Below are 288,358 nucleotides of genomic sequence, written 5' to 3'. Positions count from 1 at the left end.
CTACTTGTTTATAATATTTTCCTTCAACTTGCAGGATTTTTTTTTCCCTTTTTTCACCTTGTTTATACTAGTACATCTTCTTCCTCATCACAATAGTTTTAAACTTGTGTTCCTGGTAGTATTATGTCAGGTGTGTGAATGATGACACATTCGTGCATTTATATCCACACAATTTTTTCTTTGTAAAGATCTATAACTTCATCATAGTCGCCTCCTTTCGCTGGCATCAGCACAAATCAGGAGTATTTCCTGTGAAGCAGCTGGGATTGGCCACATACAATAGCAGCATGAGGAAGAAGTAGGCTCTCCTTGTCTGTACAGCAGGTCAGTCACCCAGATTTCAACACAACCTGCATTATGAGTGCACTCTGATCAATTCATTATTGTTCTGTTCAGGTTAACCTCGTTAAAGAGCCTTCTGGCACAACAGGTAGGACACATGGATATATAGCACTTCTCTTTCAAGAAATTTGACATAGCATCTCCACAATGAACACGGTCATCTTAAAGGCACGCCAGGAGGACTCTGCGCAGTGTTGATTCAACCCTATCACGCACATAATTGGCTACCTGAATCCTCTTAGTTTCCTCCTGCCTGGACCCATCCAACCACACAGGAAGGAACCAGCTTTCAGAGTGGATTTCATCCTTATACAGCATGGCAGATTAGCAAAGAAGGAAATTGTATTACATGTGATTAGCTACATATCCACAGAGGTCCAAATCACAACTTTTTGATGCAGAGCAAAGAGTTCCTCCATGGAGCAAGCTGTTTTCCTACTAGTGAGACAGAAAAGAGAGTAGCACCAGGCCTGCTATTGAAAAAGTCCTTGAGCCAACCACAGGCCAAGCTGCTGAGGAAAGCAGAGGACAGAGAAGCTACGGTCAAGCGAGACCTTTGCAGAAGCTGTGGCCAGACTGTTGTACCTATTATAATGCAGACGAAATGGATGCAAATAATCATAAAGGCAAACGAGCAGCAGCTTTATTACAATGTGTTTTCATTAATTTTTTTTAGAAAGCACACATTTTTATTGTGTCCTTAATCTTTACCTGGTTAACTACATTACTAGGAATAGGAACATTAAAGCCTAAGTTATTAAACACTTAAAAAGCATCTAAAATAATTGTTCTATAGGCCTGAATACTGCAGGTTAAGGTCTGGCACCACAGTGATGTGGTTATAAATGATTGCTGAGTGTCTTGGGCCACCTTACCAGACATGCCAAGCAGTTACCCCTGAACACAGAGGCTCACATCCTCCCCTCCTTAGAAGGGCAAAGCCCAGGATTTATTACTCTTTGTCAAAGTGCAACTCCAACTCTCGGTCTTTGGTTCTGTTCTTGAGGGGAGAGCTGCACATAGGGTGACCCCAACACCAGCGATGGAGCAGTAGCGTAGAGTTGGCATATGCAAGAATTTGGCTCTGTAACTTGGGAGGAAGGCAAAGAAAACAGTTTTGTTTTTATTCTGATTTCAATGGCAGCTGTCGGAAAGCTGCTCAGCAGTTTGGAATGTCAGAAGTAGTCCCTTTGGAGCTGGATTAGAGGGAGATGGAGACAGCCAAGAGCACTAAGCAGATAGGTGTGTAACCTTGGGGTAGAGCTTACTGCATATTCACAGAGGCAAAGAAATGTGTTCTCCATCACATATACCTCACTCAAGCCTCGCAAGCAAGCCTTACACTAAACTCTCTTCTGTAGGCTTGTCTGACCTGCTTTCACTAAATAACCGTGCAAGATATATATTGGTACATCCCTAAAAATAAATCTGCCAGTCTTACTGGAGGGGAAGCTACAATGCCTGGAAGCCAACAAAAATAATGATTTTTCATACTACTTAAAGTTCAGGAAAAATATTCATGTTTGCCAAATAAAAAACCGACAAAACCAATGGGAACGGAAAATATTTTCATGCTGAAAGAGGATATTACAAACAATGGAGACTCAAAGTCAAATCTCTCATTATCCTTTTTAAAGGAACTTTCCAAAATATAACACCTACTTTTTGCAAGAATGATTCAACATTTAAACAATACTACTGCAAATTCTTTGTCATCTAACTTTTACATAAGTATTTCTTCAACAAATAATGATAGGACCAACCCACTCCATGCACACACATTAGTTTGGGAATTTCTTCTGGCCTGCTGGCTTTAATTTTCAGCTTTTCTGGCAGTGTTTTTTCAGCTCAGGCCTATTTTTGTTTCCAGAGTTATTCCAGAAGTTCAGAAGAGAGAAGTTCAATGAAGAAGCAATGCAGATAAGCAAGCTAATGATTGTCAGCTTTTAAGCCCAGAGAAAGGTAAAAAAGAAAAATCAAGAAACAAACATCTGTACTAAAAATTACTTTTTAACATTTCTTATTACTGTTCTTCAGAAAAGAAGGTAGGTGGAACAGCTTTTCCATGAGATCAGCCTTAATATATACCCTACGGTTAATGCAGACAGCAACAATTAATATTATATAAGTCATTACTTCCCACCTGTAACAACAATCATTAAAAAAACCCCAACATGCTAACATAATTAACATTTTCCACACCAAGTGCTGCATGAGGAGGAGGAGAAGTCCTTCAAACCTGCCAGACCATGAGTTGCACAACCCAAGATGCTAGGTTACATTTTCAAACGCGTCTCAGCTAGAGCCACATGTGTGATTATCTTCTGCAGAGGAGAGGAACAGCTGGCTAATGCCTTATAGTGTTGGGATGAATCAAACCAGCTACAGCTTAGGATGAACCAGATACAGTCACAGAGAGCAAAAACCCCCTCGTTCTGCCCTCTGCATAGTGACCAACCAGCTAGTTCTGTGCCACTTGCAGAGTTAGTTACTCCAAAGCACGACAATATTTCTGAACACCCTGGATGGAACTGATGAGAACATTCACTCATTTTAAGAAACGTCCTCAGAAATCCAGTTGCAACCAAATGATAATTTCATTACTTATAGAAATTAATATTTCTTTCTGAAAGTCGGTTATACTACAGTTATGTGTAAACTTATTCAGATAAAGACATTACATCCCACTGTCCTACTTTACACATTGTTAAGCTCTACAGGAAAAACGACAACTAGAGAACTAAAGGAAGAGAAGTAAAATCCTGTTACACATTAGGTCCTTTCTAACCCAAAGTATTCTATGATTAGCAGCTAGAAAAGCGGAAGAACAGGACAAGTAGTAAATTCTCAATACATCCTAACAATACTTCAGGAATCTGGTTCTCTTAGTAAATCCTGATTCTTTCAGTATTGGAGAAATCATCCAGCAAAGTAAAAATACATTTTTAAGTCGTCAAGGTAGGCAGCCACCTCAGGAGTCAGTTACATGATCAGAAAGCACAGACAGTTCCTCTTGTTTCCCATCTTCACAGCACTGAAAGTGTTAGGATTAAGTATCTGCAAAATATCATAGGTCTACAAGTATTTTCTGTAGGAAAGACTGGCTCTTACTGCCATTGAAAGCAAAAGCAAGACTTTCATAGCAAAATGATTTGGGCTAAAGTTGCTTTAGCTTTATTAGGGACAAATCTAGATTAGCAAGTAATCGTGATATGGCACCACAATACTTAAATCATTCAGACCATAAGCATGTGCTGATGGAACAGTCTAAATATTTAGAGGCAAATTCAGTTGCTGCAGGTGGGAAAGCTTCTCTGTTGCCATATAACCTGAGACACAAGATTACAGAGGAGAGAGGCATTTGCTGCACTCTGGACCCTCAGTATCTTTGATTCCACTACTGACTAACACAAACAGGAGATACCTCTGTGTACAGTACCCTCGGCTCCAGGAACAGAACCACATCTTTCAAACATTTGAAAAACTGGTTGGGTTCAAAATCCTGTAATTTGAATGCATACTTTTCAAACACACTTTTAAAAATACTCATCCTGGTTGCTTTTTCAAGACTAATTGTAAAAGAAAAAAAAATTCGGAATAGGCGTGAAGAGATTGAACTGATTTGTTGTAGACTTTCCAGTAAATTCACTAAAAAATGAATTTTAAAATTTAGGTGAGGTTGTCTTGCATGCAACAAATTAGTACTTCAGTACCAGTACTTCAGCCAAAAGCAAAAATAAAAAGAACCATCTCTAATTCTGACAATCATAGAATGGTTTGGGTTGGAAGGAACCTTAAAAATCATCTACCTCCAGGGCCACCTCCCACCAGCCCAAGGTCCATTCAGCCTGGCCTTGAACACCTCCCAGGATGGGGCAGCCACAGCTTCCCTGGGAAACCTGGGCCAGCACCTCACCACCCCCATGGTGAAGAATTTCTTACTAATGTCTAATCTAAATCTTTCCCCTTCCAATTTAAAGCCACTGCCCCTCATCCTATCACCACAAGCCTTTGTGAACAGTCCCTCCGCAGCTTTCTTGCAGCCCCTTCAGGTACTGGAAGGTCACTATGAGGTCTCCCCGGAGCCTTGTCTTCTCCCGACTGAAGGAGCCCAACTCTCTCAGCCTGTCCTTTAGCCCTACAGTCCTTTTAGGCTCCTGCTATACTTGAGCGGTTTCCACAAATCCATTCTTCTCTCTTTTGGAGGTCAACCACACTTTGCACTTAAGGGAAAGCACAAGGCACTACAGTGTTAGGCAGCAGTACTGCACTCCTGGCACAAGGAGAGAATCTGATCTACACTTTGAACTTGTGCTAGAAAATGTGCCAGTGAGAAGAGGAAAAAGTAACAAAACACTCTTATATTTATATTTGATATTGGCTGTACCCCATCTCATGTTATGGAGCTCATGCTGAGGAAGGGAGAAAAGCTTTAAGTAGATTGCCTTCTGTAGCAGATTATGAAATATATTTTGTTAAGAAACATCAACAGTTTCTACTTCAGTAAGTCCTTAATTCTAGATGATCTGTAACATACTTCAAGTTCCACTCAACTAGTGAAGTTCTAGTTGCTTCATTTCTCCCACTTCATCGCATGTACCAATTAATTTAGGACAGCATTTCCGTCTTGTTGACAGACAAGAAAATGCTTCAGTTATTTAAATTGACCTCAAGATATTCTGTAGGCAAACAAATAATATTTCATTATTTTAAAAGGCCTTATTAGATTTAACAAGAACATTACTTGATCTTATCTTTATTGTAGCTGAAGCCCTATCAACATGGTTCAGCCTTCTTGCAGATCTGGATCTCCTTTTGAATCCAGACGCCACTGGATATTCAGCAGATGGACTGCTTAATACTGTTATGCAACAGGCAAATATTTACAGTATTTTGTTACAGTGGCTTAATTACAGACTAATTTCATTTTACCATTGTAAAGAACACTTAAAATCTTGATTCAAAGATACATCATCACCTGGGATGATGGCAGACATTCAGGTTCCAAGGAGAACAGCACTAAGGGTTCCTACTATGAGCTGTAAGACCAAACTCAGTCTCTAACACCTTGGGTGATATTTTGCAGGCATCTGAAAGCCTATTAAGGTGGCGTGGTTCAACGCAGAAAAGATTTGTTTTCTGCTGCAGCACAGAGGAAGGGGGGTGGAACTAGATCTCGCTAATTACTTTTTATCCCATGGTCTTCTGAAACTAAATCCCTGGAGTTACCAGGCAAATGCTAGTTCCAGGAAAATACTTCTGGGCATAAAATGAACCCTTTTTAATTGATTTGTCTTCAAGGAACACGCTTAGGACTCACACCTCTGAGACAGCAAAACTGAATTTGACTTCTCATTTTTAACTGCATTTTGAAGGCTTTAGTATTGTTCTGCTGCCTATGCACAATTTCACAGGACCTTATTTGGCAACAAAGCTGAGACTGAGCACAGGTCCCGCGCTTTCTACTATAGTTAGAGATACAGACGCAGTGTGCCAAAACACGAGGGTACCTGGCAATCTCATGGTTTAAAACTTGATATTGACAAAGAAAAAAAAAACAAACCCAACAAACCACCCAGATTAGGCCAGGATGTAGCCCTTTTATAAACTTGCCTTGTACACGAGAATATTGGTCAAGCTCTGTTTTAACTTGTAATTAATTTCTTGCAGCGCGAAGGATAGCATTAACCCTCTGTGTGTTCCAGGAAGGCTCAGGCCATGGAGAATTACATGGCAGGACACAGCCCAAACATTTCTTCTGGTGTATGCAAACTGTAGCTGCCCTTGCATTTCAGATCCTGTCACAGCTCAGCAATGGGTTTTAAAGGTCATTTTAACTGGGGTTGTGGCTCTCAAGAGATGTATGGCACAACTGAAGGTGCTGTGGAAGAAAAGAACACGCAGGTACATGATATTGCTTTAAATAAGCAATGCAACTGGAAACACATTTGTGCAACTATTGTCTGTGAGTAGCTGCATTTGATGCTGTGCAGAGGTTGCAGGTGAAGATCAGAATTGTCCCATATTGTGACTCTTGAACTGGCACTCTCCATATACCTGGTGTACTAGGGGGATGGATATCGGTGATTTGGGATGGCAGCTGTCACACCTGCAGGAGAATGCTTCTATCCATCCTTCTCTTGGGGCAAGGACATCCCCTTGCACTTTTATTTGAAGAAATTTGTTGGAACTTAGCAAACGGCTCTCAGGTCAGCAGCTGAAACTGAAGGCATGGCTTACAACTGGCATCAAAAATGATTATGAAAAAAAAACATTTTCTGTGTGGGGAAAGGGAATTGTTCCATACACACTGCAGGAACATGCTGTTAAGCAACCTCTCAACAAGGGATTAAATATCTACAAGCCCACAAAAAGTTGAAAATGGTTGAGGTTTGTTTTTTTCTTTAACAAACTTCTCTATTTAAATGGAAGATGGAAACAAAAACCTCATCTAAAGAGAAAAGGAACTCAATTACCCGACCGCTCAGCCTAATTTGTAGTTTCCCAGCTGATGTTAACTGTATCCACTGCAACCATTACAGGGAATTTTACCTACAACTTGTAAACCAAATTCTACTGTAGCTCTTCATCTACCTTAAACAACATCCAAGAATGTCTTGCAGCTGAGCAGAGCTTCTATGAATTCTGTATACAGAAGAATAAAAGTCTTCAATTTGTGAAAGCAACACGAGAACTAGGCTAAGCCAGGATGCAGCCTTTTGCTTGATTTGTCCAGTCCAAGATGCTGTAGGTCAAGTTCTTTCCTAACTTGTAATTTACTTCAGAGGTTTGGAAAGACGAAGCGCAAACAGAAGATATTCTAACTTCCTGACACACACAGACAGATGAATTCTGGCAGTGCTCACTACTCATAAACTAGGAAACAGCAGCTAGGAAACAGGGAAACCTCCCCAACAACCATTTCCATCAACAGTGAAATTAGTGTTTACAGTGTAACAGTGTTTAAGCTGGTCAGCTTAAACAAGATGTACTGTGTCACAAACTGTTTCTTAATCAACAGCTTAATCACAGCAGTCACGTACCCATGCTCATAAGCATAAGAGCCGATGAACAGTATTCTACTGTGCTCACAGTAACTCATCTGCTACTGAATTTGTTCTTTCCTACAAGCAGCATCACCACAATGTGAGTGTTCTACACTATGGACATGTTCTTACGTCCATACACACACCACTTACAGGAACATGGCTACAGGTATGTTAAATAGGGCATGTAAAAGGACAGTGCAGGAGGAGGCAAATAAAACTTGTTTAGCAGGAGTAAGACTTGGAAAAAAAGGATATGTGCAGTGGTGAAAAATTCAGCCTATTTCAAATGTGGAAGAGCTTCACCTGAATTATTTCGTCTACCCTATTCTAATTTTAAGTCTACCCTACACAGCACTTAACTAGTGCATGCCTGGCAGCTGAACAGTGCTTCTGTAAATGCTGCACACAGAAGGAATATTTTAAGGCAGCAGCATTTGGGAAGTTTCAATGTTTGGGTGGGATGACCATCTTGCACAACTTCCAAATGCTGAACAAAGAGCCAAGAGGCAAAAAGGGGTAGGATAAAACACAGGCAGTCTTAGCTTACAACTTCTATATCCAAATCGCTGGCCAGTTAGACATAACTCTGAGAAAAAACTGAGATAGCCGAGTAATTTTCCTAGCTAGTCTCCTGCCTGGTTCCTCCTCACACAATCTGAAGAAACAAAACAAGCAGCTGTTTAACTAAGGAATATAAATACTCACAAATCAGAACAGTAAATCAAGAACTGGAGGATTGTCATTGCTTACAAGTTTCAGCTGCCTTCACAGATTATCTTCATCTGCTTTTTAACATCTTGTACTTTACCTATATGCAATACAAGGTGTGAAAAGAATTCAAACACCAGGTGTATTTACAGCAAAATCCTCCTTACATGCATGAAACCATAAATACTAGATTTGTAATTAGTGGTGAAGAAAGAGTTTAATGGGGAATATGTTCACAGCCTATTTAATAAAGAACTGGTCCTGTTCATGTGGAGATGGGCAAACATCCACAGACAACTGAGTAGCTGAAAAAGAATGCAAGAAAGCATCAAATACGGAAAAGACTCTTGTATTCTGCTCCAGAGTTCAACAGCTGTGAACTCCCCCAGCATTTTAACCAAGTAGTTTCTGAGCTAGAGGCAAATTTACCTATTGATTCTGGTTGCGAAATGCACTGTGTTGGGAACCTGATGCTGCCTAATTATGTATTGGCCTAACCCTTTCCACTGAAGGAAAAGCACAAGCCAGCCCTCCTTTAAGGGGTACACGCTGGGAATCCTTCAATTCCTCAATATTCAGTGAAATCTTCTACCTTGCCCTTCATCCTGGAATGCAACATAGCTAGCTGACAATGATTTTCCAGAAGGGGAATTGCTCCAAACCTTTTAGACAAATCAGACTTAAAATTTAACACAAAATCTAGCAAGAAACCCCAAAATACATAATTTACTTAGCTCACATCTTTTTAGTGCAAATGAGCCCTGGCTCCAGATTCTGCTTATGAAGAAGCAAGCCTATGTTGAGCAAACAGAAACACGTGGAATATGAGACTATATCAACAAACAGACCAAGCACCTCCCTGGGTAGGCTTCAGCACTTGCATTCTACTAAATAGCAGCCGTGTGAGTCTACCAACAGGAATCCAGCTTGTTTTTTCCTCACTCCAGTCCCCGTACCTTCACTCCCAGAAAATACACTGAATCCTTCTGTTCCCAAAATCCAGAACTTGTGGGATTCTAAAACGTTCAGGAACTGACCAAACCTACTGCAGATGAAGATGGAGAAAGGCGGATTCTCAGGATGATTCTGAGGATTCACTGGGGGAATAAAAGTATGGATTAATCCGAGATTGCTACCTTGATTAATCTCTTCTAAAAGGGTTTAAAGTAAATGCCTACTGCCCTCAGGGTAAATTCTTAAGCAAGTCTTCAGGCTGTCAGAGCACACCAAACCCCTTGCTACTAAAAATAAATCCAAGATTAGCCCAGAGCTCAAAGTGATGACTTTTTTATTTTAGGCAAAAAAAAAAAAAATCCCAAAAACATTCCACTATTGTAGTTTGTAAAATTTTCACCCTTTTCAGTAGAAACAGTTCACAAGTCAGAACTCAAGATTCAAAATTACATTGTGCAAAACAGTACTGGTATAACTACACATAGCGAAGAGACTAGTTTTCATCAAGAATTCCATTGAAATTAGTTGAGCTGCTCTAGTTTTACACCAGTGTAGATCACCTCTGAACAGGCCCTTTTTGCAGAATATCCCTGGAATTCCTCTTGCTTATAAAAACTGCCTTACATGCAGCAAGTAACTGAGCAGTACAACATAGGTAAAAACATCTCCACAAGTTATCACAGTGTAACAGAGGAAAACATATCAGTCAATTTCATACAAAGGCAAATCTAATGGCAGTTTTGGACACCCCTTGACTGCTACCCTCAAAAAGTGCACGTCAATAAATGAAATAATTTATAATAAAATGAAGCAATATTCTTCTTTAACTACCAGTACATTGATAATTAGGGTGGATGAAGTGTCCAGAAAGGGTTTTCATTTTTTTAGCTTACTAGATTTTCCAAAGAACTGTTGTTGTTTCAAAAGGAATTTCTGTACGAAACTTCTGCAAGAAACGTTAACTTGCAGTGTTATCAGGCCAAGTCCTCTTCTGCAATTCAGATAAACCCATCAACACTACAGAAGTCTCTGTAGTCAAATACAAATCCCAATGAAGAACTACTAAACAAAGACCATACCTTAAGTATTTACTGATGACATGCAATGATATACAGCAAGCAGTAACAGGACTCCATTTACATTTGGAGTATTCAGAAAGAGACTGTTGCAGTTTAGTTGGGGTACAGGACTGGAATTTCACAACACACTTGTGAATAGTTAACATTCTCTCCTCATTTGACTTGATGCACAAAGCAACAGTTTCAAAACAATGCATCTAGGTCATTCTTCGTATAAACAGACTGCTAAGAGTAGAACCAATTTTCAGAGTTGCAGAACACTCACAAACTCACGGCAAGAAAATATACAGGTATGCCTTGCAATAAGTGGACATTTTGTTCTCCTGCATACCCAGGTTGAAAAAAGCAATTCCATAAGAACTCTTTCATCACAATTAAATCTTATCTTCCACAGTGCTTTTCACCTCCTTATCTTAGGAAAGGTGTAAGGTTCTATCACCTTTTCTAAGAGCAAGCTTTTTTGTTTTCATAGAATCATAGAATAACCAGGTTGGAAGAGACCCACTGGTTTTAATACATGCCAACCTGGTTTGGGTCTAAGCCATAACAACACCTGTAGGCTATGACTTTTGATGAAGGGCACACACATTAAATTGTGGAATCATACAGAGAAAGGACAGTCTTGACATTCTCAAGTGTTTTGATGCTTTTTTTTTTTTCATTTCATAAAAACAAGTAAGAATGACACACAAGCTTTACTTTGGAGACACGAGTAAGCGCACATCAGTTCTGTGTGACAAAAGGCCTGCATGATTGTAAGAAATTCTTCTTGCAAATATCAGTCTTGTTTCAAATGAGAAAGATAGAAGGGGCAGACTGTATGTGTCTGCGCTGATGAGGCAAATGCAAAACAAGATACCCAAGAAGGCACCCTGCAGCAGTGATCTTTGCAACTACAAGTCTTTCCATGCATTCTCCTTCGCCATTTCAGTTTCACAGAGAAGCTGTCAGGTACTCGGAAAGGAAACATCCAGCAAGGAAATATGAATATAATGGGCAGTGAGTTACTGTGAAGACACCAGTTAGCATTTCAGAAACAGCAGGGAGAGAACAGATTCCTTCAGCAAAGAATTATTGCTGTACCACTGAATTCTATTAAACTCAATAAGCAACAAGAAGTTAGGCCTGAGGCAGAAGAAAGGTTAATGGAAATGACTGGTTTTTTTCTTCCCAAAAGGCTCAGCTTCAGTGTTTTCCAACAATCTCAGATTCTGAATTCCAGTAAACTGTATTTTAGAACAAACAAATAGCCCTGAGATTAAACATACTTTTAAGGAGCTGCTATTGCTTTACGTCAATCAAACACAGCCATCACTTACTTCCACAGCATGCAATACTTAATTTTCACTCCATTTTTTTGTCACTTGGGACACATACGTGCAACCAAAAATTAATTTCTTTTGACTGAAGCATTATCTGTCACTTTTCCAAGTATTTAAATTTGTTGCTACAGGATTATGGCACCAACCAAGGAAAGAACAGCTGAAGCAGCTCAAACATTAGCAAGAGTCCTCTTTCCCTATGCCTCAAGCCTTTTTAAAAAGGATTCCAATAGTCATAGCTGCCATCACTGACCTTCATTACAACAACCTCCTTCCTTGTGACTTCTGTAGAAATTACAACTGGAGAAACACCATTCAGTACATCCCAAAATAAACTGTCAGTGCTAACTGAACACTGCCACCAGCCTTTAAGTGTGGCTAGAAGTGTAAAATACCAAGAAAACAACCAGTATTAGATGTGTCAAGTTGTGCATAAAAACAGACCTTTAATTTTTCTTAAGCTACAAAGTAGGCAATCAAGGAACTGACCAAGTCTATGCATAGTGTGAATTTAAAGTATGCCAAAAGAACCTGAACTCTTTCAGTAAAACTGCGCTTGAGTAAATGCATGGGTCAACCTTCAAAAAAAAAAAAATCCCACTCTATACATAAAAGAATTAAAAAGCTCCATGCACTCTCAAAACTATTTCAAAATTGATTTAAATACTTGATCTAACAGCTCTGCTATGGCACAAGACAGCACATAAAAAGTTTAAGGCTAATTTTTGTACACACATGTAAAAGCTGGTCTCAGATCGAGAGCTGTCATATTTTCTTAATTCTGAATCTTTAGTGTGGATTCAGAATAAAGTAGAGCTGCCATGGCAACAGTAGAGTTGTCCTGCATATAAAAGAGACTGAATGTTGTCCTGAATGCAGTTTTGTTTTTATAAAGAGCAAAAACCTCACACACATACATTTGGTTTTTATCAGAGCAGCTCACTAATTTGTACAGTATATCATCCAATAACGCACAACATAAACTACCAGAGATGCTCAAGGACTACAACAGGTGGAGAGGAAAGCCCTAGGGTAAGAAAGCCCACTGCTATTTGGGAGAGTCACACTGTGGTGAAAACAAACATCAGAATATGGTTTTGGTGAAGTCACTTAAGTCTCAAGGCCGTAATAAAGGCTATTTGTCAACTTTAGCCCTTTGGTTCTTAACCATTCAGTTAAGATCTCCTGATAAAGCACTAGGCAGTTTGGCATCGATGGAGAAGCTCTTTACATGCTAGTGTTAGAGAAACAGAAAGCAGATTTAGAAGCACTTCCCTCACCCGAATGATCTGATCTTCCATAAATTCATTCACATGATGTGTTTAAATAAACTTATCTAAAGCAGTAAATTTTAGACTTCAAGTTGTACTGTAACTGTTTCAGAGGAAACTAACATCAAGAAAACCTGGAAAAGAATTATCAATTGGCCAAATAAGAAATCTGATGCAAAAAGCCACATATTTTAAAACTCTGTCCCTCAACAATTTCTTCAATGTAAATCAGAGCTCTTACTTGAAAACAGAGTTCTTTAGCTCCCCCTGCACAGTCTCATCTAGTTTGATGGGATGAAAGACAGTAAACCAAACACCCCTTGCTGGCTGATTTAACAGATCTAATATTTTAATGCTTCCTGGTACCTTTTTAATCTGCTTTATTTTTGCATAAAATTTTAAAAGGGGATCATTTTACTGTGAACACAAAACTTGTGCATGCTAGTGTAACTTACACTTACCTGCTGAGTAAAGTACTTATGCCATCATAGTTGTTCATGTAGGACTTGAAGGAACAGTAAATGTGCATCAAAACTACGACCTACTTGCACAGGTATGCAGGTTTGGTTTTTTTCATTCTCCCAAGTGAAATGTTTGCAACCAAATTAAGCATATTAATCACTGAACAGAACTGTTATATTTGCAGTTAAAGATGCAGTTACGAGGGGACCTGAGCATGCAACTGAAGCATGGAAGCAATGTCTACGCAAACCAGAGAGAACTGGTTGTGCGTAAAAGACCAATACTCAGCCCCAGAGACTGTTCACGACAACACTTTGAAATTACTGAATCTAAATCTGTAAAAGAGGTACAAGGTCACCTTGATTTTTAAGTTGATATGACACTGGTATTCAGGTCATCGCATTTTTTTTGCAGGGTTTTTTTTTTTTCTATATTGTATTTACTCAAACTCAAGTAACACACTCTAGGAACACATGAGAAACCTCACTGAAGCTCCTAAACAGTTTCTGTTTTCAATTGCCTCCCCCGCCCTTTTCATCTTTTATTACAATTTCAAAGTAACCATAGACCAGGTATCAAAAAATCCTCTGCTTTACACGCCAGTCTAAGCTGCTGGCCAAGAAAGGAGAACAGATCTGCTGCTGTAAACTTCTCTGTAACAGACACCATGTCTGACAAACCATCACCTTCAACAGACACACAAAACACCACTATGACAAAAGGTCATGCACAGATATTCCAGTAGGATGTGGCCAGAGACTATAATACAGTGATGAGTCATGTCAGAGCAAATTTGTGCCAAGGGCAACTAATGATTCAGGCTGACTAACTCCATAAGTAACCAAGCAAGCCTTTAAGAGGCAAGTGGCATATTTTCTGGAAGAAAGAATACTAAGTAAGAGGATAACGGTTTTCCCCCCAACCCTGCACAAAAATCCTATGGACAAACAGAACAATACTGGGGCAAGTGCTTTAAAATGCAGTTTTCCATCCAATAAACAAGACACTGATGGGAATTCTGTGAAGAAAGGAGTTTTAAGAATGTGACTATTCTGAGCACAGACTTCCAAGATTGAAAAACATACACTATATACTAACACTGCTTTTCGGATACTCCCACATTTCAAATCTTTCAAACATATTAACTTGTCTTATTTTGTTAGGGCTGAGGCTGTTCAGCAAGGTCACATGATTCCAGACTGCTGAAATACTTCAGCAGCCTTTTGGTCCCAGCAGCTGTAAAATAGCCAAGTAAAATGAACCTTCCATACAAAAAAAAAAAAGGGGGGTGTGTGTACTGTCACCAGGAAATCATCTTCTCAACACCATCTGCTATGCACCAGAAAAGGCAAATTTTTTGTTACAAAATACAGTTTCATACAAAAAACATGTTGCAAAACCATCCAATTGCCCCTCCCTCTGCACATTACAATGGCTAATGGGATCAGCTGGTTGGTCTTTAGATTTTTGTTTTAATTGGAAAAAAGTCAAAGGACATCCAGCATCACAACAAGTGGTCCTTTTAGTGGCAAAGGATTATGACAGTCCTCATTTTCACCAGTGTTTAAAAAAGCAGGAGCAAACCAGAACCAGTCTTCATGAGCAAACAGTGCAACGGAGTATCAGTTGCTGCATTCTCCTGAACTTCTCACTGTGCTACCAAACTGTCAATTATACAAACAGTTCCATTATGACAGTGCCATAAATTGTTAAAACAATGTAAATAGCGTGGTCAGAAAGGTCCAGTCAAGTGGTTCCAATTTTTTCCCCAGTAGTTGCCCAGAAAAACATCAAGACAATGTAAATCTATCCTTCAGCTTCCTCAATACATCCTGATGGCTGGAGTAGAGAGGTCTGTGGTATTAATGTACTTGTTCCACGAGAGATCCTGTCTTGGTCTGTGTTTGCAGACAAGGCAGCCATAGCAATAGGCTGTAACAAACTGGGCGTCATGGTGGACGAGACAGTCAGGCTGTGTGCACTGCCCTTAAGTGCGAGATCCTGTGTTGGAAGAAGTGGCTTGAGGATGCTCACAAGACAGAAAGCAGAGCCACTTTTAGGAATGAAATTCACTTTATTCTTGTCAGGGCAGTAGAAGGCTGGAATTTCATGCAGCGGCTTTGGCCTAGAAATAGAAAACACACAACAGTTTTAAACTGACACTGAACAATCAAATTCTGTTAATAGCAGGTATGTATTGCTGAATGCATCACCAAAGACAAGCTGAGGTTTAAACTTAAATGTATTTCAGCTGATCGATCTAATGATTAATGACATTCACATCACTCTGCAAATGGCAAAATTATTTAAATTGCTTGTTTAAATATACTATGAGATCAACAGCACATTATCAGGACAGACTGTCTCCAAACCCAAGGAATACACCCACTGACTTCATATTGGAGATCATAAACCCTGCCCATGAACTGGCAAATCTGATATATGAGAACATATTCTTGATCAGGTTCTCCAGAAACTTTCACAACCCAGCAAGTCCTGCTCGCCCCAACACTTTATATAGCAAGCCTTCTGAAAGAAAGCTCCCATGGCAATATTCCTAGTATTGCCTATCTTTGAGCTGCTTGTGATCACAGGGGGATCCGCTTTTCTGGACTTCTGCTTCCTTTCCACGTTCACCTTAGCGTGGCCTGAATCTTTGTAAAAGATTCATCCACCTTACTTAAAAATTCAATGCAGAGAGTAAAACATAGTATTCCCAAAGTGGCAATCATGATCAAGTACCTGTAACCTGGGAAGGAAGCATATAATTCAAACAACTCAGATATGCTTTGTGAAAGACAGGGCTTGAAGGGAAATTGTGGATAGCACAGAAATGCCTTCCATGTCTGTCCCTAACTCTGCAATGTAAATATATTAAGCTAGTCTAACTCCACTTTAAGACAAAACTGTGGAATCTATTCCAAAGCCACATGCACTTTTATCTTCAACTTGTCCAAGCAAGCCAGTCTTTCAGTATACTTATACTCCTGTAGGAGATATTCTCCTCTGAAAAGCAGTTCTGTTCATTAAATAGTTTCCATATTAACTGATTCTCCAGAACATTTAGACCTATTTGTAACTCTTTTCCCAACTGAAAGTACTATAAATTTCAAATAGAAATAATGTTAAACAAAGGTTGAGCTTTAAGCAGCTACTGCTCACGTATTCCATGTACACATGGAATATAAGTACCAAGATATGAGGAAGATCTTTCTATATGAGATCGCACTAAGAACTGTCATAGCTAGGTAAAAAAAATCTGCAGAAGCCTGTTTCACTCTACAGCAGGGCAGTTCTACTGCTATGCAGGAAGGACATCTGAAAAGAGATGTAAATGCAAGTCAAATCACAACAGAATGTGTTCTCGGAGCAAGTGATGACTAGCTAGTCTGTTGGCAACATCGCTTACACACTCTAAAAGAGAAATGGGTAACTTGAGTTATTGTAACCCTTTCCACATTGCTATGAAGAGGCCATGCAGACCTCAAAATCAATTAGCAGAGATGAGAGACAGAAAATACGCAAATGCAGCTGTAATATTTTTAATTAACACTTACAGTAGATGCCATTGTTAGGATAATATAGGCATAAGAGAATTATAACCAAATTATACTGTGTAATGAAATGAAATTTTTAGCTGTAGGTTAAGATTCTTGCATCCAAGTGACACAAGGGTATAAAAACGCCACTGAAAACACAAACCTCCAAGAATATTCCCAAATTACAAAAGTAAGTGGGTGTTTCTTTTCAGAATAATCAAAGCATCACATGCTGAGGGTCAAATTCACTCCTCCACCACTAAAACTTTCATAACTACATAGATGTAGCTGAGAAGAATATGGTCTTCAAAGCCTACATTACTGCATGTGCCTGTCAAGCTGTGACATATTAGCTGATGAGCCTACATTACAGCTTCTTACTACACCTCTCTGTATCTGATAATTTGAGTTCCCCCTCCAACATATGCCAGGTAAGAAAAAGCCCTCTCAAGTTATGCTGGTTTTAAAAAAAAAGGGTCTCTTGAAATTTTGATTTTAACACAAGATTCCAGCAATAAAATACATACATATATAGCAGTATATAGTCACACAAAATAAAAGTGGTGAGGCTCTCAGCATAACTTTGATCTGACAAATAAACCAACAGGTAACTGTGAATGTTGAATGTTATTTCTTATGAAGTAAAGATCTACTTACAAGCTTTCCTCAAAGACTTTCACCTTTTCACAGCCCTCTGGAGGTTCACGCTTGAACATGTAGCTATTGTTGGGTTTTGGTGAGGTAGCATATTTCGGCAAGGGAGAATTATTCCCATTCTCTGCAGGAACAGAATATCTCATTGTTTAAATGTGTCATAACATAAAAATAACTACAACTATCTCTAAATGCCCCCAAAATTCAAAATCACTTCATGTTATGAAATTAAGAAGCATTTCAATTTACCTCCAGGTCTCCATTTGTGAATCTTAATCTCGATCTCCTTCCTCCTTTCTATTTCTCTTTATACCACTTCAACACTGCTCTGCAATCTCTGTTCACTCCTGGACACTTTGGAACTATAAACCTGAAACTATGGTCCTATGCCCTCACCATCTAGTCAAAAGAAACTAGCAGAAGCTACATTATTTTAAATCTAGAAAAGGTCTAAACTGGATTGTAAATCTTCCCTAGCATATATCAGAAGACTTCCAGTAAAAAAGCATAATTAAAATCCTTAAACAGTTGAACCTCTGTAGGCACGCATATGAAATGCTGCAAGACTGGCCGTTTTGTCAGAGATCATACTAAATATGATCTCTGACAAAATATGAATATACACAAGCAACAGGACTGGCCTGCTTCACTGTTCCACCTCTTGCTTCTTCAGCTTTCTTGAAGTAATTTAAGACCAAAAGACTTCTCTAGGAAGTATGTTCCTCTGTCACGTCTACCCAGTTTCAATAATGGGGCACTAGATGTGCTTGCACACACAGTGTTTGAAGTGATTTAAAAAAAAAAAAAATTCTACCATGGATGTGAGAAACTAATTCCCTGTTTTACTACATGTTCATGCACACAGCAGTGAGTTAACAGTTGGCATTAAGTTACACAGTACCTTTATCTCTGGAATCAGCAAGATGATCATCTGTAGAACATGGACTTTCTTCACTGCCTTCGGTAGAAATGGTAAGAAATGAGGCTGGAGACACTGACTGAGAGCGGCTGCTGTTGTTACTCCCCCTGTCTGCTCCTCCAGGTGTTTGGGTATCAATGCTGCGTGTACTACTACTACGTTGAACCAAGGGAGGTGGTGCACGGTGCCCATCTGGAATATCTTGAGGCTGTTAAAAGTAAAAGGTATGAGATGACTCGTCTTGTCTGGTTAGCAACTTATTTAAATTCAGTAACGATGAGGGAATTTTGAGTTTCATAGAAGTTTCAGGTGCTTGAAGGAGAAAGTTTTATTCATTACACAAAGACCAACAGAAAATAAAGTAAGTAGGATTTGAAAACAAAGGCAGACGACAATAGTTTTCAAATATTTCACAGAAACACAATCGCTGAGGTTAGAAGGGACCCCTTGAGATCACCCAAGTTCAGCACCTCTGCTCAAGCAGGGTCAGTCAGAGCAGTCTGCCCAGGACTGTGTCCACTCAGGTTTTGCATATCTCCGCAGTGATTCCATATCCTCTCTGTGCACCTTGCTCCAGTTTTGAACACCCTCAGACATTTAACAAAAAAAGTGTTTTTTGTGTTCGGATTGTACTTATTTTTTTTAATTTACGTCCACTGCCTCTTGCCCTGTCACTGGGCACTACTGCCCAAGATTCCCCTTCGCTTTCTCTTTTTAAGGCTAAGCAGTTCCAGCTCTCCCAGCCTCTTCTCCTATGAAAGGCATTCCAGGCCCTTAATCATCTCAGTGGCCTGCATTTCTGGTATTTTAATACTAAATTTACCTCTAAAACACCTAAAATCAAAATGAACATTAAAAATGGGCAAGTTAAAACTTCACCTGGTATGAGGACAGTTCTGCATGGGCAGACAGAAGAAAAAAAGTTACTACAAACACTCTCCAAACAGAGATTTCTTTTATTGGAAAAATAATTACACCACAGTGGAAAAGGTTCAGATTCAAGCTTTAATCCTTTTCTTCTTTCTGCTTTCCAAAAGGCTTTTCAACTTTATTTATTAAATAAAGCAAAACATGTTCCAGAGAAAAATAATTCAAAAACTATACAAAGTAAAGGTTATGACTTAAAAACAACGCAAACCCAAAATAAGTATAGAAAGCAATCATGGTGGCAGATACATACAACAAGTTGTTCCTCTTTGTCACCCGTCTCCTTAATTATTATCTCAATCTCCTGATTCAGTCCTTCTACACTGTTTCGGAATCGTGATCCTGTTGATTTGGTAATAGGTATCACAGGAACAAGAGCACTCTTTGGGATGGGAGCCTGAAGAACCAGAGACAGTAAGAAAGCAACATAGATTTATTTACTAAACACAGTTACTATTTCTACTCAAAAATGAACATTTAAAGAACACATCCACACCTCATTTTTAAGGATTTAGATGAAACTTTAGCAACTGTACTAAAATCGATGTCTTAAATGAAGAAACAGAAATTAGATTTGAAACAAAATTCAGGATGTCTAACTGTAAAAGTTTTCAACAATCTGGTCTCAGGACTTACCTTGATAAGGTCTCTCTCCAGCTCAATGTTGCTTTACAAGTGAAAAATCTAACAGCAAAGATTTAAATATAAGTAGTTTTGAAGCTTTTAAAATATATTCACATTCCTTTCCAATTAAGCTGTACTACAATTTCACTTCCTTCACTGCTGGGTTTACAGTTTTAATGAAATTACAAGTGGCATTTTAATGGAAATCTGCTGTCACCTACAGTAACATGACACACACAGAAGGAAAATTATTCCACAAATGCAACATTATACTATGCTAGAGTGAAGACTAACATAGTAACTATATCAAGCCAGAATAAAAAGTTGACAAAACAATTTAGGAATACTTCTACAGAAAGAATAAAATCCCAAACCCAAATGTTAATACATAGTTGCTTCAGGAATTAATGTTAACATTTTAAAAATGCAGTGTTTTAAAGTACGCGCAAAAACTGCATTCTCAGAAAACACGTTAGTGAAGTTTACCGTTTTGGTACATCACAACATTGAGATCTGCCATCCTCTCCTTTGTTAAGAAAAAAAATAATCATGCTGCCAGGACACTATAAGATACTGGTCAGACGTTCAAGACAGACTCAGGGGAGTATGCGGGCCACTACTACAGATAATGGAATGCTTCCTGCAGACATTTAGTTCAACTCAAAGAAAAGTGAGAGACTTACTGTCACAGTAGAATTCCTGGGTATGATTCCTAGACTCTAGTGTGGCCTAGTGTGCTGAGAGCACCTCCTCTACTGATTGAGGGACAGCAGTATTCTTACCTGGTCTTCAAAGTGGCTTGTATGTGGGTTTTTTGGTTTTGGGGTTTTTTTAATTTCATTTTTCCTCTCTAAGTACAAGACTGCACACAGGCAGGCAGCAAAGCACTGCAACTTCACAGGCAAAGTCTCAAAAACCACATAAAACTTGCCTGGTGGAAAAACTATCTTAGAAAAATTAATGTAAACATGAGAATTCCAAGTGCAGATGATAATGTAGAGTTATTCTCACAACTACAAATCTAAGGCATCAAAACTCACAAATTGTAATGTTTCAGTAGAGGAAACCAGCAAGATAGCTATAAGAAAAAAAGAGACTTGTACAAAGACTACAAAAGCTTCTGTTCAGGAAATGCTTGTGACTCTGTTTATGTCAGCAAAACTAAACATTCTCATCATGGCCAAACTTGGAAAGACTTGCAAAAGTCTTGCTTGAAGATGAAAAAGAGAAAACAAACCACTGGGAAAGAGCACAAAAAGCCTGAGAAAGCAACGCTGCTAATTCTGTTCCCAACAAATCCTTGGATCAGCAATCCAGTAAACTAATACAAGCCAATATCCAGTCATAATACAGGTATAGCAGCACAAGTTTAAGCAATAATAAAGAGTTTATGCACCCAATTATTACTTATACGCATTCTTAGGACAAACTGAACTTGTTAAAAAGCAGAAAGCAGAACACAAGTCAGATTTCAGCAGCCATTAGCAAAGCGTGGGAATTCTCCACGTTTTAGATATGATTGCCTACCCCAGAAATTCTTAAGAGTTTCTTAGTCCTATGAGAAGAGCTCAAAGTAGAAACCCACAAGTTGCTCCAATAGAATTCATTATGATTCAATACAGCATGTTTCACTTCCAAGAAAAATAATATTCTGTAGATGACCGAGGACAACATGTTAACCCAGAGTGCCAGAGGGTGGAAGGGAAGGAGGTTCCATTACATGAATAGAACAACCGGCCTCAAAACAAGAAACTTTGTACTAGAAATACTGCCTTCAGAGTTCTGCAAAGAGCTGGCCCCTGACATACAGAAACAGGCTACCAACCCTTGAATGCATATTTAAGAACGCACAAAATGAAGCAAGGTACTAGATATGGGATAACAACTGCAGTGCTCACATAATAATGCACTGTCAGGGAGTTTTGGTGCAGGTTAGAGTCCTGAAGTGTACAGGTATGGTATAAACTCTTGTTATCACCCATGTCTTGTACCTCATTGCTGAATTATTCACTGACTTTTTAGAAAACTGCTCTAAGAAGTCCCAATCTTTCAACAAGCAACAGAACTTTAAACAGAATTCAAGGTCTTTTGATGCTTTTGGTTATTAAACATCAAAGCACCTCAAGGTTGAATGCATCAAGGCAACTCCTCTCCAAAAATGAAATGTTCCACCTATGTAAGGTGGTAAGAATGAAACAAACTGCAAACACCATGCAGCTTGTCTCAGTATTAGTGGCTCATTAGGATCAATTGATTGGCAAGACATTAGCATGTTTCCCAGGAAAGTGAATGGAGAGGGCTTGACGGCTCAGTGTCAAGCAGCAACATAACACCGGCGAGTGCACTGAGGAAAAAATATTCTGGAAGAACTGTAATCCGTCTAGTCTTCTGCCAAGCTTCAGCTCTGGCCTTAACTCTAGTTTCTCCATTATATTTACACTGAGAATAAAGTAAGAGCTCATTGGTTTGACTCCTGTTTGCAGACTTAGTACCATGCAATTAACTCAAAATCCAGCTCTCAGAAGCACCCTGAGGTCACTTGAGGAGGTTACGACCTTTCTGCAAACCCCTTCGGGAGAGAGAATGGAACAATTCTGACATCATAAAAAAATAAAAAAAATAAATCAGTTACTCTGGAAAAAGATGTAATCAGCAGCAAGGACTCGACCAAGTTCCTCACGAACTGTTTCCAGATTCTGAGTAGGACAGGAATAGTTAACAAGCTTATTCCATAGAGACTGTGCAGACTTTGTTCTTCAAAGAAAAATTATAGAAAAGAAGCACAATTAAACAATGAGTTGGAGGCTTCAATGGTACAATCCACTGTAAAAATTTTGGTAAAACTCAAGAATTGTGGCAAAGCTGAAGTGTCTATTGGTAGGGAAGAAAAGAGGAAAGAAATCCACTGGAATTGCTTCTTTTAATTTTAACTAGAAGAATAAGCCATTTCCAAAATGTTAAACAGAGTTACTTGGTCTCTGTGAAGGGACTACCAAGGCAATCTCCCAACACATTTTCTCGGCCTTGTCAGAAATCCAAATCCTCAAGCTCAGAAATCTTTGTATGATCCTCTGGAGTCAACAACTGCAAGTTTTCTTCAAGTTGGGAACATAAAAAAAAATTTATAAATATTCTAAACACTAACTGCAAGTGCTTCCACACAGCCCTTCCCACAAATCCTGAAGGAGCTGAGCTGCTGCCAGAAATTCTACTTTAGCAGTTGCCTAGAAAGGAATGAGAAAGCCTTTGCCCTTGATGCCTGCAGTTACAGATTTTTCACTTCGACTTAGAAAGAAAGCATCCTCTAAATGCCATTAATCTAAACTTTTCATTTACTCTTTTACTCTTCTCTAACTTCCCCCCTTTGCAAATAGCTCAACACAGCTGGCACAAAATTTACTAAGAAAAACAACAGTTTGTCTTATAACACAATGCTGGAAAAGCTGCTTTGCCTCAGTTTATGTTTTATAGTTTGTTTCACAAGCCCCCAAACTAATTATCTGTTTTGCAATATTTTACTCACATACTCTAAAATTTGGCAGGATGCAAAAGGCCTCCATACAGGAAGCAAAATGTCAAGAACATAAATTAATAAAGTAATTACGATGAAAAAAATATTATATACATATTTGGGGAGGGTATTTTCCAGAATAGTAATAATGCCGTTCATTTACAAAATTAAAAACTAATATTATTAAAGTGACAATAGATCAGCATTCAGAAAGCTACAGGTTTTTAGAAGACCAAGCCAAATCTGTTACATCGCATGTAATTTCCCAGAGTACTGAAGGGCCTACACTGAAGGATCCAACTTTTTTTGCTGAAATGCCTCTATGGCCCACAACTATAGCAAACCTTCAAACAAATTCTACAAATCTGGATAAAATATCTGCATAAAGTATTCTGACCTGCCTTTTTTTTTTTGTCCTCTAAATGTGTCTCATCAATTTTCATAAGCTTCCTCAAAATCCCCTAGGGAGGGACGGGGTCATTTATTTGCCTTTCTCCTTTCATCATTTTGGACTGTTCTGACTTGAGCTACAGCAGTCAGGAAGATTAGCAGCATACCACACTGTATCTGTACTTCAATAAAGCAGATCAAAATGTAGGAAAGTTCTAATAGGCAGCCTGTTGCAATTTCAAACTGTTCTGCTATACAGAAAAGGAGAAGGAAACAGCTTGTTTTGAGATTTAAAGAGTTTGAAGAAGTCATTCCCAAGTTACGTCAAAAAATGTAATTCTAAAGGAAAATCCTAAAAATAGTACTTCTAGTAGTACAGAATTCAAACTAATAAGTGCCTCTTGAACCCAGTTTGTTAAGGCCTGAAAATTCACGACTCCTAATTAAATGACCTACAGCAGAGACAAGTTAGGATCCGAGACAAAAGATGCTGCCGATTTTTTATAAAAAGGTAGGAGTTGAGAACAATAAATCAGAAAAAAAATCAAAACACTGTTCTACTTTCCTATTTCCTTTCTTGAAGTATAAAGTATTCACTCAGACACCTGACTTCTATCTGCAAAAGAACATGCCTGCACAGGACTGTAGGTATGGTTCTTCCCTTCTGTTTTTTAATTCATCCTTCATCAGAATGGGTAAGGACCTGTAAAGCAGGACACATGCTGATGTCACAATGGCTTCTGCCCCTGGCCTAAATTATTTCCAGAAGTATAAAACAACAGAACAGAAACAGTTTTCACTAAAAGGTATCAAAGTGCAATATTTATTAGGACAATTCTAACTGCATTCCAGGAGTAATTGGGAATATGACTAGATTTGTAGAGCAGCTTCACTGTTAAGGTACTTTCTCAATTCACAACACCGACAGTTCCACAGTTTTTCAACTACACTGACTTGCAAGGCATTGTTCTTTTTTCTGCTGCCAAACGTTTGCTGTATATATGTATAAAGTAACAGGGAAAAAAGTTTCCTTATGAAAAAAAAAGTCTAATGTCACTATTGATTTTCTTAAAGTTACTCAAGGAAAACAGACTTGAAAAAGGATCCATGTGTCTAAAAGTCTATTTTTTTCCACCTGCTACCCATTGAGCTAAAAATATTACTTCTCTTATCTCATTAGCAGTCTTCATATAAAACTGAAACTGCACAGAGAGCATGTGGTGGCCTAACCATCACAATTTAGGAGATCGCTACTTAAAGGTTCAAGGCTTAAGTGACAGGAAAAAAAAAAATCTTACAAAACACTGAGTGAATCCACCAAAAGTATAAATACTTTTAATAGAGCACCTAAAAAAACCCATTGAATAGCTTTTTGTCAGGTAAGCTCTCTAAATCAGTCCATTACAGGAGCAGACCAGTCCTATTGCCAGGACACAAAAAGGTGAACAGCAGAAACAACAATTCCGAGTGTTATCATTTTACCACCAGTTTGCTCCATGCCACATTCTACATGCAAACTCATAACCATTAGTGATAGGCAATGGAAATGATAATCTATGATTTTAGATGAAGCTTATCTGTCATCCTTTTGCACAGTCTGCCAAATGCACTTTAAGAGTTTTGCTTTAAGGAAGGATCCAGCTATGAAATTCTTTGACAGTGGGAATTCAAAACCAACCCAGACAAGTAACAAAGATCCACGACTCCATATACTTGAGAAAGTCAAAGAAAACTGATCTATTTCATAGCATTCACCTACAGCTACAACATAGTTAGCAGTACATGGAATTTCTAAGTTCCCTTTAAGAAAAATCACAACCTTGAAAGGAGTTAAAAATAGTATCAGCTACTCAATATGTCTAAGATGTGCACAGCCTTACCTGACTGTGGTTAATGGCTGCATGGTTACCATGAAATGGAGAATGTCTTTCTTTGTCACGATGATGCCTGCTGCTGTGTTTGCTTCTCTGCAGTTGTTGACGCAATTTTGCAATCTAATAAAGGAAAAACCTACATGAGATTTCACAAGATATATTCAGGTGTACACGTAGTTTCATCGATTTATTCCATCACACCTGAAGTTCTTTATTACTATAACATTCATAATTATTGCGAGCATTAAATTAGACTCGAGTCCTTGCGAACCTGTTAGCTATCTGTTCAGCTGAAGTCTAGAATACACCTCTAGAGGTTTAACGAAAGAACTTTAAATACAAAGTTTGAAAGTTGTTTTGTTACTGCTTTATTTCCTCCTTTGACGAAGAAAGTCACCTGCATTTGACACTCTTTCCCATACATTCAGATAAAACCCCCCAAACTTATGCATTATTACATGAAATCAACACAAAATGAACTGCTGTTTCTTATTTTTTTACCAAGCCCATGATCTGTATAACAAAACAATGCAGTGTAATATTCATGCCTTCCTCAAAATTCACAGTAACGCTGCATACCAGTAAAAAATTTAATCCAAATGTATCTTAAATAACACCATATCTGACCTCCTTGAGTTGATCGTTGCTTCCCCACGATGCTGAACGTTTGTGTGAGTTTTTCTTCTTTTCCAAGTATTCTTCAGCCCAGGCACTTTCTGTCTGCAGCAAAAAGATTACAGGATTAATTTAAAAAAACGTAATTCCTACTTTCTGGCAGAATATTTTGAGACAAATTAGAAGAGAGAACAGTTTTAAGATTTGCTAGATTCAGAACTGAGAGTGAAAAACAGTCACTGACTAAAAGCCTTTGTATGTATGAAAAAGTGGAGTGAAACTATATAATTAAAAAAACCCCGCAACAACATTCAGACCCATTCTAATACAAGGATGTGCTAATTTCTCTTCCAAATTGAGCATAAGGCAGTATTAACAGCCAGATGTACCACAAGCTGCTGTATTGCTCTGAAGAGCCAGTGTGACAGCGCTGAATTTGGTGGAGATGGTATATTTTATTTCCTGCACAGATGCTGACCTTGTTATTTCTGACACATTAGCACAGATGTAAACACTGTGAAAGCCTGCACTACTACAGCTTCAAAACAGCGTTCTTGCTCAGAAGAAGGAGAAAAAGGCAAGGAATATAAGCACCACTAGAGCCATTTCAAAGCAGGGAATTAATTTATTCATGCCTCAAGGGGATTCAGCTTCATAGTTGTCTTGGGCCAAGCAGAAAGCAACACAGATAATACTAAGCTGGTTTCACTAAACCAACAAAGTCTTTAATAGGAAACTTGCAAACATACTGAAATAAGGGGTCTGAGAAATCTGAAGCATCACTAAGATGAACTCTTTAAGATAGCAAAATGCACAGGCAAGGCTGTGGTAATACTGCATGCTTCACAGACAGCTTTATATTCCCACCTAACCACATCCAGAATGGCCTTCAAAAGCAGTGAATTGTAAAGGCTCCAAGAAGGACAACAACACTTATCAGGAACCTCCTATCAGTCAGAGGAAAATACACCTAATGAAGCAGGGGGAAGGATTTCTGGAAGCAGCTTACACACTGAAAGAAAGGAAGAATTTCTTTTATTTCACTGCTGCAACAGTGCAATTCTTGGCAGACAGCAGAGATCTACCCAACTTATCCTTAGAAGTCATTGACAACTCACTTTCTCCTACATCAGGAACCTAGATTGACTCAAAGTCTTCACACCTACAGCATGCAACAGTTGTTTTTACATTTGAGTCTAACAGCTTGCAAGCCACAAGCTGACCTTACTTACTTCCATCTCACATCCATCTGATCTACCGCATCTGTACTCAGAACACAAACTCACACGGCCTTTGATGATATGGCATTAATCCCCATCTTCCAGGGAAAACGGAGGTGTAACTCCAAATATACACGTTGCAACTCCCACTAGCTTCAGTTACAGATAGAACTTTCATATAAATAAAGCCTCTGCTATTGGTACTTTTCATCTTCATCATTCCAACTCAAAAAACTAGCTAGGGCAAATATGGATAATAAAGTTACCAGGCTGCCTTGAATTTCCTATTTCATGGCAAAACTAGAATCCACTACAATCTACTCTTCCAGAAAAGCACTCATCATCATCGTAGATTAGAATAATTGATAACTCCCATTCACAAGTATCAGTCTTTGTCTATAGTTAATTCTCAAATGTAAATCTAGAGTCTTATCCTATCCTCTAGCTCCTAGAACAATAAATTTTAGCCGCTAATTCTAACTTTCAAACTCAGCACAATCACTGCACTTGCCTACAAGAATCTAACTAGCACTCTGATAAGTCTTTCAATGTAAATTATATTCAAGACTTTGACTTAAGATGCAGGACTTATTTCATAAATTAATATCCAATTAATGTTAAAGGATTAAAACTTGCTTTGATACTTATTCTCAAAACAAAGTTAGAAATCTTTGTAGAGTAGGTATACGGTGTTAAATTACAGAAAACCTTTACATCAAGACAGACATGTAACACTATTTTAGCAACTTGCCTCCTACTCATCCCCCACAGTTTATTTACAATACTTACTTTCAAGAAACACAAACCCAATAACAAATAGACAAAGAGGGATTTCTATTTCTCTAGGTTCTTAAAGTACTGCTAGTCACTTATTTATTGCAGATAGTAGAATACTTAGTATTAGAGCAAAAACTTTGCAGCTGAAATGAATTACTCCTTAAGAATTAGAAACATAGAAAACAATTGCCTCATTTTAACTTGTATTTTGACACCACTGTATTTCAAACAACTACAGTCAATGCCAAACAGGTTTGATTCAAAGTAAAAAAGACATAAGATCACAAACTGTTGTTTTAGCAGCAGTTAAATACCTGCATATACAAATTCTAGCCAGACCCTAGGGCACTCAATAATACACTTATTCACCATCCAACAAGCATTCTGCATGTACATAAATCAGTCTGATCGTACAGACAGGTTTCATCAAAATCATCAGTCGAAGCAGGAGTCCAATAGACAGTGTCTCCATGACCAGGAATTCAACACAGTTCTCAGCTATGGCCTATGGGCATCTCTATAAAGGCTTGCAAGCCAAAGTGTCACCAAGTGCTGTCTCTTCCCAGGTCTGCTTCCTGAATGACTCTACTCCCTATGTCATTAACACACAAAAATCAAGATAACCTGCTCGCTCAACTTGAAAATATTTTACATCTTAATGGATTCAGTTCCTGTTCCCTAAATGCTTGAAATCTGAACACATCCATTTCACATCAGACTTTGTGAAATCTGAAACTACATACTGGAGACAGAGTATCTTTGTTAGTGAAACTTCATTCAAACACCATGTCTTCAGAAACACTAAACAATACGAATGGAGAGACTACACTATCTTGGGAAATAACTATCGTAAATCACATCTCGAACTTGTCCCTAGTTGAAATGTTTTCTTTCAAGCACACCAGAAAGATTAAAAGCAACGACATCTCAATGTCCTATCAACACAAGCTTTGGACTTGAGATGTCTATCAATCCAGAAGTTTCCACCGGTTTGATAAACAACAGATGATGCTATTTCACTCATCAATCACCACTAAATATACTCATTCTGCAGAAATATCAAATGCCCTTTACAGTATACCCATTAATCTTTGCAAATATGTTTCCCCTTATACATGAAAGCCCCTCTACCACAGCATATAGAAGTGCCAGAATTGGAAGAATAAGACAAGAAAAACATAAGCCAAAAAGAATGATATCTAATCTAGCTGGAAAACACACTGATTATAAAAGCCCAACCATGACTCATAAAACCAAAACTAAGCTGAACAAGATCAACTGAATATAGCAAATGCTTTGGCACTAGTACGGAAAGAGAGTTATTCTGAAAAAAGTATTATCCTAAGAAATCAAATATGAAAATAAATACCTATGGCACCCACACTTTAACAATGCCTTTTAACAGCTAAGCATGAACAGCAACTTCTTGTATATCATATGCCTTCCCTCATCCTCCTCCTCAATACAATTTGCTTAACCTTTTCACCCATCTTCTAACCATTTTACTGATTCATTTTCCCGCACAGAAAACTTGTTCCTCAGCTCTCCTTTCTTCACCAGTTTCTATTTCCACCTTACGCAGACAGGCATATTCCCCTACAAAACATCTCAGTTTTCTACTGATCTGCTCTTCAAACTGTGGTCCTTTCTGCAAAAGGTTGTGGAACTTGAGAAGGACATACAGAAACAATCAACGCTGCAGACAAGACCTGCTCAACACCCTACACCCTTTTTGGCAGCACAGGGAAACTTATATGCCACATTTTTGTTACTGCCATCCAACCTAAGCAGGGCATCAAGCAGGTCGCACACACTGTCAGCTTCCCTTCCAACTGCATTTTTCTTACATTCTTTGGAATTGGCAGAGAGTTGTTCTTGAAACCATGTTCCAGGAATAGGGAGGTAAAACCTGATATACCTAGCTCTTTCTTCACTCCACAAGTTAGAAAAATCCACTGCCAGACTGCATCTACAGGAGAAACAGAACACTGGGATATTCTATAAAGAAATCTATCTTGAATCATTTCTGCATACAGTAGGATATCATGTAACAACAATTACTTTAGGGGAATGATAAAACAAGTGTCCCGATGACTATCTAACTCTTGTAACACCAGTTTCATTAAATAGCTTGTTGGTTCTGTCTTTACAGGTGGCATAGAACTGAATCACTAAAAGCTCAAGAAATCTTGCCAAGTTGTTTAAATTTGGCAAATCAGGCAGTTTTAAAGTACTATCCAGCTGAGCAAAATCTGAACATCATTGATAGTTCAATGAGGCAGATTTTCAACGTACATAATACTTGCATGTACTTGCTGCATAGAGCCCAGGTGAACACTAAAGACCTTTTACAATCAGAGGATGAACACCCTCTATCATAGAAGTTTCTATCACAAAAAAAGGCTACAATAGCTTCTACACAGGCACTACAGAAGCCTTCCAATTCAATTTTAAGGCAGATATACATATAAGGAGTCCCTAAGCTCTTGTATGAATTTGACCTGAATAGTACTTAATGCCAGTGCAACCAGTGTACTGCACGCTAAGAACAATGAGGAAACACAGATGCGTGATACGTTGGTATTTCTGAGGCAAGAAGAAAGTGGAACTCTTAAGAGATACTGCATTCACAGCCTCTTCCTCAAGAAGGCAAATAATCCACATCCACAATAGGAAAGGTAGGATTGGTGCAATTTGAAAGTGAATAGGAACTCACAAGCAAGAAAGCTGAAGAACTGAATGTTTTCACAGGAAAAGCTTCTTGAATTTAAATCCTGTCTTCACATCTAAATACTCAAAAGACAAAAATCTGTCCTACCTGTGTGGCTTTGTCTCTCATAGATGGAGCAGCTTGTCCATGATTATCACGAGGCCACTGTCCAGCAAGATATGGAGCAGCAAGCATATCCAATGAGGAAGTCCGTCGAGAAGTACTGGAAGGGCTTGAAGAAGGCGGTCTTGATTTGTCAGCTAGAATAAAAACATTTGGTTAGAAAGAAAGCAAGACAGAGAGCTTAATTATTTGGTCTACAAGAAATTATATCAAATCAGAACTACTATGTTATTAAGTATACAACAAGGTATTGCAATATAGGAATTCAGTTTGCTTTTCCAGGCTCTATTCAGTTTTAAGCAATGAAATGTTTTTATGGTTTCCTTAAAAACAACCTTATGTCACAAATGTTGATCTGGTACCCACACACCAGCATTTATTCCATCAAAGGTACAATAGTCATTGGATTCTTAAATGACGAAAGGCTTGGAAGAAATAAATAGCTAAGTTCCCTCATATATAAAGGCTAAAAAATGAAATCTGTGCTGAACTTTGTGTAATGCCAAGTTTAGAGTTGATACCACTAGCTCTTTAGCCTTCACCCACTTTCATTCAAGGGACACTACAAACTGACATGTTTCACCAGCCACCCAGGATACAGTGGCAGAGTTATGTCTAATGCTTAGATCCAGAAGACAACTTTGATAAGGTATTGATTTACATTTTACAAAATAATCAAGGCATCTCCTTCCTTTACATTCACATTTGCCCACAACTACTCCTTCTGCATACCTCATTTTTAGCATTTATATTGCTATCACTTTTCAGAACAATTCAGACACTAACAGGAACCCTTACTGAAAAAGGTAAACATAACAAGCACAGGAAGTAATGTGAGAAGGAAGAAGATGCCTAAACACAAAAATTTGCATCTATCCCATACATCAATGACATCTTCATGTGAAATTGCAGTAAAAGACTATGCTGCAAGCTAATAAGTCATACTTGGATACACGGTCTAGTGGCAGACTTAGCAGGGCTGAATTGATGCTTCAGCTTGATGATCTTAAAGGCCTTTCCCAACTCAAATCATTCTGTGATTGTGTAAGTGTAAACACTGAAGAAAGGTTCCTCAAAATAGTAATTGAGGTTTGTTAAATTAGAGACTGATACGCAGGAAAGACCCCGAGTTTAGATATACACATATGCCCCTACATTGATTGTTACCAGCTATTCTAGATGTAAAATGCATTTCCAGAGATCACAATGCCGTAAGCTCATTATCAATTCATTTACTGCCCACAGAATTATACCTAAAAGAATTGTATTTATTACAGACAATTAATACACAAAGGGCTAAACCAAACAGCTAGAACACAGCATACAAAGACACAGAGATCAACTGTAAGCCTTACAAGGACACTGGAAAAACTCAGTCATACGTCCTTCCTGATTGCGCCTTAGGATGAGCTCTGCACTAAAAGGATAAATAACATAGCAATTTGTGTTCTACACAAACTCATTTGTGGGCAAAAAGTTGTGCTCAACTACTGTCCGACTGCTAGTTGGAAAATAGAAACACCACCAATCAGAACTCCAGAACTCAATTTCTAAAACATTTCTACCTACTAAAGATACATAAATATTAATAAAATCCATTAGGTATAGATTTCAGTGGTGTGGACATCTCAGTCTTGCAGAACACTAGTCTTCCAAATGCAACCCTAGTGACATTCAATATTGAACATGCTCATGCATTAGAAATGTACACATTAAAAACATGTAAAATATTTCAATTAAACTATAAGGACATAATTACTAGCACTATCATCAGGCACATTCACATAAAGCAGTTCAGAAATCTCATATGGTTTAATGTTTCTACAGCATCAATAATGATAACCTTATCCCTGAGCTCACAGCAAATCTACTCGCAGGGAGCAGTGACAAAGCTCAATTTTGGAGTTACCATGCACTTAAGACCCTTGTATTCAGAAATTCTGACTACTATTATCACCACAGAAAACATTGAGGGGTTTGTTTGTATTAGACAATGTTGAAATGATACCTTCTGTCTGTACCATGGGAAAACATGGCATGCTAATGCCACTCCATAAAAATTACGCTTGCCTCCAAAGTTACATCAAATGTATTTCACAGAATCACTAGGTTGGAAAAGACCCACTGGATCACTGAGTCCAACCATTCCTATCAACCACTAAACCATGCCCCTCAGCACCTCGTCCACCCATGCCTTAAACACTTCCAGGGAAGGTGACTCAACCACCTCCCTGGGCAGCCTCTGCCAGTGCCCAATGACCTCTGCTGTGAAAAATGTTTTTTTGATGTCCAGCCTGAACCTCCCCTGGAGGAGCTTGAGGCCATTCCCTCTTGTCCTGTCCCCTGTCACTTGGAAGAAGAGGCCAGCTCCCTCCTCTCTACAACCTCCTTTCAGGTAGTTATAGAGAGCAATGAGGTCTCCCCTCAGCCTCCTCTTCTCAAGGCTAAACAACCCCAGTTCCCTCAGCCACTCCTCGTAAGACTTGTTCTCCAGCCCCCTCACCAGCTTCATCGCTCATCTCTGGACTCACTCCAGAGCCTCAACATCCTTCTTGTGGTGAAAGGGCCAGAACTGAACCCAGGATTCGAGGTGCGGTCTCACCAGTGCCAAGTACAGAGGTAGAATAACCTCCCTGGACCTGCTGGCCACGCCATTTCTGATACAAGCCAAGTTGCCATTGGCCTTCTTGGCCACTGCTGGCTCATGTTCAGTCAGCTGTCAATCAACATCCCCTGGTCCTTCTCCTCCTGGCAAAACTATTTGGTTCAGAAATAGCTGCCACACTCTCCCTATTTATTTTTCTTCCAAGTTCTTTTTCTTCCTGTTCAAGCAGCTTCTCTCATTTTACCAGGGCGAAACAGAAAGGATGTGGACAAAAAAATTAAAAATCAGGAAGTATATGTAGTCAGTCACATCAACTGTAAAGCCACTGCAGCAGACAGCTTCAAAACAAAAGTAGTAGAAATTACCCTCTCTCCTCCTCCACAAAATGAATATTTTGCTGGGCAAACAGAGAGAAGGAAAACTGAAGAGCCTGCTTATTATTTAAGTTCAAGGGAAGCTACTCATTTCAAGGAACAAAGCCTGTAAAGTACCCTCGTTTCCTCCGAGGTAAAAATTCCTTCAATGAATTCTATTTTCAAATTACTTTTATTTAGATGGGACAAGGGTGTTTGGATACATCTTTACTTAACATTCCATCTTCACAACATACCTTAATACAAATTGCCAAAGCATACTACACAACTCTTGCCATTTCAAAACATCTCAATGGGAACACACACAATGTTTTCATTGCGCTCTCCACTACAATACTTGAAGCCAGCGTTCAGCTGCTATTATTCCTTGATGTGACCTACATAACAAGAGATCTGCCTCCACAGAGATAACAGTTACAACAGCTGTGGCTGATGAAAAACAATGGAGCTGTTTCATCAAATAGACACTTCTTAAATATTAGATCTCTTTTAATTGGCCTGATTATCTCTTTAAACCAGTATTTGTGATAAATATCAACCCTCTTATTCATCCACCACTACTCCAAATCTATTTAGAAACAAACTTTCTGCAATCTGGCTTCAAACAAAATAAAATAATAGAACAAAACAAACAGACATGAACAATACAAATCAAAGTCCATAATGTGAGAAAATAATAAACAAGTTACCATGTTTTCACACATCAATGCAGTACAACTGGCTGAATGAAGTTGCTACAGGTAAAGCAGCATCACACACATCTATCGCAATCATGAAGTCGGGCTCCTCCAAAAGCCATTTACGCTAAGGCAGTCTAACAATGTGACTGAAGAGCAAAATGGAACAAATGCTTACCAATAACCGAAAGGTGAAAGAGCGCTGACTTGGGGAGAGTTGTTGAAAGTATTCAACAGGCTCAGACAGTAATAAGAACAGACACACAGCACAACTGTGGATATTCCCTTTGGAAGACAACCTTAGATATTTTCTTTACATAAATGTAAAAGAACAACTACTCCCACTTTTGTTTCCAGTAATTCAAAACCATGTCCTGGTAGGAGAATGACTGAACTAATATTGTTTTACAAAAGCAAACCTCAGAAAGCCCAAGATTTTCCAGTTACTTAGTTCTAGTGAATGGAAACATTTTTAATTCAAGTAACTCCCCTGTACTGTTGGCCATAAGAAACCCAAAACATGATGCTGCAAAAGTGAATTTACCTTTTTACGCCTATTATTTAACAGCTTAGGTAAGCAAAATGGTACACAAAGCCTTCGGGACCTTCCTATCCTACAGCAGCATCTTTTGTAACTACTGCAAAACCTTGGTAATTACTGTTGACAAGTCAGTAGCTAATATTGTATCACTCACTCGGTTTTTAAAATGAATAAATTCTCCTGTGTCATTTAAGAATGCAATGAAGCTCCATTCCTTCTCCCTACCCCAAAGAGGGTTTCGCATCTGAACTCAAGATCTTCCCATATGCTTTGATAACAACTTTCACAATCTCCTTTCACACAAATAGGCTTTAATTCTACTCTTTCACTTACCATTCTAAATAATGCAAGAACAATATAGTTACAAATAAAACTAACCGAATTTTACTCCTTAATTTTCAGAGCAAGTTTAAATATTCGGTCCAATACAGTCAATTGGAATAGACATAAAATCCAGTATATAGTAATGTCTCACAACCTCAAGGCACCTGAAAAGGTCAGTAAATAACTGCTATGGCTCTGTCTTGACCTTCCTGCTTACACAGCCTGATGCACTGTAATGGTTTTGAGCATAAAAATGGTGTTTTGCATAAAAATAACACTAAAAGTAAAGGTAAAGCATACACATTTCTCTGCCTCATTTTGCAACAGTCTACTAGTAGGTCAGAACAACTTCCACTGACAGGGGTGGTTTGCAGACAGGTATGTGAAAACTGAACTGCAGCTGGAGATCGCCAGACAGACCTCACAGTGCAAAAATGAGGTCACACCAGTAATGGGAAGGATGGAGAACTTCAACATGGAAGTAGAAGCTGAAGTTTGTGTAATCAGTGCTAAAAGGCTGCAGGGAGGACAAGTAAAATATCAAAAATGAGTAGTAAGAAGACCTAGGTTCTTGGCCACGTTTAGGAGGGAAGTGGCAAGCATAGAAATTTAGAAATTGTGCCACGGAATCTTCAGTTTGTAATTATCCCCTAACCAACAGAAAATTAAATTTAAGTATTTCAAACACTTAGTTGCAATTCAGTTCAGAAAACAGCAACAAAAAAAAACCCCACCTGAAAAAAAACTCAAACCCAAAAAACCCAGAAGAAGCTATTAATTCAGATGTGTAAATGCACAATTTCAGGTTCTCAAGTGTGAAGCAAGTTGATAAAAGCTATGTTCAAAACCATGCAACTGCTCTTCTGTTTTCACATGTCTTGGAAAAACCTAGTGGAGTTATTTTACAACAAAGGGATCAAATGACTTGTTTCTTTCTATAGACTAATTCCTAGACCCAGTAAAAAAGTTTGCATGGTTTCAGCAGATGACTACGCAATTATCTGAAGGCAGTGTGATTTCTCCACCCCAAGTGGTCTGATGCAAAGCGCCTTTACAAAAAGCTTTTGAATCTGGATCTTAAGGCAAGCTACCCTCTTCCTCATTCTCCACGCCAGGAGATGGCATCTAGAGCAGGAGTTTCTATAAAGTTCACAGGAAGAAGATGGGATTTTGTGATGTGTATAAAGTCTTCCAGATTACTTATTAACAAGAATATCAAACAAAGAATATGCACGTTCCTTAATCCAAAGCCTCAGAATATAACCTTAAACAAAATACATGACTGTTATCTGTAAAGCTGAAAATCTAATGCAGAACCTAAACATCTTTGTGGCACTGCTCTCTCACAGTGCAGACAAGCCGGCATATGGTAATCTTGAGGAGGTAAGTCTGAATAAAACACACACAAAAAAAAACCCAAACCAAAACCAAGTTATTCAGATCTTAGCTTAAGTACTGTATCAACTGATTATGACTGTTGCATTTGGCAGCGTCACTCCTCAAGAACAAAGAAAAAAAACCCGAGGACCCCAACATGGTTTTCCAGTTATAATCATTATTTTAGAAAAAGAAGAAAGCAACATTAGAGGCAGTAGAAGAATTAAAAGGAATCACGTAGGTCCTAGATTTCAGCATATAAGCTTCTGCATGCCAGTCAGCTTTATTGTGCAGATTACTACACACAGTTCACGATTTTGAGCAAACTTTTATCCCAAGAAGGACTTACATATGTAAGGCTCTATCCTCAGCCATGTCACATATTACTTAAATTTCAGCGTTATCACTACATTTTAATTATTCAAACACATTAAAAAGCAGTGTGGTGCATTATGAATGCTATTGTCACAGTATTCTCTATCTTTGTTGCAGCGTAAGCTTGTCACCACTCAAGTTCATGCAACCTTCTGCAGGGTTCACCTTGAAAGTATCTACTACAAGAAACCGAACGCATTTCCCCTCAGTCTACGTGCAATGCCTACAGCACTAGCTAATTTACCAAGCACAAGTGTACAGACACCACTTGGATTAAAACCACGTACGTGGTTTTAATCCAAGTGGTGTCTGCACACTTGTGACTAATGGGAAGGGAAGATGCTCACTTGTGATGCATGGGAAGGGAAGATGTGAAGGCTTCGCAGCAGCCCCTAAATGCTACAGTCACCCAAAGCTTGTACCAAGTGCTTTAAGTGCACCTCCTACGGCGATGACTCGCTCTCCCCAGGAAGCCTTGGGCAGCACTCGCACACGTACTACAGGAGTGGCTACAATTCCCCACGTGGCACGCCGGGCTTTCTCTGTCCCTCTCCTAAGAGCCAGGAAGCAACGGAGCACAACAAAAGCACCGAGCCCTCCAACACGCCCGCCGCCGGGTGCCAGGGGCGGCTGAACGCGGCACAAGCCCGGACACGGGCCCGGCCCGGCCTCCCCCCACCACATGGGGCCCTGGGGCCTGTCCCGGCTGCTCACTGCACCCCCACCCCGAACACCCCTGTCACCCCACTATGTGTCCTCCTGTCCCCCTGCCCCAAGCGTCCCTGGAGCCGCTGCGTGTCGTCGTTTCCCCCCAAGCACCCCTCTGTGTGTGTCCCAAACGCCCCTGGGGACACTACGCATGCCCCCCACGTGGCTGCTATGTGTGTTCCCCCACCCCAAGTCCGCGTGGCCCCTCTCTGTTGTGTCCCCCTCAGCACCCCTGTGGCCGCTGTGTCCTCATCCCCGTCGCTCCCCGCAAGCACCCCTGTGACCCCTATGTATGTCCCCCCGCCCCCCTGTGTCGTACCTCTCCGTTGTAGCGACAGTGTGGCCACTTTGTCCCCCGTCCCCTCCCAAGCACCCCTGTAACCAGTATGCGTCCTCACCCCCGTCGTCCCCCTTCCCGAGCACCCCTGTGACCCTCCCCCCGCCACCTCTGTGTGGCCTACCCACCCCATGCAACCCGGTGGCCACTAAGCATCTCCTCCCTACCAGCACTCACATGGCCACTGTCACCCCCCCACCCCGTCCCCTCAAGCACCCCTACAGCCACTATGCATCGCCCTGCCCCCGCGCTCCCAGCACTCATATGGCTGCTGCCCCTCAAGCCTCTCTGTATCTTCCCCCCCACGCCCCTCTATACTTGTCTCCCTTCCCCTAAGCTCCCGTGTCTCCCCCTCAAGCCTCCCTTTACTTGCCTCCCCATCCAACCCCCGCCACCTGCCCCCTCAAGCCCCTCTTTACTCGCCCCCCCTTCAAGCCCTCTTTGCCTGCCTGACCCCCTCAACCCCCCCTTTACCTGCCCCCTCCTCACTCCAAACCCCCCTTTGCGTGCCCCCCCCTCACTCCAAACCCCCCTTTGCGTGCTCCCCCTCACTCCAATCACCTCTTTGCCTGCACACCCCCCCCCCCCGCCCCCAGCCCCCTTTACCCACACCCCCGCGGCGCTCACCTCTGCAGCCGGGGGAGCCGGGGCTCTTTCTCTCGGGGGAGGCCCTGCCCTGCTCGGGCGCGGGCCGGGGGCCGCGGGCCCTGCCGTCGGGCTGCGGGGAGGCGCAGGGCGAGAGGTGGCGGTGCCGGGCCGGGGGGGGGCTGCTCCCGGCCGGCGTCTGCGTGGCCGCGGCGGGGCCGGCGCCGCCTCGCGGGGCGCGCGCGGGGCTGGCGCTGCGGGAGGCGCGGGGGACCCCTCCGGGGCCGCCCCGCGTGGGGCTGCCGTGCGGCGGCTGCGGCTTCAGCTGGAACGGCACCGTGGCCCGCATGGGCTGCGGCCGCCCGCTCGCACCCCCCGCCGCCGCCGCCGCCACCGCGGCCGCCGCGCCGCCGCCCGCCGCCGCAGCGCCGCCGCCCGCCGGCGACGCGCCCGGGATCGGGGACCCTCCGCCGCCGCCGCCGCCTCGCCTCACGCGCTGGTGCGACATCGTCCCCCGCGAGACAGACGGGAGGCGCCTCCGGCGGCCCCGCGCTGCCGTCCAGCCTGCGCGCGCCTCGCCCACAATAGCGCCCGGGCGCGCCGCCCCATTGGCCGCGCCGCGCCCCCTCGCGGCCGGCAGCCCATTGGCCCGGCCCAGGCCCCTGCGCGCTCCCATTGGCCGAGCCGCGACCCCTCCGCGTGTGCCCATTGGCCGAGCCGCGCCGCGCCGCGCCCCCTCCGGCCCGCGCGCCACGCCCTCCGCCCGCTCCCATTGGCCGAGCTGCGCTCCCTCCCCACCCCAGCCTCGCGCGTTCCCATTGGCGGAGACGCGCCCTGGCGCGTTCTGATTGGTGGAGCCGCGTCTCTCCCCCGTCTCCGAGCGCTCCCATTGGCCGGGCTGCGCCGAGCCGCGCCCCCTCCTCACTAGCAACAGCGAGTGTGGCCGCTGCGTGTGTTCCCCTCCCCACCCCCTAGGCACCCGTGTGGCCGTGTGTGTGTGTGTCCCAAGCACCTCTGTGCCTGCTGCCCTCCCACTGCCCCGCAAGCACCGGTGTAGCCGCTCTATGTCCCCTCCTCCACCCCGAGCAACCCTGCGGCCGCTCCGCGTCTCCCTCCCTCCCCGCCGCACGCCCATTGCCGCGCCGCGCCCCCGCGCGTCCCCATTGGTCGAGCGGCGCCTCGCCACGCCCCCTTGAGCGCTCCCATTGGTCGAGACGCCTCGCCACGCCTCCCGCGCTCTCCCATTGGCCGCGGCGCGGTGCCGGGGTCCGAACGCACGTGCGCGGCGCGGCGGGGGCTGCGGGGGGGCGGCAGCCGCCCGGCCAATGGCCTCGCCCCCCGCCCGGAGGGGCCGCCGCCCGGGGCGCCGCCGATATCCGGGCAGACTTGACCCGCTTTCTCCTTAATTGCGGTGTTTACTCTTTCTCCGTGGATTAGTTGCGTCTTCACCGCAGCCTTTTTATCGTCGCCGGTCGGCTCTTAACCCGGTTGATCCATCAGCGCGGTGGACGCGTGCGTGGAGCAGGCCTCGGCTCGTGCCTTTAGATGATTCAGGTGCCACGTAAACGCACTGCAGCAGCTTCAAGCTGTGAAGGAGTCCACAAATCCTTGCTTTCTTTCATGCCAACGCCTGCTCTGGGCTACCAGAGCTCACCTGTATTCCTTCCGATGTTCCTCTGTGTCGCTACAGAGCGCCATGGCCATTCCTCTCTCGTGAGACCTCACCTGGAGTGTTGTGTCCAGTTCTGGAATCTTCAACATAAGAAGGATAAGGAGCTGTTCGATGGGTCCAGGGGAGGCTACAAGGATGATCAAAGGGCTGGAGCACCTCGCATATGAGGACAGGCTGAGAGAGTTGGGGTTGTTCAGCCTGAAGAAGATTTCAAGGAGATCTTATAGAGACCTTCCAGTACCTGAAGGGGCTACAAGAAAGCTGGGGAGGGACTGTTCACAAAGGCTTGTGGTGATAGGATGAAGGGCAGTGGGTATAAACTGGAGAGGGGCAGATTTAGACTAGACTTAAGGAGGAATTTCTTCACTCTGAGAGCAGTGAGGTGATGGCCCAGGTTGCCCAGAGAAGCTGTGGCTGCCCCATCCCTGGAGGTATTCAAGGCCAGGCTGGATGGGGCTTTGAGTAGTCTGGATGGTGGGAGGTGTCCCTGCCCATAGCACGGAGGGGTGGAACTGGGTAGGCTTTGAGGTCCCTTCCAACCCAAGCTATTCTATTATACTATGATACTGTTCTTTCCTCTTCAGCTTGGTTGTGCTTGAGTTTGTTTTTTTCACCTCCTCCTTTCTCTTCGTTTCTGATTGAAGCCTCCTTCACTGAAAAAGCCCCAGGATTCCCCTCTGATGGTCTCCATCCTCTGTGGCAGACAATTCTAACGAACCTGTAAAGTGAGATGTTGTGCGCAAGCTCTTAAGGATGCTTGGGCACTGACCTACCCGAAGCCTTGAAGGTTAAAGCTTTTGTCAGAGCCAAGAGCTTCTTGTGAGAGTGACGGAAAAGAACAGGATGGATGCGTTTCTGGTGATGTGGTTGTTATGAAGTTAGCTTTTGCATTCTGGATTAATTAAGGTTCTTTTGAAGGACATGATGCTTGCTCACAGGTACTGTAACAACTTGTAAAATGGCCTGCAGGATAGCAGGATGGATCAACCAAAACTGGCTATGAGAGACTGTGCCCAGTCTTAAGAACTATATTGGGCTATCCTTCAAAGTGTCTGTGTTGAGGGAAGGCTCCAAAACCCTGGCAAGTCACCATCAATCCTTCTGTATCCCTTTCTTAAAGTGTGCAATTTACACAAGTCACCTTAAAAATCATACACAGCCACTTCCCAGTCCCTTTCTCATAGCCATTACAAGCCATGCTGGCATTTTATGGCAAAGCATCATAAACCCAGATACCCCACTTAATTAGGGAAATATCCAGGAGATAGTGCTCTTGTCGCTAGGAATGGCTGAGAGGCAGAGAATAGCATGGGTAGCATACTGCCAGCAGAGGAGCTTAAGGGGTCTTGTAATTCCCTCAGTGACTCCATGAACATATTGAAAAAGGGAACCTGAGCTTCATACTGCTCCTCAGGTAAATGAGGATGTCTTGTGAAATAAATTGAGCCTGTTTCCTGCTTTGCTGGCAGCCCAGGACAGCACACAGCTGTGGTAAAGCAGGGAAACCTAAGCAGCATTCGTTTCACTTCTTTGCTGAAATTTTCAGCCAAGAGCAGAAGATGCAATCTCCTTTGCAGTTCTTCCTGCTGTGACAGCACCCATTGCCTGTGCCAGTACTGTTGCTCAACAGGCTCTCATCCCTTGGTCAGTTTATTCTCCCTACAAATGCTGGGGTTGTTTTGAAGCAGTGTGCCGTAAAGACGTTCTAAAGGCATAAAATATTCTGAAGACATTCTAATTCCTATTACTGTATTGAAGTGGCCAAAAATGAAATGTATCAATTCAGATTTATTTGCATGGTGCATGTTACAAAGCCAAGTCACGACTCTGCAGAAGATACCTTTGATAATTATAGCACTTCCCACATTATTGTCATACTGCAAAAATGGCACTGCTCCACAGTGTTGTTAGGGGAATATAAAGTACAGCATTTATGTACCCTGCTCGTCAGCAGTTGTATTGCTTTGCATGCATTAGACGTGAAAGCTGAACATGTAAAGTCATGTACTCAGACCTAATCAAACACCACGTACTTCATACATTCATTTGTTTAAACTGTAACAAATGTGTTACAACAGGATCTTACTCCTACACCTTATGGAAATAATGGAAACAGCTAAAGCAAGATTTTGAATTACTTGAAAATAGTTGTGAAACCTTTTTTTTTAATTACATAAAAAAACCTACACCAAAGCTCCATCTCCCAGTAACCTGGATCCATTTCCCCCCAGACTCTCGTTGTAATTCACACCTCCCAGGTTCTAAATTTTGTTTGGGCTGTCACACTCCTTACTTGCCTTCCGACTTTTTCAAATACTGAACAGGCCAACTTTGAACAGCATCTGATTTCATGTGGAAACTTTAGGCTGTGGTTTCTTCACACCCATGACACCCTTACTCTGGCCTTAACACCCAATATAAAGGTGCAGTGATCCGCAAAATAGAAAAGAACCTTGTTGTTGGCATGGAGGCTGTGAGCCTTCTACCAGTGTCACTTGAAACAGCTTTTTACTGACTTCAATCACATTAGTGAATCCAGATGCACTGGAGTCACACATGATCCCCATACACTGGATACATCTCTGCACCTTCAGCTCCTCTCTGCCTTGTGTTTTAATCAACTCCTTGGCCTGCCTGAGCTTAGCAGACGCTGATATGCTCACCCATGCTCAAGTGCCAACCCCTAGGAGATGAGGAGCTCTCCTGCCGACTTGGAGACACGCCACAACTAACCAGAGGCTTTCTGAAACATACCGCTTCGCAGTCATTGTGAGAGACTAAACCTGGCCATTGCAGATGTGCAAGGTGTTGGTCCTCTCTTAAATAAAGGTGTGCAGTAAAAGCTGCAGATAAACAAGTCAATCCAAACGCTGGAAGCACGTCAAGAGTGCCCTCAAAGGCAGATTGGTAAAGCACACATTGCTGCATGAACAAATTTGCAACCTGCTGAAAACAGGGACATAAATAAGTGAGGAAAGAGCTCAAAACAGTAACCCTGAACGAACAGCAGAGAAACAAGGGTTGAAGAGGGTTTACTAAGTGCATAGGACCAAATCCCACTGTACAGCTATCAAAGCAGCCAATAGAATCATAGAATAGTTTGGGTTGGAAGAGACCTTAAAGATCATCTGCTCCCAACCCCCTGCCATGGGCAGGGACACCTCCCACTGGATCAGGCTGCCCAAGGCCCCATCCAACCTGGCCTTGAACACCTCCAGGGATGGGGCTGCCACAAGTTCCTTGGGCAGCCTAGACCAGTGCCTCATTGTGAAGAAATTCCTCCTTATGCCTAGTCTAAATCTGCCCCTCTCCAGTTTATAGCCATTGCCCCTTCATCCTATCACTACAAGCTTTTGTAAACAGTCCCTCTCCAGCTTTCCTGGAGCCCGTTCAGGTACTGGAAGGTTGCTATAAGGTCTCTTCAGAGTTGGGCTGAAGGAGCCCAACTTTCCCAGCCTGTCCTTGCATGGGAGGTGCTCCAGCCCTCATATCATCTTTGTGGCCCTCCTCTGGACCCATTCCAACAACTCCATATCTTTATTGAGGATATGATGTAGGATTTCAGAACTGGACACAATACACCAGATCAGGTCTCTCAAGAGAGGAATAGAGGGGTAGAATCCCCTCCCACACCCTGCTGGCCACACTTCTTTTGATGCAGCCCAGGACACTGTTGGCCTTCTGGGGTGCGAGTGCACATTGCCAGCTCACGTCAAGTTTCTTATCAACCAGCACTCCCAAGTCCTTCTCTGCAGGGCCCCCATCATGTACTGAAAATGACAATTGCCCCAACCCACATGTAGGACCTTGCACTCAGCCTTGTTGAACCGCATGAGGTTCACACTGGCCCACTTCTCCAGCCTGTCCAGGTCCCTCTGAATGACATCCAGTCCTTCCACTGTGGCAACTGCATTGCTGAGCTTGGTGTCATCACATCAGGAGTTTTGTTTTACTAAGGACTGGAAGTTTATGAGTAGAACCACTCACCACTCATAGAAATATCTATGAAAAATGTACAGCAATAATAGCAAACCTTACGGAAAATGACTCCGCTCCAAGTAGCTTCAAACATGTTCTTGTCTTATTCCAAATTAAATTAATGCAAAGCAGCACATGTAGAAGAGCAATGTACTGTCTGGAATTGTTTTGCCTACAGTTGCTGCAAGTAATATTGAAGATTGAAAGATTAAAGATTCCAGGAGTCTAATCTAAACATTAGATTATGCCCCAGGATATTTCACTGCGTTTCTCATCTCTCCCCTGCAGAGTGAGTTTGTTTTGCTTGTTTGTGTGGGTGTTCAACATCAACAGCAGAAAAAGACATTTAAAAAAATAGGACAAGTATAACAGAATTTGCTTCACACAAAACCTGTAAAATCCTAGTTAATATTCCAGAATATCTGGTGGGATTTGAGGAGGCAAGCAGATTGAAATAAGGTATTAAGATTAAAACAATAAAAAACAACAGATGGGACCTTGGACATAAATCAAATTACACACTCTAAGCAAAAGACATTTTAAAGCAAAATGTGCTTTTGCCACATTTTAGGAAGTATAAGCTTTAAGAAAAGTTACCATATAAATAACAACCTGAGGGTTTGCTGGCGTTAACACATTTTTGACAAATCAACCTTGTTTCCCAGTGCAGCGCTTAACTGCAGCCTGAGAGATGTTTTCCTGCATGCACGTGGCATCCGTAATTACCTGGGAGACGTGTGCACAGAATTTCTTTAGAAACCGGGGCTAAATTCACCTACGTGCTACATGTTTTTTCACACATACAGATAATTTTCTGAACACACGTTGAATGGCAGCAGCAGAACTAACAAGCAACTGAAGGGAAGGGGCAGCTGGAGTCACACTTGGTTCCCCAGCATGAGCTCTAGCCAGCTGAGAGTGACTGCAGCTGTTCTGGGGTCCTGGGGAGGGAAGTGACGGAGCAGCGGGAAGGACCGTGCTCTCCACCGCATTTCTGAGTCTTTGGTTTTGCTAACCTGGAGAAAAGAAGCCTAGTTCATTTAAACAAGACACAATTTACTCTCCCGCAGGTATCCTACAAGAAAGATGCTGGATTTGCTCGTAATTACTCTCTCCAACAATAAAACTTCTCTTCCTTTTAGGAAGCAAGTAATTTTTCTTTAAAATTACCTTCCATAAACTTAATATTTTTAGCACAGAGCTTGTAAATATAATATGGAGATTTGCTGGTATTGGTGTGATGCATAGAGATGTAACATGTCTTTCTGTAGTTTAGTCACAGGGCAGATGAATTTGTATGAACCACAGAAGGAAAGTTGATTTACGAACATTAAACACTGATTGCTGCCACAAGCCTTTGGCACAATTTTTATACTGTGAATATACTGGAACTATATACTGTAAAACATTTATTTCAATTGTTGATGCTATTTAAATTCATTTGATAAATGACAATATTTCAGCAATGAAGATTTTATGGCCGTGTTGTAGGGTGATAAACATCTTGTATATGTGATGAATAGCATGTAACTATAGACACTCTTGACTTAAAAGAGGAGAGAAGAGAGATCATTCCTTCTGATTCAGGCCTACAAGAAAAAACGGTTTCATCTGTTTCACAGCCTGCCAAAGACTTCATTCAAAAACTTCTCATAAAAAATCCAGAGTAAGTAATAAACTTCACTGTCTGGCTATTACTGCACTCAGGCTTGTGATTTGAGTTTTGTATTTGAGTTTCTAGCTTAACCTTTTATTGCACCATTTGGAGAGATAAAATGCACTTTTTGATGCAGTCTTTTCTTATTTCCTGACTTATCCTTAATGTATCTTTCTACTTTAATACATTTTATATAAAAAAAATCCTTTACAGTCTTGTGACTGAGCATATATTCTTCAATAATACTGTTTGGCTATGTTTAGTCTTCTAAAAAAATGTTTTAATCAAACGTATGAACTTTTTTTTTTTTTATAAGGCACACTTCCATAACTTTGCTTTCTTTGGGATTTTAGACTCTAATCAAGGCCTTTTGAAGTAGTTGATGATAGTCTTTGTGAGTTTTTTTAGACTTTATAGACTTTAACTGTGTTTGCACTGCTGAATAGCGTTAAATCTGGATTTATTTTATTTTTACTGTTGCACCAGCAAATGCAGTGAAAAAATCCCAAACACACACAAAAAGAGAACTGGCATATATGGAGCAACAATATTTAGTAAAGTCAGCTAGTCATGTTCTACTAGGCATGGTCACGTACTATCAATTTTAGTGCTACTTATTGTGATTTGTGGCAAGACAGTAGTCTGTCTTCTTCAGGGAGCCGGCAGCAAGTAGGAACCTGTTGTTTGGTTGAGAAAGAGGGTCTTTCATAGAAAGAGATGATGGGAGATGATATGCATGAAGTGCCTGCTTCGATGAATTAAAGACTCCATATGAACTGGCATTTGGAAAGCATCAGGATGAGCAGTCCTTTCTTTTTTGCCATCTCACATAAGAGTATTTGTCAATATCTAGAGTAACAAAAAAAATCCCTGTAGTGTAATGAGAAGTGATTATGAAGAGCTTGTTTTGATAAATGTTGGCATGGACCTGCAGATGTTTGACATTCTGTCACAATAACTACTCTACTTGCTTCCTCCTGAGTGTCTCAGAGTCTTCATTTTATCCTCAATAACCTCTCCCCCCGCCATTCCTATTCTTGATGAGTATATCTTCTTGAATCTTAAGAGGAAAAATCTGTTCTTGGAGTTGTCTCTAAAGTTACAGTTCTCTGACCAAACATTATTTATGTTTTTGGTAGAGTTAAAGTCAAGTAGTGAGCTGGTTTACATTTCCAGCATGTTCTGTGGAACTTAACAGTGCAGAACAAGATGAAAACTGTCGTAGCTCTGTAATAGGTTATCCAAAGGAACAATTGTGTAAGTCTGTATTTTGTTTTGGTAGTAAGTATATTTTGGAAGGGTTTACACCAGTTTATGATGAATTGCGAGAGTAAAACGTTGCAAAATGTCAGATAGGGTTGATGACATCATGTCATTTGGCCCTACTTGAAAATGTAATGACTGAACATTCATAAGCATCCCTATTTTCAGTGGTCTGTATAAATATAGAACTTCAAAATTATAAGTACATGCACTTATATATATATACACAACATTGAAAGCATTCTAAGGGACTGTGAGTACTGGCTGGAAAATACCTGTTCCTTGTACTGATGAAAAGTTTACCAGTTCAGCAGAAGAGGAAATTGCCAACTAAAGTCTAGATGCACGTTACCAGTACTTAACCTTAACTGGGATAGGGTCTAATGTGGTTTTTAGCTGTAGTTGGTGGTGTAAAAAACAGCAATATTTAATTATTTAGTGCCAGTTCCATTTAAGATTCTTTAGCATGTGTCAGAACTATTTTAGTTAGATTTTTAGTATCCCTGAAATTAACTTAAGCAACTTTACCCTTTTCTCCTTCAAAGGGAAAGACCCACAGCAGAGGCCTCTCTCTCTCATTCATGGTTGCAGCAAGGAGAGTTCATGCTCTTGTGTAGCCCTGAAGAAATTTGTTGCTCTTCTCTGATGCCAGGACACACAATAAAATGCTCAGAGGAGCGGAGTGTAAAATCCGGTTGTAATGGTACCTGTGGCAACAAGGAAGACAAAGAAAACATTCCTGAAGATAGTAGTACAGTCTCCAAACATTTCCGTTTTGATGATTCGTTGCAGTATCCCCAAGACTTCATGACAGACTTCATATGTTAATGTGTAATACAGACTTTTATAAAATTAATTTAGTATAATCTGTTCCAGTGGCAAATATAAGATTATGGCTTGCCAATTTGTGCAGTATTGGCATACTAGAAATGCACTTTGATTCTTTTATGCTGGTGCTTCCTTTTCTATCCACTGCTGGCAATGGATTTAACTCCCAAGAAATTGGAATTGTTGCACCAATAAACCAAATTGTTTTTTAAGAAAATATCAGAAAATATTTTTGCACTTTTCAAGTTTTAGTACAAAAATGATGCCGAAGTGGAAAAACTAAAACCTGAAAATGAGTTTGTTTAAACTCAGGCTTTGCCAAACAGTGGTTGAATACATGCATGTTTTTGACTAGCCTTAATAAGATATTAGTCTAAGCAGGAAAACTGAATCTGCTATCTTGCTGGGAGTTTTTTGTGACCATTTTTTCATCACTTCACATGGAAGCAAAAGTCAGTATGGTTTTGAACATGATAAATCATTTGGGGCTATTTGGAAAACTGCTTTCTCTCTGGGATCACTATTAGTTGGGGAAATGTTTCTGCCTTATAGATCTTGTCCCCTTAGGGATTATAATGAATAGTCAGTCTGTCTGTTTTTCCTGGGTTGGATCTCTGGAATGCTTGAATAAAAAATAGGTCAACTCTTGGTCCTTGTGCTAGTGGTCCTTTGCTTGTTATCAGTAAGTTATATTTGAAGAGGATGAATTCCCATGCTGATATGATATGTGATAAACTTGCTAAGTTGTCTTTCGTAAAGCCTCTAAAACAGTATCATCGACTTGTATTGACCTATTCCTCATCTTAGCCCCCTCCTCCCCCCAAAAAAACCAAACCAAAAAGCCTCTTTAGAGTTTAAAGGAACAGCTGGATAAATTGAAAAGAACCATATTTTGCCAGTGAAGCTGCAATTAAAAGCTTTTAATGATGTCTCTGTAGTGTAGGAGTGCAGTGAATCTTTCTGTCAATTACTGTTATCCATAATAACTTAGCTTCATGCCCACTCTCAGAAATGGACTGCAGTGTGTTAGTATTTAATGACAATAATTGTTTTAAGCCTTTGAATTTGGTTCGTGTAGTAGGTTTGTTGTTGTTTGGTTTTGGTTTTGTTAAGCGTTACCTCTTCCACTTCCCGTTTCTAGGCCCTGTGGAAATGGTGCCGATGTCAAGTTTTGACTTAGAGCAAATACCAATCATGCCTTAACAGCCTAAAACTAATACTGACAAGATAAAATCCTGATTGTAACACTGAGGCTGGAAGTGGTTTTGTGTAGGGAATGTATTAAAACTCTAATAAATATTTTGAAAGTAAATGGCACTTTAAAAAACTTCTGGTATTTTCCACTCCTCAGAGGTTAGACCTAATCAGCTCTGATTTGGATTTGGTTTGTTTTGTATATTAAAATACTGCAATCTGATAGTCTTTTTCAAGTGTGCCTGTGAACTTGTCAATAGTTATGCAGACTGAGGTTTTGGAACAACATATAGTTGAGAGCTGAACATAATGAGCGGTAAAAGGTTGTATTTTAGCTTTCTTCACACAAGGAAGTAGCAGGACTTTATACAAATAGATTTCAATGTAAGGTATCACCATAATGCATGGGAGAATTCAGGACTTGTCTTTATTTTGGCTGGCACTTATGATGAGAAGTGAAGTCGGCTGCGGTGTAAGGCATGTAAGACTTATCTTTTGGCTGACATTTATCAGAAGAAGTAGAAGTTTTGTAGGACTTAATTTCATGTGAAATTAAGTAATCGTTATATTCAGCACATAGGAAACTCAGATGCCTATGTATAAATGAACTATGCTGAGTGTCCTCTATGTTTTAATTCCCATGTAAGTTTTTTTCAGTGATACTGATAATATAATTATAAAACTACTTTGCTGGAGGCAGTTGTTTATTACAGAAATTGTTATGAATTATCAGTCATTATCAATTCCCCACAATTAGAAGCTTCTATGAGAAATCTTTCTTGCTTCAAGACTTTTGTATTTACAATGTGAGATCAATTGCGTGTTTTATGTACAACTATAGTGAGTTCACGAAGCATAAATGTGAGAGGACTTAAAAAAATATATATATTTAAGAAAAAATAGAGATGAAAGATTTTAGACAAAGTGACATAGAAGAAAAGGCATCATGTCGGAATAAGTTGCAGTCTTTACTCTTAGTGTTCAGTTGAAATTGCCATAACTACTGCAGTGATTTAAGAATACAGCTTTGAGAGAGGAGTTGTAGGCATTTAAGAAGCTGTGATTCCATTGCATTGAAACATCCTGTTCCATTTTCATGGTAGTTAATGTTTTTCAGTCTATGATCTGAAACCTCTGGGGAAGAAAAAAACAAACCCTTCTTGAAATTATTTTTAAAGCAATATCCAAATCTGAGCATTTCAATTTTTGTACTCACAGAAGTCACTACATTTGTTGTACTTTGAAACATTATTTATTTGCTCTAATCAAAATATACAAAGCATGCCAGTAAGTACTTTATTTAAAAATTAAAGGATTGTGTTTTCCACATGAAAAACAAAATATCTGGTCAGTAAAATACCTCCTTGTACATGGTATTTTGACTTGTTAATTCCATGGAGTAAACTACTTTGTTACCTACTGTTTAATACTTTGGCTTCTCTTTGAAGGGTGAAATAAATATTTTCCTGATTACTGGCACTCCAGAATGTAACTGAGGCATCGAGGTGGAATAAAAACCCCTACATCATTAAATCTTTCAGAAAATGAAAACTCAGTGCTAAAAATGTTACCTTTGTACCTTTCTGCATTTAATTTTACTACGTCACTGATCTTTTTCTATTGCACTGATGCTCCAAACTTTGCTAAACTTTTCATTACATAACAGCATAGGAACTGTACTCTATTGAATGACTGTGTTCTTTTGACATTGGCTGGTAATGATGGGGGTTATTTTAATAGTCTGCTCCATTTTTTTTAATTGCTTTTAGTACAGTTCTAAAACAAATGTGAAGGAGTACTCAACTTTATATTTGTGTGTAATCCCTTCTTCTCTTCATCCTTTTGCCATTTTTTTTCTTTTGATCTTTTTATTTCTGAGGTTAGATTTAGATTGTTTTCTTGGGTTTGACTGGGATTTCAGATGAAAGTGAGATGTTAACCAAACACAGGAAGGCAAAAAGCTGAGTTGTAAACCATTTTTTTTCTGCTGCGTCTTCCAATGGCCTTGGAAAAGCTGATTAAAATCAGGTGGTACTGCATCAATATAAATAAATTGATTTTAACCTGTCACTGCAGAAGAATAAAATATGGAGGAAGGGGGAAAAAGAATAGACAGCAACATGGTAGTTTTAGTTCTCTGTAAGAAGAAAGTTGTTCTGAAAATGAAAAATACTATATGCACAAGAACTGATTTTATTTTTCTGATGTTCCTGTTATTAGCAACCCGTGCCTTTCCTCTGAAGAGTACAAGCAGGTTTGCCATTGCCAGTTTCCTAATCAGATAATGAAATAAAATTCCTTGCAGAAGGACTTGCAATGCTCAACAATATGGTGATGTGGGAGGAATGTGCTGCTGTCTTCTGTCAGTAATAATTTCTAATAGTTGAATGACTCTATATTAAGGAGTAATTGCAAGGATTCCCCTTTGCATATTTTCCAGCTAGACTGTTATATATTATAGCCAGTACAGCTTGTTTGAATCTCCCTAAGATGTGTTAAGTATGAGAGCATTTCTCTTTTAAAATCAAAACCAGGCTTTGGTACTGTTCTAGAAAATGCACTGGGAATTCCAAGGGATGTTAAATTTTCTACAGCTGGATAACGCAAAAAATACCCTACTGGTTCTTTGCCCATGGTATTTTAACAAAAGAGCTTTTATGTTTAAAACTTGATTTATCAACTCCTGTAATATTCTATGTATAGATCACAAGGTTGGTTGCAGGCTTGAATTGGAGCTCTTTTATAGGGATTTTCCAGCAGGCTAACTCTAATGTAAGCTGCAGTGCTACTTTTCCTGTGTTCCTGCTGTGGAAACGTAAGACAACCTCTCGTTTAAAATTCAGAGTACCTAACATAGCAACAGCCATTTCAGAACCCAAACTGTGTCACAGCAAAGCGCTGGCTCATGGCGTCCACACCAGTGTCTTATTTAGATTGGTGAAAGCACTGGGTACAGAAGGCAGGGAACACCCACTGCCTGGCTGCCCATGCAACTGAGAGGGATTTTTATTGGTATTTTCTTGTCTTCTTTAATTTACTTGGGGAAGGTGGCAGGCGGTTTAAATACTGTGTCTGTTGTGCACAAGATGGGCTGATGTGCAATGTGGCGCCTAAAAACTCTTTGCAGTTTGACCACACCAACCTGGTCATTGGTGCTAATGAGAAATGGTTTTGTAGGCGCAGTGAGTTCGTTTGCATGGTTCGTGGGAGCACACACCTCTTGCCGCTTTGCCTAAAGACAAGCAGGTGCATTCCTGTTTGGATACCCATCAGTTAATTTAGAAGGGAAGAAGGAATGCCTGCCCCAACAGCAGTGCAGGTACGTGCTCCTCACAGCTCCTCCTTTGCCACTGGAAGGGAGGTAACAGCAGAGCTGACAGCTTGCAGGAGCCGTGAAGGCATTGCACGAGCTTAAAGCCGGCCATGGCAGGTATCCTCCATTCTCCTCAGTTGCATAGAATCGTAGAATGGTTTGGACTGGAAGGGACCTTTAGAGGTCATCTAGTCCAGCCCCCCTGCAGTGAGGAGCATCATCTTCAACTCAATCAGGTTGCTCAGAGCGGAGTCCAACCTGATCTTGAGTATTTCCAGGAATGGGGCACCTACCACCTCTCTGGGGAACCTGTGCCAGTTTCACTACTCTCAGCATGAAAAATTTCTTCCTAATATCTAGTATAAACTTCTCATCTTTTAGCTTAAAACCATTGCCCCTTGTCCCCTACAGGCCCTGCTAAAAGTTTTTTCCCAACTTATGAGACCCCTTTAAATACTGAAAGGCCACAATGAGGTCTTGGAGTCTTCTCTTCTCCAAGCTGAATAACACCAACTCTTTCAGCCTCCCTTCATACAGCAGGTGTTCCAGACTTTTGGTTGTTTTTGTGGCCCTATCAGTTTATCAGCTCCTGATTCCCACCAGTGGCCCCTGAGCCTACAGCCCCACTGAGTGCAGCTGGGGTGCCGTTGGCTGGTGTTCTGCTCTCCTGCAGCAGGAGTTGCCAGTCTCTGCTGCCCTGGTGGTGCATTATGCACCCGCGGACGAAGGAGGTGATACAGAAAATGCCAGCAAATAAAACTGTCTAAGACTCATTTTTGAGTTTTAGAAAATGAACATCCTTTACCAGGCCTGGGCTACACGAGGAAGTGATCTCCATTGATTGCGTGCCGTGAGACAAGAGATGGTTACACAATGTATTTCTGAGTTGCAGGCATACGGATAAACTTTCCCAGAAATCTTGTGCATGTTCTGTTCCTTTCCAAGGACTCATTTTAATGTTATTATGAACTTCACAACACTCAAATCTCTGCTAATTTGGAGCTCTGGAACTAACTAAGCTTGACCTTACACTGAGATGGGGAAAGACTGCAAGCAGAGGTGATCACAGCAGATACATCTGCTGAGCACAGATCAGACTGAACACAGGACGTTCTCATCTTCAAGGAATGAACAGTGTCTGGGAAAAAACACTGCTCAAAATGAAATGAAAACATTGCGCTCAGAGGGGCATTCTGCCTGATTTTCCAAGGACTTAATTGCTTAGATGGCACTTTACTTTCACTTAAATCTTGGCTTGTATCAGAAACGGCGTGGCCAGCAGGTCCAAGGAGGTTATTCTCCCTCTACACTCAGCACCGGTGAGACTGCACCTCAAATGCTCTCTTCAGTTCTGGGCCACTCGCTACAAGAAGGATGTTGATAGAACAGAATAGAATCATGGAATCATAGGCTCATTCAGGTTGGAAAAGACCTCTAAGATCATCCAGCCCAACTGTCAGCCCAACACCCCTATCCCTACTAAATCCTGTCCCAAATTGCCATGGCCACATATTTTCTGAACCCCTCTGCCCTGAGCAGCCTCTTCCAGGGCTTTACCACTCTTCCAGTAAAGAAGTTTTTCCCCATATCCAATCTAAACCTCCCCTGACATGACTTGAGGCCTTTTCCTCTCGTCTTGTCACTTGGTAGAAAGGACCAGCACCCACCTCACTACAACCTGCAGAGAGCGATGATGTCTCACGTCAGCCTCCTCTTCTCTGGGTTGAACAACCCCAGTTCCCTAAGTCGCTCCTTGTAAGATGGTTTTCCAGACCGTTCTCCAGACACACCCCGCCATTTCTTTCTTGGAGTGAAGAACATAATTATAAGGAAGAGTCTGCACTTAAATCATGTTGTTTTCCCATTACCAAGTTAGCCATATTCTTTTATCCTGTGTTCAGTTCTGGGCCCCTCACCACAAAAAGGATGTTGAGGCTCTGGAGTGAGTCCAGAGAAGAGCAATGAAACTTGTAGAGAGCAATAAGGTCTCCCCCTCAGCCTCCTCTTCTCCAGCCTAAACAACCCCAGCTCTCTCAGTCGTTCCTCATAAGGCCTGTTCTCCAGACCCTTCACCAGCTTCGTCACTGTTCTCTGGACTCACTCCAGAGCCTCAACATCCTTCTTGTGGTGAGGGGCCCAGAACTGAACACAGGATTCAAGGAGCGGTCTCACCAGTGCCGAGTACAGAGGGAGAATAACCTCCCTGGACCTGCTGGTCACGCCGTTTCTGATACAAGCCAAGATGCCATTGGCCTTCTTGGCCACCTGGGCCACTGCTGGCTCATGTTCAGTCGCTGTCAACCAACACCCCCAGGTCCTTCTCCTCCAGGCAGCTTTCTAGACAGACTTCTCCTAGTCTGTAGCTGCACAGGGTTGTTGTGCCCCAAGTGCAGGACCCAGCATTTGGTCTTGTTAAACCTCATGCCACTGGACTCAGCCCAGTGTTCCAGCCTGTTCAGATCCCTTTGCAGAGCCTCCCGACCCTCCAGCAGATCGACGCTTCCACCCAGCTTAGTGTCACCTGCAAACTTGCTAAGGGTGCCCTCAATGCCTTCATCCAGGTCATTGATAAAGACATTGAACAGGGCTGGACCCAGCACCGAGCCCTGGGGACACCACTTGTCACTGGCCTCCAGCTGGATTTCACACCATTTCCCACCACTCTCTGGGCCCGGCCATCCAACCAGTTTTCCACCCAGGCGAGTGTTTGCCTGTCCAGGCCAGAGGCTGACAGTTTCCGAAGCAGAATGCTGTGAGAAACTGTGTCAAAGGCTTTACTGAAGTCCAGGAAGATACATCCACAGCCTTTCCCTCATCCAGCAGCCGAGTCACTTTGTCATAGAAGGCGATCAGGTAAGTTTGGCAAGACCTGCCTTTTGTGAACCCAAATTACAAAGAAATTACAAAGTATCGGTTAGATAAAAGTGGTCCATTTGCTTTGATTTTATATTTCATATAGTGGCTTTGTATGTCTTCAAGAAACAGACAAGAAACTTTTTCATGCAACTGTTGAGAGAGAAAGAAATCCTTTGACTGGGGCTCTTGGCTGTAGAGTGTGCAACTCAAACATTTTTAAAATTCAGTTTGATTATTGTTTTATACTTAAGGTGTCCCTCCCTCTTCCAGCTTGTTCATGAGAACAGAAGAAACTCCACAATCTTTAATAATCTGAATTTATTTTACATGTGATGGACCTCACTATTATGATAATATTAGGATTGTTGAAAATACACGCTTGAAACTAGTTATCTACACAGAGATTGTTTAAAGGCAGTTTTTCAGTGTTCTATCACATCAGTTACTAAATTATACTTCAGTGGCTTTATTTGATCTTCAGATCACAGAGCACTGCTGCTCCTGATTACCTGCTTGCCTGTTCATCACATGAACAAAATATGAGAGGGGGAAACTACTCTCCCAATTAGTCTATAAAATTTTTTTCTAGCTAAGATTGCAAATGGCAGTTTCCAAATTATCCATTACTATCCATATTTTATTTAAATACATGTAAGCTGCAGTACCTGGCAAGGTAGTACTTAAGGTGTACTTTAACGTGTAGTGTTCAGTTTAGTGGCAAACTGGGTATGAAGGTTATTTTTCCCTTAGAAGTTAGTCAAGATCTGGTCAATCCAAGTCTAGTGTAACTTTTATCAAATCTATTGCTACTAATCATTTAAGTCAGAGCCTAATATTTTGGTACCATATTTGAAACTCCGTTCAAGTTAGCTTTTTATCAATAAGAAAACCTGTGTTCTTTAAACCCAGCTCTTTGGCTTTAAATATTCCTTTTTTATATCTCAAAAAACCCCTGTATGCCTGTCTGCCTAATTTAAACTATGGAATAAATAAAATAATCTCTTTTTAATTCAGAACCTGTCTGTCAGCAGAAGTATAAAGATACAGCATCTGAATCCCAGCTGACAGCATGCATTCCTAGGGAATGATTGGTGTAACCATGTTACATCTGTAATTTGAAAACAATTTACATTCTGTCTCATGGTTTCTGTTGGTATTCTGTTTATAAACTGGACATGCCTATTTAACTGATGAGGAATCAGTAGTTTTTAAAGGATAAAATGCTAATAAAAACCCAGAAGCATTTATATATTACAGTAATATTATTTAAAGTGAATAGAAGGAAACAAAAATAGATTGAAATACATTACTGAAAAGGAAATGCAGATCAAACAACGTAGCTTGCTCTCAATCTTGATGTTCTATCGCATCTTTCCACTTTTCAATTTTAATAGATCGCATCTACATTTCTGAATGATCATGATGTCTGAACTGAAGGAATACCCTCCAAGCAGACCCTTCCCAAAGGATTGGTTACCTAGGTAGTTGGAAGAAAGCCATAGAACCTCTCCGCACCTTTGTTACTACCTTGAAAGAAGTATTTGAAGTAGTATGTTACTCACAAATGCATTTAATGATTGCTTTGGGGTAACTGACCAGAAGAATTATTAGAACAAACAAACTGTTGGTGCTAGGAAAAGAGAGGATAAGAATAAAAAAAAAAGTTTGTATATAATTATACTACTTAAACCTCAATTTTATGGTATTTTATGTTTATCTTAGCGAGCAACTATAAGCATGGAAAATTATTTTCTAGAACAGGATAAATATAAAACAAGCATGGCAAAATTGAGATAGATAACACTTTTTCTAAACATTGCTTAAACCTATGTTATTTTTACACTGATCATTGCAAAATTTTACTGTAATGTATTCTGAGTTCTAAGAGCATATAAAAATGAATTGTAAGCACTGATTTAAGAAACTACTTGTTTTTTTCACTTAAGGTGATAAATATGTTTATTTTTCTATAGAATTCCTCAAAATCAAATAATTGTATCAACTGAATTCTATTAATTTCTAGTAACTATTTTCAACATACTTACAGGAATCTAAAAATTCTTATTAAAATACATGCATTTTAACAATTTAATTTGCAAAATGGTACTTGCGGTTGCTTGAGGTTGTTTCTTTTAGTTTAATATAAAAATGTTTAAAATCTTAGAAACTTTTGAAATTTTTATATTGTGGAATACGTGGAAGTGAATCCTTTCAAGAGCTGATAGGACACATTTCTTCCATTCACTGGGACTTCCATTTACAAATTAAAGTCATCAAAGTAATTTTGAGATAAAGGAGTGCAGAGAAAGGGATGAGACATGTACTAGGCTAACAGTCTTTTTCATATTTAGACTTGCATTATAGGAAAAGTTTGCAAAATGCATGGTTCCCTGAAACATTTTCAGTGTTTTTTTCCTTCAGCATTTTGGGATCTGAAGGATGGGTCTGTAAATAGAATCTGTTAACATTGTTCATTCCCCAAGTTAGGAATGCAGATAAATCTTTAAATTGGGTCATATCTTAGGGGTTTCGATTCATTAAATTCATGCTTAACTGAAAACCAGGCACTTAACACTTTGGAAATTAGATTTTAGTAGCTGTATAAAGTTTTTTCAACTAGTGCAAAAATTCAGATAAATGTATTTATTTCCTACATGTTATACTGAGCCCATTAGATTTATTTATTTGGTCCTGAAAGCAATGTTTGTCACTGTAGATTGATGAGAATGAGTGGAAATTCTGTTGACTGGAGGCAGAGGTTTGGACAATCCCTTTCCTAGGCCCCGTCCCTGGCTTCCTTTAAAGTCGTAGGATGAAATTTGTCAACTAGAAGGTTTGCCATCTTCACAAACATTTGTATGGATTTTACGCGATGGAAGAGTGGATGGAAATTGGTATATGACAGCTTGGTAAGTTAATATTCCTGATTGCTTGCATTCATAAGCTAATTAATACATTGAAAATATTTATTCAAGGAAAAGAAAGTGCTGTCATTTTACATAGTATGCTCTTACATCCATGAATGTAAATATTTAAGCAAATGGTGTGCAATAGGAGATTACTGGCAATTTGTCAGGTGGCTTCTGAATAGCAAGTAATTATTTTAATTGAAGTTGGATGGAAAAAAAGGCAACAAAACCTGGAGAGGTAAGGTGATTGTGAAATGTGCTAAACTTAAAGCAACTACTGTCCTTTGTCAGTCTATGTATTCATTTACCATGCTTTGATGATACCCTTTCATGCTGTTGTGTACCATGATGCTTTCCTGAGTAAATATAAAATCCCCAATTATTGCCAAGTAAAGAAAATAAAATGCAGTATTCAGGAGACCAGTGTTCTGTTCCCAGCTCTGAGAGTGGCCTGATGATAAAAGCATGAATGACTTACTTTATCAAACCTCATCATGATTTCCTTAAAATCCAGATTCTTTAGATGAATTTTACTCCATCTTCGGACCATTACTTCATCTTTGATCTTACTGTTAACCTTCTTTTTTTTATTTTATTTTATCAGACTCCTCCTTTTCTGCTTCTCAATATGCAAAGTGCTCTTCATATGCATACCTCCTGAACAAATGATTAAGAAGTTGTCCTCCTTCCCTGCTTGCACCACATCTGATAACTGCTTCCATATGCCCATTTGTGCTAGTCCATTGAACCACATTCCCCACTGTTAAATGATGAAAATTTGTCACCACTATTCAGTCAAATGACCCAGGACTTCTTACACCCATTTAAGAAAGACTGTGTATTTTATTCTTTGTAAACATTGAGGATTTAGAAACCCTTTCAATTTAACAAATGGGCCTGAAGCACACAGAGAGAGAACCAATGGATTTTTGGTTAAAAATGCTCAAGAGACTAGACAGGTGCAACTCCCTCCGTTGTCCACATTGCAGGAAACAGCAAATAGCAGCAGATAGCATCTTTCCTTGGGCATTTACAAAAATGTTACAGTAAATTGAGGGCCTTAGGTTTTCTTTGGAAAACAGTTACTTGGAAAATGCACAGAGAAATTATGGTATTTGGAAAAGAGATTGAGGGAGGAGACTACTTCATTATACAGTTTGAGATTATAGCTTTTTAAAGCAATGCCTGATATAAATGAAAGGTGCCAACTTTGAGAAGTGAAGACTCAAGACGTGTGCAATAGCTGTGTGTGCATTCACACAGCCAAACTGAAATAAACAGAAGATTTCTCATTTCAGTGGTATTCACTAAAATGAGATCTGTTGAACCAGGTCATCACTTCACTGATAAATAAACTAGTAAACAGTAACAGTGAAGGACATTCACTTACTGAAACTTCAGTGCTAGAGAAAAAAACTGCATTATCTAGCACTGTCAGATACAGAATTACTGTGTCTTTTACTTGTTAGGTGAAAACATTTTCATTACCTATCTAGCTTTAATACATGTACTTTCATAGGAACGCACTAGAATTTTCAGAAAGGCTAGTTAAGGGGTCTTAGGGAAGACTCCTTTCTGATAGCTATATTTTTATTACTGTTACCACTGTAGTTTATCCCCAGTAATACGAAAACAGCTTTTTCCCCTGTCATTTGTGATACACATTCAAAGAAAGGGTAGTTTCATGCATGTGCTTCTATTAGAGAGTTGACACAAATTTAAATAAAAGGCAGTTTCATCCATATATGCCCATGTGGTAAAGAGATGGCGTTGCTCAAGCCAATTTGTTACTAGGAACCATACACTGAATATGAATGTTTTTCAAAGGAGTTTGAGATGCACTTTCCTTCTCCTCCTGTTGTAGATCAGGTTGTATCCAGAAGTAAGAGAGACTTGCCTTCAATTCCCTCATTCAGGATTCCATGTATTTTATTTAAAGTTTTATTTCATATCTTGGAATAGGGTGTAAAACTCTGTTCTCCTCTGGTTTGCTGACTTTCTCTCAAAGCTATTGACGCACCTTTTCTCACGGAGAGTAGCACAGTGGCACAATTCAACGGAGTCTTCATTGCAACTTTCACTCTTCAGTGTTTCCTAATTCACTGTTTTCCACATAGCTTGCAAGTTTTTAGCTGAAATCAACAGCTGTTTGAGATGTCATTCTAAGGCACCTGTTTCTCTGATCTAAAAATAATGCAGCATTCTGGATTCCAACCTGGAATTAAGCACCTAGAAGCTGGAGGAGGGAGCCAGGCTACAGATCCTTAGCAGAACACAAGCTCAATTGTAATTTGATTTGCTAGATTAAAGTTGCTTATCATGCCCTCTGTGCAGGTCTGTCTACATACCCCTGTGCCCAGCCCTCTACAGGCAAGCCCAAGAGGCTCACCAGCAGAGCTGTAATATCCATTTCCAGAGAGGCATAACTAGCTTGCACTGCACTTCAGTCTAATATGAACTTAACGTGCCACACAACCATGGCAACTAGGCAGCATCTTGTGGGTAACTTAGTCTCCAAGCATCAGTATACACCGCTGCCAGTGCCTCTCCATGCTGATCCATCTGCCCAACACTCTGAAAGCTCATCCTGCCAGCCAAAACTCCAGAAGGAAAGTGTAAAGTCTAACTCTAATTTTTTTTTCTTTATATGGTACAATCATTGATATTTTTATCTGTCTATTATAAACCCGAACAGTTGTGTGAGGAAGTTAGAGGATTCCTTCCATAGGCTCTCTGTAACAGAGGTCATAACTGTTTATACTAACTCCTGCTTTCATGATGTTCTTTAAGCCTAGGTGTGGACTAATAGTCCCACTAACCTGTGAATGTATGAAGAAATGTCTAAGCAAATACTTATATTCTGGTTTTTAGTAGACTACCTTTTTTCAAATAAAGATTCACAACTTGGAGCACCTATTATCTGTGCCACATTCAAGCCTTACAGCTGGACAGACTCAATTCAGAACAGTTCTGCTTCAAAACATTTCCCATAGAGCAAAACATATCTGTGTGCAATAATTGCTTACTTTAAGAGCCTGCAACCTCTACAAAATTTTATCTATTTGAGTCTGTTGTATAAAGAACTTGAATACTTAACCTTGCCAGTCACCATGTGTACTTTTGATATAGAACACCACAAGCAAGGCAAAGATCATATTTGTGCAAACCCACCAGGAAGTAAGGTGCAGAACCTTTATTATGCCTGGTCAGCAGACTTGGTTCACTTGATTCTTACCATCCATAGGATTTGGGATCATATCAAAGATTAGCTGATCTTGATCAACTAGTTGAAGGAGCTCAGTTGTGTGCACTTGTCAGTGTTGACACTGCGGCAAGCATAAAATCTCAATGGGGAGGAGTAAAACGGGATAACTAAAACGTTTGAAAAGGGCTTTACAGCTTGGAAGCTTAAACTGATTTACATGTAAAACTGGGCACGTAAAGCCATGAACTGGTCAAATTTTGTTTTTTTCACGTGTTGTTCATTCCACCTGAGAATGATAGAGCTGCTCATTGTAAAGCTTCCTGGACTGATTATTGCATTACAGATGCTTTTTCTGATGTAAAGAGTTGTTCTAAAAACATCTATAAAGCAAATAGGCATTTTCAAAAATGAGAAAATAGACTATACTGAGAAGTGTTTAGGTGCAGATTTCTTAGCCAATAATGCATGTAAATTATTACTTCAGAATAAGTCATGTTCTAGCCTTACAAATTACTCTTTGCTAAAGCCTGGAAATCTTAGAGATGGAGGTTCTTGTTTGCATTCTAGTTTTGGATGTTATATTAAGATGATCTGGGGAACACTTACAAGGAAGGTTTTCAGTCTTGTCATCTCCAGCACGTAGTACTCCTCCACTGTCAGGTCATCAAAATGCTTAGTAAGGGCCAGAAATCCACAAATGTGACGTCTGGTGTGTTCCTCCCTGCAACATAAACCCAGAACCCATATGTTAAAGCCAGTAAACCCATATGTTAAAGCCATGAAAGTTACATTTTGAGAGATGAAGAAATCTGAACAGACAGGTCTTTTCAGTACTTCTACTGCCTATCAATAGAAAAAGTACCGTACAGAAAACTTATGAAATAGATTTGAATGGATCTCAGATAACAGCTGGTTGCAAGCTAAGAAGATAGAAGAGAAGATTTAGTCTGAGTTTACGACATTGAAAGGAACTATTTTCTGCTTTGAATCAAAAGTATTCTCTTTGGAGGCAAACCACAAGAACTATCAAGCATTGTGTGAGGTATAATTAATGAATTATGAATTATTTCAAGGTTTCTTAGTATGATAAGCTACCAGTAGGCTTCAGCTGTGAACTATTAGAGAGAAATTGGTAACTTTATTATGAGTAGGGGAATTTGAAGGAATACTTTAAGAACATTGGTCTATCTCTGCTTACCATGGGTCATCATTTGGTTCCCAGCCAAGCAAAAAAAAACATTTTGCCACATCTAGTTCATTTGGACAGTAGACAAAGCCTGCCTTTGCCATCTGCAGGTGACAGTGCAGAAGTTTAGAGCTTTATCCTACACACCACATCAGCAAGCTGTTTCCAAGAGCTTGCAAACAACGCCTTCTCCCACTATGTCTATCAGCACGCATCAGGCTGAAAAAAACAAATTTTAGGTGCGTGGAGCAGGTAAATGAGCAACTAGTAAAGGAACAAGAAATAGGCTACACGCAGTGAACAGATTTCTGCATAGTGGTGGTATCTGCAGGTTATGGAGCAGCTTTATTCTACCAGATATTGTCTAGCAGATGACACGTGACACAGGCACTTCAGTAGTAGTGCATTAGACCTGCCAGAGCCAGGATTTTAGAGAATATACTTAGAGAAAAAAAACATAGCACAAGACCATGGACACAGAGAAACTTTAAATACAAATTATGTGGGTAAAATGCTGCACCTTTAACTTTGTGTTTTTCCATCATATTAGAATCACATCTGGTAAAAACAGTTTCAGTTATCAAACTTCACACCTTCCCAGATTACTCTTTTGCAGTATGACTCATCTGACATCCAGCCTGAAAGTTTTATATATGTGCCAAAGCAGAAGTCAGGTGGATTTTTTAATGTTCAAATCCAAGCCTGCAGGGACATAAACATTAAGTTTTCTAAAATGTAAATAATTTCTGTGTCTGCTGCTGCATCATCCTGCCTGTTCCATGTGTACTTGCTTCCTTTAAAATTGGCTTCATTTTTCAAATGAAAAAAGAAACAAAGAAAATCACAAACCAATCCTATTTTCAGTTCTTTAGCTAGACAAGCAAATCAAAGATGCAGAAGCCACTTATCCTACTACAGTATTTCCAAGCAGGCAACAGCAAAAGGTTAGAGCATTCAACTTTTCATCTTCTTCAGGCTTAGGGGAAGCTCACAACTCCTCTTGAACGTTAATATACTTTAAAATGACTTCACATTCATGAACAGTACATCAAAAATAAGAAATAAGGCTTAGTCAAAACATTCACTTTTAGACTTACATTCTCTGGAGTGCACTTGCAATTCTCCATAAAAGGCCAGCCTGTAAACATTTTTAAACGGTTCTCATATTCATACATATCCCTAAAATCATAGAAGACTTTGTAAGCCAAACCAACCTCTTCCAAGAGCACCTCCATCTATAAAGTCTGTTAGTAACAGAGCCCAGAGCCTTCCTCCTGCTCACAAATTTAAAGCATTATACTGATTGGTGACAAGTTACACCTGTAAAGCAAGGTAAGTTTTAAAGTAAAAAAACACAAGAGAATTTATGAGCAGGAAAATCAAGCGAAATGAAGCTACTGAAGCTTTTTTCCCCCTCTGTGTCACATTCTGTGTGCTCAGTCACAGTATATATTAACTGAAAGCACCTATGTTAATGCAGTAGGAAAATTTAGAAGTTTATAATTAACATGTCAAAAATGCAAGTAAAAACTCTAGTTATGAATACAGTGATTTCACATATAAAATTTTTAAAACTATTACACTGATTGTGACCAAAGGGGTTGAATTAACAATGCTATTTGAAGCCTTTGGTGTTTCTTGAATTTTGTGTTCAGAGACTAAATCTTAGTTTGAAAACAGTGTTGCATTTCTTTAAAGGGGAGATGGTTACAGCAAAATATTCTAGAGTGTGTCCAGAGATAGAATGAACGGTGATATTTAAAAGAATTCTATCTGTAAGGCCTTATAGGATCAAAGCATTAAACCGTCATTTCATAAATTGCCTCTCATTTTGGTACAGAGACCAGCTAACTTCAGTAGGAGCCTTAAACATCAGCATGTACAAGACTGCTGTACACAGCAGTTTCCTGAGCCAAGATTTTAACACCTTTGGAAGGTGTTGCATCAGGAGACTTGAAAATTGAAATCGTCTCCATAATACAGTTGGAGTAAGTACAGAAAAAAATCTGGCTTCCTATACCAGCACATAGAATCATAGAATCATAGAATAACAAGGTTGGAAGAGACCCACCGGATCATCGAGTCCAACCATTCCTATCAAACACTAAACCATGTCCCTCAGCACCTCGTCCACCCGTCCTTTAAACCCCTCCAGGGAAGGTGACTCAACCCCCTCCCTGGGCAGCCTGTTCCAGTGCCCAATGACCCTTTCAGTGAAAAACTTTTTCCCTAATGTCCAGCCTAAACCTCCCCTGGTGGAGCTTGAGACCATTCCCTCTTGTCCTGTCCCCTGTCACTTGGGAGAAGAGGCCAGCACCCTCCTCTCCACAACCTCCTTTCAAGTAGTTGTGGAGAGCAATGAGGTCTCCCCTCAGTCTCCAGGCTAAACAACCCCAGCTCTCTCAGCCGTTCCTCATAAGAGATCAGTCTGACCAGATGTGGTGACAGAAATGAGATTAAGGATCATTTGGATAGGACTTCTGATTTCAGCTCTTTTAGAGCATCTCCAAGCTTAGAGCCTATTTTTGCACTAGCTTTACACATGATAAATCATTAATTCCTCTGGGACTGTACTTGTACTTCATTTTATAAACAGGAATACTGTCCTTGAAATTTCTGTAAAAATGTTTTGAGGAACATGTATTAGTGCTGACACAAAAACAGGACACTTCAATTCTATTTTCCTTTTTTTTTTTTAGATAATACCAATGGTGCAGGAATGTATCATTCATAACCTGGGATGTCCATTTATTGAGCCACCTCCTTTTGATTTGTCAAAAGCATTTTCTGTAGTAATTCTTGTGCACCACTGATATTTATACTTTCTCCTGGTGCCGACCTCATGGCAGCCCTTGTGAAGTTTGCTGATGATCAGGTATTTTAATAGCTCCAGACTTCTTTAATATATTTGGTCCTTGTGTGTGTGTGAATGTGTGCATATGTTTGTATGAAGTAAGGAACTTTATTTAAATAAAATTTGGAGTGCCAGAATAAGCTCAAACCCCTGGTTTTAACTGCTCCAAAACTTGTTAAAATTGATCTCATGGTTCTCTTTATCACAGAGCACTAATTATTGCAAGTGGATTTTTGTTGCCTTTCATTGTCATTATCATGGCATTTAAAACAATACATTTCTAACAGTCTAAATCGGTTCTTAGGTAGTAGAATACTATTATAATACTCAAAACTCGCTGTTTTCTGGTAAGACACATTTCTTGCGTTTCCTCAATAATATTCTGTCAGAATTCTGTGCTTTTGAGCATGACAGACGTACTTCAAGTCTCCAGCCGCCAAGCTGTAAATGTATCCTGCATTTTATAGCAGGTCGTCTACACCCTTAAAGAACATACTGTTTTCAGGAGTATTTTGAAACCGTCAAAATTTTACAGTTCCAGATTAAATGGATGTGTAGTTGGAGCTTTTCACTGGAAGACAGACAAGAGGATTTAGTCAACTGGAATGACATGAAAAAAAGATTTAAACTGTATTTTAAAATATATTGTGCATTAAATGTTTCAAGAATACATATAGATGGGAACTCTCATCTACAGAAGAGGAGAGGAGGCTGAGGGGAGGCTTTATCACTGTCTACAACTCCCTTTCAGGAGGTTGTAGACAGGTGGGTGTTGGTCTTTTCTCTCAAGTGACAGGCAATAAGACGAGAGGAAATGGCCTTGAGCTGTGCCAGGGGAGGTTCAGATTGCACATTAGGAAATATTTCTTCACTGAAAGGCTCATCAAGCACTGGAATGATTGCCCGGGGAGGTAGTGGAGTCTCCATCCCTGAAGGTATTGAAAAGACGGGTAGATGAAGTGCTTAGGGATATGATTTATTGGACAGGTATGGTTGGGCTTGACGATCTCAAAGTTCTTTTGCAGTCTAGTGATTCTATGATTCATACCAGAAGGTTTAGTGTATTTATGCAATATTATTCTTCCTTATAAAATGCTTTCTATATGTAGGGATATGGTGATACAAAGCTTAGTTCTCTGTCCCTTGGTCAAGGCCAAGGCCCGATAGCCATGAAAATGATAGAGAAGGCAGTAAACAAAGGAACATGGATAGTTCTGCAAAATTGCCATCTAGCAAGTATATGGATGCCAACACTGGAAAGAGTATGTGAGGTAAAAATCCAAATTAATCAACCTATAAATACTTCTGAAGGCATGTCTGATCCCTGCTGGAAAAGCCAGTTTAGCACGCTTCATGATGTTACATAAGGGAAACCATCACATGCTGATTCTGTCTTTTTCATTCTACCTGCTGGAGTAGAAAGTTCTTGCAAACATTGTGGGTCTGGCTCATTCCTTGAATGGTAAATCCGGCCTCTGTAACAGTCTCTTCAGGCTAAGAGCTTTCATTGTGTGTTTGTTGCTGCAGAAAAGCATTATGCTAAGGAATTTTACTCTTGCATGGCTATAGGTTTGCAAGGAGGTACTCGTGCATATTTATTTCCCTTTTCCCCAAGTTAATAAACTTTAAACATTTCTGATGTATACATATTATTATTATTAATATTATTATTACCCTTCCCAGAATAGCTGTATGACAGTAAATGCAGTAAACGGGCAAAGTTTATATTTCATTGATTTTGGTACAGAGCCTGCACTTGGTTTTGTTCATGTATTTCACAAACATACAAAAAAAGGACAATTTTTAGTTCAAAATACTCAAGTCTTGAATAAAAATACACCAGTTGTAGAAGGAAAGTTGTCCTTCCTAGCTGTGACTTTCACTATAGTCACACATAAGCGTCTAAGAAATTGAACTTTGGACTGGTGTATTTTCCCACTTCAAAAAAATTGCTTTAATATTAACTCTGGAGGCATATATTAGTCTATTGTGTCTTCCTGTTTTATATGTATTTATTGTAGGAGATAAACCCTGATACAACACATCCAGATTTCCGACTTTGGCTCACCAGTTACCCATCTGAAGCTTTCCCAGTGTCTGTTTATCAGAATGGAGTGAAAATGACTAATGAAGCCCCAAAAGGTTTACAGGCCAATATAATTTGCTCTTACCTGATGGATCTGATATCTGACCCTGACTTTTTCAACAGCTGCAGAAAGCCTGTTAGTACTATTGCATTGTAACTTTGTTAATCAATTAGAGCAGACCCCGATGAATGCCTATGTATGCTCTGGGGGGGAAAAAACCCTCCCAGGTTTAATAGTTTTTTTTCTACTTCAATGAAACTGGTTTTGATTACTGGCAATAGTAGATTTAATTTTTATTTTCTTGCTAGACTCCTTCTTTTTGAGACTTTGTTGGACGACATTAATAATACAGCTCTTCTTATTTTGCTTGTTTGTTTTTATGGCATTTAGAAAACCTAAAGACATCATGAAAAGCATGTTGGCTTATTCATGCACTGAGAGGGTGTGACAAAATGGTTTTGCTTTTTCCTCCACGTACATGTACTGGCCCTGTAGTTAAACTGTATGATGGGAGCACGGGATTCTCTGATTTGGGAAAATATCTACTTAGAAAGAAAGGATCAAGCAGTGTTCTGAATCCTCCCTGCGTCCAGCCATGGGATGCAGGGGAGCTTTTAATGAGTTTGGTTAAATCTCAACCAGCCATCGGTCTCTCAGAGTTACGCCGTCCTGTGTTGGCATCCCGACACCCTGCACATCGCGCTCAGCCTGATTTTGCCTCCAGCACAGATGTGGAACCATCAGAGGACGTGATCTTTGAGAAGATGAAGAAAGCAAAGGTGGGCAGAGCCCCAAGCCCCCTGCTGCGAGCAGCCGGTGCTCAGGCAAGGGGCCAGGCCCACTCTGCTCGGCAGGAGCGTGCGGACAACTCCAGCGTGGCCAGGCTGAAGCTTCATAGTGATGAGCCTGCAGGTTGCCTCTTACCCTTGGAGCAAGAATCGCTAAATCCTCGTACGGGGCCTGCTTGGGGCCTTTCTAAAGAAGTCTCGTCAGCCTGCCCAGAGCAGTGGGGTTTGTGCAGTGGTGGGCGATGGAACGCGATGCAGACATGTGACTTGAGGGAACTGGGGTTGTTTAGTCCTGAGAAGAGAAGGCTGAGGGGAGACCTCATTGCTCTCTCCAACTACCTGAAAAGAGGTTGTGGAGAGGAGGGAGCTGGCCTCTTCTCCCAAGTGGCAGGGGACAGGACAAGAGTGAATGGCCTAAAGCTCCGCCAGGGGAGGGTCAGACTGGATATCAGAAAGAAATTTTTCATGGAAAGGGTCATTGGGCACTGGCAGAGGCTGCCCAGGGAGGGGGTTGTGTCACCATCCGCAGAGGCGTTTAAAAGATGGGTGGACGAGGTGCTGAGGGGCATGGTTTAGTGAGAGATAGGAATGGTTGGACTCAATGATCTAAGAGGTCTTTTCCAACCTAGTGATTCTATGACCCCCATGTGTTGCCTGGCCTCTCTGAACACGCTTGCACCCAACCTGGCAGCTCACAGAAACCCTCCAGCTGCAAGAGAAGCCACAGCATGAAAGCCACCCCGAACTGCATGTGGGGCTATGCCTGTCTCCCCCAAGGAGAGCAGCAGATGACTAAGCACCTGCCTCACAGCTGCAAACCGAGGAAAAACTTAATGTGCAGGAACTGCCACTCAGCTCTGCCATGCACCAGCACAGAGCCAGAGGTCTCCCAGCTGGCATCCCACCAGGGGCAGATCATGAACTACCCTGCCCTTCCTTCGCCTTCCCCCCCTCCTCTAGCAGAGTTCAGTTCCTCTACCTGCTTCCTGCACCCCAACCTGGAATAGGAGAAGGATTCCCAAGTCTGCAGCTTGCTGGCCACAGTTGTTTGCAACAGGAGAACCTGTGAGCACCTCCCGGGGCTGCTGTGCCGGGGTTAACACAGCGCCTGAATCAAGCCTTTTCGATACTGCTGCTTGTTTCTGTGGGGCTGTAAGTACCTCCAGTTTCACTTATAGTCTCAATTCACAGCTTACGTAAGCAGATGGGAACTTCTACTTGCCTGTGGTTAATAGCACATTTCAGTCCCTCATGATCACAGGGTAAAACTCGAACACTATTTACTTGCATTCTGGTTTTCCAGTAGCAAGCAATAAATAAAATTAGCCTGCTTAGTGGTGATTTTAAGCTAGCTGTTTCTGAGGCTTGATTCTGAATTTCTAGTGGTCCTGCAAGAAAATTATTGGCACGGCGATTGAAATGCAGGGTCACAGTAGAAACTTGCCAGCAGAAATCCAGCCAGGCATCCCTCCTGCAGGAGGTTCTCCGGCCACCCGCACATGCCTTGGCCACACCAGTAGGACTGGTGTGTGCAGCAGCAACGCCTGCCTCGTGGGCCAGTCAGACCTACAACTCGCTGCAATGATTTGTGTCAGATCTCATTTTTCACTAATCCAGAGGCCTAGACATGTTAGACGTTACTTTTTGTAACATCGCGGTAGGGCTTTATTACCTTTCCAGTAAGAAGAAAGGGGGAGGGGGAGAAAGAGAAAGAAAGAGATTGGGAAAACGGATATAATTTCAATATTATGACAGACTATGGTAAAATACCAGTCACTGCAGACAAACCATCAGTAACAAAGCCAGAGAGAGCACAAACTCACCTTACTTCTTACGCACACTCTTCCATGCACAGAAAAGGACCTTGTGAATACCGTGTTTCTGGTCGTTCTCCTTGGGAAATCTGATAGCCCATGGCATGAACTTCTGGTGAACAAAGGCTGCACTAAGTGCAAGAGGGAAGCAAAAAAGCCAGCACCATTGCTAGGAGCTGCTTGGAGGCACTAATGATGCAAAAAATGAGCTGTACAATCTCTGAACCCTCTTTATCACAGTGCTCTATGCTATCCTTTCCTAGTAGCACTTGGCAGGGACAACAAAGAAACAGGGCCAAAGAAAAGTTCTGAGTCCTGCCTTGTTGCTGATGCCTGAAAAAAGTATCTTTATCCTCCCTCCATGCTCCTTCTCCTTCCTCAAATCCCCTGATGCGCTTGAGATGTGGCCCATCGGCTTTTGTCCATCATCTGCCCAAACCATGCCTGCTCTGTACTGGGACTAAGTCCTCCTTCTCCTAAGGTGCTTGGACTGTGACAGAGGGTCTTGGGAAGCTCCTGTCCCTCCCATCAGGAACAGAAATGCTCCCAGGTTAGGTGCTTCTGACCTTTCTCAGTGTTTACATCCTTAACATTTTCCCAAGGCCCCATCTAGAAATGCTGTTTGCTTTAGGTGCCGCATAGTAAATGCAGATTTGTTTTCTATCATCGTCTTCCACAGGCCACTCCCAGCAGCCAGGGCTGCCCCAGCGCCTACCAGCTGTCCCCCGGCAGCGTTATCTCTTTCCTTTGTGGAATTCTCACAGACTTTCCCTGTGCTACGGAGAGCTGGAAGAGGAACATCTGCAGAGAAGCAGATGACCTGAGGGCGCCATTTCAGTTCTAGGAGTCAAATCATTTCAGCTCCTCATTGGATGGAAAATGAAACCTTTCAGGCTAACAAGAAAAGCCGAATTTATACAGATACAAACATTTTGGTATAGTTGAATTTTCCTGCCTGTGGAAAATTAACCTTCTTATCCAATAGAATGTGCTTTGGGTCATGGCAGCGAGCAGATGTCTATAATCTCCTGCACGTGGAGAATTTCCATAACATCAGAATTAGCGAGAATTAACGGGGGGAAAAAAAACCCTGAATGGAAACAAATGGAAGACTGACATGGCTACGTTCCACAAAGTACATTCTGCAGCTGCATCGCTGCTCTGGAACAAAGGGGAATATAATTATTGTTGTTTTACTTTCATTTCCCTTTAGCAAAGCAGAAGCCGAATAAAAGTTGTTGTTATTTCTGCAGGAGAGAGCTGGCTGGAGTAAGTATGTGAGGTCGCATGGAGAAACCTCTGAGGAGGCTGTTTCTTAAGCCTGAGTAGCTCACACACCCAGTAAAAAAATATATCTGTAAAATTCACCAGTAGCAGTTTGTTATTGCAGAGCTGAGTCGTGGCTTCTCAGATCCTCTGAGGACAGGACTCGGCCACACCTGCCAGCATAGAGTTGGCCTTGTGGCTGCAGCCCTGTGGGGAACTGACTTTCTTGGGGCTGTTCCTGGGAGGTCTGAGGTCCTGGGAGGTTTCTTCGAGGTCTGAGGCTCCCACTAACATTGAGACCCCTGGAGACAAGAGCTTTGTAGGTCTGTCCTTAGAGCCCCGAAGGCAGGTGGTGAGACCTGGCCAGCCTCTTCTTCCCTGGGAGCTGCTCTTGTTCAGCCATCTTGAGCCAACAGCAAACCGCCCTGTGTGAGCACCACGCTCTCGTTAGTGGGGGGACCGTCTCCTTGTCAGTAACTGCCCTAATCTAATCCTTCTCTGAGGCAGAAACTGCCGAAGCAGCTGCAGACCCAGCCTGGGACTCGGTCTGCCCCGGCTTGCAGGGCAAACAAGGGCTGTCGTGCTCCATCCCAGAGGCCAAGGGGTTTCTAGGTTCACACGTGGTGCCGAGGGTATTTGCTGTACAGGCAGGCGGCTCAATCCACTTGCCTCAGTTTGTTGCTTCCTGCTTATTTATGGAATGAAGCTCCTCATTCCGTCTCCCTTCCTTCTTTGCATTCAGGAGCTAGTTCTCTGGCTGCAGAGGTCTGGGACTTGCACTGCTTTCTTATTTGCTTGCAAAAATCACTGTGGGTAGAGAAAAACAAATCAATGAGAATTAAGTAAGGAAGGGAGATACAAACAATAAAGCAACTGTGGTGCAGGACGTGTCCCACAACTCTGTGTATGACGCAAAGCACTGGGTTCGGCGAGGTCCTGCAGCACGGCGCTCGGTGCCTCAGGGCGTGTGGCAGCACCGCAGGGGCTGGGGTGGTACAGAGCTGGTGCTGATGTGGAGCCCCTTCCCGAGGCCAAGACAAACCCCAGGAGTGGAACCAAAGAAAAGAGTTCATGGCTCTGGGGACGTGGCATTAAGTTGAGTTCAGCTGCAGCCCGTGTAGGACTTTGCCTCAAACCTGTGTTGTCCAACTGAACTCGCAGCGTGGCGGTAGCAGGACGCATGGCTGGTTGTGCTCCAGAAAGAGAATTGAGGAGGTAACAACTGTTCCCTCCACATGCACAGAACAGCTGCCTCAAGGCTCAGCTAGCATTTGGATAGCTAGAAAGGGAAAGAAAGACAGGGCTTGTTTCCTGTTTAAAAGGAAGTTGTAATATTTTCCTTCTGGTCAGGAAGGGAAGGTGACTTAGTGGGGCTGATGCTCAGTCCTAGGGACCTTTTTGTATTCATTTCCTTCTGTTCTCCACATGCACAAGCATCCTGCTGCCTGCCTTTCACGGCAAACAGGCCACAGAGCATCAACTCCCTCATGCCAGTGTCACACAGGAGACAAGAAAGCTGAGATGGGATCAAACGAACACCATCACCTGCGTCCTGGCACAGTATCCACATCCCTCTGGTGGTGATTACAGTCAACGGCTCAGCTCGAAGCTCCCACAAGCACGACTGGAAGAGGAGAAACTAGAGGGAGAGCTCTGTGGGAGCAATGCCAATTATACGGAAGATTAATTGGGACTAAGATAAAGCGTGAAGGTGGTACCAAGCGTATTAGAATAAGCATTATTAAAAAGACCAGGCGTTCTGAGATAGACACACAGGGTAACAAATCTTGAACGTATGAGAAGGCCAAGCTGGAAAAAACTGCCTGGGAATAAGCAAATTGGAGATACGACTGAAAACAGTCACAAGTGTAGAACAGACAAAACCAAAAACATCCTGTTTGTCTGAAGTTCCGGAAACAGAAGAGCTGTATAAAGATCTGCCTGAATGAGAGAAGCCAGCAGTACTTTCTTAATTTGACTCCCGCATGCCGCGCTGATTAAAAGAATATGCTTAGAGAAGTTCACAAGGTCTGTTTCTCCTTCATCTCCGCACCGCTCCTCATCGCAAAGTGGGAAATCCCAGACAATGCCTTCAAAATGAGTTTCTCCTATCAGTTGAAAAACACCAGGAAACAAACTGAAGGACACTGAAGTGGAAAAAAGCCCCATCTTTTCCCTGCCCGACCTTCCAGAGGCAGAGCAGGCAAACTCCTGGGTGAGAGTCCTTCTACTGACTTAATCCACCTCTTCTAGCTCTGTTGGACGGGACAGCAGCTCTGGGTTGGGAAAGCTCCTGCTGGTAAGAATGACACAACACTGTCTGCTTGTGGTAATTTCCGTGGGAAGGATAGGGGCTTGCTATTTTAATTCTTGTCCCACCTGCAGAGGTTGTAGCTTGCTGTATTCCTCCCACCAGCCTCTTTGCCGTCAGTCCTGCACTCTACCCAAGCGCAGCTCAACCAAAACTGAAGAACAGAATTTTGTTTTAATGCCTCTATCTCCTGTTTTCTTTTTCTCCCCACCCCTCCTCCTTCTATTTTTCTGCATCTAAACCCTGCAGACAGACAAGGAGCGGCAAGAGGCTCTGAAAGGCCCTATTGCTTTGAAACGCCTACAAAACTGTATTTAGTCACCAGTACAAGCATCTTAACTGACTGACCAGTAGGAACATGCAAAAAAGCAGGCAGGGGCACTGCATTTATGTAGCAATGATGAGCCCTTATTATTGCACCTTATTATCTGCTGGCAGCGCAGCGCAATCTGTCACATGCTAAGGTGTCAGAATCCCATTCAGCACTTGGTAATGAAGTCGTTCCTTATCCTTCACCCAACCAAACCCAGATGCAGCAGGGGTTTTCCTCTCCTTCCTCAAGCATTCTTATTACTCACAGCCAGTAATACCATAAAAACACTCCACGGAAGACAAGTGCTTTTTGTCATTAATATGATCTTTAATAAATGGAATAATGCACCATTTTACAGCAAGCCTTTTCTTTTAGACCTAAAGAATAGCCTTTTAAATGTTCTTATCCAATGTCTCTGTATCAATACAATCTCTTTATTTAGGTTTATATATAACAAAGCAATTCTTACAAGTATTCATAGAAAACTCTGTAGTGGCTTTAACAATGTCAGCTTTCATAGTGGCAACCACAGATGATTAAAACCCCAAAAATTAGCTTTTTATTTCATACTCACACTGTTCCATGAAACACAACTTGTACAGCATAGCAAGGGTACTGGGCAGCTTATACAAAAGAAATAACTGAAAGCAATTATTTATAAATTCATACATGATATTTTCTCAGTCATTTGAGAGAAAAAACAAAAATACCCGTTAACAAAAGGGTTCTGATGAGACTCTGTATTCTAGGGTTTCTCCCCCTCTCCCCCAGAAAAGCTCGCTCAGAAAGTAATGCTCTCTTTACAGTCTTTCGTAAGGAAAATGGCAGTTTCACATCTCCTTATTTCAGCCTCTACAGAAGACCAAACCCTAGAAATCAGTCTTTGCCATGTATACTTTCCTCTTATACCACACTTAGGGGGAAAATACTCAACAGCGATTGTAAAATATTATTCCAGCTTATATAAATGTGAATAGAACACACTGTCCTCTAGAGACAAAAAAGCAGACAAGAAACATTACATATAAACCTCTTAAAATACATTTCAACAGTGTAAAAGAGAGAGGAGAGTCACAAACCAGGAAATTCAAAAGTGACAAATGAAAGTCAGCTGTAAATTGGCCTTGCTTGCTTCTTTGTTCTTGTGACTTCTTACAAACTACAGAAACATTTACTATTTTCTTTCCTTTTGAATAAACAAGATAGAAGTATGATACTTCATCATACAGTTCTGAAGCACCAAAAAAAAAAAAAAGTGCTCTAGAAACAAACCTCACACATTTTTGCTCTGTCTTAAAAATGAGTGAATAGGCTACAAAAATTGGCTTTTGGGAGACCTTGAAACTAGGAAGCTATGAAGGCTTATTTCTGTTTTAAATTAGTTACCAGGCAAGACGTTGTGCCCGAGGCTGTGAGCTCCTGTAGCAGATCAGCAGAAGGCTGCGAGAAGTTCCTTCCTCACCCTGGCAGTTACTGTGTCTCTTGAAGCATAACCTAAGCACTGAAGTTAACCAAATGAGTGACTTGCAAATGCACACAGTTGTTGATCAACAGGCTTTTAAAAGTATCTCACAACTGCATTATACATAAACGTACCTTAGCCTAGATCCCGGTTATTATGCACAAATGTAGATTGAACCACAGTGAAATAATCAGAAATGGGCATGAAAAGCAATCTGCATCAGTAACGCATCACAGCAGCCGCTAAGTCAGATCCGCGTGAAGCCCAGATCAACATTAAGGGGCTTTGGTGTGAGTGAGGATTTCACTTGACACCTTCCACTCCCAACGGTGCAGTTCTGCTTCCCGACAGCAGCCACAGCTGCCGGTACCGACACCGACCTGATCCCAGGCATCCCTAACACCCCTCAAGCCCTCAGCAGCCAGGGTTCGCCCACGCGGTGTCACCTTAGCTCTCCCAGGTCTGCCGCTCCCAGGAAACGTTTAACACCTCTGCCAGAAACACAGCCCTGCTTCGCTGGTAATGGATGGCTCGCTCCTCTGGGAGCGCAGCAGCGCTCGGCTCAAGCAACCGATGTTGGTTCCTTCAGACACCCTCGCACCAAACGGCTCCCACACGGACGGGAAGGAACGCCTACATCTGCTATTCACACAAGTGGAAGTTCTGCTACCAATTTCATAGAATCATAGAATCACCAGGTTGGAAAAGACCTCTTGGATCACCAAGTCCATCATTTCAGTCAGTGCAGAGGAAACCCCCAAAGGAGAAACCTGATTTCTTACTATTTCACTTCAGAACTGAACCTGCTTGGGGGAGGGTGGGATCAAAACAGGGTGTATTTCTACAGCTACAGTTTTATAGGACAAGACAGAAGCCTAAAACGTAACTGGATTTAATGGTCTAAATAATTTACATTTAAATGGCAACCACACAGGTAACTATAGGTACTACCTAAAGAAGCCTTGTAAAAATTATAATTAATTATCAGTATTTTGGGTTATTTTTTGATCTCTAAGAAAGGTACCTTAAATTACTCAGCTTCAGAAGAAGTTTGCCACGTGCATTCCCAACCTTCTCTCTCTCGTAAATCCATCCCACCTTAACAACCAGTGACCAGTCCGTCATGGGAGATCTTGTGCTACCGGACCGCATGGACCAGTATCAGCCCAATTTTATGGTGATGGTCTAACAACAACTTAAAAGCACACAGAAAAGAACATTATACTTGCTACCAGTGCCACCATCTGATGCTGTAACTCATAGAATGCAATCCTGGAATTTACGCACAACATATTCATCTACATACACAGAGAGTTTACATAAAATGGATGTATTTGGCTTCGTTGAGATCTGTATAGTTTTTTGACTGAAGAAAGGCTTAAAGCTGAACAAAAAATAAGAAGCATTTTTTAAAAAGGTAAGTATATATACCTGTTAAAATTGAGGGTAGGAGACTAGACAGAAAAATTCAAATAATCCAAATTAATGCCAAATACTAAGCTGTCTAGCTGATATTCCAGCTTTCATAGAGTAATCAATCCTATTTCAATTCTCTTCGATAGGCATCAGGTCATGTATGTGTTTCTGTGGTTGGGAATTATTATTTTTATGACTTAAAACCAGCCTCCTTCAGCAATGAGAACTGCCATTATTTTTATACAAGTAAAAATTACAGCATAATTAGTTTCCCCTGTAGGGACTAAATATGTGAATTTTAAAATTCTACCTAATTAGGCTGGAACTTTCCATAAGACCTTTAGAGTATTTTTCATGAAAGAAAATGATAATCTGAACATACGCTTAAAAAAGCAATAATACTGGACTTTTTAACATTTAAAAAATGAAAGAGCCAAAATGCACTGAACACTGAAACGAAGGCATATACAATGCATACATATCTTCTATAAGTAACAATCTGTTTTTATTAAATTGGGCCAAATAATCTATTCCACAAACACAGAACACATTCTCCTTTGTAAGGCAGGTAGGATTAAAGAGATTTAGAGAAAGTTAACAGCTGGGAAGACATGTACTTTCTAAACGTATTTATAAGGTAGGGATTTTTTGTTGTCTGTTTCCTGAAACCTGCCAGTATTCGTCTCGCATTGTTTCTTGTCCCCCGAGCACTGAAAAAAATGAAGCCGTGTGGCCTTTGAAAATTAGGTAATTTTCTGTATGGAAACCTACAGAAATAATGACACTAAGAAAGCAAAACACCACTAGAAAGTTTTTTGTTTCTAAGAATATTCTAATGACAACAATATCGACTGGTTTTCTTTCAAATTAGGCATTCCTTTACCTTTAGCTGTGCAATTTAAGTGCAGCTTGGAATTTCAAAAAAGGCATTTTTAACACTAATTGTTTAGCACATGAAGCCATAGAGCATTATAAGCAAATTCAGGGGAGCACTGCAGATAATCTGGATTGTAAATATCAGTTTTAGAAGAAAATCAATCTGACTCTGAGGCATGTCCGATCAAATGGTTAGAATTCACATTCTAAAAACCACGATAGATTGGTGAGTCTCTATTACAGGAAACGGAAAAGGAGACAGTGCTTCAACCTAAGCAATGCTTCTGGCTACTACTCACACATCATTTTCTAAAACCAGTAAAATTTCAGATCTTGGCTTATATACACAAACATCACAAGTGTTTGTTCTAACATTTTACTTGAATTATACATTATAAATTAGCATAGCAAATATTCTACTGTTGCCTATTTGACAATGGCACAATTCGTAGGTATTTACACTATGACTCTATTTTCATTTTGCTATATTTATCTTGTCTGCAACATACATGAGAAATTGATAGAAAATTATCAACTTTCATCATTACCCTTTTTGCTTAAAAAAACACCAACAACACACCACAAAGAAATAAAACACGCTTGCCTCCCCTGATTAAAGGACATTTATCAACTACCCATGTTTCTGATCTGTAGAATTCTCCCTCTTACACGTACTTTGTTTGGGTAGGGATGGTTCCCTGTGGTATGAGATACATTTCATTATCATTTCAATATCATTTAATCTGCAGAGAAAGTATTCCATGGAGATTGGATTATGTGCTCTAAGCAAAAAAGGGGCATTACTAAATGAAGCACTAAACCCAAACTGCTAATCTGATCTCATCTAAATGTGCAGAATTACAATATTTTGGTACCTACCGAAGAGTTTGACCGATACTTAAAAAAACCCCATTTTTTCTCTATTTAATCTATAGGTTAGTTTGTGATAAAGTACATAATTTGTAACATGATCAAAACATACTTATTCATGGTGGATTACAAAGCCAGTGCTTTCTACTAAGTATAATTCATCCCAAAGGCCTTCAAGCGAGTCAAAGAAATAGATAAAGGGAAAGAAACTATTTTGTTTGCTTTAAGAATATTTAAGCAAAGCTGCAGCAGGTTTTCATCTGGTATTAAAATTATTTTGATTTCATTGAGCATATAAAGTTATGAATTCTTACAGAGGACAGCCCTGAAAAGAAAGGCTAAAAGACTCGTGCAAATCTATCTTAGCAGAAAGCAGCAGTAGTCAAAGCAAACAACTTTTTCTCTCCCCAGAGTGTTTCAAGTAAGAGCAGAATATCCTAAATATATTTTTCAGCCCACATTTTGAAACACTGCTGGGTGATACATGCAAAGCAAGGCAAAAAGTCACTGGGAAAGGAGTGAAGAATCTTCAGTATGCGTGATACAGCAATCGCCACAAACCAACATACCGCGCTTCACAAGGAGACTCACAGAAGGCCAGAAGAGAAGAAAAACTTAGCCAGGATTATGGACAGAATGCCAAAAATTCTGATTCAGGTCTCGAAACCCAGCTGAGCAACTGGCAGGTTTTCAACATCTGGGATGCAAGATTGCAGCAGATGGGAAGCCTGACAGTGAATTAAAAGTAAAACCAGGGAAAGGCTGTATTTTTGAAGAGGGGAGATATAACTGTATTTATACAAGCGGGTAACAGAATTGCACCTCAGAGACAAGAGCTGCTACTTGAACTGGTGCTCAAAGAACACAGGGAGTCCAAAATGTGTCTCATGGCTTGTATTTCTACAATTACATTTAATCAAAGTCTGCATTTATAGTTATCTCTTGGAGATATCCAGGCAACATTAAGAAGCATTACAAGAGAAAAATCACAGCAATCAATCATCGATAAGAGAGTTTGGGAAACACCAATAATCAGATGTAGCGAGGCATATATTACATTAGTTGTATCACCCGATACAGAAGAACAGGGTTGGCAAAGTTTACCTCGGGGGAAAAATAATCCAACGGCAAGAAAACAAATGAGCTTGAAAGCATAGAGCATCTGCTTCAATGAGCTGAAAGGACACAGGCTGGGGGTGCAACTGGCTGCTGCCAGCATCCTGCCATAGGAGCTTGGCAGGCTGACTGAATAGATTTTCTTTCATCACCACTTTTGAGATACAGTGATAAAATTTCACTCGGTACCAAAGACTGATGTGTGTTACATATTTTTTTTAATCTAAATAGTTTTTACTGAAGTGTCTTCAAATCAGAAAGAATACTTCTTAGGTGGAAGGATATTTCTTAGGTGGGAGGAGGTCCTGACCAATAAAGAAATTAATTTTCTTTCAGTAGACAGTAAAAACATTCTAAAAAAGACAAGGTTTCCTTGAGATGGTTAAAAAACAATTTATCTGAATAGATACTACATTCCCGTTCACTGATACCTAAAAGCAATGTGCATACAAACTGAAACAAGGGTCTAGGAGAGGGAAAAAAAAAATCCAACCCTCCCCTCCAAACACTCTCATAACCATGAATTTTAAAAGCATGCAATAAATTTGAACAAGATGAATGAGGGGCTCTAAGAACTGTGAAGGCAGGACGAGTTTCAACTCACCTCAGCAACAACAGTCAATTAGGATGCACCTACCTGTGTAAGTAATCAGGCTGATTTTACCTCAGACTGTCTGTAAGGAGGTAAATCAGGAAGGATTGCGACTCATAACAAAACTGTTTTGTGCCAAGTAAGATTCATGATTTTAACTCTGTGTAAACAAAAAGCATCCACAACCTATTTCATGAGAGTTTTTTAAGTATGACAGTTAATGAGATTTCTGAGTAAAATGCATTTTTCAATGTACATCATTAATGGTCTAAATAAGCTTTTACATAAATCCAGGGGGTTAAACTGCACACAAAATAAAATGGAAAACATGGCTGACATTGTGTCCTTATGTTTGTTTAATGTTCCATTATTCAAAACTTCACAGGCTGGCATCTACTACTATAATAGAAACACATCTTGATTAGGAAGGATCGAAGGAAAGTTACTGGAGCTCAGAATACTTTTGTTTCTTTCTTTTTAAAAGCCCTTTCAAACTGGGGAAACTTCATGCATTGTCACCTCAGAGCACAATGTGTTACGGTGTGCAAAGTTCACTGCCATGACCGGCTGACTGCTCAACTGTCAGGGAAAAATTAACAAATACAAAAAGGGGAACATGTGGCAGTTTTAGAAACACACTTTTCAATAAAGCGTAGTGTGAACTACAGACTATTGCACATTTCAACATGACACAAGAAAAATAGGGGGATCAAAAGAGAATACACTTTGTAACATAGAAATATACAGACTAGCTTGTGCACAGAAATCAAAACATGGTTACAAGACACCACTGCAGTCAAACCTGTCTTATAGTCTGCTTGTGATCTTAGTGACCTTCAGAAACTGGTCCAAACTGATTATCAGCAATACTTTTTTTGTTACTTTTTTTTAAAAAAAATATTTTGAGACCACATTTTTGATACACATATATATATTCCGTGGTCAAAACAGACAGACTTAACTTTAGCGATACTAAATAAAAGTGCAAAACCGGTCAAAAAATAAAACAAAATAAAAAATATGGAAGCATAAGCTAAAAATTTTCTGCATAGCTGAAATCTATTTAAAGCGAGTCCTTGATAGGGGTTGCTGACAGGAGGAGAAAGCAGTTTTTTAAAATGTCTTCTGCATGTTTGTTTCAAATAATGCAAAAAAAAGGTCATTTGTCGGCTTTTAAAGTATTTCACAGGCAGTTCACTCCTGCGTCCTTAGATACCATTGTGGTGGCAGCGCCTCCTTCCGCAAGGTAAACAGCAGTGCTGGATTTGGAGTGGACTGCCCGGTCACTGCCATTGTTGTTGACCTCGCAGTGCAGCGGCTCGGTGGAGATGACCCACGTTGAAGGACGCCACCGCTTCAGCGAGTACGGAGTTTTCACACGTTTCTTGATCTTTTCTCCTGAGCCCGATTTGCCATCCTGTGAGGAGTCACCTACTAAAGACCGAAATAAAAAAAAAAACAAAGAAAGAACAAAAACAGAGTAGAAAATAATATTATGAGGAAGATAAGGTTAGAGAGTCCAGGGTTGTTACTCATGCAAAACAGAAAAAAAGAACAAAATCTTATCACACAACAGCGACTGTGTGGCAGAGGCATGATGGGTACATCAGCTGCAGCTGCCACTACAACAAGGGGTCAGATTCTGTTCTCTGTCAGAAATTACTTCAGTGAAGTAATTTGTGTTACCTTGAATGCACATTGGCATCAAACAGCAGAATCAGCATTTGACATGTGAGGGGCTTTTGCAATCATTGTATCTTACATTACCTGTAACAGGAGGTACAAAAAAATGTCGCTACCACAGGACGGTAAAGGCTAAGCTTTTAACAGCATCGTTAAATCACAGGTCCCCTAATCCTACGGCATGGGGCGAGGCATTTCACCTGGACAAAATGGTCCATTCTCTGTCAAGATCCTCAGTCAGGATTTGGCATTCGGAGTAGCAAACCCAATTTTAATCATAACAAAAATCTCAGCAGTACAAAATCTGATTGTTAAAAAACTTTCCCTTTGTGTAACCTTCAACACCTTTTTTTAACCTAATCTTCAATTAAAGACAGTTACAGCAATAATCTTTTTCCTTTACCTCAGGTAAGATTTCAACTCAAGTCAACATGTTGAGACAAAAATGAAAGCTTCCTACTTAAAAAGAAGGCTTAAACACTCCACTGCTGAATATTCATATTCAACTACATTTCTTTAAAGATCTGTTCTGGTTTGTTTCTAAACCTTTTCTTTCCAAACATGCCTGGCACCTGAGATTATCTCACCAGCATCACAGCGTTTGTCTACACATAGTCAGAGGTTTGCAAGCACCTTTCAAAGGCTACTGTGCATTCTGGAAATATAGTCTCTTAAAAATGCACACAAGGAAGCCTTTCCAACAGCTCCAACAGGCCCAAAGACAAACTCTGAGGAAGAACCTAATTTAACTACGTAATCACATTCTTAATATAAAAAGGAGAGCCTCATTGTAACATCTTAAATCTTGGGCCATAAAACTCTTAAGGCAGTTATTCTGAAGGAGTCTATTAAAATCAATCCCTTCTCTAACTACTTGGGCTAATTTTTAATGTGCACATGGTAAACCGACAAAGGAATGTTATAATTCCTGGAGCTCAGATAGCAAAGCAGAGAGTGCCTGACCATCCATTTAGGCTGGCCTGTTAAAGCAATTGATTTTACTGTATAAGTAATGAAGCATATAAGTAGTTATTGTAATACATTATTTTAATCAATGCATCTTGGAGTCAGCTACTCCTAAGAGAACGAGGAAAAGTAAGGAAAAGAAGCTATGACGTGTCCCTGAAGGAAGAAAATAGGAAGCTTTGTCAATATGCTTTGCAGCTGCCAAGGTAGGCGCCTTGCAAGGAATAATGGAAAACAGAAGTTACTGTGCTCCTAGACTCAGCGTAGATAGGCTATAAAGGGGCAGATTTATTCCATGTATGCGGAAGGAAGACCGTGACCTAACGTGCTGGAGTTGATGGAGACGTGACTTGAATTGAGAAGACTGAAATTGTGCTGATAGAAATTAAATTTATACGGGATTTACTAAGTATGCTTTGAGGAAGTACAAGAGAGACAGAAGTATTTTCTGTTTAAGCTTATATACAAAGTAATTAAGTTAAGAAGCATCATGGAAACTGTTTGAGTCCTGCAGGCACTTACACTGCATACTACTGCTATCCAAACTATTTGTGGCTGACAGATCCAGCGAATTAGGCCTCTGTGCTCTTCTAGTCTGGGTCTGCCCAGGATTTCTCACTACATTCTGGGTACTGACTGCAGCTGCGTCTTGTGCTGGACACGGGTTACTGTTGTTGTTATTGGCATTTGTTCGGCCGCTATCCAGCGGTCGCTCTCTCCTGTCTACTAGGCGGTCCAGAACACCTTCATCATGGCCAACCTGCTGCTCCCGCCTCAACAAGGGTTCATGTTCATCAGGGCTTGAATTGATATTCAGACGACTATCCTCTCCGCTGAACTGGTTCTGAAGCATTTCCTGGGCCCTCTGCGCTACCGAACTGGTTGTCTGGCCAGATGGCACTGTCCCATTGGCATATTGGGTTGTGCCAGCATGAGAGTTTATGCTATGGCTTCTCCCAGCCACTCCATTCATGGTAACTGTCACGACGTGAGGTTCTGCAGCATTGATAGTGTTCATCTTGGCAACACCTGTTTCCACTTGCTTCAAGTTTGACTTGTGCTTGCCACCAAATTTTAACCGTGGCTCCTTTGTTGAATTTTTGGTGTTTAGAGGGAGGCTAGTAGGCCTCTTCGGCAGGTTCTGTTGCTTGGGTAGAGGATAGACCTGAGCAGATGGGACATCCGGAATCAAACACGCTTGACCATTGCCAGTTTGTGTGAAGTCCTGCTGTCCTGTCACCTCTACTGCAAGTTTTATCAGTGGATAAAGCAAGCTGGAACTAGTGCTGCTGAGTGGGTCTGGCCCACTAAACTGCTTCAGTGAATGCTCCATCAGATTCTCATCCGAGCTTTCCTTCAGGTTCTTATCCACTTCTTTTGGATCCAATTTATTTGTCTCTAAGTCCTCCTCTGTCAGCTGCAGACAAACCGGGGTGGGCCCACCTGGCTGCATGACATTTGTAGTATGCAAGTTTGTTTCATCTGAATAAGGCATTTCGGATATGGTGGTCATGCCAGTGCTAGGAGTGAGGCCACTTGTGTTGGTGGTGGTAGTATTGGTGGACAAACTGGTGACACTTGTCTCAGGACTAGGGATGCGAGCTTGCGCTTGTTGCCGCTCATAGTTGATGGAGTTTCTATTCTTTTCCCCTGAAGTCAATGGTGTAGTGGACATCGAATGTTCCGAAGAAATGTTCTTCACTATGCTGTCAGTGTGGTGGATTGAATCTTCAATGTAGGAAGAGGAAGAGTAATCTGGATACGGCCTTATCTTTGACACACGCCTATGATGTGACAGATTCCTTTAAGAAAAAAATAAGTGATATTAAGATCATACACGCAAAAATCACCTTACATCATAAAGCCTCTCATTTAAGAGAGCTGACTGGCTTTCTCTTTCTTTTCACGCACAAACTAAAGACAGACACAGTACAAACTGAGATCCCTCAGTAACTTCCTTGAAAAATCCCAGGTAGCAGAAAATTGTTTTTACCAGGAGAGCAATTCTGTCATGGATGTTGTTTATAAACTAGGTCAGATAATGGTAATTTTCTTCTGTTTGTCCAATGTGCTGTGTGTCCAGTCCACTCCTAATGTACTGTTCTAGGTGCAGAAAAGTGATGCTGAAGGAAGGTGACAAGAACTCAACACACAAGATGGAAAAAGTGATGCTGAGGAAAAAGTCACAGGGTCTTAAACCATGAAAAAAATCAGTTATTTTAACAGTTTAGGAATTCTACAATTTGAACTTTTTTTTTTATTACAATAAACAGTGCCACATACATCAACACTACTATTCTCTCAAATCCAGATATTTAGTGCATATTATTAAGCACCAATGTCAGTTCTGCAAATTCTCACTCCCTCTAGATCACACATAAGCAGAGAACACACAGCACCTGTCTCACTGGGGTCAGAGTAACGACGACTTAAACAATGGCCCTGTGGTTCTATAACTGAAAAGCCACAGGTTTGAGACTTGGTCATTTCCTGAACTCGTACTGTCTGAAAAGTCACAGTTTTTAAAAGAACATTTTAAAACAAAGTTTTATGCATTATTTAGCAAGAGCCCTTAAAGACAACTCATCGTCACTTCGTATCTTTGCAAGCCCGTTTGGACAGTGCCTAAGCTCAGTTTAAAAGGCCTCTCTAAGAAGTACTGTTGTTTACATAAGAGGTACATGAATTCTGGAGACATATAGGAGATCTTAACACAGGCAATCAAGATCGTATCACATAATACCCGTGTACAGGCGAGCTCATGTAATGCACACCCACTGCATGACTGCAGAAACGTTAAGCTAGCAGCATGCTCTAACTTCCTTCCTGGAGCGAGCTGAGCATCGCATTGGGCATTTGCTGCTGAGTAAAACCAAAAGTTTTCTCTTCTTACCGCTCATTTTGCATGGCAGTTGACATAGGGTTGACTGTTGGACTAACTGATTTATTTCTCTCCCAAATCATCATGAGTTCTGCCATCCTCTCCTCAGCACACTGCGCTGTTAGTCGAGCTTCAGCATCTTGGTCCCAACAGTCTTCAATTGTTTCTTTAAGTGACCTCACAGCCTGCCAGGCGAAAAACAAACAAACCCACTTTGTCATAAGTTATTTTTCCCTTATATTGTGTTTCTCATATACTGTTTTATGATAGCATTCTGTATGCATGAAAATAGTCACAAGCTGGTGAGAAAGAGAAACAGAAGACACATTGTTTCCTTCAAAGCTAGTTGGCCCTACAAATGGCAATGTGCAGTACTAACATTACCATACCTCACAGACACACACTCCATCTAGGAAGACAATTATTTGGGAAAAGCTACATTCACCATTGTCCTTATGACCTTCAGCCAGCACTCTCTGCTGTGTGCATGCTCCGCTCACTCTCTCTGCCTTATGAAAGCTGTATACTAAGGATTGATGATATTCAGGAAATGCTGTCATTGTTATCCTCACAATTTAGCTAACCGTCCCTGCCTTGCTTCCCTGCACTGCATGCAAATAGCACAGCCTTGCTCATTTCATCATGCTTTTCTTCCTCTGTTCACTACTGTAATGTCCAAATGCCTCATAAATATGAGTGAATTTATCTGTACTGTGGGAGGAGATCATTGCTGCCCTCGTTTTACAGATGGGAGAAACAGCAACAGACAGACTTTCCTGGGATCACACTGTGGGGTGAACGGTGCAGTCAGAATTAGAGCTCAAGACCATCAAAACACACTGCCATATGGTCAGAGGCCTGTAAAGGAGACAACTGAAATTATGAGCACTGAACATTTCTGCTTCCACTGCATCCAGAGTACCAAAACCAGGCAGACATTTATTGGCCCCTGCTGCCAATCTACGGCCTGTGGATAGGATACAGTTTTTCAAAACATCTCACTTCTATAGCCTGGCTTTAACCTCTCCAGCAGCAGTGACTGAGCACAGTCCCAGCTGGGCACGAAAGCTTTCAGTGGGCCCCACCGACTGCCTCTGTGCCAGAACTGCCTTGTTCACTTCTGGCAGGGAAAGCAGGACTAGCTCTGCACGCTGGCCAAGAGCTCCTCGCCCACAGAGCAGCTCCTGGCAGCACTTGCACCTGGCAAGTCACTGTTGCTTACGATGCAGCAACAACGGCTGCACAGGTGGGGATGAGCTCTCACACAAGCAAATCTTTCACCTCCCTTCCCCCACCAGACTGAAGAGGCAGTGAGCTCCTACATCTCTCTTAGCTGAGGGACATGAGTCTAAGAGCACCCTCAGGGACAAAGACAGGACAGTGTATTGGATCCATTTTCTCTCCCAGAATAAAGCACCTTCATTCAGCCTTTAGGACTTCATTTAGTCACAATTCAGACAGACCTGTAAGCCACTGGACACCCTAATCTCCTGTCTTGCCCCTTTGAAAGGCTCTCCCTGGCAGATTTCACCACCAGTAAATTTAACCAGTGTTTAATTTAATATTGTCTCTCTTCTAACAGACCCTCTCCTTTTGCTATTTTAAGGATTATGAAAGGAGCAGAGTGATGACTGTAAAGGTAGTTAACAAAACTGAAGTTCTAGAGCTTCACATCTACCACAGAAGTGTGTTTTCTAGTAATTTCAGATTCAAAGTGATCTATACTAAACAGCGCTATTTAGAAGTTCTAGCACTCATAAAATAAAGAACATAGAAGGGACAGGAAATCTGCATTCTTCTTTTATTCTGTTATCCTTCAGTCCTGACCTTTGAAGTCAAGCTTGGGCTCTGCTTCGGCTTTGGGAAATGAGACAAGAATGCTGCTAACATCCCATCTCAGTTTATAGCCCTCACATTATTTTAGGCACATCATCTGCTCAGATAGCTGATTTATACTGTGAAAAACAATACTGCTAATCCAGGTCTGTATCATAACACATAAGTTCAAGAAGCAGACTCAGACTGCATAGGTAATTGTAAATTTAGCTTTCCACGACATGTTGAGTTCCTTAATTACGTGACCTAAAAAATAAAACATTGCTTTTTATTTGTATTTCTCAAATGAAAATGGCAAATACATGTCTCTAACAGATGAGTTTGCATGAAAGTGTTATGATCCAACATATCAACATAGCTTTAAACGGACAGAAGTGTTTTATCCCATGCATTAGATACAGGAGGTTAGGACCTGGGTCTAGGGTAAGGTTATCTGCAGCTTAGTTTTCTACAATCTCCCCTAGAGTGCTCATTCAGATGTTATCCTAGATTGTTCTAGGTTGTGCAGGTTGTTTAATACCCATGAAAGATGTACAGATTGTTTAATTAGCCTTCTTTTCTCTTAAAGCAATAGTGCAGATCTGTCCTTAGAGCTGGACTCAACCTGTCATCATCATTATTACTATTATGCTGAATTTTTGAAAAAAAATTAAATAAAATTAGTGATAACACAAACATCGTGTCAGGCAGTTTAAATATGGGGATCATTACCAGCTCAGTGTTTAATCATGTTGGAGTCTACCAGCTTGTTAGAACATAATTAACATTTAAAACAGTAGTCAGCAAAACAAAACAAACCTTCTTGAACTGTTTTAGTTATAAATGTCTTCACAAACAGCTGTCAAGCTTGGTTCTTCCAACACTGCATTTGCCAACAAGGCTGTAGTTAAAACAGTCGCTGCTTGATTTCCTATATAATTTGGGTGTGGAATCCCCGCTCTCCCCTGACTGGCTGGCCAAAACTGTTCAGTAAAAGAACTGCTCTATGAAGCACTTGACTCAGTTACAACATGTTTTACAACAGCATTAATACTGGAGGCTACGCTCCTCTCTGAAAATGGTTTTATGCATATTTACAAGTACCAGCATAGATGAGGCCTTGGGCTCTCCATGATCTGCCCAGTGGCTACGTACTTATCAACTAGCTGTCTCTGAAGATCAAAGGGCATAATTTTGGTAAGGAAATAATTAGAAGCATCTTCTAAAATAAGAGTCAAATATGTCATTTGCAATCAAGCTGTTTTAGCTTAAATAAGTCACTGTGTACCAGGTAGAACCCAGTAACTGCATTTCATTTTGCTTGCAGTAAAAGGCAAACAACCCCCAGTAAGCTGAGCAGATTCACATTACCTCACCTTTGCTGCAGATGAAAGCAAGCACACAGACTCTTACCAGAGTTCAGCTGTCTTGCCGTAACTTGTTGGCCTGCAGCAGCAAGCAAGGCTCTAAGCCATAGCCATACTAATTCAAAACAACAAACAACAGTACTATGTTTATAGTCTTGAAAATAAAAATTGCAGATCAAATCAAGCCATATAAAATTTCTGATGCAAATATAATGAAACGATTGCTACAAGCTGTATCTTCCGCAAATTCTGAGAACTATATAACTTCAGAAAAAAATTATTATAATGTCTATAGATTTCAGTTTTGGAAGAGTATATTTACATTTTTGCCAACTATTCTAGGGTATTATTAGTTCATAAGATGTCAAAAGTTAGAAAATGCCCTATGTTTCTCATTAAGCATACAGAGAACATACGGGCACTTCATACCTAATACTACAACTATTGTCTAACAATTAATACAACCGGTTATCCTCTGTGTATCACACTTCAGCATCTGATAATGATAGTATTTTCCTTACAAGAAATCTAGCTTTCATGTCAATAGCTTTTTAAAAACTGAATTCAATATTTACCAGCCCAGAAAGAAGCAGCTCCCATTCCTTAAATGATAACAAAATTGTTTTTTAAAAAAAACATATTGAAAAGTTGCTTTTAAGAAGTTATTAGACCCCATGGCTGGTTAAATGATAGTTTCTTTGACAATATTCTATCTCACCAGGCTGTTCTCCTTCCATGCTTCTGGGAATTTTGGTCTTTGCTTCTCTCTAGACACCAAGACTTGCATATCTTCAAAAGTGGGATGGTTTCCGACTTCTGTCTGGAAAGCCATCTGGTACTCTGGCACAGATTCCCCTGTTAGCAAAAGAAAGAAAGAAAAAAAAAGTAATCACAGATTAAAAGACAGAACAAGGTCTTCCAGGTGATGAAAGGTAGTATCAAAGTTAATGTCTATTGAGATGTACTCCACCTTCCCCCAAAGCCTAACATCACAGAAAAAGAGTTGAATTAACTGCAGAAGAATTCAGCATTGTTCAGCAGCCTCTCAAAGGATAGCATCTTCAGACTTTCCTGGTTGAGTGGCATGTTCAGAATGTCTTAGAGCCTGAGGATGACACCTAATTTCTGTGAAACGTCACTGACTGAATATATTTGTGTACTTCCATTTGTGCGGAAGCCCAGCGAGATTACAAGTCTCTGCATATAAAGTGCAGCTGTTTGACTACAGAGAGAATACTGCATGTTAGATTAACCCTATATGCTCCGTCTTAGAAAGAAGACAGTAGTTATGACACAACCTCACAGTCACTGTGTTAAATTTTAAAAGTCTACTTCCTCTTGTTTTACGTTACAAGTAGGGAGGATTTCCCTGAATTTTCAGTGTCACTATTCATAAATAAATGTATGACTGACTAAAGGCTACATTAAACCACAGCACTTTACTGTTCATTCTTTCATGAGGAGAGTCTGAAAGACACCTCAGGCACATATTATCAGTCCTAAGAACTGAAATTACTGTCTTTGCCATCAGCCCAACTCTATAAATTGTTGTAAACTCTGAATAATAATAATAATAATAATTCTTAAATTGCACTTGCCATGAGTTCTGCAAACCACTTAAATAGGTAATTTAAGGTCTTTCAGCACAAACCGTGCTTCACACCCTCGCACACTGTACTGACAACAATCGTCTTGAACGCTAGATGGCACTGACTTAATGGCAAAAACAACTGAGAAAATTCTTTCCTTTCTCCACATAAAAAAACAATGGCCAGGGAGCAGCTTGGGGGCTGGTACCACTTCCTAATACTACTGTTTTTTCCAGTTCTTTTATTTACCTGGGAAGAGGTCTGTACATCTCATAAATATCTCCCAGTAGATAAGGCCAAGTGCATACATATCTACTTGTTTCAAAGCAGATTCACAGTCCCTCAAGTTCACTGCTCCTTCAAGCACTTCTGGGGCCATATAGCGGATCGTACCAACCTGGAAAAACATAAAATTAAAGATTTGAAACAGGAAGCAATTTCCAAATATGGCTTATTTCTTTAATACCATACTCAGTTTGATATTTTCTATAGTTAAGAGAAAATGGAGTTCTCTTCTAATCAACGTCCTCAGCTTCGAAATTCAGCTTAGGAGCTCATAATAAATACCTTCTCCTTACTCTGTCACTTTTTTGTATGTATTAAACCAAAGTAATTTTGTCCCTTACTCAGTGTTCTCATATGCAATATGATGTAACAGAAGTGTTACTTATTGAAGAGAATGCTGCTAAACAAGGAATTTGTTCTCTGTTCCTGGACTGCCAGCAAGGCTCTCAGCCAACGGTTACTAACAGCCTTGGAAGATATTCATTCATTTCCACTAGGAAACACGTGAGATTAGAGCAATCACTCATTGGTACCTGTAGGACAGCATTTTGTCACAGGACTGTTCCATATCCCTGTGATAAACAGTGTTTTCTCTGTTTCTTTGTTCAAAAAGGGGAGATCTAAAAAGAGGACCTGTGCACAAGGTATTATTAATGGAGCACTTGCTTTCAAAAGGAAGGTGATTAGCACTGCCGATCACATTCTTTGAATGAAATGGAAAGGTTTTCTGTAAAAGCACAACGCAAATAAATATCCTGAACCACCGTGGACTTTCACTCTTTGTTTTAAATAGTCTCACTGTACTTCAGTAACCTATATTCAGGTGTCAGTGGATTTATGCTTCTATAAAACAAGAAAAAAACAACAGAAAAATCACAGTATCATAAAAAAGAAAGCTTAAGAAACTGGTTTCTTCCACTCAAAATCCATTCTAACCCACTCCTAGCAGATGTTTTCCCAATCTGTTCCTTAAATTCATAAAATGATACCAATTCCATATAGCCTTCCTCAGCAGTCTATTCCAGACCTTGGCTGCCTCCTACAGATTAGAAAGATTTCTGCATAACTAACCTAAATTTTCCCTCCTGCAACATAATCCCATTACCTCTTGCTCTATCCACACGGAACATAGTTTATTCCTTTCTCTTTGTAGCAGCTGTTTACATAAAGACCTGTCTCTGTCTTTATTTCCCTAAACAACCCTCACTGTTTCATATTTCCCATAAAGCACTCTTTCAAGCATCCCCTGTTACTTTGTCCCTGCTTCTTACTCAGCTGGTCCATGTCTTCCTACCTGCACCTACTCTCCCAGATAAATCCACTTAAATAAAGACCAGGGAACTTCAGATGACACAGAGGAGTGGTGGTAGGATGCAGAAGGCGGTATGTCACCATTCTAGAAAAATTAATACCAAAGCCACCAAAGAATGTTTGGTCTTCAGTCAATGCTCGTAGCAGAAGATTGAAGGGACCTACAATGCACCACGACAAACGACAAGGCAACCAGAACTACTTTGTGTCTTCTCACATCTCACAGAGAAAGCTCCAGTCTCTGAGGCTGCTAGTCTATCACCTTTCAAAATACCAGGTTCATTTTCGAGTGTTTTGAGAATAAAACCGGTTTCTTTCTACCAAGGTTTCAGCCACTTCTCACCCATATTTCAGCAATTCCCCCCTACAGGAATTGCACCACCTTAAAATTCTCCTTGTAATAACAGAAACAACTATTTCTCAGCATTACTTCCATACCAATTTGTCTTCCTTTATACACTGATTTATCTCCATTTATACTTACCTCACTAATGGCTGCATTATCTTCTTCACCCGGACGTACCAATCTGTTTCCAGTTAACTTCATGGAGAGTCCAAAATCGCTAATTACACATGTTCCATCATTCTTTACCAGAACGTTGCGGCTGTTCAAGTCACGATGGGATATTGCAGGTTTGTAATGGTCTATTTGGACATATGGAAGTGCTTGTTATTATTTGAGCAGTTCTACTGTTTGGCAAAATGAAGAACCTCGTTATGTCTGCTCAGCTATTATAAACAGAAAATCGACTTATCTTTTAGAAAGCTAACGTTTTTGCTTCTTTATAATGAGCTCCACAGTGCACTATCTATAGAAAACTGGGATTCAGAGTTTCACTCTATCTATACATTAGGCTACTGCTATATACAGTTTCAGTGTTTGCCAATAAGCTTCTTTCCACGGGATATTTCAGGATGATTTTGGCAGGGGAGGCATTGTGTTTTTAAGCACAGATCTGCTGCCACAGCCCTGACAGCCATTCCAAATGCTCTCTCTCATATCCACACTCCTGTGTCAAATATGGTACCAACTATTTACATTATGATTGGAATTGGTGCTTATTCAGAAGATACGTAGATAACAATATTCCAGAGAGTCTGAACATGTTCCTCTTACAAAGGATCTGATCTTTTCCAAAGAATAACCTCAGATGTTCCTAATTTATACGCAATTTATTTTGTTAGTAAAGCAGCCAGCACTGTATAACCAATTTTACTGTGGAATTTATTCTACTCCATGAGTTCCTTCCTAGCATTCATACACCAGCCCACAGCTGTCTCTTCTTCAGGATGGAAGGTTTACACCTTTTCTGGCTGCTAATGGACACACCTGTCTGCACATTTCGAAATGTTGAAGTTAAGGTGATAGCTGCAGTTTCAATGGCACACAGGAATACCGATTTAGGTATTTTCAGCCTTGCACTTTTAACAGCATCTTCAGTTGTTAATTCTTTGCTAGAGTTTATATTTAACATCTCAGATATGTAGTTTGGAATTTTAATTCAAACATTAGGACCTTAATGTAGAATTAACGTTACCACACTTTTATTTACTGCCAAAAAGCTAACACTTCAGTGCCAGGCCATATTCTGTAGCCTGATACATCACAGATCTCAGAATATCTGCTTTATAATCATGATACTTCAGCTGCTGAAATACTGGCTGAAGCATGCAAGCAGAGATACAAAAATATAAATCAACATGTTGTCACATATGATGCTCTAACAGGACACTACAAGTCCAGCAGTATCCTTTGCACACAATGAAGACCAGGCCCACATCCCTAGACACAAATCAAGAGATACATAAATAAAACTACAGTGGGGTTAGAAGATTTAATTATTTCTCTTTGTGTATACAGTTCACACACAAACTAAAAACTGCTTTGGTGACTTGTGTCTGAACTGCAAAAACAAACAGAACACCCCATCTGTTTGCTTTCTGTTAGACAGACTTCCAGCGCTTCAGGTCTTCGGTAATCTGTTGCCATGACACAGCAGCAGTGCACAACTCTGCCTCCTCCTCTTGCCTTTCTCTCGGCCTCTGCTGGCTTTTACTCCACGTTTTCGTACAAGCATCACAGATGCAGCCCGTAAGGCAGGATCGTTCAGAAGGACTCAACATATCAGAAGTTCCAAGTTCAGAATTCATTCATCGTTTCCTACTCACCATCCTGTCACATAATAAAAACAAAGGCAGGAATCCACTACCTGAGTCGACTATCTTGAACATCAAAGCAGCCCCTCCTGGCCTTACCTCCTCGAGGTAGCTCCGTGTGCAGGTACGCCAAGCCCCTAGTTATAGAGTGTGCCAAACGACAGGAGCTCACCCAGTCACTTGTGTGGAGACTCAAATATTTGCACAAAGAACCCTAAAAAAACACCCAAACATAAATACTGGATTAAAACCACTGTCCAGTTGAAAAACTCAAAATCTTTAGGAAAGTCAGTTTTATCCATTGCTCCTCAAAGGTGTAATCCTACAAGTGCTTCTGTGTTTACTCAGATGTTCTAAAACACAAGACTGGACAAAAGTTTCATTAATTTCTAGTGCTGTCATTTGGTTTATATAAAGAAATAGAACAGAAAATTTATCACAAGATAACAGGGGCTGCCTCTAGGAATAAAGATATTAATTATAAAACAAAAGCATAGCATGCACTTGATTTATTCCTCTGAAGAAGTCTTGCGGAACAACAAAAGATGAAAGTTAACTGTGGACAAAATAGCCTGGGTTACTAAACCGTCCAGTCTGGGAACAACTACTGCTTGGAAAAGAACACTCAGCATCTCTCACTGGCATATCCTCTGCTATAATTTATTCATATATCAAAACTAAAAAATAAAACCCAATGGCAATTCAGAATAGGAGCTAGTCCACACGCACTGAAGAAACAGGAAAAAAGAACATCATGTTCCCCTTTTCTAGAAAGAGATGTTAAATGTGAAAAATGAGGAATTTTTTAGTAATTTGTAGTGGAATGTCCAAGAAAATGAGAAGGCTGTCAATTAAAATACTGAGATACTGTATAAACTGAGACTACTCTCCGAAATAAGAGCCAGATCCTGCAAACTATGACACTATGAGCAGTTTTTATGCACGCAGTTCCCAATGACAATATGCTCAGTTTAAACAAATTAAATCCACATGCATGACGAACAAGTCGTCCAGCTGTCTCTGCATACATATTAAAATATAATGTTTATTTATGACTACAAACTATCCTGGTTTTGCCTATATATATCTGTCACCTTAAAGATGCACCAATGTGTAACATCTTATCACAGCTGCAACTAAAACACTTTCTTGCAAAATTAGTTACGTAACATTTGGTTGGAAAAACTCCGGTGTGTGCCATCTGAGTCCATTCGGAGTGGACATGCAGCTATGTAACATATGCACAGTTCAGACAGAAATACATAGATATGATAACTTAAAATGACTGAAGCATTAGACTCTTTTTTTAATCCAACACCAAAACTAAAACCAAGTTCTTGACACATCTCATGAGAATTACAGAAATCTTACAGCTTTCCAGACTCAGCCTGTGCAGAGCAAGGAACCCATGAATAGATAACCTCCTCAGTGAAAACACAGACCAAACGTCACTCATTCAGGTTCACCTGAGATTTTTTTTTCACTGTTATATGAACTTCAAATAGATTCTGCTAATTAAAAAAAAATCTGAGGATCCACCTAGAAATGAGTTAAAGAAGTCTTATTGTTTAAAGTTTTTCAAAAAATACAAACACTCTTATTAGCCTTTCATTGCCAGAAACTTGGGTGCAATAATGGATTTTCTTGGCTTAGTGAGTTGAGATACTAGCCTGTCCAGGCCTGTGGTCATGGTGCATCTGGGAATTCTTCACTTTATCAAAAGTCATAATCACTTTATAAAACTAGTGTTTGTCTTGTAACAATCATAAGATCCTACCAGGCATTTTACAACACTTTTTCAATTTTTGTAAAAAGACACAAATGTCTGACTACTGGGGGGACAATCCTGTGGCTGTTATGGCTTTCCTCCTATGTCATCCCTTGCAATTTACTCACTGCCTACTCACCTGCCACACCTCAGAGAACCATCAGAACAGCATGACTGATAAATACATTTATTTCTCCTTTTATTACTTGCTCACCTACTTTCTTTGGTCTGAAGACATGTTTAGATAATAACACAACTTTGGTCAAACCCATCTGTCTTACTGAGGCAACACCGGGAACAGTTTTTTTGTGGGAACATGTGCTGGTTTGCGTGTTCCTGTTTCCAAGAAGGAAAGTATTTTGAGGGAGAACGATGTTTTGGATGGGAAGTATTACATGTGCACATCTCGTATGGCTTACTCCTTATTGAAATAAGATTGAAGGCTCCCATTTGAACACTGCAATTCCCTTTTAGCAGGGCTGCCACAGCAGGGTTCCTTCTCTGCTGTGAGCTCCATGCAGCAGAACATCTGCTCATTCAATTAAGCATCACACTGGGTATTTAATACACTTGCTGTGCACTTTTTCCAATGAGTTCCAAACCACCAGTGGACTGATTTTAGACTAATCTTGCTGTTCTTAATACCATATTGAGAAAGAATCTGATAACATGATGTCATAAGCCTCATCTGTGCATTTAATCAGATCGTTAACAGATCCTGTTTATATAAGCAACACGACACAATTTCCAATCAAATTACATTTCAGCTGAAAATCCTTTCATTCAAGAAAACAGCAAAACCAGATCACCTGTTAAGACAGTTATGCTATGCCCTCCCAGGAGCAGAACACTTGCTTGATTTCACTTAACTCAATTAGTTGAAAATAAGCTTACTCTGCCAGAGCAGGCCAGAGCTGATGTGCTTTGCCACTCTCCACCTGGTACGGGCATGACTGAAGCTTTTTCTATGCTTGTTTCCAGCCTCTGCAATCTCTTTTAGATGCCCATCTCTTCATAAGGCTGGATGGGGCCTTGGGCAGACTGATCTAGTGGGAGGTGTTCCTGTCCATGGCAGGGGGGTTGGAACTAGATGATCTTTAAGGTCCCTTCCAACCCAAACCATTCTATGATTCTATAAGCTGACATGATCAAGTGTGTTCTCACTTAAAAGTTTCATTTAAGATACTCTTTATGTATTTGTGAAATGCAATGTTGCCTTACATCTGCATATATATTTAGATATTTCTATGCACATATACATTTAACTTCCAACACAAGCATACACGTAAATCCTAAAGCACCCTAAGACAGGCCAGCACTACTGCTATTTATTACTGTTCCGTTTCTTTTTGCTACTTAAATAACCAGCTTTTGCTCTACTGTCCCCATAACAAATCAGGCTTCAGCCATCACCTTCACACACTGAATGGAATACAATATGAGTTTGCTTGCTGGAGACCAAAACACTATTGAAAAAATATTTCTTTAAACAGTTAAACAGACCTTTCCCATACACGAGCAACCCCCCCAATAAATAGTGAAATGTAATTTTCTGCATTGTCATACATATATAACTTCCATATAAGTTACATCTTATAATTTCTCAGGAAAGCAATTCACATCTACATTGTCTATTTTTAAAACATTTTTGTTTCTATGTGTATATAAAAACATACAGAGCATCAGGAACTCAAATTTGAGGGATGCAAGCATTAAGTTAGCTAAAGAAATTTGAACATATACTTCTGGAAAGTCAGGCTGCCTTCTTAGGGCCTGTCATACACTATCAATATATAGTACAGCAAAATAAATACGGTATGCCAGAAAAAGCTTTAAAGAAGGTAATAAGATAAAAAGCCAACATGATTTACAGTACCACAAACTAGTTTGACAACAATATTGGATCTATAGTGTTTCATCGTAAAAACCTCCAGCATTTACAGCTACAGAGTGAGGTTGTAACTACCATAAGAGATATAATGTCCTAATACTAATAAGTTTTAAATTTATTAAATTATTTTTAATCAAAACCAACTCCTCACATTCTGTCCTTGAACACTGCACAGCTGACTAGAAAAACCTGCATCATAACCAAGAGCAAATACTACAGCTAAGAAATAGTAAGACTACGTTTGGTGGCACTAACTGGGAAATCTTAAAGGGCATTGCAATAAATCAGAGTAAGGTTCATTAAAATTGTAATTTATATGGATTATTTTTACATTACTGTGCAAGAGGAAGCAATGAAAACCAATGGCAAATACTAAAGTACATCCTTTTTATGTGGCTATTCTTGGGAATCTAAACCAATCCAATTGATTTCTTTGAAGCACTTACATTGGGGTAATATTCCATCACCAATAAATATTCCATACGGCCGTCTGCAGTAAATCTCTCATCCCCTACAATGAAGCGGGCGATGTTGTCATGTTCCATCAGCGGAATCCTGTAAATGTTTCTCTCATTGACAAAGTTCTGACGATTAGCAAAAGAAAATACTTTCACAGCAACTGGACGTTCATCTAGGGAGCCTTTATACACTGCTCCGTATCGTCCCCGGCCAATCAACTGCAAAAAAATGTATATAATTAATGCACTAAATAATAAATGAAGACAAAATCCAAATTTCCGCTCTAAAAAGAGTGTACACCAACTTTTCTACTGACTTAAAATATAAAAATAGTGAATACAGTGGATGTTTTGTGTTGAAAACTAAAATTAGAATGCTATCATAAAACCTGTTTTGGAGCTGGAAACCTCAGCATAGGCCAACTTACATCTCACTAAATAAAGATAGTCTAAATACCCAGTAAATATATCATAAATAATCTATGCAGCCATTTTATATACAGAATCAATAAAATCCATGTGCTTTGTGCTGCTAATTCTCTTATTAAACTTTTGCTTACTAAACATTTACAGCTTTTATAGGATCAATTTTAATTAACTCCAGAAATCACAGACATTAAGGTAAACATTTTAGATTTAAGATAGCTTTATAAGCTGTACCTTCTAGATTAGTAAAATCAACATATGCAGTTGTAGTGCAAAATAGATATCAAAAGAGGTAAACAGGTTTTAACAGAAAGGAACAATTAATTCCTATGAATCTTTATTCTAGCTCCGAATACGTTAGATAGGAAAGGCCATTCTGTGAAGACTATCTCCATGGCAACTGAAGAAAGATGCAATCTCTACTCTAAACCAAAACACAGGACCACCTTCAGGAAGAGTTCTCGTTTCTAAAGCTCAAAAAATCTAACTATATAAGAATTTAAGCATCTATTTAATTCAAATAATTTTCAGGAAGACCTAGACATAAAATTGTAAGGATCTCACAGACCAGTACCTTTTTACTTTTAAATATTTACAAATGGAGGAGGAATTGATTACTAAATAGAAGACATTACAAAAGCAATGATTCTTAAAGAGGATAAAACTGTCTAATGGGAAAGTTTTCAGCAATGAAGTATCATTTACAGACAGACTTTCCATTTCTCAGTCCTTCCATGTCAGTGCATTGCAAGTGGCATTAAGCCACTTCAAGGTACAAAACAGAATGTAATCACCCCATAGGGATATGAAAAGGCAAGTACAGGTTAGGACAATTTGGTTTGCAACACCCTATGACTGGGGGTGAGGAGTCGGCTCCTTATTATTTAATAAAGAACATAGAAGGCTCTAGCAGATCTATGAACCAAGTCCCTGCTTTTTCCAAGCCTGCCTATCAGTATGAGTAATTTCACCCAGGGCTCTGCACACTTCTACAATACACATCCTTATTCTCTTGTAAACTCTGCCTCAAGTACTTTGTTGCTGGCAGAAAGCACCCAAGCTCCTTTGCTGCCTAGGCTGCTGTCACCATTTGCCCAGCCCACACTGCAGGGGGACTACATGTGTGCAGCCTGTATCGCTAGGTGTGATTTCCAACGGGCAAAAAGGAGACCCGTACCACTCTGAATCCCTTGCTGTCATTCTACCGATTTGTTTCTGGCTAAAAGCTTTTAAAAATTCCTTAAGTTCTATCAAGCATACCAATCAAAAGCATAACATTTTGCAGTTTTCTGATGATGCATCTAAGCCCAAGCTGAGTAGAAAGTTCTGGTTGGCCTCTAGTTGCCATGGAAATAGAGAGAGTACCCCACTGTGAAAAATGACTATACATTAATGCACCACTACTGAACTATACTGCCCTACCTGCTGCAAATTCCACATGCCAACAGAGTTATTAAAGCATTTCGAATGACTATGGTAGGATACTGTACTTAAAGCAATCAGTGTCAGGCAAAGAGATGGATCTTACGATGTAATGCTGAAATACAACACATTCTCATTTCCCCCATTGCCTCCCAGTGTTTAGTATTTTCTTCTCAAGGTAGAACATGTACTTGCTAAAACCAACAATATTAGCAACAAAATCAGGCAAAATGTAACCACAGTAACTTTTTTCTCTTTTTTGTTTCTTCTTTAAATTGTGATTTACAACACTACAGAAGCACTGATGCTTTATTTCTGTAACTATACCTGGGAGGTGAAGTGACTACAAGTGATGCATTGAATAAAAATGAAGATGAAGAAACCCAGTTAAACATTTACCTCCAACAACTTCAGATTATCCAGATCCAAGGAGGGCTCTGATGTTGCTGCCTCCATCATGTTCATACTGTGCAAACCTTGTTTACGGTCTCCTGTGGAAGGGAGTGGGGAGGGAATCAGACAGTTTCCTTTGTTTTGTTATGCTACGAGTGAAAACAATACAACTTACCTGAGACCTGGCAGAAATGCTTACTGTAAGCAAGAGCATAAATAAAAAGGATTCCTGTAAAATCTTCTGGGAGTCAGAAAAATCAGCAACAAATGTGCTATCTCCTATACAACTATTTTGACAATTGAAGGTCACTGGCAATAACTATAAAGCATGTTTACAACCTAATTTAGTGTGTTGAGCAGAGGATTTGTTGAAGACAAATGGGTCCCACAATGGGACTTCTGGACTGTTATGAAGGATATCACCATAAAGTGCCAGAGAGGAGAAAGGGGAGCATTACGTACAAACATATAATAGGGCCTGGGGAGAACAGAAAACTTCAGTATAACTTTGAGAAATAATCAAAAGAACAATTAAAAAAAAAAGAATCATCAAACCCTACCTGCAAGTATCCTGTATCCAAAGAACAGAGCAGCAATCAAAACAGCCAGTACAGAAACAGATGCAAGGGCAATAACTATAGTCTCATCTCGATGAAAGGAGTGAGAAGAATCTGAAAGAGAACATGATGAAGATTCTTTAATTGTAAATTTGAAAGAATCACCACCATGAACCACGTAACTTATTACAACGAGGCAAAAAAAAACTGTACTCTGTATTGCAAGACATTGCACTGAACTCTCAAAACCTAGGGAAGGCAAAAGAGCTCATCGGCTCAAACACAGCTGAGTGGACATTCACTGGCAGCTTTCCCTTGCCACCACGAAGAGAGGCATCGACAAGGGGAAGCGAATCTTCTTTCTAGCTGGCAAAATTCAGCTCAACCATGCAAGGCCAAGCTGATGCATGCAGTCCTGCTCGGCTGTCTGTGCCTTATTCCGGTTTCCTGGTATGAATCAGGTTTGTAACCTTTCCAAGTTTTTTATTATTTTAACGAGAGTGAAAATCTCAAAGAAGTTTCCGAATAATGCTGCAAATATAATGAATACTGAATGTTTTGTATTCAAATATCTACAACATACATTAGATACAAGTCCATTTGTGCAAATATTTCAAAACACGCTGGGGTTTTGATTTGTTTTGTCTCAGCACTCAGATAATTTTTAGCATAATTCTCACTCCATAGTTCACACAAAAAGACAGAGACATCTCCACAGACTGCAGCCGAGTATCAAGAAACCAGAAACAACAACAAAACAACAGAAAACCTTAAATAACTAGCCTTATTGAGCCTTTTTAAAAACAACTTTTTATTTTCATAACGATGTAAGTATTGTAAGTATCTTGCTTTTTCTTCCACACGCACACCCCCATGGGAAATCTGTCAGTGTTCTGAATGTTCTTAATACTACTCCATGTCAGACCCCAGGCTGCTCCTTACAAGATTCAGCCGCTTTAATATAAAAATGTATTGCTGCGGATACTCCTCTAATGTCAGAATCACTGGAATGTGGCACTACAAGACCTCATTTGCTTTGGCTTCAAAACCAAGTTTGGGAACTATGTTTAAACTTGTCTTATATATAGCTAAAAGTACTCCTTAAAAGACTGTAATGAAACCTAACTATGCTAAAACCACAAAATATAAAATGCGCACCAGGCTTAAATGTCAGGTAAATGTTTAGATGAGACTGAAATACAGTTTATCCTGGTCTGCACTAGCTGAATAAACTGTCAAATTCACTTTGCTTGAACCGCATTTAAAAGAAATTAAACATGATTCACTTATTCCAATTCCCAGGGCGGACAGACACAGGAGAAGCAGATAAGAAGAAAAAGCAAATTTAAAAGACCAACTTCCATTTTTACATAACCACAACGGTAAGAGGAAACAATAAAAAGCCGGTAAAACACAATACCAGGTAGAGTTTCAGCTATGACAGAAGTATGTGAAAAACTGACCAAAAATAACATGCAGCTGATATTTGATAAACCCTTCAAATAAGGAGGAGTTTGTGATAATCACAACACCATCAACTTTACATCTGTTCTGTCAAAAGAAATAAGTTTCACTAAGAAAATAAGCTCTTGCCACAGAGCACTGTGCAGTGGAATCAGAGTTGTGACTTCCACTGGGAGGAGATCAAGAGATACACATTACAATTCTCATCTAGATTATGAGTTCAAAACATATACATACATACATATATATTAAAACCCACAACATCATAAAGGAAACTTACATCATACAAAGCGATATGAAATATTACACAACTGTAACAAGCTGAATAATTGCTGCCAGGGAAATAATAATTTTGACTTTCATATTTTTGTTATAGGAATTTACATTTTATTGGCTTACCTTTTAAAATATATATTAAATGTGGTGGTTTTTGCATGAGTTCAAGACAGTGCCTAATATGTGTTAAGAAAGTGCAGGTTTTGGGCGGCTGAGCTTTTTGCTCCAGTCTCAGCTGTATTCTCGCAGACCACACAACAGCCATTTACAACCTCCCCACTGCCAAATATACAGTAATCGTTTCCACCACTGTTTGCCAAATGCTATCTAATGCCTCAGGTCAATTGCTCTGCCCTAGTTCTTCTTACAAGCAAAGGGTTAACCACATGCCTCCATCATGAGGGCCCTCTTCTGCCCTGGAACAGGGTTTTGCTGTGCCTCCCCTCCTGGGCATCCTGAGCCAGGGTTATTTAACAGCTCTGGCTGCACTGGCACACTCCCTCTTTCTCCCATTAGAAGCTTGTGAATGGTGGCATTATGCAGCTGGAGAGCTACTAGAAAATCCGCAAATAACAACGTTTTGTGCCGATCTGCAGTAGAAAAACATGCAGTGAAAAAGGATCATTGCTTTGCTTTCCCAGTCCTTCATGGACCATCCCGTCTGGGGGCTTTCTCTCTTTGGTAACTGCCAGGTAATCTCAAAGACCATCCCCAGCCTTTAACATGACAAAATGTTTTAACTTCTTTTAAGCAGAGCTGTTTCTTAACAACTCCTATATTGGCTTATCTTGAACCAATTTTTAAATTCTCATAAGCATTTTAAAATAACGTTGTCAACATTCCAACAGCCAAGTCAGTCCAAGACAGTGTGAGTCACTACTGTCAGGTTGTTGAGCAACATTTATAAATTTAAGAAGAACTACAAATTTTGTAGTAAGGGTAACTGAACATCGCAATGGAGTGATAACATGCAGCTCAAAACAATATGAGTGGGCAAAACGCTGCATATGACAGCCAGTCATTTCCCAGCAAGGACAATTTTACTATCTTTTACTTGTAAATCTATATGAAAAGCAAAGCAAAAAACAAACACAATGCCAAAAAGCCCAGATGGCCCCCAAAGCCCACAAAAAGTATTATTTCTGCCCTCTGTCTGCTTGGTATGACTAATAACTTGATGTCAGATTATCAGTCTTTCTTAAAGAGAACAAAAAGGTCACATATCGACCCAGTTTTCAAACCTCCCAAAGCTTAATATGACTCTTTATAATTCATTCTTTCAATACGTCTCTTCCTTTGGATATGTTTCATCTATAGCCTTTTACACCAGCTGCTGAGTTGCCTTTAAATGCCCAGATGAGAAATGTTAGCAAAGCCAAAACCAGACAGGACCTCTCAAAACACTTACAGAGGTTCACGTTTCCTTTTTTATCTACTTTCAAGTAAAACAATACATATTCAAAATCTAAATATAGATACTTGTGCAGGCCATACTCCTCTTGCTATTATTTGGAGATGCATTTTAATTAACTCACCAGAAGGCAGATCAGTGTGGGTCAATAAAAGTAATTACTGACCTTTAAGCATGGCACTTTTAGAATTAGAATGTAAAACACATATGTAAACATATTTCTTTTCATGTTTTCTCCCATGAAACAACTTTCTTTTCTGAAACAACCCTGACTCCTTAAGATTAGGAAATTCAATATCAAAGTTTATTTGATATTACACTTCCTATTAGTAGCTCCATGTGTATCACAAAGCACAGCATTTCTAAAGTAAGACTTAGTTGGTCTGAAACTGTTAACAACCTCATCTCCAAATCAGTGGATTGGCTTTTTAAGTTTATTTGAAATGACAAGACACTTGCCCTACAGCTTGCCCCCGATCTAAAACAAAATCTGCCAAAATAAAAAATTAGAACCAACAGAAACTGGTGTAAGGCTCAAAACACCACAGGAGCCAACTTTTTAGCCTACTGGTATGGGAAAGGGAGAGCACCACTCACTGGGCTACCGATACTTCAAGCAGCAGTGTGAAGATGCCATTTAGAAAGCACCCAGCACATACACACTTCTACCTTCCAGTATTTCTGCCAGTAAATGAGGTTGGAACTAGATGATCTTTAAGGTCCTTTCCAACCCAAACTATACTATGATACTATGATTCTATGATTCCAATTCTGATACTAGTCAACGCTTTTCTGAAGTCCACCAGACCCACCACAAAGAAATATCACAGCAAATAGTAGAACAGCCGTCATCTTTTTTTCAATAAGAAAAAGAAACAAAGCACGACTCATTAAAACAGAGGCGGTCTCCTTCTGGCTGGGGAGCAGCTGGTAACCAACAAGCCACCGTGCCCAGAAAAGTCCTGACCTCACCATCAATAAAGAGCTTGGTTTTGGGTTCCAAAAACCCAAGTACAACAGCTCCTGTGTACAGACAGAATTTTGTCAAACATGCACACAAATAATTCAGAATGTATCTCAGAGTAAACTGTGGAGGGGAATGCTCCCAGCACTCAGAAGTGAGTCATCAGGTTGAACCCAGCCCTGCACTTCAGATCCTCCCTGCAGGCACTTCTACCGCATTACAGACTTCTCTCTCTTCTCTCAGACATCACTGCCACAATAGTTTCCACACACTTTCGGTAAATTATTTTTTAAGATCAAGCTTCCATATTGCCACACGTGGAGGTTGTCTGCTGCTCTGCTGCTGCCTTCATAACCTTTTCCAGGAATGACATAATATGAAAAATGCTGACAGTGCTAATGGCATCAGGAGTAATAATGTTTTTCCTTCAAATTAATTTTTCCACTATAAAGATAAGCTTGTAACATTAATTAATGCGGAAGTATTCCAACCTGTGTCTATACTTGAAGGAGCGTCCTCTTTTATTTCTCTGTAAATTAACTTTCAAATATGAAAGTCTCTTCTGTACACTTCCTGCTTCCGTATTTAAAAAGTAGCATTCATCCTATTATCAAAGAACATTTTGAGAAATCAAAGAAAACAGAGACAAAATCAGGTAACAACAGACAAAAAGAGTCTTGTGAACATACAGAACTCTTCCCAGGGAGTCCGAAAGAGGATGCGCAATTCCTGTATCTTCCTTTCCTATCAGCAAATACTATGAGACCTGCAGACAGCTATCCCCCTCCCCAATATATCTTTCCTCTGTGGCTGCTCCAGATAAAGCACCAATGAACCCACCACTGCTGACGTTACTGCATCAGTTCAGGCACCAAAGTCTGCTCTGTGAATGTAAAATATTCCAGACTGGTTGACCAGCTATGAGGAACGCAAGCAGACTTTTCACATTTCCTACTTCACCGCTGAGCAGATTGTTGCCCCTGCTACAATTACTATCCTAAAATTACAAGATATTAAGTGAATGGAATGGGAAACAAGAAGAAGGAAGGACAGCCACCTCCTTATAGTAGCTGAAAGCTGTCCTGAAAACTCCTTTCTATACTCAAGGTGTTACACAGGGATGGCCAAAGAGCTCCCTGGGACTAGGAATCCCATGGGTAAAATTTGATTGTATAATTAAAGGCTGTATCACAACAGAAACACATACGAGGAGATGGCCTTAAAACCATGCAAGCACTGATGTTGTTTCCTTCTAATCTTCAAACGTTTGAATATGAAACCTTAGGGTTTGAAATGTTGTTTCAATGCCATATATTTATATGGGGGTGATCATATAATAAAGGACATTTGCACATAAATTTCCATCAGATCTCTATATTGCTATTAAAGCTTTTCATTCAGTTTTTAGAAATCTGCATACTCGCCATGTAAATGACTCACAGCTGTGTCTGTCACACAGTAGTAAATAACTCTAGAAAATATATATGTGTGCTTAAGTTTAGATAAGCATTGTATAAAAACATTTTAGAGAAGCATACAATTTTTCTATATAATGAAAATCAGTTTAAAAAAACAGTTGTCTATACTCCCACAGAATTTCTGGTACCACTGTAAGACCAAGTTGTCTTACAGCCGATAGGTAACAAAACATTAACATTTATTTAAATTGCCACATCACCAAGTAAGCATCAATGTTAGTCTGCAAGAAATAAGGAAAACACCATCCTTTAACTTTCACCACACAACAGTAACATCTGATTCTTCAGAACAACTACAGCTGTACAGACTCTGATCAAAGCCCGTACAATTACACAGGGACTCAAAGATCTGCCCATAGAGATCGTTTTAAGAAGAAGCAGGTTTCACGCCACCCTACAACTATTTCTTCAATGTGATATTCTCAATATGGTCACTGGCAATCTGTGGCAGGAGTTGTTTTTCCATTAAGGAATCTTCATGATTCTGAGGATGGGATCACAAGCATGAGTGAAACCTTACAGTTCAGTCATTGCTGCGGCACGAGATGTAAAGCTAGACTGCGGGGGCAGCATGGCCTTCAGCTGCAGATGCTCTGCAGACTGGAAAGTGACTTTTCAAGTATAATTAATTCTGTTTGCTTTTCAAGTCACATTTCTTTTCACAGTAGCCCTGCACAACTTTTGTGACAGCGGTAAAATCTGCCTTTGAAAAAAACCATACAATTAGCAATCTTTTCCAAGGGCCCACAGAGCTTAATCACATCTGTTTATCTGCTGCGTCTACACACAGCTTATACCAAACACGTCCTAAGAATCTTCCGCAAACTGTAAAATTAGCTCTCAGCTCTTAGGGCATTCTAGCAGCACATTCCAACCAAACCAAAACACCTCATCGGGTCTTTTTTCGCCTCTTTTCTGGACAGAAACCAACATCTCTTTCCAGCCAACTGGCTGCTACCTCATTCCTGATCCACTGTCCCACAGCAAGAGAATTTAGTCTTCATCACGCTAGAGCAAATGACAAGAAAGCCTCCACTACAAACACTATGCTGAAATGACTCTTTTAAGTAAAATCTTAAATTCATTCATTGCAGAGAAGAAAACGTGAAAGAGAAAAAACAAGCAGAGAACCTGTAACGAAGAAATATGTTAGTAGCCTTTTAGATACCATGGGCCTATGTCAGACTTTAATATGTGCAAAAAAGAAACCCAACCACACAGCCTCCAACACCAATTTAACTAAATGCATTTAAACCCATATTTTAAGTTAAGCTGGAACTACAAGGTTGGAATATTTTAAAGTTACATTTTGCAGACTTCTACATGAATTCCAGCAGGCTCTCTTGCCAGTTTTCCATTAAATGTATGCACAGCCGAGAACGATGAAAGGCAAAAAACAGCATTTCCTATACAACTTTTGCCATTCACCTAAGCTTTTATAGGTGCATGTTTTAAAACAATTTATTATCCTAAATTTGATTTATGAACCCATAAACTTGAAGTGAGGCTGCATCCTTCTATAAGTGCTTAACCAATTATTAATAAAAATAAATTCCACGTCCAAATTTTGTAATCAGATAGTATAAAATGTATATATCTTGTACCTATCAATGTGACCATGTTCAATACTTAAACCAAAGTTATGGCAAGGAACAATATTTCACATCCAAGCACCTGCACGCAAAATGGAGGTTGCAAGGAAACTTCTATGGAAGATGACTGAGCACTCTGTGCTCACACAGATTGAAAAGCACAACGGGAACCATATTTTTTGTGGGAGATGGTGCAACATCCTTTAACAAAATAATCCTGACATCAAGTAACCCTAAGGCAATTTTCTCCCATAACTGAAAACGGATGTGTTTTCCCTGGACTTAAAAGCAAATCCCTGGTTTCTAGTCTATTGGCTTAGACAAAGCAGAATATTTGCACTTAGTTTCAATCATTTCATTATTTGAAGAAAAGATTTAAACAGTCACCAAATGTTTCCACTTTGCACATAGCATCATCATATGTGAGTGATTTTAACTTTTTGTACAAAATCTTATATACTTATGGTCACAAATTGTCCTTTCTAATGCATTTTTTCATGCTTTTCTCCACATTAGGAAAGCTAAGATTTTTATTAATTTTTCAAATATCACTGTATGGAACCTGGGCTGTAAGAAAGCACCAGACTTGCATGAGACTTGCAGTAACATCACAATCTGGCAACGATGCATCACAGAAACTGTCTGCCTCAACGTCTCAAAACACCATAAAGCGTGGGCTGTAAAATTTATTTTCTATAACATGCTCCAAAGGAATCCTGCTGCAGCTAGAAGTCAGTCATTCGTGATGCAGGGTTTCAGTGGGCACATCTCTCTCTGACAACGTGCTGTCAAAAACCACAGTTTGAACATGAGCTTTCTGGGCTTTGCCTCGAAGAGGAAAGCTCCCTCGCTGCCCTGTGGCCAGCAGGTCCGAGGGCTGGAATCCCTGCCAGAGTCTCCGTCCTCCTCTGGGGTACCAGCTGCCACCAAGCACCTGATCCGGCGCCAGGCAGGGGCTATTAGATTCACCTGTTTTGTTTGTTTTCAAAACTGAAGGCTGAACTGATACATGAAACTTAAAAATTAAGCATGTGTGTTAATTTCTTTGGCAAAGCAGAGGGTTATGCAATCCTTAACAGCTCCCTCTTTGATGACTACAGACACAGCGGTGAATTAGCAGCTTGTCACGTTTGTACAGAAGTAATTCCTGAGCTGATAAAAACCCAATGCAACAACTGTTTCTGCCTTTTCTTCTGCGAGTTCAGGCATCCTCAGAGTAATTTCTAACACTACTGAACAGACCCTTATAATCACGATGTATGTAAAATGAACAGCAATTCCCAAGCACCCCCAAATTTAGATTATCTTTCTGAAGTTCTCTGTATACCCATAAATACTTGATTACTACAGAGATAAAAGAAATACCTTGCTTCTATAGAGAAACTTGACTGTACCTCAAACTCGCCTTCAAGCTTAAAGGAAAGCTAATCTGGGCACCTAACCGCATCCTGGGGGCATCTTCTGTATTGAAATAAAATAGTCAGAAAAATGTTTCCTAATGAAAAGGCTGAAAAAATATTTACATTATCCTCTCATACTGATCTTACACCAGCAGGGCTTCCTCTGCATCAAACCAAATGGTAACACCAGCTTTAATATAATGGCACTCTTCCAGCCTCTGTAAAAACGCTGGATCAAAAAATGCACATGCTACAATAGAAGAAAAAAAAAAAAAAGAGTACTTCAGAAAACCTCTTTAAAGCTATTTTAAGTTATTTTAAATCCAACAGGCTCAACAGCTAAATATTTCATGTTTGTACTGTTTCCAGGCACTAAAAATAGAGCCCCCAAAATGACAACGAAACACTAAAACGCCTACTTTTATATTGGTGACCAAACAAATACCCTCACACCCCCCAAAAACCCCATATCTTTTAGCAAAGGCAGTTTTGATCCCTACATTTTTCATGTCTTGGAAACCTCTGAAGCCCAGGAATGCTGTCTACCAACTGCTCGTGCCCCCCTTGCTCCTACAAACCCACATCCCCACCTTGCCAGCAGCTTCCCCAGTGGGAAGGCCGAGTCGAGCTCCAGCAGCGCAGGGTGACTGAGCCTGTCCAAGCAGGCACTTGCTGGGTACACCCCGGAGAAGCACCAGAGCAGCGGGTGTCTTTGGTTATGGCCAGCAGAGCCAGCCACGGCATGGGAGGTGGGATGCTGCTTCTGCCCACCAGCAGCTCTGTGCTGTCTGCTCCTGGCGGGCAGGCACAAAAAAAAAAGCTGCACAACTCTGATGCTCAGGAAGACGTTTTGCCTGTCAACTTCAGCAACAGGCGATGAAAACCAAACTAATTTAATGGACATGGGTGTATGGGGTGTTTATTCCAAACCAGTTTCCCTAAACATGCAACGAAATCTGAATTATAGCACAATTTTAGGCAAATAACCTGTTCAGTTAAAAACCCAAGATCAATCTAAACAGATAGGGTGAGAACAAGTTTTGACAACACCCTTCATTACACTTCTGATTTATGTCCTAATACTTCAGATTTCATGTCCTAAATCAGCTTAATATTGTAATCCTCAAATGTAGGAAATATTTTAGTATTACAACTTAGCTCTTTCTCCTTTCTTTAAATCAAGACCGTTTTTTATTTGTTCTAGTATAACACAGTACAGCACACACATTCTTGCATGTAAAAGGTTTCGTAATTTCAAATTTGAAGGCATGTGCTACAGAGCTGCGAGTTAAACCTGTTTAACATTTCAGAAGCATTCACTGTTACTAAAGACTGTGTTTGTCTGGCTAATACCAACTCAAACAACACCTGTGGTAGTCCAAAAGGTACACATCTGCCCCAGCTCTTCCTATTACGGTTTAGAAGGACAAAGTCTGACATGAAAGTACGTGTCCTGTCTTCCCACTGATCCTCCCTCAATAGTCTCTGCTTTTCCCAATCACCTTCTCTACATGGCCAAATAATTTCTAACTTTTACCAGTTTCTCTTTTTAGGACTTCAAAAATATTTTAAGTCTTTAGTAACTTTAAGACAACAACAATCATTACATTTCCCCACTCTCTAACATCATACTAGTTGGTCTTACCAGGTATATCCCAGATAAAATCATTGTTAGAAGGAACTGAGTGATGAAGCAGAAAGCAGGAATTTGGGGTCAGCCAAAAAATCCCCTCCTATCTTGTCTCAGGGTCCCCGAGGAATGCAGTGGACAGTGTCTTCCCTTCTTTTCCTCAAGACCTTAGGCAGTCTCACTCAGTCAGCATCAGTGCATCTCAGTCTTTCACTCCCATTCCTTGTTCAACTCCCATCCAGTACAGGACTATCGCTGAAGACACTGCTCTCCCTCTGCTGCAATCTGTGTCCATGCCAGTGAGCAGAGGAGGCCATGGGGGGAGCTGAACCTCTCCTGGTTCCTGCTGAAAGCCACCTCTCCTCCCCAGCCGAAAGGCCTTAGCAAGGACTAATTTTCCTTATCCTTGCTTAAATGGAGATCCAGCTGTCTTCTGGGTAGGAAGAACCTCCTACTCAAAGGCGCTTCACAGATATGAGATGCAGCTATTTGGGGACATCATTAAGCAGAAGGAAATTAAGGACAGAAACAGCTGTGGAAACTTGACAAGCCCAAAAAAGCGGTTTCGAGAAGACAAAGGCATGGCTAGCACTCAGCAAGGTGAAAGCTGAAAACAGGGAGCAGAACCCAGTGAGAAGAAAGGCTTTAGCCTCTGGAGGACCCCAGCAAGATCAATAGTCTCCACTGACATGCAGCTACTGTTCTCAAGGCATCAGCTGGAGTGACCCTCTTCAAACAGATGAGTGCATCTTGTACAGAGTACACAAATGCCTGTGTTAGATATGTGTAAAGAGGAAAGAAAAATATTTCCCAGGAGGAAAGAAAAATTCTCCAGAATTTGAAATATAAAGCAAAGAGAAACCTGAGTTCCAGTTCTGGTTCTGATATAGAAGAGCCTGATTTTAGGCAGGTTACTTTGTTGCTTTATGCTTTATGTTAGCCAGTTATATAATGAGAAAACAGTACCTTCCCCAACTTCAAAGGTTATTCTGATTATTTTAGAATAGCAAGAAGATGAAAAAGGCAATAATGATAAATAGTAATCCTTAGTTTGCACTTATGCAAAACCCTTCTACAGATCCAAGTACTTGATTTCAGATGAAATACAGACATCGTTTGATGTTCATTTCTCGCAGCGCAAGAGCCAGCTCAAGCATCCCTTGCCTCCTACTCCCAGGTGCCTGTTCCAGCCCCGCGGTGCCCTGACAGCTGTGCTGCACAACTGTGGTTATGCTGAGCAGGGAACTGGGTATGAAAGACAACGGGGGAGATCATGGGAGGGGAGGAAAGATGATATCTAATGCAACACCTCTGCCAAAACAAATAGACATCAATCAGGTACAAAGGCTGGCATCAAAGCTATCAATCCATGTTACACACTGTTGGTATATGAGAAGTACAGCTGACTGCACTCGTAGAACACGTTCTGTCTGCCCTACAGTAACAAACTTGTTTCAAACCAGGAATACATATTTCAACACAGACCTGAATAGGTCACGGGGAGACATTTCATAATCCTTTGGAATTAATTTGCTAACAATGTTGGAATCTGCTTGATTGCTAGATTAATTTCACAGATTGAATAAAACGCTTCTATGTATGGAATGATGCAGCTTTTATAACTGTTCTTCTTCAAACACATTTTCAATGTAATTAAAAATTTTCCTAAATCAATCCCTGAAGTTGTCACAGTTGTGACAACTATTGGTTGTGACTATTGGTTTCAGCTATTTTAATGATGCTGTACAATTAAACTGTAAGAATGAGATTGATATCTTCATCAGACACTTATTTACACATATACTGTAGAAATTAGAACAGGAAAAGCAGCCTTTTAAAAAACGAATACAAAGGCAGCTTCTGTCAATCTGATTTACTCAAATCCTGGAGTGTACCGTGAAATCCTGTTAAATGAATGGCAAAACCCTCAAGTCCCATTAAACAAATAGAAACCTTTTTTGTGAAACAACAAAATACAATTAAACTTGAGACTGACTCCTTCCTGACAGATGTTCCTGTTTTAATACATCACAAAATCCAAGGAGTTGTAGCCAGGGTTTTCAAATTACTCTGCTTCACAACTGGACACCATTAAAGCATTTCTGGATTTCAGCAAAGACGCTGTGAAACCTGCCCACTTCTAATACGTACCTGTTTAATCCCCTGAAATTTGAGACATCCCCAAACACTAGTTTTCTGAATTTTTTTTGCCCATCACTCTCATGCTACTCTTAAAAGAAATCAGATTTAGGAATATGCAATTTTATGAGCTCCATTAAAATGAAACACATCACCAGGACAAAACCAAGGATCTATGACTGCCAATTAAAAGTGAAGATTTCAATCAACTTGACACTTCCAGCCTACGCTACGGTTTGGTGGTTGGGGTTTTTTTTTTGTTTGTTTTCCTTGCTGATCCCTTCTAACAATTTGCAGGTAATCACATCAGCTATGCCTCTGAGCAGGAAACCATGCCATTACCATTTTAGACAAGAGTTTTGTTTCACAATCTATCTCTTCAAAAAGAAACTTGAAGTGTTCTATTACGTCTATAGCGCTTACAAGATGTATTTTCTGTTTTACTTCTGAAATATCTCTTTGCTGTAAGATTTCAAATCCAAAAAAAATCTGTCAGGAGCCCAGTTCATTGCAGCTTGCAAGTTGCAAGTTGTCCAGGACTCAAGCACAGGTCTGTCAAAGGCTAAAAATACAACTAAATTACAGCTGCAAGCAAATACTCAAACTTCAAAAAGCATTTGCAAGTACATATTTGCTTCTGCAGATGGAAAAAAAAAAAATCAGCTGCCAGCAGCTACCTGGTAACTAATTCATTTTATAATAATCTAGAATAAATACCTTGCAATCTGATGTCAAGGGCTCCACTGTAACACAGCATCATGCCAGCAGCACTTTGGGGAATAAGACACTGATACTGACATAACCCATCACAATAATTACAAATACAGTAACAGTGAAGAAACTCACGGCGTGCTTCTGGCATCACTGTGGCACTGAACGTGCTGGGCCATTCATCAGGTCCTGCTTAAGCAGAAACTGTAAATGACTAGAAGCGATCATTTCAAACTTATGTGGCGTGCTAGAGAAAATTCCAAATTTACCAGTTCACATTCACCTATCCGCTCGCTCAGAATTTAGCATGTGTACAGGCATAAAATTAATATCTTTGATGAACATTAAGGTGACATATGATCTCAGCTAATTAAATTATTTAGCACTGCACTCCCCATACTCTAGGAAACTTCTGTTCCACAGCAAACACAACATAGTGACCACACAGCCAGGGCTGTGCTCCCGTCCACTCCCTGCTCTGGGTAGCCTACTACAGACTGCAATACCAAACACAACTCAGTGTAGGATCAAATTCAGCAGAGCTGGGAGAAGCTATTCAGACTGATATCTTCGGTATCTTTTTTCACTTGGTCGACTCTGGAATATTCAGTGAAATTAAGGATTGACAATTTATTAGTTATCCCCACTAGCAAAATTTAGTTATTATTGTCTTCATAACAGATATCAAACACCTCACGACTATTATGACAACCTTTTCCCCACAGCTTTATGTTTTCTGGTTTAATTAAAATATTTAAATAAAAAAAAAAAACAAACCCATGTAACTGATCTGTATAAAACCAGGAAAATAACATCAGCATACCTGAGCTACACAGCTGAAATCTCAAATTAGTTTCAAACCTTTCCCTTGACGCATTCTCTCCCACTGCCATTACCACTACCTATTCTCTTTGGGCTGGACAGGAGGTGTCTCTTATTTAACCCTCCAAAACTGAACATGGTTAGCCCGCATCTTCCTCGACACTCTCCCATTGCGAGTGTGCCTGTACAAGCGCTGCCTGCAAGAGTGGCATGGCCCGTGGACAGCACCTTCCCAGAGTCGCTGGCACAGCACTTAAGAGATGCATCATGCTTTTGGTTTACAGTCTGTATTTATTCCACCCACATACATTTTTAGTTTGCTCCGAAGGCACTACGAATGGCTCCACATCTGGGAGCGTCTAAGGGAGGTGCATCCACTGCTCTGCTCGCCCAAACCTCTGTGCGGCATCGCACACTTCCCAGCTTCATCTGCACAGCCAACCGCTGCACAACTGATCTGCTGACAGCGCTGATGAAGGCAGGAAAGCTCCAGTTACACCTCAGGGTCATCCAATTTTTTTCAAAAAACAGCTAAATATTTTCCATACGTTCACCTATCACTGACTTCTGGTGTTTTCCTGTGCTTTCTTTCGCAATAAGTTTTCAGCAGGTTTTCTCTGCTGCAGAGCAGCAGTGTCTGAACCTGCATTCAATAGAAGAGCGTTTTGCTAAGTGTAGCAGTTACATATGCAGTTAGCATCATCCATTTTGCCTTACTCACTGCAATTATATCCTCAAAGAACAGAAATGGAGGAAATGGAACCACAGCTAGAATATAACCAATTTGTATTTGCTGCAGTTTAGATGCCTTCCTTTGGGGAGTTCATGGTGTGAATGTGGGTATTTTCTCCATGCTCAGGGTTTGGGGTTTTTGAGTTTATTTGTTTGGATTTGTTTTGTTGAGAGGCTGGTTTGGGGCTTTGCTTCTTTTTGGGGGGTATTTTTCTTTTTGACATTGTTTTGGTTTGGGTTTTTTTTTTTAAACAGTAAATCGTCCCCTGTCAAATGGACTATATATAAAAACCATACTGATAGCATTTGTACTAACTTGTTAGGGTTTAAAGTTCTATTTCTGTGTCCTACGTCACTACTGTTCAAGTGAGTTAATGCTTTAATAGGAGAAACAGAAATACAACCAAGCAACAATGGCTGTAGTGACTCCATGTCAATGGTCCATCTGTCTAGAGCACATCACAGCCATGTATTCCTTCAGCAACGTGCATCCAGTTTATGAACAGATTAATAGATAGGGCTCTGAACCACCACTCAAAGATAAATGGAAACGTTTTGATTTGTTACAGGGGGGAAAAAAATCACACTCACTGCTACAGCTCCAATACTCATACTTCATGTCCAAGGGTTACAAAAGTGTGAAGTGCTTTTATGCAGGATGCAAGGATACCTTACCCTTGCTCAAAGCATATATAGTTTTCAAGTCAATACAAATGTCTGGAACAAGGAATTTTTTACTAGTCTAAGAAAATATTTAGAGTCCTGCAGGTAGTTTCTATATGAGCCTCATGTCGCCAGTCTAAAGGAAGGCAAAAATCGAAAGGCCAAAGTCAAGAGCTGCCTAATGTCATTCACGGATACTTCATAATCTTTTAGGAAACAATTGGCCCAATGCCAAGAAACTTAAGGAATATTTTTAGGCTCAAACTTTAAAATAAATGCATAGAACAGTAGTGCTCAAACACTGAATCCACCTCACTGGAACCTTCAAAGGAATTTAAAAGAACTGGATCACAAACTCTCAATGCAACTTGGTATCATATGTCTTAGAAAAAGCAGTCCTTCCTCAGACCTCTCAGAAAGTGTCAAATACCTCTTCCAACTCTAAAATAAGAAAGAAAAGCTAAGGTAACAGAAAAACTTCACACTTTCCTCTTTCAACATCTTTCCTCACCCTTTACAGAATTTCTAACTTCTCCCTTTTGGAACTATCTGTATAGCGAATGTTCTTCCATGAATCAATTTTGTATGAAGTACACTATGCAAATTAACTGAAATAAGATAAAACTCATAAGCTAGGTTTTAAGACTAATGAATATACTGATTTCTTTCAAATTATCAAATGTGTTACAGAATAAATACCTCAGTAACTCAAAATAAAACAGATATTTAAAACAGACTTCTGAGAAAGAAATACATGGACTGCATTGAAAGCAGAAAGAACCTATTGAATATTCAGCATTTAATATTGAAAGAATCTATGCATCCCCATGTTCCGGAAAAAAAGCCAGCAGGGGAGAAAACCAGCTTGGTTGAATAGAGAGATCTTGAGTGATATCAAGAAGAAGAGAAACGTTTATGGGCTCTGGAAGAGGGGACAGGCCTCTTGGGAGGACTACAGGAGGGAAGTGAGATTGTGTAGAGAAAAAATCAGAAGGGCTAAGGCTCAACTAGAAATCAGATTGGCCAAGTCTGTGAAAGATAACAAAAAATCTTTCTATAAATATATAAATAATGAAAGGAGGACTAGGGAGACCATACAGTCCCTATGGGATGCAGAAGGAACAACAATGACAGCGGATGAGGAAAAGGCTGAGGTACTTAATGCCTTCTTTGCCTCAATCTTTAATTGTAAAGAAAGTTGTTCCCTCTGTGTACAAACGCAGGAGCTAAAGGAGCAAAATGAGGCTCCCGTGATCCAAGAGGAGGTGGTCAGAGCCTTGCTTGCCCAACTAGACACCCACAAGTCTATGGGGCCGGATGGGATTCACTCAAGGGTATTGAAGGAGCTGGTGGAGGTACTGGCCAAACCCCTTTCCATCATCTTCCAACCGTCCTGGAAGACTGGGGAAGTCCCACTGGACTGGAGGCTGGCTGATGCTGTGCCCATCTACAAGAAGGGTCGCAGGGAGGATCCAGGGAACTACAGGCCTGTCAGTCTGACCTCAGTGCCAGGGAAAGTCATGGAGCAGGTGATCTTGAGTGCTATCATGAAGCACATGCAAGAGAACTGGATGAGATCAGGCCCAGTCAACACAGGTTCATGAAAGGCAGGTCTTGCCAAACTAACCTGATCGCCTTCTATGACAAAGTGACTCGGCTGCTGGACGAGGGAAAGGCTGTGGATGTATCTTCCTGGACTTCAGCAAAGCCTTTGACACAGTTTCTCACAGCATTCTGCTTGAGAAACTGTCAGCCTCTGGCCTGGACAGGCGCACACTCGCCTGGGTGGAAAACTGGTTGGATGGCCAGGCCCAGAGAGTGGTGGGAAATGGTGTGAAATCCAGCTGGAGGCCAGTGACAAGTGGGGTTCCCCAGGGCTCAGTGCTGGGTCCAGCCCTGTTCAATGTCTTTATCAATGACCTGGATGAAGGCATTGAGGGCACCCTTAGCAAGTTTGCGGACGACACTAAGCTGGGTGGAAGTGTGGATCTGCTGGAGGGTGGGGAGGCTCTGCAAAGGGATCTGAACAGGCTGGAGCGCTGGGCTGAGACCAATGGGATGAGGTTTAACAAGGCCAAATGCCGGGTCCTGCACTTGGGGCACAACAACCCTGTGCAGTGCTACAGACTAGGAGAAGTCTGGCTAGAAAGTTGCCTGGAGGAGAAGGACCTGGGGGTGTTGGCTGACAGCAACTGAGCATAAGCCAGCAGTGGCCCAGGTGGCTAAGAAGGCCAATAGCATCTTGGCTTGGATCAGAAACAGTGTGACCAGCAGGTCCAGGGAGGTTATTCTCCCTCTGTACTCGGCACTGGTGAGACCGCTCCTCGAATCCTGTGTTCAGTTCTGGGCCCCTCACCACAAGAAGGATGTTGAGGCTCTGGAGCGAGTCCAGAGAAGAGCAACGAAGCTGGTGAAGGGGCTGGAGAACAGGCCTTATGAGGAGCGGCTGAGAGAGCTGGGGCTGTTTAGCCTGGAGAAGAGGAGGCTGAGGGGAGACCTCATTGCTCTCTACAACTACCTGAAAGGAGGTTGTAGAGAGGAGGGTGCTGGCCTCTTCTCCCAAGTGACAGGGGACAGGACAAGAGGGAAGAGCCTCAAGCTCCACCAGGGGAGATTTAGGCTGGACATTAGGAAAAAATTTTTCCCAGAAAGGGTCATTGGGCACTGGCACAGGCTGCCCAGGGAGGTGGTTGATTCACCTTCCCTGGAGGTGTTTAAGGCATGGGTGGCCGAGGTGCTAAGGGGCATGGTTTAGTGTTTGATAGGAATGGTCAGACTCAATGATCCGGTGGGTCTTTTCCAACCTGGTTATTCTATGACTCTATGATATTCTACAGATTTCTAGCAGCTAGCATTTTAAGTCAGACATCCTGTTACAAACCCGGTCCTAATGACAAGTGCAACAAGGGAAAGTCTCTGTCGCATGCAAAAAAAGACACAACACTCCGTTTCCCAACTCTAATATTAATTAGTGTTCATAGCAACAGAGCACTGCTCGTTTATTTATTAATTACAAAACAGCAAAAGTAATAAAAATCAATGGTACACATCAACAATAGTTGCTTCAATACATAAGGAAGGAAAATACCTAAACCTGTCATGGAAAGAAAACAAAACCGCAATGTGACTGGGAAGAGTAACACCACAAAACCTTCAAGGTAAAAAAGAAAAGCCACAAAGATTAAGTCTGTGTATATGGAAGTATATGGATTGACAAATACTACTATTTATCTTTCATATAAGTCTCCTTATAGCATTTTCAGGAACTTCCCTCACCCTAATCTGCCTTTTAACAACAGTGGCTTTCTGGGCTATATAACTAACACAAACGTACAGAGACTTTTGATATCAACTTGAACTTCGGTTTGCTTGAAGGCTTTTCAACACTACAATTACATTCATGAGAATCTTCATCAAGATTCTAGTGAATATACTGTCATCATCTCCTGTTTGGGCAACAACAATAGGAGTTACTTGGTCTTGGAAGTAACAGCTTTGAAAAAACCTGCAATTGGTGTATAATCAGGAGTAACCTGACTAAGAGCACGCTGACACAGAGCAAAGAGCTTGTCTCTGCCCTGGCTCCCCTGGATGATCTATGAACTCTTTCTTTTTCTAGCATATAGTTTCTGTTAGCCAGAAGATCACCTCAGATCTCTATGATTTGAGAACATCCCCAACAGCTCAGTTCTTCAGAAATAACAGGAGACATCCACCACCAGGACGACTCGTCAGGAGCTAGATGCCAAAACTTCACATCCAGAATCTGAGTTAGTCACAGGTTCACAATCAACAGCTGAGGCACTTAGTTGAATTTGCCATTCAGTTTATTAATAAAAAGCATGTAAGCCTTTCCTTGTAAGGGTAACAAATTTTACACCCTGATCCCCAGCACACATCCACACACAGAGATTTTGTCTGATGCAGTGAGGCAGACAAACTATAGCTTACAGCAAGTACAGCTCCTAACCGTTTTTTATACTCCCAACAGAAGATGCTCCAACTGCAGAGTTTTGAAAACAATAAAACCAAATGAAATCACATCAAGAGCAATCATTTAGTGCATATATACAAAGATAAGCACAGACTACAATCAGAGCCTGAGCTCAGAACAACACATGCAAGCCAGACCGGCAGAGCAGCCAGGCTGGCACAGTGCTGCACTGCAGCTCCTGCTCCCTTTGTGGAAGACTGGGACTATCTCTGCCCACAGCCTGCTCTGCCCCTGGATCTGCCTGACATCTAACTGAAATCATTCCAGTTGTTCTAAATGCTTTGTCCAAAAGCAATTCAAGTATTCTTAGACACAACTCAACACATTTGTTAAAAACCAAACACTTTATTTACCTACAGCTTCTAAGATTGTGCCATATTGAAATACCATTAGTGGTTTACCTCCAGATAGCATCCCCTCTGAAGATGCACTGTATGCTACATCTTAAAGCAAGGGGACAGAAATCAATGTTAAGTAAAATATTGGATTTTCAAGATCACAATATTTTCCAGATAAAGAAAAAAAATTACCAAAAAAGGCTTAAAAAGTAACAGGGATTAATGATTAACTCTGAAGAGCAAACATCTTTTAATCATCTGTCTGGACTTCTAGTTCCCTGTGAGGAGGCTGAGCCCCATCGTGCTGAGCTGTGGATGCAACTCAGATAATACTGGAAAGCAGCTGGACTAACAGGGGGCTCATCTAAGTGTATGTCAAATACCAAGAACCTAAAGCTTTCTTCCTAAATTGTACTTGCTTCAAAATCAAGAGGGTAAAACATATTAGACAAAACCATGATACAAGATCAGATTTTTGCCCATAAGCTTAGCTCACAGGACAGCACCAAGGGGGTCTTATAAAAAATGTCTAATTAAGAAGCAAGAAAAGACATGAAAGGTTTTCCATGGTCTAAACACTATTCTGCACAAATATAGTACTGAACAGCCAAAACAAGACCCAATATTTACAAGCGATGTTCTGGTTTGTGTTTTGCATTTGCAGTCTCAGTCTGCCTCTTTACTATTTCAGTAGCCTATGGAGAAAGGCCTCTCTCACCCCTACTGTACCGGGGACAGACAAAACTGGTGACAGGGCAGAGGTGGGAATCTGTTAGTACTAGCTGGCAGCATCCAGCAGTGATTTATAACTGGACTTTGAAGAGTTCTTGTTCCTTTGAATCTTAACTTCATTCATTTCAACATTGTTAAAGAAAACCTGAGTAGAGCCATGCTAAATATCAGATATGAGGAATGTCACAAGGGTAGCATCGCAGGTTAAATGGGATGACAAGGAGCAGTACTGAGCAGGCCTAGCAGCTCCAGTCAGCCCAGGGAGACACAACTGCAGCATTCTCAAGCCAATATCCTCCACCATGAGCTGCAGCAGCAGAGAAGCCTGCACACAGCCATTTCTGTCACACCCCTGCTCACAGCATGACAAATAGGAAAAGAGGGGATACCAACAAAGCTGATGTGAAAATAAAAGTTACTTGAAAAAGCACAGAAACTTGGACAGGCAGAATGTTCATAAAATAGACAGTGGTTTAATTTTACTTGGTAATGACTATTACATGCAATACCTTGGCTAATTCAGTCCACATTCTTTGTTGAGGAGAGTCACCTAACCACATCTGCAAGGAGAAATGCTTCCATGGTGGTGGTGTAGTCTTAACTCACTCTTGAACGTTAAGATTTACAGCACTCAGTTTTCAAATTTTTGGAGTGGGTGGAATAGTTATTAGAAGCCTATTACTACCCCTACATAAGAAAGGCTGTTAACTTAGGATGTTCCTGAAAATCTGCCTTCCAGACTGCTCCTACCTATTTCTTAAATTATCTGGGTTGTTAAATAGCAATGTACAATTTATTTTAGAATTGTATTGGTATTATATAGCTAGTATACATGTATTACATTGCATATTGGAGCATCTGAATAAAGACATAAAAAGGATAGCATCCTTCTCTGTTCTCCATTTTGCCTCAAGACGAGGCAAAACCATTACTTACCTAATGCCTTTTCTTTTTTTTTTTTTTTTTACAGTCCAGTTTTCCCTAATGCTCTCTGAAAGAGTCTCGTTCCTATGAACCTTATCTACTTTTGCCTTCGGTCTATAAGGCGTTCACAATAAAGCCCCACTGTGCACTGCCACAAGAGATAGTGATTAATTATGCCACTGAATTTATTATAGAACAATACACAAGTCAGAAATATTCAGCATTCCCAGTAAATGGAAGTAAATATATTTACTATATTTGCATTACCCATAGATATTTGTGGATCTTTAAACTCTTACTAGTGCATAAAACATACAAAATATAGGCAACTAATTTCCAGCAGAAATACAGATTAGTGCCGCAAGAACTGCACGTGACACAAGAACTGTGAATTGCCCATTTACAGATACTAGTTGGTTTAAAATGTACATTTCCACTCTTACTGACAGCTGCAAAAATCACATCTTTTATTTCTTAAATGGATGTTTCCTTTCTTAATTCTAGACTCTAAATTTAAATAAAATATTTTCTGTGTAGTACTAGAATTAAACAGGACACTTCAACGATGACAAAGATGCATACCAGATAATTATTTCAAATGAATAAGCTAGAAGTTATGTTCACATCTCCTTGAAGGGCTGAGATCTCCAAGAACTCCGAAGTAAAATATTTTAGCCCACTAAAACGAAGTGCAATTATAGCCCTAATACTTCACAAACACACTATTGCAACACCACGATAAAATCCCACCTTGCATCCAAAAAACTCTAAACATTTTTTAGATTCCAACAGATTTTTGTAAGAACTTTGCAAAGGTCCTTGTTCTCAGACCTCCAGGGTTGGGTCTGAGACCCCAGGGGGCTACAAGAAAGCTGGGGAGGGACTATTATAAAGGCTGGTAGTGATAGGACGAGGGGCAATGGGTATAAACTGGAGAGGGGCAAATTTAGACTAGACATAAGGAGGAAATTCTTCCCTATGAGGGTGGTGAGGCCCTGGCCCAGGTTGCCCAGGGAAGCTGTGGCTGCCTCATCCCGGGAGGTGTTCAAGGCCAGGCTGGATGGACCTTGGGCAGCCTGGGCTGGTGGGAGGTGTCCCTGCCCATGGCAGGCAGGGTGGAACTGGATGGGCTTTAAAGTCCCTTCCAACCCAAACTACTCTGTGATTCTACAATAACACAGTTCCAATTGCTGCTGGCACAGCTCTGCAAGCTACCCTGTACAGCTCTCCTATCAAGTGTGCCCCAAACAGCAGTTTCACAACACAACAGGGCATGTACTCGTAAAAAACAAGGGACTTTTTTTGTAAACATAATATTGAAATGGTTCGCCTTTTTCAAATCAACATGTTTGTTCTTACTTTAACACAGTTTTTAGCATTTTATGGATTTGGTGCATAACAGAAATGTGAAAGCATTTCCAAACATTCCCCAAACATTTCAATCTCAGTGCAAGTAAAACACTCGAATTTCATCTTCCTAATTAAACACTTATGTAAGAGAAAAAGTTTACATGTACAATTTTCTGTCTAAGTAGGCCTTGCCTTCACAGCTAGCATTTCATGTCCAGACTCCAATTGCACATCAAAGCTTTACTTTTAAAATCAGTAAAGATGCAAGTTTAACCTCAGGAGATCGTGATGTCTTAGAAGTTAAAACATTAACTGCTGCTATCAACAACCTTTAAGAGATTCTGCTTTTAATATATCCATTTCTAATGAGAATCACTGAACTGAAGTTACTCAACAAGCACTACCAGTTATCTTGGGTGACTTGCAAAACCTTCCACTGAGTCTACAGAAACTAAGGCTTTCACTTGAATTTCCATACAAACTTCTATATAATTGCTTTAATGCTTTGTTTGCTCCTTGCAACAATTTTCACTTCTGCTTTTTCTCTCCTGCATTAATCCACAATACTATCATATTTCCCTCAGTTGTAACAAGCAACAGCCTTTATTAGCAGACTTCTCCAAATTTTATATGATTTGTAGCAATGTGCATCCTGTGTCACAACCCCCTCCGCAGTTAACTCATTACCCATAACCAAATAAACAGCAAAAAATAAGTAATAGAAGAATTTCTTTTAAACATGCATTAAATTTCAGACAGAAAGGCAACCGAAGGCTCACAAAAATACACATTTGTCAATAGCTGGCCCAAACCCCAAAATATGCCATTGTTATGTCAGCATCTTAAAGAATTATTCCCAAGAAAACACCTCTCTTTGTTTTTCCCATCTCTTAGCTGCTCCATATATAATCTGCTTTAACAGAGATACAGAACAGGTCCAGAGGAGGCTACAAAGCTCCTGCGAGGGCTGGAGCACCTCCCATACGAGGACAAGCTGAGAGAGCTAGGCTCCTTCAGCCTGAAGAAGAGAAGGATCTGAGGAGATCTCATAGTGACCTTCAAGTACCTGAAAGGAATTCCTTCACCATGACGGTGGTGAGGCACTGGCCCAGGTTGCCCAGGGAAGCTGTGGCTGCCCCATCCCGGGAGGTGTTCAAGGCCAGGCTGGATGGACCTTGGGCAGCCTGGTCTGGTGGGAGGTGTCCCTGCCCATGGCAGGCAGGGTAGAACTGGATGGGCTTTAAAGTCCCTTCCAACCCAAACTACTCTGTGATTCTATGATTCTACACATTCAGAAATCTCCACGCACATTCATCTGCATCTCCTTCAGCAGCTCAGCACCTTCGTTTCCTACAGTGCCCTAAAGTAACTTCCTGGGAGGCACATTGCTGTCCTCTTCCACCAAACACTTAGATGTCTCAAAGTAAACCTGTTTTTAAGAGATATTGAGACCCTCAATTACTGTCTTAATATTTCCACCCGCCCTATAATATGGTGAAGGTACATCAATGACATCTACTGCCTTATCTCTTCACTGAGACTCCGGGTCACTTCAAAGGCACAAGTTTTAATCCTTGTGGGGTTCAGTCCAACCTCCACCTTTAAGACAGAAGATCTGCCACCTTGCAAAGGTTTGTCATTTCTCCTTTGCTATACATCCAAATCACCTGAAAAATATATATAGTGCAAGTAAGGGAAAATGCTTATTTAGCTTATTTACAAGGTGTTTTCTTAGATTAGGCAGATCAGAAATCGAAAAACAGCTCAAACACTGGCTATAAAGACTCGGCTGAGCAGGTACTGCAAGTGGAACCCAGCTGAAGTAAATGCATTTCAATTACAAATTAATATCAGATGCTGCTCTCCAGAAAAAAAAGCAGTTCAAGATAACAACTGAGAGTAAGCATGGTCACAACTTTCCAAAACTAGCCTGACACCATCAAACTCCACTCCAGTGGGAGCTGGATTGGGCCACACGCCCACAGCAACTTAAGCTTAACTGCTGCCTCTCCAAAAGCAACAGCTACATGAAAACTACCTATTACTGACTTAATTAAGCTGAGTTTTTTTTTTTAATGGGAGGTTACTTTAAAGTTCCCAGAGAATTCTGTAAGCACTTGAAGACAGACTTGTATATATATATATATTTTATATATGTAACGGGAAGGCTGGCAAAGAACGGCCAGGATGATACAGTGGAAAGATAAACCTGTCTATCAAGTGCTTTAGAATAAAGAAACACCAATTTCCTTCACTGTGTGAGGAGGTTTGTTTATATCCAAATCTCAGGGCTCTCATTTGTTTCATCTTTCTAAATCCTCTAAAAATGTTAAATGTTTCTAAATCGTCTAAAATTTCTGGCCACCATTAGTTGCAATGAGGAGAAAATCCTACATCATTTCAACAACAATATGCACCAGTAATGCTCATCCATAGATCATGTAAATACATCACCTGTTGTACAAAGATATATTCTTAATACTCAATTGCTGTAAGATTAATTTATTTGCAGCGCCAGGAATGCAGCATTAAAGAAAAAAAAATAAAAGCAACTTTGTTACTTTCATCTTGATGTTATTTTAATGTGAATGTTTCATGACGGCAATGAACAACAAGCAAGAGTATTTACCTTTTTAGCCACTGAAATTCTATTTTAATGGCCATTATGAATGATTGTAGAACTAATGAACTTGTCTTCAAAAGTCTCAGAATTTAGGAAGCATTTTATAGATATATAAAGCAGATATTTAACAAGTTTCCGAATAAATATTTGACAAAGTCAACAGAGTGAACACACATCTCAAAACACTTGCCCAGGAAGCATAGTTAGCCCCTTTTAGGTCAGGTTAAGGGTATGTGCATACTGGCTGAAGTTAGAATGGAATTATTTTTGGTCATTTTTTTGTGAAAACAGAAGATGGAAGAATAATGAATCTATCCATGAGTGGTTTAGCAAAGCATAAGAAAGCATATTTTTCTCCAGTAGTGCAAGGTTAGGTTGAAAGGTTGGTTTTGAACTTCTGCATTTCAGTAGCTCCAAACTCCACAGGCAAATCTTCAGATCTGAAATAAACGCCATTCTCCAACCTCTGCTTCTTCTGGCACCAGGAAACAGCTATCTGAATACCTCGCGACTATGGGCTCTAGACTACATCCCATCCTGCAGCACTTGCAAAATGCTAGCTGGAGGGACCAGCAACTAACAGCTACTCAAATCTGCCTGGATTATCTTTAAGGCAGAAGAGAAGAATACTACGACTACTTAGATAATGATTGTTTCAAATTACCAGCCGCACATTAAGAAGCAGTGAGGACTGAATTTAAGGCTTCAAGAACCTGTTTGTCCTTTATTTTTATTTTCCTAAGTTTTGTTACAAGATAGGATGGATTATCTTATACTTATGCCCTGACTATTATGAACTAAAAAAAAAAAAAAAGGTATCGCATTCTACACAAGTATGGTCACAAGATAAACAACTTTTGACATCCTAAAAGACAATGACACAAAAAAAAAGAGTAATGTTTAAGAGAAGAATTGCTATATTTTACAACAATGATTTGTTATACCTAACATGCATTAAGATCTTAAATTTAGTATCTTGAATCATTTATAGTCTAGTTACATCTTTCAATACACCATTGTTAATTGTCCTACAAAAACAAGCAACCAAAAGATTGTATGAAAACACTTTGATACTTACATCACTTGGAGTATTGTCCAACACTGCAGCCTTCAGCACAAGAAAGATGCAGACCTGTTTGAGTGGGCCCAGAGGAGGGCCACAAAAAATTACAAGAGGGATGGAACACCTCTTCTCTGAAGAAAGGCTGAGAGAGCTGGGGTTGTTCAGCCTGGAGAAGAGAAGGCTCTGGGATGACCTTACTGCAGCCCTTCAGATGGGTATATACTTTTTAGCAGGGCTTGCTGCAATGTGACGAGGGGTAATGGTTTTAAACTAAAAGAGGGTAGATTTAGACTATATATAAGGAAGAAATTTTTCACAATGAAGATGGTGAAACGTTGGAACAGGTTGCCAGATAGCTGGTAAAAGCCCCAACCCTGGAAAAGCTCAAGATAGGTTGGACAGGGCTCTGAGCAACCTGATCTAGTTGAAGAAATCTCTGCTCACTGCAGAGGGGGTTGGACTAGATGACCTTTAAAGGTCCCTTCCAACCCAAACCATCCTATGATTCTATGAAGTAATTTTTTTAATTCTTCCATTATTTCTCTGGATGGATTTAGCTCAAGAGCCTAACAGCATGCTGGTCTTTCTGTAGATCCTCCTCATAGGAGCAAGGAAATATTTTTAAAAGAACACCTACAATTTCCCTTAATGATGGAGTTTCACATTGACCGGGTTCACTAGTAGTGTTTTCAAGTTCTGATAGCTTTTAAACTATAGCTGAATTTCCACTTTTAATTCCAAGAACTTTTTATTCTGGGTGATTTTACTGGACATCAGCAGGAAAACATTTACAAATACTTAACTGTTGGCTGAATTAATCCTGCTATGAAATTTCCAGGACCATAACTACAGTCTCAGGAGGCCACAAACCTAACTTTCTGTTATCCAAGAACTATTCAACCCACAGCATTTTTAATACATTATCAAAATATATATGCAATAGCGCTGTTGCAGTTCACGTGCTGTCCTGAAACAGCCTTCTGCGTAAGATTTCCTCTACGCCTGTAACCTGTTCAATTTAATCATCTAAAAGGTAGGGTGACACAGCCTGCCACAGCCCGTACAGCTGAGCCTACCAACATCCTTAAAGCCTTCTGACAACTTTAACAGAAAGGCTGGAAAAACACCCAAGTCACTTAAGGCTTACCAGCGATTCTGTAAAAACAACTTGGCCAAAGTAAGGATTCTGTCCTAAAGGCAGCAAAACTAAATCTTACAGCACCACAATAAGTTCTAGAAGCAGATGAGAGAGCTGGGAAAGGGACACTGGAGACTCCAGTGCCCGGAATGAGGGTCAGTAAGGTTGCAGAAGTCCGTGTGCCACTGCCTCCCTCTTTTTTTCACCCTTCCACCTTCCTAAAACATCCTTTGCTTCCACAGTGCTATGGATGTACAGAATTTAGAGCACTGGGAGCTGCCCTAGCTCTGTCAGACGCTTTACAAATAAGTAAAGCAGAGCTTTACAAATAAAACACCAGAGTGGCAAAGGAGACCATCCTTGCTGCAGGAATGGCCAATCTCCAGCTGTCACCCAGTCAAAGCAGACAGACAACTGCGCTAGGCAGCAACCTACTTTGCTTATGCCTAAAGCTAAATTTGCATTTTATGAAAATGGAAGGTGACACAATAACACAAAACAGTTTGAGTCAGTAGAAATGTATGCTGCAGCACTCAATTACAGCTGGGTAAATTAAGGACTCTCTTAAAAATTTAACCTGCCACAACCTCCTTTGCAAGTCACGCTTGATGTTTCTGTATTAAAATTTCCACTTAAAAATTATTTGACAATCTCATCATCCACTAACTGAACTAATTCAACTTGTAATTTCTACCCCTAGAGAAGCACGAGCACAAGTGATTTTGGAGGAACTTTGTCTTCCTATTTTGGAGGATAGAAGAGGACAAAGAATTATCTTTACATCTTTTTTTCCCCTCCAGTTTAAATCCCCTGCCCAGCACTAACTCCAGCCACATTTGGGGAGCCCCGTCTGATGATTATTACCAGAGCCTGTTCTGCACTGCACAATGCTTGGTCCAGACACTGATTCCAAATGGTGATTGTTTACTGGTTCTGCAAAGAGTTTTATCAGCCGAAAGGCACCATGTCTTACCAGCTCTCTTTACCCATTTATACCGTACACAGTTTCCCAGTAAAAAGTCGCTGCTTTTTTTTTTAGTGTGCCAAGCCCCCATTTTGACCAAAACTGCTTAGAAAGACTTGATCCTACAGCTACTTTCAAAAGCATCAGTATATTCACTATCTTAGTGTTTCAAGTTAATTCAAATAATATCATTCCCAGACACAGACTATTATTTTTGCATTCTACAGCTGTAAATACTACCCAATTAAAGATATCTTTATTTCACAACACACAGAAACAGTTGCACCTCCATTTACATACCCGTTCCTATGCAATTTCTCTTTCACAATTCTTATTTAGAAAAAGCTATCCAAATGTTTAGATGATGCCAAACTAACTCAGCTTTTTTACAGGTTCTTAATTCTTGGACACAGCATAACAGTGCGCCTGCTAGTCATGATCTTGCTTCTGTAATAGGAGGTTAAGGTGTCTGATCTCTTGATTTGGATCCATATGCTATGTTGATTTTATAATAATTTAACAGACAATCTAATCTGGAAGCAAACTACATTGCTCAAACTAGCACTCTTTGAACGTCATGCCAAAGTTAATCTCTATGAGAGATATGCAAAAGAAAGAAGATTTCAAAGCACTACAAGGCGGCTGTAGAGAATCTCAACAGCCTGATAGAAGACCGGTTCAACCACTCAAAGCTATCTGTGAACTATGACTACATAGACAGGCCAGGCTTTTCAAAGGTACCGTAATGTTAATGAACTTACTGGCCTGTTTTAACAGAAGTCTGAATCCTTCTGAGCCATCCCCACAGGCTTCTGAAGTTGGGCACCCAAATACCAAGCATCCAAGATTAGAGACCATTTTGGATAACATAATCAGCAGTTGCTTATAGAAACAATTGTCTTGTAAGCATTTAACCTGTTTTTTGCTGAGCACTGCAGCATATATAAATGTGATAAACCCCATATGGAAAAGCTCTGTTCTGTTTGCTATTTCTGTTACACACAAACAGAAAGGTCACAGTTCTCGCATTCTGCAGTACCATGAAATAAGGATCTCTTTCTAAATTATCTAAACCATAAAAATTAGAGATGGAAACATCTGACTTACTGTAAGGTGTTGTATCAGTAGGGTCAGGAGGTGGAAAATTTTCTGTGAAGTTAACATTACACAAGTCCGTGCTACAGCAGCAGAAGCGGTACGTTCCATTCTGGATCAAGGAAGGGGTGGTTGTAACTATACACTCCTCAAAATGACACTCTTGTGGGTCTCCTATATGAGACCAGCAACCTGTAAAAAGAGGCATATTAAAGAGTCTTTTTTAAAGGAAACATAAAATTAGTTGTACTGCAAGGACAACTAAGCACACCTATAGAAATCCATACATTAAATTTTAAGAGTGGGATGAGAACAGTTACCATAATTTGCTTGTCTGACTTCGTTACCACCTTTTACATCTAAACCTGAACAATTTCTTTCAGAATTTACCACAGCCAAAGAGAAGAAGTATGGGAAGCAATGAAAGCCAACATCAGAGGTGTCCAGCTGCCAAACTCAATGTAAAAAAAAAACCTGAATTCTTGAGCCTTCTAAGTGGATGTACGGCATTCTCCATTTCTCCAATACCACAGACAATACTACCACCCTCATCACTGGATTTTTTTACAAGATCATAATTTATTTCTTGGTTAATGCAGGGCTTTTCTCCCTGCAGCAACTGTTCCTTCTCAAGTACAGTCAATGGCAGTTAAACCTCATTTACACACACATGCCTGGAAGGGAAAGAGGCAGCACAGGGGCAAAGGTGAGCAGTCAGCCTGCTGCTTTCAGCAGATTACCAGATCAAACGTGAAACAACAACATTGAGTACAACTGCAAAGGATGTTTGTAAATATCAGTTTTCATTCTGCCTTATGCTACATTAACTTTTACCCAAGTAGCCAAGAGTCAAGTCCCAGAGAACGGTTATCAAAATAAGTCTCCAGCAAATGAGAGGTCCTTCACCCCTCCCTACCCTCGCTCTCCCTGCAGAATAGCAGCGAATTGACTGTTAGTGATATATGACGCTTTTGGGCTATAGCTGCAATTACCTTTGCCAACAAACATCCAGACAATATGAATATAGATTTTTTTTTTACCTATTTTAGAATTTATAATTACATCAATACATATACGAGATGCACTGAAGAAATCCATCCTTCCTCTGGAGATGGTAAGCAACAAGCAATTTGAGTGTTTTTCCTTTAGCTGTGCATTGATCTCTTTGGTCTCTTTTAAAAGTCATTTATTTGAAATACACATCCTGTTCATACTTAAAATTGCTAAATTGGAAGTTTAAAGTTATGCATTTGCACAACGCACAAAACGCACAAACAAAATACCTGTCTTTGCAGCTGTTAATCTTCGTATCAGCTGACTAGATCAAAAAAGTGCAAAAAAAGTAGCAAAACTACTGCACTTATGCCAAAATGTTACATACCTTGTTTTACCAGATGTATGTCTCCTTCTCGTGTTTTTTCCCAAAGTCCATAGCAGGTACTACCTTTCATGCACAAAATTGTGCCATTCTCCTGGGAGATTCGGCTCTCACTGATTCCATGGTCCTGCTGATACGGGTCCTTAAACGCACACAGCCGCTCCTCGCTCTGCACAGCTTTAGACAAAGAAAGGAAAATATTTTTTGTCAGTGATTTTATGCATAAAATATTAACTTTAATAAAAGGATGATTAACGTCTTCTGGAAACCTACATTCCAAACCATCCTGAATTATACATATCCATTTTTTTTAACTGTATCCCAACAGTCAAAAATAAAAATGACTTCTACCTTAAAGTTAATTTCATAAAAAGGACAAAAAAACCTCAGCAGATGTTTCAAAATGAATGTGCCAATGTCTGAAGTTCACTAAAAGCTTCATTGCATAGTCTGCATCATCTACATCATTTGTCAAGTGTAAGTTACGCAACTGTTAGCTCGCTTCTTCAGCAACCGCATGAGTTACTTGTTTCCAGATCCTAAACCAAGATAGATCTTCACATTGTCATCCAACCCAGTGCCTACCTAACTCAGAGAATTTTTTCCACTCTATTTCTATTAAGCTCTCTCTTTTTCTTCTGTTACCCAGCCACCGCACTGACATTGACTACTTTTTACTTCTTTTTATCAGTTTGGGCTCTTTCACACAACTTCACTAGTGACCACCAACAGGAATACTAACGGCATAGTAAAAGCTGTACAACTGACCAGCAGTTCTGGGAAACGCCACCTGTAAAAAGGAGCAACACTGCATGTGAAGTCTCCCTGTGGAATGTCCAGCAGGAACATTATAGAACATATGAAAATAAAGACCTATGATCACCCAGAAAGTCACTGGGGCTTTTTACTAAAACAAAACCAAAACCGCCCAGAAAAAGCATAATGATTTGTACAAGAATATTTAATCAACAAACTTCAAAGTGTTAGTATCTCAAAACCTCATCCACTTTACCCATACAACTATAGACTTTTTGTTTCTATCACTTCAAAGAAAGGAGTCAACCATGCCGATGTGACTCTCATCTTTTCTTCAGGAAGAGTAAAAACATTCAAGCAAACTCTCTAGAAAGGCCAAGATTAATAAATCCTATGTTTGTACTGACTATGTTTAGAATATCTTTGTTCTTCCCTTGAACGATTTCATAAAATGCACAGAAAGGTAGGTATGCAATTTCAAGGTCATTTAGTATTATCCAGCAGCACACCTCAGCAAACATCCCATCACAAGAAGAATTTGCATGACTTATCTCAACAACAAGATTTCATCCAGTTCTTCAACTTCCACGAAAGCACTCTTAGCAAAAAGATGCAAGGTAAAGTAGATTGTTCTTTTGGGAAAACGTATTTTGAACTTAAAATAAAATTATAGCATAGGTAACTGTAAATTATTAAAGGTACTGGGTACATATAAAAAGTCCCTTCACTAAGAATTTATTTATTTGATGATTCTGCAGCACTGGCCCCAAAGAAGCTGTGTCTCTCCATGGCAGACTTATTGCAAAAAAGCTGTTTCACTGTGTCACCAGCACAGATGATTCAGTAACTGAAAGACAAATCAAGAGACTGAGATACCTGTCTCACTTCTAAGGCCATTACTGTTCATTAAGAGGTCAAAAATTCTCTTATCCCGAGACAATCATAAATAGCTATCCATAAAAGTAGTCTCCCAGTCACTCCCAGCTTATTCTGTGGCAGCAGTAATTAGAATATAGCACAACTTAGCTTATTTTTCAGTAGGGCGTGCAATATCAGATGAGCTGCATGTCAGGTCAGTGGTGGTAGAACTCTCAGTTGAGGGGACAGGAACTTCTTAAGACACTGTAATTCAATCCCTTGCAGCCTTACATACTCCAATAACCTGGCCGGCAGTCCATGCTACTCCCCCACCCCTCTGTACATCGCTCAGCATACAATTTACATCTGGAACTAGAGTTCTGAAGTGATAAATACATTTATTATAAAGCAACAGCTTGATATTCAGAAATGCAGTTCCCTAAATTTAATATCTAACATTTTTTCTTTCTAAGTAGAGTTAGTTGAGTTACTGAGGACAAAAAGGTCACACATTAACAGCTAGCATATGCTGCCTCCAGCAGTACTCGCCAGTCGCACATACTGGTTTTATTCTCAGGAACAGCTGAGTATGCCAGGCGTGAAGCATCTGTCCTGCATTCTCTGCTCCATGACATGGGACTGGCCAAGAAACAACGTATGAAGTACAGTTCTCCGCTGCTCTAAGAGAACTGGAGCTGGCTAGCTTTTTGAAAACTGAAAGGAGAAAAAGTTATCATGGAACTATAATTTTCAAGAGAGAACAGGACAGAATTATACAGCCTTGTGCAATAGACATATCTGCTCCTAGGGACACTACAAAGGTTTTTAAATCAGTCGCATGTGATAGCTGAGTAGGACTAAGGCCACATGAGATGCTAGTGTTTACAAAATGCTCAAATTGCTGCAAGATAAGCACTTTCATAATTTGCCTTTCCTGTGAAAAATACATTTAAAAGGACAGAACTTACAAAGCAGCCACACATATTTGGTTTCCTAATTAAAAGCCTGCATTTAAAAAAAAGTAATTCCAGGAAAGTGTGCTTTCATAACATCTCAACGGGTTAAAATAAATAAATAAATACAATAAAATTTTAAAAAATAATCTTTCAACCTCTGAACTAATGGAAGAAAAACCCCACCACCTCAGCTTTTGGTTTTGCTTTCTACTCATAAATACAGTTACATGTGTCACATCTGTGCTCCAGAGACACAAACAGCTTTAGTTGCCTAAAATTCTGGTTTCTCCATCCATCTATAAATCTCTTGGTATCAAGGTTGAGAGGCAAGAACATGCAGAAGATATCTGAGAAAAAGAAAAGTTGTTAACCTTTGTGCTAGCTGCTGTCTGATCATTCACTGTAGAAAATAACAGTTGCTACCAAAGGCTTTTCTGATTTTGAAAAATGCATTGCCCTATACCTGCAGAAGGGAGGAAGGGGCAAGCATGAGAAGTACAACATCCACTGCAACCCAAGTGCCAACTTGATCAGTTTTGTAGCAAACTAATAAAAATGCAAGTTGACTTGCCACTGTTTAATGTCAGATGATCTCAGTGGGAAACTCTTCCAACAAAATATAAAGGTTGCTCACCCAACAGCTAGAGTTTTCATGCTGATCACTGCACATTCCTGCTTCGATGATAAGTTAGACGAGCACAGCCCCTGTGGGAGCAGTACCCGCTGCAATACTGTGCCGACCCCTGCCCCTTCCCTGATGGCACAGAACATCTGGAGAACAGGGGACACACAACAAAAGCTACTTTATTTTTCTCTGTTGCCTCAGTAGGTTCATTGTTGAAACTGTAATGCTTAAGAAAATCGGCTCGGGCATTCAGATGCCTAGAAACCATCTTGAAGAACAACCGCGAACTGCTTCGATTTCTTTGCGTGATTTCAGCACATTCCTGCTCAGGGAATTTGGCAGTAAGGTTTGCTTCTTCCAGGCAGTGGAAACTAGTCAGCTCTAAAAACTTTTAGTATTGGAATACTTCTCAGTCAGACCTTGAAAGCAACCTCCAGCCTAGATGAGCTTAAACCTTCCCCCAGAAAAAATGGAGATACTACTACAAAAACACACATTGGTGCTGGAGTGCCTATTCTAAACTTTATCTATTTCAAGCATAAGTTTTAGCTTCAAGGTGAAGTACAGTTGTTCGTTTGGAGTTATATGGGCTTTTCATGGATAACCTTTCATGTCAGTGTTCAGCCATTAAGAGAGCCAACAGCATACACGGTGCTTTCAGAGCAGAAACACATCTACCTGCCCCTTGGGAGCTCTACACCTGCAACATGGAAGGGCAGCCACCAATGCTCTCCAACAGAAGCTTAGCTGGAAACACTTCCAAAGCTACTTCTTCCAAAACTCCATCCTTGGAGATATTCAAAATCCATCTGGACACAGTCCTGGGTAATCGGCCCTAGCAGGGGGGCGGACAAGACCACTTCCAGAGGTCCCTTCCAACCTCAACTATTCTGTGATTCTTGTGGAGCCTAGGTCTCAAGGTACTCAATATGCAGCGACCAGGCAGAAATATTATATTCCTCAGTCAGGCTACCTGCTATTTTTCATCTCCAAGACAGGTAAAATGGTAAGGCAAGGATAGAACTACTGGATTCTCCTGTGTGCCTTCAGTCCAAATAGATCCAAACACAAGGAAATACCTTATTGTTAAGATCTTTATTAAACAACAAGAGCAATTAAAATAAAACAACCTATTCTATGAAGAATGTGGCTCTCAAACTGATCCATTCGCTATATCTGTGCCACTTACCACCTACATGCAAGGTGGTAAGTGCAAGGTCCCTACAGATAGATACTCTCATCAGACATTAAGAACCCAGGAACAGTTCACTATGCAGTGCTCCTTTCCTTACAGATTTCACAGACCCGAGATGTACCAGCAGTGTATCCTCAAACCAGCAAAACACAGAAGCCATTACAGATCAGGCCATACAGTATAATTGCCCAGACATGAACTGTCCTGTACAAAAAGAAAACCAAATGCTAGCACCAAAGTGGCAGCACAGGGATCACAAGTCATTCGTCAGAGCCCTGCTCTTACTATAAGAAGTCTTTTAGAGGCCCTTTCAAGCTATCAGTCTCATTACTCCTGCACAAGTTAAGCATCACAAAAATAACTGCAATAAAATAATGCAAATTCATTTGGGTTGTAGTTTCTCTACAACTACCTGAAAGGAGGTTGTGGAGAGGAGGGAGCTGGCCTCTTATCCCAAGTGACAGGGGACAGGACGAGAGGGAAGGGCCTCAAGCTCCACCAGGGGAGATTTAGGCTGGACATTAGGAAAAAATTTTTCACAGAAAGGGTCATTGGGCACTGGCAGAGGCTTCCCAGGGAGGGGGTTGAGTCACCTTCCCTGGAGGTGTTTAAGGCACGGGTGGACGAGGTGCTAAGGGGCATGGTTTAGTGTTTGATAGGAATGGTTGGACTCGATGATCTGGTGGGTCTCTTCCAACCTGGTTATTCTATGATTCTATGATTCTCTATAAATATGTAAGTATGTAATAACGCTTTCATCACTAGGTCTAAAGCACAACAGAAAAAGCTGCCAAAGATGTATGTATTTCCCCCAAAGATTATAAATGTACTAAATCAAATGAGTAACTTCTTTTTGAGCTGTGTACAGAAACACAGCTCTGGAAAATTCACTGGACTTCAACACAATTATGTGGTTAAATCAGTACATGACAAAAGCATAATTTTAGAAATATGGAAATTACGACTGTAAAAAGGGAAAAGTCACATTAAAGGCTCCTCCAAAACTTGAAAACACACTATGTATTATTTCTTTCACATTATCTACGTAGTAAGAGAAAGACTTTTGGTAATTTTATTGTCTTTATAAGGCAAGTTTCATAGTAAACTGTATTTGTTCATCACACACAACTCATTATAGATTCAGGCCTTTTCTAATTCACTGTTAATGAAAGATTGAGAGAGAGGTTTTGAAACAAATGAATGGCAATTGAGTGAGGGGCCTGGAGAACAAGTCTTACCAGGAGCAGCTAAGAAAGCTGGGGTTGTTTAGCCTGGAGAAGAGGAGACTGAGGGGAGACCTCATTGCTCTCTACAACTACCTGAAAGGAGGTTGTGGAGAGGAGGGAGCTGGCCTCTTCTCCCAAGTGGCAGGGGACAGGACAAGAGGGAATGGCCTCAAGCTCTGCCAGGGGAGGTTCAGGCTGGACATCAGGAAAAAGTATTTCACGGAAAGGGTCATTGGGCACTGGAACAGGCTGCCCAGGGAGGTGGTTGAGTCACCTTCCCTGGAGGTGTTTAAAAGACAGGTGGATGAGGTGCTCAGGGACATTGTTTAGTGATTGATGATGATCCAGTGGATCCTTTTCAACCTAGTGATTCTATGATTCTACATGCCACTGAAAAATTTACTACTACAATCAACTGTAGTAGCAACAGGCAGGCTGATATTGAAAAGGACAAAAAGTCAAACCTAAACAGCAAAACAAGAAGGATTTATAATGAAATGCCTATACACCATTCCTCTTGAACTTGTGTATCAGACAAACTATGTCAAAATAATTCAATAAAAATAATAAAATGAACTTAAGCTTTCGTTCTCTCATCCAGCTGAGATTTCCACTGAAGACAAGCAGGGAAGGCACCATTCTGAGAAGACCTACCAAGCGAAAAACTGCTGAGAGCAGGGCAAGCTCTTCACTCCCTTCTCATAAACCAGAAAAAAATATTGTGCTTTCCAGCCCATTTTACAAGTATATTTATATGAAAACACACTTTACTGTTCAGTTTCAAAAACACACTTAAAAAATGAGCAGGATTACAACTGAGTACGTGTGCTTTGAGAAGTAATTTATGAAACATGGAAGTTCTTAGCTTGCGTGGCTGCCATTACCGGTCCATCTGATCACCACACGCACATTGACAGACTTAACTTGAAGCACATTTGAAACCTTATTGTCATCTTCTGAAAGGAGAATGAGGAAATAGACTATATTAAGTTACTCTCCCGAAATCATAAAGCAATTGGGAATTGCCCATAGTTTCCCAAGTCCATCCTGTGGCTCACCCCTGCCACTGCGGTGCTTGGAGCGGGTGTGGAGTTCATCCCCATGGCATTACACGGTCGCAAGAAAAAGCACTAGGGCTTCAGGAATTTCCTTTTGGCATATGGCTCAGGTTTTGATATGATTACAATCTTAGTGTTCATCAGTTCTGTAGTCAACAACAACAAAAAGCCGAAAACCCCAACTTATTAAAGAAAAAATATTATATTGCTGTTTTCAGTATTTTCTCCCTGTAACTGCACTCCTATTTCCAACTGCTCAGGAACAGAGAAGTGATTCTCACAAATAAGTGAATTCTGGAAGTTTGTAGTGGTTTGCTAAAAAAATATGTTAACTGTTAATTATTTGTCTTCATTCCCCACTAAGAATATTTCTGGAAAGCAAAGACAAGAAGAAAATTACAAGCGTATCTACTGTCGGTGTTAGAAATCTTGCGTGCTATGAATATACACAAGTATAAATCTTATGTGCTATGAATTCATCTGTACTAGCGCAAGTTTAAACAAATAAATACGCTGTTACTGCTTCTAATATACTAATCGTTCTGCGATCATTTTGTATTCTAAGAAAACAAAATTACTGAAAACAATTACAGCAGAAATACCAAAAGTTACAGGAATCCAACTGCAAATCCTTAGAACATGAGTCATGTTCTCATTAATAGCATAGGAAGTCAGTTCCATTAGTACTTAAATTGACGCTTCCTGACCTTATATCTATTCAATGCAGTGTGTGGAATTTGCATCAAGTGTAAAGGGAGGGGGAAAGGAAGGAAAAAGGACCCAAATGTTACTCAAATGCTAAGAATTATTCTACTCCATGTTCTAGTTATTTGAATCAAAAATAATTAAACAAATAAACATTTGCCACTTGATGATTAATGCCAGGCAATACGTTTCGTGACACAACAGTCCCGCATAAAAGAATCTGATTGGAGTCAGAAGACGAGTTTGCACGTAACCTACAAGAATAGACTTGCCAGCATCACAGATCACGTACGCAGGTACCATGTTGGTAATTATGCCCAACTGCCTTCATGACCACATAGGTGAATACTTGAAAAAAGAAAAAAATGTGAGAAGTTTCTAAGCATTTGTTTGCCTGTAGTCGGAATTCTATAAATACAGGCCACCACGCATTCAAGTGGGAACTTCATTAGGCTGCAACAGATTTTTTTGAAATTAAAGTTTTCTTCTGTAACTCGTCATCTGAATTAGTGAGATTTTCATCAGAACAATCATAGACACAAAACCTGTTTTCTTTTGGCCCTGTCAGCTCTCTATCGAGTTTTTATTTACACAATACGGGGAAACATCATTGCCCTGGAGGCAGGGTTATGAGATAGCACGTGTCTTCATAATGCAAGCTATTAGAAGGAAGGCGATTATAGTAACGTACATCAGGAGGCTCCTTTGAGTATATCTTTTCAACTACTGATAGCTGAATCCTGGCGTGATGCATGGCGAAAGAAAAGCTTGAAGAAATCATCTTATCAAGCACTCTACTGCTGCTTTTTTTCATCTTTTTCTCCTCAGAGGTTTTAATTACAAATATTTCTAAATGTGTATACATTTACATAAAAATATATCACAAGCAGACATCTCTTGAAAAAAAGTCATTCTTCTACAAACAGACTACCCTTAAGAGCAGCTTCAAGTGGGAGGAAAAAAGCCAAGCTGCTGGTAATCTTCCATGTAGTTACACTTCCAGTACTTGGCTTTGTAGTGTGTTTGACCAACTGCACAGTAGGGACCTGCGCTGACTGGTCAGGAAGAGAAATAAATTGTCTGATTAAAGACTGGGCATGAGAGCACGAAGGTCTAAACCAACCAGAAATGGTCCAGGGACTTTTTGAGCAAGAGGTCAGGAGCTGCACAGTGCAACGCCGAGCCAGGCAGGGAGCACAGGGAGCTCTACAGCAAACTTCTCTGCTAGAAGTCCTTCAGCTGGGCTCCACAAACACAAGCACTAGATTAATATATTAAAGACGTGAATAAGAAAGAATGGAAATTTGCAGAGGAAAATACAGCAGGAAATTCCATGAGGGAAGCAAATTCACACAACTTCAGAAATTCACATCTGTGGTCATTAGCTTTCCTCTCCTTCTAACAAAAATAGAGGAAATAAAAATCATAATCATTAAAGCTCTCCTATATTTTACAGGACATATTACGTACCTCAAGATATACTGCTAAATATATTTTGACAATAAAACCCTTACAGTTTATACTCAGTGTTAAAATGTGAAATAATCTGTTGACAGTAGTGCATGTCCTTAATCTTCATTGATGAGAATTATTTTAGTTTTGTCTGCTTTTGCTGTGTAACATCATGGTTTCAAATGCTGGCAATTACACAGAGCCAGACTGATTGAGAACTACTGCCAAAAGTAAAATGATTGCAAGCACTGATACCGATTTCAGAGTGATTGACTGCACATGCAGATGACTAAATCAGTTATGTTCATTACAAGACCCTTTTCCATCAAAACAGCAGGAGACTAGAAAAGTCAAGTGTCTTCTTTCCCCTATATGGATATACTTTCCTTCTCCTCTACCTAACCTTTAAGAAAGCAAGTAACTTTGAAATCTCTTTTGTCTCCTTACTCCCTTTCTAACACAGTCACATCTGCTGATGAACACTACCAGCAGCGACAGACACCAACTTTTTTGTATTGTGTATTCTTCAAGAGTACTTGAGTACATTGGGGTTTCAGCTCCATTCTGAAGTACCAGTGGTCTGCTAGCACTAAATGAATAAAACAGAATTAGATCATGTAGCAGCTGTGCTGTATCTCGCATGTTGTGCATGAGGCTCACACTTTGCTTCCCACATGGTCCATGGTCTCCCATCGAGCCCTGTCTGGGATGCACTGACCCTCTCCACACAGCCTCTCTGCTCAGGATCACCGACACACGCACTCCTTGCAACCCACAAGTGTTACATTCCTCTGCTCACACAAATCTACCGTACCAGGAATTTCATTAGTTTTGAATTAATGCAAATAGAGAGTGATGGAGTAGCCAAAAAGTGAATAGTCAACTCAGATTCTTTAGCAAAGGCCTTGTCCTCCTTTCCCCCGAATTTACTCTCAAAGAAAGCGTTACCTCAGAAGAACCCGGCTTAAGCAAGCAGAGCCACTCAGGAGAGTGACAGGATGGCACAGATTTATTGCTAGCAGCTGACAAATTAGGTAGTCCCCAAACACTGCCAGATTTTATGAAAAAATACCTGAGCTTACTGCCCATCAACTCTGGCATCGCCTCATTTCCACAAACTTCTAAATGTTTCTGAGGACAACCACACTACCTCACTGTGCCAACCTCGTCTGAATCAGGCATTACCACAAAACCAAAATCTTACCCATTGAGTAAGACCACAAAATACGGTAGTAAGAAAGCTTGCAACACCCGTGTTCCGGCACAAAATCTGCTGGGAAAAAAATTCAAGAATTTTGAGCAAATTTGTACCAACAGAGTTAACATTGGTTCATGGTTTACATGAAGAGGCTGAGGCATTTTTCCACTGATACAGGAAGATATTCAAGCTGAATCCGTAATGAGGATATATCTTCTTGACTCGGCCAGGGTCAGAAAAGGACAAACTACCAAGTTAAAACCATGTGTCATGAAGTCTCAACTAGTGCCCTAACAAGCTGACATTTGACTACCTCTACCCTGGCCATTAATCTGAGCCTCCCTCACCTTACAAGATTTCCTCCAGAAAAAGACTCTACCTTCCTCAATGATTCAGCATTTTCCTTAACATTGTTTTATAGCTGTGTTCAGCTGGCACACAGTTAGGACATTTGTTTTTATTAAGTCGGTCCAGTTCAGCGGGTTTCTTCCTTCCATCTTTTCTCCCTGCACAAAATTACCATTGATTTTTAACAGGATAGAATTAAAACAAAAGGTATAAAACTAACAGGTAGTAGAGAAAGGTTACCAATCTGTCCAGCATGAAATTTCTAAATAAATCACCTGCTAGCAGTGAAAACTCCACTCTATTATGTTAAAAAATATAGCATTAAAAAAGTTCAGTGATTACACTGGAGTGATGACATTTTAGCACACAACTTTTCACTTAAGGAACAGTTCAACATTTTGTAGTAAAATGTTACAGGAGGTTTGGGTTGGTTTTTTTTAATGTAAAAATAGTAAGATGTCATGTCATTTTAGCATTCACTTTGTTAGCTTTAAAGCACTCATCTTTGTCATCAGAATTCAACTTATAGCCAGTTTACAGCCATTCCAATGAACTCCATGTTCCGTTTCAAAGCAAAAACCAGTCAGCCATATCCTATGTGGAAATGGATGGGTCCAAGCATTCTCAAAAGGCCTTCTGAAAAACCTGTCAAGCTCAAATACTGGAAAGCAGAAGTAAATTAGCATAAAATTTATATGATTAAATCATTAAATGCCATATTCACTTAAGGGAAAATCTAATCTAAACACATTAGTGGAGTACAAAGCATAAAAACTCTGGACTCCAAACCCTTGGGTTTTTGCAATAATCTTAGAGCTTCCACAATTTTAATAAAGTTGAAGATGACTATTTCCTGTGGGAGTTTACACTGCAGAAAGCATCTCTGTGGCTTCCAATCACATTGTCTGGTTTATGCTATTTTCTTGTCACAAGATGAGACGATTCCTTATTTTACCCCATGAGCAAACAGGAATTCCAGACTTTACACATAGTTGAATCAGCTCAGAAAGAATCTACTCAGATTCCTGATGCTGGGGAAAAGAAAATGATATGTTTTCAACAAAAAAGTATGCTGTAACCCAGCTTTAATGTATATCTTCCACTTTCAAGTATTACTCCAACTCAAGCTGAAGGTCATTTAAGCCCAAATTTCTGGACAAACAGGGAAGGAAGTAGCTGGCTCTCACCGACTCAACGGGTTTTGGACACCCAGCTTCTCCAGCTCTCCTATAAAATCCCAGCCTACATTTAATCTTCTGTAAGCATGAATACATATATTAAAGGATTTAAATAAACCTAGCATTTTTCCAATTTATTTTTCTAAATATTATTCTCTTCGTAAACGAGTGCATCTCCATTCAGAGAAAAATAAGTATGTTCATATTACTGTTTGGCAATTATGTCAGAACAGAAACCATCGCATCCCTAGTCACACATAATCTTTACCAGTGGCTAGTGTCTATTCACAGAACTGAAAATGCCTGAATACTTTATCTTTGCCTTAGGCTGGAGTTCAGGGGTTTTTTTCTGGGTATGAGCATCTGGCTTTTGTTTATCTGGGCTGTCAAAGTGAAGTATCTGCATGGAATAATACAGGAAACTCTGCAGCAAAACCAACAGTAAAGCCAACGAATGATGTGGTATTTCTCCCCCAAAGTCAGATGTAACAAACTTCCCAGAACAAAATCGATTATTTCAGAGTCTACTTTAGATTCCCTTCAAAAAAAGCCTGCGACTGGATATTCCCCTAACACATGATATACTCACTTTCCTAGTCAGCAAGGAGGCTGTTTCCACTGTATCTATAACTAAACCATTTCCTTGAAACTGTTCATTAGCTTAAATTTGGAAAAGGACAGTATCCACATAGCTTGCCTTCTACAGTGTATTACAAAAATTCCTCCCGTATACATCTTTAGGAAGCTTACACTACTGGCAATACACCGAAACATTTGAAAACTGGCAAACATTCTGTCATGAAAGTTACAAGGAGATTGAGTTCCAAAATTGTAATCTTATTTTGCCCTTAGTAACATACATGACATTACCTTTTCACTGACAACAGAAGCATAATCTCTTTGGCTCTGAAATCTTAAACTCCGAAACCGGCCTCCACCCTGACACATCAAGACTCTTACCTTTTCCAAATTCCTCAAAGAAAGTATATTTAAGTTCAAAAACATCTGAAGTCTTTAAGGCATTTAATGGTATGCCACAGAATATCCCAGAAAGCAGCAACATCGTGAGTCAAGAGCACAGCCAGCATGACAGCTCCCTAGGCACGTTAATTCAGCCGATGCAAGGTGTAAGTCAGTTCATACAGAGGACAGAGTATTATCAAGGACTCATAAGAGACTGTGGATTGCTGCAGGAACTTGGGACCTACTTCAAACACTTCTACTCTGTGTTCCTTAACCGAGAGAAGGTATGGAAAGAATTGTGAGCTAAAGGTATTTACGGGTGTTTACTGAACTGGGCAAAACCAGAAAATATTGACTTTTGCTTCTGCTGCCCTTCAAGGTTATCAGCCCATTGAACAGAGGTCACTGTTCATACATTTCTTGGTGTTACAGTGCTTAACTTGTTAGAAATTTATGGGTACAGCACTGCACTACCTAAAACCAATTTATACATTTTCTTTATATATTTATTCTCTCCCATTTAAATCTTTGTTGAACCAATAACAACCTCATAAGCTAGGGAAGTGATATAAACCAACTTCTTCGAACTTTTTATAGTTAGAAAAATGAGTGTCTAGTCAAGTTCCCCATTAACTTCTGGTTCCTAAACTTATATGCAGTTAAAAAGGGTACAGTTGGTACATGCAGATAAGCCCAGATTACTGAACACTTTTGTTTCAAGAACTGGCTTTCATGTACTCAAGTACAGTACGTCACACCGAAGAAACAAACTTCTGGAGACAAGGAAACAAAAAAATATTCACTTTACACAGCAGAAGATTGTTTTTAATGATCTTTGTTGATGCTAATGACAGGAAACATGGAAAAGGGCACTCCCAAAACACAGACACTCAAGGAAAGGCTGCAATCAACTTGCTTAACATTTTGCACTACACACCCGAGGACGATAACTACAATTATGATCAAAAGGCCATCTTGATTCCTCACCCTATATATATGCCCCAGGTAGCACAGGTTAAAACATCTCTCAAGACACAATAGGTAAAGCGAGCAGAAAAAGCCAGGTTCTTCAGGTCAGGAGTGAGTATAACCCAGCAGCCAGCTGTGCAGTAGAGGCAGGGGAGGATGTTCCCCATGCACCCCATGGCTCCCACCACAGACACAGATCTGACCAGCACTTCAGCCCACCACCTTTAGAGGTTACACTTTTTCTGAAACAGACATGCGTTACAGGCAGAAAAGAAGCACAAATAGCACCTTGGCATTTGGGACTGATAAAGAAGGAACAAAGATGAATATCATCTAATAAAGACAAAAAAAACGCAGAGGTTTCACAATGGCAGAATTTACCAGTAAAGAGGGTTTTTTACTCTATGTTTTCACTGGTTCTGAAAGACTTTTGATTTTCAAAAGCACAAAGTGCTACATGTATTTAGAGTAGGGACACTTAAGCACTAGTTAGTTTAGGTGTCTCTAGAAAAAAGACTAAAATCAAGCACTATGTCAGCCACTACTGAGAATGTTATCATTTATGAACTGAATAAGTCAAGTTTTTCTCTTTAATTCGAGCTAGGAACATTAGAAAGCAATAGAACTTGCAGTACATATTTAAATAGCAGCTTATAAAAAAAACCAGATCAGGTTTATTAATTAATGTACTTACTTTCTAACAAACTGGCTCTAATTTATGAAAATGAAATTATAACATGGAAAACCACTCACGTTCACACACATATTATTAAAGCTATATATAAATATATATATAAAGTTATATATAAAAAATTAGCACTGTACAGAATACTGGATATCTTAAGTAAGCCATACATACACACAAAATAGGTTTTCAATTCTTTTTAATAGGCTTGTATAATGGAAATCCTATTTGCAATCTCTCTCTAAATAAGAGATCCTGATCTGAGCCTGAATTACTTGACATGGTGATAAGCCAGATAAGAACAATTTCTGGTGATTAAATACAAATCCTTCCAATGCTAGATGAATTTAAGTACAATCTTTTTGCTAAACAAATTTAGAACTGAGTCTTTTTTCTTTCAATACAAACACAGCTACCATAAAGAGAAAAACCCAAAGCACAGTGAAAATACACAATTCATAACCTGAATATGTGTTTTAGAATCTTCAGGCAAGATATAATTTATTCTACAATATTCACTAAACACATTCACAGGATCAGACAGGTTTTCAGAATCTCTGAGACAAACTAATACTGCAATCAAAGGATTAGCAAACCAGCTGCCTGTGTGCCATTACAGCTGATTATCATAGCCTGTAGACAGCCAGCTTACTTGGAAAGTGCTTTCAGGAATACTCCACTGTTGCCAGAGAGAAGGCATTCACATTAATACATTATTTTATTTCTTACATTATTTTATTTCTTAAGTTCTTATTGAACTTATGGAATCTAAATTGCATGTTGGTTTAGTTATATCTTAAGTTATAAAATACATTTTGAGTAAAACCTGACAAATGGGTGAAGAGATTTGCAGAACACTGCCATTCAGAGCTAAGAATGCTATGCAGTGAAGGTCTGAATTATCAATCTTCTCCTCAAATCTTACTAAAAACTAAACTACTGCCAAAAATAATGTCTTATCAGATGCTATGGTAAAGTCATGGAAAGAGAAAAACAGGCAGAAAAATTTTCAAAATATAAATTTCTGATAGACCCGAATAAAAGAAGCGCCTTCATTATTAAAGAACGTTCAAGTAGTTCATTATGCACAAACCCTTTCCTCGTTAAGGTTATAAGAAAGAGTTACTGTTCTGACTGGAGAACGAGCTACTACCAAACAGGAAAGAAGCAGAACCCAGAATTTAACAAGACACTGAAGTGTTTACTGCACTGCTTACCAATCAGGAAATGTTTTCAGTTTTCTACTAACATCTTACTAACACTTCAGCATCATGTTCTTCATGAGTTGCACTACTGGGAACAAGAGAATATTTGCATCACTCTGAACTTGATACAACTATAAAGGAAATTCGGATGTGGAAGGAAATGACAATAGTGATTCACTCGTCTGGTAAAACCACTCCTTTTAGATGATGCTGAAACAAATCCAAGACTAGTACTCAACTGAGGTCATCCCTCTGGTAGTTAGTAAAAAGTAATCTTAGTGGACAGAGTAGAACTGTATCTTGTTATCAGAAGCATGGATGTGGCATTTTTTGCCGCATATGGTTTGCTTCCACTGACACTGGCTTGGCCTGTCATTTGGAATGATATGTGGAATCCTAGGATTCCTGTACAGGGAGAAAAGCAGGATCATCTCAACCACAGCTTCTGGCTATTGATACGGCCTCTGTATCTCAGAAAAGGAAGCCCAAGTCAGAATTTCACAGCCAGCCAAGAGAGGGCCAATTGCCCAGGGGTAACTACCGAAGTATAAATATGCACCAGTTATTCAAAGCATGGCTTTCCAGAAAGCTTTTAGATTAGATAAATTATTCTTCCCCTGCTTGCTTCCTCTCTAGTTTGTCTTCTTTCCCTCACCTTCTGGGAATTTAAAGGTCTTTGAACATCCTCTGTAGGAGATGAAGCAACAGTCATTCACTACTTTCGAATGCTCTGCCTGAATGAGACACAGTATTTAAAGAAAAGAGGCTTACCTCAGTTTTAGCCTCAGGTCCTTTGTTTACAATGTGGTTACTCTCCAAATCTTGTTTGTCTCTGTATCACAAAACTGAAAGGTAAACCTTGCAGGTTTGCAAGCTTTTTCCAGCTCATTTCAACAAAAACGCAGCCCAGGTTATCTTTGTATGGCAACGGCACAGGAAAATCAATAAAGTCCAACAGAGGAAACGTGCAACTGTTACCACCAGTGACAGCAAGCCAGTGACCACCGGTTAGGGAGAGAAAGGAGCCTTCCATGGGTGAAAAACAAATAATTTTATTCGGTCACAACCAAGCTTTCTCTACTCAATGAATGAGTAAAACTACAGAAGTAAGCCAAAGCTCTTTTGATTTAATACAAGACCAAATAAGAAAGCAAAGGAAAAATGTTAATAAAGTCCTCAACAAAAAGAATCAGGTTTTCTATATGAAAATAAAGTTTCTTCTGTTCAACATTACAGAACAATGTTAACATGGCATGACAGTAATTTTGCAAAGCCTGCAAACTAACTTGTAACTGAAAAATACAGACCACTTAAGAGCAATGAAATTCAGCAATCTCTGAATACTCTCAGTAGAGTTTACTCAGAAAACAACATCCCTGTAATAGTGGGGATAGTATAGTATTTCGACTTCAAAAGCTACTGAAACAATGAGTGCAGAATCTGTCTTGCCTACAATATCTAAAGCCATAGGTAAGTTTTCATTATTCTTCTCCCTCCAATGTCCCTTTTGCACCTGTCAAGCAGTAAAGTTATCCATTGGTCTTACTATTGCTCCCCTTCATGCTTAACCTCAGTATGCTTCCTATCTTTCATTTCATAGTCTTCTGGCATTCAGTTTCTCACTGAATTTTCCAATCTGCTTACCATTTCCTTGACTGCCTGTCTCCTCCCCCATGACACACTTGATAGTAGATGCTGGTTTCTCCCACAAGCACCAACACACCTTTTCTAGGTCAATCTCTATACGTACAGCACAGTTCCTCTTAGCAGCTGCCAAGCCACAAAGTCACTCTATTGTCTCCATTCAAGCTTTTACAGCTCATTTCAATTTTATGTCCACAATGAAGAACTAAGTTCCCCTCTTTTAACAACTGAAAACTATCCACACCCCCACACTCGCACATGCATTAAGTTGATGCACTACACAGTCCCACTGCGACAATCTTTGGCATTCTTCAGCCTGTGACCCGACCTCCACACGTCGGCATTTTTCACTCTAAATCATTATACTTATTATATCTTTACTCTGACTATAAATAAACTGACAGGAACCAACTCATGCTTCCATCCAAGGATGTATCAAAAGTATTAAAACAAGAAAGATCAAAACTGTCCCAGTTATTGTCATGTTGCCTACTAGAACAAAGCATTTATCAAAGTCCTCACACAGGGGAAGCAATTAGTTCTCGTTTCATATGATTTCACTTGTGTAACTCCAGAATTGGGGAGAAGGAAGGTGAAGACATTCTACAGACCTCTCAGGGCTACAGTAATGCAAGTGGCACGAGCCTCCACTGTGGAAGACCCTGCTGGTGAGCCTGTCACCAGACCCACAAAGAGCACATAAGAGCTTGGGCCTGAAGGTATTCCCCAATGGATGCTGCAGTAAAATGGACGGCAGTGGAGATTTCCCTATATTGTTTAGCTCTTGCCGCACAAAAATTCAGCAGTCCCCTCCATTAATCAGATCTGCTCTATAACCCAGAGCCACCAGAGAAAGTAAAAGAGGTTTTTTTAGGCTCTGTCCTCCTTTATCCCCACAATAATCACCGTACATTTGCTATTTTCAACCGAATTTGATGGAAAATTAAAGATCTCATGGATACAAATTTCTTAATAGTTCAATGAAAGCATGCTAGCAGGAGGTGAGAGACATCAGAACTACTCCAACGGAAAGAAAAGGTGCACATTAGACACAAGACATTTAGCAGGGAGAAGAAAGATTACTTAGAAGTGCCTCCTACTTCATACCAGCACAGTGGCTCTCGGAGCAGCTCTGGCACACAGGATGCTCCCAATTCTGCCATAGCTTGTCCTGTCACCAGATCTAATCGACATTTCTCACTTTCACATCTTTTTAGTACACACACATAACCATTTGCACTTTCCTTAAATTGTACTAAAGTTGTTAAATTCCAGTCAAGTGCCAACCAACAGAGTTAGGGTCAGAGCTGACGTCAGGGCAGCAGCAGATAAACCCTGTGGAGGTCCCTGCTCCTCCTCAGCACAGCCAGGGTGGCTTTCCAACCAAGACCAGCTGCAACGGAACAGGGGAGGAAATGGAAGAAGTGTAATATATAGTGTCTTGCTGTGTTGTAATCTAAAATCAGACATAAGCTCCTCACAGCAGTGTTGGTTCACAAGGCATTACAAACAGTTGAATCCTAAGGGATCTACACATGCACTCCCCCATCACCTTCTGCTGAAGCTAATCCTATGCCAGCACAAGCAGCATCTTAAAAGAACTAAGAATTTTGTCTATTAAAAGACAAAACTTACTCTTGGCAGTAGCATGAACAGAACGGACATTCTTTTCATTTCACACAGTTTTCTTGATATGCAGAAACTGATCTAAAAGACTCCACATGAGCCGCTATTTTAAGATAAATGAGTTTGAGGCTGTCAATTTTTATTATCTTAAGCTTTAGTTTTTACATGTGTTCAAAGAAAATAAGTACTGAAAAACATCACTGCACGCATCACTATAGTAACTGCAGCTCTTGAAGCTTCCTTGATGCAACGCACTCCGATTCCAGATGGAACAAAATGCCATGTCTAGCTTGCTTTTTATAAGGTGCCTCTCTCTCCTACAAAGCCTCCCAAGACTAGCACGGACATCTGCCACAGAATATGCTCTTGCAAAGACCATACAGACTTGGATAAATTCACCTATTTTCACAGCTCTGAAAACAAATAAAACAGTATCGTGACATCTGCATCCAAATGCCCGGGTGAAACGTCATCAGCACAAGAAAATAATTATGCAAGGTATTTATTCAAGTGCCCTTTACAACCCGAGGGTTGACCTCGTTGAAGTCAGCAGCAGATCTGCCATATATTTCAGCAGAGGCAGAATTCCCCTCTTTCATGGGAGATTTCTCTCATAGACCAGCTCTTTGAGTAATTACCAGAGTATTTAATGAAATACAGCCTTATGGAAGCAAGAACTGAAACTCATTTCAGCTGCCACTACAAATTCGTAACTGCCATCATAATATGCAAGCAAAAATTAACACTCCATCAAAATGCATCAGTTCTCCACTGTATTCCCATCGCCAAAAAGACATGGAAGAAACAACCATCAATATTACTGACAGATTCTCTGGGTTGAGCCCTTCTCTTAATAACAATTAGGACAACATACATCTGGCTTTTGTCTAATCCCTTTTGGAGTTTGCAGAAGGCATCCCTCAGTTCCAAGGTGAACTCCTGATATTTACTGCACCTTCCTTTTTGCACCTTCCTGGTGTGAATCAAGTGGCAGGAGCATCATGCAAAGAAAGACAAGCAATTTACCATTGCTGACGGCAGGCACAGATGCCAGCATTTACAGGATTCTTGCAAGCCTTGATTTCCAAATAGCAATATGGTTATGTACAAGTAACATTCTTATGCCCTGGAGATTCAGCTCTTTGTCCTCCACTTAACAAACAAAAAGTACCAATACATCAAAGAACATTGTCTCTAGTTCTTATGACAAGCTTCTGCTGTAGCTGACAGATGCCTTGGTTCTTTTGAGTGGAAGAGAAAACATTTCCTAGCTGACCCCAAATAGCTGGCATGCATCTCAAAGAATTCAAAAATAGGAAAATGTGAAAAGGTATGAATTTTCTTTCTGAGAAGAAAATAAATAATGGAGGGAAACATACAGGTCAAGTAATTTATTAGTGTTGTCTAGGCCACATTTGAAAAATACTAGGTAGAATGTCATCTCTATTTCTCCTCCAGAGCTCTGGGCCTTAACATTCAAAATAACCTCAGCTGTCCATTAGCTGGAGTTTCTATAAAGTACATCTACTGCAATAAGGAATCTGACAGTCGCTACAGGGGAAGGTGTAAAGAAAAGGTTTAAGTTGCCATTGTGTCAGAGGTAACAAGCTCTTTTTTTTAAATAATAAATTTTCATTTTTAAACATAATAAATGAGGGACTGCCTGTAATTTCTGACGGATGTCCTATGATATGAAGTTCAGGTCTGAGAAAAAGTTCAAGCATTATCAATATCGAAACTGCAAGCAATTAAGAGAGACTAGTGCTAACACCAGAAATTTTTCTTAAATTCTTGTCTAAATTCTTAACTGAAACATCTAAACAAAAATTATTTTCTAAATTATAAACATGGATCCTCAGTTACTAAATGCAAATCCAGACATGCAAATTTGATTACACATTTCTGGCATGCCATCAAAGCACAGAAAAATGTCACATATACTTTGCCTAACTTCAACTAAAGATGATTCAGATCTTAGTTACTCCGAATCTCTAAAACTTTTTATGTGTTTGATGTTAACAAGTTCAAGGAAATCACTTCTCACTTGTGGGTCTTTTGTGAAAAAAAGCAAAACTTTAATTAAATTCTTCTTTCTAACTATCACAGCTACTTTCAGGCATAAAGATGGCATGCGGAATCTATGACTGTAGAGTTCCCAGGTCACAAAAAATGGCTCTACAGACCCACGGCATAATTTAGATTATGTCAAGGAACGCTACAACCTTCCAAAAACTATCAAATAGAAATTCTGAGATAAATGTGAAAAGTATAGGTAATTTTTAAGCTTAAGAAAAGTCAATAACAAAACCTTCTGTATAATTTTATATCATACATCATCCTTTACTAAACAAATCAGCTGCAGCAGTCAGTGATACTTTTCCTACATCCTATTATCAGTGTCTGTTGATCTTCTGTAATATTAACACACTAAATACTCAGACCACGTTACATTTTTAGACTAGAAGGAAAACCTGAGGTTTTCAGCTTGGTCAGCAGTGTTTCAAATTTTCAGCTTTTGACTATGTTGTTTTAAATACTTGCAGAACTACCAATTCTTGTAAAAGATATCTACAGAGAATGATAGCCATCGGTACGTGCTCCCCTCTCAAAGGACAACATTCCTTACAATTGAACCGTTATTCTACAAAAAAATGTTACCAACTCCTCTAGCTCAAGTATCAGCCATATATTGATATGCTAGCCGAGTACTTCGTGTTCATCCATTTCTACTCTTGTTTGTCCCCCATATTCCTAAGACACACTAGCAGAAGACGGTACCATTGCACTGACTTAACATCAGTGTGTGTGATCCTTACAATAATTCTAAATCCCTTGGAAAAAGCAAACGAAGCATGTTTTCTTTCAGAAAACACATACAACTTATCTGCGCTGCAAAACAGAAGTTGTTTTAAAAGTTATCTCTAAGTGCTCAATGGCACTGCCACTCGCGTTGCCCTGCTCCCACGAGATGATTAACACCGCAGTACTGGACAGGCTGCTGCCCTCCTTCACAGCCAACCCAGCTAAGTGAGGATCTGTACAATCCTCAGACAATACGGGACCGACTATTCAGATCCCCATTCTGGCCTGCTTCTTTATGTCTCTGTTAACTGATCTGCAGCTGTACAAACAGCAGTGTTTCAAAAGCTTACAGTCTCCTTCACTACAATTTACCTCATTCAATAGCACTTCACTTGCCATGAGCTTAAATGAGCCCAGATTCTGAAAAACGGTAACAAATACCTTCAAGACATACTCGCTGCTACACAAAAACATAAATACAGGTCTCAACCAGTAAATTGCACGACAGTCTGTCTACCACATCTCCACAAAGGGGTTTGGCTGAATTCACAAGTCGTAGGGAGTCTGAGGGGCCATGTGTTGGTTTTATGAATATTCTGACTCATTATCAGGTTCTATTCTGAAATCGGAAACAACACTGTATAAATTTTGCCATATACCCGGTACAACCATCAACAAAAGCCACCATTTATTCCTTCAGGAAGAAGAGGTTTCCCCAGCTGTGCTAAGAATGCCGTAGTTTTTCTAGATAAACTATTAAACTGATAAGGAGACTAATTTCTAAAGAAAAGCCTGGAAGAGAGTTGTTTCTGCACATTCCCAAAACAAGTCAGCCAGCAGAAGCAAACAGTACCTCTCACAGCCGACAGCCCTGGCTGGCAGCAGATTGTAACTCATTTTCATGCTCCCCCTGCAATCCTTCTTGGCACTTTGGGGTAAAAAAAAAAACAAGAGAAAGACAGAAGAGACTGATTCAGACACATCCAAGTAACACACTTGCCCGATCCACTGCTACAACCAATTAACGTGACAATGGCTCAGCTACACTAAATTACTCGGGCTTGTCTTTGCATAGACATCTCAGGGCAGAGTTTTGCATTCTCAGTTGTTCAAAACAATCAGCATGGTAGCACTTAAATGAAAAGGTTTTTATATTGGTGCTGCTCAGAGCTACTGTGTTTTTTAGAAAGTCTTAAATCTTATCCTGAGCAAAATCATAGGTTAAATACAGAGGAAAAAAGCGGCATCAAAGTTGAAAATCCTTGCGTGCAGCAGAACTTAAGTTTCAGAAAGTGTTCTTTCTCTCTCTCTTAAAACACAGTTGCTTCGGTTACTATTTCTAAAAAGTTACAAATTACCCAACTTCTACCCATAACTGATATAAAGAATATACCGTTAATATTAGTGAAACAGTAGAGTTAAGCCTCACAGAAATTATTTCAATCATTTATTTTTTAAGAAAAGGAATGGACTGAAATATTTATTTTTAAGAAATATTTTACAGCTTACAAGGAATGGAAACTGTGAAGACTAGACCATATTTTTTTAAGGTGGCAATGTTTACGTCTTTAAGGTATGGCATTTCTGATTTCATTTAGACTGAGGCACAAGATAAGCCCATTTTGCCGAGAGCAGGGAAGACTTTTGAACATCCTGTTAGAGCCACCGGGTCTCACTAACGCAAAGGAAAAGCAAGGGACAGGAGGGAACACATTCCACTTGCACAACAGTTAGCAGGAGTTCCGTCCCAAGCTCATTTCCAAGAACTTAGCTAACCCTTTTAGCACAATAAAACACAGCAGCCCACGGGTGAAGCAGCCTTTCCTTTTCAACCCCTCCCTTTCTAAATCGCTTCCCTTCTCCGCAAGGGACAAACCAAGGCTCCCCATCCCGGAGCCCTGGCCCCACTCCAAGTGGCCCTCAACAAGGTCCTGGCAGCTCTGGGTGCTTCAACCACCTCTCCCACACCGGACAGCCCTAAGCAGACAAGAAGTGGGGCAAAGCTGTGACTGCAGCAGGGCTTTCACTCCCAACACAGACAGACAGACGTTCTAGAATATCTTACATTCCATCCGACATCACTGCAACTCTCCTCAAAGCAAAGCAGGCGCTAACACATCACAACAGTTAGCATAGTTGACATGCAGTGCTTTTCAAGTCAGCTAACATTTGATGCAAAAGAAACCCTTCTAATTGAAACTGTCAGAAATACAGCTACCTATTTAATATTTGAAAAAAAACAAAATTAAATCAATAGTAGTCAAGTTCCGATTTCTTTCCCAAATATCACCAACAGGGCAAATCACTGCAACAGGATCCAAGCTCTACAATACAGGAGATTCTTCCTTCAAAAAAGCATCAAAGTCCTCAACTAAAGAAACACCACAATAACACAGAGACACTACTCAATGTAATTTGCTCAACAATATAATATCCATTCCCATATTTTTTAGGTTATAGTAATTTTCACACTTCATACCTGTATTTTAGAGGATTTCCTTTTCTGACTGATTACGAGCTCTTGGTTGTTTAGTTTTCTTTAATAAAAATTTACAGTATAACCTACCTGTGTAACAGACAGCAGTTTCTCTGCTTCCAAGCTGCTCTACATCTAGTTTCAAGCGAAAAAAAAAAAAATGGCTAGAATATAATGAATTGTGCACAGAAAGTGCTCTCTCTTACCTAGTTATGGAGTGGGATCTTCCTGTTTGGGTCAGGAGTTTATTTATTTGGAAAGAAATATCACTTTCTCAATAATAATTCACAAACTTTATTTAATTGAGCTTGATCTGCTATCATGTTACAGGGTATAACCCAAATCCTTGCCAACGAGGCTCAAAATGTTTCCATTCAAAACGATCACTTGTACAGAGGAGGCACCCTACATGAAAACATACGTTCAGATCTCACTGGCAGCCAAATTCCATCTGAAAAGCATAACTCCAGTACGTTATGTGCAAATCAAGAACCCCATCTCCTCAAGCTCAGCGTCAGCACTGTGCAAGCTCAAAACTAATCCAGACTTCTGTAGAGCCTTTGACACTGTCCCCCACAACATCCTTCTCTCTAAATTGGAGAGATATGAGTTTGATGGGTAAACTGTTCAGTGGATTAGGAATTGGTTGGATGGTCGTATTCAGAGAATAGTGGTCAACAGCTCGATGTCCAGATGGAGATCGGTGGCAAGTGGTGTCCCTCAGGGGTCCATACTGGAACCAGTGCTGTTTAATATATTCATCAATGATACAGACAGCAAGACTGAGCAATTTTGCAGAAGACACCAAGCTGAGTGGTGCAGTTGCCACACCGCAAGAACAGGAGATAATCCAGAGGCACCTGGGCAAGCTGGAGAAGTGGGCCTGTGAGAACCTCATGAGGTTCAGCAAGACCAAGTGCAAAGTTCTTCCCCCGTTTCAATACAGGCTTGGGGATGATGTGATTGAGAGCAGTCCTGCAGAGAAGTACTTGGGGGTGCTGGTTGATGAGAAGCTTGACGTGAGCCAGCAATGTGTGTTTGCAGCCCAGAAGGCCAACCATATCCTAAACTGCATCAAAAGAAGTGAGGCCAGCAGGTCAAAAGACAGGATTCTACCCCTCTATTCCTCTCTTGTGGTGTGGAAAACCTCGTCTGGACCAGGGAGTCAGGGTGTGTGAACTTAAATATTGGCCCGTGTATCCTTGGAGAAGCTGGAAGGCACCAAGAAGAGCTGAGCAAAGAAGATTAGGAAGCTGCCAGGCTGCGGGTGGAATCACCCAATCATGAAGTTACAACTGAGAAGGAGTCATCCAATTATGAACTGTCGGTCTTTAGCTAAACCAATTGTGCATGGAAGCACAGCTCGAGACGGGGTATAAAAAGTCTTGTAAAATCAATAAAGATGGCCTTTTGCTCACAACTTCTACGTGTCATGGATTGCTCCAACCACGACGTTGTGAGACCTCATCTGGAGTATTGTGTCCAGTTCTGAAATCCTAAATCATATCCTCAATAAGAAGGACATGGAGCTGTTGGAATGGGTCCAGAGGAGATGATGCGAGGGCTGAAGCACCTCCCATACAAGGACAAGCTGAGAGAGTTGGGCTCCTTCAGCCTGGAGAAGGCTCTGGGGAGACCTTATAGTGACCTCCCAGTACTTGAAGGGACTATAAGAAAGCTGAGGAGGGACTGTTCTCAAAGGCTTGTAGTGATAGGATGAGGGTCAGTGGGTATAAACTGGAGAGGGGCAGACTTAGACTAGACATAAGGAGGAATTTCTTCACCATGAGAATGGTGAGGCCCTGGCCCAGGTTGCCCAGGGAAGCTGTGGCTACCCCATCCCTGGAGGTGTTCAAGGCCAGGTTGGATGGGACCCTGGGCAGCCTGGTCTGGTGGGAGGTGTCCCTGCCCATTGCAGGGGGGTTGGAACTGGATGATCTTTAAGGTCTCTTCCAACCCAAACTATTCTATGATTCTAATAAGTAGGATGTTTACTCCCTTTACTGCTGGTAGTTCCCTTCACTATCTCATGTTGAAAGCTGTTCTCAGCCCAAGTTATATATACAAATTATATATACACAGTAAGTATACAGTATTTAGCAAAGGCATTTACTCTTCAAAGCTTTATATCAAAAGACACAGCTACATTCTGTTTGCAATATCTAATGAACATACCAAGTAAATTCTAGGTTAGGACTGGCACTTGCTCTCTCCACACAGGCAAGATTTATCCAAATGGACAAAGCTTTTCCCAAAGGTAAGCAGAAGGCTACTGCTTGATCACGTACAACTGAACATGTTCATCTGTTTCATATTGCTGTTATTATAAAGAAATACAGCAAGAAACTGTACCTAATAAAAGACGTGGATGAACTTTGACAAGCACAAAGTGGAGTCATAATAAATGTTATAGTAAACACCCACTGTCTCCCCACTGCTGGGAGAAGAGGGGTGCAGGTCTCTCCAGCTGACACTTGCCAAGAAGACTTTGCTTCCTATGAAAGGCATTTCATTGTGTGTTGTTCAATGAAGCACTGCATTGGGATAATTTTACAAAGGCAAAAAACCATTTAAATACAGTAGTAACAGCACAAACAGGGTGTGAGAAATCTGAACAGCAAACAAAGGAGCATGGACAAAAGTACAAGGTGGGGGGGCAGCAAAGGGTTCAAACGAAAGGACTTTGCTGGGCAGCAGATCAGAAGTGGTAAAGCACTGTCTAGATTACCATTGCTGTGACAATCCATTCCTACATTAATCAGAAATGATATTTCAGTTTGTGCATGATACTGCTATCTGCTGAAATGCAAAACCAAGTTTGTAACTAAATAATGATTTTGTGTATTAGATGTCACTGATCTTAAACTGAATTGGCAACCCACCATGTAGTACTGTAGAAAAGGTTCGCACTGACAGCAACATCTCACTTTGTTAATTTCAGACCTTAAAATATATACAAATGAACATCTGTGAAATGCAAAAATAGGGATTTATATGTAAGGATCTTTGAGAAGAGACACTCATTCCACATAATTAACAGCATGGAGGAGACAGAAATGCTTGCTGCTTTTAACAATATTCAGCAACCTGTAATTTAGCAACCTGCTATCATGGAAAAACTTGTTATTCCATTTATCATTTTCTCACCAAACTGGACTAAACATTTCGTCTGGATTTCATTTAAATCTGCCTTTGTAACAGTGCAAATGAACACAGTTCCATAATCAGACCACTGAATATTTGCTGTGCACACTATATTTGGAGAGAAGGAGGTTAAAGATCTTTTCCTTTAGATACACTAGAGTAGCCTTTGAATTAAACTGAGGGACTAAGAGTGAAAGGGCATCAACAATGCCCACATCAGAGTAATGAAGCAGAAAAGCAGCAGGATCAGCAGCAGCAGAGGGAAGGAGCTGCAAGAAGGCTGGACCTCCCCCACTGCTGGCAATATGGCACCCAGTGCCTACGTGACAACACGGGGAAAACCACTATACGGGTGAGGCTTCAGGTTAAGAACACTCACTTCCTATGTCTTCCTTCTTCACAGGCCAACCATGTTTTTTTGAAAACTGCACTTCTTATTTGTGCTGACATTTGTTTGTAGCACAAATCTGTTGTGTAACGTTTAACATGAAGTAGACAGGGAAATCACAATGCTGACCTCCTGACATTCTTAATGTATGGGCAAAATGATCAGAAGAGCTTTATTTTCAGTATGAGACTAAAGGTTTTTCCCAATGACCCACTGCACATCATTGACAAGGATTAAAAGGCATTTCAGCTAGCTCACTGCTCAGGGTATGAAGAAGTTTCAGGCTGTTACATTAGTTTCTCTGCAGCTGGTTACTTGGTGCCCCTAACAGAGCACAGTATTTTTTGAAACTCTACACTTACATTACATGTGGTTTTTGGATGATTTCCAATACTGCCCAGTTTCAGATGTTACACAGACAAACATAATACTTCTGCACAACTTCTGGCTTCTAAGCATCAGCAGCTTAGTGCTCTCCAAAGTCAGAGATAAGAGCATTTTGTGTAAAAAAAAAAAAAAAAACCTCTAGAATTTTTTCTTCCATAGATATGTATTCAGTATTTCTCCTTTTATTCATCTTATCAACAGTCTTCCAAAAGAAACCAAATGTATCAAATCACAGCTTTCATAGAAAAGCAATAATGGGCTTTACTCAACTAAAATGCAAATATGGATGTCAAGCAATTTGAAATTTTAAATGCAATTCAGTACCCTTTAATGTTATTAATCAATATTCTTTCGAGGAAGGTAATGCCATGAAATAGCTTGCATTCAAACCAACACCACCAACATGTTTTGCTAGCAATGATCTCATTCAGTCTTGAAAAAAGATTTACATCTTTCTCTAGGGCTGTAATAGACAAATATAGCTACAGTACATGGGAGCCCCTGCAGAATGTCCATAATTTACTACCAAAACCATTTGTTTACCAGGTCACAAAAAAAAGAAAAAAATATTTATCCAACTGTATACAAAAGCAATTTTTAATTGATATTTAGCAAGACTGCAGTAGATCATTAATACGGTGATAAAGTCGGTAGTGTGGTTTTTTTCTATCTCACACTAATATCTCTAAAATCATAAAACTGTATAGCAACAAGTACGTTTGTATCAGTCCCTTATTTTCTTCATAAATACAAATAACTTGAAATCTCAAGTTCTTAAGAAATTACTTGCAGATTCTTCTGTATGTAACGCTTACAGCTTATCCAAACATGATGTAAAACCACAGAGTAACAGCTTGTTGCCATAAGGCAGCTATCACTCATCCAAATAATCTAGAAAAGGAGCAGCAGAAGAAATGGGAGATGGGGAAAAAAAAAAGTAGCCACAATCAACTCTTCAGTAAGAAATCCTTAAATTATAAATAGGTTAAGTACAAGCCTGTATAAAATTGCACTGACCACTGATTTAAACAAGTAGTTTTTTAGAAGAGCGACAGTATAGTCATTGAAAGTGGTAGGTGATGGAAAAAGCTATCAATTATGATTCAGTGGTAGAGCCAGAAACATTTGTCAGAGTGCTGCTGTTAAAACGTCCCCTATTACCTCTTACTATCTCTCCCACTTTATTCTAGAAGCCCTTCAAAAGCAGTCTACATCTGCAGTATACTTCTTAGCAAATAATTATGCACATCATTTACATGTCTTTATTATTTACATTTTCTTATTATCTTAAGTAACCAAAGGCTCACAAAACCAAAGAGTTTAAAAACCCTTTATCCTCCTGCTGCCGAGGGTTACCATATTTAAGGATTCTAGAGAGGCTGCATGAAACAAAAGCGAAGGGCTGGGAAGCACCACAAAGGGCTACTTCTCAAGGAGAAATGGGTCCTTTAAAACAAATCAAAAGAAAAAAAACCCAAAACTTACATATTCCCACCACTTGCTATTTACCCAGTGACACAAAGTGTTAAAAAAAAAAAAAAGTGTTAAAAAATCACAGCAGAAATTCAAAAGATAAGGCAAGCCAGTGTATAACATGCAGCCAGCTCAAACCTATTCAGTTCCATTTTCCACTGCAGAAAAAGGTGCTTTTAGTGGGCTTTTGGGGCACACAATATGATCAAGACCTAACCAAGCTTCCTTCTCCTATAAATCAAGGAAATTACCAATGGGAAAGGAAAATGAAAGAAAGACATTTCTCTCTCTGTAGACAAGAGGTTCCCAAAAGATCAGCTGTTACGCTAAGCTTTTAATTGAGGCAATGTAGTTCTAAATTGTTTAATATGGTTTTTACACATCAGTTGTGAACTACTGACTCTCTCTGCCCTGTGGACCACTTGTGGTCAAGCAAAGATTCTTTTCTAATCAGCTGCTCAATAACTCCAGATAACCCTGTTATTCAGTAATCCAGGAATAATTCTCTTTTCCTCTCCCGGGGCCATTACACTGCCTCTTAAACCAAACTGAAGTAGGATTAGCACCATTCTGCCTTTTCCCTCCTCTGCTTACTGCTGTTCCTCTTAAGCCAGAGCCACCATTCACAAAACTGCACAGTCAACCAATTCAGAGAGACGATCTGGGGGGGGGCAACTAACTGGGGGGCAGGTTAGTTCTGAAAAGTCAGCTCTCTCAAGGGTCTCACTGCATATTGAAGCACCGCATGGGAGAAAAGGCAAGGCCAACTGGCCAGCAGGGCATACCAGAGGGTGTGGAAGTTAAGGAAGGTGGTTCCTGGCAGCTCAAGGTTTAGACCAACTTCAGCTGGCATGGAACTGCACCCTGGGCTTCACTGCTTCCTCCAAATGCAAATCGAACTTATAAGAGATCTATGAATGTAAAGAAACCAATCCTTTGGAGTCCATGGTCAGATCACTGAAACAGAAAATTGTGCTCACCAAATGCTGACTCAAGGAGCATTAGAAAACAAGAGCGAATTGTCACCATCGGCTGGTTCTTTCAGTATCCCACTGTGGGATACCATCCACTTCCAAGAATTAAAACCAAGAACATTTTTTCTGAGGAAATTATTCTTAAAATCATTGACTTGACTGTCACAGTGGTTTTACGGAAATTGTATGGAAGTTTAAGTTGTAACACCTTGTCTTGTGCTGAGTAATTACCACACAGAATTGTAAGAAGAAGAGTAAGCTACTAAACCCTTGCAGAGTAAATTTCACAGCACTTAATTCTCCAACCTCTGTGGAGCTGAGAGGCAACAGCAACTCTTTCACATCAACCCATTACCAAGTATGTCTACCAATAGATTAAGAAATTTCAAATTTCCTCTTAAAGAAATAAGAAATAGGAAGAATCTGCTATGTTCCTGATATCACTTCAGGACACAGACTCTTCACTTGGCTCCCATTGTTTGAAGCACTTCAATATATTTTTGATAGCTCAGCGAACAGACTTGTGGGTAGTTAATTTGCATATATTTTGATAGAATATGCAAAGAGGTTCTCTGAAGATCCCTTTAAATGAACTACAGAGAAAACATTCATTATTTCAGTAACTATGAATGACAGAAGCTGTCCCAGAGAAATCAGACTCTCTGCATTAAAATTTAATTGGATTATTTACTAGCAATGTGATTTTCTTCCTGAAAAACATTTTACACTCATTTCTAACAAGCCTATAGAAACCCCTAGAACCCAAGCAAGAAGTACCAAAATTTACCATAATCGTGTTTGAAAACCAACATTTATTTGTTTGTGGTTGGGGTTGCGGGTGGAGATGTGGAAATCGCCACCAGACCCACACCAAAACATCAAACCCCAGGTCCAGACTGCTGTGCAACCATCACTCAAGTTGAAGGGAAAAATCAGTGATGGGCCTGCCAGTTACAGGTGCCTGGATTCTCCCCAAATCGTCTAACTCACTGGTTTTGGCCCCTTTTCAGACTTCCTGTTCCTATACAGCTTCCTGTGTGTCATTACTTCACACAAGTATTTCTGAGTCATTTCTTAGCAGTAAATCTGTTACGTCCTTCTTTGTGCTGACCCCGAGTAACTTCACTCCTAATGACCTGGACAAATACCAGTGGACTCTGGAATCTCAAGTGTTGCCAATAATCAGACTTGCCTTTCCTTATACACAAGCATTCATGAAATTCAAGACTACTTCTGCTGCAGCCTAATGCAAACATCTCAGGTCTTCCTCTAAGATAAGATAAAGGCACTGTGAAGAGGGAGAGCTTCGAACACAGCAGATGTATATACAAAGACAGATTACAAAGCAAGACAATTACACTGTATCACAACAAAAGGACCTTAAGTTAGTTTGATGAGAATGAACTTTGACAATAATGAAAGATAAAAACATTTCATCACTCAGAACATCTTTTCAATCTGGTTACTAAAATATGGAAAAATAAGCAGGTAAATATTTCAGCTTGGAAGGCAGATGAAGGTGTCTGTAGATGAAGGAAGTTCAGATTTGAATATTAGCTGTTACAGCACAAATAGACAGCAGCTGATGTAGTTTTCTCTGCAAGTCTTAACTTCATAAGACCAAGTTTTTAACTAGTTAATCACCCACATCTTGCCTTACTAAGCATTTCTTTTATCTGCTTACACCTCATAAGCTGTTCTGCACATCACATTAATAGTAAATTACTCTACAAAATCCTACAATAAGGTCCAAATTTGATGTGTTCAGTCATAACATTATAATAGTCTACATTGTTGAAATTATTCATCTCTTATTCAGAAGAATCATGCTTTACAGATATCAAAAAAGGCATTGAAGGCATTGAGTGCACCCTTAACTAGTTTGCTTATGACAGCGAGCTGTGCGTGGATCTGCTGGAGGGTAGGGAGGCTCTGCAAAGGGATCTGAACAGGCTGGAACACTGGGCTGAGTCCAATGGCATGAGGTTTAACAAGGGCAAGTGCCGGGTCCTGCATTTGGGGCACAACAACCCTGTGCAGCTACAGACTAAGAGAAGTCTGGCTAGAAAGCAGCCAGGAGGAGGAGGAGGAGCTGGGGGTGTCGGTTGACAGTGACTGAACATGAGCCAGCAGTGGCCCAGGTGGCCAAGAAGGCCAATGACATCTTGGCTTGGATCAGAAACGGTGTGACCAGCAGGTCCAGGGAGGTTATTCTCCCTCTGTACTCGGCACTGGTGAGACCGCTCCTCGAATTCTGTGTTCAGTTCTGGGCCCTTCACCACAAGAAGGATGCTGAGGCTCTGGAGCGAGTCCAGAGAAGAGCAACGAAGCTGGTGAAGGGGCTGGAGAACAGAGAGCTGGGGTTTTAGCCTGGAGGAGGCTGAGGGGAGACCTTATTGCTCTCTACAACTACCTGAAAGGACGTTGTGGAGAGGAGGGAGCTGGCCTCTTCTCCCAAGTGACAGGGGACAGGACGAGAGGAAATGGCCTCAACCTCTGCCAGGGGAGGTTTAGGCTGGACATCAGAAAAAGAATTTTCACAGAAAGGGTCATTGGTCACTGGAACAGGCTGCCCAGGGAGGTGGTTGATTCACCTTCCCTGGAGGTGTTTAAAGGACGGGTGGATGAGGTGCTGAGGGGGATGGCTTAGTGATTGATAGGAATGGTTGGACTCAATGATCCTGTAGGTCTTTTCACAGAATCACAGAATCACTAGGTTGGAAAAGACTCACTGGATCATCAAGTCCAACCACTCCAACCTAGAGATTCTGTGATTCTGTGAAACGACGTCCATGAGCCTGATGCATGTTTTAAGGGCTAAGTTTAGGTAGCCAGCTAAGGAACTTTGGGCCAAGAACATGGAAGAAGAAACATAGCCCATTCTGCAGCAGAGGCAAGTGTCACAAGCTCTTTAAATTTAGAAGAGAATTTAAAAGTGTGTTATTAAGAATCATTAAGAAAACTAGCCACTCTGGAATCTAAGTACATACACAGATACTGTTTCAACACCTAACAGCCCTGAAGTTCCTGAATAAACACAGTGAGGAGGCAGATCTACGTTTCCTTCTCAGAATAATTGCCAGTAACATTGAAAATTTCAAACACAGTACAAAAGCCCTGCACACTCCCACTATTTAACAAATAGACCAAAGTTCAGCTATCATTACTTGCAGACATTTTCTAAAAAGCAAACCCATGCAAAGATCAAATTCTATATTCACAGTTACATATTTGTATGGCATCTTTTAAACCACATTAAATACCATCTCCACAGAGAAACTATTTCTATTTGCCCTGAAATAATAAAAATGGGGCGAGGAGAGGGGGCCGGGGGGGGGAATGAAGAGGGAAATGTATTTCTTGTTAAAACTTATCTACCTAAAAGAAGTACAACTAGAATTGCATATTAAACCTTTTGGAATAAAATAGCACACTATCTCATGGGCCACTTGATTTTCAAGGTAACAACGAACTTCTTGTACCAACGCAGACTGCTTACTAAAACAAAAATGGGATGAATGGTGAAGGTGTAACACCAATTGCAAATCACAAAGCTAGAAGTGATTCTAGAAAGCACCAGGGCCACTTTAATCTTGAAGTTAACTTCAACTGTACAAGTAAAAATTTCTACAGGCTGGTTTTGAAGATGTGCTAACAAAACCCAAAGAGAGTAAGGGTAATACTGGAGAATAAAATGAAGTTTGGCTAACTGAATATTCAAAAGCAGCAAGATTACATGAGATACTGAAATTTAAGTTCTTCTGAAATTTCCCTTAAAATACAGCTCTTTCTGCTGGGTTTCTCCTTCACACCCACCCAAGACAGCTAGCTACATCTGCCTAATGTTCCATCCAGGCAAGGATATGGACTGAACAGAGACACTAGAAGCCCACGTAATACATGCAGGAGAGTCATAACACAATTTTTCAGTTGGGTTTGTGCCAGGTATAGAGGGTGGAAGCAGGGTTGGAGGTGGAGAGGGGGGACTGTAGTTCTGTTGCTGCTGTTGTTTTAAATACAGTATTTCAGCCACACCAAGAGTGGTCAACATACCCAGTCTCTAAATGAGCTTGACTTGAACTTGAGTGGCCTTGCCTCCCCAGCCTCGCTAATAAGTCTTGACAAGAGGATCTGTGAACCTCTTCGAGTTCTTGATAAGCAAAACCATAGCAGCAATTATGAGAAGCAGAAGATGCTATAGCAATCACATTTTTTAGTCACCTTATAGACAAAACCAGAAAGCTCTACAAGATTCCAGGGCTGCAGTATCAGATTATGAAGACAAACCCAGCCAGTACTTCAGAAAACCTGATCTGGCCTTCTGGCTGGCTGCCACAAAATCTTTACTTCATTAAATTCTGCCCCAGTTCTGCTCTCTATTGTTTCATTGCTTTAGGGAGCTTTCACTCCACAATGAAGGCACCTCTGCCAATCCAGCCCTGCCTCTGTAAATAATTTACTGGTTCCATGATTTCAACATAAGCAGCAACTGGAACTGCAGCACTGGCGAATTTAAAATGTGTCAAAACATCCACTTACCTGAATGCCCCTCAACAGCCAGAGCCCTATCAGTGGCCCATAGGCAGCGTCTGGCAGTCCTGGAACAGGTCTCTGCTTGCTGTGGGAACCACCAAATAAGTTCTATCAAGAGGAGGAGGAAAGTCTCCTCCGAGAAGGGTAACTACTTCAACACGGCCACTGTAATCTTCAAATGGAATACGCTGATAAATCAAGGAGAGGGCACTCTACACTGATTCACCATCCCCATGTCTTTGAGCCAGTCTTTCATTATCCTTTTAAGATGCATCAAGTCTCATGCTGAGAGAAAACAGTTTCAAGTCAATTAAACACCACGCTTCTTGCTGGCTCCCTTGAAAAACTATACTGCCTAGTGCAGGTTGTTCAAAATACAGAGGGGGTAAGGTACGTCATCCATGCCAGCCTGTTGCAAACCTTCGCCTGCCTAAGCCATTCAAACCTGTACCACTGTCTTCACAAGAGGAACAATGACAAGAAAACTTTTACTCCTCCTGTAAAGGCCTTTAGAACAATCACTCCTATGTCAGAAACGTTGTCAAGAACACAGTTTGTGCCACTGGTGCAGTCCCCGAGAGAGAACACAAAAATCTCTCCCCACAGGGATGTAAGGATTTGTTATTTGAAAGCACGACTGTGGAACTGTGAGCACGCACAGTTGTGAAGTTTATGCTTTGCACGAAGATGCTCAACCTGTGAGCGGATCCATTAAAAACACACATCTGAATACAAGCCCTCCTGCTTACAGAGCAGGATGGAGCAGTCGCGAGAATTCTATCCTCCATAGCCAGCAATGCCTTTGAGAAGCATCAGGAGTAGGGACAAGCTGCAGAACAGCCACGATACAAATTCCCCATCATTAGATAGTGGAGTGCTTGCTTATCTTCACAAGCTTTTTGCCACAAGTTACAAATTTCTCCCTGCAAACTGAAATTCTTTTAATGAATATTGTATTTAGTTTTTTAAAGGTTCATTAATAATGTCACAAAACAAATTCAAGAAGAAGGAAAGTTTTCATCAAAACTGCAAAACAGTAGAAAATCTGATGGCAGTTTAGGTCAAACAGGTTATAAAAATTCGCATTGAAGCACTAGGTCTGATTCGTCATTGGCTTTTTATCATGACTTGTTTTTGCGAAACTAACCACCATTACAAGTATTCCTGTTGTAGTTTATCTTCACACTATTTCAGCTCAGTACGTTCATATACATAACCTGAAATTCAAGTTTTAGGACCTCTTCTAAACTCATTGCATTGTTCACCATTTTTTTTCAATGTTAGCCAATTAAGGGCAGCATTGAGGGAAGGTCAGGTTGAATTTATTTATATTTACTTACTTTTAATTTAAATTGAGAGGGGAGGGAATAATTACATTTATTATAGCCAAGCCTGGAACTCTGCCTCTAATTAAGGATCTGACACATCTTAGAAGAATTCTACTTTCAGTTGCTCAAAAGACATTTGCCAAACTATCAGTGTGGTCACAGATTTCATGCAGAAAGTGTTTTTCTACCAAGGAGAGAAAACAAGATTCTGTTAAAATGATGCGGTGTTGCCTGAGAGTAAGACTAGAAAAAACAGTTTGAGAAGCCCATATTAAAATATCTTTTGAAAGTACTCTGTTGACAGATTCTAAAACTGGAAGAAGCTGGATTTAAGATGTGGCAGACAGGCTGCCTCATACCAAGGGTGTGGCCTTTGGTCGGTTTGCGGCTAGCTCTTTTTTTTTCTTTTGGGGAAGTGGAAGAGGTATAGAGGGAGGATTGCTCATGTTCTTGACAAAGTACCAAAATTATAGGCCTCTTAAAAACTTCAGAAGTGGCTGTTAGTCTGGAAACTCAATTTTTCACAGACCAGCAGCAGTGGACGCTGGATTGTTGTGCATGCTGCTTCCACAGGCAGGAAAAAATGCCCGGCTGCTTTATAAAGGTGAACTTTTGAGTTCCTCCTCCATCAGCCAAGAACCCGTGCTTTTAAAACAGGAACTAAAAGCGTGACTGTCCTAAGCTCCTTGCTCTTGCCTGGGGAGCACACATAATATGAAGAAACCCAAATACTAGGAATGCTAAAATGCAAGAAACAGAGAGAAGACAGATCACAGGCCAGTGGAGAGCATGGCAGTGGTGCCGCTGCTCAGAGAAGCAGACAAAAGCAAAGGAGGTCAAAACCAAATGCAAAGATCAAAAGCCAGGGAGAAGATACAACCAAAACAGAGAAAAGAGATAGGAAATGCTTGTAGTCTCCAATAACAAGCAACTCTGTTTCATAGAGGCAGCTTTATTTTTTCTTTTGCTCACCCTCTAGGTGCCTGGCATTTATTCCATTATTCCGGCCACAATGATGTGCTTAGAAAAAAAATGTTATTCTAGTAAGAAACAGTAGGAAATAAACTGCTCAGTTCAAAGGTCAGAGCAAGCGGGTTTTCTCTTTTTCATGACATCTTGTTTTCAATATATGAAGGTCTGGATTTGGGGTTGGGTTTTTTCTTTTTTTCTTTTTTCTCTTTCTTGTTTTTTAAATTAATTGCTTCCATATCCTCATATCCTTACTGCAGGCAGCTCTCACCAGGGAATGTGGATGCAAGACAGCCTGTGTAAACTCATTTTTCAATCCTAGAATTCTCTTCTTCCTTAGGACTCTGTAGTCTTTTTCATAGTAATCAATGGAGATAAATCTAAAAATTTTAAGGATATCATTGAATGTTCTGCTAATTCATCCAAAGATACTGATGAGATACGAAACATGGTATGAGGAGAATCAGCATTACAGAAGAAGGTACAACACTGCTAGGGAGAAAGTCTTTGCAAACTTATACAGACTACATAAAGCTTCTAGAAATGCAGATTTATGGAATCACACAAGATGAGCAAAAATTTCCAAATCAAAACAAAAATCACTTCTAAAAATCACATCCCATAGGATACAAGAATTATCCCAGTACCTACAAATGCAGAACTTGACCAATACTCCACAAAAACTAACTAAAGATGATTTGAGGCAATCCACTCTCTTTTGTGCCTCAATTCCTCATAAGAAACACTAGTAAAAACACAGTCCTATCTCACCAGGACATATTCCCTGCTTGTTATCTGGCACTCAGAATAATACAGACTAATAATTCTACTACCCTTTCTCATTTGCGAGGATAGCAGTAGCAGCCAATATTTATTTGAAAGAAAACACAAGCTTACAGATGTTTCATTAAAGCAGATGCCCATCCCAGACAGGGGTTAATCTTTCACATGAGAAATGACAATGTGCAGATCTCATATTTAACTGAACGAAGAGTTCCAGTGCTTCAAATACCTGGATAATTCAGCTACTTCAATGGCTAGCTTATGTTTGTATTCAGTAGTATTTAGAGAACTACATCAACAAACAAAAATGGTAAGATACAATGTATGTTTAATTAATATATTGGTTCTTTGCAGATTCTTCTGCGTTTGGTATCAAACAAAACCACATATGGGGGAAACAGAGCTGCATTCATACTATGACAGAAGCAGGTAATTACACACACAGTGTGTGCATGTGTCAGGCTAGCAACAAAAGTCACCTACTAAGAAATCTACAGAGACACAGAAAACAATTCCTCTCTGTCCAACCTTTTCCAGCTACTAACTCAAATTTTATTTTTATTTTCACATGCCTTTATCACACAGTTTTTGTGAAGAGGATTCATTCTTCACACCAGTCTAAAGCCTCTGGCTGAATGGCTGAAGCTTTAGAGAAAAATTAAGAAGAAAAGTTTAGCTGCAATAATGTCATCAGCATTCTTGCCCCTCAATAGCATTTCTTGTGCTTCCAAGCAGTAAATTATTTAAATAACCTTTTCTGTTACAAACCTCTTCACTTTTCATGTATGAACCAATACAATAGAATTCATTATTCTATTTTCATCCGCTACTCATCCATATGCCACAACAGATCTTGATACTTTTAATTCTACTGTACTTTTTCATTAATACAGTTTTAACTCTGCACTAGTTATCACGTTTCCCCCACAGTAAAGAAACTATAGTTCAGTGCCCATAGTCCATTCATAATGGTTTTAATATGGCAGTAGCGTAAGGTTTGACAACTATCATATTGTAATTCAGGAATTCAATGACACTACATCCTCCTTTTTGGAACTTGGGTGCTAAAAGTTCCAACTGTCCAAAGACAACTTAAACTGTTGTTTCCTTATTCCAAAGTTACTAATTTTAAGATCATAGTCATTCTGATCTCTCTCATACACACGCAAAATGAGCCTTAAGAAAACTTACAAAGCTCACATTAGCAAAAATAATGCCTGTTACAAACAGGGAGAGAGTGGAAATCAGTTGATTGCGAGAAAAAAATAGCCACAACTACCTTAAGTTTTGCCCAAGTATATATAACTTAAAATGCACCCAACTGCACTGAGAAACTGCGCAATACCTGAGTAAACCCACATAATCCACTTTTATCAATACTCAGATAGTAGCCCACTGGATTCCCTCATGCTAAACTCGCTACTTGAGACGTGAAAAATGAATAGGTTCAGAAAAGGTTAACATAAAGCTCTCTTAGGGTTCCAAACACTTGTTTAGATGTCCTTTATATCTGGGACTTTCTTAAAATCTAAAGGGAAGGCAAGGCTCAGAGTAATTTTACATACACTAGTATTAGACATCAGAACATTCCAGCAACGTAACTGGATAATGCTAAGGCTCAAATTACCTCTTCTCTCCCCCATCCACAGGCAGAACAAGCACTTGGAGAACATCTGACAGAAGAGAGAAAAGAAGTGGAAAAACACAGCGGAAACATACAAAGATGAGAAAAGGAAATAAAAGTAATGAAATTTCAGCATTGTGCTCACATCCCTCTGCTTTGAGTTTTTTCTTGCACTAAAATAACGTGAGGATACGCACTATTAAAAGGGGGAGGAAGTTTACATAGGGAATGTTCTAGTTTACTGCCACTTCTAAGGAATGCAGTGAAAGCACATCAGAATACAGACACTTGGATTTGCTGGTTTAGATATAGACACAGTTTAAGATTAGAAATTCACTTTAATCTATATTAATGTACATCCACCATGTGCCTACCAAACATGGACCACATTTTTTCTGAATCATTAACATATATTCATGTAGTCAGGCAACTATACACACTACCAAAAAATCCTATTTAGTCATTTGTTCAGCTGTCTTAGCTCTTTATTACACTTCACAGGAGCAGCTCAGATTAAGAGGACGAGTGGATGATACAAACCAATAGAGATTTGGAATCTGTGGCCTGCTTAGGGTAACAAGTTGAAGAAACTAAGAGGTCAGGAATGATTACAAAAAAAATCAGTTTAGCTAAGCAAAATTCAAACAGCAGCAAGGTAACACATATGGTAAAACACTCAAAATGTATTTCAAATGAAAATGTTTTTTCTTTTGAACTAGTTGTATAGAATTGAAACAGAAGAGTTAACAGCGGTAAGAAATTAATAAACACATTTCTAAATCTTCTGAAAACAAAATTTCACTTAAAAACTGGTATCTAATAGTTGTATGTTTTGCAGTAAAATCACCGCTTTTCACAGCATTTCTCTAGAAGTGCAGTTTTAGTAAGTACAATGCTTTCATAACCAGCTTTCAGTTATGAAATGTCTAAAAAAACCCATCAGTTTGGGATCAAAAGGAAAGAAACCCAAAATGGTGACGTGGACAACAATGGACCAGGAGCCTGTCAGCCAGAGATCTGCTCCTCTTTGTGGCAGCACACTAAGGAACAGTGAGATATTTCATCTCACTATGGTCCTCTTCCCATCTGCTGTCTACACAGTCTGCAAGTACTCTGATGCTTTTCCTCGTTACAACCACTGTTCAGCTTCAATGCTTTTTTCCTTTCTTCTTTCTTTTAAACATGGAAACTGCAATCATCAGTGGTGTGCGCAGCACAAGTTCTCAGAACACAACTGGCGTCTCAGAACAGAAAATCCCGGGAATGAGACTTGTCTCAAGCTGCCAAGAAACAACAAGATTTATGGCAACTTAGACAATTGCTTATAGGGGAAAAGCAGCTATTTTTAACTATTTTGCTTAGTGGCTGCACTCAAGGGAGGCTCCCGTTTCCTTTCTTTGCCCTATCCAGCAGTCCTAAGTACTGTTTCCTTTTCTCTCTGCTACTTTTACAAACTACCTGGGCTTGCAGCTTGCAGCAATGTCCTGTCTTCAACATTGTCAACAGGTTGAAAGCAAAAGCCGCTTACTGCTTCCAAACCAACTTCTGCCCATGAGGGCAGCAGGCAACTTTGCCTTCAATTGCATCTATTTTTGTTCCACACAAACAGCGAGCCTTAACAAGGTAAAGCCCTGAACACGAACCAGCAGCCCAGGCAGGGATCCAGGTTTAATTCGCTGGTGTTTAATGCTGCTGGTGCTCCCACTACTCAGCTCTCACACAAACATATTTTGCTTGTGTTCCTGAAGCACTGCTACTTGGTGTGAGCATTTGCACTCCAGACAATTTGACTCGAGCAGAGGAATCTGTGGAGACAGACAGCACTGTGTGGTTTGTCAGCTCCTGATAAGCGAAAGCAAATATTTGGTGGATCATTAAAGAGGAACTTAGGAGCTTCTCTCTAAGAGTATCATTGCTAAAGACCTAGTTAACTCTGCCTCTAGTTTAATTCTGTTTATCTTAAAGCTATGAGAGGTTTATTATCATATGCTACAAGTTTTCTGCACTCCTCACCAGAACTGGATAAATGTCATCACATGCCAAGTCTGGGACAGGAGAGAGGAACTCTTCTTTTCCTCAAGCGGAGACATTTGAGATGAGGACAGTCTTTGTATTCACATTTGTATACATTTTGTGAATAAAAACCGGAAGGATAGGAAGGGCAGAGCAAGCAAAGGCCACGGCAGTTCTAAGCTAACTTCCAAAGCCCGATCTCATCAGTCTTGCGCAATACAACTCCAAACACAAAGATGAGAGTTCAAAAGAATTCTAGCAGAACTACAAGGAAAGGTATCCACTGTCACACTAACGAACAGATCCAGATCTCGAAGAGAGCATGATGGTTTTCTTTTTGAACTGTCACACCCTCTCCACCCCCTGTACAACAGGTGACAGTATTGAGAGTAATTTTGGTTTGCTTCTAAGCATAGTGAAAAAATACATTACCAGCTTGCGTTTCACATGCCCTGAACTCTTGAATAAAATGCACTATAGAAGAAACAGTTTGGAAACCTGTGGCATGGAACCTGTATGTTCCCCAAGGCCTCAAATAGCCCTCTGCACAATTTTACCATACCTGGCCCCCTCCCCAAATCCTCACCAAAGCTTAAATATGATTCTTCCAAAATCATTATCTAAGTCTATCTCTGAAATCGCTTCCTTAATTGCCCACTCAAGCTCATGCATGTTTAACAGAAGTTCAGCAGACTAGCCACCTCTCTAGGGCTACACTGAGCCAAGTTCACATAGGCAATGACTGCCCTACACTGCACTTCCCTCACCAAAAATCATACATTCACAGAAGATCTGTCATTCATCAATCGCGATTCTCAGAGTCTGTGTTCTGCAGACACTAAAAGCAGAAAAATAAGAGTGCCACTTTTAGAAAGCATACCAGATGAGTTGGGGAAGCTAAGCATTCCTTCAGGGAAAAATAAACTTCAGTCTTTTGCACTTCCTTTAAGCATCCCAGTTGATTTGAGCACTTATCAAAGATCTCTTTTTAGTAACATGATACAACTCGCTTCTTTTCATTAAAGCAAAGAAATGCATGAAACAGCAATGTTCAAGTTTAAATAAAAATGTCTTTTGACAATAACAGAAACAAAGGGAATAGGTGAAAGCATAGAGGAGAGACTATCAAGAAAGAAGCATGAAGAACCCCCTACAAAATGGGGAGTATAGCATCCAAGGGGAAGAGAGATAAAGGTTTGCAACTGTGAAACTCTTCTCTGCAAGAACTAGAAATTACCCCTTTTTCTACCAAACGAGGCAGAGATCCTGCAGAGAAAAATACTTCATAAAAAGTCACAATTATGCACAAAGCAGCTGAATTAAGGTCAGACAGATAGTTATAATGATTTTCTGTGGTTGCTCTATATGACTGATTTCATGTTTGTTTTAATGATCTGCTTTTAGGTAATCCTGGTTTTGCTAATGAAAACAAAATTAGAACTTTGCCCACCCTCTGCTAAATACAACATTTGCAGCTTCCTTCCTTTAAACGCTCCACTAGGATCTTAAACTGCAGAGGTTACTGCACCTCCTGCTCAAGCTGAACAATTGACATGGGAGAAGGAATGATGGCCACAAAGCAAGGTAAGATAAAATATGAATTACAGTAGGAATTTACACCAAATATTCGGCAGCAACTTGGTATGTGCATGCTCACAACTTCTCTCCAAGAGCTATCTTACACTCACTGCAGGTTAGGAGCATTCACATGGGCAATTAAAGCAAAGCAATTGGCTATTTAGTTTGCATCTGAATTGATCCTATCCCTTAACATTTCTTTCTTCACAGTTCTTAACATTTATCCTGAAGCTGCCAAGTTTTATTTCACTGCTTGTGCCTCCTATGCTGCCAGGGACATCTACTACTCACTGTTTGTCCTCACATCACCAAGAAAACTTGAAATTACCTTTCCACGCTTTCCTCAATAGCTCCATCATTTTTCCCCTCAGCAGCCCTCCACAACTGATTCTGGTAGTGTCTACATAGACATCAAGCTAACAAATCCTGTACTGTAGAACTAATTAAACTAGGCTCAGCTTGTCCTACATGACATTTTACGTTCACATTCGATATGCCTTGGATGCAGACACATTTCCTTTAAAAAAAGAAAAAAAAAAACAACAAAACCCCTTTCTTTAGAAACCTTGTTTGAAAAAAGTCAAACTCACTCTACTACTCTTCAATTAAAGGAGAGAGATGAGTCTCCAATAGTGTTTCCTAATACTTGTGGCTATAAAAGTGTACTTAGACTTCCTCCCACCTCAACCAGATAACAAGCTTTTCCTTCAATCAAATACAATTAACTGAGCAGCACTTCATTAAACTATTTCTTTCAAAAACCACCACTCCTATAAAATGAGAGGAAACCAACATTCTGCAATCCAGACATCCTTTCAAGTCAGGATCCTTAACTCTAGGAATAGTATTGCTGGTGATACACTGAGCTCTTGACTTGCCTTTCCGTGTGCCCACCACAGCACATTCTTTAGCTGCAAGGTCACTTTTAAGAAGGTGATTAGCCTTTCTTGTTGGGTACAGGATGAATGATGCTCTCATGCCTGTCTAGACTGAAACCTGATGGAATGCAGTTACCTCTGCACCTTGGATTCCCACACCTCACGGAAGTGAAGCAAGACCTGGTGTTATCAATTAAGTGCTGAAACTAAGTGCTTTATGTAATTGCCACAAAGGAATTTACTATCAGATTCCATCGTATACGTCACCCTCATTTGTTATTATATATTTCAGCTAAAAGTAATAACTGTTTCTATGCGGCATTCCTAGATTATGTGAAACTATTTAGCTGCAATTACATGTTGAAAGCACGTGTCAGTAACAAAAAGGTAAATTCATTACATGCTTATACTAACCATCCTAAAAAGAATAATAAAACCAAAGGTGGAGAAGGGTGGGCAAATCTAGGAAAATAAGCGAGACATAAATACCTTGTCCCGTAACAACATCCAGCCAGGATATCTCATTTTAGCTGGAGAAGCAGGGATACTGTAATAGCCTTACTTATCAATGTCTCCTGATAGTCTTACTAAAATGCCCAATCTCCAAAATCTGTGTCAAGTTCTAAGAACTAACTGTAAATCTGTATAAATTAATAAAGTGTTCAGAACACTGGAATACTAAAAAGGCTGGTGGGATTACACCAGCATCCTGTATAAAAAGCATCTGAAAACAGAATATAATTGTACTGAACTTCATTGTCCCAAAGCGATTCCGCTTTTGAACTTACAGCAGGAACACAAAAATATGCGAAAAAAGCAACACTGAGAGGCTCATAACTGGCATCACTTAAGCACAGAAAGGGAAAAGTGACTTATTTAAATTTCCATTTAAATACAGAATACCCGCATAAATTTTCATTTTCCCCTCAGTAATCAGATAGAGAAGACAAGTTAGCTGATACAGTAAGAAGTTTAGTACTTGAAACCATCTTAACTTCAATTAGAAGCCTGGCTAAAGGCTGTTGACGTCTTTTGTTTAGTTTTTATTTTGCATTATATGCATGAACATATTGCAGGAAGATTGAAAGTTATATATAACAGCGTTGTAAAACGTACGTTCGATCTTGGTGTCTGAAAACTATTAAACTACATTTTAAGATTTGGAGTTGGCAGAAAAAGATACCATATGCATGACAAATACATGAAAAATGCCACCAAAGAGGAGCCATATCTCCCCTTGTTAGTAGCAAACCATCATTAAAACATAGGTATTATTTGTAAAACCCCATAGTCATTCAAACACTTAAATTAAGCATTAGCTGAGACACTGCACTGATTTTCACAAATATTTAACAATTTGATGGAAGATTAATCCTAACCAAACGCAAGGAGGTAAAGTCATAAAAAGTACTGGGATTCTATGCAAATTCATATTTCAGTTAGCACAACTACCAGCTTCTTGGTATAAAATGATGCTTAGCAAAGTTCTGCATTATTTGCCACATAAAAATGGGGCTTTTTTAAAGTTAAAATTTTAGTTTTCATCTGTTTCTTTACACTCCCAGCAGTTCAAACAAAACCCTGTGGCTGCTATGAGTACCAGCTACACACACTGCAGTTCAGACACAATTCTGGGTGACCTATTCTGGATTTACTGGCAATTCTGGATGCTTCCACACTTCACTAGTGCAAGCTCCTTTCTGTAATAGGATACAGGAGGAGTAAGAGCGTAACACATGTTGCCTTCTGTGCTACAAGTCACCGCTCTTCCCAACACGTCCCAGCGTTTTTAATGAGAATCTTAATTAACTGTGTAGCTCTTTGACTTTTACTCCTATCTTCTCTCCTTCCTCAATCACCAATTCCAGCCAGTTTTGTTTACACCCTGTTAAAAACACATTCTTCGTTCCTCTGCATGCCTTACATTCTCAGCTCAGCTCTCTTGCTACTAACTCTTCTCCCACCCTTCCAAAACCAGCTGAGAAAATCAAGTTGTTGTCCATGACATCACTTTGACAGTATTTGCCTTTTTTGGAGACCTCCATTTGCTTCAAGATGAAGGACTTTGTTTTGATGACTGATTTGAAGTATGTGACATCTGAATAGTTGCTTTCATATTTAACTCTTCCATTTCTCAGCAGGACCCAATTTAAGATCCCTTTTACTGCATTCCTGCTTAAACATCTCTATATTTCCTTCAGTGAAATGACTTCTGCTCAGAATAGGCTTGCCAATCTCATATTAATCACTACTTACTTTTCAAGTGCCTTAGGACCCCATTGTGTTCCTTTCCCCTGTACACTGGAAAACAAGAAGAAAATATTCTTGCATTCTCCAAGTAAAGCGATGAAGTTGTTTGAGCTATTATACTGTTATTGTATCAGTAGTCTTCCTTATTTTACACATATTTTCCCCATTTTCTAAATCCATTCAGTATGTTGTGTCATCTTTGGACTGTGTATTCCTGTGCCCAAAGGCCACATGTTCAATTTTAAGTAGCATGATATAATCTGCACAGAGAGTAGTAAAATAACAAATTAAGGTTTTGTTTGTTTTGCACACACTCGGTTCCACAACTTCTTAAAATAAAGGAAGCTAAATCTGCTGACAGCTTCATTAAGGGTATTACCTCTCTGACAGGAAACAATATAAGTGAAGAAAATCTCCTTATTTGTCATTTAACATATTTCTAAGCTTGTACTGAAAAATTCAGGAAAAAATATTTACTAGATTTTAAATTCTCATCTAAAACAAGGCTAAACAACCACGGCCAAATAACTGCTCTGCTGCAACAGCATTAACTACTACAGACTAAATTTAACTGAAATTTAATTAGGCCAGATTCATCATAATATAACTAAAAGAGAAATTATTTAACACATCCTCATAGAATCTGGATATAATTAATAAGTATAAAATTGACCAGTCATATATCTGCTTAGATGGACTTTTTGGAAATTAAGAACAGCAAGCAAGCAGCTAATTTGCTAATGTTAAGATATTAGGTTTTAGCAGCAAAGCAGGTTGGTAGGCCCAAATTTCAGTAACATAATGAGTACATGAGGATATATACACCTACAACCCCCCCCCCCATATATATAACAAGCCATCTTTGCTGTGTCTGTGCAATACGCACTAGAATCAGAGATTTGCATATGTTCCACATAAAAAAGTTTACAGAGAGATCCAAGTCTGCTGCGGTGAGCATGAGAAATTATTTACCGTGATTTAAGGAGAAATAAACTGTTTCCAGATCATTTTTTTCACTCGTTTAGATTCATAGAGTTATTCATCCCAGCTGGCAGAGCAGAGTAAGAATAGCACCGAATGCTGGAACAAGTTCTCCCACTTCCCAGCTGTGTCCAGGTCCAGTCCCAGCAGCAAGTCCTGCCAGGCAGGAGCCTGCCCGCTGCCCCAGCACAGTCTGACTCGCAGCTGGCAGAGCCCAGGCCAGGGCACTATTTCAGTCAAGGCAGCAGCCCCGGCTACAGCTCCTCGGCCAGGCCATTACAGGTAGAAATAAAGGAAAAGAACTCTAAACATGCAAATATTAGAAACCTACACCGTGGTGGCATCCAGACAAACTTCATTACAGGGTTCCTTTTATCCTTCTCCGATTACAACTTAAATTATTTTAACGCAGAAAGACTGTCCCTGGGCTAAACGTCCAGTTTTGTTTTGCATACGTATGGCGATGCCACAGTCAAACTACAATTTTCCTAGTGCAATCTTTGTTTTCTTCAGCTTACTATATTGGCTCTACACATCATTCGTACCTCAGACACTAAACATAAGATTTATATTTTAGAACTAGTAATCATAAAAAAACCCCAAAACCTAATCTTCAGCTAAAAAAGGTCCCTTGTCTGCAAAGGAACACAGTAAAATAACTTCTAGGGTTTAGTTTTCAACAAATAAAATTACTGGCAAAGTTAACAGTATATAGCACACATCTACAGTGTACAGTACATCCGCACCAAGGTTTTTGCAACTTAGAAAGTGCAGGAACACAAAGCCCCCCCAACCAGACCACTTTTGCTGATTTCTCTCTGAAGGGCAGCACCAGAAGGAAGGATTAACTTGCAAGCAGATTCAGCAACAAACTAAATACAACAGAACCACTCCACCACTAACAAAAGCAAACATTTTTTAGCAGCAGACAACTAAACATACCCCTGTGGGACCATTTATTTAATACAATCATTGCTATAGAAAATAGCTTGAACACCAACATGACCCATCGTTTTTTCCCCAATACATGTTTGTCAAGTCTAACAAATTTCAGAATAGCAAAGGACTGTAAATTAGCTTAAATTCTTGGAAAATCTAATTAAGGTTCTCTCACATGGATGATCTAAGAGGTTTTTTCCCCCAAGTATCTGTACCCATGCCACTCTGGTTACAAAAATAAAATCTTTTATTTTTAACAGAAAGGAAGCCAAACTGAGTAAGCCTGATAAGGCAAAAGCAAGAAAAGAAGAGCGTGTTTAGTTAGTTGTTCTTGTCACTGAACTATGCTAAAGCTTCTCACACCGGGTGAACCTGACCTTTGTGACTTATGCAGAGGGAAGTGCACTTCATGCCAAGAATGATGAGCTTGGGAGATGACACTGCCAACGCCCAATACTTCGCTATTAATTAAGCGCTGCGTTCTCTAATCTATAAATTAAGGAGCCCAATTAACGTACATGACCTACGATTATACTTTCAGTCATCCCACTCAAAAATAAAAAAAAAGCCTCTTACCTATATTTCCTTACATCCATCCCGCTTACAACTCAAAATAGGACAAGTATGTACAGTAGAACAAGGAGCATGAATGTAGTATCAGCTTTTGGCTATAAGTCATAGCACGAGCTGCTGAACACTGCTGCCAGCACTAGGCAGCCCACTTGCCAGTGACAGTCAGTGCAGCAGCTCAGAAGTTCACTGCACCATGAGCTGTGCCATTGTCTGCCATTTACTCCAACACAGAAGGTGACAGTACGTGCCTTTCCATTACTTCTACTTAACAGAAATAATAAATCTATTTTTCATGCAGTTCACAGGTTCAAGTAAGTATCATATGTAACAAACGTTTAAAGAGACCACAGAAAAAGCGTTAAGTTACAGCATCACTGGAAAAGATAAGAAGTTTAGTGTCTGGGATATGTGAACTAAAGCTGAGTGCATACACAGGATAATCAAATTAAATCCAGTTTTGAAAGTGTGAAAAACAATGCATACAATAAAATGCAAGTTACTCATACACACTGTGAAGTCATAAATGGATGGTAATCATCCAGTAAAGTGATTTGGGCACCATTTTGGAAATTTAGTTTACAAAAATTGTGTCTCGGAAACACAAGTTGTACCACAAGCAGCAGACTAAGTCTATAAACATGCCCTTTCTCCCACACGTCTTGCCTAACTCCCACCCCTTCCAGAAAAGGGATCCCCAGTTCTCCCTCAGATCTCCTACAGCACACTGCGTGAACAGAAGACAAAATATACTGTGCTTCGTCCAGAATGGTGTATGCATCAACAAGATTGCCAGCATCCCTGCACTGACTGGGTAGGCAGTTTTAAGCAAGGAATATTACCTGGACTGAGTTCTGCTCTTCTTTCCCCCTGGGAGACCCCTACCTTGCAATTGTCTCGTTTATTCAGTTCCTAGTTTTCATAAAAACAGTAGCAAATTAATCTCTTGAGCCTTTTAGCATTGTTTGCATATGGTTGAAATGGGCCTGCAGATTCATAAGATACTGGTGGAGATGGAAGGGTTCGCAGATGGTAATGACAGTGTTCTTTGTCCACAGTACCTTCTTTCCCTTCCTCTCTCCCTCTCACAGAAATAAGAAACAAAATAGAAAATACAAAGTACTGAGAGATCCAGAAGGTAGACACCCCTGTAAAGTTTAAAACAAAAAGCATGATTCCCTGCCAACCCAAGAATGCCATCACCACCCAAAACCCCTGTGGTTTCCAAACGTCTGAGACTAAGGGAAGGGGAGGAAGGTAAAGGCATTATCTAAATAACTAAGCCTCTCAACCTCACAGAAGAGAGCTGAAATCTTCAAAGCTGCTACCTACAACTATGCTTTCTTTTTCTCCTCCAGCACAAAAACTTCATTCCACCACACAACTGCAGGCACTAACTTCCAATCAACTCTGACAAACTTAGGACACCATCTCTGTCTGGATCTCTAATACGCCTTAGTTTACATCCCACTGCAAAACAGATTGAATCCTTCATCCTTTATCCTTTCAAATCTCTACTATCCTGCTAGGTTTTCTTCCTCTTGGTTCCACACCCAGACTGACCTCTCCCATCCAAGCCCGCTCCTACGGCTCCTGCTCAGCTCAACTCCCAGCTCCGCAATTAACAGACCACTCCAGTCAGGAGGGCGCCATCAGAAATCAAAATTTTAGGAACAGTAAAGTTTTCAAAGTCAGTTTTTTAAAGTTGCAAAAACTTCATTTTACATCACTGAGAGTCAACTCAAGTTTCCCATCACGAATTCCTGTAGCTAAGTGGACACACTGCACTTCATCATATGAACTTATCAAGACTGAGTTCCCTGGCAATTGTCCGTGTACATATTCCACACTACACATTCAGATGGATTGCACCTATTAATTAAGGCATATCTTAATCAATCATGCATTAGAATGGAGGAGGGGAAAAAACTACTACTGATGTATTATTAAAACTGTGATATTATTAAAACTGTAACAGGACAGACTACCTACATAAGCTGTGAAATCCCTCTTCACTGGAGGAAACAGTCACTTACAGCCTTATACTTCTGTGAACTTACGTTTCAGGGAAGGAGGAAAACAAAAGAAAATAAAAGCAAAATAAAGAAAACAAAAGAAGTCAAAAGAAAACAAAAGAAAGAAAAAAAGAAAGCCAACCCACAGAAAATCAGCTTGAGTATTGAAATATTAGTGGTTTTGAGAATATTTTTTTCTATATCACTTAATTTTAAATTGAAATTCAACCAGAGAACAGTTCCACTAAACACACAAGCTTAATAAAATTAATGTTTAAAACTGCCTGCAAGCTATGCAGAGATTCCTGTCCTTCCCAATATAAAGCATCGCTAAGACTGTTTTATTCAGGGCATAAACATTTTGTTCCGAATAAAACTTTATACACTGCCTACACACAGCTCTGGTTGGAAAAGTTAGATTCTGCTCAGAAAATGACACCACACATTCATGGCACGGTCAGATTGAGTCCAAACACATTATAGTTCCAGTGACAGTAAGCGGTGCACTGTATTGTTACGAATAAAGCATTTCTGAAGAACCTAACATACGAAATTTCTCCTCCATCCAGTAAGCAAGTCAGAGGAAGGTGGTATCTAATGGCATCAAGCTCCGCCAGGGGAGGTTTAGGCTGAACATTCCGTGAAAAATTTTTTCCTAAAGGGTCATTGGGCACTGCAACAGGCGGCCCAGGGAGGTGGTTGAGACACCTTCCCTAGAGGTGTTTAAGGGACGGGTGGACTAGGTGCTGAGGGGCATGGTTTAGTGTTTGACAGGGATGGTTGGACTCGATCTGGTGGGTCTTTTCCAACCTGGTGATTCTATGGTTCTATTCTATGATCCTACCAAAGAAACAATGCCACTGACTATATAGACTATTGGGAAATACCTAATGGAACATAAAAAGGCAGGGAGGAAACAATGCAAATGTCAATAAATTTTTTTTTTTAGAGAAGTTAATAAAATGTGCTAGAGAGGTGCAATCAAAACAACCACTTTGTATAAAGTTCACCATAAGAAATACATAGGAAATACAGTTATGCTTCCCTCTGTCCTGGGTGAATGAAGGCTTGCCTGCCTTTACCAGAGGATAGGCAGACAATTCAGCCAAGCTTTTACACTTGGTTTCCTCGAGGGTAAACCCATTCATACCAAGTTAAGTAGGTATCTGTGTAATGTTGTAAATCTGGGCTACTTGGCTACCTGATGAGTGCAGCTCCCATCTCCTCACAGCACAGTACAGAAATACCAAGGTTGGCTCAGAAACTGGAAGCACCTCAGCCAAAACATCGCAGCAGTTCATACAGGCCAGTTTACCTAATGGAAAAAGGCTCCACTCAGCAGGGTGGGTGGCTCTGTGCAGAACCTTGTGCTTTCACAGCTACACTATTTCTTTACACAACTAGACGGTTGATGAAGCCCTAGTCTGGCATACAGGCTGCACTTGTGGACGTGGTGATCCATCAAGCATACCCACCGCACCACCCCAGCAAAGTCTGTTTCCATCTGCCAGGCTAATACTGCTGAGACAGCTCTGAAGTCAGACAAATAAATTTAAGTCTTAGATTACATCTGAATGAGCCACAGACAATGGGTACAGCTCTAGTAAGGACAGAGAAGTTGGGGTGCAGATAGGTTGAAAAGCTGCTTAATATGCAAGAGACAGAGTCATTTACAAATTCAAAATACTGAATTAGAAGAACTGAGTTGAATAGCCAAAGGAGGCTTTTCCTCATGTCACACAATTCATATTTCAAATAAATTATGTTGAGACACTGAAGTAACTTTAACTGGCAAGACACAATTGGGTGAAGATGCTTCAGTTCATCCGTCTTAGTTAATAATTTACATGATCATTAAAAAAAAATACTTCAATCTCTATCCAATTTCATTCACTCTGAAAATTCTGCAGCCCTGCTGAGCCACATGGATACAGACTTATGGAAAGACTTCCAGAGATAAAAGGAAATTCTGCTTGCTTTAATTTTCACTTTATACTTTCCACAAATAATTTACATATTAGACAATGGAATGCTGTCTACCCTGGATACGTATAAAGAAGGAAAAGTGGTTTAGTATTGCATATCACAGAAGGCAAGCAAGTGAAATGAGGAAAGATTATATCTTTAACATCAGGCCCATATGAACACCCAAACAAAATTCTTCAGCAATATTGCGGAACAGCTTAAAGGTTCACCAACCACCTCTTCAGACAACCCTCACTGTTAACGCATCCAAATCCTCTAAAATATTAGGGTGTATAACTATGTCTCATAGTTCTAAACAAAAGATTTACAAAGAGGTATTTCAAGTCATTTGCGAAATAAAGAACAAAATGGCGCAAACCATTTTTTTCCAATATAACTTCTTAAACCCCTCAGATTTTACTGAGGACTGGTACAGCAAAAATGTCCTTATATTTCCCTATACAAGGGATTTAAATAAAGAGTTATCAGATACCTGTTAAGATCTAGATTTTACAGAGAATGCCAGTAGTATCTTTAACCTAATAATCAGCAAATAATTCTGACTCTAGAGCCAGTTCTTCATTACATCTTCAGTTAAAAAGGAGAAGAAAGAACTACCTTCTTTCTTCATTCATATTCCAGATTAGGAGTGAAACTGTCATCTATGGCCCTGATGTAAGATTTTTTTTTCTTTGTCTTCTTTATGCATCTTTACATCTTTCCTTTCCAGGCCACAGCAAGCCCAGCTCTTTGTGGAGCACTCCCCAAGGAGGCCCAGATATTCTCCTCCAGACAGAAATTTATAAACCTGTTATGAAAATGCTTTCCTTCTGATGTCATGGGTTTGCATTTACAAACACTCAATTTATACACTGCTGAGATATACTATCCATTCGCTAATCAGAAGTAAGAATTAATAGGGGGTTTCAGAGCTACAAAGGCAGCATTTTCACTGTGATGGGAGCACACAGTTCATACTCTGGGGGAGGGGAAGAGAAGAAAGAGTGTTGGCTCTTTCATGAACATAAAAGGGCAGAATTACACATTAGTGTAGCTTCCCCATGTATAGACATCTTTTTCCTGAAATGCAGTGCGAACTTAAAATCCATCGTTAGTTACTTTAAATAAAGCTCCAATCAGTCGTGTAATTACTTTTACAGAGGATTACGAACTGAAACGCAGATTGCTAAAATCTCACAATTAAGAAATAAATCACAATGGGAAAATAGGTTCCTGCTCCCAAAATAACCAAACAAGCTAGCATCGTTAATGCCCTCTTAAGAATGCAAAACCAGAACTGAAACACGAGGAACGCTGTTGCCCAGTCAGGATTGAGGTGAATTGGCAAAACTCTGCAAACGGGCTCCTCCCGCACCTGCCCAGCCCTTGGCCTGGTTCAAATCCGTACTCGCTCATTCAGTAATTCTTCTCCCTCCCTCAATCAGGGCTAAGAAATTGCCAACTCCCTGAAGTTTTCACGAAGGGGGGAAAAAAAAAGCCTACAATTTTCAAAATTTGTATTTGAAAGAAAAAAGCTGAGGTGCTGGGCATTCTTGATTGACGTGCTTTCATATCAAGACTTTTGACCTTCAAAAGTCCCTTTTCTTCCAGAAAAGAAACAAAAAAAAAAGAAAACGGCTCCTCAGGAACTACCACCGAGAGATGCTGCAGACATCCATCTAAAATAATGGCAGGCAAAGGTCAGCACCATACAGGCAACATTTTCACTTAAATACCTTCCTGAAAGAGACCTCATAAAAAGCAGAAGCACAGGGACTACCCAGTCAGAGCAGTGAAGGAGCCACTTAAATATTTTATTTACAGGATTTTCCTAATAATGACACCAAGTACCTTTGACTTTGACAAATAATTCCATTTAAAAACCTGACCAAAATGCAACATAGGAACCACCTCATTGGCTCAACTCGGCAAGACGCAGCAATTTTCTTACAAGGACTCAGTTATGAATTATACACATCAGATTACAAGATAACACTAAAAAAAGCAAGCACTGCAAATTGGAACCCAATTAGTAAAAAGAGACCAAAGTCCTAAGAGTCTCCCAAAACTGCTGCAAAATGCATACAGCAAGAATTGCCATTAGTGCCTAACAAAGCTCGGTAATGCTCAGCAGGCTCCAACCTGCTCATCTGTCACCATAAGAGAAAACCTAAGATGCCAGACCAATACATATCTCTCTTCCAATATCACAGCCCAACACCCTACCTGTCTGACACTGAGCTTCCCAACACTAAAAATACATCTAGAGTGTCCAAAAATATGATTAAGGATGCTCTTAGAACATATGCTTCCAACTTCTCCTTAAAAAGAGAGTACTCTTCAAGATCTTTTGGCATTCAGCACGACTGTCCTTGTTCTATGATCACCACAGTCTAGGGAAACAGCCACATTTTTGCTCCTATATCTCCTCCAAGAAAAAAATATATATATACATCGCAGTAAATACATGTATATACATTCAGCAGTTAGCATGATCATTCCATGATCACAGCTCATGAGGGAAATAGCCGCATTTTTGCTTTGTATCTCCTCCAAAACCAGAATATATATATATATATATCTTGCAGTAAGTATAGATGTGTGTATATATATATATATATAAATTCAGCAGTCAGAGTGAGCGTTCTACGATCACAGCTCATGAGGGAAATCGGAAGCAAAAATGTGGCTATCTCTTCTAAGAAAAAAACATATATATTGCAGTAAGTATGTATATAAATATATATATATATACACACACATTCAGTTGTCAGTGTGAGCGTTCTGCGAGCACAAGCGATGAGGGAAATAGACACATTTTTGCTTCCTATCTCTTCTAAGAAAAAAAACACATATACATCGCAGCAGGTATACATAGCTACATTCTGCAGCCAGTGTGAGCGTTCTATAATCAAAACTTGTAAGGGAAATAGCCACATTTTTGCTTTGTATCTCCTCCAAGGAAAAAGAATATATATTTATATATATCTACACGCATTCAGTAGTCGGTGTGGGCGTTCTATAATCACAACCCACAATGGAAATAGGTCCGTTTTCGCTCTGTTCTCCTCCGAGAAGAGCAATCCCCCTCGGCACCTGGCAGAAAGCTCCTTCTCCGCCCGCAGCCCAGGCTGAAGGCCCCTAAAAAGCAGCGATGCCGATAAAATTAAAAATGGCTGTGCCCACAGATCCCCCAGCCGGGCAGGCAGGGCTCAGCCGGCGATTAACATATATATATTAAAACATACATTAAAACTCCCCGCGTCGCCTGGGCGAGGCCCGCGAAGCGAAAAGGCGAGCTCTTTTTATTTTTTCTTTTTTTTTTCCCTTTTTTTTCCCACCCCCCCAAGCTGGAAGGAGCCACGGGACGAGGGCTCCGAAGCGGCGCGAGCTCGTTCGCACGCAGCGGGTGGAATCCGTCCCGGCGCCGCACGCTGGGGCTGCCGGGGGCCCCGGGGGTCCCGGGGGGGGGCGGGGACGGGGACGCCGCGGGTCCCCCGGTACTTACCGGCCGCGGCCCCGGCGAGCAGGAGCAGGAGCGCCGGAGCGCGCATCCCCGGCGGCGGAGAGGGCGGCAGCCACAGGGCGAAAGAAAAAAAAACCAAAAAAAAAAAGAAAAAAGGCGAGGATGCGGCGGTCTCAGCGCCCCGCGGCCGCCGCCCCGCGCCGGGACATCGCCCCCCGGCCGCCGCAGGGCCAGGCAGGGCGGCCGCGCCGCGACCCTACGGCCCCATCGCCCCGCGGCCGCCAGCACCGCGCCTCCTGCGCCCTCCGCCTTCTCCGCCTGCCTCCTCCCACTGCCTCCTCCTCCCTCTCCTGTCTCCTCCTCCCTCTCCTGCCCCCCTACTCCTCCTGCCTCCTCCTCCTGTGCCTCCTCCTGTGCCTCCTCCTCCTCCTCCTCCTCCTCCTCCTCCTTCTGCTCCTCCTCCTCCTGCCCCTCTCCTCCTCCTGCCCCTCTCTCCTGCCCCTCTCCTCCTCCTCCTGCCCCCCTCCTTCTCCTCCTCCTGCCCCCTTCCTCCTCCTCCTTCTGCTCCTCCTGCCTCCTCCTCCTCCTCCCCCTCTCCTCCTCCTGCCCCTCTCCTCCTCCTCCTGCCCCCCTCCTCCTTCTCTCTCCTCCTCCTGCCCCCCTCCCTCGCCCTCCGCCGATCACGTGCTCAGTCCCCCCCACCCCCGAGGCCGCCCCTCCCCGGCTCGCGCCCCCGCCCCGCCCCGGCGGCTGCGGACACAAAGGGGACTCGCTCCCCGCCGCCGGCCCGGCCCGCGCCCCTCGCCCCGCCCCCTTTCCCCAGGCCACGCCCCCTGCGCCCAGCCTCCGCCGCGCCCCGCCGCCGCTCCCCCTCCCCCCACCATAGAGAGGTGGCCTCCAGGTAGGGAGAGAGGGGCCCGCAGTGGGCGGGGCGCGCGGAGCGGCAGCCATATTGGGGGCGGGGGGCGCTCCGCCGTCGGCTGGAGATGAAGGGTGTCGTGAGGAGAGTGGGGGGGGGGGCTTAGAGCAGCCTTCCAGGGCTGAAAGGGGGCTCCAGGAAAGCTGGGGAGGGGTTCTTTATCAGGAAGTGCAGGGATAAGGTGACGGGGAACAGTTTTAAGCTGAAAGAGGGGAGAGCTTTGATAGGAACGGTTGGACTCGATTATCCGGTGGGTCTCGTCCAGCCTGGTTATTCTGTGATTCTGTGAATGAGGTTGGACATTAGGAAGAAATGTTTTCCTGTGTGGGTCATGAGGCGCTGGCCCAGGTTGCCCAGGGAAGCTGTGGCTGCCCCATCCCGGGAGGTGTTCAAGGCCAGGTTGGATGGGGCCTTGGGCAGCCTGAGCTGGTGGGAGATGTGCCCGCCCATGGTAGGGGGTTTAGAACTCTATGGGCTTTAAGGTCCTTTCCAACCCAAACCATTCCATGATTCTGAGGTGAGCAGGGCCTCTGGAGGTGAGGGGTGGCCCTGTGAGCCAGGCCCAGGCCTTGCCTGGCATGGGGAAGGCTCCCAGTACCTGCCCGGGAAGGGCCCCCTGCTCCAGACAGACAGCGGGGAGCAGGTTTGAGAGCCCCTCAGCAGGGAAGCATGAGCTCAGGAATCACAAACCCATGCTTAACAGTAACAAGAAAAATAACATTATGCAGGCTGTGAGATTGCATAAGCTTTGAATGCTTTCCTTTCAAAAACCCCAAAGATTCTGCCTTGTCCTCCAGGCCCCTGTTGTTGCCATCCTTGCTGAGCTCCACAGTGAGCACTGACAATGGTACCTGTTCCTCTCCCTTGGAGAGCCACCCCTCTGTTACAGGAGCTCTACCCGGCTCACAGAGCTTAAGCCACTTGACTCTCCCAGACAAAACCATCGTCTGCCTCTTAAAGAGATTTTATGATTTCAAAACAAAGATAAAGTCAGCTTGCTGTGCTGTTTGTGTGCTTTAACCTTTGCTATATTACACAGGACCAGAGAAATAATGGAAGCCAGCAGCTAAAAGGAGAACTGTGACTGGAATGTAGTGTCTGATGTTCTGGCCAAGCAAGGCTCTTTCAAATGAGTTTTACTGGGTGCAGCATAGAAAGGAGGTTCTAGAAAACACCCTGCGCACAATAGGCACCTGTGTATCCGAGAGCTTCTCCAAAGGGTCAGTTCTGGGAAATGGTTCCCTGTGCCTAAATTCCTACACCAGTTTCAAGAATGGAGTACAAGTAATACAAATTAAAAAATAAAATTCCACACCTGAAACTATTAAATGCTGCTACATAAAATGGTGTGGTTACAAATTAGAGTTGCAGTTTTAATGATAATAAAACACTTCTGTATAACTCCATTCCTTTTCACAAGCTGTAACAAGTGGAATACATGTAATCCAATTCTTGCATCATCAAGAGAACTATTAAATAAATTCTAATTGGATTTTTATCTTTGTGATGCTTCAGCCAGACGAGTAGTCTGCCCATGGCAGGGGGATTGGAACTAGGTGATCTTTAAGGTCCTTTCCAACCCTAACTATTCTGTGATTCGTATGGTCAAGCTGAGTTTATGTGGGTGACAGCTATAAAAATGTTTTGAAAGTTTTTTACAATATCTTTTACTTTCAGTCCATGCAAATCCAACGGATATAGGTGAGACACAACAAAATATAGAGTCCCAGATTGTAATTTGTATTGCTGCTCTCCAGAGCTGCAACCACATGTGAACCCCAGTATCCTTCCTGTTATTTGTGGAATGTGAACTGTCAAGAATAACCATTGGGAGAAAGAAAAAAAAAAAAAAGAAAACAAAGCAGCCTACAACAAATAAAATAGTTTTACATCCAAGAGAAGAAAAAAACCCCAACACTGAGTATTATTTTTGGTGGGGCCAAAATAGAGTGCTCTTTTCTGGTTCAGCAAAGACACCAAACTACACAACCTACCTTCTGCCCAACCAATAGAAGAAGCAAGATCTATTTTGTTCACAGGAAACTGGGACCTAACTGTGTGGGTTGCACAGCACTTTCACTGTACAGATGGTAAAAGAAAATTACTGTAATTGTTTATGACGAGTATCAAAACCTGCTCAGCCTGAAGTAAATGACAGAAGTCTCCTTTGTTTTAATGATTCTAGTTTTGGCTCATTAATTAATACTGAGAGTTCTTCGCTACAAGAAATTGTACAAAACAGATATTCTGCCGTAAAATATTTACTTTTCTTGTTTTCTCTCCACAAAATGGATTGGATTTTTGTTCTGTGTTTTCCTAGAAAGAAGGAACAGGGTGTGCCATTTTTTAATACAATTGTTTCCTCTCGGCTTAACAAAGCCCAGATCCTGATCAAGAAAACACCCCTGTGAAGGCCATGGGGCTGTGGATCTGCTTCGCCTGATCAGGTCCTTGGACTAATCTCCCAGACTTGCAATCCCAGCAGTCTGCAAGAGTTTCTCCTTCCCTGCTCTATTTTGAATTTTGCAAAAGACCTTCTTCTCAAGGGTCAGGTCCCTCCTAGCCTGGTGTGACCATCCCAGGCCACGCAGCGATGCTGACCTGCAGAGCTGGATCCACTGCACCCCTGTTTCCCGGGAGCTGGCAAGGCCAAGGAGGGGTTGACCCCAGCTTCACCACACAGAGGTAGGAAGTAATCGCTGCTGTCTAAGCACAGAAGCAGCTTCCTTTTCCCACGGTGGTGAGAGGAAATCGGAGATCTAAACTGTCACCATCAGACTCATTCATTGTTATGAGCTTGTACAAGAACATATTTATAATTCTTGCTGCGATGTTGTTTTATCTCTAAGCTAGGATTTGATATTCAGCAATGTCAAATAAAACCCACAGAAAACTATTTAGGGTAATGAAAACTTGCAGAACTGCAGCACAGTTAATCCGTGGTGTGGGTTTGGGCAAGGGTAGGGGGGAGATGAGAAAATATGTGAAACTTACCAAGATTTAAAAGAAAATATTCTGACTGAAGCATTGCATTGCCACCAGGAAGGACTTTATCCAGTGAAACAACAGTATTGAACTTAATGGAGACTAGACAGCTAAAAATTAGAGGGAGAAAAGACCTTACAAAGCAGATGCTCTTCTGCAACTTTTTGTGCCATTCTCGCAGCCAGGGCAAGGCTGCACCAGGGGACACAGAGGATGGCAGCACAGGGGCTGGGGTGCGGTGGCTGCAAGCTCCCCGAGATGTCAGTCTGATGTGCACCAAGTCCACAGCAGAGCACGCATCTTGCCCTTGGGCAAGGTAGCTTGGAAGGACAGAGCAGCGTGCAGCTCACTGGGACTGCCCCTATGCTTAAGTGAGGCACTGAGATGAGAAATAAGGCTGATCTGCAGCTCGGGTGTTCCCTGGTGCCAGTCATACTGATGCAGACACAAACGTGTTGATATCAGTTGCAAATTCGACGATGTACCTAAGTGAAATTAAACGTGTCCTTGTTAGCAACATCTCCTTTACACAGCACGTGTTTATTTTTAATTACCTGGAATATGGAAAATTATGGAATGCACTCTTGGAAGCATGAAAAATAAGTGGAAAATAAAAAGAACAAAACATGAATAAAACCAAAATCAGCTATCAAACAATAGTTTGAGCCCTGTTTTATTTTTAGAAGGTGCCGTTTTCAGGCACTTTAAAAAGATTTCTCAGGATAGGTCAACTGTTCTCTAAGTCTTTTTCAGCCTTGACGCAACATTACTGTTATCATTGTTAGGACTCAGGGGGCTGTTCTTTTTGACAGGGCCTTTCATGAAGTCAACAAACTAGTTTAAAACAAGCCATAAATTATATTTGGCTGCCGATCAGCTTGGCCAGAGTGTTCTCTCAGTGCTGTCGTATGTGCTGGAGCAAGAGGATAATAACATGACCCGATATTCAGCTTTTAGGGGATGTTGTGTTCCTAGTTTAAAAACAAAACATCCCCATAGCATGGACTTGGATGCATAAACTTATGTTAAAACAGCAGTTAAGATGCTCACAGACCTTCCTACAAATAAACACCCCCATTCAGGATCCTAAGTAAAAACTTAATAAGTAATTTGGTACGGGTCTCCACCACGAACGCCTGCCACTCCCTGCTAAATTAGGGATCTGTCAGCAAGATCATCTCCCCAATCTTGCCTCCTGTAACAGTACATGGAGAGAGAGGTGGTTTCTGATAGCTAGGATCCAAGCCTTATATAGCTCTCTAGATTATTATTAACATCCTGAATTGCAGCCAGAATGAACTGAAAAGACAGTACTGTCTACTTACAGTCTGCTGAGTTAGCAGCTAAAGCTTCAGCCAAACAAGTAATCACACGGAGACCTCGTTACCGTCAGAAGTATTCAGTTACTTATTTTATATGACTTTTCCCATCAGTGTCAAATCCAAGGTGTTATACAGAGGCATTAGCACACTCCCATGGAGTTAGAGGTCAGGATAGTGAGGGTGACTGAAGGAAGACCATAGTCACAGGGAAGTCAGCGCATGATATGTAGGGAAAAAAATGGTGAATCCTCCAAGGACTTCAAAAGTGACCTGGACCCAGAAATACCTTACTCCAGCATGGGCACGTTTCCTTCGGAAAAGGGAAGGGCACCCTGCCCTTCAGAGCCTTTCCGCAACCTATGAACACCCCTTTCACCTTGTCTGAGTTATTGTTGCTTTCTGCTCCTTTTCCAGGGTTTGGCTTTGTCTTGGGAAAACAGATTCCACCAAAGAGAGACAGAGAGACCTTAATCTGTGGCTGATGCCCTGGAAATGTCCTTTGTCGGGGAAAGTCAATTCCCCTCTGTTCTTTCTGACAGGCAGGAAAAGCACTGCCCATGACGATCAGTCTGCCCTGGCAAGATGCGAGTACTGGCAAAACTTCCAGGGGCATCACACACCAGAGCAGGCTCTCAAGCATGCAGTTCTACCAACAGCCTCAAGGAAACGGTAAATTGAAATCCCTGCCTCAGAGAGAATTAATTCATTTTGCCTTTAGTCCAGTTAAATAATCTGTGCCAGATATTACTTTTGGCCTTTAGACTCATAAAAGTCTGTCTGAAGGCTGTTAGGACTTCGTTTTGCTTTGTCACTGAAGCACAGAAAAGCACAACAACTTTCATACCTTTGAAAAAAATTACATATTTGCAAGTCTGAACTTTGAAGTAAGTGTTTTCAGACCTGGGCTTTTCCAACTATTCCATGTTGCTGTGTAACCTGCTGCAACATGAACCATACTCTGCAATGAAGTCACAACAGTCTTTGACATCCTCATGCTATATCAGAAGAGAAATCTTGTAACAGGTTTGTTTACCTTTTGACAGGAGACTTTTAATTAATGCAAAAATTAATTCCACTGCTTTTGTGGCAGTCACTGTAAAGATCTAGTCTGATATTAAACTTCTTTTATACTTGTCTCACATTCTCTGGTTTTGGTATAGCCACTGGCTTCCTACAGGAAGCCTGTAATTGCCTGATCAAAGATGTGAGGGTCAAGCCTGGAAAAAGAAGGAGGTAGGTTTGGGACAGGGAAGCCTTTGGTACTCAAGGAGGAGGAAGAGGAAGGTCCACATTGTGGAACAAACACATAGAGGGAATATATTGTATCTAAAAGCATTAGCAGTGAAATTGTTAATAGACATTTGTACATTTCATAATACACGGTATTTCTCTGTGATAATGAACTACCAACGGCGTTCATAGCAGTTGCTGTCTCGTTTTAGAGATTACACTGCTTAGTCTGTGGAAACATTATCTCCGTTTTGGGGGTGGAGGTGAGAGAAACTTTCAAGCTAGCTCTCAGAAGCACCTCCCACTTTGAATTAAGCCTGAAATCGTAAATTAATGGCCCTTTGCAGCTTGTCTGAATCTCTTGGCTTGTTCATCACAACAGAAAATGGAAAATTTGCCTCAGGGTGTTTATCATCTCAAAACATCACTTATTCATTAAATCCAACAATGGACTTAGTCAGAAATAGAGATGTAATGAGTAGTGGCGGAATCATCTCCTGGTCCCTCGCAGAGGGGTATGTCATCACCACAGACCTGCGGGGTTTCATTCCTGAGAGCTACCCGAGCCTTCTCATACTCACGACAGGCGGCTGGGAACAGAACTCATCATATCTCCAACACACTCTCCTCCTACTATTACCTTCGTTTTTCCTCCTGTCTTTGGGGTGGAGTTTTTTTGCTGTTGTTGTTTGGGGATTTTTTAATCACTCGCTACATGAGCGATTTGGCAGAATAAGCCAGGCTGGTTTTCAAAAGCCACCTTTTCCTTTTTGTTCTTTAATTTCTTGCAGATTATTGGACCTAAAAATATTTCTGTTATCAGTACAATACTTCTAGAAGAAAGCTAATAAAAACACCCTTTGAGAACAAAATGAAACTCTCTGTTAAATCGTCGGTGGACCCGCACTCGATTTGCCGTGGGGATGTCTGGAGGAAGCAGCCTGTGTGCGTGCTCATTGCTGCCCATCCTGGAATTCCACACCAGCCTGACAAGTGTCAGGCATTCATCTAAAGGAGAGAAGAAGTGTCTACAAAACGCAATTATTACTTGGGGTTTTTTTGTATGACATCTTTTAATGGCAAAACAGCCATTTGTGTAACTGTTCTGCAGACATCCTGAGTGGAGGCAGTGGTGGCACCATTTGCCGCTGGATTACCAGGCATTGGAGGTGTCGAGCGTTGGTGTTACTGCACTACCCAAAGAATACTTTCTACCCCTTGAATGGCTCCCACATATTCCTTGCTGCCTGCCAAGCCTGGGTGGCTGGCGAGGATGGCTGCTCAGGAGGGTTGTGTTTGTCCCCTACCTTTTTTCACCCTTTCCTTGGCAGCTCCTTCACAGCTGTGGTTCTCCTTGGAGGCTGCTGTTTTGGGCAGTCATCCCCTTCTCTCCACGTTCCTCAGCAGCTGCAGGGCAGCCCTTATCCTCAGCTGTTACCTGGCTCCTTGGGCTCTCCCTGTTAGTTTTCAAGGAGTCAGCAGCAGTGCCAGGGGAACAGCTTTTACTCAGGCTTCTTACAACAGTTCCCCTTTGCAATGAGAAACAATACATCAAATATGAACCCAACTGCAGAGCTTCTTCAGGATTTATCTTCTCTTGCAAAGATAAAAACTAGAGAGCTAGAACTGAAGCATTTTTTAATGCAGGCCTTCCTGCCACCACAAGCACCATGACAGAGGGCTTATCTCCCTTGGAACCGTGGCTTCCAGGGGAAAGAGCTACTCTGTGTGTGCCTGCTCAGCATTCCTCTCCTGCATGAGGCCAGCTCCAGGAGCATCACCTGGAGAAAGATAAAAGTAAAATTACTACCTTTTACTACACCAAACAGGAGATTTCTATCCTTTATGCTTCTGCCGTTAACATGACATCTGTTGCCTGACAACTTTGAAATTTATTTTTATCTGTTGAGAATGTTCCTTCAGATCTAGAAATGAGTCAGTTTCTCTGTACAGCCTGCTTGCCTCTCATGGATCAGTTTGAAAAAATAAGCCCAACTAACTGCTTCCCCAAAACATCCATCAGGAATCCCCTTGTTGAAATGATTCAGGCTAGACCACCAACTCCAGCCACTGGCCCCAGTCTGGAGTTGCTTGGGCATGCAGCCAGCATTGAGGGCACAGTCAGTCCCTTCAACTCACACTATCTTCTGTCATTTGAAATTGCAGATCTCTAACAAACTTCGACTCACAAATGAGAATTGGGTCTCCAGAGGCTGTTTCCAGATTTGCTTTCATATCTCCCTCAGCTTCCCATCCACGTGCGTGGTCCCTAGGGGAGGTGTGGTCGTGCACACGCTCTACTCGGCCAACCTGGCATGCAGAACTGCAAGCTCTCCCAGCCGTTTGTTTGCACCCCTGAACAGTGCCGCGCTGAGCTGGAGCTCCCTGCTAGACAGGCAGGATGAGGGCAGAGCCAAGGAAAGGACTGCCAGTCACTAAGTCCCACTTCAAAAGTCCCTGAATTTGGATAATCAAGTGCAGGTACATGCAACTGTTGCAGAACCAGGGCTGGGCTTCACTTCTCTCCAACTCACAGCTGCCCTGCTTGTTTGTCTGGGCCCCAGCAAATAAAGACACAGTGATGGGACAGGGGACAGGCAGTGACATTTGATGGGGGACAGAAAACTACCGTGGCCAGCTGCACTGACACCACCACGCTCAGACGCAACTTGAAAAGACTCAGAAGTTTCTCTGTGCCTGCCTGGAGGAGCAGGTCCTTGGAGCAGGCCAGCAGATAATCCCCCGCTCCGAAGGAAGCGATAAGTCCCATGTTTTGCTCAGCTTAGCCAAAAGCCGTAAAACAGATTTCTCCTGCCCTCCACTAGCATTCAGACCTCCCCTGCGTGTTCTGTTGATGAAATCTCTCACCCCAATGCGTGAGATAGTAGTGTTTGCTAAACATGCTCTGCCTTGCTACCAGAAGAGCTTCTGACCTTGTCCTGTCTTCCTCTTGGCATTTGGCAAACACTTACCAGTGCTTTCAGTGACCTCCAGCCAGCTGGGCAGAAAGCTTTGGAGTCAAACTTGCACAAATAATTCCAGGGGCAGCTGTTACTACTGTATCCTCTCCTCCCACGTTTTCTACAGATACAAAACATTAATGTGTGTTGCAATTCTTACCCCCTTCCCCTTTAGCACACCAAAGATCATCTTCCTTCAACTTGGGATCATTAAACCCATCTCAAAAACCGGGGACTTCAGTCTAGTATTAGCCTGTGTTGTCAAACGCATCCTATCCTTGGATGAAACAGCCCAAAACAGCTGAAGCCACAGATGACAGACTTGCTGTCCTGAGCTGAGAAGGTCACCATTTAACCACCCTTTCCGAATTAAATGAAACAGAGGATACTCTGAGCATACCCAAACACAGCACCCCCTCTCTTTACCTCCTCTGGCCTCCTGCAGCTCAGAAGTGAGGTGTTTTTTCACCCTGACACGTAGAGGTCCAAGCTTGATCAGAGTTCATTCAACCCAAAGAGCAACAATGACTCGCTTCCAGAAAATGAGACTATTATGGCTTGAGACTGTTAAGAAAGCCTGCGTGAAGCTGAGACCAGATGTGTGCTCTGCTCACTCCAACTGTTGCTTAGAGCAAAGCCCCAGTTTGTTTTGGTTTTGTTTTTTAAACAAAACAAAACAGAGGATTGACAGGAATTAGGCCTCATCTCTAACAAGAAAGCTTCCTCTGATGTTTTTCTGCGCCGCCATTACAGATGTGTAGCTGGGCTGGGAGCTTTCAGAGGGTGGATGAAAACATAGAAGGAGCCCTTACGCGATGGACTGGAAGTGAATGGGGATGCCATCCCATTTAATTTCAGCTGCAAGAATCAGCTTGTTTCAGGGACTTTCTGTTATTTCTTTTCAGTAGGATGCTCTGTACCATTCCCTGGAAATCGGAGCAAATGCATGGCTAAAATAATTCTTCGCCTTTACAACAAAACTTTCATCAGAGGATCTAAAATCAACTTGCAAGCAAGAACGGGCACCACCTCACACTGTGCCTGTGAGATAAGCAAAGGATAGAATAGATTAGGTGCTTAAAAGCACACAGCAGCTCTGTTAGATGAAGGAAAAATAAGAAAAATATCTGTTTGAAACCGTACAGCGTTTTATGGAGAGGCAGTCTGGAAGACTGCCAGGATGCTGAAATTGCTACCCCTACACAACCACGAATACCATGGAAACGAGTGGGGCACCAGCAGGCAGGAAAGGAGATCAGCAGAAAAATGGCTTTGCACAAAACGTATCCAGGCTGGGACACTCCTGCTCTCCCGACTGAGGGAGGAGTATGCGCCCAAGCACCAGTGGTGCTGCCGGTGGGAGCACAGCTCCAGAAGGAGAGCCCAGCCTGGGGTAATGTTGCTTTCCTGGTGATGGTGGGTGGATGACAGCTGGAAGTGGGGTGGCTGAAGACCGTGACATCATGTCAGCTGCGGTACGGAGGTAAGAGAAACCCTGAGTGCCAGGCAAAGCTTCAACACATGCTGGGAGGTGTAGGAAGATGAAAGTTAAGTTGATACCTGGATGAGGACAGGGAAGGAATATGCATACACAAGCTCCTGCATGCCCTGCCTGGTGAGGCACGATGAAGAGGCATAAAACACTCAGCAGTAATAGTAGTTTTCTCCCCTGAATAACAAGAAAGCTCAGCAAAAGGACTGGAAAACAAAACAAAACCCCAAAGTGACACTGAATATAACAGAAATAACAAAACTAAACAGACCCAGACAAGCAGTGAGGGAGAAATGAAGGTACTGTTAATCCGTCAAGTACACCCTGCGCACACTAAACTATAGAGCACGCTCAGAGAAATATCCAGCCTCCCAACTGAGGGAGGACACCTGCTCGTTACTAACCAGCACACATCCTGTAAAAAGTCATATGTTTGGTAAGCCAAGAGAGGAGGAATCTGAGCATAAAACAGCTGTACTCCTTCAAAATGCTGCTAAGAGTACTGGCAGCAGGATATGGGACAACCTTGGAGACATGCATGTCCCAGAACCGGGCCTGGAAAATACTAGCCCAGTCAGTGGACGTGTGAGGCAGGTAAAGGGAGTGCTCTCCCTCCAGCTCTCAGAAGCTGAAGGGTGCAGTGATTATCTCCTACAGATCCCAGCTGGCCTGGAGGTCAGGGGGAGAGGGGAGTATCTTACAGAGAAGCATAGAGGAATCATAGAATCATAAAATCACTAGGTTGGAAAGGACCCACTGGATCATTGAGTCCAGCCATTCCTATCAATCACTAAACCATGCCTCTCGGCACCTCTTCCCCCCGTCCTTTAAACGCGTCCAGGGAAGGTGACTCAACCACCTCCCTGGGCAGACTGTTCCAGTGCCCAATGACCCTTTCTGGGAAAAATTTTTTCCTGATGCCAAGCCTGAACCTCCCCTGGCAGAGCTCGAGGCCATTGCCCCTTGTCCTGTCCCCTGTCACTTGGGAGAAGAGGCCAGCTCCCTCCTCTCCACAACCTCCTTGTAGAGAGCAATGAGGTCACCCCTCAGCCTCCTCTTCTCCAGGCTAAACAACCCCAGCTCTCTCAGCCGTTCCTCGTAAGGCCTGTTCTCCAGACCCTTCACCAGCTTTGTTGCTCTTCTCTGGACTCGCTCCAGAGCCTCAACATCCTTCTTGTAGTGAGGGGCCCAGAACTGAACACAGGATTCGAGGAGCGGTCTCACCAGTGCCGAGTACAGAGGGAGAATAATCTCCCTGGACCTGCTGGTCACACCGTTTCTGATCCAAGCCAAGATGCCATTGGCCTTCTTGGCCACCTGGGCCACCGCTGGCTCATGTTCAGTCGCTGTCAACCAACACCCCCAGCTCCTCCTCCAGGCAGCTTTCTAGCCAGGACTGTAAAACCAGAGAAGCAGCAGAGCATTGTTTCTGCCACGCTAAAATGCACAAAGCTAATGGGCCTTCCAGTAAGCACAGGGGAAGGCTGAAAGGCAATGGGAGCGTTGCCACGGCCGGCCCTGATAAGGCTCTATCTAGGAACAAGCGAGGGCCACACAGTCGGCACAGGACCGAGAAATGGGGTCTGGAGGAGTGCGAGAACAACAGGATAACATCAGGCATTTCTCACGCAGCTGAAGGACTGCAGCTGGTCATCAGGAGGCAAGTGCAGATGGGAGGCTTTAAAGCGGTGCCAGAAAAAACAAGCTAGAGCCAGGGTCGAGAAACATGGGATCCGACTCCTAGTTGTCAGCAGTTGTGGTGTATACATTGCTGAAAACAGATGCGGTGCCAGGAAAATCCAGCTCCCAGCATGAAAAAAATAACTTAAGAATGATAATGAGAGAAGTCAAAGTAACTGCGACTGTGAATTAATGATTACTTAAAAGCTTTTATCTTAAAGTTATGTTAGGCCAAATTCTGAATCACATCTTCAGCCAGAATGCTCTCTGGAGACCCTGTGATTTGGCTACAAATTGCTACATCTTAAAAAAAGAGAAGAAAACCCAAAACAAAACAGGGATTTTCTGTTTAAGCTGACTGAGTACTACACAGCAGGCAACAGCCTCCTCCACATGTATCAGACACCTCTCTGGGAAGCAGCTGAAGTTCTTTTCTTTACGCCACTGTCCATCCATGCAGTGCGACCAGGAGAGCCTGGACCATTTTTAGGGTTTGCTCCCTTAGGTGTCTGCTGTTTGGGGAGGTGGGAACATCGGGCTGTTGGCTCTGAAGGGAAGGACACATTAGTCAAAGCTCCCTGAAACAAATAAGAGATGATCCATATTGCAGTTTCTTCCACTGAAACGTATCGAAGGTGCCCCTGAAAACCTGACAGAATAGTAGTTAGGTGTCACCATAATGAAATGCAGCAATCATCACTGCTGACCCCCTTCCTTTTTGTTTTTGCAGAGTTGTGCTGGTCTTTGGGCTGAACAGAAACAAAAATGTCTTTGCAAAATAACTGATCTGGATTAAAACAAACCAGCGTCTCTAGTGGCAAGCACACAGGAACAGCATAAGGATCCTCCCTACCACAGCAGGATCTTCATCCAATTCCCCAGCTATTACAAAGCCCAGCAGCAGATCTAGGCTTTGCACCTGGAGGCCTCTGTGCTCTTTCAAATAGAGCATCAACAAGTCATAGCATCGTAGAATAGTTGGGGTTGGAAAAGACCTCATAGCCCATCCAGCTCCACCCCTCTGCCATGGGCAGGGACACCTCCCACCAGACCAGGCTGCCCAAGGTCCACCCAGCCTGGCCTTGAACACTCCCAGGGGTGGGGCAGCCACAGCTTCCCTGGACAACCTGGGCCAGTGCCTCAACACCCTCAAAGTGAAGAAATTCCTCCTTATGTCTAGTGTAAATCTGCCCCTCTCCAGTTTATACGCATTGCCCCTCATCCTATCACTACAAGCCTTTGTAAACAGCCCCTCCCCAGCTTTCTTACAGCCCCTTCAGGTACTTCACTATAAGGTCTCTGCAAGGTTCAGCCACTACTGGTAGAACAACTGCCCCACAGCTGCATCAAGAGGCTGCGCACATCTTGGCACCTCTCCCCATTCTGGTCTCAGACCTATTGAGCACAGGAACCTTTCCCACGTGTGCTTTGGGTTTGGCTTGTCACAAGCAGCATGGCACCAACATGCAATTTCTAAAGAGCTATCAAAAACAACAGGAGAAAATGAAAGATGCCAGGGGAGAGAAACCTCAATCCATGCTACTCCTAATAATTTGATGCCAGAGCCTGAAGAAGGAACAGAGGACAGCAGGAGAGCGCCTGAAGAGCAGTGCAAAGAAATTCTGGCCACTCCAGCCAGTAAGTCAGCTTCACCTAGGGGGGCAACTTAAATGCTTCTATGCAAACATACCTCACACAGGGAATAGATGAGAGGAGTTAGGGGTGGGTTGGGTACACACCTGCAGGGTTTTGATCTTATCAGTATCAGAGAGACATGGTGGGATGAACCCTGTGATTGGAGTGTACAAATGGGAGGATAGAGGCTCTTTAGGCAAGGGAGATGAGGAGGGGATGTTGCCCTCCATACCAGTGACCAGCTGAAGGTCATGAAGCTCTACCTGGGGATGGATGAGGAGCTGACTGAGAGCTTATGGATCAGGATTAAAGGGACAGCAGAATCAAGAGACATTATAATGGCAGTTTGCTGAAAGCCACTAGACAAGGAAGAACTAAGCAGATGAGACACTCTACAGATAGACAGGAGCCACCCACATTCACAAGCTTGGTCCTCATGGGGGATTTCAACCACCCCATTATCTGTTGGAGGGACAACACAGAAGGGCACAAGCAATCCAGGAGGTTCCTGGAGTATATTGATGATAACTTCCTTCTCCAAGTGATAGAAGAGCTGATGAGGAGAGGTGCTATGCTGGACGTTCTTCTCGCCAGCAAGGAAGGGTGGGAGAGGAATGTGAAGCTCAAGGCAGCCTTGGCTGTAGTGACCATGAAATGGTGAAGTTTAAGATCCTTAGGGCAGCAATGAGGGCACACAGCAAGCTCACTACTCTGGACTTCAGCAGAGCAGACTTCGGCCTCTTCACGAATCTGCTTGGTAGAGTCCCATGGGATGAGGCCCTGGAGGGAAGAGGGGCCCAAGAACGATGCATCTGTGGGTTCTGAGAGAACTGCCAGATGATATGCTTGAAATGCTTATCGTTATATTTGAGAAGACATGGCAGTCCAGTGAAGCTCCCACTAACTGGACAAGGGGAAACATAACTCCCGTTTTTAAAAAGGGAAATAAGGAAGATGCAGGGAACTGCAGGCCAGTCAGTCTCACCTCTGTGTCTGGCAATATCACAGAGCAGATCACTCTGTAAACTATGCTAGGGCACATGGAAAATAAGGAGGTGACTGGTGGCAGCCCATGTGGCTTCGCAAATGTCAAACTGTGCCTGACAGATTTGGTGGCTTTCTACAACAGAGTTACAGAGTGAGTGGATAAGGGAAGAGTAACTGATATCATCTACCTGGACTCATGCAAAGCATTTGACACTGACACACACCACATTCTGGTCTTTGAATTGGAGAGACATGGTTTTGATGGATGAACCACTTGGTGGCTAAGGAAGTTGAGGTCAACAGCTTGATGTCCAAGTGGAGACCAGTGACAAGTGGCACTCCTCAGGGGTTGGTATTGGGCCTGGTGTTTAACGTCTTTATCGGTGACATGAGCAACGGGGTTAAAGGCACCATCAGCAGGTTTGCTGATGACACCAAGCTGTGTGATTTTATCAACATGCTTGAGGAAAGGGATGCCATCCAGAGGGACCTGAAGAAGCTCAAGAACTGGACCTGTGCAGACCTCACGATGCTCAACAAGGCCCAGTGCAAGGTCCTATACCTGTGTCAGGGCAGTTTGCAGTTTCAATATAGGCTGGGGGATGAAGGGATTGAGAGAAGCCCTGTGGAGAAGGACTTGGGGGTACTGGTGGATTAAAAGCTGGACAAGACCCAACAGTGTGCACTTACAACCCAGAAAGCCAGTTATATCCTGGGCTGCATCGAGAAGCATGTCTAGCAGGTCAAGGGAGGTGATTCTGCCCCTGTTCTTCTCTCTGGTGAGGCCACACCTGGAGGACTGTGTCCAGTTCTAGAACCTTTAGCACAGAAAAGACATGGATATGTTGGAGTGGGTCCAGAGGAGGCCACGAAGATGATCAGAAGGCTGGAGCACCTCCCATACATGGACAGATCTTCAATTGTTCAGCCTGGAGAAGGCAAGGTTCTGGGGAGACCTTATAGCAGCCTCCCAGTACCTGAAGGGGGCCTAGAAGAAAGTAGAGAGAGACTTATTAGAAAGGCATGTAGTGATAGGATGAGGGGGAATGGCTTTGGATTGGAAGGAGAAAGATTTAGATTGGACATTAGGAAAAAATTCTTCCCTATGAGGGTGGTGAGGCACTGGCCCAGGTTGCCCAAAGAAGCTGTGACTGCCCCATCCCAGGAGGTGTTCAAGGTCAGATTGGATGGGGATTTGAGCAGCCTGGTCTGGTGGAAGGTGTCCCTTGCCTGCCCATGGCAAGGCAGTTGGAACTGGATGATCTTTAAGGTCCCTTCCAACTTGAACCATTCTATGATTCTATTGATAGTTTGAGCAGGAAACATATCCTTCCTCCTATGAAAGATGACCCGCTGTAGTAGCTCTTCCAAAAGCAAGGGAATGTGCTCAAATACCTGTTGTAAAATCTGAAGCTAGAATTCTCCAAAGCCAAAAATGCTGGAAATAGCTCTTTGAAGTTATACAAACACTTCGGAGTTTCTGACAGGAGAAATAGCTGGAAATAGTTTCAGATAAAAGAACCTTTCATGCCAGCTGGCAAACGGCAAACAGATGGACGAGATAGATGGGGCTTAAAGCCACTTTTGTCTCAACAGTGGGCTGGGCTTGTGTATGCAATGTCTGAAGGCAGCATATCACATCATCTGACCCTTAAATGTTAGCTTTCTGAAATCATATCAGATGAAAGCACAGTGTTCAAAAGCATCTCTCAGGCTGGCAGGACTCATGTCCTCCTCTCCCTCTGCCCAGCAGCATGTTCAATAGCCCCTAGGCTGGCTCGGTGCTCGCACAGACCTTTACCTCTCGGGGGTTTTTCCCCCCACTCAGTTCGGCAGTCCAGCCTCTGTCAAAGCTCAAGAGGGTCTGTTATGGCACAAGTTGTTTTGCAAATATTTAGGTAAAATGCTTTTTCCCCATAGGGCAACAGAAGCAGGGGGAGTGCAGCCAGCGAGAAATGAAGGATTCTGGAAAGGCTGAAGAGAAATCCCCCCAACACAGTGTTTGATATGCTTCAACAGAAACTTATTGAAAGCATGATGTGATGCAAACAAAACAAACCAGGGCAAGCATGCTGCATTTCTGGTAGCCTGCACAGCGTAAGAAAGATGATGTTTTGTTTCAGCTGTGATTTTGAATCAAAAGAGGCCAAACCAAGTTGCCTCAGGGCAAGAATCACACCTTGACTGGCGAGGACAGGTCTCCTCACCACTTACTTGCTTTTTGTATCAGGTAACTATGGTGGGGGTCGGGATGTCCCCAGTGCTGGCAGCTCATTTCATGTGACATTTGTCACAAATTGCAAGGGTCTCGGTCCCCGCAGGCTCCCTGTGTCGGCTCATGCCTCGGGACCTCAGCGGGTTGCTGCCAGTGTGACATCATGGCTCTGCGGGATCAGCAGCCAAAGCAAAACTGGGGTCTCTGCAGCATCTCAACTAGTATAAAGAGACTATGGAAGACCAAAAAGATAATAAGTACGTTTAACAGGATCAGGAGTAGTTTAACTTACTTTTAAAAATGTGAGGGGGAGGGTGTTGCCGTATTAGGATTGTGTGTCCCTGGAGATTTTGTGTTCAAAATTGAATTGCATAATTAATATTAAATATTTATCAAGAAATTTGCAGTTGAAAGTGGTCTGCGGTGACAGAATAAAAGAGAAAATCACCTCTGTAGCACTTCTAGTCTTGCTTCTTTATGACGTGAATTCTTGCTGAAGGACCTAATAACTTTGTACATGTTTCTGCTTTTCACAGCAGACATTAACTTTTTCCTGTCTTGTCCAGGAAGGCTCCAAGTTACCAAACACATGGTAGGATTACGCCAATGTTACAACATCCAAGCCCTGATGTGACTAATCCCCACATAGATAGGAAAGACGAAGATGTACAGTCTGTACAGTGGGTATGTGCAGAGCCAGGTTGTCTTCTTCAACCCACAGGCGTGTGGGAAGAAGCAAATCCACTCCACATAGGGATGACTCGGGGTCAGCAAGAACCTCTGGCACCTTCTCCCTCAGGTCCCTTCACAGGGAGAGTGACACAGGTCTTGCGGGCACTGGTGTTTGTCTCATTATGGTGCCCCTCTTACATCAGGGCCGTGTGGCCCACGGTAAGAGAATTAATCCCAGCAGTAATACTGGATTCTTCATTTATTTGCTTTCATTAGCTTGTTCATGGGGAAAAATCCTCCTTTGCTTAAGGCATATCATCACTTTCTACCGGTGGCCTTTGAAAGACAAGGAAAGCTGTCTCCTCTGTATGAACCTCACAGCAAAAATACCTTAGAGAGCACCTGGGCTTCTGTGTTTTGGAGAAGTAGTTGCCAGAAGACATCATCAAGCACAATCCTGTAGGCATCATCTTGTGATGATTCACACAGCTCGACTGAAGGGGATTTCTAAAGCATGTCTATATGATGCAATGATGGAGCTGTGTTAAATCCAGCACCTGAGTGTTAATTTTCAGAGTAAGTGCGCTCATTTTTGCTTTGCAGAACCAGCCAAAAACAAATATGAAGTTGGCCCAGTGTAGAGCAAAAGTGGCTGACGCATGGGGGTCTGCATGGCCCCTGCCTGCTCTGCAGATGCAGAACCCCCAGGACTGCTGGCGAGTGGCTGGAGAGGGGAAAGGCCGTGCTCAGGTCCATGCTTGTTCCCTCTCTTCCTCCTCCCTTCTTCCAAACTGTCCCTTCAGCACACTGGGACCTCTGAGCTTCCGTGGCTCCGAGTGGCTTTGCATTTAAAACCCAACAGGCAGGATCTCACCCACCTTCTAAAGGGGCAGAGGCACCGCTCTTCACAAAACTTCGTTAATTTAGCCAAAGGTGGTGGCAGGGAGGTGCTGTTTCGATGGACTCACCCCAGCGAGGCAGCATTTCCTACGCTTTCTGCCACTGAGCTAACTGCACAGAGACCAGAAATGAGGGATGGGCATAAAAAAATTGAAGCAAAACCCGCATCTTTTGCAGGCACAAAACACAACTACAGGCAGGCAAAACAGCTCATTGCAGCAAATTCTAAAGGTCAGGGTTTCACAAAGGGATGGCAATCAGCAGCTGACAGCCAAAGGAAACTCAGATGTTTAAGCTGCACATTGAGCAAATTTGATTGAGAAATCAGAGAAACATAGTAAACACAGATTCTGTTATTCTACGTTCAGACGTTTTTTAGGTTAAAAATGCAGTCAAGCTCTTTTTTGTAATTTTGACCTCAACAAATGGGAGTTGTTCAACTGACAGTGTCAGAGTTGCAAGCTCAAATGATTTATTGCAAAATTCATGCTAGCTGATAGTTTTGACAGCCCATATAGTCACATGATTAATCAATGTTTTGGCTTTTGTCAGCATAATTTTCTAAGCTTTATGCTAAAACAAGGGAAAATAAGCCCTAAAAATGTAGGTACCAGGAGCCAGCCAAACCTCAGAAGCTGATACTTTAAAGCTGCTCTCAATTTTTCAGTTGATCATATGGTGTGGGACATAGCACTCAATTTTTCCTTAATGCCTGGAGCTACTTTTAGATGATGCCCTAGATTGCACTTTCAGATTGCACAGGTACATTTGGATTGTGCTGTGATACTGTCACAGGCTGCAGTGTCTGTGGTGCCTGCACTTGTGACTCACCACAACACCAAGAGGCATTGGTGGATCCATCTCTTCTGGCATCCTACGCCCATCGGCTTTGGCTTCCCCTGAAGGCTTCTGCAAACTCTCCCCAACAGCGCAGCAAGGGGATACCCCAGCTCTTGCCACCTGTTGTTGGAAATCCACAGAGGCTCCTGGAAATAGGTTGGGTCGGAAGGGGCTTGAAAGATCATCTAGTTCCAACCCCCCTGCCATGGGCAGGGACACCTCCCTCTAGAGCAGGCTGCCCAAAGCCTCATCCAACCTGCCCTTGAACACCTCCAGCCAGTGAGAAAGGACTGGCAGCAGCAGCAAAAGTAAAAATAAAACCAAACCTATGGCATCAGAAAATATTTAGTAAAAAGGAACATTTGTGGTTCTGCTCTGTGCTTCAAATACAGTGACAGGAGTGACCTCCTATAGCAGTTCCTCGGCTACTTTAGTTGTAAAATGATGCACATCATTTGGACTTTGGAAACAAAAGGTAAACAATCTGATATAACAGATGGCTGGTTACTGAACAAGGTTCTAACCTTCACTACAAAACAAGTCATCTTGAGCATTTGCCTATCAACACAGTCTGGGTGAGGCCCTCTATGAGTGTCTTTAAAAGTAAATAGGAAGATCGCCATTGATAGTAATGAGAGTTGGATCTGGTAACTCTGAATTTCCTGCAGACTTTTCAAGAGGCTGGAAACTTCTACCTCTGGAGAACAAAGACTTTCCCTTGCAGCTCCACTAAATTCACCATGCTGCCCCAGCAATAGGAGTGAAGCAAATATTGTGGGATGTGGAGACTGCCCTGGCTGGGATTCACACCACTTTTAGCATAAGATCAAATATTTCCTGGTTAGCAGGGTGTGGCCAGGCAAAAGGAATGGTTCTTTCTCTTTAATTAATTTTGGTGCTATTTGTATCTGTGCTTTCTTTAATAGTTTCAGGTGCATTAGCTATCAGCAATATCTGCTTCAAGGAATAAGAAACAGAAGTCCTTGCTCTGTCATCCCCAGCAGGTTTTAAAACATCTTCTTCGGAAACAGAATGATAGAATCACCAGGTTGGAAATGACCCACCGGATCGAGTCCAACCATTCCTATCAACCACTAAACCATGCCCCTCAGCACCTCATCCACCCGTCCTTTAAACGCCTCCAGGGAAGGTGACTCCACCACCTCCCTGGGCAGCCCGTTCCAGTGCCCAATGACCCTTTCCGTGAAATATTTTTTCCTGATGTCAAGCCTGAACCTCCCCTTGCAGAGCTTGAGGCCATTCCCTCTCGTCCTGTCCCCTGTTGCTTGGGTGCAAGGCTCTTCCTACAGATGCTCTCGTGCAGAACTATTTTGATCACCCAAGAACTCAAGGAAATAAAATAGAAAAGATAAAAGGCCTTTCAAATCCATCTAATAAACCAAGGGGGAAAAAACAGGCTCAGTCAAGTCTCCTACCCGTTTAATTCATAGCATTCCTCTCCAGAAACAGCAAGCTTAGGGTGAACATCTCCGAGTGCCTTTTCCCAGCCAGCCTCGTGCAGCTGCCCCTTTCCTGCCCTCCCTGCCAGGACGTGGCTCTGCCTGTGCCCCTGCCAGAGGGCGAAGCCGCTGGCATCAGCAGGCAGGGCTGCGTGAGGAGCAGCCGAGCTCCCCGACAGGGGCCTTGATCCAGCCAAGCCTTTGAGCAGACGAGATAGTGCAGTGAAAGGAGCGGGACTGGTTGTGCTGCAAGATAAGATTGTCTACCAGGGCTTTGTTGGAGGCAGCCTTGCAGATGCAGGAAGGAAAACAAGCTGTAAAGACGGTAAAAGGAGAAGGGAAAACAAAAAAAATGCTCCAAGAGCAGCAGCACTGGCACAAGAGACCGAGAGCTCCTTGTCAGCGAAGGGCACAGTAATGCAGAAACAGAGATAACCATGAACAGCATCATGTCCTGCCTCAGGAAGCCGCTTGGCCCCACTTGTGCCACTCTCCACCTCCCCAGGGTGTGACGGACCTTGGCACCTTGCCTGCAAATTGTCCCAAGCAAGCAGCTGGGACACTGGCTGCAAAGCCATCGGCACAGGGAGCTGCTTCACTCCTGGTGGTAAAACCTACCTACAAAACAAATCGTAGGGGCTGGTGCTGCCCACAAAGGTATGAGCTGGTGGCAGCAGGAGGAAAAGTATCTGGTGGCAGTTTGGAGGAGGGGGGTTCAATGCTCCTCCTGCAGGACAGGCAGGAGTTGAAGGATGGCAGGGCCAGCCCAGCAGCCACACGGACGCTAATGCTCAGAAACCAAGAGCAATACGGATGCATTTGCATTTATGTTCCATTAGCTTGTTTTGGTTGCTTCTTTGTTTTTCTAGATTTAGCTTTCAATTGCATCTGGTCAGGTCCTGCATTCAATCTGTCCCAAGGATGTGGAAAGAGAACAAGGACCTTCACTGAGGCCCACACCACTTCCTTCTCAACAGAGGCCGTGCTGCTTGGATGGCTTGCTTTGAGCAACGCAAGGATCATGGGGAAATCCTGGTTTCAGTTTAGGTTAAGCCTTGTGGGTCCTGAGAGTATTTTATACACCATTGTTTCCTCACTCATGTATCTCCACCTGCTTCTGGTCCTTTCCTCGTTGCTCCAAGCCACCACAAAGGGAAGACACAGCTCCCAGCTGGACAGGGAATTTGGCCAGCTGGATTTTGCACACGAAGGTGGGAAACAGCACTGCACCAAGTATTATTCTGGTTCTCTCTGGTCCAGAGGCTAAAACCAGCACCTGCAGCCCCACGGGAACCCCACTGAGAGCAGAGGGAGGAGCTGTGGGGTCAAGACTGGCACAGTAACGTTTGGATTCGACTGGCTGGTGATTAACTCAAATGAGACAAGATCACCCACATAGCTTCCTCTTGTGCTTTGTTTGCTGGTGAAGGGGCTGGAGAACAGGCCTTATGAGGAGTGGCTGAGAGAGCTGGGGTTGTTTAGCCTGGAGAAGAGGAGGCTGAGGGGAGACTTCATTGCTCTCTACAACTACCTGAAAGGAGGTTGTAGAGAGAAGGGAGCTGGCCTCTTCTCCCAAGTGACAGGGGACAGGACAAGAGGGAATGGCCTCAAGCTCCACCAGGGGAGGTTCAGGCTGGACATTAGGAAAAAATTTTTCCCAGAAAGGGTCATTGGGCACTGGAACAGGCTGCCCAGGGAGGTGGTTGAGTCACCTTCCCTGGAGGTGTTTAAGGCACGGGTGGACAAGGTGCTGAGGGACATGGTTTAGTGTTTGATAGGTATGGTTGGACTCGATGATCCGATGGGTCTCTTCCAACCTGGTTATTCTATGATTCTATGATTGTTTGCTTCATGCCTCTCACAAGTACAACCAGAGTCTTGTCCTCGTGCAGGTGAGCCGTGGTCCCTGGCACACACCCACCTCATGCATGGGAGGAGTGGGGACCCATCTGGCAGGTCCCCTCCTGCCAGAGCCCCCCAGCAGGCAGCTGCACCGCCCCAGGGGTGCAAGGAAGGCAGGGCTCTCACAGCAAAACCACGGCTGCTGCTTTGTGCCCCGAGGCTTGAGGTCTTTTTTTTTTTTCCAGGACAAGGAAAAGAGACTCGACTCGTGTTAACTACCTCAGTTTGTTTAATCCACCATACAGCAACAAAATCCTGAGAGGTTCAAAGCTCCAATGTTTACTCTATCATGCTTATTTCTAGGCTAAATAAACCATCAAAATCTACGTCTCCCGAGAAAACATCAAAACATGCTAGTTGAAGCTGATGAATAGTTAGTGTTCTGGCAAAGACAAAGCATGAATCCATAATTATTGTAAGATGAGTCACCTGGAGAAACCAGAGCAGTAGCCAACGAAGAAGGCCCTTTGAATAACTTAACGAGATTGAAAATGCCTAGAAACGTGCACACCACAAAGACAACATCAGCCCTGGCAAAGACAGGAGAAGGGACAGGCAGCACTACCTCAGCTCTGTAGAGGATATTGTGGACCCCCACAGTCACCTCTGACCAAGGACCCCATGCCCATCTCGCCAAAAGCCCATCCCTGGATACCAGGGCGGCCCGACATCCACATTCCCTCCGTGACTCATAGGAGTGGAACAAGCCAGACTTTTGCAGACAACAAAAAAGATAACAATCGTATTGCTTGGGGGAGTGCCAAGCTATTATTTCACCCAATTAGTCTTGAACTGCTGAAAGTTAAAAGGATTTCCTCTGGAAAGAGAACATTGCCCAGCCAGAAAGTCTCCAGAAAGGTACAGGAGCAATAACTCCTGGCATTCGGCGTTGGGAAACTAGCATCTAGACAAAAGCTTCTTTTTTCGGTTTGTTGTTGATGTTTTTAAGAGATCCTGGAGCTTGGATTTCTATTTTTACACTCTACCTGTGACATAGTCACATGTCCAAGAGATGCTGGGATGGTTTGTGCATCTTCAGTTATTTTCTTTAACTACCATAGCCTAACCATACTGTACCCCTTGGGGTTAAAACGGATGGATATCACTACCTGGATGGATATAACTCTTTGGATGGAAGCACTGTCGTGCAATAGGAAACAAGAGCTGACCCTACTGATCTCTGCAGCTGGAACTGCCTCCTGGGGTGACCACATGTTGTTTAGGGCCCATGTCAGTCCTGCTTCAGAAACCTCAGTTGGATTTGAGAAGTTCCTGCACAAGCACCAGAGAGGAAAGCACCAAACACCTTGCTGCTTCACAGCTGTCCCCTCGTGCTGCACGTGGCATGACTGGCTCCAGGATCAGGAGAACTCTTGGTGTTCCTCACCCTGCTTGGCCCTTCCTTTCCCATGCCTGCTGCCGTAAGCCAAGGAGAAAGGTGGAGAACGGTACTAAAGGGCAAGTACGGGTTTTATGGTGTCCTGCAGTTCCCAGGCAGGTGTGGGCAGGCTGGCCACAGGGAAGCAGCACTCTCCCTGGCCCCAGCACTGCCCATTATTGCTTCAGCATGTCACAATCCACCGATTGAGTAATTGGCAATTATAATGCATTTATCTTTATCTCCAGTGTCATGGTGTTATGTCCACAGCTGTATAAATAACAGCTTCTCTTCCACAGTAGCTTCCATTTTGCACGCCCTTGCTGATCCTGCAGCAATAAAGCCTGAGCTCAGGCTTCGGTGCTGGCCCCACCCGCCCAGTGCCATCCCAGATTTGAAAAGATTTTTAAATGTGCTTCTACACCGCTTCAAAGGCAAACCTTTTTTTTTTCCACTGTACAAAAGGAAGTATTTTGTGTTTTGGCCAGCTGGTTTCAATTCTTTCTTCAAGAAGAATTTAATGTGGCTGCCCTGAGACTGGCTGCAGCTTTATCAAAAGAGGTTTCATCGTGGACTTAAGACAACCCTGCTTGCAGCCATTGTACTGTCAAACAGGTTTCCTTCCTCTTCTTCACAACACTTCTACATCACACCCTATTTAGAGCTCTTAAAGTGCTTCATAAATAATGCAGCAATGAGAGCCCTGTACGCTTAGGGGATTTGGGAGGCATTATCTTAGGTATTAAAAAGTAGAATATGAAGATCAGAGATTAAAGGTGGCAAACCAAACAGGCTGCAAACCAAATAGGCTGTAATCCAAACGACAGCAATTTTTCTACCTCATTTCCCTTGGATCGGGAGCCCTTTTCGGCTTCCCTGCCAGCAGCCCAGCTCTCACTTCTCCATCCCAGCACTTCAGACCTGCCCCGTGTCCTTTCTTTACAGGGTAGCTTACAAATTTCACACCAGTGCATCACGATCAGCCCCTCACTGTATTTTGCTTGAGATCTGTAGGGACACAATTGCTGTTTCCATTGGCCAGTAACTGGGATGAGAGGTTGAACATCAGAAAACCTTTCTGCTATATATTAATAGTACTGAAAATGCAGAGTCACTGAACATAGAAGTGCTCGCTGCTATAAAAGGAATCCTCTTTTGTTTAAAAAATAAGTCAGAGTGCAAAGGATGTGGAGAAAAATGAAAGCTTGGTGCTAGTGCTCACCTGTGGAGGACAGGCACTCACTGCAGGAGCTCCTGGATTTCTAGCCGGGGCTAATTAAGCATAAACAAGTGTAAGCGTGGATGGTGCATTTGGCATTACTCTGCAGTGAGAAGCACAGGGTCCAAGCCTGGCAATCAATAAAGCAAGACTTCTATTCCAAATTTTAAGCTACTCCAAACCCGCTGCTGCGGTCCTCCCAGAGGAAGATAGGCAGCTCAACACTAGCTTCCCATCTTTTATAATCAAATTATTTTTTTCCTGAGAAAGTGAAGCCCCGCTGCAGGGGCACACAGGCACCAGGATGCAGCACAGACAGCAGGAAGCAGACTCGTGAGTTTTTCCATGTGCTGAAGTGGCGCTGGAGGGTTTACTTGAAAAACAGCGGCGATCATGCCCTCCCCAACAGGGAGGCTTCACAACTCCCAAGCAGTCAACTCCCAAGCAGTTACCTCCCATGTCTCCACCTTGGTCTCAGCAGACACTTCTCACTGCACGGCCCATTAAATCCTAGGATGGTTCTGGGGAGCTCCTTGTCTCCAGAACGTAAGGGCCAGTGCCCAGAATGGTGCAGGGTGCCTGCCCGTCCCATTCCCAGCAGTCGGGAAAAGCAGCGTCCTTCCACTTGGCTTCTGATGCCCAACAAGCGCTGCTGCAGGTAGGCACAGACACGGGGAAGATGTGTACAGGGTGTGTGTCTGTGGGTGGGAGGAACAAATTGGGGATGGCTGGAGTAAGCAGGACGCCCACAGGCAGCAGCAGAAGCCTGGAAGGAAGCGCACATCCCTGCCATAAGCACTGGGGCAAGGGGCTGCTGCCCGGCTGAGGCCACATCCCCCTAACAGTCCCACACAAACAAATCCTAATTCACAGGGAGCATTACCAGGCAAGCTCCCAAGTAGCAAAGAAAAAAACCCACAAACATCTGTTTTCCAAAAGACTACAGTCTTAGCCTGAAGAAAACATTCATTTTCCTGACAGCGGCTTTCACAGTGAAAAGTAGCTATGAAAAAAGCCAGACGACTCTCTGGTGGGAAGGTGCCACAGCAGCAGCAGCAGCCAGCGAGCAGCTCCTGTGCTTGCTGACGCCCTCCCTGCAGAGCTGAAGAGAGGGGAAGGGGACATGGTGCACAAATCCTCCATTCCAAAGAAAGAAAAAATAGCAAAAAATACCACAAAAAAACCCAACCCAGACTCCAGCCTTGCCAGGCACTCCGCCACTTTGAGCCAAAAGCCCAGAGCCAGCACAGCTTTCCTTTGGACTCAGTGTGAACAACGGAGAGAGAAGCAGGGAGGAGACACCCAGGACCTCAGCCCAGAAGCCCATCAGTCCCTCCAGCCCAGAGAGGACACAAAGGGTTGTCACCAGCCCAGACAGAAGAGCCGCGCTGTCACTAGATGAGCATCCATGAGCTCCCAGAAGGCTGGACTGGTGGCTGCGTCCCCTGCAGTGCGGAGGCCGTGTGTAACCTTCTCCCTAAGAGGGTCTCCCCTTACCTGGCAGGGGGTGTAACTGCAAAGCCAAGAGGGCTGCTGGCCACTGATTTAAGAATTAACTTGGGCTATGAAGGAAGGCTGCCTCTCCAGCTCTCAAATCTTTATGAGACTAGAGTTTCAAAAGCAGCCAAAGTTACATCCCAGGACGGGATGGACGGCAGGACCTGAGACAGAGCATTTAAGTGCTCAGATAACCTTTGTGAGACGCTTTTCAACTGTCAGCCACCCCTATAACACCTTCATTCACCCTTTTCTTTGCTTAGTCCTAGGCAATCAGGAATTTCTCACTGATAGCAGAGTAACCTGTACTGATAAAAGGCTCTAAGGACCATAGTAATCTTAGATTATTCTATTCTACAGTTCTCATTGTTTTGCTTCAAGCACTGTTGTCAGCCAGGTTAGCTATTTTTTCTGTGTTCCAGTAACCCAAAGCATCTATCCTTAAACCAACATTGGGTTTGGGTTTTGTTTGTCTGGTTTTGCTATATTAATAGACAAAATAGACTTATTAACTTCCCCACAAAGATTAGTGACTGACAGTACAGGCTCTATGTAAATGCCCCATCGCACAGTTAATTCTTACAAGAGCATACAAGCCTCAGGATTTTAACTTCTACTGTAAAGATCATAAGGTTGAGGTTCCAATTAAGGGCCTGTCCTACTTGTTGGGTAAGAAGAACCACCTTTCTATGTACAGAAGTTGTAGTATTTTCTAACTATACCTGTAGGTTTTATTATTGTTCTTTTAAAGTGCAAGATAACACAGAAATAGCCAGACCTTTGTGGAAAAGGATGTGAGAGCAAACTAGTCTGATTTGCTTGAACTGATAAGCAACTCTAAATGCGGTGATACTGGCTTACAATGACTGCAGCCGATCACCGCTGTTTATTTTCACTGATCAACATTTAGCACTCAGCTGAATACACCTACAATGTCTCTCCCTTTGGGATATGCAGCATATTGTTTTGAAGATGAGTTTAACAGTTCAAACCAGAACCCAGAGTACTTATTTCTTTACCTGCTTAAAGAAGGTGGTGGCAGGGAAGTGCATGGTCTACCCAGGACTGAAAAGCTCAAAACTTCCTTCCTCTTCTCCACCCAGCATTTCTGGGTCACACAGACTGAGCTCTCAGCACTTTTTTTTCTCTTCAAAGGAGCTTCATTCAGCAAAACAAAATAATAATAATAAAAACCCCTACAGCACTTCAGAAATTTTACAAGAGAATAAAATATCTCTAGTTATTTTGATTCTGAAACCAATGCTCCCAGACACCAGACCAAGAGGATAGTGCTTCATGACCAAGATCCAACAGGCTGCCCTGGGAGATGGACATTTGCTGCAATCATAAGCCACTAAAATGTGTTATGTAATAAAATAGGTGAATCCCAATCCTTTGTCATCAAAGGAATCAGAGGAAAAAGTGGCCATGCAAAAATAACTTCTCTCAAATTTGATCCCACTGATTATACTCACAAAGCAACTGATGTTCATATAAATTTTCTGATTAGGGCAAATTATATAGGACAGTTTGAGCAGCACATACATAATTTATCTGACACTTTTGAGGAAGCAACTGCATTAACAATTCAGAGGAAACAACTCATGTCTGCAAGGATTTGTGTTTGAAAATACATCTGTAATAAAAATCTAAAGGCACTGATAGCCAAGTCTTCCATCTCATTACGAATAATTTTTAATACCTTTGCTGCCCGCTCAAACATTTCAGCTTAAATTCACCTTATTTGTCTGGCAAAAAGCAGATGAACTGGAAAGGTCTCTGTATTCCCAGTGAATCCAGAACTCTGCATGTTAAAAGATCAGTGACTGCTGACAGTGTGACAGAAATACTTGTATGTAATACCTAGGACTTGAGAAGGCTGCAATACAGTAACACAGTCCCAATATACAGTTTCAGGATTCTCCTTGACCAGCCTCACAATTATAGTGGTTAAACTCACCACAAACTTCCTGAGAGGAAAAAAAAAATTGCAGCTCATGTTCTTGATACCGGCAAACCTGTATTAATAAACACATTACCAATTTTGTTGGGGATTCAGCACATCCACTTACACTAACAGGTATTTAAGCCACTGGCAGTTACAACAAAAGATGGTCAATAACCTGTGTAGCACAAAAAAAGCACCAGCTACACTGGCTGCAGAGTTACAAAATGTTATCCAGCTAAAAACAGACTTTTTCATAGTAATTAAACTGTGTGATAAGCCTAGTCAAATAAAAAATTGTTTCCTTTTCCACTATAAAGCTTCAAGAGCTTTAGCGTCTGGATCATATGATGCTACTTCAGTGCATCTGTATCCCCTACAGAGTATGGCAAAATTGGCAAATGGCTGCTTTCTGCTGCTAATAAAGAACACTTGTCTTTTCAGCTTCATTATCAGAAAGCTGAAGAAGTAATTTTGCCCTGGGCTTTTTTTTTTAAGAAAAAAGAGGAAAGTTGCCATTATCACCACAAAAGTAATTTGGAAGCTAGCTCATGTTAGTTAAAAACACACGTCTACATCTTGTCAGTCAGTGCAGCAAAATCAAAACGTTTGAGAGATGATTTAAAAAAAAAAAAAGGCTTTCTCAGGAGAACTACAGCACAGACTCAATAATGCACCTCAGCTGATCAACACATCTTTGATATTACACAGAGCAATATTTGTGTAACTTTTACGGACAACTTCAAAATATTACAACCTTGGAGTTCTTTATAGAATAAAACTACAACAGAACACATTTAGAAATTTTTTTGCTTATCATTCATTTAAAACAATAAATCTTAGACTATCCCAATAATGGCTAGAAAACCAGCAAGCAAGTTAAAAGCACAGGCATCAAATCTCCTTAAAAATGTTTTTATTCCTTATAAGTGGAGACTGTATATGAAAAGAAGCTCCATTGTGAGCTTTTCCACAAAAGAAACTGCAAAAAACCAGCACTCCTTATACGTAGCAGAGACACTGGCATTTCCTATTCTAGGGCAGAAGATGGCTAACAAATCCATCTCCTTGCTCTCTCGCAAAACAGGGAGCAAGAGGCTAAAGAAATCATGTCAAGATATGATACTCTGAGGCAGCTGTCCAAGGGCCAACATTATCCCCTGCTCCTTAATCTTCATCCTCCTCTTTCACTTTCTTCTTTTTCTTCTTCTTTTTCTCTGTATTCTGCAAACAAACAAATGTTTCTATGAACAAACCATTATGGAGAAGAAAAGCAACACATGTCACTAGGCAACCAACTTCACACTCCAAGCATCACGGCAGCTGCCATACTCAAAGCACAACCCCAGAGATGTCCCGTTCCTCTGCTGCTGAACACTCTCCATGTTTACAGCACAGAGCAGCCAGTGGGCAAAGGAGGCTGTGCTGTCAGCTACGCTGCTGGCAGCTCAGCACTGCAGTCACACAGTTACAGGCAGCACAGCTCCCTAACCAGAGGAGAGAAAATGAAATCCCATGTTAAGAACATGATTTCCAAACCAAACAACCAGCTTGGTTTGGTCTCATCCACTCCACTGTTGCTTGGAGACACCAAATGACGCTTCATCCCTTCAGCAGGTACACCCTCTGTTCCCCACAAGCCTGAAACACTAGACAGATGCCTGTGGATCGGCACCAAGGGACAGTCTCCTCCTCGCTAAAAAAGGATGCAGAGAGAGACAAGACTAAAGCTGGCAGTGGAGAGATAAATTCTGCCTCACCTCAACTGTGGGGCTGGTGAGGGGCTCCTCAGTCAGTACCTCCTCTTCTTCAGCTTGCTTTTCCTTATCCTTTTTCTTTTTCTTCTTTTTGACAGGTTCATTATCTTCTACAGTTGTCTCCTCTGTACCACAGAAGGAAGAAAACGAAAGGCACCTTGTAAGTTACTAAGAGTGTAAAAGGAAAAAGCTTTCTATGAGATGCAAGAGGATGCAGTGATGATAGCAGGAACGCAAAATATGGAATACCACACTGCCTACACTTATCTTCCCTCCACTTTGCCCTTACCTGAATGACTGCTCCTTACTATAATCAAGACATAGAATACAAGCGGTAACGTCCAGACAGCACTATGCACACCTCCTGGGACAAACACCACTCCTACAGGCTGCTCCCACAAGTTTAAAACAAGCTTACGAAAAAAGAAGAAACTTTCCTGTCCTGGAATACATTAATTATTTACATAAGCTGGGAGGAATGTTAACCCAAGGGAAGATTTACTAATACCCTCTTGCATTTATTTTTCAGAGCTATTCATCAACAGCTGGCCTATTTAATCGCTATGATTTACCACCTATTTTCTAGAGTACAAACCACCGTCTTAAGAATCTCTAGGTAAAAAAAAATCAAGCAGAAATCATTACCAAGCTGACAATCTATGCAGTAGCCAGGCTGTTACTGGAGCAAACCCAGGTTAAACTTATTTGCACAACTGAGTCAGTGCCAGATACAACGTTTCTCACCGTTTAGTACAGGAGTGGCAACCACTGTCCTTCAGTAGCTACAGAACTGAGATGCTGAAAGCAGCCGTACTGGTGGTGTGTACTATTCCTACTGGAGGCATGACTCAAGAAGTAGTTTTCTCACTGTACTCCTCCAAAACAACTAACCAATTGCATTTTGAAACTCGCTCACTTACCAGAAGAACAGAAACAAACCCAGAGCAATTACAAAAAACTGAAAATAGTCTCTTAACATCTTGACTGCACCTTGTCACAAGTTTAGTTCCCCAAGGCAGTGGGATTATGAGTCAAAAATACACTTCAATCTCTGCTTCTAACATAAGCTATGCACAAAAAAAATTGGCTTCAGGGTAAAAAATTTCTAGATGCGTCTACAAGAAAATAAAGCCAGCTAACACATGCAGTTTTCTGACATTAAAAAACGCCAGAAGCAAAATACCAAAGGATTCCAGATAAAATTACATTTACCAGTTCCTTTAAGCGGATTCTGCCATATGCATCATTCACAGTGAACAAATGAATGAATGAGTGAATGAATGCAAGCATAAGGCATTTAAAACACGTGTAAAAATAAGTATCCTCACCTCCCTATGTATGACACGGGGAAATAAAAAGTAGCTGAAAAATGAGCATAAGCCTCATTAAAGCCATACAGTACAACAGGAGCATATGCATCACATTTTGCTTTGAGACACATTTTTACTCAGCTGGATTGGTAAGCTACACATTTTCAAGCAAAGCGTTGGGTGGTAACCTTGGAAAAATAACTCCTTGTTATTACCGTACATGTCATCAAGTCTGACACACCAGGCAGTGGAACCTGTCACAATTCACAACCGCAGATGATGTGCTGTGCACTCACAGGCACTGTCACTTCTCACAGCTAGCAGCAGATGCCTTCCTTGAGATTTCAGCTGCTGCTTTCTAGCAAAACTCATCACAAGACTTCACGTATTTGTACCTAGTCAGAACAAGGGTAGAGACTCCAAGGGTGCTCATTTTTTCTCCCTAGGCGCAACACTAAGTTACTCAAGCCCAGCATGGTTTCATTGTGATCCACAGCAGCTGATAAGACAGCCAACGACTCTTACTATCAGACACAGAAAGCAGCATCAGCAAGAGCAGTCTGGTTTCTAGACCCATGCAGGGCTGGAGGTCACCAGCAGCAGTTCCACTAACCCATTTTCCACCTTTCTAAGCTTTTACACACCAGCCTGATGTACCTTCCTCGCTCCACACGTACAGAATCAAGTCACACTGCCTGTCAATGAAGATGCCACGTCATGATGGTGCTGTGATTTAAGGCTTCGTGTCTGGCAGGGTTCACTCTGTTTATTTAGGATGATATTTCACTTTTCAAGAAAGACCTTTCCAAGTGACTAGCTGCCCTTATATCTCGATGAGCGCTTCACTGGGGGCACTGGCTAGCCCTGCTGGTGGTATATATTCCATCTAGCTACATTCAGTTTCAAAGACTACAGTCACAAAAATAGCTGTCCTATTTCCCTTCCCCCACCATTAAAACAGGTTTTAACAGACAACACTTTAAGTAGATTATAACTTGTTTTAGGCACAATCCTAGCTTGAAATCATGCCTCATCTCCAGTCCCCTGGCAGTTCCTGTCCCAAGTACTGCCATACACACCCTCCAAAGAGGGAAAAAGAGAAAACTCAACACATCTCATCCTGCAGTGGCATTTCAGGCTAGTACAGTTCAGAAACACTGTTCCCCTTTACAATGAATATTAAAGCAACAGTTTGACAAATCTCTGTGGCAGCTTCCCAGCTTGCTCCTGTCCCTTACCTGCCTCTTGCAATGCAAACTGGATCAAAATTGACCCAGCTGAAGAAATCCATTTTTTCCTGGACTGCTTTTCCACCACCCTCTTTTATCACACAGCAATACAAACAGCGTGGGGAAGGAGGGGGCAGAGACTTCTTTCACAACACTGTCTGGATGTGTAATCTCTGACCAGAGAAAAGCTTAACAGAGCACTGCATCAAAAATAATAGAGCCAAGAATAGCAGAAATTCAAGGCTCACACATATTCAAGTCGACATGCAACATAAATCTTAATGCTAGTGCTCTTCCGTGTATTACGGAACTTAAGATTTCTTGGACTACCCCAACCCCCTGGCATGTGGAACAGTCACACCAACTATACTGGAAAAGGGCATGGTCTGCCTGCCAGTGCTAGGGAAACTCACGTACTTTGCTGGGTGGTCAAAACACAAGATTTGCAAACACCAGGGCAGTGCTATTTTAAAGAGTACAACAGGACAGACCGAAAAGATTAGTTCTGCATACAGGTGATATGATATGAGATGAATAATCTCTCTGAAAACACTTCTTCCATAGTCTGGATGAACTGGCACGCGTAGTTGTAATGCCCAAGTAGCCAAATAAAATCACCCAGCTAATATGAAAAAGCGGGAAAAAGCAGGAGTGACAAACCATACACCTTCTCAGGAAGGTAATCAACACTTCTGAATTCTGTACTTCAGGTTCTGGAAGTTTCAAAAACACAAGCACACAAAGCTAAGCGCCATTCAACCCCTAAGCCAGGGTATACTGATGCTCAAAAAAAGCACACAAAGCAAACACAAGCAGGTTTGTGCATGGAAGCATGAAGCATTGAATAATATATTCATAAACACAAATATCCTCCAAATACTGTAAGAGACCAGGCTAGAAATGTAATATTTCACCTGTGAAGAGCTTGTGCCTGTGAGATGTCAACAGTTGCTTTGATTAATGCAAGAGAAGCCCAAGGGAACAATTCTGAGACTATAGTATGGCAAGTTAGTTCAAAAGATTATCAAAAGCAGTAGCTGTGAGAACACCCACATTCTCCAAAAAGAAAACAGGCAAAGTTCAAGCCTCCAAAGTACTCATATGTCCTTGACTACTTATGATAAGCACAAGAAAACAAGCTGGGGCACAGTTATCAGCTTTACAGCACAAAGGATTCTCCCTCCAGCGTAACTTTTAATTCTCAGCTGAGGTTCCTACAAGTTACTCCATCCACGTACAGAGACACCAGGAACCAACCAGTGTCTGGAAAGATCATACCTCTGCCTCAGCTGAGCATGAAGAGGTACAGAACCAGTGTAACTGCATGGAAAAATGACAGACGAGGAAGGCTCTGAAAAGCCCTCGCTTGCTGCAGGCATGGGTAGCTGATAAAACTTGTGCGTAGCTCACGTCTAGATCTGCCTCTGGCCCTCACAGAAATGACTTAACCACCTTCCTTTCCCTTTTCTCCTCCTGAGTTACACACTGGGTACTGCACTACCATAGCAAGCATTAGGCCAGCCATTTAGAGGTGCCGAAAGGGACAATGGAGAGCAGAAGACAAAGTGTTTCTTAAAATGAACCATAATAAAAAAACCAGATTATTTTGAAGTTGCAGTCCAAAAATCTTTCTTCATGCAGTAACTTATCAGTGACTGAAAGAAAAGCTGTGGCCATGGTTCGCTTTCAGCTCTCCAGAGAATAAAGATTGTTCATGTACTAAGTAAATTCAGACTGAAATTTTCAAGTGTCATCTCACCTCACATTCTGACATTCAATGCTTATAAGTTGAAACATGCCAGAAAACATTTCTATACAGAATATAAAAGTATTCTTTAAGGAAAATCGGCCAAATTCTGGTTTTGCAGAGAAGAGGGTATTTTTGTCTTCAAGATACTAAGGCCCACTAAACAGAAATCTGCTAAGCAAGAAACCTACAAGAATGAGTAGAATTTTGGTTTTAAATGTTCTTACATGCTTAAAACAGTTTAAAAGCAGATATTTAAAGTAAATTGACCGTAGTTTGGTGTCAGTCCATAAAGGATTATTACTTTATTGTAAATACAGTGTCATACCCAAGGAGAATCACCAGTTATTGTGGCTGGTTGTGAATGCTAAGCCCCACTGCATGATACACAGTGACATGCCAGCAGCACAAATGCAGCAACTGACCTTTTGTCTCCGCTTTGAACTTCTTTGCTTTCACAGCAACCTCTCTGTCTTGCTCATCCACCTCCTGAATTTTGCGTTTCTTTGAAACAGTAGGAAGCGTAGAGTCACCAGATGGGTCAAATACTTTTACTTCACTGTAATGAAGAAAACAAATCAGTTCAAGTAACCAAAAGACCTTGGCCCCAGGCAAGATCCTGCAGTTGAACATAAAACTTTCCAACACAGCCTCCCAAGAATATTCACAAATCAATCTTGTTCAGCTGATGAAGCATCTACAGGTGAGCCTCTTCCTCCAATACATGAACAGATTATCAGTAATCACGACTACAGAGGATATCGCATGAAGTACAACTGTCCCATTTGAGCAGAAGATACCAGTTAAGCAAGCGCTTGGTTCCAATTTCAAGGCTCTACAGAGCACTTAAATTACCCGTTACATTGATCTCTGCTGCTTTCTAGCATAGCTGAATGATCACAAGCACAGCTCCCCACAATTTGGTAAGTCTGTATAATTGTACCCCAAGGCTAATGTGTATAAACAGGTTTAGAAGCAGCTTCACATCTGCTTTTTTTGCACTGCCTCTCCATCACTACATTCACAGGGCACACCTTCCAGGGCAGGGTAATGCTATGATTCTACCTGTGTATCACTTGTTTCAGACTTTATGGGACATTCAAATACCACATCTGTGCCTGAAATTGCCTCTTCTCCGACATTGTATGCTCCTTTGTTCAGTCCCAAACTCCTCTATAGGGTGCACAGCCACCCCAAAAGCCCAGTGCTCTTTAGTTGGACCTTTTTGGGGCACAGAAACAGCCTAATAACAACAAAGCTACTTTATTCTTACTCATTCAGAACAGAATGAGTAAGAAAAAGGAGAAAAGAGTTTTGGACAGTAAGCGTAAACTACTCCCCGCCCCCGACATATAGTGAGCATCTAAACTTCTCTAAAATAGGAACGTGAAGTAGTTATCTTGCACAAGGTACAAAAGCAACTGAGGCTAGTGAATAAAGGGGAAGGATGTGGTAATCGTAGCAGACAGTACCAGCAATTCATCCTCTAAGGATCAGAAATTATTCTCACGGGTATTAACACTGCATTTTGATTCACAGAAATTGATTACACAGCCTTTTGCTACCAGCAGACTGTGCTTCAGTAAATAAATGCAGCAGAGGTACATAATGCACACTTTCACATCTCTTTAGGAAAGTGCACTGGAATTGCTTCACTTGAACCTTATCTCTAAAAACTACCTTGCAATTAACCTCTGAAACACTACTTTGATGTAGCCAATTCACAGAGGATCCATGGTTCCAGACAAGACTAAGAGACTCTTGCCAATCTCCTTAGAACACTGGTTTAGCCTGTCAAACAACCTTCATAAAGCAGCAGTACTCCCATTTTTGTTCTACAAGGACAATTTGACAAGGACTGAGTTAGCTTCCTTTTTAGGCAGACAGACTACGCCAAACAGCCAGGAACTATCTTCAGTCTCTCCCCCAAGCCTAGACACGTTTGCAAAGCATGTCTAACAGCAGAAACGTGTCCTGGCAGGAATTCATGACTCCTCATTTCAAGAGGTCAAAACCCTGCATGCATGTTACTTCCTCAACATCCTCCTCCCTAAGTCACTGCCTCCTTACACACCCCGATGCTTCATATACCGGCATAATCTCTTCAGAAGCAGCTCCAGAAATCACAGCCAGCACTACACTTCAAAATCCCTAGCACATGGAAATGGAAGTTAACAGTTAGGCTTGAGAAATATGTCTGGGGACTGCGGATAGGTGTAACAGTGCTATTTTTGCCTCAGAACTCGCATCCAGCCCTGGTTTTGCTGAACACTTGCCCTCTCTCCAATAAAGGTTCAGCCAAGCAAAACAAGATGCCTGCAACCAAATTAAGTGAAAAACCCAGTTGTCACAGCTCAGACTAATTATAGCGTGTTCAAATCCTTAGATATTCAGCTGTCGCAGATGCAATATTACAGTGTCACTTCGGGCACCAGAAACTGCTCTAACAGTGTCCGGAGTATAGACCCCATCTATTGCTTAGGATACGCATTACTTATCACAGACAAGACCCAAATTAGGAGATGAAGCTTTGCTCAAAACAAGAACAGCTTTTTTCCCCACCTTTTTAAAGAATAAAACAATTAAGTACGTCTCTAGGACAGCTTCCACATCAAAAAAATTAATTCAAATTGATTTTCTCCAATTTAATTTACTCACGTTTGCATTAAATAAAGCCGCTACGTATTAACTACCCAAACTATCCAGCTTTTGGGGCTGATGTTGATAGCATCTGTATATACTTGTTACCTGATGACACCAGTAATTTACTATTAGACTGTTTCTTCAGTTCACTGGCTTTACCACAGTTGTAAAATGTGGAAAATGGGAATTCCCATTAGCAATAGGACTTGCCATCAGTGTTCAAGAGCACAGAAAATGTTTTCTGGATCTTAAGTCAACTCAGCACGCAACCAAAAAGCTTCTCAGAAATAAAAACATGAAGAATTATTTAGTCTTAGCTAGGGTGAAAGAGAAAGCTATTCACCTCTTGTTTTGATACTTGTCTGTCCTGGCTAAGGCTTTTCCAGTGCCACTTATTCTTCTCATCTACAAGAAAAAATTACAAGTGAAAAACAAACTACTCATAATAAAAACTATTCCCAACACAAGTTCTACACCAGCCCTTGAAAGAAATTAAAACCGGATACACAGACATATATTAGAGGGCAGGCTCTTGTGTACCTGTATGAGTCTTACACCTGGGAGTAGAATAGTGACAGGGAGGTGACTGGGGTGAGAAAGGCACGTCTTTCTAATACTGCTCTTCGAGAGCTCAGTTCAATTAAAGGCCATCTAGTACTGGATCAAACATCCCACAGCCCTATGACATACAACACCATACTTCTAAGTTCCCAAGAGCAGCTCGAATTTGTGCATATTATTTTTTTTGTAAGGATAACTGCCTGTCAGGGCAGGTATCACCCCATGGCTGGCATAAAGCCAACCTTAAAACCACAATTCAGGCCCTAAACTGGATTTGAATTAAATTTGTACTTACTAGGTAATCAGTTTGCCTTTGTTTTGATGGGAAGTATTGCCTCCCATGAAATGCTCAAGGAGAGACAGACAGGTTTTCCTGGATTTTTCTTTTTGCTCTAGCAACACCAGCACTACAGCATTAGCATCGGATCTTCCAGCTTGGAAGGCTGAACATAGGCATCATTTACAAGATCACATGTGGCAGACACACCATCTTAAAGAGGAAAATGAACCCTAAGTTCTCCCACCACGCTGTGCTGATGGCAACAGATGGAACAGCAGGTACAGAGAGGCATGATATATATTAGATGAGGGGAGGGTAACACAGCAATTTGCAGAATAATATCTTGCTTTAGCTACAGAGAAAGCTGTCACCACTGTTCACATTTTGGGGAAGCATGGTGGAAAACGTGAGAGAGGAAGAAAATGCAGATGTGCTTTCTTCTAAGTTGAAGAAAAAGAAGCGGTGAAGTAATAAGCATATATTTGCAATTAATTATGATGATGGCGATCAAAGATGCAGCAGAATGTAAATGTGTGATCTTATTCATCCTGACAGAATTAACTTACATTCTAATGAAAAATCTTAAGACAAACATTTAAACAAGACAAACTGACGTACAAACAAATGCATGCAGCCATCTTACAAACCTTACTGTTCCAGCAACGCTGGAAGAAGCTGCAGAATAAGAGTGACACTAGATCATGCAAGCGAGTGAAGGAGAAAGACTCAGAAAACAGTGCATCAGAAAATCATACCACGAACGTCAGCTTCATGCAGCCCTCTGGTAGACTTACCCCTCTCTCTTCCAAAAGCCGCAGTCTCGTCTCTACTTTTAGTCTGTTCTCAGCTCCCATTTCTGCACTGGTATCCTCTCCAAGGGCATCATAACGAACAGTCAAAGCAGTCTTAGCTGCCAGCATTCGCGAAATCTGGAAAAGCCAAACAAAACATTAAATGCTAAGATTTAACATAAAGCAATGATTCACTCTGATCTGGAAACCATACCCACAAACAGAAGAACAAAGTAATCACTTACTAGCAGTGCTTGGTCCAAAAAGTTATTAGTACATCATTTGCTCAACATTGAAATACTGTTAATGTAACACCTTATTTTCTTGATAAATAGAAGGAAACGTCTGATACAGCAACTTAGTTATACATATCCTACCCTACCCCAAACTTTCAATGAAGTTCATTTGAGATGTTGTTTTTGGCTGGATAGCTTTCTCCACAGTTCAAAAACATTCCTCCATGGGCACTATGAACGTCTAATCTCTTTCAAAGCAAGCCACAAGTTACTAGGTTCAGCATAAAGAGAGTCTGATTTTCAAGCAAGACTAAAGCTTTTAACAGCTCAGGTGACCATCACGTAGAAGGAAGCAGCAACATATACCTTGTGAAAGCCAGTGATCAAAGTCCTGAGGGATACAGTCAGGACCCTAAATTTTAGGAAAGCAAACTTCCAGCTCTTCAAGGAGTTACTCAGCAGGACCCCCGTGGGGAAACGGTCCTCAGGGACCAGGGAGCGGAACAGAGCTGACAAATATTTAAGGATGCTTTCCATCGAGCGCAAGAGCATTTGGTCCCCAGATGTGGGAAATCAGGAAGGGAAGAGACCAGCGTGGCCAAGTCGAGACCTGTGGGTCAAACTCAAGAACAAGAGGCAACTGCACAGGTAGTGCAAGCAGGGACAGGGAACCTGGGAAGAGTCTGGGGACGCTGCCTGGTTGTGTACGGATGTGTTCAGGAAGGCCAAGGCACAGCTGGAGCTGAACTTGGCAGGGGAAGCAAAGACTTACAAGAAAGGCTTCTACAGGTACATCCGCCGGAAAAGGAAGGTTAAAGAGAGCGTGCCCCCACTGATGAACAAAAATGGTGACCCCATATTAACAGGCAAGAAGGCTGAGGTACTCAACTTTTTTGCCTCAATCTTCACTGGCAACCATTCTCCTCACCCCTTCTGGCTCAATGAACAACAAGATGGGGACCAGGGGATTAAAGCCCCTCCCACTGCAGGGGAGGATCAGGTTGGTTGGAACAGGTCCAGAGGAGGGCCACGAAGATGATGCGAGGGCTGGAGCACCTCTGCTATGAGGACAGGCTGAGAGAGTTAGGGTTGTTCAGCCTGGATAAGGTCGCCTCAGAGACTTCTATCAGCCTTCTAGTATCTAAAGGAGACTTACAAGAAAGCTGGGGAGGGACTAGAAAAAAGGGGAGTAGCTTTAAATTGGAAGGGGGGAGATTTAGATTGGACTTGAGGAAGAAATTCTTCATGATGAGGGTGGCGAGGCATTGGCACAGGTTGCCCAGGGAAGCTGTGGCTGCCCCCTCCCTGGAGGTGTTCAAGGCCAGGTTGGATGGGGCCTTGGGCAGCCTCAGCCTTGTCCCTGCCCATGGCAGGGGGGTTGGAACTGCATGGTCCCTTCCAACCCAAACCATTCTGAGATTCTATGATTCTAAGAACATTTCTATTACTACTCAGATGCGTTGAATGGACAATCCCATTCGCTTTCTCCAACAGGAATAACAGACATCCCAGGATTTATGAAACACTAGCGTTTTCCATGTAACCATGAAGCACTACAGAGAATCAAGACATGGAAAGAGCCTCACTGTGAAGATCAAGCCATGCCATTAACAGATAGTCACACTGAAAAAAAACAAAAGCCAAGCTGGTAAACAATTCTACAACTCACCTTTCCTTTGTTTTTGGTATTGGTTTGTCCCACAAGAGAAGCATGATAGATTAGGCCAAATTTAGGCGTGTCTCGTTTTGTCTTTAGTGCTCTGAAAAGAGCCTTCTCAGCACCCAGCAACTGAACTGTTGAAGCTGGATGTTTTGCCAAATTCAAGAGGGAACCTAGAAGGAGGTGACACACCAACAGCAATTAGTCAGAGGAGCAGCTAGAAAAGCAGGCAGGTAGATTCCTACACTATACACAAGTAGGAACCTCAGAGCCCTCTATTTCTATGAGAGCTGCTTCACATTCATATCCTTGAAGGACAGGTAAGCCATTTCAGTCTTTCATGCTTCAACTAACTGTCTTGGTTTCACCAACAGGAATGAAGGTTGACTCAATAAAACTTACTCCACTGGAGTAATGCCTTCTCCTGATGAAGTCTGACAGCAAGAACGTGTCATCACAGAACTACAGCATAGATAAAGAGGGCTGCTTACCTTGAGCCAGTCTGACTATAAAAGCCTAATGCCAGTTTGTCAGTATTTTACCTCAGCAGTGACTGGACTATCAGCAGGAGGCTCAGTCGGTGTCTCAGAAGAGGTAGTGACTTGAGTTGCCCTCATATTCCAAAAAAGAACTCAGGCCAACTGAAAACTTCATCATCACAGACTACTACCGAGCTCGTGCTGATATTCTCAGATTCCTCGAGAGCTACCGTCCCGCACCCCCTTTACTATAAGATGTTCATCAGGGCCTTGCATAATGCTTTTTAGCCGACCGGCTCCTCAGAGAAAACCTCTAATGAGGTCATCTAAGCATTATTTATACTGATGACTGTAACCCACCTGCATGAGCAATAAGTCTTGCTCCAACCAGTTCACCCACCATGACAGTGAGATTAGGGGCAATGGCCATCATTCTGTTCTTCAGGTAGTCATAGAGCTGTGTCCTGTACTCAGAGATTTCAATCACCTGGCACAGAAAAGAGTTTGGTTACAGGAATGAGTATTAGCCAACAGACAAACAGGACGAGCTAAACAGATTGAAATGAGGAAGAGCTGAGAATTCCAATGAAGGAGACTAACAGAATGCAGACAGTCAAGAGCCAGACTTATAGAAAGCTTTAAGTAGGACATATTCCCAGAGCAGAATTCCATCCATGAAGTATATTGGACCTGTGCTGCTTATTCCCTTATGCAACTTAAGTTTCTCAGCAAAGCTCCCAATAAAGGAGCTGACAACATGCCAACGACAGCGAAGCGGAACAAAAATACTTAGTAAGGACATTTCTTTAGGACAAAACTCTGGAACATTCAGTTCTCACGTAAATCTTCACTACCATTCTCTTGAAATGGGATAAGTGCTCTTTACTTTTTCCATACAAACACACACAATTAGAATGCACATAAAAAGGCAGCCCAGTCTAGACCAAGAAGAGGAACTCACTGCTCCTAACCCTGCCACTCCCTGGTAAAGTCACAAAGGCATCTGACTGGCACCAGTAAAGTCAGAGAGAGCTCACATACAATCTAGGTGAAAGCAGGATAGGGCTCCTAACTCTTCTGGAGCCTCCACTTTTAACCACTGAGTAAATCACGTAGCTTCAGAAGTGACAGATAAAAAGAGGCTACAGAGTACCATTATCTCAAGGACTTAAAAGCACATAATGGCAAAATTCCAACAAAAAGTAGGACTGCTTCTTCTGGAAGACTTCGTCCAGACATCAACAGTTGGAGATGGCTCAGATGAGGTAGTGACTGCACACCCTCATGTCTGTACATCAGGAAAGCAACAATATAGGAATCATCACTGCCATCACAAGTGTGTCAGCAATACCTTGGGAAAACCTCTCCTTGGTATAAGAGGCTCTGATACGGCTCACTGAAGTGGAGTTCCTATTGTTATTCATCCACACGTACGTACCTGATCACAGAGATGAATTATGTTGTTTATATCTTCTTCTGATACTTCTGTCCCCATGGAAATCTCAGCGGCAGCTTTCACTTCCTCTTCGATCTCCTCTGGTAGGATGTCAGAAACATCAGAGGAGGCAAAATTGCTTCTGTCTCCTGTGGGGCACAGATGAAAGCATGTTTGTGCTGGGGGTGAGATGGATTAGTAAAAAAGCATAGAAACAGATGAAGATCAAAGGCCAAAATAGCAACAGTGAGGCAAATCTGCTATCATTCTAGTCCAAACTCCCAAAGTATCTATCATTGCTCTGACTTTATGTTTATACTAACAGAGAATGACTGGAAATATTAAATTTGAAACTAGAAATAAAAGGTCTTATTCTGTAACACTGCATACGTCCCCTTTTCAGTAGCTGCTTGCAGCAAAATTTTCAGTTACAAGACTACAAAGGAAGAATTCCAGGAAGTCAGCAGTCATTTGCCACTAACCAAACCTACGTAATTCTTCCTACAATTGAGAAAAAAGCTCGCTTAACACCACAAGTCTCCCTGGACTGCAAACTTCATTATTAGGGGAAAAAAAAAAAAAAAAAGTAAGTCAATAAAAAGCACATGCCTAAGAGGTGAGGCAAGGGTCCAAAATACTATAGCAGACATTCCTTCTGCTCTTTTGAATACTTACAGCAGTCAGTCTTCAAGAACACCCAAAACAGGCTGCAATTGTCTTTACATTAGTTTTCAGCAGCTAACTTCCAATTTGATCTGCTGACTAATTGTCATTCTAGTAAGATATGCCGGTGGTCCATGCAGAGCTGACTGGTGATACAGCATTAGCTTTCCCTTAAGCTTCAAAATGGTAAATTGCATCATCGTACAGATTCAAGGGTACATTACTTTTCTACTGGCCCCATCTACACTGTTGCTGAAGACAGAATTGTATACCGGGCCATGACAATAGCTGGATGAGTGAGTGGCTGATCTACAACTCGGTGTCAGTTGCATACTAACATGCAATATTCGCCAGGCTCATGCCTCCTAATTACTCACCAACTTTCCGCACACATTTACAATACGCTAGGTTATCTGTGATGATTTTGCCCAGTTCAGGGAAGTGCCAGCCATACCATTCCCTGCAGCGCATGACGTAGTTATTCAGTTCTTTGTCCAAGTCGTCAAGAAGTGCTAAGAGAAAAAGAACAGACTTTTTTCCTAAAAAGGTAAGCTAAAAATGGAAAATTCTCTAATCAACAAATTTAAAGAGTGTAAAGGGAGAAAACTGAAGTATTTTATCCCATAAAGACTGGAAAGAAACATAAGCTGCAGTACATTAGAAGTCTTTACTCTTCAGAGAGCTGCATAATCCCAAGAACAATACTATAGAAATACTAGAATTCCCATGTGCATGGCCTGAAAGCTTCATCACTGTGGTTGTATAGGACAGAATCCTTTAAACAGATATAAAGCACATTCCCCTGTAAGCAGAACAGCAGGCAGTTATGCTGCCTCTTAGTCAAAGTGCTACACACAAGATTGATGTAAAACTTAAGACATGTAATAAACTCTAAGAAAAAGGTTTTAATGGTGAGAAACTGATTTTGTATTCAATCATTCGATTTAAAAGATTGTATTAAGCCCTTCAGTTGCCTTTATAACATAAACATATCCAACATAATTCAACAGGCTCACCCCATTTACCAGATATGACTGATAACCAGATTTAAAACATAAAAGTTTTAACACCCACAGCATATATTGCTACAGAGTCCTGAGGCTAAAGTATTTCCTTCTAATGCAATACCAATGTCCCCATCTGTTGTCTCAGTGGTAGTGACGAAGGAACTAAATCAATCATTCATTTCAGCTTTAACTATGTTTCATCATTGACAACAGTCTGGGAATTAATATTCCAAACAGGATTCCTCACCACTGCTTCACAGCAAGCACGCAGATTATGACGTGGATGTCTTCAAGGAAAAATAAAGGGCTTTCCTGGCTGTATTTACAGTTGCAGTCTGTTTTCCATTAACACAGCAAGGAGATTGAATGCAGCACTACAAACTGCAGTGGGTTTTACATGCCTAACATAACAGTTCATTTCTACATTACCCCCTCTGCACGATACCACCACAACAAAGAGTCAAGACACCCTGTCCTGTGGGCCTCATTCTCCCAACACTACTCAGAAGAGAGGCACATTGGGAAGGGAAGTCCTCAGAGAACTGAGCTAACACTGCCTGTATTTCAGCTGATCTCTGCTAAGGTGTGGTGGACATCAGTTTACTCTATCAACCTAAAAATGTTTGCACATGTGGAAAATTGTACTAACAAAACACATCTTATGCCTATCTGAATAGCAACACCCAATTTACTGAAAGCCGCTAGAAGGAAATGGCAATAACTTTTCTGCAACCAATATAAATAAGTCAGCTATGCTAAGCTGGATCTATTAATAATTAAAGGTTTAAATTTACTTACAAATTGCCTGGATGATCATGGTATCAACTTTGTCTGGGCTGAATTTCAACTTGTATCGGGAAAGGCTGAGGAGACAGAAATAGAGTTTTATCAGTAACTTGACATCCAGCAGCAGAGCACGTCTCACTGGGTCCTACTTCACACAACTATGGCTGTCCATACATTCCTTCACATCAGCTGAGTTTTATGCCACTGACTGCTCTCAGCTGTGTCCAGAAGTCACACTGACATGGTTTCACAATAGCTCCGACACATACACGAACAAACCCCACGACCAGGGTGAAAGGGAAAGTTAAGGCTAGCTGTACCACGTGTAGCAGACTGAACATTAGTCTTGTGGCAGGAAACAGGCTGTTCATTTCTTTCTGCATGTTCCCCACAAAAAGTATTTGTCAACAGCACTTTCATTTCCGCGGTGGCTGGAGGCACTCCGCAAAACAGCACCTACCCAGCAGCAATAATCAGCAACACTAACATAAAGCAACAGAAGAAACTTCCTTGAACTGATTCTCGCCGTCTCAAAAAGCCCATTACCATCTGGCTTTAATGTATTTTTAAAATTTCTACAGTAAAAAACACTTGATATCGATGAGGACTTGCAACTTCCAAGACTCTTTTCAATATTCATGACCATTTTCTACACACTGTAACAGCAAACACCTATCTGTTTTTAAGGAATCAGCTCAAGCAAAGCAGTTCTCTAATTGCCAATGGCTACAGGACAAGCCCATGTCAGAATATGTATTAAATGAATGCTTGACCCTATGCTGATCCAACAATTTTGTACCTAACTACTGCTCCACTAAAAGGCAGTGATAGCAAGGGAGGGGAAGACAACTCTACTTTTAATATTTACATTATATGTTATAAGTGTATTTATTCTGGCATAAATCAGTAAATTATGGTCCTCGCCTCACCTGTCAGTGGAGTTTTCAACAACCCATTTGACTGCTACAGAGACACTTCAAATCAAATCCTCAAGTACATAACATGCAAAGGCTGAAGCCTTTCTCTACAGGGTGGGGGCAACTGGAAAGCCCTTCTTTATAAAACAAGATTTCAGATACAAAGGTATCTTGATTTACAGAGGAACTAAGAGGCCATGTCACATAGGGAAACTTCAACCAACACATCTCAGCCAAATACACTGCAATGGGGCAGACACAGGGTGAAACAGAGCAGGGTAAAACAGGAACTCACCTGTGTGCCAGACCCAGACACATAGCTGCCATCTCTCGAGAAGGGAGGCCTGTAATAAGCCCTTCAATCTGTGAGCGAATTCCTCTCATCAGCTCTGTAACCATTGGGCTGTGTATACAACTCAAATTCAGCTTGTCCTGGAGGATGGAAACCAGTGGTCCAAGTCAGGCACGTCAATGACATCCCTCTAAGGCCTTTCTTCCAGTTGCTTTATCTCATCATATCTGGTTTTCCCACTCCAATTCTGTGATCACACTGTTTCAGTCATCTTTGATGCTCAAGGTAGTCACACCCCTAGTTCCCCCCAAAGAAACAATTCCAGTTTGAAGAAACGAATAATTAATGCTCTATCTGCTATGTAGACACTGGAACTGAAGAATCAAGACTTTGCAGATTACTAGAAACAGTTTGGCCACAGAGAGAATTCAGAGGTAGAGGGCTAGAGGCTTTGGGTTTTTTTTCAGAGAACGAAACTGAGTAGTTGGTTCAGAGTCCTTGGTATTACTCACTTTAACACTAAATCCTCCTCATTTTGCAGCCTACACCAGTCTCCTAAGACAAAATGAGGTGTGGTGAGAATAAAAATCACTTGAACAGGCAGCAATCAGACACGAGATGGGAACCTGGTATTTGACACCTAGGAGACATGAGAAAGCAGTCCAGCTTTACTGTACTACTACCTTCCTCCAGCAGGCAAGGATTGGATGATGTGCACAACTGCATGCAGACTGAGGGAAACAGAACCACGTGTACTCCCGACAAAACAATAAATCATCACCCACTATTTCCTGCACCTGATAGTGAGGAATAAGCGTTTCCAACTAGTTTTATATTTGGTTCCTCCCCTACCTCTTTTTTTGGATGGGATCATTAGCAAAATTAATTTTTTAATCTGCTGGATTTCTAACTAATATTTAAGAGAGAAATGAAATAAACCTCAACACCTCAGTGCACTTCAACCATAACATTCACTTATGTGCTTAAGATAATACCTTCCCAGTATACACACAATGCACATTTGATCACAAGGACCAGATATCTCCCACGCTGTGTAGACAGCACTGCCAGCATATTCTATTGCTGCCAATTGTAAGCTCTCTGGAACCCGACTTCAAGATTACAAAAGAATGAGACGTAAGGAAGAATGGCAAAATTCATTATTACCTTTATGACACCTCCAAGCTTGGCATCTGCTACAGCCAACTGTTCGTGGGCATCTTTTGCCACTATCTTCTTGAGAATTTTCTTCAAGTTCTTGCTGAGCTTGCCTTCTACGAGGGCCGTGGATGCTGTATAAAACAAAAAGACCAAAGATGCAGTTTGTTTCCTAAAACTTGTAAAAATAGTTCCCTAAACTTGCTATTTTTAACTGCCCACAGTACCTCTGGTCTGAGCTGCAATACTACTTCGCCATGCAGTGGCCAGAATAAAAATAGAAGAAAATTATATACTTGATCCTATAGAGGCCTAAATCAAAAACTTTTCTCCCAGATGCCTCTCCTTTCTCCATGTGGTTTCAGTTCTATTTCTGTCAACTTTGTTGAAGGATCTCTACAAACAGTATGCCCTATGCTTTAGATTTATGTTTAACATTTCCAAAGACAAGGTTAAATGGGAACATTTTGCATATCGTTTAATTAACCAACCATTTTCCAGGTCCCTTAGTCAGCAACCATGATACCCTAAATTGAGTAACGGCTTATTTGCATCCTCTGCTGATGATAACATACTATACCACCTAAAGCCCGACAAAGAACGTTGCCAAACACATTGACTGGGTAGTCAGATACAAAACATTTTAATATAGCATGTGATGGATCCAAGATCTTCATCACAGTAAATGGAGCAGAAGACAGTGACTTTTGATTTCCAAAACCTTAACGACATGTAAGGGTACAATCTAAGTGCTGCGCTGAGTTTCCTCTCAACCTTTCTAAAAGGAAGATAAGTTTCTACCTTTCAAGCTGGCCAATAGCTCCTAACTCACTTAATACAGCCACATGCACTGTTTTCCCTTCAAAATAAATGCGATATAGGTTGTTTGAATAATCTCCCCCACTTCACAGACAAGTAAACCTGAACCAAAGTAGTACACAGCTTTTTTGTTTTTTCATTGTTCTGGACGGTTTGTTTTCTTTTTTTAAATCAGCAGCAGCAGCTTCAATCTCAGTTGTTCCACTTGCTTCTCATGTGTGAACGTAGTGTCTCCATTCTTACATTGTTTCCTTAGCTTCCATGATAAGCTATCCTTACCACATTAGAACACAAAGATCCATTCTTCACTCATAAGCGCGACATGGAACATCCACCTAGTGATGTCATATGTCACACTCAGCAGTAATAGCGACATCATTTCTGAATGACTAGCTAGAACTTCTATCACTTCCGTTCAAACCAGTTCACAGCATCAAGCATTTAAGTGCTGAATTAGTAAAGATTACTGAATATAAGACTTCCCATTTTGTTTAAACTCCTGAATTTCTTTTAAGTGGAACACAGGCATCTTTTAGGTTGAAAACCCAAGGGCGGTTGTAATAATACATAGTTTGATATCTGTCTGTTGTCTCAGTGGTAGTGACGAAATGTTGACTCAAATCAGTTACATTCAGTCTCAACAAGAATCCATCATTGACAACAGGCTACACATATCAGATAAAACCTTCTGCCAAGTGCTCATAAGTGAGCCGCTTGGGAAATAAGCACGGTAGGGGAAAAAAGAAAAACAGACTTCATTACATCTCTACTGTACTACAGACTGGGTGGAAGACCTCATAGAACAACAAGAAGAGTTGACTTTGAAAAATTTGTAATTTAAAAGCTAAGCAAAGAAACAGAGCAGGGACAGAGGTGAGCAATGAGTGAACTAGGGCACACAGGATTTGTTTGGTTTGGGTTTTTTTGGTAAAAACAGTGTTAACTCACTTACCAGCAAGTGCTTCTGTTGTGTCCTGAAATTTCTCGAAGTGCTTCAGCTTTACTCTACAGAAGAAAAATACAAGCATGTAAATGAATGTACATAAACCAGATGCTAGAACCATTTTACATTTTTTCTGCCTCCGTTATTATAGCTCCCCTCCTCCCCCTAAGACTGCAAGAGCAGAGATCAATATCCAGATCCTCAAAAAGAAGGAAAACCACTAAACCTGCTGATTAATTTTGAGCTTGATGTGCCTTTTCAGCTGGGTCCATAAACTTGATTAAAAAAAAAAAGGATTTTTGATTTAATATATCTAGGACCAACATAATCAGAAAACCTAAGCTCTCTTTTTGTTTTGTAGTTCATATTTAAAGACAGACATGATCCATCTAAGTTTCAACACTGCACCCTGATTAACTAGGTGTCACTGCCGACTGACTGGTGATAGCATCTTCCCACTTATCTTCAAAAGGGAACCTTCTCCCTCTGTGGAACGCAGAGCTTGCACAGCCCAGATTTAACATGCTTTTCAACCAAACACATCTTCAAAAACTTTAAAACTGAACTGATTCATTGCCTGTGAATCTCTCAGTTCTCCCTTATAATTAGATGTTAGAATACAAGTTACGAGCAGAGTTTAAAACAAAAAACCAGAAAATTCTTCCATGCTATAACTACTGACCAGAGCCAGAAATCACGAGGACAGTGTTTAACCACACCATGCCAGATCCTCCAGCCCAGCTTCCCTCTCCCCCTCACATAATCTGTGGTGTCGATATCTAGTTACAGTCAAGAAGCTATCTCAATCCAGTAAATTCCTTGTCAGGGACAGACACTTGACTAATCCAGTTCTGATTAACCGCTGCTCTTTGTGAGTCAAGTATCAGCAAAGGAAGCAAGGTCACAGATAAAACGGAATCCTTGAGTTAAGCATACGCAGAACCCAACTGAAGCTCCAGGCTTAAAACGATGGCTTTGTAGAAAGTCAGGTGAGAGATTAATTACTTTGATCAGAATAGATACCCATTAAGAGCCACATCCTGTCTAGCAAGTGGCCAAGATGAAGTCTTCCAAGACAAGATTAACAACACTACAAACAGGCAGATGCGGAATATTCTATCCTCTCCTCTAAATACTGTTAGAGAACAGGATAAATCCAAACCACAAGGCATAGCTTGTTCAGAGGTATCCGTTATAACCAAAGGGGTTTTTATTTTTCCTATAAAAACACCCGAGACAGACTTGGAAGCGATCCACTGTTGTCCTCAGCTTAAGGACAATTTACTAGAAAGGCCAGCTTGGTCAATGGATGCTGCAGTCCCTGTGCAGCAATGCAGAAGTGCTCACACTCATTGATGGCACGGGCAACAACAAAAACTCGGTTCACAGTGATTCACATGCTACTAGTTTCAGCTGGAATAAATTTTTTTATTTTTTTTTAAGAATTTCATGTGAGCACAAAACCCTGTCATTTCAGCCACTTCCAGCATTACAAGCTTCAATGTTCTTGTCAAACCTTCCAAGTCTCTTTAAAATAGTTTAATTTTTTGCTTCAGTGACACATGGCAATGACTTCTGCAGCTTAGTTACACTGCAAGGAAAAGAAGGTTCCATTCACTTTGATATTCCAATTTAAGATTCTCCAAGTATCTAACTTCATACTATCGTTCACAACTTGTAGGCTTTACAAAACTGGAAAATAAAAACCAATACCGCTTCCTGAACCTCCAATGTGCATAAGCCTACAGGCAGTCATATCCTTCCAAAAGCCAGGCTGCTATCCCCCCACAAACCTGCTTACATTTTGTTTGCTTTTTCAGGAGTTTCAAATTCTTGCCATAAACTGTCAACTTCTTGGAGCTTTTTCTCATTCAGAACCTGTAGAAGAAGGAAAAAATAAAGAATCCACACCAAAACAAAACCACACAACTGTATTTAAAGCACTTTTGAACAATCTTTGACCCTGCATTCAGCAGAAAAGACCTGAAGCAGATTTGCAACGTGATCAACTACTGAAAGTTAACATCAATCGAGTTAAGCTAACAAATTCAATTTTGTTGACCTCCAGTTTCAACATTCTCTCTCAGCAACTTTATCCTACTAATATACCACTTTATTTACAGGGGTTTTTTTTACTTCCAACTACATTCTAGAAGTTGCTCAATAGTGGCTGGGTACTCCTGAACCCGCACATTAAAGCAAAAACCCCTCCTTGTTGATCAAAGCTGGGCTTGCTCCACCATGTCTACAGGACTCATTCACAACCCCAGTGACCCAAAACCAAACCTGCCACTGCTTTGGGAAAATACAGACATGTCTGGGACAACAGGAAGGAGCGATCCCAAGTTACTCCCATCCATCTGAGGCAGCTCAAGGAAGAAAAAGGACATCTCTGTAAAGGCAGTGTTTCCCACACAAGGCTCGGCAATTAACTGAGCCGATAATCATCTAGGGGGAAGCAATGGCTTATTCCCACCTCTACATAAAGGGAATGCTCACAGATGTAATAGTTGCACCCCTGGAGCCTACACACATCCCACAAAACGTAGCCTGTACACCTCACTCACAAATCCTGTGGTTTTGTTCCCACAAGGTAAATCCAACACAACTGCAATCTGACCGGGTGCATGGAGAATCCTTCTTGGGAGTATGAGTCTGCTCCCTCCAGGGTTTCTAAATCCAGGTTAGCAGAGGCCTTTCTTTTTAAATTCAAGTAACAGCTGGGCAAACAAACACCATCACTCACTTCCCACGGGACTACTCCAGGCACAGGAAAACCTCAAGGCAACTCTGCCTTTCCTCAGTTTGTTCCTACCCCAGGGCCTACAGAATGTTCAGCCTCTATTAACAGAAATGGGTGCACAGAGAGAAATAAAGACCTAGAAGCTGCTCAATCAAGGCTGTTAAGTCTACAGAAATTACGTGCTGATAGGTATTTTATGTCCCGCAAGGTAGTAAGACTTATTGGGAAAAAACCTTCCAAGATCTAGAACACAGATGTGTCCCATTTCCCCTTACAATTTAGGCTGTTTGCTACTAGGGAACACATAAGAGCTGCCCAGCTGGCACAGGACAACGCTCTGGAACACTGAGGCATAAATGCAGCGCACAGGCATGCTGGCAGCAGACACCTGTGGGCAGTGCTGCAAAAGGACTGCATGGCCAGGGCTGCCTCCTGAAATACAGAAGAAAAATTGCATCTGCTGAACCCTCGGAGCTTTAAGCACCCACAAGCCCATCCCTACCCCACACAGGGGCCCCCCTGCCCTGCTCCGGGCACCCTGTGGCACCAGCGCCCCCTATAGCCCTGGCACAGCACAGCACCCCCTCCTATAGCCCCGGGCACGGCCCAGCCCTAGCTCCCCTATAGCTCCAGGCATCCCTCGCCCCTAGAGACCCAGGCGCCCCCTACAGACTCGAACACATCTCAGCCACAGCCCCCTATACCTCCGAGCACCCTAGCCCCTAGAGCCCCAGGCAAGCCCTATAGCTCCAGGCACACCCCAGCCACAGGCCCCTATAGCTCCTGGCACGCCCCAGCCACAGGCCCCTATAGCTCCTGGCACGCCCCAGCCACAGGCCCCTATAGCTCCTGGCACGCCCCAGCCACAGGCCCCTATAGCTCCTGGCACGCCCCAGCCACAGGCCCCTATAGCTCCTGGCACGCCCCAGCCACAGGCCCCTATAGCTCCTGGCACGCCCCAGCCACAGGCCCCTATAGCTCCTGGCACGCCCCAGCCACAGGCCCCTATAGCTCCTGGCACGCCCCAGCCTCATATAGCTCCCGGCACGCCCCAGCCACAGCTCCCTATAAACTCGGGCACACCCCAGCCCCCTATAGCCCCGGGGACGCCCCAGCCACTATAGACTCGAGGCCCCTATACACTCGATCACGCCCTGCAGCGCCTATCGCGGCCCCCTATCGCCCCCCAGCGGCCGCCTCTGTCCCCGCAGGCGGGGGCACCGCGACCAGCGGCCGGGAAGGCCTCAGGGGAGCCGTGCGGGCTCGAACCTCTAGGCTGGACTCCTCCAGGCCACCAACCTCATTCCTCCCTGTGACAACGAAGCTGCCCGAAAATAAACTCTCCGAGAGTCGTTTGGGAGTTTTAGAAAGCGAGCGTCCTCTATCAGCCTGGGCAACGCGAGGGAGCGATGCCCATCGAGCGTGTGTAACCGGACAGGAGCTGGGACAGATTGGATTGCCCACTCACACGCACACGTATAAATTTCCCCAGAAATCTTATGCACATTCCACTACTTTCCAAGGTCCAATTTTAATGTTATTATGAAACTTCAAAACAGTCGAATCTCTGCTAATTTGGAGCTTTGGAGCCAGCTCTGACCTTGCACTGAAGATGGGGAAAGGCTGCAGAGAGAGGGGATCCCAGCAGACACGTGTTCACACGGATCAGACTGAACACAGGGTGTTATCACCTCCAAAGAATGAGCAAAATATTGGAAAGGACAAAATCTTCGAAACAAAAGCAAAAATAATTTTATTTTGCGATTCCACACTGATTCAGATGTCCTTCTAAAAAGGGATCCTATCTTACAAAAGCAGTGGGTGTACACACCAGTTTTAGACAAAGAACCACATAAGCCCTCAATGAGTGTTTACTTTTTCAGTCTCCATGTCTGGAGACTCCCTTCAGGTTACCTCTTGATATGAGATAACTACATCTCACAAGTCAATAAAACACACCAATAAATTCTCGCAGCCCTAAGATGGGTCATGTCGTAGAATCACAGAGTGGTTTGGGTTGGAAGGGACTTTAAAGCCCATCCAGTTCCACACACCCCCTGCCATGGGCAGCGACACCTCCCACCAGCCCAGGATGCCCAGTGTGCATCCAGCCTGGCCTTGAACACCTCCCAGGATGGGGCAGCCACAGCTTCCCTGGGCAACCTGGGCCAGCGCCTCACCACCCTCAGGGTGAAAACCTTTCTCCTTATGTCCAGTCTAAATCTGCCCCTCTCCGGTTTATACCCATTGCCCCTCGTCCTATCACCACAAGCCTTTGAGAACAGTCCCTCCCCAGCTTTCTTGTAGCCCCTCCAGGTACTGGAAAGTCGGCCTTGACCTAAACCAGCTACACCTTACAAAACAATAAAATATATCAATACATTCTTGCAACTCTTAAGAGAGTGTTTATTCTTTCAAATTACTCACCCACGTCTTGAGATTGTCTGCATGTTACCTCTTGATACAAAACAGATCTATATTACAAGAAAATTAAATACACGAACCAGCTGCAGCAAAACTCATCAATTCTCACAACAGGCTCTGGAAAAACACTAGTTGAGAGAAAAACGGTACAAAAACCCGCTCTCAGAGTGACGTTCTGTCTGACCGTCCAAGAACGCAATTACTTCGATGAAACTTAACTCTGCTTCAGCTTAGACCACGCTATTCCGCTTTTGGTCACAGCAACTCCCTCTCTCGCCATGGACACGCGTTCCTGTGGCAGCCCCGAGCCCGGCCCGCCGCCCTGCGGCCCCCGCCACCCCTCACCTTGAAGATGGCGTAGCCGGCGGCGGTCTCGAACAGCACCAGCATGGTGACACCGGGAGCGGGGACACACACGTGCTCCGGCGCGCCGGGCCCCGCGCCGCCCGCCACGCGCTCGCGAGCCGGAAGCGGAAGTGGCGGCACAGGAAACGGAAGTGCGGTCTGCGCCGCTGGAGCCATATGGCGGGGGGGAGGGGCTGAGGCCGTGGCCGAAGCCCCCGAGGGGCGGAGTCACGGAAACAATCGCTTTGGTGAAGTTTACTTTAGGCTGAATAAAAAAAAAAAATCCACTTTTTGTAATAGTAACTACTAATTGTGTCAGTCTGGTCTTGCATTTGAGATAGGGGAAGACTGAAAACAGATGATCACAGAAGAACACACATCATAGAAATGCTTGGTTGGAAAAACCTTTGAGATCATCAACTCCAACTGTACCTGTTCACCACAAAATCATATCCCTAAGCAATTCATCTGCCTGTCTTTTAAATACCTCCCGAGATGGTGACTCAACCACCTCCCTGGGCAGCCTCTGCCAGTGCCCCATAACCCTTTTTGTGGAGAAATTTTCCCTAATGTCTAATCTGAACCTCCCTTAGCATAGCTGCAGGCCATTCCCTCTCATCCTATCACCTGCCACTTGGGAGAAGACACCAACACCCACCTGGCTAAAACCCCCTTTCAGGTAGCTGTAGGCAGTGATAAGGTCACTCCTCAGCCTCCTCTTCTCTAGGCTAAAACATCTCTAGGCTGAACACCTATTCACACAGATCATAACTAACAGAAGACGCTATCATTTCCAAACAATGAAGAGTGTATGGAAAAGCAGTTTGAAGAAAACATGCTACCAGAGGGACATTCTGTCTTAGCTTTCCAAAAATAGTTACTTGGATGAAGTTTAGTTTAGGTTAAATAAAAAATATTCCACTTTTTGTAATGGTTAACTACTACTTGTATCAGTCTGATCTTGCATTTGATAGGGAAAGACCATCTCGGGAGGTATTTAAAAGACAGGCAGATGAAGTGCTTAGGGATATGATTTTGTGGTGAACAGGTACAGTTGGAGTTGATGATCTCAAAGGTTTTTCCAACAAAGCACTTCTATGATGTGTCGTCTTCTGTGATCATCTCTGTTTGCAGTCTTTCCCTATCTCAAATGCAAGGTCAGAGCTGGCTCCAAAGCTCCAAACTAGCAAGAGATTTGACTGTTGTGAAGTTCATAATAACATTAAAATTGGACCTTGGAAAGTAATAGGATGTGCATAAGATTTGTGGGGAAATTTATACGTGTGCGCGTGAGTGGGCAATCCATTCTGTCCCAGCTCCTGTCTAGCTGCACACGCTCAATGGGGATCGCTCCCTCGCGTTGCCCAGGCTGATAGAGGACGCTCGCTTTCTAAAACTCCCAAACGAGTCTTAGAGAGTTTATTTGCTGGCATTTTTGGTATCACTCCCTGTCTGCTCAGACTGCTGCCTGGCTCCTGCCCTGCCGCAGCCACTTGTGGCCGTTGGTGGGGTGGCCACCGTGAGCAGGCCAGGGCTGTGCCTGCAGGCTGAGGGACCCGGGGTGGGGTGGAGTTGTATCCCAAAAAATCCTGGAGTGGGCAGCACAGTGCATCCCCTTCCACCCATGCCGCTCTCGCTCTTCAGGCTCCTTCCCGGGGCCTCACCTGCAGGTCTTCCTACGGATACAATTTGTTTTCATTAAGAATCTGTTTCTACAGATACAATTCCTGTTCATAAAGAATCAGTTGTGACTGTGAGAATTAATTGATAAGTTTTGCTACAGCTGGTTCATATGTTTAATTATCTTGTATTATAAATCTGCCTTGCAGCGAGATAATACGCAGACAATCTCCAGACATGGATGAATAATCTGAAAGAATAAACACTCTCTTAGAGTAGCAAAAATTTATTGGTATGCTTAACTGCCTTGTAAGATGTAGTTGTCTTAGGTCAAGAGCGAACCTGAAGGGAGTCTCCAGACATGGTTGGGTAACCTAACAAAGTAAACATTGTTTGAGGACTTACCCAGTTCTTTGTCTAAAACTAGTATATTTACCAACTGCTTTTGTAAGATGGAATGCCTTATTTAGAAGGGCATCTGATTCAGAGCTGAATTGTAAAATAAAAATACTACTATTTTTGCTCCAAAGACTTTGTCTTTTTCAATATTTTAGCAGTGAATAAGTGTTTCTCACAACCAAGTGCAGGTGTGTGCATTAAGAGGTTTGCTTCCAAAGTGCCCCCTTCTATGCATTTCAAACATAAATTTTGCAGGCTGCTGATTTCCCCACGCTGCTGCAGCATCCCCAGGACACAGACACTTCAGTCTGGGGGAAGGTAGAGGCTGGCAGCAGATGAAGCCATGCATGTGTGCCTCCTGCTGCTTTCTGTCCTGCCAAAGAGCATCTGTGTGTGTGCTGCTGCTTCTGACCTACTTCTGCGCTGGGGTCCCAGCCTGACACAGCAATAGAAAAGATGCACAATAGCAGAGTAGAGCCAAAAAGCAACAGTCCTTGCCCTGATAAACTCCTACTTACTTCACATTTTGGGTTACCCGCACTGCAAATCAAGTTAGAGATTTTCCTGCCTGCAGGAAAAGAGGTTCCAAGCACCACTTGAGCTTGATTAATATCAGACATCCATTGCTGCATTTTATGCTACCATCCCTATGAGTCAGCACTCCTTAATTTCCTCTCTTGCAAGGAATATGATGGAAAGTCAATAGTCAGAGAAAATTGGAAATTCATATCATTCTTAAGAATCCTTATTAAAAGGAAAGACTTTGGTGATTTGGATAGTGCAAGCAATCTTTTTGAAGTCCCACTGCTGGTAATATTGCCAAAGAAATTATGTTCCCCTGGAAAGAACATTTCCAGGTTCCCCCAGTTTTAAAGCACCAACTCTGGCCCTGCTGGTTCAGGGGCGGCATTATGTTTGTGAAGAGCAAATTTAACAGTAAATGTTACTTAGCTGTCTGACTTAAAACACTAGATTCATCCTTTTTGCCAGCGCTAACTACTCTCAAGTGATAATGTTGGCATTATGAGACTACAGATTGTTCTTGGGTTAAAGGCCAGTTTTATAAGAGATGCGTGTTTGATGGACTGAAGGGGCTTTGTAGGGACTGTATGGGCCAACAGCTTTAAGAAACCCACTAACAGCTCCTAGGTCCTAAACCACATATGGGCTTTTGGAGAAGTTGGTTAGCAGCAACGTGAAGGAACAGCGGTGAGCTTTATTGACTTTAGGTGATTGAGATTAGTTGCAGATGGGGAATTATTAGGGAAGTTATAAAGCACCTGAGAATTAAGTAAGGTTGTGATGGTAAGTAGCCTTGATGGATGTTTGCAGCAGTAAGGGTATCTTTGGGCTTTATTTTAAGATGCTTGTGTAGATACATTTAGTCTTTCAAAAATACCATTATTTTTGTTGCATTTTGATTTTAAGTATACTGTGTCTTGAGTTTGGGCTACTAGAGGAGAGAAGTGTGAGTTTTGCTGATGTAGCCTATAGTTTTCATGGGCTGAATGGAGGCTGGCTTTGCTGGTGCTGTACGAGTGCAGCTCTTACCTTGGAGGTGACCACAGCCAAATGAGTAAGAAGGGAGTCGAGAGAGATGGCATTACTGTTAGTGTGTATGCAGGCATGCAGGTTTTGGAATTATGTCTTTATTGCTACGTATAGGGATAGGCAGCTGCATTCTGACTCAGATGAATGTTAGTCTTTGTTACAAGATTACATAGAATAATTGGTAAAATGAAGAATTATACTTGGGGTTTCTGCCAGAGTTGGAGGCTTCAGACTCATGCTACAACACTGTGCTCCCGGTACTTAAAGCTGTTTTCATGTTTGAATAGTAGTGATGTTTGAGAGAGAGCAAGTATCGCGTGCTGCTGTAATGCCCTTGAAGGGCTTATTTTAATGCTTTGTGTAGTGCTATTAAGCTTATAACGAGCTCTTATTGTGAGGTTGGCATGGTATGAACACTTTTGGCTTTCTTGCCTAATAAAAATCATCTTAATTCTGTAGCTCTGTATCGTGTCTTGTTGGGTTCTCTTCAGGTTTTTTTCCCATGCTTATTAACACTGAATTGTTTTGTAGTTGTGATTAAAACTAATTCCCATAAGTCTAGATACTGCACACAGTTTCACTGGCTAGTGAGAGAGCATCCTGTGGTGTAGCAATGTTTGTAACATGCTATTCGCATAGTGAAATGCGGCAGTGCAGGCACAGAATACAAATGCTCTGGGGTTTGGTGTTATTATGAAAGAATGTGGCACAGAGAGCATTAGAGACTGTGTTGATGCACGTGCTCTGCTTGGAAAGGTTTTTTACCCTTTCCTAAAGGCAGCAGGTAAAATTAAAAACCTAACTAGTAGCACCTAGTCAAGAATCTCCTGTTTCTGCTGGGCTGACTTCTGTTGATCCAGTCATTTTACAGTTTAAATGCTGTTATTTTATGGTTCTTGCATATTGTTTTTCTACTTACTGGCCACTTGGAGCCAAGCATGCGCTTCCTCCAGTAGCGATGCCATGCAGGAGTTGCCCAAGCTGTTGTAGTGAGGTGTCAGTGCCACTTGCTGCAGTCCAAGCAGCTTGCAGTCTTGTCATGGTTTGGCCCTGGCCTGGCCCAGTTTGGCAGCTAATACTGAGCAGTTGGGCTCCCAATTCCCTTCCCTCCCCTCCCCTGCAAGGGAAAGGGAAATAAGGGGAGAAGACTTTCTGGTGGGAGACTAAAACTAAAATGGCTTTAATGAAATGAGTACTAAAATATATACAATATAAGAAGTTGCACCTCCCACAACCCTCTGGCTGTATGTCACCAGAGATGCTGCAGAGCAGGTGTGTGATAATGGTCCTCTGCTAAGAGGGAGCTGGACTCAGGAACCGGACTCAGGAACACACAGATCTGGGACCAGGGGCAATTAGACAGACAAGGTCCTCAGTGGATATAGGGCACTGAAGAAGAGAGAGAGAGAGAGAGAAAAAAAACCTTGTGATCTCAATTTTATACCAAGTATGATGTCTATGAGGTGGCATACTCTGTTGGTCGGTTTGGGTCACCTGTCCTGTCTGCCCCTCCATGTAGATGTGAGCTCTTTCAATTCTTGGTCTTGCAGCATTCCACAGTCTTGAGGATGGCTTTGGTTGCTGTAGGAATATCTAAGAGCAATGGCCTTTCTGCACACTAGTGCCCTGTGTTACCACTTCTAGAGAGAAACACTGTCTGAAAAATGTGAAGTTAACTTTCAGAAAATGAAGTTACTTGGATGAGACTTGGCTGAAGTTAGAAAACCGATTCTACTTTAGATCAAAGCAGAACAAGTCTGAATGTAATCTTTTTAAGGTGTAGATGTTGTTTCTTGTGCAAACTTCTAAATAACCATGCTGTGTTGATGTAAAGCAGGACAACTGTTCTGTCCTAGTATGGTGTGTCACTAGAATGCTGTGGTTGACATGCCTGAGGGACCTGGACAAGCTGAGAAGTAGGCCCATGTGAACCTCATGAAACTCAACGAGGCCAAGTGCAAAGTCCTGCACCTGGGTTAAGGCAATCCCTGGTATCAATACAGGCTGGGGATCAAGGGATTGAGAGCTGCCCTGCAGAGAAGGACCTGGGTGTCCTGGGTGATGAGAAGCTGGATGTGAGTCAGCAGTGTGCACTCATGGCTTAGAAAACCAACCATGTCCTGGGTTGTATCGAAAGAAGTGTGGCCAGCAGGTCAAGGGAGGTGATTCTGCCCCTCTACTCCGCTCTGTTGATAGCCTACCTGGAGGACTGTGTTCAATTCTGGAACCCTCAGCCCAGGAAGGGCATGGACCTGTTAGAACAGGTCCAGAGGAAGGCCACAAAAACAATCCAAGGACTGAAACACCTCCTGTGAGGACAGGCTGAGAGAGTTGGGGTTGTTCACCCTGGAGAAAAGAAAGCTCTGGGGAGACCTTATAGTGGCTTTTCAATACGTAAAGAGGACTTACATGAATGATGGGGACAAACTTTGTAGCAGGACCTGTTGTGATGGGACGAGGACAATGGTTATAAACTAAAAGAGGGTAGATTAAGGCTAGACATAAAGAAGAAATTCTTCACTACAAGGGTAGTCAAACACTAGTACAGATTGCCCAGAGCTGATAGATGCCCCATCCCTGGAAATGTTCAAGGTCAGGTTGAATGGGGGTCTTAGCAACCTGAAGATGTCCCTGCTCACTGGAGGGGCATTGGATCTAGATGGTCTTTAAAGGCCTCTTCCAACCCAGCCATTCTATGATTCTAAGTTTGTGCAAATCCAATGCCCTGAGTGCAAATCTGCTTGTGTGGTTGTGTTGACTAAAAAAAAGTGCTAAGTGTGCCCATATAGAATTGTGAGTTTGGCAGTTGGCTCTAATCTTAGAAGGCCGTCACAGGGAGGCACAATGGGAGTCACTTGCTGTAAAATTTCTTTGTTGGAAGGGTTATGTGCCTGGCTGAGCTCCCCTGGGGCAGGGCAGAACAGCCATGCAGCCTTGCTCTCTCAGCCACTGGGCTGCGTGCAGCTGCTGGGTTTTATATATGATGTCCACATGGAGATCTGTCATGAGTGGTGTGTCCTTCAGGGGTCCATACTGGGACCAGTACTGTTTAATATCTTCATCAGTGATAAAGACAGTGAGATCAAATGCACGATCAGCAAGTTTGCAGATGACACCAAGCAGAGGGGTGCAGTTGTGACGCTGCAAGGATGGGTTGTCATCCAGAGGGACCTGGAGAAGTGGGCCTGTGCGAACCTCATGAGGTTCAACAAGGTCAGTGGCAAAGTCCTACATCTGATTCAGGCCAATCTGCAGTTTCAATACAGGCTGGGGGGTGATATGATTGAGAGCAGCCCTGCGGAGAACGGCTTGGGGGTGCTTGTTGATGAGAAGCTTGACACAAGCTGCCAGTGTGTGCTCGTAGCCCAGAAGGCCAACAGTATCCTGGGCTGCATCAAAAGAAGCGTGGCCCGCAGGGCAAGGGAGAGGATTCTGCTCCTCCCTTGTGAGACCTCACCTTTCCATCATCTTCCAACTGTCCTGGAAGACTGGGGAAGTCCCACTGGACTGGAGGCTGGCTGGTGTTGTGCCAATCTACAAGAAGGGTCGCAGGGAGGATCCAGGGAACTACAGGCCTGTCAGTCTGACCTCAGTGCCAGGGAAAGTCATGGAGCAGGTGATCTTGAGTGCTATCATGAAGCACATGCAAGAGAACCCAGTCAGATCAGGCCCAGTCAACAGGGGTTCACAAAAGGCAGGTCTTGCCAAACAAACCTGATCACCTTCTATGACAAAGTGACTCGACTACTGGACGAGGGAAAGGCTGTGGATGTATCTTCCTGGACTTCAGTAAAGCCTTTGACACAGTTTCTCACAGCATTCTGCTTTGGAAACTGTCAGCCTCTGGCCTGGACAGGCGCACACTCTCCTGGGTGGAAAACTGGTTGGATGGCCGAGCCCAGAGAGTGGTGGGAAATGGAGTTAACTCCAGCTGGAGGCCAGTGACAAGTGGGGTTCCCCAGGGCTCAGTGCTGGGTCCAGCCCTGTTCAATGTCTTTATCAATGACCTGGATGAAGGCTTTGAGGGCACCCTTAGCAAGTTTGCAGACGACACTAAGCTGGGTGGAAGTGTTGATCTGCTGGAGGGTAGGGAGGCTCCAAAGGGATCTGAACAGGCTGGACCGCTGGGCAGAGTCCAATGGCATGAGGTTTAACAAGGCCAAGTGCCTGGTCCTGCACTTGGGGCACAACAACCCTGTGCAGTGCTACAGACTAGGAGAAGTCTGTCTAGAAAGCTGCCTGGAGGAGAGGGACCTGGGGGTTTTGGTTGACAGTGACTGAACATGAGCCAGCAGTGTGCCCAGGTGGCCAAGAAGGCCAATGACATCTTGGCTTGTATCAGAAACGGTGTGACCAGCAGGTCCAGGGAGGTTATTCTCCCTCTGTACTCAGCACTGGTTTGACCACTCCTCGAATCCTGTGTTCAGTTCTGGGCCCCTCACCACAAGAAGGATGTTGAGGCTCTGGAGCGAGTCCAGAGAAGAGCAACAAAGCTGGTGAAGGGGCTGGAGAACAGGCCTTATGAGGAGTGGCTGAGAGAGCTGGGGTTGTTTAGCCTGGAGGAGGCTGAGGGGAGACCTCATTGCTCTCTCCAACTACCAGAAAGGAGGTTGTGGAGAGGAGGGTGCTGGCCTCTTCTCCCAAGTGACAGGGGACAGGACGAGAGGGAATGGCCTCAAGCTCCACCAGGGGAGGTTTAGGCTGGACATTAGGAAAAAATTCTTCACAGAAAGGGTCATTTGGCCCTGGAACAGGCTGCCCAGGGAGGTGGTTGATTCACCTTCCCTGGAGGTGTTTAAGGCACGGGTGGATGAGGTGCTGAGGGGCATGGTTTAGTGTTTGATAGGAATGGTTGGACCCAATGATCTGGCAGGTCTTTTCCAACCTGGTTATTCTATGATTCTACTATGTCCAGCTCTGGAATTCCCAACATAAAAAGGATATGGAGCTGTTGGAACAGGTCCAGAGGAGGCTTCAAGGATGATGCAAGGGGTGGAGCACCTCTCATACGAGGGCAGGCTGAGAGAGCTGGTTACCTTATAGTGGCCCTAGAGTAGCTGAAGGGGCTACAAGAAAGCAGTGGAGGGACGGTTTAGAAGGGCACGTAGCTATAGGAGGAGGGGGAATGTCTTTAAATAGGAAGGGGAAAGATTTAGATTGGAAGCTAGGAAGAATTTCTTCCCCAGGTTGTCCAGGGAAGCTGTGGCTGCCCCATCCCTGGAGATGTTCAAGGCCAAGCTGGATGGGGCCTTGGGCAGCCTGGTGTGGTGGGTGTTGGAACTGTATGGGCTCTGAGGGCCCTCTCGCCCCACCTCGGTGCCTGTGAAAGCCCCACTCGGCCCGCACGGGCCCCCAGGCGGGTGTCTCTTGTTGTGCCCCGGAGCGCGCGCGGAGGGTGGGGCCGGCGGGCGGAAGTGCGTGCAGTCGCACCGGAAGTCCCGCCCGCGCCGCGGCCTGTGTTTGCGCTGCGGGCAGAGAAAGGAGCGCAGCGCCGCCGCGGCCCAGCCGAGCCTGCACGCTACGGGGCCGAGCCATGTCGGACCAGGTATCCCCGCCAGCCGCGGCAGGGCAGGGTCCCCGCCGCTCTCTTCCTCCATCGGCCCCGCGCTCTGAGGGGCGGTCCGGGAGGCGCCGGCCTTTGCCCTCCTCGGGTGGTGGGGGGGGCGGCGGTTTGGGTGTCGATCTCCGGCCCTGGCCGAGCCCTTCCCGCCTATCCCCCGGTATTTTAATCCACGCTCCCCGTCGCTCAGGGTATTGCGGGGGGGGTTCGGGGGCCAGGGCCGGCCGGAGCAGGGGAGGCCCCGTGCTGCGATCGCCGCTGAGGCCCTGGAAACCCGGGCGCGCGGCGGGGGTTGAGCCGTGTTGCACAACAGTTGTTCCCTTTCGCTTTCCGTTTCCCCGAGTGCAGTCGGATGCTTTTCCTCCGGTGCGGGATTTGTGCGGGTTAGGCTAGATCTGGTAGCTCCTCTGTTTGCCCTAGGAATGCGAAAGGAGGGGGGTGGAGGGGGGGGGGAAACAGGCTTTCTTAGCTGATCATTGTTTGCCTGCGTTAAAACACCCTGTCCTTCACTGAGACTGGGTCCTGCCTTCGTTCCTGTACGTCGTTCTGTTCCTGTCCATTCGCCTTCTAGACCGGGGACTTAAACAGTTACTAGTGCCGCAAGTTCCCGGCTTGCTTGGCATGGCATGTGTACAGTTCTTTGCTTACAACTATGGCTTCAGGCTATGTGACCTACTAGTGGGAAGTTAACTCAGCATTCCAGTTTTAATTTGTGTTATGTTTTGCTTTATTTTTTACATATTGCCCTCATACAGCAGTATTTTCTTAATTTGTTGTGACAATTCGACTTCGGAAAAATCAGTGTCAGCACCTACAAATGTTTGTTGGACAGCTGTGAACTCAGGAATAGTACTGGTGTGAGCCAGAAGTTATAAGTATTCAAAAGTCAAGGCTAAACCTGGTATATACTGTCTGCTTTAAGGTATAGCCTAGATACGTTATGACCTGTGAATGGAAACCATGGCTGTATGCACTGGTGGTGGTCTTCACCTCTGACTTCCAAGCACTTTGCTGGTGGGGATGGTGTTGCTGCATCTCTGCCTGGGAGAGCACAGCCAGGAGTGCAGCTGTTGTTGGCATCCATCGGGATGTGCTTCCAGTGGTGTAAAATACATGGAAGTGTCTGCGTAAAGAGAAAATAAATTCTGAACTAGATTTTGTAGACTGATCTTTGTGTGACCTGCTGTGTAGCGCTCTGAATTTGTGAACTAAGGCATGTTATAACAAACACATAGTAACTCTCATTAGGTAATTCCTTCTCCAGGCAGGTTCTGCTAAAACACATACATGCTTGTTCTTTGAGACTGCTTGAAGTATGTAAAAATCATTTTATATGATAAACTTTTTTGTCTTCAAGGTCTTTGACTAAGGACCTTGCATATTTTTTTATAATAAATAAGTTAAACATCTCCTGTCGTTCACTTCTAGTGGAACCGTGCAACAAGAGCTAAATAGATGCTGAAGTAACAAAGTAACGTATGGTAATGCAATGCGGTAAATCTCATTCCTCTATTTATCAATCCTACAGGAATAACTGAATTACCCCAAACTGGATTGCTTTGAGTGTTTTTCTTTTTGGCTCTGCAATTATGTGGACCAATTGTGATAATTTTGGCATGACCTTTTAGTGTAACGACACGTACTTGATTGAGTTACTTTATTTCCAATAGGTAATTGAAAATATTTGCAAGAAGGTTAAACTTGAAAAAAAAAATCATGAAATCTAAGTAGAAATAAAAAGAATTGTTTTTCCAGTCCCTTCAGTGGTCTTGGGCCGGTTTTGCTTTAATAGAATCTTGATGCTGGCATTGTCATCTGTTCATTTACTATTAATAAAGAATATATATATATATGCATTTTTCCACTCCTGTAACAAATGTGAAAGTTTACTTGATGTGTCAGTGTGTTGAAGTCCTAATCCTTTAGTAATTCTAGTTTTGTTTATTTTTTTTAAAGTTATCTGAAGTCTGCAGAGTAGAGGGGGGTTTTAGGCTTGGATGTTGGAAGTGGGAGCACTTCAGAAAACTGGAGGAGGAAACTTGCAATATACTGCCTTACAGTGTTTGGTTTGGGATTTCATTTGTTGCATTACGCATGTAATGTGCTTTATCCAAGAAACTTCGGTTGCTTTCTAAGGTCAAATTGAGTGTTGATATGTAAATGTGAGATGGTACTAGGAACCTCATTTCATCCTGTTGAGGAGAGCTGTGGAATGAAACCTTAAAAACTTGAGGCATCTAATGAAAAGTTAGAATTCGGAGTGTTATGGTATTCCTGTTATGCTTGTATGGTAGTTTTGCCTTATGTACCCTTTCATGAGATGCCTTAAACACCAGTTCTTTTCACAGTGCAGCTGAAAGTCTGGAGGCTTGCTTGCAGGTTGCTGATCCAGGATTTTGTTAGTGAATGCTCATAGTTTAGTAACAATCTTCTTGCATTCTTTGTTCTTAAGTGTTTTTGTGTTGGCTTTGCCATTTGGCTTTGAATGGCAATGTAGTTCACCGACAGAACGCAGGGAGCTGTTTCAGACTTGCTGGGTCTTGTTGTGTACTGATTTAAAAATATTGCTCTTTTTTTAACTTCTATTTCTTATTTTTCTTTGCCTGAAATTACAACTCTCTTGGCTCTTTTGTGGGTGAGAGGTTGCTGGGGCTTTAAATGAGCATTTTGATGTTTCAAGTCTCCAGTTCCCTTTGCTTTTTCTACTGTTTGCTGTTTCCCCTGTTTGTTCTTAGTACTAGAGCCCTCTTTCCCAGAGGGTAGGACTCAAATGTCTTATGAATCATTGCTTTCCGCTCTTATTGGCCTGAGGCACTGCTGTAATAGCAATTATGATTTGTCATACCTTGTACAGGATGGTTTGTTTTGGGAAGCTAAGTAGGTAGGTCTGTACAATGCACAGAACTCTATAAGCTCCTACAAATGCCTCTGCTGCTGGAATAATGTGCTGCTGTGCAGTTTGGTTCTTGCACAAAGTGAACTAAGACAGTGACTAACTTGAGATGATGTGTGAAAGGGACAGGATGTTCTTACGAATTCTTTCAGCAGTAGCAAAATATTAGATAGTTTTTAAGTTACAGACTTGAGATCTATAGAGATCTGAATCTCTTTCTGTTTCCTAGAGGTTGGTAACTGTGCATGCAAACAAGAAAACTGCTGTTTGTGCAAGTTATCAGAACAAGTTTTAGGTTCTTGTTTTTCTTTCTCTCTTTAGTTAAGAGAGTGGAAACCAGTGTCTTTTTATTCCTGCAAGTAGTCCCATGGGGTTAGAGTTCAGATACGTTAGAGAGGGAAAACTGATGGGGAGCATGGCTGCTGTGACTGTGATGCCAGTAAAGACTTTGGCACTTCAGAAGTTACTTGCTTGGAGGCCTGAGAATAAGTGTTCAGTTTTTTGAAAGCTTTGGGTCAGTTTTTTGGGTTCTAGCTCAAGTGGTGCTGGATCAGTCCCAGCAGTCCAGGTTGTAGCCACCTCGGTATTTAAAAAAAATAAAATATTCAAACAAGTTGGTATCTTTGGCCTGTACTTCTTCTGCATCACTGAAACTGAATGGAGCTGCGTTGAAGCAGTGAGTCAAACTGATACAAAGAGTGCTTCCTCTCTCTTTCCTTTCTCCAGACAGAGACTGGTACAGATAGGGAAGGTTTTTGCAGACTGTATCCCCTGCCTTTCCGTGAACTTTTAGCATTCAAAGAAGTTGTGCATGTTTAATCTCCTGAAGGTTAAAAAAAAGAAATTGCTTGAGAAGGCTTGTCTGCCATTTTAATCTGGAGAGAGAGACACTTATGTGGATGGGCTTAATACAGGAAGTTAGTATGTGTTTTTGGCACTTGGTCCTGAAGTTCTAGTCTGACATTATATTTCTGTGTAATTATTCAGCCCTGTAAGGGCTGGGAAAACATATGTACTCGGCATGATGTGTGCACGTTTTGCTTATGTGCACTCTGTTAAGCAATCAAACATAAAAGGAAGATTGATTTGAAACCTGATCAGCAGGGTATCCTTGTTTCTTACTACTTAGGAAGGTTTCTTTATTGAGCACCATCTGGACCTGAGGCACTCTCTGTGTAAAATCCCTTTGTGCTGCAGCAGAACATAACTGAAGGCCTGATCCAGACTATCTGGTGACAGGCGAGGGATGGGGTTAATAACCTGATCTCCCACTTGTGTTGTCTGTCAGCAGCCGATGTGAAAACTTTGATGTCCTTAATTTGTGTCTTATAGAACATAACGCCTAAACCCTGTTCATGACCTTTCACAATCTCAAGTTGTTAACTCAAACTGTCTTATTCTGGAAAGACAGCAAAACACTTAAACTGCAACTTTTAAGAATTATGATCTTAAAACAAACATGCTGGGGGGAAGCTGTTACTTGATGTTGTTTTATTGTCATAGAAAAGAAGGTGTCTCAACATCCTTTTGAAAGTAGAGTCTGCTATTCATGCAATAGACTGAAAAATGTTTGCTTGATTCACTCTTGACACTGATAGGGTGTCACAAGTGTTCTGTTTACTCACAATGTTGGTTTTTTTTTCTGTCAGATATCTGAGCCTCCTAGTCCACTTCTCTTTTCTATTTATTTTCTCTTGATTAGGAATTAGTGATATAAAATCATACCTCTTATTTTTGTGTCCATCACTGTTTCCGAATGATCCTTCTCCCATCTCTTGTGTTCTTCAGTGTTTCTCTTCCATTGTTAAACTTTTCACAGGCATACAGACAGCCATTCATAATACTATGTTGCTAACATTTTCACACACAGAAAGGAAGAAATAAGCTGTCTCGGATAGTCTGATTTCATGTAATAAGGAGATTGACAGCTGTCATACTGTCCAGTGAAACTAACTGGTTTTTTTTGAAATGTTCTTGTTGCAGGAAGCAAAACCTTCAGCTGAGGACTTAGGAGATAAGAAAGAAGGGGAATACATTAAACTCAAAGTCATCGGGCAGGTGGGTTTGATATGTAATTGCTTGCTGACATTTGGTTGAGGTGTGAGATTTGGTATTGTAGAAATGAACAAATGAAAGTGGATGCTGTTGATTCTTCACTGTGGATCTTCCCTTGCCATAAAGTACTTACTAATTGCCAGTAATGTGTGTCAGTATGGTCTCTGTGTTGTTTCAAACGCTTGAGTTATTTATCCTTGTGAGTCAGGATTTGGTCAGCGTGATCCCCATCTTACAGCTAGGGGACCTGATGCATTGAGGGATTAATTTATTCAAGGACATGAATTAAATGTGTTAAAATCAATCGTTTCAGTGTTCATATAGTATACTAAGCATGAGGTCAGTTTCCTTGGACAGGGATATGAAGACGATTCTGTTGGTTGGCATGTTGGTAGATGTGAATGGTGGATTAGAAGTCTGAACTCAAGTTGCACTGGAATGTGCATTTCGATCTTTCCTGAACAGAGGTCCTTCTGTGCAAAGAACCCTTAGCCCATGTGACTTAACTCAGTATTGTTTGGAATATTAGCACAATTGCTGTGCTGTTGAGTGAAGACAGATGACTTAAAGTAGCACTAACTCAAACTAGTGTACCTCTTCCTGGTTTAATCTGTGATGATGAGAACACATTCAAAAAGCTGTGATCCACATGCTTTTTTCATGGATCTACCTGCAGTCTGTTATATCTGTAGCTATTTTGACAGTTCTAGTTAATTCCTATATTACAGCTGGTAGGAAGGGCTTATATGTATATGGTGACACCTAAGATTTCTCCTTAGTTTAGTGCTGTTTTGCCAAGTCTGTCTGTATCTTAACTTGCAGATAAAAAACCTTGTTTAGTTACAGTAGTTATATGTTTTGAAGTGCAAGCTTTAACTTGTCTCCCTTGGGATCTTGGAGCTGAAGTTCCCTGCATATGTATGTTTGTATTTCATAAGCACGTCAGCCGGGTAAAGGTGGAAGCACAGACTGAACCATGTATGTTTTTTAGTGCTTTTAAATCCAAAACCTCCATAGTGAGCCGAAGGCTATGTTTTGCCATCTGTTTTGAAATAGAGCTTCCTGTGGAATGCATGGTGAATTTAGCGACTGATAAATCATCCTGGAGGTTATTTTATGATGCACCAAGGTATGCACGATGATAGTTAAACTGCTGTTTTACGTAAGTGTTTCTAAATGAAAGTCTTAAGAGTAGCACAGATAGAGTAAGCAGTTACTACAAAGGGAGTAACTTTTTTCTTTTCTGTTCTTAGGACAGCAGTGAAATTCACTTCAAGGTGAAAATGACAACACACCTCAAGAAACTCAAAGAATCATACTGTCAAAGACAGGTTTGTGAAACAATGACAGTCTCCCTTCAAAAAGGAGAAAAAAAGCTAAATGCTTTAGCTTTACTTTTCTCATTGTTCTTTTGAATAAAGACACTTGTTGAGACAGTCAAGCTTCTCTTTAGTTACCAGTAGGACAGGTATCTGACAGTACAAATAAAACTGATCTCTTCATTTCTTTGAGAAATAGAAGTGTTTCTATTGGAAAGCAGTTGTGAATTTTGTAGTAAGTTAAAGTTACTGTTAGAAAATACATAGTGGCTGCTCAGAAGACATAGAAGTTACTTTTTTAAATGCCCAGGCATGCATTTGTAGTTACTGTAAAATCTTAAAGCTGTTGAGTGCTGCAGCTGAGACTGAGAGCAGCGTTAGGCATTGTTACAGCCATTAATATGGTAATGGATTAACACCAGCTTTTATGCCCTAAGCTAAAGAAATCTGCAACATTAATTGTAGACATAGGTAAATAGTAACTACTGTTACAGAAGGAAAGTATATCTTCACTTCCAGATTCTCTGGCAGATACTGCGGATTCACTGCTGCTATTTCCAGAAGCCCTGGCCTAGTTTACCCCCAGCTTTGGGGATAGGTGCCTTGTATGGCCTTTTCTTGAGTAACTGTGGTGGAGTTCACTTCAGGGGATATAATCATAAGTAGTAATACTTTGGATTTTTTCTTAATACCTTGAGACAAGTTGAACTTGTCAGTTGAAGTGTTCTTTTGTAGAATGTGTTCTTTTTTTGCTATCTTTCTGGAATAGGAAGAAAGAAAAGATCAAACACCAGGTATGTTTGCAGCCAAATCCAGAATGGTCGTTCATTTTAAAAACTTGAAATTTTAAAATTGGAAATAATTCATGTAGCAGTCTTATCGACTGAAAATGCTTCATCATTTCTTCAAAATTTCTTCATCAGCAGCCAGTAGGGTTTTTGGTGTCAAATAGCCTTTCTATGGTAAGGGGACCACCAATGTTGCTTCCACATTGGCCAGAGAGAGTGTTGGAACAGTGTGGAGAGCTATTCTGACAATTTTTTTTTTGCCTAGTTATTTGCAAGCAGTATTTCTGAGATCAAATTGATGCACAGAACAGGCCACATTTCACTTGTGTTTATTTTGCTCGTAACTTGAAAGAGAAGAAAGAGGTCAAGTGTTTGCCTCTTTTGAGTTGAGGCAGGATTTTCTGCCACAGCACAGGCTCACTGTATGATAGACATACTGCAACTTAATGTGATTTACCATTGGGATGCTCCTTTCTCTGTTTGAACGGTATTCCTTTTTTTCCACCACAGCTCTGCTCTTTCTTGTCCCCAGCATAGAACTTTTGAAAAACTGATGCGATAAAATTTGTTATACCTTCCTATGGTAACATAAGGTTGGGAAAGCAAGGGTAGGAGTTAATGAAGTAAACATCATGTTCCTCCTGTTGTCCTAAGATCTCTAATAAGGCTGATATGCAGTTCAGAAAGACGGAGCATTCATGTGTAATGTTGTCTTGGAAGGGAGAGTGTAAGACAAGATAAAAATCTAAGGAAAACTCAAAGCTGTTGAGCTGCAACTCCAGTGCGACTTTGGAATATGCACTAATTTCAGCACTGTCTTCCTCCTTGAGACACTTCTTTGTAGTCTGTGTAATTGCAATAGAATACCTGAGCTCACTGTGTGACAGGAACTAACCCTTTATTTTTTGACTTTCATGACTTTTATTATTAAAAATATTTTTCTTGTAAATCTATGAGTTTCAGTAGGCTTTTTTCTTGTACACCTATTTTTTTTTTTCAGGGTGTTCCAATGAATTCACTCAGGTTCCTCTTCGAGGGTCAGAGAATTACTGATAATCATACCCCCAAGGAGGTGAGTTCCTTTCTAGAAAGTGTTACATAGCTCACTGGAGAAACTAAATACCTCATGGGTCAGTTTCTCTGTTTTGCTAGACTGTTAACTGGAATGTGAAAATGTTTCTTTAAAATTAGCCAGCTTTTTGGACTACATTCAGTCAAATAGTCTGACTAGAATCTTTAATATGGTTATTAAGCAGTTCAGAAAGAGGCTGATTGGACCTTCTTTTATTGTCTCAGAAGGGAGAGTGTAGTTACTGCTTACCAGAGGGGAAAAAAATCTAAGGTAACTTGCCAGTTGTTGAGCCAGAACTTCAGTGTGACTTTGGAAGAAATATATATTTAGTTCACATTTATCAGATGAAAGTGTAAGTAAACAGAAAGGTTAATTCTGCTGTCCTGTGTGATTTCCACCAATTGTTATGACCAAACAGGAAAAAACAGTGTTAGAATCATGACCTTCTGAAAAATCAGATAAACGTGTACTGTGGAGTGAACAAGTAACCCTCTTTAGAGCTGCAAACAGGCTTTGAGTTGCAAGCTGTAGGTCTTAGCTGTATTGTGAGCTAGCAGCGTGCTATATATAATTCACATGGCTGTACTGCTGGTGCAGTCTCTGTGATGGTTACATTCCTGTGTATCTGTTGCTCAGGAAGGGATTTAGAGAACGGTAAAGCTAGCAGCTTTCAGACTGATGTGTACTGTTCCACAAATGGATTTAGAGTTCACTAATAAGGCTTTTGCTTTGAGATATACAAGACTGAAAGACAAAGACTAAAAATCATGAGTGTTGGCTAGTCAGATGGTGACTGAAATTTTTCACCCTTTTGAATAACGATGGGGCAGAGGAACAAACCATTGTATAACTTGTGTAGGACCTGCTCTGAATTCAGTACACCAGATTTGTAACAATTAAATGCTGTTTTTCTCTGTTCTCACAGCTGGGGATGGAGGAGGAAGATGTGATTGAAGTTTATCAGGAACAGACGGGGGGTCACTCAACAGTTTAGATCCTTCTGTTTGTTTTCTTCCCCCTTAATCCTTTTTTATTTTTAAATAATAGTTCTTTTGTAATGTGGTGTTCAACACTGAATTGAAACTGGCACCCCATCTCTGGGATTTTATTTTCAAACGTCTGGTCTTTTGAATTCTCGTGCTCATTATACACTATTGTTTCTGTTTTCATTGTGCTGAACTTCTGTGATCCAGCTGCAGCCTTGCTCCCCTCTTCCCTTCTGCCCTCCCCTTTAGAAATACACGTACACACATGCATTTGTTCACTAGGTTCGTGCATTTCAGGCATGAAGGCTGTAAGATCTGCCAGGTGGGCGAGTGTTCTTAATGACTTCCATATCTGCCCTGAAGTTTTGATGTGTGACTGTTTCACTCCTGGACTATAACTTTCAGTGCGAGATGAAGTTTTTCAGAGAACTAAACTGTGGAGAAATTATGTATCTATAACTCAGAGCTATTTTGCTTAAATTGTGCTGATGGCCCAATGAAGAAGATTGCCAAGTTGGAAACGGAAAAGCTAGAACTGTTGTCATCTGTACCTTGCTCCAGAGATGGCTTTGCTGAAGACATGAAATTGAAAACCCTAATGATTCTTAAATCTTGCCAGAAGAGCCCAGAAGCATTTTAACTTCATATAGCAATTAGTACACGCAGGTATTAATGCAAGAATGCTCACAGCAGACAACTGGTGTTACTTTGACACTCTTGTTTGTACCTTTTGGCCTGGGACGTGGGTTTTGAATGGACACTGTCTGTACCAGCTTCATTTAAAATAAACAAGAAAAACAATTTTATAAACAACTTGCATTTTCTTTTCAAGTGTTTGGAAATGAGCAAACCCATTGAGTTATAATTAGGGCATGCTTTTCCAGTAGCTATATGTTGAAGCCAGAAAAAAATGTGCTCTGCAAATATACCTCATTTTTTCTAAAATAATAACTTTTCTGCTTGCCCATGTAAAACACTTGATCTGCTTGATTTGCAGGTGATTATTTGAGTTTCTTTTATTGTTACAGAATATTCATGTAGTTATGTACAGCTTCACTTCATGCATGAAAGGTAAACTGAAAATGCAACTTGGAAGGAGATACAAAGATGAGTTTTAATGTCTATATTTCGTATGATAATGGTACCAATAAATAATCTCTCTGGTGGATTACATGAAAGTGTCATGATAGTTCATCAGGCATCATTATGATGGTCCACTGCATGTTCTAGCTAGCTGCAGGTTCCAAGTGGTCAGTTTGAGAACATGTTACTGGAAAACTCAAATGGGGGGTTATGGGCTGGGTAGTGTGGAGAGGTGTTTGCAGTGTTCCTGCTTCAGCCTTTCTGCAGATAAATAGGATTTGTTTCTGATATGTTTTGGTAAGTCAAGTTCACTATGAATGCCATCTTCATCTAAAGACACTTTTTAGTGCTGATATTTGAAAGAAATCACAGATTTTGAATAATTAGTTTTTATAGCACTTGCTGTAAAGCTAGAAATGCGTTTTCTTTCATTCTTGTGGTTTGTGTCCTGTTTCTGGTTTAGTAATACTTTTGTACACATAGTTGTGCTAAACAATTTTTTAAAAAATTAAATTTTTTTGTTTACAAAATGTCAGAATATGGGGTTTTATTGAAGTATTCTATGCAATTCCATTCTTAGAGGGAAGAGGGATTGCTACTGTGATGTAGAACCATGACTTCTTTGCACTTATCTCTCCATTTGCTTTTGTAGAATACTAAATACATCTGCTTCACAATACCAGAAGTAAACCAGCCTTGTGATTATTATCAGGTCATCTTCTAAATTAAATTCTGTTGTTAGTAGATAATTTCCTGTTATTCCTCTTCTGCAAATTAGGAACTGAGGCACCGGAGACAGTAGTTTACTTGGGTCCCTCTGGAAGCTGAAAGTGGAGCTAAGAACAGAAACCAGATCCCTTGGGTTTGACTCTAGTTACTGCACCAGCTTTCTTTGCTCCTTACTATTCACTGTCCTTTTCCAAATATGTTATATTCTCATTTCTGTTAGCTTTCTAGATGAAGCACTGCATTTAGCTCTCCTGAGACTATGGAGGAGGGTTTCTTGCAGAATGCAGCTTCAGTGCGATGAAGCTCAAGGCGAAGCTCTTGCTATTGTGTAACCTTGTCCTAAAATACATCCCTTTATAGAGTGGATATGGTACCAGTGACAAACTGATTTGACCTCTTTCTCAGACTTGTTGTGAAGCCTCAGAGAGCTGTGCCTCAAAGGAGCTGCTGGTCTAAAGCAATATCTGTACTGTTAAAACTTGATGGAATAATATTACCAGGAAAACTGTGCTCTGCTTCAAAGATCAGTTGAGAGCTTCATGTAAATTGAAGTTACGCATGCTGCACGGGTGCACTAATGCCCTTTTTAAGGAAGTTCATTCTTGGAAGCTGTACATTGAAATAAAACCTGAATTTTGAAGCCAAAGAGTAGACAGACTTGAATTGTCTTCATTTCTGTATAAGATCTTATACTCTTCAAAGAATTTCTTTTTGGAAAGATGGTCTGGAGTGGAGTTTCTAAATCACTTGTAGGTTTAGAGCACCGGACTGGAAGTCAAATTTGCCTTCCTTTATTAGAAAAACAGAGGGGAAAAAAAAATCTTTTACTCTTTCTTGTTGTTGTGCTTACCTGTATATTAGAACTGAGTTCAGCTGTTGATGGCTTGTTGAGTTTGTGCTTGTTTTTCAAAGTTATGGTGGGGGAATGAAACCATCTTCACTGAGTCAGTTATGTGATGGAAGGTAGAAGCTAATCCTTATTTTATTTCTAGTAGTGAAATTAATATATTTAACATTCACTATGAATATACTTAATGTTCACTATGGTGGCATAGATAAGCTGTATTGACAAGCATTTCACAAAATTGTCAGTCTCAACAGATTTTTATTAAAGCTTGTTGTTTAAAGGTTTTATGAATTCTCTTGAATATAAATATATCTACACGATAATAAATTTGACAGAATGAGATTTTTTTAAGTTTAAATGTTGGCAGGATTTGAGCTTCAGTTAGGATGTCACATAACGATGAAAAGTGTCACAGATTTTTAGTATGTATTGTCTTGAAGTCCTACAACTGCATACTAGTGTTTAAATTTTCCTACTTTAAATGGATTTTTTTTTTTTTTAAGAATGGAATACTAAAATATCTGTGCTGACCTGTGCATCATCTTCATGCACTTCTGAATTATTGCTGTTCAGATAAGTTTTCTTGAATAAGAAGATGAGCTTCTGAGGCACCACACAGAACTGTAGGAATACTGCAAGTTGCAATTAGTGTAATCTGGTTTTGTTTTGCTTTTACAACCAGTACTTAATGAATATTTAATTTAATAAAGTTCAGCTTCAGTTTAGAGACTGCAAAAAATGATTACTCTTCTCCACAGGGGAGACTTTACAGGAACGGCAATGTGAATGTGGATCTATAGATGTTACAGTTACTTATGTAAGATAATATTAGGGAAGTAGAAAATAAGATAAACCTGATTTACAAGGAAGAAAGTTCTTATTTTGCTATAGTTTCTCTGTCATTGTTGATGCTGAAATCTAGCCTTTTCTTACCCAGCAGCATATCTATTGCAATTTAGTGCTTTGGAGGATTCTTCTGAAAGTCAGCACCGAGGTCTTCATACCTTTTATGAACTGACAGTTCTGTTGTCTTCTCTTAACACAAAATGGACCAAAGAATCGAGGATGAAGCAGCGTAAGATGAGCTAACTGGCACTTCAGGAAGCCTGACTGGATTCATGTTTAGCTGATAGAACATGAATGCCTTTACTTGCTATGAATAAGATATATGTGCCAGCTACTGTTGCAATGTGGGAGAATACTTTGTGAATGAGTAGCACCTATCCTGAAGAGGAACTTTGTTGCTATTTTGAATCAGGTTGCAACTTTTAATTAAACTGAAACTGAAAGTACTGTCTTACAGGGGTTCCTGGCACCAAGTGTTTATTTAGGCTTTTGTATGGTTGTTGGGCCTAGTTTTTCAAGCAGCTGAAAATTAGAAAACACCGATGGATGAGGAACACAGAGTGTGTTTTAGCTGAGTAGCTTCTATTAGTGCTCATGTTGCTCCAGATCTGCTCTGCTCTTTGCCTGCAAGCTGTTAATCAAGTGGATTGCAGGCACAAGTCAGAATTGCTCCTTGGGTTAGAAAGCTGGTGCTTTGATGTGAAACCTACACTCTGTTAGCTTGTTGCTGGTTCACTGGCAGTTCCTTTAAATTTGCCACAGTGCATAGAGTGCCTTCTGAGGCAACCAGCCTGCACAGGAGATCAGGCTTCCCCTGGGACCTGGCTTTGAGCAAGGTTTGGAATGGGCTGGGGAAGAAAATGTTGGCTTGTGTTCAGTATGTTGTGGGCTAGTATGTTCTCCTGCTGCAAGGGGAGAACGTATATATGAATAGAGCAAGTGGGAGATAGTTACTCCTGCTCAGCTACAGTTCACATGTATCCTGTTATACCTAGTGTTGCTTTGTGCCTGACAAATTGATCTAGGCTTCTCTTAAGAAGTCCTGTTATGCTGTTTGCCGCATTTCAGTATGTGGCACACACTCTTGGTTCCTGTGTTAGTTCTAGAAGCATGCAGTGCTGGACTCTGCTCTGATGGACTGTGTAAAGGTAATCAAAGTTACAGGTGTGTGGGGAAGTCTAATTGGACTTTTCTGTGTTGTAAATGGATGTTATAATCTTTAAAGCAGTGAATACAAATGCATATGAATTATTGATGGAGTTTGGGAGAATACTGGAAAACTATTGAATAGCAAAATGGAACTTGGTTGTGTCTTGGAGTCTGAACTGGAGGCAGATTAACTAACTCCTGAGGTACCAATGCTGCTCTTCAATGTTAACTGCACTGATAGAACTCCTGACTACAGCAGTATTTTATTTCTGCTCTGGCACTAAGTGTAAAGATGTGTTATTGAGGAGAAAAATAACTTTGGTCTTCGATTAATAGCTGTACAGCTGATTAAAAGCTGTGCTTGTATTTTTGCTTCCTCTAGAGCTAGTCTAGCTTATTCCTTTTTCCTCGGACTCATCTTGTGTTTTCCCAGTTTCTTCTTTCATACTCTAGATGTTTCTCTGCCAACTCCGCCAGCCGCTGGCATTCCTTTTCTAACCATGTTGCACCTTCTTTTGTGTTTTTTTCTGCCTCTTAGTTGTTGGTGATGTATTTCTATTAGTTGCTCACAAACTTCCTATTTAGGAAAAGGGTTTTTTAATCAATTACAAATAGAAAATACCATTATAATACTGACGAGTTTGTCTTCAATTGCAATAGTGGTGGCTTTTTTTTAAAAAACCTGCTTGTTATTTAGGTTGTGAAGTCTGCAACTATCTTTTTTTTTTTTTACTGTGTAGTTACTGCGACTTAGGCTTTCAGAGAAGATGTATAATGAAATGAGCACATACGGCATGAATGTTACTGCTAGCATCTTGCACAGTTGCATTGTAGCTAGGATTTGGAATTTCCTTTCAGGTTGCAGGGACAGTGGAAGAAAGGAGTACTGTTTACCATATCTAGTTTATAGGGGAGGAGCAACTGAGGTACTGCAAGTTTGGAACTTAGTCACAGGAAATTCATGGCACATACACAGGCTAAGTCTGTTTCTTTACCAGAAATCATTCAGATGAACTACTTGCTGTTAAAGTAAGCGTTAGCCTTTTTATAGACCACCTGCTCCTTCTTGTTCCTCTAGCTGTCTTTTCTGGAAGTACAACTTTCTGTGATGATCCTCTGGCTGCTGCCAAGTGTGTTTTAGTGCTGCTTTCTCTAATTGTGACTTCTTTGCTGCTTCCTCCCCCTGGCACCTCCACAATTCTGGTTTCTGTTCCTGTAAACTAAAATGTAAATTGTTAATTAATGTAGCAACCTTGTGTTTCTGAACATTCTTGCCAGAAGAGGAGCAAGTTCTAGCCCAAAATGCTATGCAGATTGCCAAATTGAGGGGGAGAGAAGTCAGAATAAAGAGAGAACAGGTGCTGGTTAATGATACTTACCATATATATGGTTATGCAGATTAGTATTAGAAAAAAAAAATACTATCTGCTTTCCTTCTCACTGTCGGTAAGGGGTTGAAAACCTGAATTATTTTTATATGTGTGCTTTTGAGGAGGATGTGAGAACTATGGGATACAGGTACATGGTTTAGGTCAAACTAAGATGTGGAGACAAGAGGTGGAGGAGAGCACAGGTATAGCTAGGGAAGTTTAGAGAACAAGAGCTGGAAGAAAAAATGAATACATCTTTGTGGAACAAGAACTCGGGCTGTTCAGCAAGCAAGGAGGCAATGGAAATCCTTGACTGAGCTTTAGGTGTGAACAGACAGGTGATCAAAATGGGCTGTTTTTAATGGAGGATTCACGCTGAGAGTAAGAAGCATGAAAGAAAGTCGAAGAGGTCCATGAAGTGAAGCAATATCCTTATTTTCGGAGTGGAAAGCTAATCAAACTAAATTTCTTCAAACAGTGCTGTTAAAAGATAACTTCCAAACTATCTCAGGCTTCTTAGTTCAGTGTTTTGACTTGAATGCTTACTTGCTTTTCCTTAAAAAGTTGAGCAGGGTGTGGCACTAATATCGAAAATGGTTTGTAAATCGGATTTGTCCTTTCTTTTCAACCATCTGATTAAAAGATGTTTCTTGTACAAATCTGGTTCGTAGAAATGCCCTCTGCTGGGGGCTACCCTCCGGAATGTTCAGTCATCTCTAGGTGGGCTGTAGCTCTTCAAAATCACCCAAGGAGGTCGCTGTTCTGCCCAGTAAATACTGTTGACGATGGAAAATTAAGTGTAACAGAAGCAAAGCGGTAAGATGGTGTCAATATGTTGGTTTCTGTAAGCAGAACGTTTCAAAAGGTGAACAGGAATGTGATAATTATATAACACAAGAGCTTGTTTCTGATTCTGATGCGTTTTGCTGGGCTTTGCCTTAAGTATTTGTTGTTTGATTGGGTTTTTCCCCCCTAAAGCTGTATCAGCAGAGGTGAAAAGCAAAATTACTGCAATTATTTTTGTTGTATCACTAAGGAATAACCTGCACTGTTATGAGATGTCTTTATAACCACATAGCTGTAACCATGCTGAGGTTTTTGTCAGGGAAAATCCTCGTTAGAGGTTTTGATGCTGATGGGAAGTGTGGAATATCATCTTCATTAGCTCACTATAAGTTAAGTATAATTGGATGAAAACCTGAATTTGTTTAATGACTTTAATTCACTGTCAGTACTGATTTTTTTGTTAATGACTTGGAAAATTATAATTTTAGGACAGACTCAGAATTCAGAGTAATGATAAATGAATGAAAGTATTAAAAATTAAGTTAAACTATTAGACATGCACACAATACTAAACCTAGCAAAAACCAAATATGCTGCTAAGAGGTGGAACACTACGCATAAGTTTCAGATGAAAAAGTCTGTGATGTTATCCTCTGGTCTGGAATTTGCCTGGGGATGCTGGATCAGTTTGCTGGCTCCTTTACACTCTTACATGTTTAGTCTTCTATTTGAAGACACTGTTATATATGTTTCTTCATGCTGGAACACAGATGGATTTGGATGCATATGTCTGGCTGACAGAAAGCAGAGACTACAGTAGTTCTGTGTCATTGTTCTATTCAAGTGTTCCATTCTCAAATGTTATTCTCACTAACCTCACCTCCTCCATGCTCTCCTGTTCTTCCTTTTCCAGATCTGCTTTCACTTTTTCTATTTGTTCCTGCTTCTCTTTCTTTTTCTGTTTCAGTTCCTCTTGTTCCTTCTTCCTCTTCTCCACTTGTAGCTGCTGCCTTTGAGTTTCGTGCTTTTACTTTTTCCTGTGCAAATTCCTCTTGTCATTTTTCAGGACAAATACGAGCAGGAATACAATTAATAATGCACTAAAAGTTCATGTTCTGTTATTGGCGATTTAGCTGTTATTAACTGACATAGAATTCTTAAAAGATATGCTTCATGTACTCAATAAAGTAGATTTTACTTGTGTGGGAGTTTCCCCATTGCTGTAGCCAACAGTGCCTGTTTTCTTAATAGGTGCTCAACTGTTTTGACATCTGATGACTCTTGCATTAATTTTATAGTATTTAGTGTCTCAGGATATTGCTACTTAAGCTGTGTTCTCTGAATCTCTGCCAACTTCGTATATTTTGAAGCTGTGATAGATGAGGGGGTGGGCATGAGGGGTTTTGTCTTGTCCCAGAAAAAGAGGACACTTCGAGGAAACAGGTAAATTCTAGAAGTCTGCCAGGTAGAGGGTTGTGATGGTGAAATGGGAAAGCTACAAAGTGTGTATTTCCCTGGTTTTAGACTAGAATGGAGGAAGACTTTTCCAGGAGCTGCAGGGAGTCAGGATACAGTTCTGGAGTGTATCTGATGAAGGCACTCAGGGAGCACTTCTGTGCTGTGAGTTTTCTTTGAGATTGGTCTTGGAGTGTCTTGGTGGTTATTGTTTCAGATGGGAGGGAAGCAGGCAGGGGGCTCCGTGTTCCCCGCTGCTGCTCCTCAGCACCCTGCTTCCCACAGGTGCCCCACAATGCTGCTGCCTTTGCTTTGCTGGGGAGCATTGCCAGGCAAATGGATGGAGGTGAGGAAATAATTACAGATACGCTGTGTGAGTGAAAGCCTCCTCACTGAAGGACTCCAAAAGGAAAAGTTGAGAGTGTGAGTGGGAGCTGGCCTGGGCAGGGGGCTCCATGTCCTCTAGAGCTTCCTGAGAGGAAGTGCCAGTTAATGGGTGGAGGGACAGCTTTGCACCTGCTTGGCCTGAGGAGGAGGTTCACTGGATTAGGTGAGGAACCAGTGTGTCTTACCTGCCCTTGGGGAGGATTTGAGGTAGCAGGCTGACTGTGTTGGAGTGGGGGCTGGCTTGGGCTCACCCGCTGCTCCTGTCGCCTTCTGTCAGGCTCTCATGGAGTACTTGCTGCCTTGGCCTGCTGCAGTGTGGTAGGTTGGAGCTGTGCCTTTACCCTTCAAATCAACTTGGCAGCCTCCAAGAGTGATGGCTTCATCCCATACCTGCCTGTGCGGATGATGCTCAGGCAAAAAAACCCTCTCAAAATTAAGCCTGTTACTAATGAGTGTGGGGGTGACCTGAGCCTCCACCACACCTGTGCTTGTGGTGAAAGATGAGCTGTGGCTGCTGGGGAGCTTGGTCTGGTTGTGGGGCAGCCTTACGTGGGGTGGTGCTGCCCTGTGAAGCTGTGGGACTGGCCAGGTGAGAGCTGGGGACTGGAGTCCCTATGCTGTGCCCTGGGAGTGAGCCCCTCGTTCTGCCCCTCTGAGGGAAAGCCTCTGGCCAGGGTGGTGTCAGGGTGCTGGGAAAGCACCTGTGGGGAGAGGGGCCACCCTGAGGGGCAGCTGTCTTGTGGCAGAGGCTGGTGGCAGAGCTGTTCTGCAGTCATAGGTAAGGACATGCCAGGTAAGTCTGTGCTCTTGCTGTTTGTATCCCTGTGCCTGCACCCACAGGTACTACTTCTCACCTCTACAGCCTCACTGCTCCCAGCTGCTGCTGTCTGGGATGATAGTCAGAGGCAAGTGGTCCAAGCTAGGGGAAAGCCACAGCTGTCTGCATGGGGCTGGCTGTCAGAGAGGGCTTTGTCCTCCCTGGGAGGACAGCAGGTGATTGGCTGCTGACTTGTGCCTTGCCAGCTCTTCTCTCCCCTTCAGCCTCTGGTCACCTTGGTCTACCTTGTGTCTTCTCCACAAAGGTCCTTTTCTTCCCTGTGGCTCTCTACATTTTTGTGTTCACTGGAAAAACACAAAGCTTTCCATACCTAATATAGACAAATTGCTGTTGAGTTCACACATTGTTGATCTGGGTGATATGCTTTTGGATGCTGTGGGTGCTGTGGTGATTGTTCAGAGTACAAACATTTCAGTCTAGAGCTAAGTCTGTTCTTTTTGTTCATGTGCTTATTTTTGGATTTATGTAATGTTTTTGTGGTGGGGCAAAGTGTCAGAACAGATCATAAATAGGATGAAAGCAATGTGGTTTTATCTTAATGTCTTTCTGGGAAAGAGAATTTCCTCTATCTTGTAACTTGATGACTCTTCAAATTGAGGCTTTTATTCTTGGTTTTTCTGCCTCTGTTCCGTTTCCTGTTCCAGCAGAGTTAATCAAAGACAGAGTCTTATTTTGAATCTGTATTGTTATGGTCAAAAAGATGCCACAAATGCATCATTAGGACTGAGGTGAATTCTGACACGAAATACTGGGGTAAAATGATAAGACTGACTCAGGCAACTATTAACCTATAATAAATTAGCTTGTCCTAAGCGATGGTACTGCTGCTCTACCTGCTCCCCTGAAGACTGAAGCTCTTGGCTGCCTGTCTAGGTTAAATGCTAGCACTTAACTTAATCTCTTCTGTGGACAAAGGGTAGAAGGCCATGGTATCCAACAGAAGGAAGCTGCAATATGAGTCAGGTGAGTTTTGAGCTTCATACTGCCTCTGGCCTGCAGGTTAACTTCGCTCAGGTTTTCTGACTCTGAAAGTACTACCTGCAGTATAAGTCCTAACAAAATCCAACTTTCTGTTTTGAGAAATGCTGACAGCTACGGCGTACTTACGTGAATAGGGTTTGTAATCCTTGATTTTTGATAGAAAACTAAAGAAAACCTGTGTATGCTTACTCTAGGTGTAGTTAAAATATTTTTGACTGTTAATGATGCTTGTTTAGTGCTAATTTCATTATTACCATTGATGATTAACACTCACAAAAATTTTGAAGTAATCCCTAGGCAAAAGAATTTTCCTGTCTTTTACCTTGCAAGCAAAAACCAAGAAAAGGCAGAAAAATAAAGTTGACTAGACCCTCTCTTTCATTCCCTTTTGAAGAACTTGACTACAACATGTTAATCTTTTATAGTACCATCGTTGTATCTCCCACTGGAATACATAGAAAGATGCATACAATGATCACCATGCGAAAAGATCTGCTTTTTGTTTGATAACCTTACCTATAATGAAATCTGCCTTGTAGTGTTGCCAATCTTTATTACTGTTCTTATGCAGTTTGGATGCTTGATCCACCTTTGTCAACTTTTGTCTGATGCTCTTCATGTCTTTAGTTTCTGCAGCTTCCACATACTATTTGTGTCAAAACGCATGTGCTTATGATATAGGTGATAAGGGGTATAGATTCATCTGGCAAGCAGCAAATGCTGAAGTTGTTGTACCAATTAGTTACCTTTACAGGAGCTGCCGATAAAGGAATATTCATATATCCTCAGGACTTCACTCCACCTCCTACAGTCCACCATTCTATGAGCACCCCAGATGAAATGCTTTCTTGCGCTACCAGGTCTAAAAGTTCTGCTTGAAAACCTATCTGAGATGTGAAGACAGCCTCAAGTTGCTCTGCGTACTCACAGATGGTGAATAACTGAGGAAAAGATAAACTATTTTCCTCTAGAAATTAGTTTAGTATTTATACCAAAAACTAAACCGATGTCTGTTGATTATGTAAAGAATTGCTGTTTGCTCTCTGTGGGTTGTTGGGTGTTGGTTTTGGCTGTTCCTACTCTTCCTTCCAGTACCACACTGGCTATTTACTGTGCATTGGGACCCTCCTGTTTCACTTTACCCTAAGACAAATTGTTAGACCAATGGGGGGATATAGATGGGATCTCAGAAAATACTTTGAGCCAGAACGTGTCATCCACTACTACAGCTGTATTTTTTCAGTGCTGCTGACCTATGGAGAGATTATGAGGAAGAATGATGTTCTACCATGAATCAGTACTGTCTGTACTTATATGTACATATGTGTCACTTGGCAGTTGGCTCTATACCATTCCATCTGCAAATGGATGATTGTTTTGCCACCCTAACTTTATCCTGATGGTACGAAGCAGACAATCTGTACCACAAACCAGACAGCACTTATTGTGTTGCATTTGGTGTCTGAACCACGGTTGAAACCGGTCTATAGCACACACATAGTCAGAGGCATTCCAGGAGAAGGAGCAGCCAGTTTTGCTGCCACAGGACTTACAATATCAAAGCTGCTGCCAACTGTTGTGTTTTTTTTTTTTCTTCCTGCTCTCTTTGTTGGGAAGTCTCTTCTCTTGCATACCGTTTTTCAGAGTTGCTTGTTTTCATTCCAGATGTCTGCGTCTACTTCTGCATTTCTTGATGACTGGGAGATCTCAAAACCCTTGATCCAGATTGACTCCTATATCCTGTTCTTAAAAATCTGGGACATAAGAGAAAGCAACGATAAAATAGCTATCCAAAATAGAGATTTGATTTTAGTTTATTTTTAAAAAAGACTAAAACAAACAGCTTGGGAAGGTGTAGAAAACTCTTGAGCTTTGGTTTCACTCCTGTCTTAACCTCTCGCCATGTTTTGCACATCTATATGCCATGGAAGTCTTCAGAATAATTTGTCAGTACTATCTAATGAAAAACTCATGTAATTGTAATGGCCCTAGCAGGTAGCTGCTACTCTCTGTGGAGATCACTTGTCTCCTCATTACTGAGTAAAGGAGGCCCATTCTCTCTGATGCTGCAATGAAGATCCAAAGACTCATTTGCAGGTGCCTTGCATATTTAATAATGGTGAATATTTTAATAATTACAGTTTCATTTCTGTAACACTTATCATCGGAAGATCTTGAAGTATTTTAGAAACTCATGATCTGATTTTTATTTTTGTTTTAGGAGTAATGTGAATCCATAGCTTCAAATGACTTTAGCAGCAGCAGTAAGTGTTTGTTTTCTCTGAAGATCAAGCTACAAATAATGACATATACAGAACTTATTAATTTACAAATGATGAGTGTTCTGTGAAGTCCTGTTTGGAATGTTATTTCCTGAACATGGCTTCAAGAGGTACAATTCTAAATCAATAGCATAATTAAAAAGGAGAGGCTTTTATTTTGCTTCTTATCTTAGGGTGAATTGGCCTAGAGCAGGAAGTTGATTGAGAGCTGTTATCTGAATGTAAGAATTTTATGCAAAGAGTTAGCACTATCATGTTGAATTGCTCATCTTGCAACAATATCAGAGTAGTAAAGAAAAAGACCAATGTTCATTCTGAAGATGGAATGTTAGAACTGTTACCTTTGGCTTCACCTAAGTTCTGTATAAAACATTTTATTTTACTTACTAGGCTGAGGGAGAAGGCAAAAAAAAAAATCTTAGCTGGATACTTTAGTTTTGTTTTTTTTGGTTTAAAAACTGATTCCACTTAGAGTTTATGCAGTAGTTCCACTGAAGACCCTCTCCTTGGGCACCTATTGGAAATAAATACTGAGAGACTTGTCCTGCCCTATATGGAGTTGTAGAGAACAATCAGTGTTTAAGTATGTTTTTCCCCATGTTTCCAGAGTCCCTGATGCTTAGCATAACATCACAACTCAGAAGGATCATAAACCTGGTTTAACTGACTGTGTAAGACTCATTTACAGTTGTCTTGTGTCATCAAGTAGCACAAAACCTGTGAAACTTAACTATCTGATTAAGTTTTCTGTGGTGTCACCACGCAGCTTATTTCTGGTACGTGTTTTCTGTGTATCTTATTAGTTTTCCTCTAGATTCTGTCTAAACTGGAGTGTATGATTGTGTTTAACTTAGATTGATTTACACTGGAGCAGCAAACTGCATGTAGCTTTTTGGTTTTTTCTCAGTTCTAGTTTTAAAAGGTTTCATCAAAATGTCTTAGAAGTGGGATTCCCTGCCTATGATAGGGGGGTTGGAACTAGATGATTTTTAAGGTCCCTTCCAACCCAAACCATTCTATGATTTTAAGTGCTTAGATGCTGTTGCAGCCAAATGTTTTAATTTGAGGATTCTGACAGGGGTCCTGTCTTTGGCTGTGTAAGTAGGACAGCAGTGACTATACTCTTGCTATGAATACGGGCATCTATTGGTGGGGTAGGTTGCTGAGAAATTCTGCTCTGATGCTTCATTCTGTTAGAGAATGTGATAGATAATAATGTAATTAAGTTGGCTGACTAAAGTAGAAACAAAGCAATTAGAAACCTAGCCTGAGTTGTGTTTTCAGAAATGAAAGTTAAAGTTTAAAACCCCACTCTTTCTGTGTGAACTTACATCTCCTTAGTGAAGTTTGTTGTATTGTCAAAGCAGGTTTCCATTAGAGTGATACTGCATTCAGTTTTTCTGTCCGTTTGCTTGTCTGGATCTATAAAAGTGAAGATCAAATCTTGGTTAGGTGAGGCCAGGCTCAGATTTGTGCAGAATAGTTTTCGTTGCTGAACATCTGTGCTACAGCTGTGGTTCAGTGCCATTGGTCTCAGTAAATAAATAGCCAAACCGTAGCATGAGAGAATAGCTCTAGTTCTAAATTTGACATTGGAGGGAAAAAAATGGTGATTGTTTAACTCCCTTTCTCTGAGAGAAATCTGGAACTTACTGTTGCAGTCTCTGGCTGGAGTTACAGTCCTATCAAGTATATTCTTTCTTAGTGTATAGGAATGTAAAAAGAATGATTTAATAAGTCTTACTAAGGATTAAATAAGAAGGAGCTAGTGGTCGCACATTCAAATTAGTTGGGAATTGAGGGACAGAGGAAAAAAAACCCAAACAACAAAATAACTCTCCAAACTTCGATTTAAAGTTAAAGACTTTATAGAGACAAAAGTGACAATAGTATGGCCTGGGGTGGGGAAAGGATTTTAGGTAGTATTTTAGAATTGAGGGTTTCAGGTTTGGTTGTATTTCTAAATCCTTGAACTAGTTGTGAGCCTTCAGATGATAAGATAGGTAGGTCTCCTGTAACCTTATGTCAGACAGCAGTAGTAAAAAGATTGCTTTTTTTAAACTAAAGCTTGCAGGTGACCCACGAGCCAGACTGAGGCTGCTGGATCAGTGCTGTGGTGCTGCCAATTGTAAGATCTCAACTGTTGGATAAATTAGTAATAAGAAAAGGCAAGGGGATCTGTTAACAGCAATCTCTTTTTCTCTTCCTAACAAAGCCCCAGGAGACTATTTTCTTGCTAGCATCAGCTTAAAGTAAAAGAGATTAAACTGTAGAAGTAAGCAATTATTTAGCATGAGAAGATTGTCCTCCCATTGTATATTTAAGGGCAGTAGAGTCATGGAATCATGGAATGGTTGGGCTGGAAGGGACCTTAAAGATCATCTAGTTCCAAGCCCCCTGCCATGGGCAGGCACACCTCCCAATACCTGGGAAGCACCAACTAAAAGAATGAACCTGAGGCTGGAGAGGAAGAAGCAGGGTTTTCCCTGAGGAGAGCAAGCTGCAGAGCTGTCCTGTGGTGTATGATGTTAAGGCGCCGGTAGGGAGAGCCATTGTTTCAAGCATATGTGAAAAACCATAGGGATGGTACAAGTTGCTGTCAGGGCAAAGCACAAAAAACTGTGTTGCTGTGAGAGCTCATAAAGTTTTAAGCAGATAAAAACTCTTGTAAAGAGAGGTCTTTGCTTTCTAAAGCCCCTCCCTATTTACACCAAGTTGCACAAGGATCACCTAACAGTTCAAGGTTTAAATTTATGCTTCAGAATTTTTCTGCTTCCTGTAACGTGCAGCCTTAAAAGATTTGCCTAGGATCTGTCCAGAGCTTCTCAAAAGAGCTTATAGACTGAGGGCAGTCTCATGTGCCATGGGACCTTGGTCAGGAAAGAGCTGAGGGAGCTGTGAATTCCAACTCAATATGTAGTTAGAAGTCTCAGAACTTATGTCAAATGTGGTGAGGATCAAATTCTATGTGACAGCACAAACCATTCTTCCTGAAGTGGTGAGTTGGGAGTTAGAGCATTGTCAGCACTGAGGAAAATGGTGCATCCTTAGTGTGGGGGAGCTGGTATCATCCTGTTCTGAGTGTCCTTCTGAGAGTGTGCACCAGTCTTATTTTAGTTGTAAGGCTGATATTGCACACCCAAGAAGGAACGTGGCATTCCCAGCTGTTCTGTTACCCATGATCATTTGCAAAGCTGAAATGTGTCTATTTGCTTTTGTTGGGGCATGTGTAGTTGCTTGGCAGCTTCTTGGCCCATGTGCCAAAACCCTGTAGGACTTCAGAGCTTGAACAAATCTCTACAGACTTGACTGAAGCTGCAACTTCTCACCTTGCTGCATGCTGGGAACTTCCTGAATTCTTGATGTTGTGTGTCCTTAATTGGCAGAGGATCTCTTACCTTGCCAAACCTTTCTAGTGTGGGGGTAATGAAATCTGAAACCAGGCAAGTTTTGTGTGGTTCTGAATTTCATCACATCTCACACTTCTCATTTCTCGCCTGGGGGAGAACAACTCTGGTATCTTTCTGTCTCCAGAAAGGAGGCAACGCCTGCATAGTTCCCCCGTGCTGGGTGATTATATTGACTTAATCATAATTGTGAATATCATCTTATATGTGATACCGGCATGTGGAGCCCTGTACAACCTAAGGCCGGCCTTGATGAGACAGCAAGAAGGAAGCGGTGATGGCAGCATGAAAAATGAGAGTTTTGCTGACATATCACTGAAAGCTGAAGTGCAGTTGGAAGTGCAAGGAAGCTACCTTTTGCCTGACAGAGTTCCTTCTTTGAATCAGAAATACTGACTTCAGGAGATCTACTTCAGTTACACGGAATCAGCAGTGTATGTCAAGGAAAGCCAAACCTGAATGATGCAAGCTATAATAAAAATACCAAAACAGAGAGCAGTCTTTAAATATGAATCTTTTTTTTTCCCCAATAATGATTGTAACACAATGAAGGAAACTTCCTGGGATTTTTGATGCTTAAGAAGCTCTTAAGCCTTGCATGAATTCTCACTACTAGTTTTGCAGACTTATTTCTTATTATTTCATATTATAGTAAGTTTAAATTACTTTGTTACAGAGCTGACCAGCTGCAGGAAAAATCAGAAACACAAGAAAAACATGTGCTTGCCACACTGGATGTTTTAACTCTTATTGGTCTTATTGTCAATGTTATTTCTACTACCTTGCTGCCCCCTTCTCCCTCATAAGAAAAATGCAAAAATGCAATCAATTTTTTTTTTTTCTTTTACCACAAAGCAATCACTTACTAGTATGTCCTGCCAGTGCCACCAGCCCCTGCTGCTGCTTCTGTGGTTTCATGCAATTATCCACTGTGTCCTCACGTGGTGTAGAGTAGAATGACAATGCCAGCCCTAAATTTTCTGTAAGGTAGTGATGAGTATATACTATAGATTTAACTGAAGCCTTCATTTTTCTTCTCCCTGGCAGCTGCACTAATCCCAGCAGTGCTAGTACTGAGCAAGTTACCAGTGCTCAGCTAGCAAAAGTGTAGTTGGGAGAGGAAAAAAAAAAAAAAAAAAAGACTCTGCTGTTGTTTTGCACTGTTTCTGCAACAGTGAATGACAGAGGGAAGCCCTCATGGAACTGCAGTAATGGGAGACTTCTCAATTTATCTCAAATCAATGGGTTTCTGAAGCATCCCACAGAAACCAGTATGGCCTATAATGAAAACCATTTATTTACATTAGTGGAATCCTGCTGTGTTTTTGGTGTGTTGGGATGCATCTTATCTTTCTCACTTCTTTTTCTGTTCTTTAAATATTTTTCACCTTTGAATGTCCTTAATGATATGAGATTTCAAACTTTCAGTAACTTTAGGTCTTTACCACAATATCTGTGCTGCAGGAAGTAGTATTTTGCCTTGAAAGATCTAGGGACTTTCTGAAAGGTTGTTGTAAGAAGAAGAAAAGGGAAAAAACCTAACATAAAAATGAATTCTGTGGAAACAGCTCTAGAGGGAGTTTTCAGAGCTGGGACGTACAGTTGCTATGGGCTTACTAACAAGAAATTCTGTATGTGTGGAGTTCAGCAAAGAGAAATCAACTAGGAGATGAAACCCATGCTGTGTGAAAAGGTGTGCTTTAGGAACTCCCCTGGTGTGAGCAATGGGTAGCCAGGAGAGTTAAGAGGTTTAGCTAACAAATGCTGGAGAATGACAGATAAGAGAACGAAACTCCCTCACTAATGCACTGCACGGTTTTCTTTAGTGTTAAAAACAGCAGGAGAGAACTGGTATTGCTCAGTGTTAGTGGTTCTGGCCTGATACACACATGAAGGTTTTGTACATGTGAAGTACAAAAGGGAATGTGTAGCTCTTTTCCATCAGTTTCCTTTGTTGAAGTTTGCTCTAATCTGTTCCTTTCCACTTCTCTTGGACTTCCATATGCTTGAAGCTAGGGCTAAATTACTGAATGCCCCATCAGTGCCAGCGTGGCTTTCTGTGGATGATCTGGGGTGACGCTATGTGGAGAGTGACCCTGCAGTGACCAAGCATCAGTAACTGGCTAGCAAGGATATTGTGTTTTACTCTGTATCTTCACTTAAATTAATTGTGTGACATAAAGATCACTGTTGCGTAAGTTTAAGCACCTGAGCTGCATTTTCTTGTCATTTGTATGGTGCTTCTAAGTCAGTTGCTTGGAATAGTAAGCACAGCAGTAAAAGCTGTTTTAGAGATTTCTGGCAACCAAAGCTCAGAAAAACAGCTAACTGATCCTCTGTGGAAGGATACCTGGCAAGAACAAAGGGAGGTGAACGCAGTTAAGGTTATTAAGTGGGGCACAGGAGAGTAGCTAAGGAGTTGATAGAGCTTGTAGTGTAGTTCTTAGCAAGAAGTGGCTTTCTGAATTCATTGTTAGTGTTGCATGACAAACCCTTGATATTTAAGACTTGGTTAAAGGTGGCGTCTGTGCCTTGATCCTATTTAAGCAACGGGGAATTAATTTCTGTGTGACTCTTAAACCCAACAAAAAAGCTTTTGTTGCCTCTAGTCCAAGAAAGCATGCAAAATATGAGAATATAGTAACTAGCTTTGTAGGCTGTTCTCTATGAGCAGGAAGACAATATATGATTTTGGGTGATTGTTCTGTTCAGAAAAGTCAAGGTATATCTAGCTCTTTATGAAAAAAAAAATCTAAATTTCAGCTTTTGAGCTTCATGTGTAAAGAAATGAATGTATTTTTCCTCAGAAATCGCTGATCTGAAAAAGTCAGGGAGAAAAAAAAAGGAGGGGTGAACTCGCTCTAACTCAAGTCTCGAGGAACTAAATTGAGCATTAAAATAGATTTGTACCATCAGTCTCCTTAGACGAGAACATTGCTAGGCTTAATGAGAAAGTACTGAAGCAGAATGACAGTTTCTTATTAACTCAACAAGACTTGTCTAGCTGTTTCCACGCTGCTTTTGCTTGCTCATTAATGACCTTCTGCACTATAATAAGAACAACCCAAACACTCTAAGCCCCTGGGAAGACCTTTTTATATGGTCTATCAGATGTTAAATGGTCTGCTAGCACTGAAGAAACAAGCCTGTGAAATGCTGGTCAGCATTTTTGTCTTGTTCTTATGTCTAGACAAAAAAGTATAATCGATTAAATTGTCTAGTGCAAGATAACAAATGCAGGTGACACTCCAAGCCAGAGTCACTGATGTCTATACTTCATTCCAGCCAAATCCAAGCTGACTTCAAAGTAATAGAATCACAGCTGTAAGTAGCTCAGGAAGAAGATAAAGCTGTCAAACCTTCCATGAACACCGCTATAAGTGAGTGAATGGCAGAGAAGGAAAATGTTTGTCATTGACCCATCGTTCTAAAAAAGCTGAAAGTGTAACAGGAAGGAAGTTAAAATAGCATGAATGTAAGTGATTGTTTCCTTCATGGGCTAGCTGCATACCTCAAGGTGGGAAATAGGTTCTTGTGTCAGAGCAGCTTCTTACAGATGGAGCTAACAAGCAAATGCTGGCTGAGTCTGCTTTGTTTGCCCAGGGCTCACCTCTGCAGCCACTTCCTCGCAGCTCTACAGAATTGCAGATAACTCCTAGTAGTACCTGGCTTTGAGTAGAATCACAGACTCATAGAAACCACTAGGTTGGGAAAGACCTTTGAGATCATCAAGTCCAGCTGTACCTGTCCCCTACTAAATCATATCCCCAAGCAAGGCAGCCAGGTTATCTGACACAGGACTGCTCACTGTGATTGGGGAATTGATAAATCGGGTTGTCAACACTTGGCAGTGAGTTAAATTCATTTCTGGTGGTGTTTCAGAGTTCAGTGGATGCTACTCAAGCCTTTTCTGTCAGTATGGGAGATTGCTGTGGTGGGTTGGGTGGCAGCTCAAAATAACTTGAGGACCAGAGCTTTATGAACTCGGTGCAGAGGAACCTTCAAACACACACCATTTTCTGCTCGGAGGGTCCCTTATGCTTTTAAAGCTTAGGAAACAAGAACCAAAAGCTGTGTTAATGATACTCAAACTTCTTAGTGGTCCTGAACTTTGTCCCAAACAAATCTGAATATGGAGAGTTTTTTAAATTAGATTGAATTTGAATTTTTGTTGTTTCTTTGTTTTGGGTTTATCTGGGTTGGGAATTGGTAGATGTGAGGGGAGTTACTCATTAGGCATCAGTGCAAGTCTATTGAATCAAGCAGTATCTAGGTACCTATATAAAATCAAAATAAATGCCTGCACAATCCCCTTCGGACTGAGATTAGTGATTTGGCTTGATATGAAATCCCTATCCTCTAACCTGGAAAGCTTGCAGCTTGGTATTTAATAATAGACCAAGACTTGATTTCAATGGAGGCATTGTCCAAGTAGGGACATCAGAGCTTGGTTCCAGTGCACCAATAAAAAAAATAAAATAGCCTTTTTATTTATTGGGCACTCAGACTTGAAGACTCCCAGGTGCCTATTAGTCTAAGGGCTTGTCTGTACAGGAAAGTTAGTGTGCAATATGTTGTAATATGAATTTACAGTGCCCCAACTCCTCTGTGCTCCCCCTGTGTTTGGATATTTTTAGCACACAGTAATGGTGCCTTTCTCTGTGGCATTTCATTCAGCTTTGAAAGTAAAGTAAATCACGTTCTGCTTAATGCTTTGTGTGGTTAGTGAATGCCAAATAGCCAATGTCCTCTCAACTTGTACCCAAACTTCCTTCTTTTCACTAGTGCTAAGGGTGATGTTTAGTAGGATTCTGCCTTTGTCCATGAAGATGGCAAGTATGACTCTGCTTATGTTTTTAGAAAGGAATAAAATAGTATGTTTTCAAAAGTCCCTGTGTTTCAGTTCTCAATACAGCTTTTGATGTCTAGAGGTTTAGATCGGGGAGTTCCAGTAGAACTCCTCTTTGAGTTATTTTCATTCATATTTAGTTGACCCTTACTAAAATACTATGTACTTGAGTCTGGCCAAAGGGTTTGTATGGCTTTTTAGTGAATTGGATTTAAGTATACTAACCTTCTATTTTTTAAACTTGCTTAGTTTTAAGCTCAAACCTATTCAAATGTTTTTGCTGGTCTACATGGAAGAGGTGATGTAGCATCAGAATGAGAATATGAAGGAATAAGGGTAGGTGGGCATGTAGATATTGCTCTGTGGTTATGTTTGGGGTTTTTGTGGTAGTGCTGATGTTTGATGTGTTTTGAAACTGAGCACATAAGGTACCTGGATGACCCTCAGTTTGCTCAATTTTTGTCATGAAAATTTGGACAAAGAAATCTGACTGTTGGAGAAACTTTGGAAGATGGATTGTTGTTTGTTTTTTGTTTTTTTTTTACTCTTAACCTGGAGAGAAAAATGCAACAATGACTCTCAAGCTAATATCTATTATATTGTGGGGGGAAGGAAGTAGGGAACAAGTGTCTTGGTAATTCAGTCTAATCCACGCTTGATCTACTTACCTTACCAAGAAAATTCCTTCGCCCTTATTGCTCTGAAAATGCACAGGCTTGCATATAAAAGGTACAAACTGGTTCTGAATCTTAAACCTTTCACAGAACTGATGTTAGTTTGCTGCTGTTCTGCTTCAGGTATCCATGGTATGTCATAGGAATGCTGCAGACAACCGAAGTCCAACTTAGTCTGTTTATCCTGTATTAGTCTGGAGCATCCAGAGGAGCAATCCTGACTTTGTGGCTCTCTGAATTCAGCAATAGTGCTCCTGTTTCCTGGAGGAAAAATGAGGGAGAAATTAGCTATATGTCCAAGCACCAAAGAAATGGTGCCACAGGAGTTAGACTAAATTTCACATAACTAGATCATTTCTTGAGAAGGGTCTACTTTGTCTGGTTCTGCTCTTCTGTGTGGTAAAAAAAGAAAAAGAAACACACGCATTAATGCTAAATTAATTATTGTGTTTTTCCCAACTCTATTGTTAAGCAACTGAGAATTATTCTATCCAGCTGGAGAACTAAAGCGGACTGAAGGAAGCATTGCTGCTCTGTCCATCATATGTGTGAGCAGAGAAGATTTAGCAACCTGATGGGAACATTGGGTTGCTCAAGGGGGACTGCACCAGGAGTCCATACATACTGCTCATTGAAGAGCCTTATTCTGTGTTAATTCCTCGTTAATACCAATGTCATGAGACTGAAGGAGACAAAAGGTGACACAGTATCAACTACAGCGAGTTATTTTCATGGGATGACTGTAGTGAACCAGTCAGCACTAGTTATTGCTGGGGACTGGTTTGTGTGATGTTTGCAAACACACAAGTTTGCAGTTAGAATAGACTGGGAAAAACATGTTCTTCATTTCAGTCATGCTGGGAGAAGGCTCTCATCCAAGTCAAATTTTGCCTTGACCAGCTGATGCAGTGTACACAGCTTGTCCCTGCCTGTGGCATTTGTAAAGCCATGCAATGCACTGACGTGATCACAAAATATTTGAGCTCGTGATCTACTGTGTTGTAACTGTGGTGAGGATAAGCCTAAAGGAAGTGCCTGCCCTTCACACAAGGACAGTGTAGCTATGACACAAGTTGGAGCATCAGTGCTAGTGGGGTAACTATTTCTTCTGTACAAAGGAATTGACCCCCTACTGAACTTCTGGTTGTAGGAAGAGAAAAGCATTTGACCTTAAATTACTTGCACAAAGACCAAGAAGGAGACTGTCAGGCTAGGTCTTACAAGCAGCTTGCTCCTGATCCTCTGCTTAAGTCACTAGACCATATGTCTCTCTCCATTCATGCTGAATGAATTCTCAGACTGTGCTACATTTCCTCCCTTGAATAATAATCTTTAATGAAAAGGAAAATGAGAAAACAAGGTAATGACAGATAGCACAGAGAAAACATTGGAAAGTGAAGAAAGAAATGTCTGGGAGTAGTAGCAATGCTGGTATTCCCATGCTAATGATTCAAGGTCTTTCTGACTGCCATAGAAGCAAAAATTGTAGTTGCAGCAGCCTGCAGAGATTTAGGCAGTGCAGGGAAAATTTTGAAATTGAACAGCAATGGCCCCCATCTTTGTTCTCAAAAGATACCTCCAGCTTCTTCCTCAAGGTGTGAGATTGTCTCTGAGATGCAAAATGTCCCTTTGCAGGTTTAAGCCTGTAGTTAATTAATCTGAAAGCCTTCCTATCTGGCTTGACTGGTTAAGAGAACTTAATAAATTACTGAGACACTGATCTCAAAGAAAATAAAAAGGCAAAATTCCCAATTATATAATCAGATTCATCTGTGGTAGAATTGCACCAACGTGCCCTTAGTACCTACTTTGGCTCCAGGTCTGCCGTTCTTTTCACCCAAGCACAAAAACTGGTGATTCTAATAGTTCTTAAATCACTTTTTCTTTCAGACTCTGTTTTGTTGTAACTCAATTCACCTCCCCTGCTCCCTCCTCTGTTTTGAGGTCGGTCGTCTGTGACAGATGCTATGTTCTATCTGGTATGTACAACTAACCACTTCTGATTTTAGAGAACACGGTTTTAATTAGCACTCTTCCTCTCCTCTGGTTGCTGAACAGAGCTGGCCTCAGGTGGAATATTTTAATTGTGCTATTGCTGTCTGTTACACAAGCTGGAGCTCTGTTTTGTAGAGTAAATTTGAGACAAAAAATTTAGACTTACTGTAGCAGAATTCACAAGACTAGTCAAAACTTTTTCAAATCATGAGAACAGTAGTTTTTTGCTTGTGTAGTAATGTGCTCAGAAAGTCAGGGAGATAGAGTCCTTCCTCTTTAGGTTTACCTGATGATGATGATTATGATTATTATTATAATTATTATTATTTGCCACACTTGCATGTGGCTGTGCTGTGCTGGAGTTGCCCATTTCTGCTACCTATTTAGGAACTCATTTCCTGAGACATTCAGGAAGCTACTGGCTTTCCCTTCTCCCTTTTCTCACTGGCACTAGTACTAGTTTGACTGACCTTTGACTAAGTTATCCAGTTTGCAGCTTTGTCAGAAGATTTTCTTTCTTTAATATTTTTAAATTTCTTTTTTTTTTTCCTGGGCTAGTTGGCAGGTGGGTGAGGAGCTGATGGGCTCATGGGAAAGTTAGGCAAATGCCAGGTGTAGGACGGAAGCAAGCAGTAGGAGTTGGGGGAAGATGGCTATGTGGGATACCTGTTTTGGCGTGGTCAGCAGTTTAGCTCACTGCATTGTGCTTGAGGTTTGCAAAGGTAAAAGCTGTCTCCCTTCTTTTCAGGCCACAGAGAAGTTACTGGGGCACAGAAGAATTATTCTTACCTTAGAAGCAAAGCCAGGACCAAAACAATGCTGGGCCATGAGGCAGCAGTGACTAGAAAACCTGACTGCTGATTTCCTTTACTGTGACAGGCTTGGAAAACGCCAGTCTCTCAGCCAGCATGGGACAGAGCAACTCTCTGCAACTTCTAGGACATTTTCCTGAGCAGATCATGTTGGTAGGTGGTTTTGGTGGGGTTTTTTGTTTCATTTGGGTTTGGTTTTTTTTTGGTGTCTTGTTGCTACTCATCCTCCCCCTCCCCGAGGCCGTGCTCTAAGCTATTTAAATACACTCTGGAAAAAGCTATCTCTAGTTTGAATATACCAGCCTCTTATCTATAGAACCCCCAGAATGTCCTATCTCCTAGCAGTGGTTTCCAAGATTTGGGTGGGTTCCTGTGAAGATAAATCACATCAGAGGCATGACCTTTATCCTTGGTGCTGTTTAAATAGCTTAAATATCTATTGACTTCATGCCTTGTGATTTCAGTTGCTGAAAAGTGAGCACTAAAGAAAGGAAGAGTTGACCTACAGTGTATCAGATTGGTGATATCTTCGTTTATAGAGCTCCGCAAATACAGATGGCATTTTTCCAACAAATTCTCTCCCCAGCTCTACTGTATTGTGGCCAGATACTTTTGAGAGGGAATCTGTGCATCCAGATGTAACCTAGCAAAAGAAGAGACTAGTATCTATTGTAATGGCTGAAGTTGTTGAGTGAAAGACAAAGATATAAGTGAAACAACTGGGAACCTTCTTTGTCTGCAAATATATGTTCCCTTGTGGTTCTTAACACTTTTAAGTTAATTTGCCTATGTAATTCTGCATCTTTATGGGGATTTTCTGTTGGAAGAGAGGGTGGAGCTGTAACTGATCATGTCAAGAGCGTAATCCAGAGCATCACAGTCAGTGCATTTAATAAAGAAATGTATTTGTTTTCCCCTTGAAGAGCAGCAGATTCAACAGGTTACAGAAAATTATGACAAAGTGTGTGGCACTCCATCTTTACTAAATGGATCCACTCCCATGGAACTCTGCTCTGGAATAATCTAATCAAAGCAAAGCCCTGGTTTTATAGTTTAAAAAGCTATAGAAAAAATATTTAATGTAAGCCAATGTGATGTGATGCCTACTTGAGTGTGGAGACAGTGTGAAACTATAACTGAAGAACTGATTAACTCACCAATGCTGATGTTTTAACTTTAGCCTATTTACTAACCTGTTCAAAGACCAGAAACACAAAGAACAGCACTAAACTGAGGCCTGTGGGCCAATGCAAGGAATTTTGAAGACGTATATTAATTTCTTTGAACTTTATTTCCCCATAGGAGTATTAACCATGTATTTACACTGTAT

General features: G+C 41.5%; 5 protein-coding genes and 4 non-coding genes across 9 annotated transcripts; 1 reads left to right on the top strand and 8 right to left on the bottom strand.

Moving 5' to 3' along the window:
• Positions 1-9,370: 9,370 nt before the first annotated feature.
• FAM117B (family with sequence similarity 117 member B) lies at positions 9,371-39,520 on the bottom strand. The gene is made up of 9 exons (XM_069860795.1): positions 39,016-39,520; positions 31,056-31,207; positions 26,253-26,345; positions 25,632-25,745; positions 19,480-19,623; positions 18,282-18,507; positions 17,384-17,504; positions 10,634-15,312; positions 9,371-10,587 (listed from the first exon to the last, which is right to left on the bottom strand). Exons 1-8 carry the CDS (start codon positions 39,479-39,481, stop codon positions 14,994-14,996), a joined length of 1,635 nt encoding a protein of 544 aa, XP_069716896.1. The 5' UTR covers positions 39,482-39,520; the 3' UTR covers positions 9,371-10,587; positions 10,634-14,993.
• A 21,831-nt stretch (positions 39,521-61,351) lies between these two features.
• Positions 61,352-64,269, bottom strand: LOC138722407 (baculoviral IAP repeat-containing protein 5.1-B-like). Its single transcript, XM_069860480.1, has 4 exons — positions 64,132-64,269; positions 63,047-63,138; positions 62,455-62,569; positions 61,352-61,462 (listed from the first exon to the last, which is right to left on the bottom strand). The coding sequence occupies exons 1-4, from the start codon at positions 64,267-64,269 to the stop codon at positions 61,352-61,354; spliced, it is 456 nt and encodes a 151-aa protein (XP_069716581.1).
• A 10,518-nt stretch (positions 64,270-74,787) lies between these two features.
• On the bottom strand, positions 74,788-188,969 carry BMPR2 (bone morphogenetic protein receptor type 2). The gene is made up of 13 exons (XM_069860821.1): positions 188,875-188,969; positions 132,653-132,826; positions 131,284-131,463; positions 101,772-101,882; positions 101,218-101,309; positions 98,959-99,189; positions 94,953-95,067; positions 93,181-93,341; positions 91,350-91,497; positions 90,230-90,366; positions 86,342-86,514; positions 83,971-85,250; positions 74,788-82,233 (listed from the first exon to the last, which is right to left on the bottom strand). Exons 1-13 carry the CDS (start codon positions 188,918-188,920, stop codon positions 81,983-81,985), a joined length of 3,099 nt encoding a protein of 1,032 aa, XP_069716922.1. The 5' UTR covers positions 188,921-188,969; the 3' UTR covers positions 74,788-81,982.
• Positions 188,970-218,969: 30,000 nt separating this feature from the next.
• Positions 218,970-244,424, bottom strand: NOP58 (NOP58 ribonucleoprotein). Its single transcript, XM_069860794.1, has 15 exons — positions 244,296-244,424; positions 240,585-240,661; positions 238,793-238,845; positions 237,031-237,155; positions 235,867-236,003; positions 234,667-234,731; positions 233,239-233,373; positions 232,202-232,347; positions 231,124-231,250; positions 230,294-230,457; positions 228,392-228,526; positions 227,100-227,161; positions 224,539-224,672; positions 219,831-219,952; positions 218,970-219,294 (listed from the first exon to the last, which is right to left on the bottom strand). Exons 1-15 carry the CDS (start codon positions 244,338-244,340, stop codon positions 219,238-219,240), a joined length of 1,584 nt encoding a protein of 527 aa, XP_069716895.1. The 5' UTR covers positions 244,341-244,424; the 3' UTR covers positions 218,970-219,237.
• On the bottom strand, positions 230,865-230,951 carry LOC138722995 (small nucleolar RNA SNORD11). The gene has a single exon (XR_011337801.1). It is a non-coding gene; the product is annotated as a small nucleolar RNA SNORD11 (small nucleolar RNA).
• On the bottom strand, positions 232,013-232,096 carry LOC138722996 (small nucleolar RNA SNORD11B). Its single transcript, XR_011337802.1, has one exon. It is a non-coding gene; the product is annotated as a small nucleolar RNA SNORD11B (small nucleolar RNA).
• LOC138722993 (small nucleolar RNA SNORD70) lies at positions 233,998-234,085 on the bottom strand. The gene has a single exon (XR_011337799.1). It is a non-coding gene; the product is annotated as a small nucleolar RNA SNORD70 (small nucleolar RNA).
• On the bottom strand, positions 238,420-238,508 carry LOC138723001 (small nucleolar RNA SNORD70). The gene has a single exon (XR_011337806.1). It is a non-coding gene; the product is annotated as a small nucleolar RNA SNORD70 (small nucleolar RNA).
• An 8,854-nt stretch (positions 244,425-253,278) lies between the features above and the next one.
• On the top strand, positions 253,279-263,489 carry SUMO1 (small ubiquitin like modifier 1). The gene is made up of 5 exons (XM_069860793.1): positions 253,279-253,410; positions 258,302-258,376; positions 259,627-259,704; positions 261,481-261,552; positions 262,478-263,489. Exons 1-5 carry the CDS (start codon positions 253,399-253,401, stop codon positions 262,544-262,546), a joined length of 306 nt encoding a protein of 101 aa, XP_069716894.1. The 5' UTR covers positions 253,279-253,398; the 3' UTR covers positions 262,547-263,489.
• Positions 263,490-288,358: the final 24,869 nt, after the last annotated feature.

The sequence above is a fragment of the Phaenicophaeus curvirostris genome, chromosome 7 (genome assembly GCF_032191515.1).
Source record: "Phaenicophaeus curvirostris isolate KB17595 chromosome 7, BPBGC_Pcur_1.0, whole genome shotgun sequence".
Classification (NCBI taxonomy): Eukaryota; Metazoa; Chordata; class Aves; order Cuculiformes; family Cuculidae; genus Phaenicophaeus; species Phaenicophaeus curvirostris.
The sequence above is the reverse complement of the archived record's forward strand: the minus strand, read 5'-3'. Positions and strand labels throughout refer to the sequence as shown.

What these genes read in the sequence shown, in the direction of transcription:
- SUMO1 (XM_069860793.1), top strand. An exon ending in AATCATACTGTCAAAGACAG is followed by an intron (nt 259,705 to 261,480) that starts GTTTGTGAAACA and finishes TTTTTTTTTCAG; the next exon opens with GGTGTTCCAATGAATTCACT. An exon ending in ATAATCATACCCCCAAGGAG is followed by an intron (nt 261,553 to 262,477) that starts GTGAGTTCCTTT and finishes CTGTTCTCACAG; the next exon opens with CTGGGGATGGAGGAGGAAGA.
- NOP58 (XM_069860794.1), bottom strand. Translation starts at nt 244,340, where the DNA reads ATGCTGGTGCTGTTCGAGACCGCCGCCGGCTACGCCATCTTCAAG. An exon ending in ATACCAAAAACAAAGGAAAG is followed by an intron (nt 228,527 to 230,293) that starts GTGAGTTGTAGA and finishes TGGCTTTTCCAG; the next exon opens with ATTTCGCGAATGCTGGCAGC. An exon ending in GACAAGTATCAAAACAAGAG is followed by an intron (nt 224,673 to 227,099) that starts GTGAATAGCTTT and finishes TCTTCATTACAG; the next exon opens with TGAAGTAAAAGTATTTGACC.
- LOC138722407 (XM_069860480.1), bottom strand. Translation starts at nt 64,269, where the DNA reads ATGGAGGTGCTCTTGGAAGAGGTTGGTTTGGCTTACAAAGTCTTCTAT. An exon ending in GAACCAAATGATGACCCATG is followed by an intron (nt 62,570 to 63,046) that starts GTAAGCAGAGAT and finishes TTTATGTTGCAG; the next exon opens with GGAGGAACACACCAGACGTC. An exon ending in CAAGACTGAAAACCTTCCTT is followed by an intron (nt 61,463 to 62,454) that starts GTAAGTGTTCCC and finishes ATACATTCACAG; the next exon opens with GTTAGTGGGACTATTAGTCC.
- BMPR2 (XM_069860821.1), bottom strand. Translation starts at nt 188,920, where the DNA reads ATGCGCGCTCCGGCGCTCCTGCTCCTGCTCGCCGGGGCCGCGGCCG. An exon ending in ATAATGCAGCCATTAGTGAG is followed by an intron (nt 91,498 to 93,180) that starts GTAAGTATAAAT and finishes ATGTTTTTCCAG; the next exon opens with GTTGGTACGATCCGCTATAT. An exon ending in CATGGAAGGAGAACAGCCTG is followed by an intron (nt 86,515 to 90,229) that starts GTGAGATAGAAT and finishes TTCGCCTGGCAG; the next exon opens with GCTGTGAGGTCACTTAAAGA.
- FAM117B (XM_069860795.1), bottom strand. Translation starts at nt 39,481, where the DNA reads ATGTCGCACCAGCGCGTGAGGCGAGGCGGCGGCGGCGGCGGAGGGTCC. An exon ending in CGGCTCCCCCGGCTGCAGAG is followed by an intron (nt 31,208 to 39,015) that starts GTGAGCGCCGCG and finishes TTTTTATTCTAG; the next exon opens with CTGACAAATCAAGACCGCCT. An exon ending in GCAACGATCAACTCAAGGAG is followed by an intron (nt 25,746 to 26,252) that starts GTCAGATATGGT and finishes TTCCTTTATTAG; the next exon opens with ATTGCAAAATTGCGTCAACA.